Consider the following 230,491-nt stretch of genomic DNA (forward strand, 5'->3'; position numbering starts at 1 on the left):
CCAAGAATATTATACCCAGGAAAACCACCATTAAGATATGAAAGAGAGATAAGATGTTCCAAGGCAAAAAATATCTGAGAAAATGTACCACCTCCAGACCTGTCTTATAGGGCAAAAGTCATATTCTCTCCTTCCTTCCTTCCTTCCTTCCTTTCTTCTTCTTTTCTATTTGAAAAGTAGACTTACCGAGAGAAGGAGAGACAGAAAGCAAGGTCCTCCAACTGTTGATTCACTCTCCAAATGGCCACAGCAGCTAGAGCAGAGATAATCTGAAACCAGGAACTTGAAACTTAAGCTTTTTCTGGGTCTCCAACATGGGTGCAGGACTCCAAGGACATGAGCAATGTTGAGCTGCCTTCTCAGGCTATAAGCAGTGAACTAGATGGGAAGGCAGCTGTCAGGACAAGAACCAGCACCCATATGGGATGTCAGTGCTTGGTTGTGGAGAGTTAGCCTGTAAACCACTTGTGCCAGCCACTAAAAATCTCTCCCCCTCCTCTTCTTCCTCTTCCTTGTTTTTATATTATGTTTACTTTTATTATATGTGGTTTTTATTTTTTTTTCATGATGATTACATAGTTAATCATGGTGCAAAGGACTGGGGGTTAGGGAAAAGTGGGTGAAGTCATTGTTTCCAAATTTGCTATTTTCCTTGTTTCTAGGGGAAGGGGAGAGATAAACAGAGAAGCCACATCTGACATCCCAAATGCTCCAGTACCCAGGGACGGGGAACCACCAACTGAAACCCAGAGTCCCTGGGAGATGCATGTTTTAATGGTTTTGCTCAAGTGGATTGGATAATTCTGAAATGCTGTCAATTTCACAGATCCAAGTCGAGCTCAAGTCTCCATTCACCCAGGATTTTGCTGTCATTTTTTGGCTGGGATAGTTGTCCAATTTGCTTTGATTTCCCTCTTCTGCGACAGCACCAAATGGGCTGCCATATTCTCTATGTGGATCAGGATCTGTGTCCACTACTCTGCTTTTTTCACTAAGGAGGACATATTCTTGCAGTCAGGCCCAAGGACCCAGACCAGGTGACTCAAGCCCTGCCAGATCCCCTACCTGCGAGACTCATGAACCCGGCACCAATGGAACACAGGCTGGCAAGGCTCACTATCGTGTTGCACAGCCTCAGTTCCGCCTGCTCCAAGTTCCAGCTATTGCTGGTGAGTGTGGCTGTCCAGCCCAGTCCAGTCAGAACATTGTCCCAGCCCTAATATGAACTGGCTGGTGTTGTGCCTCAACCTGATCCCTCCTATAACATGTCCTGGTTCTCAGATCTTCCAGTGGATGTTATGAACTGGCCCAGCCTGGTCTGTCTCCAGACATGACCCACATGTATGCCAGCAGGTTACTGTAACCTGACATGGTCTGGGTTGCTCCTTGCCTTGGTTTTGAACTCACCTTTAGGGACTGTGTTTGGACATAGGAATTTGCCAAATTCCTCTATCAGGTCTCCTCCCAGTGGCAGATCTTATGCATACCAGTGGATTCTTGGCCTAGATTGACTTTGTCCATCTCTTATCCTGGCAGGAACAGTGGCCTTGCTCAACTGGTCCACACCCATTCTGGTTCTTACTGTTGGGTTTGTAGCCCAGCCACACCTGATTCATGCCCAGGCACAGGTTTTTATGTGATTTAGCAGCCGCCGAGACCTTGCCCAGCCCATTCTATACCCACTCTGGCTCTCATGAGTCCCAGTGGGTGCTGGTGTCTAGCCCAGTCTGGTGTTCCCCAGACCCAGCCACACCCAAGCCGAGCGAGGCTGTAGCCATGTCCAGTCCATTGCTCTGATTCTCACCAGTGGGAACCCCAAACCAGCTGAGGCATCCCCTTAGCTCCCCAGCCAAGCTTGTTCCCATCCATAGCTCTTGGGCATGCCAATGGAGATTGCAGTGAGCCCATATCTCCCCCACAGATTCTGCTACCAGACCTAATTTTCTCACATGCTAGCTACTGTCATGGTCCATCCTAAAATCACCTGAACCCTGTTCTGACACTTACTAGTACTGCCTGACTCAGCAGGAGAGGTCCCCCAGCCTGGGAGCCACCTGAGGCCACCATTTGACCAAGGCAGAGAGATACTGTGGTCAGGGGGCAACTTGAGGGAGGTTTTTACTTTTTTTTTTTTCTTTTTCTACTTGTTAAGTAATAACACCTTTAAACAATGGGAAGGTAAGCCTGTTTCTGTGAAGCAAATGAATATGCTATTGCAATAATTTAGGGGGAAAAAATAAGAAAAGGGAGTTGAGGAGGGAAACCCCATACTTCCAAATCTGTGCCATGGAAAATGTGAAATAACTCATCTTCATACAGATTAAAAATAATAAAAGCAAAAGAAAAAATTCAGAAAGTAGAAAATGCATGAGTTCTATTTCTTCAGATGGTATTTAAGTATCCCTAAAGCCTTGAAGTTTGTTCTTTTCTACTGTCTTACTGGAAGGGTAGAAAAATTCAAATTAAAAAAAAAAAAAAACTTCTTGGGAAAGATCCAGGGTTTACACAGAGGGATCCAGTATTAGTCATGATGAAGATATCTTATTTGTCTACAATGATGAGTGGATCAGGCACAGGATCCAGTCTTAACATGTAACCATAGGCCCAGTGCATGAGCTGACGGAAAGTGGTAGAGGAGTCAGATGTCCCAGTGACAACAGTCTTTACAGAGTGCTTATGGAGAAGGGACAGAGTTGCTGCACATCTTACTATGTCTTCTTGAAATACAGTAATTTCCTGTGTAAAATACTGAATTCTGCAAGCATTGCTAGTAAAAACTGGAAATGGTACCCTCTGTCTGAATTCATTAGTGATGTTTTCAGCAAGTGGTGGCCTTGGGTAAGATGGAAAAAAACAAAGTCCTCTGGACCAGGTACAAACGCAAAACAACTCCTTTTGGTGAATATTTGGGGATTCACATATTCTGTTTGCCAAAGTTTTTAGGGCATCTTTTAAAGTTTGAAGTTAACTTTTTCCATGTGGTGCAGGTAAAAAATTACCACATAGAATGAAGCAAGTTAGAGGTCCTGTGAATCATGAGAGAACATCATGTGAAGTTTTTCTAGTACTTCTACTTGGGCCAACAAAACATTAGATATAAACACACATGTGCCATCTTTATTCTCATCTTTTAGTTTTTTCAGTTTTTCAGAAATCTTCACTGATGTACTAGATTGTCCTCCAAAAAAAAAATACTATTTCCACTGTATGTCTTCATGGTACTAGGGGGCTCCGGGTGTGGAAATCCAGAGGCATCAATGTGAAACAACTTGATCTAAACCAACCTTCTGCTAGGACAAAGCAGGTCTCTGTGTAGAGATCACTGTGGAATTGAACCTTAGTAAGTTTTAGTTGTACTGTTCCAGTAGAACCTTCTAGAAAAAACTTTCCCTCTTTTAATTGTGTTATTTCAAGGACAACCACATCTCCGATCTTGGAGGTACTACCCAATTAGGTTTCTATTGTTTTAAGCTGGAATTTGCTTCTACTGTTATCGGGCTGAGAACCTATCACTGAAGGAGTAAATAATTCATGTCTGTGAGTTTGCTAGTGCAAAATGAGATATCGTTCACAAAACAGCTCTGCTTTATCTCTTGCTGTTCCAAACAAATTTGGCGCAGGGTGGTTGGTCATTAACAGACAGAAAAGCATTTTTCTTTCTGTATTGTATACAAAGTGTGGGATATCAAATGCTCCTATGATATTGAAAATATGTTCTGTAGTTTCATCTACCGACTGAGCACCGCAGGACTGCTGCTTCTACGCCAGATCACTCAACTATGTTTGAAGACAAAGGCTGCTTTCGTACAACAGCACTGATGATCTTGCCCAGGGCATCCTCCAGAGCCACTTCATTGATGGACTGAAGAGATTCAGTTAGGTAGTTCATGGCTTCACCCCAGAGCAGCAAGCCTTGCAGCCTGAAGGGGGGAAGATTGCCTGGCTCTACTAAAAGTCACTTATTAAAACCAAAAGTAAGAAGTGCTAATGAACGGAAGAAAACATTGCAAGAGGGAAAATTCACTGGTAAGAATAAGTATACAAACAAAATCAGAATGCTACAATAGTACAAATATTGTACAAAAATTATTTATGTCTTTAGAATGAAAATAAAGTGTTATACTTACTATGTTAAAATGTAAATAGGGGAGCTATACATAGAAATAAAGCAGAACATTTTAAAGATTGAAAATGTGGAAGGCAATGGAACACAAGAATAACATTTCTTTATTATTACTTCTAATCTCTTTTTTTGTTTGCCTATTTAATCATTATAACCAATGTTAACTTATCATCATTTAAGAATAACTTGTTACAATAAAAAGCTTTCATGAGCCTCATAGTAGCCACAAAACAAATATCTATAATAGACTTACCAAAAAACAACTTACCAAAACCAACTAGTCAGAGTACACAACTAGAGAAAATTACTCAACCTCAAATAAAGATTGTAATTTAGGAACAACCAATAATTACCTCAAAGGTACGTGCACTAATTTCCACAATTAAAAATCGGAGTAATGGGTCCAGAATGGTAGCCTAGTGGCTAAAGTCCTCGCCTTGCTTGTGCCAGGATCTCATATGGGCACAGATTCATGTCCCAGGGGCCCTGCTTCCAATCCAACTCCCTGCTTGTGGCCTGGGAAAACAGTCAAGGATGGCCCATGGCATTGGGGCCCTGCACCTGCATGGGAGACCCCGAAGAAGCTTCTGGTTCCTGGATTCCAATTGGCTCAGCTTTGACCATTGCAGCCACTTGAGAAGTGAATCATCAAACAAAAGATCTTTCTCTCTGTCTCTCCTCCTCTCTGTATATCTGACTTTCCAATAAAAATAAATAAATCTTAAAAAAAGACAGAGTAATTGGATGAATAATCTTTAAAAACAGCCATCTATATGCTGCTTACAAGAAAATCTTTTCACCTCTAACTGAAAGTTAAAGGATGAAATTAGATATGCAAGAATAGCTGTGCTTCTATAATATAGAGTTTGGAATGAAAGCAGTAAAAGCAACAAAGGCATTTGTTATATAATGATAAGATGTCAGATTCTGTAATAGAAAATAAAAATTGAAAATTTATTTGTACCTGATATAAAAGCACCCAATTACATATAACAAATATTAATAGATTTAAAAGGAGAGAAAGATTTTTTAAAAATAGCATAAGACTTCACCACCCCACATTCAGAAATGTGCAGTTCATCCAAACAGAAAGGCAATAAATAGCAACAGATTTAAACCGTACCCTAGATCAGATGTCCCTGCAAAATCTACAAAACATTCCATTTATTTGGTGAAGGACACACATTATTTTCAATAGCACGTGGAACATTCTCCCATGTGGATCTTATGGTACAGCACAAAGCAAGTCTCAACAAACTAAAAAACAAGTCAGAAATTACATTGAGCATCTCTTCTAATTATAAAACATTGGGAACCAAGGAAATACACAGAAACTAAACAACTTAATCATGAACAACCACTAGACCAAGGAGGAAATTTTAAAATTTTTGAAATTAATAAAAATAGAAATACAACAACCCCAAACACTGGGATACAGGAAAGGCAGCACAAAGGTTTATATCAATCAACCCCTGTATTAAAAAACTTGAAAGATCTCAAGTTGTTGCACACCAAAGAATTAGAAAAACAAAACAAAACAAAGAAAACTTGAACACTTTAGTAGAAGAAAAGAAACAATAAAATTCAGAACACAAACAACTGACAGAGAAACCCCCACCCCTCCAAAACACCAATGAAATGAATAAGTGGTTCTTTGAAATGATAAACAAAGTTGAAAGGCCTTTATCTAGAGTAATAAAAAAATACAAGTCTCAAATACATGCATTCATAGATGAAAATGTCAACATTACAGCTGAAACCATGTAAACACAAGAAGGGTTGTTAGAGACTAGTCTGAACAACTACAATGTGAAAAAAGTTTAATATCTAAATAAACAGACAAATTCCTGGGCACATACACATTACCAAGATTAAATCACAAAGAAATAGGCCATCTGAACAAATGATGCATAGCAAAATTGAGTTAGTGATTAAGAATTCTACCATCAAAGAAAATCCCAGGATCAAATGGGCTCACTGCTAACTTATACCAAACACTGGAAGAATTAAAATCAATCCTTGATAAATTATTTCATAAGTAAAAGAATAGAGCCCGGCACAGTGGCCTAGTGGCTTAAGTCCTCACCTTGAACATGCTGGGACCCATACGGGCACTGGTTCTAATCCTGACAGTCCAGCTTTCCATCCAGCTCCCTGCTTGTGGCCTGGGAAAGCAGTAGGGGATGGCCCAAAGTCCTGGGGCCCAGCACCTGCAGGGGAGACCTGGGAAAAAATTCCTGGCTCCTGGCCTAGGACTGGCTCAGCTCTAGCCATTGAGGCCACTTGGGGAGTGAATCAACGGACGAAAGATCTTTCTCTCTTCCTCTCTCTTCCTCTCTGTATGTCTGACTTTTCAATAAAAATGAGTAATAAAAATCTTTTTTTAAAAGACAAAAGAAAAAAGAATTATTTTAAACTCATTCTATGGTATCAGTAATCCTTTGACACCACAGCCAAAGATAGACCAATAATAACAAAGGAAAGATACAGGACAGTAACCTTGAAGAATGCAGATGCAAACATCCTCAGCCAAATTCTACCAAATCAAATTTCTCAACACAATAATCAAGTAGAATTTTTTTCTGGGATGCCAGGATGGCTTAATATAACCATATCAATAAGTTAGATCCACCATGCCAACAGATACACAGGAGTATCTCAATAGATACAGAAAAGACCTCAGGTAAATCTCAAAACCCCTTCATTATAAAACTGTGAAAAAATTAAGCATAGAAGGAACATGCCTAAATGTAATCAAAGGCCACACATGACAAGCCTATAGTTAGAAATATAGTAAATGGATAAAAGCTGAGGATTTTCCCCCCAAGATCTGGAAAAATAAAAACATTTCATTTTCCAACATAAACCTGGAAGTCCTAACCAGTGAATCAGGCAAGAGAAGAAAGCAAAGGGCACCCAAACGGGAAATGCAGATGTCAAATTTCCACCATTTGCAGATAACATGGTTATATATATGGAGAGAGAGAGAGAGAGAGAGAGAAAGAGAGAGAGAATTACCACACATATAAATGAATTTCCAGATACTCCGTTAAAAAGCTGTTAAATAAATTTAACAGTTATGTGATACAAAGTCAACATACAAAAATCAGCATTACTGTTATAAACCATCAGTGAATCAGCTGAAAAAAAGAAATTAAGAAAGCATATTACTATTGATAACATGAAAAATAATAAAATAACCTAAGCACTAGCTTAACCAAAGATGTGAAAGATCTTTACAATAAAAACCATAAGCCACTGCTGAAAGCAACTGAAGATGACGCACAAAAAAATTGAAAAATCAGCCTGTCTCATGGCTTGAAAGAGTTAGTATCATTAAAAAGTATGCATACTATTCTTAAAGCAATTTACAGCTTCAATGTGGTCCCGATTATAATCCTAACGGCATTTTTCACAGAACTGGAAAAAAAGACCTACTAAAATTTGTATAGAACAAAAGATCTGATAGCCAATACAATCTTCAGCAAAAATAAACAAATAGATAAATAAAGCAGTAGACATTACATCGCTCAACTTAAGATAATATATTGCAGTTCTGCGTAATGGTTCAGTTGGCTAATCCGCTCCCTTTAAACACCAGGATCCCAACTGGGTCCTATTGTGTGCTGCTCCACTTTTCATTCAGCACCTCCCATACGTCTCCCCACCCCAAATCCCATGGCCTGGGAAAACACTCAAGGATGGGACTCTACACCCTCCTGAGAGACCTGGGAAAAGCTCCTGGCTTTGGATTGGTTCAGTTCTGGACGTTGTGGCCACTTGGTGAGTGAACCAGCAGATGAAATATCTTTCTCTTTGCCTCTCCTTCTTTGTAAATCTGCCTTTCCAATAAAAAATAATTAATTTTTAAGGGAAATATACTAGAAAACCGGTGACTAAAACAGCATGATACTGGCAGGAAAACACATCCATAGATCAATGAAAGAAAACAGGGAACTTGTAAGAAAATTCTCATATCTATGGCCATTGATCGTTGACAAAAATATTGAGAATATACATTGTAAATGGATAGTCTTTTTAACAAATTGAGCTGGGAATATTTTATATACACAATCAGAAGGAAGAAACTAAAGCTCTAAATCTAAAGCTCCCCAGGTACAAAAAAATCAACTGAAAGTGGATTAAATATCCAAATGTAAGAACTAAAACTCCAAAACAACCAGGAGGAAACACTGAAGAATTCCTCAAGACTTTGGAATAGGCAAAGATTTTTCTAGAAGAGGACCCAAAAGTACAGGAACAAATAAAAGACAAATGGCATCATATCAAACTAAGGCACTTAGGCACAGCAAAGGTATTAACCAACAGTGAAGGGACAGTAACCTAATTGAGAGAAAATACATTCAAGCTATATCTGATCAAGGGATAATATTCAAAATATTAAAGTAACCCAAGAGGCCAATGGGGTTACTCTGGTATTGCTGGGAAAAGCCAAAGCTATAGGTACCAGTTCTAGATCTGCCTCCTCCTCTTTTGGCTCAACTCCCTGCTGATGTACATTGGCAAGCATAGAAGATGGCCCAATTGCTTGGGCCACTGTACCCATATGGGAGACCCTTAAGAAGCTCCTACTTCCTGATTTCAGACCAGTGTAGCTTCTGTCATTTTAGTCATCTCTGGAGTAAATCGGCACTTGGAAGATCTTTGTCTGCCAAAAGTAGCTCAAGCAACTCCAAAGCAAATAAAGAGTGTGATTTAAAATGAGAAGTCGATCTAAACAGATATTTGTCAAAGACTACATACATATGAAAATAAGTACGTGAAAAATGCTCAACACCACTCATCATCAGAGAAATGCAAGTCAAAGCTGGAATGGGATACTACCTCACCCATTTAGATTGGTCATTGCAAGAGAAGACAAAGCCTAATAAATGTGGGAAAGGAGGTAGACGAAAAGGAACTCTAACACACCACTGGCATAAACACAAATTAATACAATCATTGACAAAAGCAATATGCAAATAACTAAAAAACCTAAAAAGTAAAACTACCATGACTCAGCAATCTCATTTTTAGGTAGGTATTTAGACTGCACATTACACAACGTTGTCATGTATCAAAACATCACAAAATACTCCATAAATATGTATGTTTTATGTATATTAAAATTGTTCAGTACTTATTTATTTGAAAGGCAAAGCTACATGAAGAACAGGGGAGAAAGAGAGGTCTTTCATCCACTGATTCACTCCTCCAAAAGCTACAACAGCTGGGGATGGGCCTGGCCAAACGCAGGACAGGAACTTCTTCTCAGTCTCCTATATGAGTCCAGGGCTTGTCCTTTGCTGCTTCCCCAGTTATATTAACATATGCCTGTAGGTATATTAACAGGTATATTAACAGCCAGAACTTGAACCAGCACCCATATGGAATACTAGAACCACAGCCAGCAGCTTAATCTATGATACCACGGCCCCAGCTCCTAAAATGTCTTTTTGAAAAATTAAAAAGAAATGTCTGAAGGGTCAATTTTGAAGAGCAGGCAGAAACTAATGCAACCCAAGGGGTCTGGAAGCAGAACTATCATCACAAAGTGAGATACATTTCCATAGGACATTATAGCCATGACCCTTCAAGACTCCTGACCAAATATCAACAATCCCCTTTCATCTCTTGGCAGTATTTTCATTTCTTCTTCTTCTCTAAGAGGACTCAGTTCATGTTTCAATCTTCAGTTTTAATTAACCAAATAATTAATTTGAAAATGAAAGCAAGAGAAGTGCGTGAGGGAAAAGTGAAAGAGAAACCTCCTACCTGCTAATCTGAAATGCCTGCACTAGCCAGGCTGTTCTAGACTGAGGGGGCATCCAGGAACTCCATCCAAAAGGTAGCAATGGCCCAACAATTTCAGCCATCGCTGCCTCCCACCTGCCTCCACCCAGCTCCAGTTCCACTCTGAGAGGAAGCTGGAATCAGGACTTGGAGCCAGGACTTGAATCCAGGTGCTGCAACATGGAATGTGGATGTTCCAATCAGCATCTTAACTGCTATGCCAAGCACCGAGCCCTTAGTGCTATCAGCGTATCAGCGTTTCACATTAAGGAATGTATTTTTTATGTAGTATTCAAGTTTGCATGCATTAACCCTGTTCTTGAAAGATGTGTACCAGGTTCTCTCTCTCTCTCTCTCTCCCTCTCCCCCTCTCTCTCTCTCTTACTGGTTTCAAGCCAGTGATTTTTAATTGATTTCAAGACCCACTAATAGGTCGGGACCTACAGTTCAAAAACACTGTTCTAGAGAGATTGATTCAGTCTATAGCGTCACTGTTGATAAAGTGTACAAGCCTTTGTCGAAGGTAAAGAGTAAAGAAAACAAGACTTTCCTGAATTTGGAGGAAAACAGGACAAAAAGAATGGAATATTGCGTTTCACATCTTTATCAGCAGAATGAACCTATGCCAAGTTCACTACTCTATGCAAGATTAACCTGTTCCCGTCATCACTCAGCGCCGAAGCAGTACCAATCATGGCTTTCCTCACAAGGGAGGAGGCATCGAAGGGAGGGACAGAGGCAACGGTCTAGTGTTATTTTAGCATATGCACCAGTGGCACTAATTTCATGCAACTTCTCTGAAAAATTCACATTGATTTGGAGGTAAGGTTCACTTTCCATGTGCCCTGCTCTGTTTGCTACACTAGCCCCTTCACCTCACCACTATTTAGTCTAGCCTCTAGTTGTCTAACATTAGCTACCAACATATTGAAAGTCATAAAATTAAAAAGCCTACTTTTATAGGATCCTACTTATACACATAAGCACCAAGATCCCGGGCTAAATTCATGCCATGTTGGAGGCCATGAAATAAATCTAAACTCAATATTGAGATCATGTTTTGAGGTTCACAATGTTCCTAACCATGTGCACAGTTTCATGATGTGTCTCCGTCTCTCCCTCTTGCTCTCATCAAGTGGCAAGTGCTGCTCTTCTGGGAACATTAAGCCTTCCTGCAAGGTTTCAGCCTTGGCATTTTTCCGCCCCACAGTTCTAAAGTTAGTAGAGAAGTAGAAATATTTCATTTCCTTGATTATGCCTCCACTCTTTCAAATTACTCCCAGGAAATGTCAAAGCCTGAAGAAATATCTTGGAGACTATGACTAAATTAAAATTGTGCAGAAGAGTGGTCTGTCGTAATGAGATTATCCAGGCCAGCCATGTTGCTGAAGGAAAGCATTTTGCGAATGGCTTTCCTTCTCAGGGACTAATCTAAACCTCCCTGGCTGGCTTGATAGCCTCAACTGCTCAGGAAAGGCCAGCCCATGGAATCTCCCAGCTAATTAACCATGCCCTCTGTGGCAGGTGCCCCTCACTTTGATTTCTTCACCCACGCACTTGAAAACCCCGAGTTTTGCTTCTATTTGCAGTCACATTTGTAATAATGGAAAGAAAAATAACTGACTTCTTGAACTCCTCTTACGTGTCAGTCAGGAGAGCAAATATAGCTCACTCTGACAGTTACTTAGAGCTAAAGGATTTCTCAGCAACTCAGTGGTGTGAACTTGCACATTCTTAAAGCTGGCTGCTTCCTGGATGCACTATCTCTGCAGATAAGGATGTGAAACGTGTTACAGAGCATATTTGGCATCCACAGGTGACATTCAGATTCTTGTAAGTCTAATTATAGAAAAAAAGATGATCAACGCAGAGCTGAATTCCTAGATGTGGTAGGTGGTGAGCTGTCTCATTACCATGAGGCTTTCTTCTCTCTTTGCTTCAGCCCAAGTCCCCAGAAACCTCACATCCCAGTCAAGCAGATGGGATTGCATGTTACAAAGAAAACAAAGTCAAGTTCTGGGTCACACACATACACACACAAAGCAAATAAATGAAAATTCTCTAAATGTTTCTTATTACATTTCTAGATAAATAGACTGCTAAATCTATTGTTTCTTGATTTTTGTTTTGTCTATTATTCATTCACATTGACATCATAATCTAATTTCACTTTCCATTGTATCTAACCAATTATTCTGGGTAGTTCAATAGGTAGCATTTAATGATAATATTTGATAACATAGAACAGAGATTTCCATGTAATGTCAAGGAATATACATTTTGTGAATATTATTTATTTCTGTTTTTTGGAGTTTTAAAAAAATATTTAACTTATTTATTTGAAAGACTGACAGAAATGGAGATAAATAGATGAGAGAAAGAGAGGAACAGAGAGGACTTTGTATCTGCTGTCTAGGTACCTGCAATAGCTGGATGGGCCAAGCTGAAGCCAGGAACTCCTTCCAGGTCTTCCACTTGGGCGGCATGGATTCAAGTACTTGGGCCATCATCAGCTACTTTCCAGGCAGAGTAACAGGGAGCTGTATCAGAAGTGGAGTAGCCAGTACTTAAACAAGCATGCAGATACAGCACACGAGAGTCCCAGGAGACTATGCAACAAGTTGTACTCAATGGATGCAGTTCCAAGTTATTTCCATTGACTGACTTGTAATTAATGTTCCAAAGTGCCTAAGAGTTGGTGCTTCTATCAAGTCTAACATACCACATAACTCTGAAAACAGAAGTAAAGTTTAGAAACTTACATGAATTGTAAGCCTATTGTAGAAGCATGCTCCCAGTCCCCTTCTCTGTGTCTTCTCTTTTTCTCAGTAAAAAGTAAAAGTCATCCAGAAGGAATAAAGCAGAAGCTGTCTGGAATAGCACACGTCTGGAGCTATTGAGAGTGGAAAAATATTTAAGAAAAAGCATACATGTAAGTTCCACCCTTCTCAAGTTGGACACCCAGTCTCTTCATCATATTGTGACTTGACACACTAGTACAACTCTCCAAAAACTCAAAAAACGTTTTTGTAAAAATCTACTAACAAGCCAAAACAATTACCAAACATCATTAGCCACTCAACAACAAACAAAAACCCTATCCCCTAAAAACCTTTACTATGCTTTGTTAAACTTTAAGGTGATTCTCGTGCTATATCAACTCTCCAAAATGACTTTTTAAAATTGTTTAATTTGCTGAGCTCACTTTACTATGCTGGTGTTAACTAACTGGATAACCACACATAAAAATGCAAAATAAAAATTAAAGCACAACTCATTGTCACCAGAAATATATGTGTAAAATAATATATAAAGTGACAGTAAATCAAATCTGGCACTATCTTAGAAGGGTATTTTGATAATTCCATCAATCAACTGAGAAATATTAGTGAATTTGTGTTAAATTGGGAAGCAATTAGCACACAATATGCGTATAGCTACTGCTATTTTCTTGACACTGTGTAGAATTTCTGAATGCTATATTAAAAGATTAAATCAGAAGTAAAATAATTTGAAAGACTGTCATCTTAGGAAATAAATCTACTGACAAAGAACTTTAAAGTGTTAAGGGAATACATAAATGCTGTGTGTGTTAAAAAAAATGACAGCTCGCCCTCTTAGATACCAAAAACATGCGGGCAGATAACGTAATGAGATAGAATTTATTAGCATGAGAAAATGTAATATCTCTAGTAATGAATACTTGAAAATATGTGCCAGATATAAATTATAAATATTTATCAGGAATATAAAAGGAACCTGACTTAATTTAAAGACTGAATAGGGTAAATATTTTAGTTTTGCTCTCAAACTAATTATTGTTGTAATGAATTTCCATTTAGATTTGGTTATTTTGTAAGTTGTAAAAGTGATTGTAACTTCATTTAAATTACAAATAAGATGGAAGAGATAAAAACTATATACATGTAATGAAAGAATACTTTTCAATTAAAGCAGGAACTTTGGATAATTCTATCAGAGCAGACAGAATAAGTGAGCTGGCACAGAAAGGACAGAATCAGACACTAACAGAAATCATACTTTAACATGCAATGATGGCAGAATTGTCAATCAGTAGAAAATAAGTTATCCCACAAAGACACTGGAATAATAATGTGTCAGGAATTACTAAAATAGTTTAGCATTTTCACTCACATGCAAATATAATCCAAATGAACTGAAGATTTAAAAACAATATATGAATAAGCAAACAATAAATAAACTATTTAAAAGCCAGGTAATATGCCAACTAAAAAAAAAAAAACATTGCTTTCTCAGCATAGCTTGATTGTAAAAAGCATCCTAAATAAAAAGATTTGTCTCATTTGCCACAAGATAATAAAATCCCTTTGTTCATCACTAGCTATTATAAATAATATAAAAAACAAATGGGAAATATAAATGTATACATGAGGTAATGCATAAATATCTTTAATTTATGAACAGCTTACAATCAAAATGGCACAAACAAGTAATAACACATCACAAAAGATAAAGTACACAAGCAGAAATGCAAATGGACCAGTGAGCATAATTATTTTCAACACTGACTGGTAAGACTGGTAAGAACATAAGAAAGTGTGTATTTTCCTAATCCATTAGAATGGAGATTGTAAGTATTTTCAAGAAAAATGAAGATAGTAAATATTTCCAGCTCAGTGGGTCTCTTGCAGTCAGTCCAATATGCTGTTGCAGCACAAAAGCAGTCACACGTAAATGGAGATGGATGTCTTCCAACAAACTGTTATTTCCTAGTGTAGGCAATAGGCCAGATCTGGTCTGTGGGCTATGGTTCACAGACTCCTCATTTAGAGGGAAAACTGCAACAGTTCTGTGGATCAGCTTGCCCGATATATATTGAGAGCCTTAAAGCATATGCTTATCATGTAACTAAACCATTCTCTTCTAGGAACATATCTTAAATACTCTTTAAATAGTACATGTTCAAAAAAAAGGTTGGTTCTGCATATTCCAGTAGTAAAATTGCACAAAGAAAATAAGCACATATACATTTAGCAACTTTAACATTTTATTGTATTTGCTTCATAGGTAACCCTATATACATACTGTTTTTTGAAATCAGATGATATATAATATTGCATAACTGTCACACATAATTCATGACAAAGATCACAAAATATGATAAGAATGGTATGTTGTTATGAGAAATATTTCAGTTTTTTAATGTCTAATAATATTTTAGAAAAATTATATTTTACAATATAAGGTAATATCACTTTCCAAAATTGGTCACAGGAAAAAATGACATCCAGAAGTATTTATAAGCAGTTAAAACAAGAGATTTCTTTCAACTATGTGCAATATAACCCCAATTATTTGCATATATGCTCCTATATGTGTACATATTCACAACACTATTTAGAGATTAACAGCAAAGAATCACAAACCAGAATTTAAAATTATGCATGAATAATAAATACATTTGCTTCAATTCTGACTATTCCATGAGTTTCTGTAGCAATTTAATCATCTTTTAACATCTTGAAACTTCATTTTCCTCATCTGTCAAACGGGAAGACTATTTGTTCCTACCACATTGAAATGTCATGAGAATTAAATAAGATATGTTTGAATTTGATCTTGGGCTATTTGAGCAGCTATTATAGCAAAATACTGCAAAGTGAGTAGCTTTTAGAAAACAGAAATGCTTTTCTAACAATTCTGGAGACAGAAATCCAAGACCAGGTGGTCCATGATACAATGTCTGATGAAAGCCCACCCTGTGGTTTGCAGACAGCCTTGTTCTTACAGTGTCTCTCATGGTGACAGGGGCAAGGCAGCTGTCCGGGCTCTCTTTCATGAGGGCATTGATTCCATTCATAAGTTCTCTGCCCTCACAATCATATTACTTTCCCAAACACCACATCCAAATGCCAACACATTAGATGTTAGCTTTCAAAATATGAATTTTTGTGAGATATAAGCATTAATTCTACCACAAGTATTTAGATTGAGCTTATAAATGCACTGCTATTCAGATAGATATTTGAATTCTAGTGTCTTTTTTGTACTTCCAAGTGTTTTCTAATTTTATATGGTGCTTATATCATTCCCAGTTATACGAAATGTTGCAATTTTGTATTTTAGAATTTCACAAGCTACTATCAGAATAAAGTAAAAATCTGCTAGTAATAGCATTTTCAGCAATTCTGTAAATTCTGGGAAATCTTGAGCTGGTCCTAAAAGAAAATTTGTATCTGATTTTAAATAAGCAATTTCAGAGCCTGCCAACGTTGTTTCCCCTCAGAGGAAAACATTTAGACATGTTTTGATCTCAGGTGAGACAGATGAGGATCTCAGACAAGTAGACCATAGCCTCATTGGTGTCTAGTGGTCAGAATGACCTGGCCGAAGGCAGGGAGATGAAATGTTCATCCAGTTTCAAGAGCTCATTCCCTGACAGGAACTAACTCTGAGAGAAAACGATGACTGTTCACGTTCGACTATGTCCAGGAGCCTCAACCTTGCTTCATCAGGGATGTGGTTGCAAACATCTCCCTCCCAAGCAGCAGGCTCCTTTTCTGCCCTTCCTTATACTCTCACATAAAACCAAGTAATCCATTATCCCTATTTGTATGGGATATGTTAGGAATCAGTTATTGAGCCTCAAATCACATCCAGGAAGAGATACTTGGTGTTCCATCACACAGTTTCCAAAGCCCTTTCTTTCTGACCTTTATGTTGGTCTCTTCCTTTATTCTATCTTGTCCTTCCTTCTTGTCTTTTCTTTTGTCTCTTCAGGCTATTGTAATAAAATACCACTATTTGGTTAGCTTATAAACAACATGAATCTATTTCTCACATTTCTGGAGGCTGAGAAGTGCAAGGTTGAGGCACCAAAAGATGTAATGTCTAGTGAGAGCTTGATTTCTGGTCCATTGGTGGTATCTTCTTGATGTGTCTTTCCATGGCAGCAGGGGGAAAGGGTTCTCTGGGATCTCTTTTATAAGAACGCTAATCCCATTCCTGCGGACTCCACCAGCATCCACTAATCACCCCCCAAGGCTCCTTGTCCTTCAGCTAACATCTGGGAGGCAGGTTTCAGCATGCGAATTTTAGAGAGATGTGATAGTCAAATTCTCTAATTTATAGTCTTTACATAACTTAAGATCCCCCTTAATATGTAAAGCAGATCAGCAAAATTTCTGCATAAAAACCCAGCAATGGTTGTCTCATATCTCCATTCCCCTTAGTCGGGCACACTGGGTGTTTTTCAGCTCTGTGAACATCCACACATAATGAATTCAATGGGATCAAATATGTTCATTGAATACTTGAGTTCCAAACACTCTGCTTGGAATTGAAGACAGATAAAGACTAGTCATTCCCTGCCCATGTCTGTTCTGGCCTCAAAACCAAACTCCCAAAGTATCTGTGTAAAGAATGGAAAAAGAAATATGGTAAGTTTTATTGCAGGGAAATAATAAATACTTTAAGTGGTATCAGAAAGAAAGGGGAAGTGCAAAAGCAGAAAGACTTCAAGAGAAAAAAAAAACAATGAATGATGAGTTAATATTTTATAATGAGACTTTTAGAACAATGTGTCCCCCAATTAGCCTTGTCAGAACTTCGTATTTTAGGGTTTGTTATGGTTCTTAGTGAACAAACGAAAGTTACAAGCCATAAGAATGTGTCTTACACATATATCTTTCAAAGCTGGGCAATCTTATTATTTTCTAGAATGCCCCAATCTTTATATAAAATATTTGTTATATATGGCCTCATTTGAAGAAGCTCCAAAGTATTCACAAGTGTATATATAGGATGGACCTTCAAAAATTCTATGGGGAATGAAATTTTTTTAAAAAGTTTATTTGATGATACAATTGCAATCGATCCATAGGATTTTTTTTTGTATGATGTATACTTTCCATGAACTTTTAATTTTATTTATTTTAGTCTTTTTAAAAAGGAAGGAGACAGAAACAGAGACAGAGAGTGAGCAATGTCTTACATGTACTAGGTCATGCCCCATGACAGGGTAGCTGTCAGGGCCAGGCCAGGCCAAAGCTTGGCATCCAGACTTCCTGTGTGGGTGGCAAGATTCTTAGTAGTTCAGTCATAATTGCTGCTTCCCAGGGTGCACATCAGCAGGAACCAAGAATCAAAAGTTGAGCCAGAATTCAAACCCAGGCACTCTGATATAGAAGGGGACATCCCAAGGAGCATCTTACTTACTCTGCAAAACACCTGAACCAACACGAGCTTTCTGAAAACCTTTCCCACACATGGATATTAAAATATTGTGCACTCAAATAAATATCTTTTGAAGTTAAATTTCCACAAACTTTTGGAAGTACACACACACACACACAGAAAATCATCTGAGCTTCACATTTATATAATGTCATATGACATTAGTATTGGATATAGAACTTTTTTATTCCTAATAATTATTTTTATTTTTTTGATGATTTGTACATATAGTTGATTAGGGGATTAAGGGTCAAAGGCTGTGGGAAATGGGTGAGATCTTCATTACCACATTCTCTTTTTTTTCCTTCCTGCCTCTGGGGGGAGGGGAGAGATAAGGCGAGAAGCCACACCCAGCCTCCCAAATGTTTCTGCACCCTGGGTCCAGCCACAAGACACCACCCCAGAGTCCCTGATATGGAGCATGCTCTGAGGGTCCTACTCAAGAACTTTCAATAGTTCAACAGTTTTGAATTACTGCCATCTCACCACTCCAAGCATGATGCAAGCTCTCCAAAAATCCATTGGTTGACATAGTCCACCTAAGAGTCTCCATTTACCCAGATATTCAATGCCAACACTTGGCTGGGGTAATTGATCAATTTGTTCTATCCTCTGTCTTCTGTTGTGGTACCAGGTGTTCTCTGCAGACTCCAATGTACTGCCATGTTTTCCATGTGCACCTGGATATGCTCCTTCTAAGCCACTGAGGAGGCCCAGTTCTGACACATCCACTCCACAATTAGACCATGGAAGCTTCTATTCTCTCCATGGTTGGGGTGCAGAGTCCAGCTATATAGTTGGGGGAAACCCCCAAAAAACTTCATCTGAGGTGATCCCAGATCTGATTCTTGTGTGCTTGCCAATACGGGGTCTGGCACAGTCTGTCACCTCAATCAGTTATTCACACACTGGTGGTTTTAAATGCTGGGTCAGTTCTGCCTCCTGCCCTGGATATAGACCTTCTTAATAGTCAAATTGCTTCACTCATGTACCTCCAGTTTTAGTGCCTTGGTACAGGCCTTGTCCACTGCTATCCCAGGCCTTTCTATTCTAGATGCCTTTTGATCTTCCTCCCTCTTCAACAGAATAATTGTAGAAATAAGCTAGTAGCTCAGCAGCACAGTGACAGGTGAGTTTTACACAATATATATACTAAAATAGCTGTTATAATTCCTTGGGAAATTAAGTACTGAGCCTATTTTTCAAAGAATGTAAAGAACTTCCACATCATTGCATCCTAACTTTCCCAAGAAGTTGTAAGTTGTCCATTCCCAGTTCACAAATGTAGTCAGAATAAGAACTCTAAATCCTGTACAGTGTTAAGAAACTGGTCACCTATTCCATGTTTCCCAAATCTTAGATTTTAACTATTTTTTCCTTTTTTAAATCTTGCATGTTTGATTTTTGTGGTATAATTTCATATAGACTGGGATCTCCCCCCCCCCAAAACTCCCATCCCCTGACACCTTTTCCCCCTCTTGCTACAATAGTAAAGTCCTTCATACAGAGTCATAATTCCATCAGTCTCTTATTTAAGTGTGCCTGACATTGCTGGTACAGACAATGTCAGACAGTCCAGCATCCCATTGAAAAGAGCTGGAGCAGCTTTTCATATGTCTGTTAGCCATTTGAATCTGTTCTTTAAAAAAAAAAGTCTGTTCATTTCCTTTGCCCATTTTTTCCCAGGATTTTTTTTTTTAACCATCCCTGGGTTTCTGAAGCTCTTTGTAAATCCTGGATATTAGTCCGCTATCACTTGTGTAGTGTGCAAAAATTTTCTCCCATTCTGTTGGTTGCTTCTTCACTTTGTTAATTGCTTCCTTTGCTGTACAGAAATTTTTTAGCTTGATGTAGTCCCATTTGTTCATTTTGGCTTTGATTGCCTTTGCTTTTGGTGTCTTTTCTAAGTCTTTCCTATTCCTAAATCTTGGAGAGTGCTTCCTATGTTCCGTTTAATTTTTTGCTGTGATCCTGGCTTTAATATTGAAACCTTAAGTAAAAGAAAGTAAGATGGGAAAAAAAAGTCTAGGACACTTAAAAAATAGTAATGATGTTTAAGTAGGTGATCTAGTTTCAGGCTCAATATCCTTGTACTTGATTAGAATAAAAGTAAAAAATATCAAAGACTTACATGGCTGTTTTGAAAACCAAATTAAATAATCTATAGCAAAAGTGCTTTGTAAACATTAGTGGCTAAGGCAAATATGACTTGCTCAATTATTGCAGGAAGTTTAAATCTATTGCATAAACAACCAGAATACCCAACTACTGCTACCTTTAATGAAATTGTCACCCAGAGCGTAAGTGAATTCTAGCAACCAACAACTTTAGTATAAACTTGTTCAACATTCATGCTAGGAGACAGTCCTCCCTATGTAAGTGTGAGTGAGTATGTACCATGTGAAAATTATAGTATTTTAGTAGGCAAAATAGTAAGTCCAGGATTCATTCACTTATCGAGACCTTGATAAGAAAAATCAAGATGAAGAAAAGTCTCTCTTAGGACCAAGCAGTGAGATGTGAAATCCAAACACTGAGAAGAGCAGTTTTAATACTCAAGGAAAACATCAGGTGTTATATTCTGCTTATAAGACCTTGTAGAACTGTCTAATTTGGGTCAGCAAATATATGTAATTACCCAAATAAATGTTCTGATGCTTTTATAGTCCTACTTCATTCTGTCTTCTAACAAATCATCACTAACATTTAAGCCTACCTTTCATTATTGCAGCCTAAGACTTACTGCATTTATGCACTTAAATATATACATTGCATGAATTTTGTACAAGGCTCTGATCTAAATCCTTTAGTAATATTAACTCAAACTGGCAACTCATCTTCATAACCCTATAAAGCTTAAATTTCCATTATCTCTATTTATAGGAAAATGAAACCATAATAGTTTGTTGCAAAATCTTTTTCTTACTAGAGTAGTTTTTACAAACGATTTTCTATCTTCATCATTTCTACAATTTACATCAAGAAAGGATTTGAAATGCAGTTGCTAAAGGCTTTATCCTACTAAAAATGACAAAACATTGTGTGAGTTATTTCAGTAAAATCTTTGAAGTGAACAGATTAGCTTCAGACAAAATGTACTGTGATTAGAGGTGACATTGTGGTTTTCTAAATAGTGTCAGTTTTAATGAAGCATAGTTCCCTCCCCACAAAACAAAGGGTGCCAAGTTGTCTGCTTTTGATTCACTGTGCCTCTTGAACACTGAAGTTCTTTTCTGTATTTTAAAAGTGCATACAGCTTTTTTTAAAAAGCTTTCCTTTTATTCTTACCACTTTTTAAATATAAAAATTACATTTATTATTATCATTTTATGATACAGTTCCATATTCCCTTATCCCCTCCCCAATTCCCTCCCCCCTACCTAGTTCCTCTATATCATTACTAAAATATAGTTCTTCATACTCAATCATATGTTCATCATTGCGGGCATGGACAATGGCAAAGAGTCCAGCATCCTATTGTCAAGATATAGTAAACAGTTTCATTGTAAGTTCATCTTGGTCTGGAAGCAGAAATACATACTACACTGCATCCTCACATCTGGATGCTAGCCTCCATTTCACAACTACTGTACATCCCCTTAAATGAAAAGTCATGATACAAAATCAACAATAGAAAGAAAAATAGAAATTTACAATGCCATGAAGTTAAATAACATGTTACTAGATATGACAGTTTCTGTTACACAGCTATTATACATCCCCTTAAATGAAGAGCCACAAAACAAAATCAACATTTGGGAGAAAAAAGAAATTAACAACACCAAGAAATTAAATAACATGCTACTAAATGACTAACGTGTAGCTGAAGAAGTGAAAATCAAGAACCTTCTTGCAGAAAATGATGCTGCTGTATGATCTACGAGTCATTGAATGTTACAATCAGAAGAAAGTGTTTTGAAGAGATGAAACTAACAGAAAACAACAAAATCCATGTGATATAGTTTCCGCTGATCTTTGTTGAAGTGTCTCCTCCTGACAATAAACAGATGGGTTTTGTTTTTTAATCCAGTCTACTAATCTATGATGCTTGATTGAGCTTAAGCAATTTACATTCAGAGTTAAATATACATAGGTGGTACTTTGGTCCTGTCATTTTAGGAATGGGTTGTTCATTTGTTTAGTCTTCTGTTGTCATTTTACTGGGATGTTCTTCCCATTTGCCTTTGGTTTTGGTAGGTGCTATTCCTCTTCTCTGTCAAGAGAACATCTTGAAGTATCATTTGTAGGGCAGGCTTGGAAGAGGCAAATTCTTTTAACTTTTCTTGACTATGGAAGAATTTTATTTCATTTCCAAAGACAAGGGAAAGCTTTGCTTGGTATGTTATCTTAGGCCTACAATTCTTTTCTTTTAGAATCTGGAATATGTCACCCCATTCTGTTCTTGCCTGTAGAGTGTCCTGTGAGAGATTTCCGGTGAGTTTAATTGGCATTCCTTTATATGTCAATTGATTTTTTTCTCGTGCACATTTAAGGATCTTTTCCTTATGTTCAACTGAAGAGAGCTTGATTATCATGTGTCTTGGTGAAGATCACTTTTGATCAAGCCTGTTGGGAGTTCTGTGCCCCTCCTGGATCTTGTTTCCCATTTCTTTCTCCAGATTAGGGAAATTTTCCTTGATTATTTCATTAAATACATTTGCAAACTCAGCTTCTCTTTCTGCACCTTCTGGGACTCCCATAACTCTTATATTTGGCCTCTTAATAGTGTCTTTCACTTCTTGAATACTTTTTTGGCTTGATCCAGCCCTACTTTCAGCTTTTTGTTTGCTTCCCCCTGGTGACAGGAAATATCTTTCAATTCTGAGATTCTTTCTGCTGCTTGCTTCATCCTATTTTGGAGACTCTCCACTGTACTTTTAATTTGCTCCACTGTGTTCTTTACTGTAATACATCAGCCTTGATTTGCTTTATTGCTTCCTTAAATTCTTTGAAGTCTTGCATGAGCTTCTCATTTTTTATCAGAATCTTTAAAATGAGTCTTATGGATTCTGTGTCCCCCATTTTCTCGATGTCTTCCTCAGTTAATTCTGAATTGAAGCCAGGATCCAGGAAACTCCCCTTAGTCTCCCACGTGGGAGCAGGGTCCCAACGCTTTGGCTGTCCTCTGCTCCTTTTCCCAGGCTGCAAGCAGGGAGTTGGATGGGAAATACAACAGCCAGGTCACGAACTGGCACCTATATGGAATCCTGGTGCATGCAGGGCAAGGACTTCAGCCACTAAACTATTATGCCAGGTGTCTAAAAATTATTTTTAACATTCCAAACTAATGGATGGCTGTGACTCATTTGCACTTCATGAAGCACACATTATTAACCCAAATATTACTGAGTAACCATGTGATTTTGAAATTTCATGGGTATAATGGAATTGGACATGATCAGGAACAATACTATTTACTTTCCAAGCCAATTGATAGTTCTGAGATAAGTGTTTATAAATTGAAAATTCCTTTTTGCTGGGACATTTCAAGTTTCAGATACGTGCCAGCTGCTTGAAGTATGTATACAATTAGCATCACAATCACCAGTAGGTGAAAGCTTATTGTAGACAAGGACAGGTAACATCTCAGACTATTGAGAAGTTAATCTCACCTGTTAACTAAAATTAGCTACTTTTCCATGAAGAACTTATGAGAAAAAACATTCACTGACATTTAAGCTGGAGAAAATACAAGCATTGTAATAATTTAGCTCATGCTAAGGCATTTAAGTTTGTCCAAGAGTAAACACCATCATGATCATTAGTGCTGCAGTCTCAAGACAAGGCCTGAGGTCGGGCTGCCAAGAGCCAAACGGAGATTACTCTGACTTCAGTTTGATTTGAAAGTTCACGCACTGAGCCTATGTTGAATCAGGTTTCATGGTGTCTGATAATATACACAGAGTGTTTCATTAATTAAAATCACCATCAGAGTGCAAGGTAATGTAACTCCAGAAATAGTTGAAAGAGCTGATGTTTATTTTAGGCTTACCATGTCCCAGACACTCTGATCAGCACTTTATAACCGTTAAGTCTTATCTTCACCTTGAAAATGAGGGGACTGATGATGGAGAGGTTGAGTAAACTGTCCGGAGCCACGAAGCTTGTGGAAAAGTCAGTAATGAAATCCTGGCTGTCTAGTGCAAGAGCCCATAATAGAACAGCACAATTCTGAAATAGACTTCTATCTCTCAGAAAATGAGCTCTCCTCTACATAAAACAGACACCCAAACCTCATGCATAACATCTGTAGCAGACTTTAGTAAACAATTCACTTCTGTATACTCATGTATCAGTTACTGGCATAAAACTATAAGCTTTAACTAGCATACAGTCAAGGTCAGGAATCTGAAAGCAGTTTGACTGGACTGCTGCTATTCTGAGTCTCTCTTGTTGCTGTCAGGCAATCATTTGAAGGCTTGAATGGGGTTGAAATCAACACAACTATTGGCTATAGTCCTTTGTTTCTTGTGATACATGCTTCTTTATAAAGCTACTTAAGGACCATGACATCTGACATCCCCCAAAAGCAAATGATCCCAAACAAAGCAAGTCAGAAGCCCTGAGTCTTTTGTAACCTAACCTGAGGGGTTGCATTACTTCTGTATTTTGTTTTGTTTTGTTTTGTTTTTTAACTTGGAAAGTCAGCTATATAGAGAGGAGCAGAGACAGATAGGAAGATCTTCCATCTGCTGATTCACTCCCCCAAGTAGCCATAACAACCAGAGCTGCACCACTCTGAAGCCAGGAGTCAGGAGCCTCTTCCAGGTGTCCCATGTAGGTGCAGAGTCCCAAGTGTTTGGCTCATCCTTAACTGCTTTCCCAGGCTACTAGCAGGGAGTTGGATGGGAAGTGGAGTCACCGGGATTAGAACTGGCACCCATATGGCATTCCAGTGTGTCAAAACAAGGACCTTAGCCACTAGCTACCACACTGAGCCCCTACTTCCATTTTATAACATTCACAAGGTGCAATGTAACCATAAGATAGAATCTGAAACCACTTGTGAGTATATATTCTCTTGAGCTTGCTTTTCAGAGGATGTCCCCTAGTTTCCCTTTTAACATTGCACTCCAAAGGGTGTTGGGTACTAGACCACATACAAGGAATGGTGAAATATTCAAGGAGCCAGTCTCGCTGACCCCAGTCGCAAGGGCATGCACCTGTATCAGTTCAAAGTAAGCTGCTCTCTCTGTAGTACAAAACTATATTCCTCTTGGCAGGATTTGGAAGGCATTTTCTGAACATGGGATGCGTGCATAAGCATGACAAGCTTAAGTACCTGCTCTAAGTGACCTCTAAATGCTATGGCCTCAAGTCCCTTGAATGCATGTAAGGCCTTGCTGCCTCATGGATCAAGAAGTGCTGCTTCGGGAACTAAAACCAGATTACTCCTTGTCTGCAAGTTCACAACAGATCTTTCTTAAACTCAGACCTCCTGAGCTCACCTTTGTTTGCCATTTTCCAAACAACAATCCATTTGTTCAGTAACAGTGAATTTCTAAGTCCAATGCAATCTCCGGAAAGAGAATTAGGTTTCACCCTTGGAAGGGAGTGTCAGGAAACTTTGTTTAAACCCAAACCCACGTTTAATCTAGTTCAGCTATAGAAGCTTTTGTTCTTCATTGTTAATCTCTTTATTATTAAAATTAAGCTTTATCTTGTTCTTACAATTGTTCTGCTTATGTACATATTATCTCATTATAAACATTGTAAACATCCTGACTTAATGTCATCTTTTTTCCTTTTACCTTGTCTCTATTGCAATGTACTGGAAATGCGCGAATCCGGGAGGGAGACTAAGTAGCAATTCCACTGAAGACATTCTATCAGAGGGAAGATAAAAGCATGGCAGCATCTCTTTACCTAAATCCTGTTTTGCAGGCATGAGATTCTCTAAGTGTCGGAATCCATTGTCTGAGTCAAATTTATAGATAAGAAATGTTTGCTTCAGACAGATGGCTAGTGCTCCTCCCTGGATTGTAGGATGCTCCTTTTACCTGCCCTGTCCCACATGTCCCCATCAGGTGTACCTGAATTCAACTTGCTTTTCCATCTGTTCAAACTCTAGGACCAGATCTTCAGACATTCACTATCCCCTGGCCCCAGTGGGATAGACACAGTCAATCCCAGCCAGAGTTCCTCAGTTTTGGTGCTATGGACATGTGGGGCTGGATGGTTCCATGCTGGCTAGTGTTATCATGTGCATCCTTGGATACTTGGCAGCATTCTTGTTCTTTACTATGAGATGCCAGTAGCAGCACTTCCCAGTGGTGATAAACAAGAAAGAGTTCAAATTTATTTCCTGGAAGAGGGAGGCAAAATTGCTCTCAGTTGAGAATCAATCAATATTTTCAACTGAACTCTGAGCTTAGTATACAACATGAGCCTTATCAGATAAAATATATGTAGAAATGTCTCATGGTTCCCATAAAAGACGTGGTCTACGATATTTTGAGATAAAAAAGGATTTCAGCATGAATCATAATTTGATTTAGTAGGCTGTTCTTCATCTGTCATTTAGGCTTTCATCCATTAACTCAGTAGATGGCTATGGTACATTTTCTCAAAAACAGAAATATTTGAAAGATATTGAACAATATGGAAAAGAAAATAAAAGTGTTTAGAATGAAAACAAAGAGCATAGACAAAGCAAACTTTTCATATTAACATTAGTTTAGTATAGTTAAAATTTTCTAATCTTTAAATTAATGCCCTAGTGAATACCAATGACATGCTAGTTAGTCTCTTAAATATTTTCACAAAATACTAACTCACTTAATTTTTGTAACCACCTTGGTCAGGTAAGTACTATTATCCTCAGTGACACATGAAGCAACAGAGTGCTATTTTGCTTAATAACCAGTTTTATTTGGTTTTTTGTTTTGTTTTGTTTTCAGAAGTTCTTTCTGGCCAACACCATGGCTCGGCTGGTCAATCCTCACCTTTAAGTGCCTGGATCCTACCAGTTCTTGTCCCAATTGCTCCAGTTCCCATTCACTTCCTGCTTGTGGCCTGGGAAAGCAGAAGAACATGGGCCAAAGCCTTGGGATCCTGCACCCAAGAGAGAGATCTGGAGGAAGCTCCTGGCTCATGGTTTCAGATTGGCTTAGCTCCGGCCTTTGCAGCCACTTTGGGAATAAACTACTGCAAGGAAGACCTTTCTTTGTGTCTCTCCTTTTCTGTAAATCTGCCTTCCCTATAAAAGTCAATAAATCTAAAAAAGAGAAAGTTTATCTTTCTCTCTACTCTGTGTTCCCCTCAGGATTTGATTTTCTTCTGATGCTGCTTCTCACAGTCCCCTGGCATGCTTTGTGCTAAGTACTGGAACTTTAGAACATTGACAAAATTTCTTAAGTACATCTAGTTCACCACTATCCACAGGAAACAACAGAATCCAGAGTCAACAAGAACAATAGTAGTGACCTCCACAGAGTTTCCAGGCCTCAAGCGATTAAGGTGATTGGGGGAATATAGCTTCAGAGATGATATGGGAGCTCAAAATTGGAGGGTATTATAGAATCATCCTACAAAAAGATATATATATATATATATTTTTTTTTGACAAAAAAGGAAAGGATTTTTGTAAAACAAAACTTAGATTCTACTGGAAATGTGGCCTTTGACCTTAAGTGAATGTAGGAACTTACCTAAGACTGTTACTGCCAGTATTAAAATGTACCCAAAAAAGTGATACATTCTTTAGTTCATAAAGAATTATTGAATGTCCACTTTTTGTGTTTAGCCTTGAATGCCACCCTTGCCATCCCTTCCTTCTCAAATGTTCTGCAGCTCTCTACTGCATCCTAAGTATGGTAATAGAAGTCTATCTGACCTCACTCTACTCTCTCAGCCTAATCTTTGCCCTTAATGCACAAAATTGAGTTACTTGCATTTTCCCTGAAATGCTTCCTGCATCTTTAGACTCACAGTTCCCCTTGCTTAAAATAAACTTTCTCCAGTATCTGCTCTATTAAAATTTTATCATTCTTCAAGGCAAAGATTGAATAGTCTGTCTCTATGACTCAAGCTCTCTCTGAAATCCCACAGTTTCCAGTTTGTACTTGTTTGAGAAACTTTTGGAGTTAATTCTGAATTATAATGAGGCATTATCTGTCTATTCAGACCCTAAAGAGTAAATACTTTAGAAAGAAGGAATACATTTTATTCCTCTTTGTTCTAAAACTTTGAAAATCTGATGTGCTCAATAGGCATTTGTTAAATTGGAATTTGAGCATTTGACACCTCCTTTTGAAAGATTAAGCAAAACCTAAGCCAGCATAAAAATTTCCACTTTGTGATGTATGCTGCCAAATATCTTAATAACTTTGGCATCTGTAGAACATTTTTTCTTATGTCTGAAGTGCTTTATAAATACATGTATCCTCTAATTAACCCTTCAGTGGCCCTGGACCTGCCTTCTCACCAAATAAAGTGATGATTTTATATCTCTTAGTGTTAAATAACAGAGATATTCCATGAAGGACTGAAGTTGGATGCTTTCCAGATCACAGGGAAAAGCAGGAAACCAGCAAGTGCCAAATGAAATGGATTGCCAGTCACCACAGAGGAGCTGAGGCAGAGGAGATAAACATTATGGAATGCAAAGACTCTTTTCTGTTGTATTTTTTGTTGTGATTATTGATGCTATTGTATGCCTACTTCTAAGGGCTAATTTTCAAAAATCCTAGAATCAAATCCAAGTTCTCTGTGTTCTAATAATATATTTTTGTATTAATTAAAAATGTCAAATGTAATAATATAAATTAATATGTATTGCTCTGTTACAGAAAGAAAAAAATAAACTTACTTTTATTTATTTTTTATTTTTAATTCATTTTTAAAATGCTTTGAAGACCACAATATTACAATTAAAACCACAACATTAGGTAAATATCTGGATTTTTGGGAACAAATATATTTAATAACTAATTGTTCATTATAGCCTAAGGAATTCCAAAAGTTTTTCTCTATATATTATCTATAGGTTTTAATTCACAGAAACTCTAGACTGCATATTTTTTTCAGGAATATATCTGCAAATAGGCTTTAAGAAGGAATTTGCCTGCCTGAACATGGTGCTCCAAATGTTCACGCAGTGCTTCAGGGCTTGTACTTGGCCACAATGCACAGCTGTAGCCATGATTCTTACAGGTGTGCAATGTGTTAATCACCATAATCCATTAAACACCCATAGCACTCCATCTTGTATTACAGTTAAACATGAACAGTGGTCTCATGAAATTGTAAACATCTTGAGCACAGAGATGATATATTCAACTCTTGAGGAGTTTCATGCATACTAATACATACTCTTCGGTGGAGTAATACTCAAGCACATCTTCCCAATGAAGCAACGTTAAAGCCAGTTGATATCCTCCCAGGTAATTACATACAGCAGTATATAGGATTAGGAAGGCATCATGGAGCAATATGTTCAAGTGACACCTGTGACACTGCTGTCACAGGTTGGAGCACTGACTCCAGATCTCCAGCTTCCTGCTAAGGCGCATGGGAGGTAGCAGATTAATGTAACAAGCAGTTGAGTCTCTACCGTCCTCCTGAGAGGCTCAGAGTTCTGGGTTCCTGGACTAAGGCTGGCTGTTGTGTCTGTATGGAAAATGAACCAGAGGATGAAAGGTTGCTGTTGGTCTATGCATTTATCTGTTTACCCATGTGTCTACCTAGCTATATGTCTGTCTGTCTCTTTTTCCCTTTCAAATAAAACACTTTAAAAATGTGCATAATAGAACTCTCCTAATCTGCAGGGAATATGTTTCAAATCTCTGATGCAACCTCTTATACAAGCACTTAACTACAGAACAAATTATTTCACTATGTTTTTTGCTATATGTGCATATATTACAGCTTGAGAATGCTGCACAAAAGGGTATTACATGCCCCAGACTGGATGGAGTGGGACAGAGTGACATTTGATCCTAAGTTTGTTACCATAACTGAACACCATAAGCTGCTTGTGAATAAAAGTAATCTCTTTTAACTCAATCTTTCAGAGCTTTTGATGGCCCTGATGTTGAAGTTTTGTTGTACTCCATAACATCACAAGATAACAGCGAGTACACATATTTGCGTGTGTCTTTCCCTATAAAACCACCATGACTTAATCATGGAGGGTTCACCCCAGCAATCCAATCCAACCTTATCTCTTCCCAAATATCCCACCTCTGAATACCAAAATTGGATTAAGAATTCTTCCCTTTTAGTATTATTAACATAAAGACTTTGGGAACCAAGCTTTACTACTTGATTTTGTGGTATCAAACACTGCCTCAATCAAGTGATGAAGGTTAACACCAACAGCAACAAATCAGAAGCTCTTGATAGAAGGTGATGAAAGCATAAGTAAGGGTGTCTCATATCTGCAGTCTTTCACTTGAAAAAACATAACCACAGTCTAGCAATGAGGAAAACATTACACAGTTGCAGTATAGGGGCATCCTACAGCATAGTTAACCTGTGCTTTCAAAATTCTCAAGGTCATCAAAAAGCATACTTTCCACAGTAAGAGGAGTCCCAAGAGACATGGCATTTAAATGTGATGTGCTAACCTTGATAGAATCTTGGAACAGAAAAAGAACATTTGGTAAAAACTGGGGAAATATGAATAAAATATGTACCTTAATTAATATTAATGGATCAATATTGGTTCATTAATAAGAACAAATGTACCATTCTAATGCAGGAAGTTAATAATAGAAGGAGCTGGGAATGAGATATGTCAGGACTCTGTGCTATCTTTACAATTTTTCTGAAAACCTAAATCATTCTAAAAATAGAAGTTCATTACTAAGATAATTTACAATACAAAATGGGTTAAATGTTTATCATACTTATATCCAGGAAAGGACATACATACAGAATGCGTCAAAACAGACCTATTTCAGAACATCTAGGAAAAAAACTGCCTCCTGAGGAAAATTAATTAATGTAGTTGAATACACATTTCACACAAAAAGATAAATAATCAGGAGCAAATAAGATGTGTCTAGCATCATTATTTATCAAGATCAAGAAATTTACAACTACAACAAACCATTTCACACATCCACCCAAGGGTTGTAATTTTAAAAGCTGATAGTGCTAATGTTGATGGGGATATGAAGTGTTGGAAGTCCCAATTATAGCTGTTTTAAGATATATTGATACAACAGCTTTGGAAAAGCAAATTACTATTTATTCAAGCTTAACATAATTATATCCTATGCTCAGCCTTCTTCATAATAATCCCAAAATAAAAGTAACTTAAGTCCCTTCAGCAAATGAAATGTATAAACAATGTTTTGTATTTTTGTAATGGAATATTACTACATAGTAATCAAGAGAACTACTATTACTATATAAACTTTGTAGATGATTATCACAGAAGTGGATAAAATAAGCCAGATACAGGATCCCTATCACATGATGTCATTTATATGAAATTTGCAAATTAGGCATAAAGAATCTGTAGTGATAGATGCCAGCTGGATGAGTGTCACCTTAAAGGGCAAGCAAGTGAGAGAAGCCATGAGAGAGATTTCTGAGACAATGCCAATCAATAGCCTGTGTAGGTCTGCGTGGTCAATACTAATCTTTGCGTTCACCATGGAGGTGTGGAGCTCCTTATATTACATTTGTATAATTTTTTGCCTGTGAGTTGTACTTTGATAAAATTATTCACAGAAACAACTATGCTGAGATGCCTTTTCATCTACAAGTTTGTACAAAATTCTGTAGTTTGCCAACATGCTCTGTTGGGTGTGAAGAAAGGGGGCTTTCCAGGAAATGCTGGTGGGGCATCTAGCTCAGAATCACTGTAGAGAAGATAATGCCACCTTCCACCATCGAGATTTGGTCTCCCCAGAATTTATATGCAAACCCCCAACCCCAATATCTCAAACTGTGACTATATTTGAATATAGAGTTTGTAAACAAGTGACTGAGTTAAAATGAGGTTATTAAGATGGCTTCAATCCACTGTGGTAAACAATACAGTGGTGTGTACTTAGCAAATTTTTGTGGATAGTCCATTTGTTTATAACAAACTAAGAATAATCAGTTGAAAAAGGAAGGTAATTTAATCGATGGGACACCTAAAGATCTCAGAGGACCCTGATTTGAGGAATATTTTGGATATTTGATATTAAAGAATTGTTTGTTTGGCAGATGATGTGATGATACTCTAAAAGCTGTGTTTTAAAATGGAAGTTGTTGTTATCGAAGCACATTCTAAAACATTTAGAGATGAAATTGATGTCTTGGCGTTTCCAAAGTAACCTATGTGGGGAGAGGCAGTAATGACAGCACATAGTGATCAAGGAAATTTTATTATACGATTATTTTAATTTATTATTTTAAAACATGAAGTAAATTTGGAACTTTTAAACAGAGGAATAATTTACTTCAATGAAAATAATTACAGTCGAAATATCAACAGAAAATAAATATTAAAAGAAAATATAAAGTATGGATTTCTCAATTGAGTGTTCCATTCCTCCATCCTACCAAAGAAATAACTTTCCTGTTTTTAGCTAATGCAGAATATGGCACACTGAAATGAATTAGTCTCTTTAACAGTTTGCTTGCAGCATTTAATTTATCAGAAAAAAAATAAAACCTTCTGATGCGAAACACTACTACAGCATAATTCACTTTACAATTACCCAGGAGCACTTCTTAATCCAAGCTAGTCTAAAATTCATAGGCATAAGTTACCCAAAGAATTAATTACCATTCAATTTATTACTTCTCATATCTTCTGAGATGTTGAAGAAACTGGTTATCTGAAAATTAAGTATTTTTGGGATACTTGTCAATTTAATTTGGTTCAGTTTTATGGCAGAACTAATAAGCTCTTTCCTATTTCTTGTGCCCACAAAGCCACAGATGTGCCTTCTACAGGACCGTTGGTTTAATACGAGGGACTAATCCTACTCTCTGCAGCTGTTCAGTCAAGAGTACCAGAATTTACTATCTCAAAGGATATAGCTGCAGAAATTGCTACTGAGTCTAACAGCTGGCAACAACTAATTGCCTGCTAGCATACCTGGTTTTCTAACATAGCAATTGATTTGAGACTTGGACAAGTGCTTGATGAGCTTAATGTTATATGTATTCTAAAATGTAAGACCCATATTAATGCACTATCAGAGTTTCTTACATTTGCTTTCTTTACCAATCTAGTGGGAATAAATTTGAATGTCACAATCCCAAGAAAATACACAAAATTTTATGTTATATGTCCAAATATAAATATAAGGGCTGATATTCCAATATTATCTTGTGATTTCCCATTACTTGCTTCATTTAATCTTTTTCCTTGCTATGGTTGTCATATACGGTAAGCAAACAAGCAGAAAAGGGCACCTGGTGAATTTGAACTTCATATACAGAATGAAAAATATTGTTTAAGTATGCCCAGTGGATCTTAAGTATATCTCATATAATATTCAAGATACACATATATTGAAAAATTATTTATGGGGTATTCAAATCTAATGGGATATTTTGTATTTCATCTGGCAACCCCAGCCATCTCCAATGTCCACATTATTGGTAAAGCTCCTCTTGGTTTCTAAGGAATAAGATGAGTCTTTAACCACAGTGATACGGTACAATGCTTCAAGAGGGCCATTGTGAAGGCATGGACAGCTATATTCAATCTTCCAAAGTCAACCTCAAGCACAAGTTTTTACCTGAAAAGCCAAGTCAGTAGAGCAATTCAGTTGATTTTCCGTGTGGATTCAGTTGAATTAGAGTTAAATTCATTGTTGGGAAACGTGGTGTCCTGTTGCAAAGAATGCCACAGACTTTCCTCTGTGACTTGGGGCAACCACAGTCTGGCTGAAAAAATCAAAGTAATCTTGCTACAAAATTGTTTCTCCAACTTTAAAAGTATGCAACGTTAAAAAGTAATCAGATTTTGTTAAAATGCAGATTCTGGTTCAACAAGTAATACATTCTACATTTTTTTAAAAGCTCCCAGGTGATTCCATAGCTGCTGGTCCATATACCACTTAGAGAAGCAGGGAACCAGGATAAAGCAATTTGCATAAGCAATTCTGCACAAGGTTTGATACCAAGAAAAGCTGCTGAATGTCAAGGAATTAAGTCTCAGAAGGGCTTTGAATCAGAACAAGTGAATTATGCTTATAACTGGGAATATAGCCAATTTTTTTATTAAATAATGACTGAGAACATACTGAAGCCAGTTCTAATTGTATACAACCTTAGCCTGGAATAAGTAACACAAACAACAGACACCAGATTAAAAACTAAAAAAAAAAAATTGTTGGGAAAACCAAGACAAAATGAGTCTACGTCTACCTCAAACTGAATCTGGTGCTTGTACCCTAAAGTACATGGTGCCTGAGTACTCCAGGAATAGATTTTGAGGAGCTCAAGAAAAACTTGATTATGCAAAATTAAGTGCTAATAATGCAGGGCTGATTAAAATTATTTAATAAGTAGTATGGCTCACACATTATCCAATCAGAAGATTTTTCTGCTCAGTTTCCATTGTTTAGTTGGCAGACAATAGTGGTGGGTCCCCACTGAGTAAGGGAATAAGAGAAAACGGTTTTCCTCAGGATTTCTTTACTGTTCATCAGACACACAGTCAGTGATTTAGAAAACATCTTAACCACAGATTTCAATGGATCAGACCAAGCCATGAAAAACAGTATGATTCAACAGAACATATAAAATTGCTTAATGCTGTTACTGTTATTACTAGCTTTTTTAAAATTTGATTTTGCATTAAAGCCAGCATTGTTGTACAATGAGTAAAAGCTACCACCCGTGACACTGGCATACCTTATGGGTGCTAGTTTGAGTTCAGGGTGCTCCACTTCCAACCCAGCTCCAATGAATCAGGCAACAGAAGACCACCTAAGTGCTTAGGCCCCTGCACCTACACGGAAGACTCAGAAGAAGCTTCAGGATTCTGGCTTTGACATGTCCCAGACTTAGCCATTTTGGCCATTTGAGGAGTGAACAAGTGGATTGGAATATTTCTTTCTCTTCTTCTGTAATTCTACCTTTCAAATAATTTCATCTTACAAGTTAAATTATCACAGCCAAGCATTGACAGCAAATATCTTGGGCAAATGGAGACTCCAAAGTGTAGCATGTCAGCCAATGGACCTTGGAAGGATTTTCTCATCCTTGAATTGGTGAGATAGACAGCATTTCAGAACTAGCAAAACCACTTAAGCAGAAACCTTTGGGGCATGAACCACATCGGGAACTCTGGGATGACATCAAGTGGCCGTTTCCCAACCCATGGTGTTCTGATTTAGTCTGCAGGCTGTGTATGACTTCTCCCCTTTTTTCCCACGTCCCCCAGATACAAGAGGAAGTAAAATAAAATTTGGAAACAATGGTTTCATCAACTTTCTGCTAGTTTTTGACCCTTCCCACCCAGATTAACTAAGTAAATATTATTAAAAATGAATCTTAAAAAAGGAGTTAATCAAATGTTACTAAACATCAATAAGAACTTCAGACCATATTTACTTCACTACATGAAACCGATGCAAATCAATTTAATAAATCAATTCAAGAAACATCTATGATTTGCCAATGTGCCTGTTTGGTCTCTTTTTTCTTTAACTTTTGAGTTTCTGTTTAATAATTCTTATTTTTAAAATAAAATTATTGTAAGAAATGTTTTATTTGTTTTCAGCTTAGTTTCCACTCTCATAAATGTTTCAGAGATTAAAAAGGAACACTCAACAGACCGACTGAGGGACAAGGGGAGAGGAGTGTTCAGGACGTAAGAATACATTGTTGCTACTGTAAAGCACTGTAAGAAAGCACAGCTCCAAACTGGGTTGAGACATTTGACCAAAGAAGACACACAAATTCCCAATAGGTATTTTTAAAAATGCTGACCATCACCTATCACTAGAGAAATGCAAATTCAAACCACAATGAAAAATCACCTCATAACTTGAAAATCGCTGCCATAAAAAAAAAAGATGAATGACACTTATACATTCTTGGTAGGAATGTAAATTAGTATACCCACTGTACAAAACAGTATGGAGGCTTCATAAAAATCAACCTAACTGTTCACAGCAAACAAACACAGAAAATTTGATACACAGACATTACAATATTATTTAGCTTTAAACAATAAGGAAATCTCATTTTATGTAACAAAATCAAGGAAACCAGAGGATCTTATACTAAGAGAAGTAAGTCAGACAGAAAAAGACAAATACCACATGATTTTACCTACACGTAAAAGCTTGAACTCAACAGAAGGAAGAAGGAAAAAGAAGGAGTGGTACACTGGGGAGGGTGAGATTGGAAAGATGTTGGTCAAAAGATTTAAGTTGGACAGGAAGAATGAGTGCAAAGAGATTTGTTGTATACATTATGACTATGGTCAATCATAGTGTATTTTATTTTATTGTTGAAAACTGTTGAGAGCAGATTTTAAGTCTCTCTACCTCAAATAAAGGAGGTAATACTTATGTTAATTAGTACTGTCCATTCCACAATGGATATGGATGTGAGGACTTTATTTGTACACCATAATTATATATTATTTTTTATCAATTAAAATAATTTTATAGTAGAACTATGAGTATATTATTTATTCACAAAAGTGCTGGCCTCAAAGTAAAAACATATTCTATATTATATCAAGAATATATTGGTGAGCTAGCAAATCTTTCAGCAAACTATGTGAGGAATTTTACGCACAATTTAATTATAGTAAAAATAGTAACATGTCTATTAGCTTATACAGGGAATTGAAAGAACTTCTTCATTAAAGATCATCTTTTCCTCCTTGGAGAAAGAAGACAATTTGGCTAAGAACTTTCATTTGAGACATGACATAGTGGTGATTTGATTCCTTCTATTTTCTTTTTAGTCCCATAAGCCCCCAACTTGGGCTAGACTTATGGGTCTAGAAATGCTGAAAGTCAGAGACCAAAACAAACAAACAAAACCACCCTGCAACAGAAGTCCAATCTATAATCAGAGGACCAGAAAAAGGACAACCTAGGAAGACAAAAGACTTTCAGGCAATAACTTGTTTATTGCAAACTAACACTGGAGGGAAAATATAGCCTTACCTCTACCCATGCCGCAAGAAATTAATGACATGGGGAATTTCTGCCCTCCCACAGAGATAACAAAGCAAATCAACAAGAGTTTCACATTTATCTTCTGCAATCCAAACTCAAGGTCTCATTGTAGATCACATAGCAGCTAGGAATTCTATACAACATAATGGGATTCCCTTCCTAACCTATACCAGTTTGTATCAGAGGAGGCTATTAAAGAGTCAGGTTTTCCAACACTGCTAGCTAATTACCATGACCAACCCCAAAATGGTGTTAGGAACCACATGGGACTCTGCTTCTTGACTCTAGGTCAAGAGAAATGAGGAACTTCTACTTTAAGAGTCAACAAAGAATCTAGGATACTTGACCTAATAATTCCATTCAAACCCACCTCTCCAGTGAGCAGTCACAGAGGACATCAGTTTCAGTAAGACTGAGTCTCATAACAATATAAAAGTGTCCAAGTTTCAATATATAATAATTTGAAATGATAGCCAGAAAAATCTGAAATAGAATAAAGGAAGGCAATTGAAAGATGTTAACTCAAATGTTAATAGAATGTTAACATTATCTGACGAAGATTTTGAGTAGCCTGGATGAATGTGCTTGAGTAGCAATCATTAATATGCTTGACACAAATGAAAAAAAAAAGATAAAATATTTTATTAAAAAATAGAATGCATAAAGAACAGCCAAAAGTAAATTTTAGAACTGAAACATAATATCCAAAGTAAAAAGTTTAGAGGATGAGCTCAGCAGCTCTCCCATAAAGAAAGAGAGAAAACAATGAATTAACTTGGGGGGAAAAAAAAACAGCTGAAATTACTTAATCTGAATAACAGAGAGAACAGACTAAAAGTAATAGTGGATTGATCTCCTGGGATCTGTGGTCCTGTACTAAAAGATCTACTATTTGTGTCCTCAGGGTTTTTAGATGAAGTAGAATAAGATTGATGCTGAAAAGCTATTAAAAAACAATGGTTGAACACTTGCAAAAACTGGTAAGGGACATCAATTCCCAGTTAAAGAAATCAAGAACACGTTAAACAGAGTAAGCCCAAAGAAATCCACACCAAGGAGCTGACACCATGATGTAACAGGTAAATCCTCTGCCTGCCAGCACCAGCACCCCATACGAGTACTGCTTTGTTTCATGACTCCATATTCTGATCCAGCTCCCTTTTTATGAGCTGTGGTAAGCAGCAGATGATAGCCCCAGCCCTTGGGCACCTGCACCCTTGTGGAATACCTAGAAGTCCCTGGCTTCCAGCTTCACACCAGCCCAGCTCTTGCCACTGAAACAAGTTGGCGTGAACCATAGAGGGATGATTCTCTCTCCCTCTCTCTCTCTTTCTCTTTCTCTCTAAGTAACATAAAGAAATCTTTAAAAAAAAGAAAAGAGAATAAATCTATACCAACATACATTAATATTAAACCTGAACAATGAAGGACAAACTCTTGAAAGCAACCAGAGAAAAATGATACATATAAGAGATGAACAATTTAAGTGTTCAGCAAAAATTTCAGAAACCATGGAAACTGATAATTAAAAAACAAGGACGTCGGAACAACAGCCAGGAACCCAGAGCGGTCCTCAAAACCAAAAGAACAGTAAACTCCCTTCAGGACTAAGGAAAGAAGCTTCCTCTTGTCCTCACTTAGTTCCAATCTTGGGTCTCCACCCTCTCTGCAATGACTGTCAGGGTTGCTCCAGAGCCCCCCTCCAAACACACACACACACACACAAACACACATTAGAATAGACAGAGAACAACAAGGAAAGCTTGGTCAGCATGGACTCAAACATACTTTGCTAGGTAGGACACAGAGCAAGTACTTCTCACCAAGATGACAGAAAAATTCATCTGGAAACACAAGAAACAGCAAATAATCAAACCTATCTTGAAGAACAAAAACAGACTTGGAGGAATCAGAATTCCAGATATCAAGACATACTACAGAACAGTGGTAATCAAAACAGTCTGGTACTGGTACAGAAACGAAAGATCAATGGAACAGAAAAGAAACCCCAGAAGGAAACCCACACATACACAGCCAACAAATCTTTGGCAAAAGAACTGAAAATAACCTAGGGAGAAGGTTTGGTCTCTTAACAAATACTGTTGGGAAAATGGAGTATCAATTTGCAAAAGTAAGAAGCAAGACTCCCACATTTCATCTTACACAAAAAGCATCTCTAAATGGATCAAGGACCTAAATATACACCTAGAAACCATCAAACTACTAGAGAAAAATACAGGAAGAACCCTGAAAGATATAAATATTGGCAAAGACTTCATAGAAAAGTCACCAAATGGGCCTGGAGCAATAACCTAGCAGCTAAAGTCCTCACCTTGGATGCATTGGGGTCCTCTATGGGCACAGTTTCTAATCCTGGCATCCCTGCTTCCCATCCAGTTCCCTGCTTGTGGCCTGCAAAAGCAGTTGAGGACGGCCCAAAGCCTTGGGACCCTGCACCTGCATGGGAGACCTGGGAGAACTCCTGGCTCCTGGCTTTGGATTGGCTCAGCTTTGGCCGTTGCAGCCATTATGCTCAGTGGAATGTGCTGTGCTGTGGACTGATTTCCTTTCAGGTAAGTGCTGTGGTTTGGCCTGATTTGGCCTGTCACTATTCCCAAATATCCATGTAAATCAATGGCTCCTAGAGTTGCACAGAGGCGAGCCCACAAATCTACAGAACTGGCCTTCAGATCTGATTCTCTTAGATTCTGGTTGGTGATGTGGCCCAGCCTCTGCCTCGACACACCAGGTGGGTGGAAGAGTATTGCAGCCTAGCCCTACCAGACACGCCCCCCCAGCTGCAGTTTTCATACACACCAGTGGGCAGCATCAACCCAGAATTCTATACAGTGGAAATAACTAGTTAGAAACAGATTCCTAGGTACAGCCTGGACAAATGAGTGATGACACAGAGACACACCTCTATTAATTTGCTTTACAGTACATAAGATAATACATCTTAAAATCTGATAATAAATTATCTTCCCTAGCGTATCATAATTATTGCCACTTTATCTTTAAAATGACTTTAATAACATCTATACTTCATCTGTCTTCATTAGGTATATGTGCTAGAGATAAGAGCATAGATAGGTTAAGAAATCTCGGGGATGGTGTTGTGTACAGTGAGTTAAGCTACCACATGCAACACTAACATCCCACAGGAATTCCAGTTAAAGCCATGGTTGCTGCAGTTCTGTTCCAGCTCCTTGCTGATATGCCTGGGAGAGCAGCAGAAGCTGAACCAAGTGCTGCTACCACTGCCCCCATGGAAGCCTTGGATAGAGTTCCAGGCTCCTGGAGGAAAGGTGTCTAGCAGAGATCTGACTTCCACAGGCAAATGAGAAAAGAATCAGAAGATGGATGATTGATCTATTTTACTCTATATAAGTTAGCTTTTCAAGTAAATCCATATATTTTTATATTTAAAAATATGCTGTGAGCCTGGCATGGTAACCTAGCATCTAAAGTCCTCACCTAGCTTGCACTGGGCTTCCATTTTGGCCCCAGTTTGTGTCCCACCTATTCTACTTCCCATCCAGCTCCCTGCTTGTACCAAAGCCTTGGGACTCTGTACCCTCATAGGAGACCCAGAGGAGGTTACTGGGGCCCGGCTTCGGATCACCTCAGCTTCGGCCATTGAGGTCACTTGGGGAACAAATCTGTGGATGACAGGTCTTTCTCAGTGTATCACTTCCTCGTTGTTTATCCGTGTTCCCAATAAAAATAGTAAAAGAAATCTTTTTAAAAATCTTACAAGGAGGCAGGGGTTCATCTTAAAAAGGAGCTATTTTAAAAGGTTATTGTTACTCTTAATTTAACAGTGTTTGATCTTTGCTCTTCACAAATAACATAGGCAAGCTTCAGTATAATAAGATTAAATTCTTGTTTCTGCATCGTTCACCGCAATAGCAAAGAAGTTACCACATTTGGTAGAAGTCATTAAGATGATTTAAACATGGGTGGGTGCTGTAGCCTGGTGGCTAAATTCTGGCCTTGCATCCTTCTGGATCCCATATGGGTGCCAGCCCACATCCCAGCAGTTCCACTTCCCATTCAGCTCCCTGCTTGTGGCCTGGGAAATCAGTAGAGGATGACCCAAGCCTTGGGGCCCTACACCAGCATGGGAGACCCAGACAAAGCACCTGGCTCCTGGCTTTAGATCAGCTCAGTTTCGGCTGTTGTGGCCACGTGGGGAGTGAACCAATGGACGGAAAATCTGTATCTTTCTCTGTGTGTGATATATATATAATTTTTTTTATATTGGAAAGTCAGATATACAGAGAGGAGGAGAAGAGACAGAGAGCAAAATCTTCTGTCTGATGATTCACTCACCAAGTGACTGTAAAAGCCAGAGTTGTGCTGATCTGAAGCCAGGACCCAGAATCTCTTCTGGGTCTCCCACATGGGTGCAGGGTCGCAAGGCTTTGGGCCATCCTCAACTGCTTTCTCAGGCCACAAGCAGGGAGCTAGATAGGAAGTGGGTTTGCTGGGATTAGAATCAGTGCCCCATGAGATCCTGGCTCCTGCAAGGCAAGGACTTTAGGCGCTAGGCTCCCGTGACGGGCCTGAACCTTCACACTCTATCCACTAGGTTTTTATCTCCTCTGATTTGATGAGAAGGAGCTTAGAAGTCACATGTTAAGAAGTACTGAGCTTTGTTCTGCTTTGTAGCTTGGCCCTCATCCACCATCTGCAATGCCAGCATCCATTATGGGCACTGATTCAAGTCCTGACTGCTCCACTTCCATCCACCTCCCTGTTAATGTGCCTGGAAAAGGAGTGGGGTATGGTCCAAGTGCTTTCACTACTGCACCATTGTGGGAGATCCAACACAAACTCCTGGATTATGTGTGACCCAACCCAGGCTGTGCAGCCATTTAGGGAGTGAACCAACACATGGAAGACCTCTCTGTCTCTCTCTGTGTGTCTATAACTCTGCTTTTCAAATAAATAAAATAAATCCTTTAAAAAAACGGACAGATTCTGTATTCTTGAATCATAGCTTGGGAAAACAGCTGCTTGGCAATCAGAAACACTGATTTCAAACTTTGAGTAAGAAATAATTTGTCTTTGCTTAAGCAATTCAAATTGGTAGGTTGATCATTACAGCAACTAGCAGGCTGCTCATCATTAATGCAGTAGTTTGCATTCCATCCCATTCCTCACCCACTAACCACTTTGTATTTCTCTTCTCCAGGGCCCTTTTCTTGCCTCTATTCTCATATCCATTCAACACAGACTTTTCTAGCTCCTGGACCAAGGACAGGCTTCAGGGCAAATGATTCTTTAGCCCCTACAAAGGGTTCTCCTTTTCCAACTCGACACATGAAGCACCAGCACCATTTACAAGGAGGGGGACTGAAGACCGCTTCCAAGGGAGGAGCTAACGCCAACTTTTTATTATGCCAGGTTTTTTAATGATCTATATCCAGAACTCTGCCGCAGTTTCATTTTGCTTTTCTTCCAGGAACCATCTGACCCATGTCTGTTTTGTGAGTTTTTGCAAAGAGAAGCACAAAATAGCACAAAACATAGACACACAGGGCCACACCTCTCTGCTGCAGGGTAAGCTAGTCAACCTTTAAATTAAAAGCTACATGTATTCAATAGTCTGCTTCTGACCTGCATGCAGCCTGACTTGCTGCTGGGAGCAGGAATTCAGGCACTTCATCTGCGCAAAGGAGGATCTGGAAGAAAAAGCAGCAAGGACACAGACATGACACGGCAGACCATGAAAAAAAGTTGGGATGAAAAAAGAAGAAAGATGCCAGCTTACTGTGTCACCTGAGGAGGCATGGGAAGAGACAGCAGCTTTGAAGTGACATGACTGTTTTCAGTTGTTTGTCACGAACTAGCAGACGCCAGCTCAGACGCAATTTTTCAGTAAGAGTTCTGAGGGAAAAGATGACGTGCATTTCTTTTAAGGGCATCCTAGTAGGTGTTCAATAAATTATAAGTGGAGGAATTCAAGAGAAATCAGGAACCTTTCTATGTAAACAAAAAATGGGGTATGGCTACTAGTCTTATGACTTCAAGGTATCATTTAAATTCTTGTGTTAGGTCCAATACTATCTTCTTAAACTAAGAAGAAATCTCATTAATTCATGTTTGATACAAGCAAATTTATTTTAGTCCCAATTACTTCATAAGTCAGAGTTAGACTGGCATTGAATGTGATTCAAAATTCATAATTAAAGCAGATTTTGCTAGCCACCATGCATACTGAATACCGTTTCTTTTCCCATACAGCTAAAATAAAACCCATTGGTTCTAGTTCCTCTAATTCTCCTTGGTACACTGCTTGGGACCCATTAATATTTCATTTCTCATCTGCCTCCAAGTCCTTGGAACACCAACCAATTCTGATCTAAAGGAAAAGAAGGAGTACAGTTTTTCCCAGTGAATGGACAACAGATTTGGTTTTAAAGTAGCAAGGCTCAGGTCTAGTCCACGTTTAGTATTATCTCTCTGCTGGTACATTAGCACCAGAATAGGTACTACAGACAAAAGGCAGGTCCAGACCAATCCAAAGCAGATGGCTTCTGCCACATTCACTATTCAAGCAGGACCACCGAGAAGTAAACGAACAGTGCTGCCTACTAGTGTCAAACATGGGGAAATTATACAACTGTGGAGCCCTATGTTAGGTCTCTGGGCTTCCATGCCTCTTCTCAGAAGCAAGGAGGTTTCCAGCTATAAACTCCCCTCCAGCAAGGAGAGCTGACTCAACTCAATTTAGAATTTCAAGTTCTTTTTTTTTTTTAGAGAGATTTATTTATTTTTATTGCAAAGTCAGATATACAGAAAGGAGGAGAGACAGCTGTCCGATGATTCACTCCCCAAGAGACAGCAACGGCTGGTCCTGTGCCGATCCGAGGACAGGAGCCAGGAACTTCCTCCAGATCTCCCATGGGGATGCAGGGTCCCAAGGCTTTGGGCTGTGCTTGAGTGTTTTCCCAGGCCACAAGCAGGGAGCTGGATGGGAAGTGGAGCTGCTGGGATTAGAACCGGCGTCCATATGGGATCCCGGCGTGTTCAAGGCGAGAACTTTTGCTGCTAGTCCACCGTGCTGGGCCCTCAAGTTCTTGTCTTAAAGCAATAATATTGATTTAAGAATAGACATAGGTGGCTTTTAATTTGCTTGTGAAATGTCCTTAACATCAGATTTCTAACTTCTAAAATATAAGGAATGGGAAAAATTGAATATAGGAAGGAAATATGCACATCTTCTTTGCATTGTGAGTCTCTAAACTGGCAATATTGGGTTATGTTAGGGATGGATGTTGTGGGAGAGTGGGTCAAGCAGCCATTTGGGAAAGCAGAAAAACATTAAATAGACCACATTTGAAATTGTTCTCTTAATGCTATTTAATTGCTAAATTATGCCAAAATATGACCAAGTAGTGGAATTTATGACACAGGAAAGCTCAATGACTGTATGATCTTGAAGATAATGTCAAAAAAAAGTATATATTTACAGGCCCTTTTGAAGAAGAAGCCATTGTCCATTCTGGAAGTGGCCAAGATTAAAGCCCAGAATGTAATGAAAATTGGGGATATGTGAAACAATAGTGATACAAAACAGGAAGTAATGTTGCCTCATGATCTGGCAACAAAATATCTAGATGGTTATCACTTTAAAATTATTGGGGATAGGTTTAAAAGGGTGGACACTGTCAGAATTCTATTACTTGTTTCTAAATTGACTTGTGTTTTATTTTATATTTGTGAAATCACCTTGTTTGTAAGATATTTATAATGATGCTCAGAAAATATTATTCCTTAGGAGCATCTTCAAAAGATTTTTTTCCATGCAAAATGATAATCCCATGGATACATAATTAAAAAAAATAATGGCTGCTATAAAATGCAGTAGAGAAAGACTTCAAATTACATATCACCCTATTGAAAAGAAAAGATCCTGAGAATTTTCCCTTTTAGCAAGCTTACACTACATGAGGCCCATGCAAAGCTTCTTATTTCAGCAGATCCTCAGAATAATCCAGTGCTACACATGATGTGATTATCTCCATTTTTTGAGGCTTATCAAAATCAAGCAAATCACCCAGATCTTGCTGTCATTAAATTGACATAAAATTATATATTTTTTTTTCTTCCAAATGCCAATTAACTCAAGAAGCAAACACAACTTGGGAAATGTTGCACAAGGCTGGTTGGTTTCTCAGCCTAAAGCCACCCACTGCTACTTCTTTGCTGATCCCTCATGCCAAACAGGAAACAGTTGTCTGTGTGTGTGTATGTGTGTGTGTGTGTGTGTGTGTGTGTGTGTGTGTGTGTGTGTGTGTGATATTCCTCCCCGCCCCATGGCAGGCATTAGGAATTTCATCATGCAAGAAAGATACTACTATCTCAAATCTCAGATGTCCAAATCCCTAAATCCTCAGACGTTTATGCAAATGTCAAATGGAAATTCAACTACTCTAGTAACTCACTCCCGGTTTATGCTCTTTTTAATTTTATCGAGGCACACCACTTAGGATATACCCCAGTTTAGTAATTAAAATAATAAGACAAACTAAATGGATCCATGCTTGCATTTTTCTAGCAAACTGAACACATAAAAATAATTGTCCTTGTTGGAAATGATGGGATTCTACAATCAAAGAGGAAAATTAATGAATGCTGTCATTATAGGCAAAGTATAGGATGTCAAATCCAAGCTAAACAAATCTACACTTTAATTTGCAGCCAAGTAATTAGGTAACAATAAAATATGTCCTAAGTCACTTCTTCAGAGCCCAGATGAAACTACTAGCTAGCAAATGACTCTGTAATTATTCCAGAGGAAAGAGTGGATGTTTGTGCATGTGTTAATAGCACAACAGAAAATAAGTCCCTTATGAAAACAGAATTTCTAACAACTCAGAAAAGTGTACAGATTTCCATGATGAAAGCGATGTATAAAAATAATAGTTTCCTCAAAATTACTGTCAGCCTCTCAGAGCAGCTGCTCCACAAACAGTAAAACTTGGGAAAAGGGACTAGTTGGCTTTTCATCTCTGTCATATTATTTTCTCAAAATCTATCAAAATAATACTTTCATTTTCATTGTAGAAGCGTAGCTTCTTGAAGCTATAAGACTATTAAAACCTGGGTGTCAAACATCTCATTGAATTTAAAACTTTTATTTGCTTCCAGACAACAGAACAACTTTTAAAATTGGAACCCGGCACTTTTATTAGGAGACTGTAACCTCACATTTTAAATCAAGAGTAATAAATATGTTTCATAATACACATGAATTTTGTATTTTTCTGAAAGTATTTTTGCATTATAATTATATAGAATTAAATGTACTTACTGTTTGCATAATTGTGAATTTTTACAAAGAAAATGGAGAAAAATTGTAGCCTGACATTTTAAAATACGTATTATATACAAATTGCGAGTAAAGTAACATGTACTTTTGTATTTACTGAGCTATGGTCTTTTGTATTTGGGGCAAGAAGTGTATCACGTGTCATTAAAACAAAAATACACACTGTCAGTTCTGTAGATAATATAAATGCTGAACACATTTATACTAAAGTTTCATTTGTATTTAAAATTTTTTGGCTTCTTAAGATTTTCTCTTCTATTCACTTTAATTTATGTTTAATAACTTGAGTAGATCAACATTTAATCTGATGCTCTGACACTACAGTGTTTCTAATTTTTGATAATTCCATTTTAGGTTCATTAATTATATTGGGCTTTCCACTTGTTCTAACATCAAAATATATTTCATTATCTTTCGACCATCTATTTCATCCCAAATATCAAATACAATATTCTTGGCCTTCTTGGTTTTTGTGAATATCGTTTTCACTTGTACTTTTACCTATAACTATTGATTATTAAGGAGTCTTAAAAATAAAGCTTGACGTATTTATTTACTTGAGAGAGAAGAGAAGGGGGGAGAGAAGAGAAGAGAAGAGAAGAGGAGAGGAGAGAAGGGGAGGAGAGAGGAGAGAGGAGAAGAGAGGAGAGGAGAGGAGAGGAGAGAAGAGAAATGCCTCATCTCTGGTTCACTGTCCAAAAGGCCAGGGCTGGACTAGGCTAAAGGCAAGGACTAGGAATTCCATCTGGGTGAAAGAACGTAAGCACTTGAACCTCACTTGTTACCTCCCAAGTATAACAGCATGGACTGGATTAGAAGTGGAGATGAGACTCCATCTTGGGCATTCCAATACGAGATGCAGACATCCAATCCACAATTTAACAAGTCACAATGCTCCCAAAAGATGGTTTCTTGCATTTATCCATTGAAAGTATGGTAGTCCCAATCCCTGAATAAATTCCTGAAAACCCATAAATTAAAAGAGAATATTGGTATCAAAGTTAAGGAGACTGATGTTGGAAATTTTAAAAAGCCTACAAATGCTTATTTACTAAAAAAGCAAATAGGTCCTTCATAAAAATTAATAACAATGCTACATAAATAATCTTTATTCAGCAACATATAAAGAATGCTTTGGGCCTGCTTCATTTACACACACACTTATAAAATCTACCATCTCTTTAAAACACACATATATACACATAGAGGCTCTTATTGTAACATCAAGAAAAAAACGTGTAAAAAATACAGATATTTATGCATCACTTAGCTACAGAATGAAATTCTACAATGTTTCCTCAAATACTAGAAAGTTAGAAGAGTTAGGTCTGATTAGTGTGCATTACAAAATACTAAAAGGAACAGACAAAGACAAAATAGGTTTTATGTCCATGTATAAACATGAAAAATATCCCACAGGGTCATTAAAGATCATGGCACTATCCAGTTATTGATAAGACAAGAGCGCTTAGAAATGTATTTCTCAGATAATCAATTTATATGACATCATTGTCCTTATGAGGACCCTGAAAGGGCCTAATCACCTCCTCCCCAGAACATAATGCTTCCTGGAATTCATCCTTGACAAATGTCGATTCTGTTAGGACTCAACAAAAACAGGACCTCAGGAAGTTGTAAGAAATTAGTTTGGAGTCTGAAGAGATGAGGCCCAATCCTTTCATTATAATTAAAGGTGTTGCTGGGACAAATGCTTTATGGCAGGCTTGATAACATTCCAACAGTCGGTAACTCTTGTGATTTAACCTGAGATTAATATAAGACAGGGACATTAGTGACAAAGAGGAAATCCCAAATCAGGGCCCGAACTCAAGGATTTGACACATTCTGTTTAAGGTCTTGTGACTAATATATTGACCCAGCCAAACAATTTATAGTACATATTGAGGTGAGTTTATAAGTAAGCCATGGAGGCCAAGAAGAAACCTATTACAGGAACTAACGCTTACTGAGAATGTGTTGCTGCCAGGCACTCTTTTAGAATATTTGATGCATATTGGTTTAAGTCGTTTTGTCCACACAACACATCTCTCTGGTCCTATTTCATCTGGGGAGCAGTTGATGCATTCAGTTGCACAACTGGTATGTAAAGGAGCTGATGTTCAATAGTTTTTCATCTCCAAATACTCAGTCCTCTATTCAAGTCCCTATGTTTCTTTCACTTTTGCCAGCACATCATAGTCCCTGTCTTTGGCTAACAATTCGAATGAGGGTGCTGTGCTGGGTCTTTCACTAGTTCCTTCATTCAAAATTATTTTCTGAGCACTAATGACAGGTGAGGCATAGTGTCACATGCTGGGGATGCAGTCATGAGCTCTCTTAGACCCTTTTCCTTGAACATTTACAGTATAGCAGTAGAGACAAAAAATCAATAAGCCCAATACTTTTGCCAAATGTGATGAAAAAATAAGCCAGGATAGTGAAAGCACCTATTCTATGAGGGATCCTAGTTTTCAGAGTGGTCACAGAAGGGTCCTTTGACCTTTTAATCCAACCTGATGGGAAAGGGCTGGTCAAGAGCAATGCAAGCAAAAGGAAGAGCGAGCGAGTACAAAGGCGTTGAGGAATTGCGACCTCTCTCAGGAGAGCCAAGAAGGCTCATGCACACCAAGCATGATAAAAGATGAGTTAACGTGAGACAAGTTAGCCCCAAATCATACAGGGCTTTCCAATACCGTAGAAAAAATTTGAGATCGTCCGCCATCAATTTTAGACAGGAGGTATCTGAAAAAAAAAAAAAATCCTCTGGAAAGAAACTAGGGAAGAGATGTGATGATCCAAATGATAGAGAAATCCACCTTTATTCCCCGCCCCACCACCCTCCAAATACAACAAAGGTTTGATTTCCCACTTGTTAAAATACCAGAACCGATGATGGGGATCTAGGAAGACAAGAGCAAATGCTTCCTCCAAGAGCGTCACCCTCACGATCTTAAGGGTTTTATATTTGTCTCTGGTCACCTAGGAGTTACAGAGAACCATGAAACACATGTGTTTTCCCTTCATTATTTCATTCCCATGCTGGAGCTTGGGTGAGACTTTGCATTTAAAATCAAATGAACTCTGAAGAATACTTTTTTTCCATGCTGGCCCATGCGAATGTTCAATTCTTTTCTGATTTGAAGTATTAGTTGTGAACTCACATTTCCTGTATCAAATCATAGGATCCAGGTTACACAAATGCAGAGTAATGTGCGTGTGAGGGCTCATGACAAAGATAACATAATAAGCTTCCATTTGGATTTCGTTTTCCGTGAACGTCTTGAGGTACTTTTATACTAACTAGAAAGACAAAGGATTTCTGGCTAAAGGTCTGCTGAAAGAAATAGTGATGCTGCCCAAATGGAACATGAATAACAGAATCCTTACGAACCAGTCAGCTAAATTCAAAAGTAGAAGCAAAAGTAGTCAAAAACTGAAGGGGTCTGTCGGCAATGGGCACCTGCATTTATTAATTTAAAATTGTATGTAATTATTTGAGAGGCATACAGAGGGAGAGAGAAACAGACAGAGAGATAACTGGTAGTGCAGCCCAGACCTCCTACAGAAGTGGCAGGAAATCGATTACTTGAGCTATTACTGCTACCTCCCATGCAACGCACCAAGCAGAAGTCAGAGTTGTAACCAACCCCAGATGCTTCGATATGGAAAGTGGGCATCTTAACTGCTAGATTGAATGATTGCTCCCTCTCCTGCACTTTTTGTATGTTTCCTGACATTTTAAAGAAAGATTGAAGAAACAGTGAGACAACTGGGATGACATTTAAGTATCTGAGACATTTCTAGGGTTTTTCTCAAGGCTCCACTCCAAGTCACATAGATACATAGTTTATCCTCCAATAAATGTCCTAGCAATATTGCTAAATCTCAATTGCCCCAGGTCTCCAGTTTCCTTCACTTGACCAAAACTGTATTATACAAATAGTGTTCCCTCTCTCTCACTTGCTTTGTATGCCTGTTCTACTCACGTTTTAATTCCTCTTTTTGTTTTATTTATCTCCAAAGAGTGATAAGCAGTAGACCATCCTGTAACAAAAGTTGTACATGCTAGAACTTTTCATTGAAACTAACAGATATGTGGAACATAATTTTTATTTAAACTCAAATATCCTAAAACAAATCTTCCCAGATAATTCCATAGTGAAAAATTGCTCAGTTCCAAACAGTTTTCCCATCCCATCTTTACCTCCCTCGCCAATATGTACAAAGATCAAAGGCTCCCTAATAATTTATTAATACTTGATGTCATTGATGTTGCACACTTTTTTGCTTGAATGTGGTGTAGTGATTCACAAGGCAAGATCAGAAGCTGAACAGATGCACATTGTTACAAATGTGTACATTATTAACCATTCAATTCCCATTCCAAGATTTGTTACTCTGTGTCTTGGTTCCTTGCACGTTTTGTCTACATTGTCTTTCCCTCTCACCATTTCTTTTAATAGATCAATTCAAGATCTCCATCATGCCTGCCTAACTAGTTTGCATTTTTAGGTGACCTGCTTTATCCATTTAGCAGGCAACATCTCTCAGCAAATATGGTAAGCCTGTATTTCACTACTCACATGTGTATATGTTTCCTTGGAAGGGAAGAGAGAGAAGTCTAAGCAACAAATTGAATCTTAGTTAAATACTTGTATCAATGAATATTTGAGGTTTTTGCTTGAAGACAAAAACATAATTTGAAAGGGTTTGATCATCTTTGAATTATATATTAGGAAAATTACTTACAAAACTCCTTTCTCCTTTCTGCAGCCACACAAGATGTGAAAAGGATCAAAGATCAAGAGGAAGAATGTGGCCCCAGACTCAGGTGTCATGGAAAAGCAGGAGACCAAGAAGTTAGATAATCCCTTAGTTGGGAAAATGTCAAATAGTTTTGTCCTATAAAAAATATCTAACTCCAAAAGCACATGCACCATGTTGTCAAATGGCCCTGCTACATTTGGCTCCAGTGTTAAAGAGCTATTCTTTAGAAGTGGTTGAAAGTACTTTCTCTAACTAAGCCATACACTCATGCCTTGGACTTCCCACGAATCAACTGTTTAAGATCACCCAAAAGTACACCAGAAAGCAAATCAAGACAAGAAAGCAGAGACTGTGGGCAACCTGGAAAAAAGAAGAAAGTTACTGGCAAACCAGATGTTCCCAGTAGTAGATAACCTCTCCCTTAGCTAGGGATCAGTACTGTCCCTGCTTTGATGAGAAAAAGAAAGCCAACTTATGGTGATTACACATGACATGGATCCCAATGAACTGGTTCCTTTGTGTCATAATATGGGGATTCCATGTGAATCATTGGGGGGAAAGCCGGATCAGGACTTCTGGTTCCACAGAAGACCTACACCACCATTACCTTCACACAGGTGAATGCAGAAGACTGAGGTTAAGTTCCATGGATAGGTTGGTGGAAGCTGTCATGAACATCTACGACAACAGATACAATGAAATCTGCCATCTGCAAGCAGGCCAAACCATGGGGACAAAGTCTCTGTCTAGCATTTCCAGTTTGGAAAAGGCAAGGGTTGGAGAACTTACCACTCAACTGGGTTAAATGTACACTGTTTTTTTGAGTTTTCTGTACACAAAGGATAATAAAAAAATCTCCCCCCAGTGCCAAAAAGAATTCAACCTCAGGATTTAATCTCTTTATTTATCAGTGAAGGCCACTGAACGGATTTTAAATGTAAATGGATGTCACTTGGAACTATCCTGAACTATTTTTAGTCAGAACAGTTTGACATCAGAAATAAGAAGAAAAAAAAAATACAAAACACCCCAACCAGGTTTGGGAACAATAGGTATGTTTTCCTTTCCTTACATATTTGGTTAAAGTTACTTTTTGAAGATTTATTTATTTTTATTTCAAAGGTAGATTTTAAAGAAAGAGAAGAAGAGACAGTTCTATTTTGTTTCACTACCCATATGCTCGCAATGGCCAAAGCTGAGCTCATATAAGGTGGAAGTCAGACATGTCTTCCCTATTTCCTGTGTGGGGGCAGGGGCCCATTGCCTTGGCCAATCCTCCCTTGCTTTCCCAGCCCATAAGCAGAGAGTTGGATTGGAAGTAGCTAGAATGCAAACCACTGCTCCCATGGGAATCTAGCACTAGCAGGTAAGGGTTAGCTTGCTATGCTACTGCACCAGTCCCTTAAGGTTAATTTTTATGTATTGAGTATATTTCCATTGTGAGAACCACCTATACAAAAGGTCATCAATTGCATTTCATGTGAGTAACTGGATAAGAAAGTGCAAACCTGGTTAATTCCTGGTTAATTTGGTTTTTCTCTTTTTCTTATGCTGTAAACTAAATACTTCAAAACAAAATGGTTTAAATTAGAAAATGGAATAGGCCTCTTGTGTTATCAGGCAGGAATGAAATTTGATAAAATTACTGTCAGGTAATTGAGTATTTTGCAGGCACTGAGTAGGTTTTTATTCATGAAACTTAAAAACATCTACTGAAAATAATCTGGTTTCAAAAATAAGTCAACTTTCATTAATTAAAAATGATTTTATAGCAGATCATTTACAATATTTAATATCAATAATTTGTTAGAAGTCATGGAATCCTATTTGTCATGACAGCAGGTAGTCCTTTGTGTTACAGAGTTGAGTAATTTGGGGGACAGGTGACAAAAAGAATATCATTTTTCAAAGGGACGATTATCATTTTTGAAACCACTGGAATATTAACATAAGGTTTGGAAACTGTTATGTCATACAGATGTGCGTCTGTCAAGCTCAAAAGTGAATAACAAACCAATAAACAAAAACTGCAAGTGGCCACACTTCTGTTTTTGTCTTAAAGAAATTTAAAGGAGTACATAATATTTGTGCACTCTTGTGTGCGTGGATACACACACACACACACACACACACACACACAATATTTTTAGAAGAGAAAGTTTCATAGGTTAAATCCAAGGAGTATGAGTCAACAGAAAAACAGTCACTGTTGGAAGTATTGGAAAAGTTTTGGTTTTTTTCACTTGCTTTTTGTCTACACTAAAATAGAACAAAACTGGGAGCTCAAAGATAAACATAACCCTGAAATAGATTTCCTGCAAGAAGAATTTAGAAAAGGGATAAAATCTATTCTCAAAGAAATAAAAAGGGACTGAGCATCTATTAAATAAGAGACATGCAGGATAAAATCAAAACAGGATGAATCCAGTAAAGACCAAATGAAATCACTGCTGATGGCAGTGAAGAACTTGGGTGCGTGGGAAGCTGTTTTATGAGGCAGCAGAAAGAAGGTGAAAGTTGAACTCTGAACCACTTGGATTCAAACCGGCTTGGTCATCTACTCACTGTGTGGCCATTTGACGTCATTGAGCATGTTTCTTCATGTATAAAATCAGGGTATTGGCATGTTCTACTCTGATCAGAAACATTCCATTGCACAATCCTGAGCAATATAAAGTGGATGACACTATTGAGTAATATAATAGGACAAAACTACTGTAAAAAATATATTACTGACCATATTCTAAGCATATAATAGACCGTTTAAACATGTTTAGTTTCATCTGAAACCATGAAATTTAGGATTTATGAGGCTGATAGCATGGTGTAGTAGACTCATTCTGCACCTTTAGCACTAACATTGATGTAGATGCTGGTTCATGTCCCGGGTGCCCCACTTCCTGAACAGCTCCCTGCTTATGCCCAAGGAAAGCAGCAGAGGATGCCCCATGCTCACCATGCACTGGCACAGAATAAATATAAATATTAGAAATTTGCAAAATATGACATCTTAGGAAAGCAAAGTACAGGAATCTAATTTATAAATGACAATATTTTTCAAAGAACACAAACTGAACAGTTAGGATCAGGAGTTAAAATGAACATTAAGAAAAAGTTCCAAGGGCCCAGTGCGGTAGCCTAGCAGCTAAAGTCCTCACCTTGTATGCACTGGGATTCCATATGGGCACTGGTTCATGTCCTGGCAGCCCTGCTTCCCATCCAGCTCCCTGCTTGTGGCCTGGGAAAGCAGTTGGGGACGGCCCAAAGCCTTGTGACCCTGCACCTGTGTGGGAGACCTGGAAGAAGTTCCTGGCTCCTGGCTTCAGATTGGTTCAGCTCTGGCCATTGCAGCCACTTGGGAGAGAATCATCAAACAGAAGATCTTCCTCTCTGTCTCTCCTCCTCTCTCTATGTCTGACTTTCCAATAGAAATAAATAAATAGTTTAGAAAAAAAAAGTTCCAAGCATAAAAAAGATTATAATTAAGATTAGAAATAGGCATTATCGTGTACCAGATTATTTTAAAATATAAAGTAAACATGGTCCTTTTAATTGACATCTGCATAGTACATTATGTTTAAAGGGATAGAAAATAACACAGCAGAGGCATTTTTCTCTTCTGTGCTAATTAAGGACAGAAGAAAGAAGTTACAGTTACAGCAATCTCACATGTAAGCAGTGCAAAAGGGTGATTCCAGGTGTTGCTCATGTGGAAAGTTACCAAAATAAAATCCTCAGATTTCTAAAATATCTGAAACGTGCTAACTTTCTCCATGAGTCTAGTTAAAATAGAGAATGCTAGATGTGAAGATGTTTGAATGTAGATGCCATCATGAAAATATTTATACTGCTTATGCAAGTTCAATTTAATATGAAAAGCGGTGCAGAATAAAAAAAATAATGACTTAAAAGATAACAAAAAACAAAAATGTTGGGGCAGGCATTCAGCCCAGTTGCTGGGGAATGCTTAAGATGTTTGCAACCCACATCAGACTGCCTGGGTTCAGTTGCTGTTCCCGGCTCCTGCTTCCTGCTGTTGCAGTCTGGGAGGCAGTGGTCATGACTCAAGATGCTGAACTCTTACCATCCACATGGGAGATCTGGATGAACTTCTCAGTCCCGGCTTCAGATCTTCAAGCCCTCTGCTTAGAGAGTGAGCCAACGGACTGGGCTTCTCCCTCTTTCTGTCACTTTGTTTCAAATAAATAAATAAATAAACAGATAAATTTAAAAATCAATAAAACATGGGCTTTTAATAAATATGTCCTGTGCCAGCTTTAAAAAACAATTTCCAAGCAGCCTAAAAGATGTTTGGATATACGTAAGACTTTGGAGAGCAGATGGCACAGCACAACTGAAAAGAATAGTCTAGATATGATATTACTCAAGCAAAAGTGAGGAAAACAGAAACTCAAGCAAGATGTCTATGGGAAAGAAAGAGACAGAGAGAGATGGAAGTTGGAATGGGTTTTGTTCTTAAACTGCACCAAGTGTTATTTAAACATATGTAACACTATTATATTGTGTATATTTTATTAAATTACCTCACTGGTAATATTGATATTACTTGACCATAAAACGAGCCTAAAATAGAGTAATTTGTGAAGAACAGTTCAGTGGAAATTCTAATTGTCTGCAAATAGCAAATTCTAAGAATAGACACAGTAAGAAGCAAAATCTTTCCATGTGTCTCCAGTAATTGGGAGTGATGGAGACACTGTTTGTAGAACAAAGTAGAAATTAGATTTCTTAATTTAGAAATTAAGATATTCTAAAGGTTTCATCTAATAAGTGTTAGGAACAGAGTAAAATAGAACATTGGGGAAAAATACGCATAGAACATCTTAATACACAAAAATTGACAATGTGTCTTTAAATAATAGCAAAGAAATTAATGACACAGTTGTGAATTCAGAGATAAGTAAGATGACCAATAATGGAATACAGAAATGTGATTGATATTTCAAATTAACAAAAGACAAAAAAAGAATAGCAAATTAGTCAAAAGTACACAAGTCTGAAATGGAATAATGATGGGAAAGCAATATCAAGTGAAACATATCATTGCTTAGAAAAAAATGAACCAAATAAACTCTGTCTTTAAAAACAGTGATTGGTGGGGCCAGGGTAGTGATACACCTATAACACTGCATCACACTTTCACAGTGAAGTGCTGGTTTGGGTCCCTGCTGGTCCACTTCTGATCCAGCTCCCTGCTAATGCACTTGGGAAAGGGGCAGATTGTGGCCCTAAATCCTTGTGCTCCACCACCTATATGGGAGACCAACCTGCAGTTCTCCTGGCTTAAGTTTTGGCTGTTGCTTTAATCTGGCTGGTGAGCCAGTGGATGGAATATCTCTTTCTCGATGTCGCCTTTCCTTGTCACTCTGTCACTCTGCTTTTAAAATAAATAAACTAGACAAACAAAAACAAATAGAATTCCAAAAGCAAAAGGTAGTGGTTGTCAGATTCATTTAAGAAAAAAAAAGTTTTGTTCATAAAAATCACAGTCAAAGCAGTTATGAAGATGTTTTATTAATTAAAAGATAGAGATTGAGTTAAATGCAACAAAAATTAGAAAGTTGAAAATTAACTTCCGATTACACTTAAAAGGATTAAATAGAATTAGCTTACCTCTAAGTAAAATAAAAGGCACCATTCATAAATACAGCAGTCACAAATCTATACACATTCATTTACATATCAAAATTCAAGCAAGAAAGCATTTGATCAGCACTCCACATTTCCATCATTTCATCAGATCCCACTTCCCTTCTTGCTCTCATCTTAGAACACATCCAATTCTGCCATCTGATGTTCTTGGATTTGCTGATCCGTTGTCTGGAAAATGCTCTATTTGTTGATAAGGACAGGATACATGTCATTTTTGAGATCGCTTCTGCTCTGATACAAGTTATACCCCAGAGTCCAGGTTTATCCACCTACTCAGACAAGTGAGAAGCAACAAAAGGATAAACTATCACAAATGGGTTTTAAGATCTTGGACATTGGCAATGATGGACAGTCATCCCTAAGAATCAGACCCAAACGAGTGTACTTGTTATGTCACTAACTGAAAGTTTCTAAGCAATGGTTTGCATTTTTCCTTTCTTCCTTCCTCTCCCCTCCACTCATCTCCTCTACCTTTCCCTTCCCCCCCCCATCTTCCTTTCCCTCCCTTCCTCGCTTTCCTCTTGTATTTCTTTCTTCTTTTGAATATTCAGATTTGCACTGCGTTGCAAGTTACACTCTTTTTAAAAAGATTCATTTGTTTTTATTGGAAAGTCAGATATACAGAGAAGTGGAAAGACAGAAAAGATCTTCTGTTCAATGATTCTCTCCCAAGTGGCTGCAATGGCTAGAGCTGAACCAATCTGAAGCCAGGAGCCAGGAACTTCTTCCAGGTCTCCCACACAGGTGCAGGGTCGCAAGGCTTTGGGCCGTCCTCGACTGCTTTCCCAGGCCATAAGCAGGCAGCTGGATGGAGAACAGGCTGCTGGGATTAGAACCAGTGCCCATATGGGATCTCTTATGTGCAAGGTGAGGAGTCTACTCACTAGGATACCACGCTGCTTCCAAGTTATACTGTTTATTGGTATATTTTATTTTATATTCTGGGAATTTAACATCTAGATTTATACTTCTCTTAAACAAGACATTGACAAATTTGTTCTAGACAGAGGCAGATAGTGAATATTTTAGACTTCTTAGGCCTGGGTTCTTTATGTAACTATGTTATATAAATATACGTGGCAAAGTTCCAATAAAACATTATTGTTGAACATAAATTTTGAGCAGCCACCAAGGGACTGGAGAACAATTCCTTCACTATTGCTGATGGCCCAAAGGGTGAAACCACACGTTTTTGTGTGTAGAACCGTAAACTATAAGAAGAAATATTGAAGTCCTAACATTTAGTCCTTAGCTCCTCTTAGTGGGCCTAGCTTTGTGTTTTTATACATGGATCCTCACAGCGCTGCTATAGAAAGGAGACTAGCATACTGGGAAGTGAAGATACATTGCAGTAGGTATCTCCGTTCCTGAAGAAAGGGAGGCATTCCTGTGAAACAATGAAGTACACTTGGACAATATGATACTGGATTCTGTGCCTTTGTCTATACCTATAATGCCATGATGCACTTAAAGAGCGGAATGTTAAACTTACAGCTGTTACTGAAGGACCATACCACTCTAATAATGGGGGAAGCGAGGATAGAGAAAAGGAAGGGAAAGGAGGAAGCTCTATATCTACAAAACTGCATCAAAGTAATAATGATAAAAATTTAGAAATTGAAATAGGGGCTTTGCAATTATCATCGTTACTATGAAGGAACCATGCTTCTGGGCAGGCCCGAAGTCAAATGACTATCGTCTTTACAAAGAAGACACAGACAGACACACAGTATGAGAGCCTGTGATGATGGATGAGAAGTCAGAGCAGTGCAGCTGCCAGCCAGAAAACGACAGAACGACTAACAGTTTTAATTCTTCCCTAGAAATACAGAGGGAGTTTCAGACCCTACAGGAAGCCACATGCAAGGCAGACATGTAGTTTACTGCATCTGTACTCTAGTATTGAGAGTGACTTTGGACTTTAAAAAAACTAAATGACAAAAAAAGCCACAATTATTTCATAAACATCACAGATAAAATTTGATTATAGAAAAATTAAAAATGTTTTTATAACAAAACATGTATTAAACATATTCAAAAGACAGAATTAGAATAAGGACATATGGTTATAATCTTGGATATCTAAATAGAAAAAATCCATGAGGAAAGAACAGGTTTTCTTTTGCAACCATGTATTGTTCTATTGTTTATACTGACAAATAGACAGAAAATAGGATGATTAAATAAACTGCATTGGTAGGCCCAGCGCAATAGCCCATTGTCTGAAGTCTCGCCTTGCACACACCAGGATCCCATATGGGTGCCAGTCTGTGTCTTGGCTCCTCCACTTCCCATCCAGCTCCTTGTGTGTGGCCTGGGAAAGCAGTAGAGGATGGCCTTGGGACCCTTTTAGCTGCCTGGCTTCGGGTCAGCTCGGTACTGGCCATTGCAGCCAACTGGGGAGTGAACTGGTGGATGGAACATTTTTCTGTCTGTCTCTCTCCCTGTGAATCTGACTTTCCAATAAAAATAATAAATAAATCTTTAAAGAGAACTGTGTTGGCACATCACTGCATCATGGAATATAATGAAGTTTATAATAATGAAACCACTTCCAGATGAACAGTAAGTGACAGGCATAGGACTAACACTCTGCCAAGGTCTGTGGGGTAGCTGAGCTTTACCATTCTTTGAGATAAAGAGTTTGCACATCCTCATTTCATAGATGTTGGCAGAGAAAACAAAACTCTGAGATCAAAAACAAAGATTTTATTAGTCATAACATAACAGTCTCTATTTGTATTTTCCAAGTTTTTTCATCCTCTAACATACTTGTGAAGATTTTTCTGGACCAAAGTAGTCATAAAATGTATAGGATTATCATGGGATACTTGCCCTCCAACTTCTTCCTCATTAAAGCAATTATAAATATTAGGTAAAATGCAAAAATAAAAAATATTTAAGCAAATGCTGGCACTGTGGAGTAGTGGGCTAAGCTTTTGGTTATGGTGCCAGCATCTCACATTAGCAGTAGTTTGTGTCCCAGCTGTTTTACTTCTGATCCAGCTCCCTGCTTATGGCTTGGAAAAGTTGCAAAGGATAGTCCAGGTTCTTGGGCCCCTGCACCAACATGGGAGACTCAGAGCAAGCTATTTGGCTGCTGTTTGCTGGCTCCTGACTTGGGAGTAGCTCAACTTCAGTCTTTGTGGCCTTTTTGGGGCGAGAACCAAGGGTTGCAAGATCCCTTTCTCTTCTCCTCTCTGCAATTCTTTCGAGTAAAAATAAAATAAAGCTTTTAAATATATTTACATTTTCTGTAAAGATTTATTTTATTCTTATTGCAAAGCTAGATATATATAGAGAGAGGAGGAGAGACAGAGAGAAACATCTTCCATCCCATGATTCACTCCCCCAAGTGACCACAGCAGCCGATGCTGTGCTGATCCAAAGCCAGGAGCCAGGAACTTCCGCTAGGTCTCCCACACACATGCAGAGTCCCAAGGCTTTGGGCCATCCTCGACTCTTTCTCAAGGCCACAAACAGAGAGCTGGATGGGAAATGGAGCTGCTGGGATTAGAAACGGCGCCAATATGGGATCCTGGCGCGTTTAAGCTGAGAACTTTAGCTGCTAGGTGACCGCACTGGGCCCTATTTACAATTTTTTAATGGAAGGAATTCAAGATATGAAAAAGTGCACTGGCAGTGTACATTTGTAGGTAGCTTCTTCTATGAGCCGCCCCTTCAACATACAAGGAGAAGAGTTGCTAAAATTCCAGGCACCTAAGGCCTATTAGCTTGAGATTCAAAAACAGAATTTACAGATGCTGCAAAACCTTAGAATTGAGGGGCAAAATTCTGAAATGAGGAAGGCGTTCACTAAACAAAGCTCCCAAATATGTGAGGCGGAAAAAACACAAATTATGGTTAACCTCTAAATTGTACTTCCAAGGGAGGACTCCCAAGGTGATAAAAAGAAATTAAAGGTATTCAGACTGGAAGAGAAAAAAGTAAATGAAGCTATCTTTGCAGAGGGACTTATTTTAAGAATTTCTCGGCACAATTCAGCAGGTAAAATGAGATTGAACAATCCAAGGTCAAGGTAAAACACCAGTTTTATTTCTGCATAGTAGGAACAAACTATCAAACACTTAAAGACTACCATTCGTAGTAGCATTAAAAATATAAAATGCTGAGGGATATGTGTGACAAAGACGTAGGAGACTTTGTGAAAAATTACAATATACTGCAGGGAAAAGTAAAAGACTTAAATGATTGCAATCTCAGTTCAGTGAGTCCATCCCAGTCATCTTCAAAAATATATAGTAGATGTAATGTAAACTCATAAAAAAATTCAGCAAATGGTTTTATAGACATTGATAAGACTATTCTAAAATATATATGGAGATACAAAGGATCTAAATCTTTTTAAAAGCAAGCATAAAAGCTGTAGAGTCTATAATACCATATATCAAGATTTTATAAGGCAAACAAAACTGTGAAAATTGGTGTAAACACAGAATAATAGTTCAATAGAAGAGTGGGTATAAAAAAATACATCCAAACACATATGGCCTACTAATATTTTTTCTAAAAGAAGCAAAGGTAATTCACTGGCTAAAGAATAGTCACTTCAACTAACGGTGCTAGACTGATTAAATGTGCATATGAAAAATAATGGAGTTTAGTCCATACCTTGCATCATACATATGTGTAAAAAATTAATTTGAAATAGATCATAGACTGGATTGAAAAATATTAACTAATAAAACCAAGAAGAAAGCTTAAGGAAAATATTTGAAATATATAAAGACAAATGTTTCTTAATGAAGACACTTAAATCACAAAAGAACAGCTTTGTGAGATTTCATAAAAATTAAGAAGAACTGATGCTTAAAAGACATAGATAAGAAAACGAAAGTTCAGGGCACTGACTGAGGGAAACTACTTGCCAAGCACATGAAAGACTTGTATGCAGCATGTGTGTGTTTGGAGACCTCACAAAGGGCAGAGAAGCATATGAAAGGCTGCTCACCAATGTCCTTCCTTAGAGACACGCCCCCAGAAGTTCAACAGAGGAGACCGCCCATTGGTTCACGGCTGGTGCATGAGAGCAGACGCTTAGCTGCTGATGGAGATGGAGGCTCTAAAGCAGCCTGGATGGTAAAGGACCTAGTTCCTTAGGCAAGCACAGCAAAAATCAGAAAACACCCAAGGAAACTGAGTAATCCAGAAAATAAGGCCGTATTTACGTGGAAGGAGGAAGGTTCTTCGAGGAAGAAGTACAGACACAAAGTGATTAAACATAAATCATAGAAAAAAATTAAAGCATAAAATATCTTTATGCAAAAATGTATCTAATTTGATCTCTCCATATCTCTCACATTCTGTTTCTGAAATAAAAAAAAACATTTATATATTTTTTTCTTTGTATTATTTTCCACCACATGGTTTTGTAGGTATAAGGAGTCTCCCTTCTACCTCCCCTTCCTCACTCCCCCTCCACCTCCCCTTGCTTTCTCCCCATTCTTCCCCACCTAAGCCATCCTCTGCCATATTATCACCATAGCATGGTCCTTTAGCAACAATCACAAGTCCAATATTTTGCTGTTTAAGTGTGTCATAGCATTGTAGAAATAGACAACGGTAGAAATAAACATATATAGGTAAACATGTATACACAGATTTTCATAGATGAACTGTGTCATGGAGACTAGCATATCGGTAAGTGCAGATATGACATAGTAGGCATCTCTACTCCTGAATAAAAGAAGGACTTTCAGTGATACTGTTAAATATACCTTAGAAAAATAATCTTTAAACTCAAAACAGAAAGAAAAAAAGACAATGAAGCAGATAGAAAATACGAAGTCACAGCTGCTCTGAAAATCTGTCAAGTATGGAGGTTTTCTTTTCAGCAAGCCATCTGGACCAATCATCTCCATTAATTTAATTTCTTCCTTTCATCATTCTTTTTGTGTTTCTGGTCTACAGTCCAAGCTTTGAATGCTAGGATGCCACAGAAGTCACAGCACCAAAAAATGTTGGAGGCTTCTCTTTATGCCTTGTAAGTGTAATCTTGTTCTTTCTTTTTTAATAACAGAAATTTTACCCCAATAATCTCTCATATAAACATTAAAAATATTTGAAGCTATTTAGTGATATAGAACCATCAAATCTCACCACCTTATTCAACTTTTACTTCTTTTGCAAAAAAAAAAAATACGAAGTGAAAAAGTCTGACGTGAAGGTATCCAACCTTTTAAGACTTTGTTAAAAGTCAAAAGCACAAACCAGATTCTAATATATGCCCCCAGATGCTAATAAATATCTTAGCTGCTAATATATGCCCCAGAAGTATTTTGCTGAACAGCTTAAAATACATTTCCAAAAAGTTACTTCTATAGAACACTTTTGAAAACTAAGTCATATTTTCCCTACTGACCCCTTTAATTTTTAACTGGAGATGATTTTCTTTGTAAAAGACTGAAAATCTTACTAAAAATGAATATATAAGATTGAATGCCTAAGTAGTATGTTTTTGAATAGTGGATTGGATTAAATGTTTTATCATTCCTTATAAAAAATCAAAAATTATATTATACTCAAACTGCAGAGCCTTTGGACAGGAGGAGCACGGATGACAGGGTAGGGGGTGACAGTCTAAGTACTGCTCGTGGAGCAGCAAGTTAAACCGTCACCTATGACTCCAGTATCTCATGTGAGTGCCGTTCTGAGTCCTGGCTCCTCCGCTTTCAACCCAAGCTCCATGATAATAACCATGGGAAATGATCAGAGAGTTTTGGCATCTGCTACTCATGTGGAGACCCAGATGATCTTCCAGGCTGCTTACTGAGTACAGCCTGGCCTAATACTGACTTGCAGTCATCTGAGGAGTAACCAGTAGATTTCCAGTAAACCAGAAGATTTCTCTAAAGCCCATCCTCCACCTCAAGTTTTTAACCCCACTCTCCTCTCTCCATCCCTGTGCGTCTGCTTTCCAAATAAATGAATTATTCTCTTTTAAAATGCCATAAATGCCTTCTACAGTTAAGCCAATGGAGCACACTGCTGTTTCTATGGAGTGAAATGATCTATTTATTTTCTATAAAATATTTGTTTCTAAAATTCTAGCATCCTATGTCAATGTCCAATGTTAATCCTTTATTTTTGACAGATTCCCTAAACTATTTTACATGAAAAGATTGCTTGCTTTCAATATTTATGTAGAAATCCTAACTTTCTTATGCTTGATCATCAATGAGATATATTAAACTCTGGTAAGAAAAAGCTTTTGGGAGTTAAACTGCATTTTGGTGAAACATCATATTAGAGACTGAGGTCAGAGTCCCAACTCCACATCCTATCCCAGCTTCCTGCTAATGGAGTCCTTGGGAGACCCAGGCGATGGCTCCAGTGTTTGAGTCCCTGACACTCAAATGGAAGATCTGAACTGCAGCCTCAGCATCTGAACTGGCCTGGCTCAGGCCCAGATGTGTGGGCATTTGGGGAATAAACTGGTGAACTGAAATTCTTTCACTCTCTTTTTCCCTTGGTCTTTCTCTGAGTCTCTGTGTATCAAATACATAAATATATATTTGTGGCTCCATGGACTAAGTTGCCAGTTGAGACACGTACTTGCTGCATTGGAGTACCAGTTTGAAACTCCCAGGTCTTTTGCTTCTGGACCAGCTTTCTGCTAATGGTGCACCCTGGGAGGCCAAAGATGAAAACTTGAGTGCTTGGATCCCTCGCAGGCACCTGGGGGATCCAGGTGGGTTTCCAGGCTCCCAGCTGCAGCTTGGCTTAGCTCTGACTTTTGTAGGCATTTGGGGAATGACTCTAACTCCCTGACTCTGTTCTGTCTCTGTTGGTTTCTTTCTCTCATGCTTTATCTTTCAAGAAGATGAAAATTAATATAAAAAAAAAACTAAAAAAAAAAAAAATGATCAGAAACACTAATGAGCAGCTTGTTGGATGCAGCTATGTGTTTGTTCAGAGATATTCACATTCTGCACAAAGTGAGTTCCAGGGCACCTGCTGATAGCTGAGAAACATCATCACACATTGAGTTGCTCACAGTCACATAAAGAACTTCTTTGGAGAAAGGTTATGAACAATTTGCAGATGAAGGTGATGAGGAATTCTGGGAACTATGCCTGTAACTCCAAAGGTGACAGGAAATTTGGTAATGAAGGCCTCTGCTATTATTGATTTCTCACTCATCAGAGTCATTATATCTGTACTTCTTTCAGAACAAAAGAGTGAGCCTGTTATGAAATGTGCCTTTAAAAAAAAAGCTATTTGAAATGCAGAAAGAAAGAAAGAAACTGAGATGGAGTGCTTCAATCCACTTGTCCACTCCCGAGTTCCCTGTGACATCCAGGGTGGGGCCATGACAAAGCCAGGAGCCTGGAACTCCACCGGGTCTCCCACATGGGTGGCCAGAGCACAGTATTCAAGGCAGAGAATGCAGAGCAGGATGCTGAAATGGAGACCATCCATACAGCCACTGTGCCAAATGGCTGCACTGAAGTGTGACTTTTGGTTTATGTAACTAATGGTTTATGGGGATTCTCTTTTGTGCTTTTTGTTTCTTTGCAATCCCAGCATCGGCAAGACTCTGTCATTCAGTAAAAGTTCACCACATGTTTCTAAGAGAAGTAGGACTCTGCTTTTGGTAAGTAGCACTAAGTTCTTGGAATAAGAAATCTCATTCAAATATCATAGCAACTTTGCTGAAAATATAGATTTATCCTGAAATGCTCATATAGCTACAGCTAGATTACCCACTCTATTAATGGAAGATTGAATAGAGACTACCTAAGTAAAGACTCTACACTCTCTAAAGTATGTGCCTCTTAAAATAGTTGCATTTTTTTCACAGCCGTCTGCTGTGTCTAAACGCCTAAATATTCCCAACAGAGAGAGTTTTTATCCAAGGATGGGGGTGGTGGTGGATTTAATCCATTAGCAAGCCATTATTCCACCTACTAGTAGAAATGGTGGGCTAGAATTAATTTTGTCTGCAGAAATCCCAATGTGTAAAATAATATCAAGTAGCTTTTATTGAAACCCTAATGAACCCAATGCATTTCGCTGGATGTTTTACATCTATTTTGTCAATTCTTATAGCATGCTACACGGGATCACACGATCGGACAAGTGATCTGAATGGGAGGTTGGAGTTGGCCAGGTTTTCCCAGTTGCACAGGTTGGAAGACTTACCTAGGGACATCAAGGTAGAGCCAAGGAAGAGAAGGATCAAGCAAGGCTGCTGAGCGGGAGTAAAGAGGCGTGGAATAAGGAGCTGAGCCTGCGTGGACAGTGAGAAAGGGAGCAACTCCCAGATAAGCAAAACTCAGAGCTGATAAGGACAGAGGCGAGGATCTTCATCCTACTTCAGTCAGACTCCTGGGAGTGTTGTGTGAGTGGGCCAGTGTGGAACTGGAAAGTTCTCTACTGAGGTTCTTGAGGCCACAATCGGCACATACAGAGATTTTAGAAAAGTTTCTGGAAAGTTTTAGGGATTTTTGAGGACTCTTCTTTGATGATCCTTAAAGTGTTTTATGTTATAAATATATAATATTATGTCTCTTTTCTAAAGGAACAGTCAGTATAGAGTGTTACTTTAAAGTTGCTATGATTTTTTTTCAATGAGGACAAACGCTGTATTCTGCTGGATGAGTTCTTTATTCCTTCACTTAAAAATGTATAATAGGGTGCCAAATTCATATACAAGTTTAAATGTGTTGAAATGGTCAAGTACATTTTTCAGTGTTATTTTTTAATAGAATATGGGGGGGAGGGCAGATTTGGATATTTTATGTTGGAATAGCCTGGATCAAGGCAAAAATGCAATAGTCATAAGGAAATCCAGGAAGGACAGGGCTGAGTGTGACTCAGCAAAGGTGACAAGTTGGCTTTACTGACCAGAAAAAGTTGTGCAAGGAAATCTGGGGTCTCTGAAATTGAAATTTCTATCAAAACAAAAGGATGGGACAGATGAGATTTGAGAGAGAGAGAGAAGCAATAAATTTCCTGGGGAGATTCCTTCCACAAAGAACTGGGGAGAGGTGGAGTTAACAGACAGCTACCAAGTGCCCTGGGTCCTAGGGATTGTTTATCTTTGATAGGCATAAAATCGTACGTCTCACAAAACTGACACCTCAGGTAGCACAGATGAGGAATTAGAGACTGTTTCCAAAAAGTTAAGAAAAAGGACAAGTGAATTAAGATTGAAAAGTTGTAAAAGACAAATACAGTTGTATGTTTGTATTTACATGCTTGGAAATTTTGCTGCATTTATTTGTCCTGGCCATACTGTACTTCTATATATTAAAAATTATTTTTCCAGTCTTAGTGAGCTATAATTGACAAAACTGTACCTGTTTAAGATGTAAATATAATTTCTTGATACATATATACATAATAAAATGCACTGTATTTTATTGTACTTGCAATGAAGCTAGTTAACGTTTTCTATCACTTTACATAGGGCAGGTTTTAAACTTGCTCTTTTTTTGGTGCTAATATTTAATATCCAATCTCTCAGCAAACTCCAACTTAGGTCTCCAGAATTTACTTACCTTGACCTGAAAGTTTATAACCTCAATCAATCTCCCTCTCCGACACCAGGTAACCATGTTTCTACTCTGTTGCTATACATTTCAAACTATGCAACTTCAATAGGAGTTTCAGGGAAAAAATTGGAGAAGCTTCTTTCAAAACATGGTCCATATATGCCTTATACATCTTTGTAACTCTCCCCCACTGTTCTGTCAGTGCATAGCAATGAATGGAAAGAGGTGAGTGTTGTGGTACATCGTGTTAAGCGGCTGCCTGTGCCACTGACTTTGAGTTCTGACTGCTCTACCTCTAATCCAGCTTCTTGCTAATGCCGCTGGGAAAACAATGGAGAATGACTCACGTGCTTGGAACCTTGCCACCTACGTGGGAAACCCAGATGTTGTTTTAGGCGCCTGGCTTTGGCTTGGTCTGGTCCCAACTAATTGGGGAGTAAGTCAACAGATGAAATGTTTTTCTCTTCATTTCTTTCCCTTTCTCTCATCTTTCTTTTTCTCTTGTCTTGCCTTCTGAAACTCGTTAAATATATATTGTTTTTTAATTAAGTGAATGAGAGAAAAATGAGTGTATGTTTATTATGTATTATGAAATGTCACAGTGAGATTTGACTTATCTACTACTTTGGGAAACTTATTAATTTGAACTCTGGAGACCAAAGTTAGGGCCTGGGGCCCAATGCAAAATCTTTTCTGGAACATGTATTTTCCAAAGTGTGATGCTGCGAGGTGGAGTTACTCATCTACCACACAGAAGTATTCCACTTCAATTTAGTTTTAAAACCTTGTGTGTTCCCAAGGGTGTATCAATGTGGAGTGGTTCCTGGTGATACTGGCTGTATTGACTACAATCTGAGTTGTGGGAATTATTTTGACAAGGAAACATGACAAAGGAATGATCATGGTAGTCCATTTTGAGTTAAGAAGTATACAAATGGAAATAAAATAACCTGCCCTTAATTCTCAGTAAGCAGCTCCAGGTTGGAGTTTGCTTCTGGTATGTTTTTTTTTTTTTCTACCGTCACTACACTACTGATGGAAGCAAGGTTGTTGGAACTGTTTAGGGAAACAGAAAATTAGGTAGTGAATTACAAATTCTAACCTCTAGACTTGGGGACAATGTCTCATTCTATTTTACTTTGTCTTGTACTTCACAATGTGGTGTGTTTACAAGTTTTATTCATTCCTAAGGGGGAGAAAGCTTCTACAAGTTTTGTTTTTTTGAATTCATAATGTTCCCACAAGGAACTACAGAGAAATCCTTCAGGCTGTACATTAATGGAAGGAGAAGAGCAAAAGCTGGAGAGAAAGACTATACGACAGTCAGAGTGATCGAGCGAGAGAGTGAAGCATGTAGAACACGATGATTCTGCCCCTTAATTAAGCGCTGATTGTTTCTACACTTGAAATAATTGGGAGGTTTAGTCGTGCATTTCATTAGAATTTTGAGAAGGGGTTTGAAGAAACTAACATCTCTAAACGGGAGGAAAAAAAAAACTTGATGTGTTGATAGCAATAACTGACGTTATAATTATTTCTTTTGGTTTTAAAATACTCTCTAGGATTTCTGAGAGATAAAAATCATGGGCAAGGAAGTCAAACACAGGGACCGTAAGGAGCAGCCCCTGGGACCCAACCTGCCTTTGTAGGTGACCCCGGCAGGCTTGCCTTGGTCCCCCAGGAAAAACCTTTCATTGTACACGCTTCAACTCACTTCCGGCTGGTTCAACACCCTGATGCACAAGTCCCTGTCCCGTTTTCAGTCTGATGATACGGATTGAGGTAGCTAGTTTTTTATGCACTTGTAGCATCCATTCCCTGTGGTTACTCAAAACACATGCTCCCAAGGAGCTTCTTGCTACTTCATTTAAGAAAATTAAAAAATAGGACCCGGTGGCGTGGCCTAGCAGCTAAAATCCTCACCTTGAACGCGCCGAGATCCCATATGGGCACCAGTTCTAATCCTGGCAGCTCCACTTCCCATTCAGCTCCCTGCCTGTGGCCTGGGAAAGCAGTGGAAGACCGCCCAAAAACCTTGGGACCCTGCACCCATGTGGGATACCCGGAAGAAGTTCCTGGATCCTGGCTTCGGATCGGCATAGCATCAGCTGTTGCGCTCACTTGGGGAGTGAATCATGGGATGGAAGATGTTCCTCTCTGTCTCTCCTTCTCTCTGTATATCTGACTTTCCAATAAATAAATAAATCTTTAAAAATAAATAAATAAAACTTTTTGTCTTGTCATCCTGAATTTGACCCTACACTGTCGTGCCAGTAGACTGCGCCCTGAGGCTGGAGACCACTGCCTCCATCACTTTTCGGTCATGAGGCCACCCCACTGTCCCACAGCCCGATAGAGAAGCCTTGTGTATGCAATGGAAAGACACTGGAAACATTCCCATTGGTGGCACTGACAGAAGTGTGCATCTTTGGAGGGAAAATGGCTCCTAGGGCTCCTGGCAGGGTTTAGGGTCTTTGTGATTCTATCATTAGTGACAGGCCATGTTTCCCTCCTGTTTTTCAACAAGTTAGAAAAACAGCCAGAGTTGGAACCACAAAGCCACTACGGACGACACTTGGCTTTATTACTCCCAACACTTCAGGGGAAACACAGGAGGGAGAGCAACCAATAGGTGAGTGCGTAGCCCAGTGGATGGCCCCTAATCCTCACCCCTGGAACTGGGAAGCTAGAGCAAATCTTAAAACAAAACAAACACACAAACAAAATGGATATCCTATTGTATTTTTTTTCATCTATGGGTCTCCATTTTATAGCAGTTTCTGATATACACTAGGCATTCAAAGAGAATGTATCACTAAATTATTATAGAAGGCTTCCAAATGATTAGTTTGTCATCATTTTATTTCTTGTATGCATCAGGAAAAAAATTTACATTTCTACTCACACATTTGAAGATTTTAAAAAGTCTCAGTAAATATAGAAAGTACAGTTTTTAAAATAAAAGATGGAACCCGGTGAGGACACTATTTGCTATGGAGTTTGATTGCACTTTCTACACCTGTCAGAATAAGTCCCAGAGCAGAGTCTTGTCCAGGAGGCACAGCTTTGGCAATTGTTGAACAAACTCTGCTCAGGTATAAGAAAAATAATTTTGGGGGGGTACAAATTTTATGTTGGTCCACAGACACCTCTCCTCCTGCTGTGGAAATAAGGCAGCGCTGACTTTCTCCTAGTCACATTTTAATTTTATTACTTCAAAATTAAAGAGGGTACCTGAAAAAGGTTATGCATAAATTATTTCAGTGACCATTAAAAAAAAAAGATTTACGTATTTATGTTTATTGGAAAGTCAGAAATACAGAGAGGAGGAGAAACAGAGAAGATCTTCCCTCTGATGATTCACTTCCCAAGGGGCCACAATGGCTGGAGCTGAGCTGATCTGAAGCCAGGGGCCAAGAGCTTCTTCTGGGTTTCCCACATGGGTGCAGGGTCCCAATGCTGTCCTTAAATGACTTCTCAGGCCACAGGCAAGGAAGCTAGATGGGAAGTGTGGCCGCAAGGGCATGAACTAGCACCTACATAGACTTCAGGACTTTGGCTGCTAGGCTACTGTGCTGGGCCCTCAGTAACAGTTTTTTTTTTAATTGTATTTTTACTTTGAATTTTGAATTATGTGGTGCGATTTTGTATAGGCTGAGATTCCTCCCCTCAGTAACAGTTTGGAAATTCACATTTTCAATAAACATTTTTTTAAAGATTTATTTTTATTATTATTATTATTAATTGGAAAGGCGGATATACAGAGAGGAGAGACAGAGAGGAAGATCTTCCGTCCAATGATTCACTCCCCAAGTGACTGCAACGGCCAATGCTATGCCGGTCCGAAGCCAGGAGCCTCTTCTGGGTCTCCCACGCGGGTGCAGGGTCCCAAAGCTTTGGGCCGTCCTGGACTGCTTTCCCAGGCCACAGGCAGGGAGCTGGAAGGGAAGTGGGGCTGCCGGGATAGAACTGGCACCCATATGGGATCCCGGGTGTGCAAGGCAAGGACCTTAACCACTGTGCCACTGCGCCAGGCCCTCAATAAACTTTCTGAAGATGCATTATTTTTCCCCTCATATAATCAAAGATTATTTTACAAACCTATTCATTGGAGAATTCAAGTTTGTGTGGTGTCCACAGCTTTAACATGGACTTCATATATATATAAAGCACTATATACTTGACCACACCAGCTTAGTTTCTAACAGAAAGTCTATCCCAAAATTACAGTATTGCCTAATTTTGATCTAACAGGACAATTTTCTCAGTTTTTGTGAAGTCGGTTTAGATTACATTAGTTGTACAAGTGCTTCCCGAGAACTTGCCAATGAAGGAACTATGGACTATGGTCCCCTATAAATGTATTAATGTTCTGAAATGGACAGATAGACTTTCCTAGAAGCAGAGAGTAGCTGTAAGTACAAATCTAACAGAAAGCGTCAGTTGGAAATTGAACAGCTGGCATATGTCTTGGAAGGCCTGGGGCAGCACCCTCAATGCGGGGAACTTGGTAATTTTGGTTACCGTGGAGTTGGTCTCTGCTGGAGAATCATCCAAAAAAATGCCTGAAGTGATCCTCACAACCCCCTGTCTCACAGCACCTCAATTTCATACTCACTCACCAACATTCTGATTATGCCGTTTCAGTATGGAGAGATGAGCATTCCAATTACTAGAGTATTTGTTATTGTACCTTGGATTTTATAAGGTGATTGTGATGCACATTTATTCATATTATCACACACACACAGTTTCAGTAGAACTAGTGAATTCTAGTCACTACCAGGGGCCATTTACTAATGTTTAGACCAAAGTTAGCCACAATGGGCACTAGGAACTCAGTAGCTTCTGGGATATGAACGGATATGAAGGAGCTTTGATCTATACTGAGTGTAATGGATGATGCACCCACAAAATAATTCCTGTTGAGACTTTTTTTAAAGGCTTATTATTATTGGAAAGGCAGATCTACAGAGAGGAGATACAGAAGGAAAGATCCATCCACTGGTTCACTCCCCACGTGGCTGCAATGGCCAGAGCGAAGCTGATCTGAAGCCAGGAGCTAGAAGCTTCTTCCAGGTCTCCCTCCAGGGTGCAGGGTCCCAAGGCTTTGGGCTGTCCTCCACTGCTTTCCCAAGCCACAGGGAGCTAGACTGGAAGTGGAGCAGCCGGGACATGAGCTGGCGCCCATGTGGGATCCTCGTGTATGCAAGGCTAGGGGTTTTAGCCACTGAGCATCATACTGAACACGTTAAGACAGTCATTCAAATTTCCCCTGAAAATCTCAAATTTGGTCTCCTTGCATATGTCTATTGAAATTTTAACAAAGACATTTCTCATTAACATTCTTCACATAAGAATTCACAATAACTGTCAGAAAAAAAATTATCTACAGACATCTGAATGCTTCTTATTATCAAATGTAAACACTTCATCATCCATCATCTGTTTGGTCTTAGCTGCCAGTTGGTTTAATGACATATTTATGTGTAACTACAAGATCTATTTTATATTCTGATAAATTTCCTCTTTAAATAATGTCCAATTTAGAATGATATATTTAATAGATTTTTAACATACTAGCTATACACTTATTTACTTTAAGTATTAGTCTACTAATTTGCTATGATACAGGAATTTTGCTTGAGAAGTTTTTCCATTACTTTCTCTTTCTTTCCGCATCTCCTAATATTGTTATGTTACCCTTTTAGGTATTGTATTGGTTACTATTTACTTTCACAACTTTCAGAAACTTAGGAGAGCAAAAAATATTTTCTCCATTTCAGGACACTGGCTAGGATTCTGTAACAAAAGACAGATTAACAAGAGAGAAGCGCATACGTCTATTTAATGTAAGCTTTAAATGACATGGGAAGTTCTCATAAGGAAATGAAAATTCAATGAAACAGTGCAAGTTGAAGGGTTATATACTGAAATGGACAATGATAGTAAACCATCCAAGTATGACAACAGGCTTGGGCAAGGGCAGTTAATGGCAGAAAGAAGGGGATGTGTTACTTTGACAATGTTCATACAAACTGGTAAGAATAATAATGTTACTTTCCTTCTGGTATATGGAGAACATCTTTCAAATAGGAGTTTTATCAACTACTTTTATAAGAAACAGGGACATCATAGTATTTTTCTTGTACCTGTTCTTTCTTACTGAATGCTTTAACCCCCCCCAATAATCCTTATGCTCCATGACTTATTTTGGAGTGCTATGGTCTGCCACTGTTTGCTGGTCATGCTGCCTCTTCCAGAGGCAAGATCTTTTGATCTCTTCCTTGTCCACCCCTCCCTCTCATAAACAGCAGATTGATGCCTTTTCCTCTTAGCTCTCTATCCAGCCCTCACCTTCATTTTTTTTTTTAATCAGACATCTTTTTACTTGGCCAATACTAATGTTTTAACTCACTTCTAATTATCAGTGTCTACTTTTTTTTTTTTAAACTCTGTGGATTGTTTCACATGCCATATATAACTGTAACTGTTTACACAGTACTCTTTCAAGAATTCAGAAAACAATTTTTCTTCTATTGCTTCTGGTTATCCTGTTTACCTAAAAGTATTTGTTCTCCTTTTATTATTGTTATTTTCATTTCATTTGACGCATGGACTTCCAGTTCCAAGTGGAAGTCCATCTAGACAGGTTTAAAACTTCTCAGCAGCAAATTCATTTGTCAACTGCAAGCCTTGAGTGTGTAAGGAGTCACTCCTTATTCTAAGTTTAAGCAGATGTTGTGGTCAAACACTTGCCTTCTGAGGGGGAAGAAATGAAGGCATACACTGTGAAACGTGTCAGGAGATCAGGAACTTCCGGGGAGAAAAATCTCACGAGATAATGCCAAGGTTGAGACTTGAAGAAGGATTTTCTTAGCAGACCAAAAGAAGGAAAGAACATCACAAGTATAATGAACAGTAAGAAATTTATTAGTTTGCCTCATGTAAATACCGTAGGTATGTCAGATGAAACTGGAGATGAGAAACATCAGAAAAGCCTTATGCATCACACAAGGATTTACGTATTTCATCCTAAAAATAACAAAAAGCTTTTCTCATATAGAAAATAATCAGATTTACATTTTAAATGTTGAAGAAAGCTGAGATAGTCCAGAGAGAATGTTCAAGAACTAATGTGTCTTACTTTCCCTGCACTGCCATAATTAAACAAACAAAAAGAGAGACAAAATGACTTAAACAGCAGCATTTACTCTTTCAGATCTCCGCACATGGCCCGTGTGTGCCTGCACATCTCACGTCTCTTCCTCTTTTTTCAGGACACTGGTGACACGGACGATGGCTCCACCCAGCAGCCTCAGTTGACCTTCACTCCTTTTTTCAAAGGCTGAATCTCCAAACACATCCGTGTCCTAAGGTACAAAGGGTCTAGACTTCATCAACATGAGAATTATGGGGGACACAGAGCACAGCAAGCAGCGACACAGGGATGGAGAAGAGGGGAGAGATGAAGGATGGTTAGAATGCAGAATGCTGGGCCTGGCATCAGTGTGCAGGTAAAGCCTCTACATACTGCACTGCCATCCCGTACTGGCACTAGCACATGTTCCAGGTGCTTCACCAAGTGACCTGATGAGACAGTGGAGACAGCTCCAACCACCTGCATGGCGCACCTGGAATAAGCTCTTGGCTCACACTGTATAGGGAGTGAACCAGCAAATGGAAGATCTCTCTCTCTCTCTCTGAAACTCCGACTTTCAAATAAATAAATAAATCTTAAAAAAAAAAAGATCGCAGAAATCTATATGAATCAATTGTTGGGGGGGGGCAATGAAGAGATAAGGCCTGTCTGATGGTTATTTTAATGATTATGGTAAGCTAAAACATTTGGAGAGAGAGAGACAAAGAAAATAAAATGGGGCTTAGTATGCCCAGAAAAACTAAAGAGTCTTATTTTTCAAAATGTTACAACTGAAGCAGTAATTTCCAGTGAACAGATACATAAAAGTTTAGAAGTAACAGATGGAAACCCAGGGTATATTAGATGGTCCATAAAGAAAATGTAAAGTAAGAACAGGAAGCAATGAAATCCTGGTGACAAACACTGAAATGCACAGGAACAGGCAGAGGCCAAAGACAAAAGCTGGGAAATGAATCAAGGAAAAGAGAAAAAGTCATACAAAAATTCAAAGAGAACAATTCAGTTGGAGACAGTTGTTAATCGTTCAATTTTAACCTTAGAAATTTAATATTTTACTTCAAGGACTTTGATACTTGCTGTTTGTGAGTGTGTGTTTTAAGATTATTTTTATTGGTAAGGCAGATGTACAGAGAGAAGGAGAGACAGAAAGATCTTTGCATTTGCTGATTCACTCCCCAAGTAGCAGTATCAGATGGAGCTGAACTGATCCAAAGCCAGGAGCCAGGAACTTCTCCCGGGTCTCCCATGTGGGTGCCCCACGGTCCCAAGGCTTTGGGCCATCCTACACTGCTTTCCCAGGCCACAAGCAAAGAGCTGGATGGGAAGTGGAGCAGATGTCCATATAGAATACTGGCGATGGCAAGGCAAGGATTTAGCCTCTGAGCCATTGCACTGAGCTCTAAATTAGCTTTTTTATGAGTTCTAATTTCCTTAATATTATTAAGCTAGAATATAATTTGTGATCACTTCTGCCTAGACAGTATTCAAAGTACCTTATTGGTGATGATGAGGATTACTGATTTTATAGCTTTTATTGTGCCTTTTGCAAATTCCAAATATTTAGAATGAGAAAGTATCTCAAAAGTAAAAGTGTGATGTCTTTGTTTTAAGCTGATCAGGAAACTGGAGGATTATTTTTTAAAGTATCTGCAATTTCTGTTGGGATGCAAATTTGAGGTCATACATAAAATAAAAGCTAGCTACTATAACTATATCTATCTATCTATCTATATCTATCTGTCTATCTATATCTTGGAAAGAGCTAATGGATGAGTATTTGAGGATACTTGGACAAGTTAGTGGAAAAGTAGAATTAATATATAAACTCAGGGCACACATTGTGGTATAGTGGGTCAACTTGCCACTTGGGACTTACACAATCTACACTGGAGTTCTTGGGATTGGGTACGAACTATGAATTTGATTCAGTTTCAAGCAAATTTAACTGATGATAGCCCAACCATGTGCAAGACTCAGATGAGGTGTCAGGCTTCTGGTTTCAGCCTGGCCTGGTCCTGGAGGGCGCATGCATGGGGAGAGTGAACCAGCACATATCAGATTTATCTCCCATCTCTCTCCTTCCCTCCCCAACCCCCTTTCTTGTTCCATCATTCTGCATTTTAAATAAATAATAACTACTAAAACCATAAAGAGATGAGTTTATTTTGGCACAAAATTTTATAATCCATGCATAGTTTTCTTATAATGTGCATTTTCCATAATACATCTTAGAATGCCAAGAGCTTTATTCATGAGAAACACTGCAAATATTATTTTTAGATAATCAAATTTGGATGCCTTAAAAATTCTACTTTACTTTGGAGATCCTAAGGCACACATACAAGAGGTTTATTATTTTGAAAAAGTAACAAAAGGGAATATTGATTCTGGAAGATTTTTAATCAGTTTACCACTATTATACATTTAAAAAAAAGAGAAAAAGCTTTTCCACAAACATTTCCTGACAAAGCTGGCACTTTTATATTTACATAATATTATTATAGCAATTTTAAATGTTAATCTATGATACAATGTTATTTCAGAAAAAATAAAAAATATAGTTTTTTTAGTTGCCATGCTTCCATTTTTGATGAAAGCTATCTAGTTCATCCTAATATTAGTTTAACACTTTAAAAATGCATAACAGATATCCACACAGGCTCATAAGACCTTTAGGACGGAAGGCTGTCAAACGGAATAGGCGGATGGCTCATCATCACTTAGATCTGAGTCTTCATCTACTCCTTCAATGACTGACTTCTTCCCTTTACAACAGGACACAATCAGTCCAATCAAGAACACCTGTGAATTTAAACAATGTGTTATCTCTCACATAAAGAATCATCTAGACAGTGATATAATTACCATTCAAGCGAAGCAGTGTGACACAAATGGGCAGTTAATTTTATACAAGAAGGTTCCACCATGCCTAGGGTATGAGTACTCACCCCAAGGAAGGCCCAGTTTCCAAAATAGTATGCAGCACTAAAGAACCAGAACTTGTGAAGGAACAGGTATGTCCGGGTAACAGTACACTGATCTATAACAGCAAATAAAGAACTATGGTAAGGCGGTTTCTTATTTTTAAGGGATCATTAATTTTATACCTAGAAGTTTTTTAGATAAACTAATGATCAAGATCATATAGATAACAAATATTAAAACTGAGACTGAAATCTAGCTCTCTGCAAAGACCTCTCTTTTTGTCATTTTATTCTACTGTTAAGTTGCCACCAATATGATACGTTTTTAAAATGAATGCCACCATGCTAAGCCAGATATTAAGTATAAAAAGATTATACTGGGTAGTATACTGGAGTTTAATCAAAACAGAAAAATCATTTTAGCCTGGAGTGCCAGTCAGAAATATCCTAAACAAGAACTAACATAAAATTTTCCCAATGAACATCAAGGAAAAAAAATGAATTAATTGCACTTTCCTAAGAATCCAATTCTCAGGACAGCTTAAATGTGGGAGAAATTTTTTGAGTCTTTTTATCTACTGAATATTACTAAAAAGATAGCTGCTTCTTAAGAAACACAAAAGTCATTATTTACTGATATGCTTCCTATTTTAACTTTAGATAGCCTAATAGCTGGAATTTAAAAATACCTCATGTCTTCTGCTTCAAAGAAAATGCAATTCTTTACACAGAAACTTGCATACTAGTTATTTCATACTTACGTCAGTCTCCCTTACTAGAGTTATTCAAGTTCATTATTCCCATTATGTGATAAAGTCACCTGAATATACCACCAGATATCTCAAAAGATGTGTAAAGAAAGCCATTCCGAAGGACTTGGGCAGTATAATCTAAGCCAAGTGCATTTGCAGGAACTGAGAGGGGATAGCATCGCACATTTCAGAGGGCCTCCACTTTTCACAGAAAAAAAGAATCCTTATCTTACAAGACAAATTCTACTTCCTTTATTAGTTACAAAGGAGCTTATAGCTTTAGAGCACTTTTATTCAAAAGAGATAATGGAACATTGTCCTTCATGCAATTAGGAAGCCAACACTGCGTCCTACTGATGATGAAGAATATATCTTTTCTTTATATTTTTATCAACTTTGTGTTCTCGGCTTCAATACAAAAGTGTTACCTTCTCATAAAACACAAAGTTGAGCAGGCAGCTTTGTAGTTCAGATTATTATGTAAGGAATTTTTTTTGAGTTGTCACATTTTTTTTTGAAAAGTGGAATTTAGGTGATTATATTTTAGTAAAATATAAGACTCATTACATAAAGCTTTAGATATGCTATTTAAATATCTGGATAATCAAAATTTTATGTTTTCTAATCTCTCCCACTGCACTTCAGTATTTACTGTTTACTTCTGAATTGCTCACTACCAAGACAAAGATGCCCCTTTTCCTGAAATGAAAACATGTGGTTTAACCGATATGCAACCTCTCCCTTTTTAGCAGCAAGGAACTCTAACTCCTATCCACTGAGCCCTAAGGGCCTCCTGCATAGCTTTTTTTTTTTTTCTCTTTATCATCTGAAATATGTGGAAGGAATCTTCACAGATGCATAAGAAAAACAAAACCCTTGAAGCCCCATGAACACATGGGGTCACGCCTCCTAGCGTTAGATCCAGGATTCTGGCTAGACAACTAGGTTCTGAAGAGAAAACTCCTTCATCATTGACGCTGTGCTTCGACCTCATCTTACTCTCTCCTCTATTATAGAGTTCATATTGTGGTAATGCCATTCTTCAATTTACAACATTTCTCTGCCAAATAAGCCTGAGTATTGTAGCGTGCCCAACAGCATTCATACTCAGTATAACTTTTTGTAGAAGCAAAAAAGATTTTATTTAAAATACACATTATTATATAGTATTTTATCGTTTTTAAAAATTACAATCTGACAAGATGCTCAGGGTGCCAAAACAAGACACCTGAGTATGCCTTGAAAATGAAAGGGTGGTAAAGGAGGAACCAGACTCTGGACTGTGACTTGGAGTCGAAGATCACTCAGCCACTTCTTTGTCATGTGAACAGGCACATTTGAACTATGGAATCCGTGCACTTACAGAATGGCTGGTAGGAGCCAGTGCTGTAGCACAGTGGTGTAAGCCACCACTTAAGATGCATGTGATGCTGTCGTCCCACACTGGAATGCCAGTTTGAGGCCCGGCCTCTACGCTTTTCCTCCAGCTCCCTGCTAATGTGCCTGGGAAGGCAGGGTCCACACACAAGTACATGGCTTCCCGTCTTAGGCCTGGGCCAGACTGCACTGTGCTGGCCAAGTGGGAAGTGGTCCAGTGGACAGAAGATCTCCCTTCAGCCCCAGCTTGTCTCCCTCTGCCATCTTTCCTTCTTTCCTCTTTTGATTCCTCCTCTATTGCTCCTACTGCTCCGCCTGTCAAAGGGATAAAAAGCCTGCTTCTTACAAAAAAGAGAAAAGTCTTTTCTCATAGAATCATAGTACAGATCAAATAAAGTATATCAAAAGTCTCATGTGACAATTTCTTCTTTTTTCCTCTTAAGGATGTAATCAAGCCCATGATAATGCAGTTCCCAAGAACTGCTGAAATAGTTGCAAGATAAACACTTATGTTTAAACTTCAGAAGTATATGTCTAGTAGCAGTGGGAAAAAGAATTGCTGAGATGGTATCATGGCTGCTCTCTGAAGTTCATTACATTTTTGTCTTTATGGCTAAAACAGATACAAATGCATAACAGCAAAATTCACACGCATGTAAGTCAGAGAAACAGCATATACTGCTAAGTATTGGCATACTTTCAGATAAAAACAACAACTTTGAATGTTTTAAGTATGAATATAGGAATGGATTATGACCCGTGCCAAAAATGTCTGTCACTGCTAATAAAATAAGAACAGCAGTGTGCATGGCATAAGTATTACATGAGCTGCATTTTATATAAAAACCTATTGGGGGAAAGAAGCTTCTCATTTAAGCGTCTCAATAATGTGATCTAAACAAACAGAAGTTTTATTACTCATTTGCACACTTAAATATATTCTTAGAGTAAGAACTTCATTGAATCAGAAATTTCAAGACCAGAGGAAAGATTACAAAACAGAATCTCAGCTGGAGAAGCAAGTCAAGTCATTCCTCCCCAGAGATCTAACGATCCACTCAGTGACATTTTAAATTGGCTTATACTCTGCATCATTTGCCCATGTGTAAAACCCTATTTTTTAAATGTTTTTCTGTTGCAGTATTTTATATGTTTAATGCTTTTGAAGATTGTAGACTTTGATAGGAGCCTTCTAAAATGACAGAGGAATATAAAATTATTTTCTCTTTGTTGAAAATTGACAGGGCTAAAAATTCATGCATGTGAGTATAGGACAAATCTTTATGGTTATGTCTATACTATGGTATATATTTATATTCCTAAAAAGTAGGACATAACCACGGGTGAATTTTTATTAGTAAGTTCCATGTATGTATGTATTATTCAATTGATGACTCCACATTGAATAAATGGAAGGGAGCTTCCCCCTTCACCACTTGGCCTCATTCGGCAGCTACTCTGATTTAGACATTTAGGGGGACCACAGATGAAAAAATGGCCTAAAGGAATTACAGCACAAATTTTGATGTAATTTAAAACTAAATGCAAATTATTGTTTGCTTCCTTAAGAGACTGTATTCTAAAATCAGATGTCCAGGAGATGTCTGGCTGCTCTTCTTAACAAGAACATTAAAAAGTTTTAATTAAACTAAAGGTTACAGTTAACAATAAAAATTAAAGACTGGGGCTCATGTAATTCTTTTCTCTGATGACAGACTGACTATACCAAAAGGCCAAAATTAAAAGAGCCAAGATAGTGCACGTGGGGCACATGAATGAATCTAAAGACGTTTGCTTCGTGGTTTCACTCCCTTCCTTGGTCTCTCCTCGGACATCAGCAACAAGAGAAATACTAGCAGAATCACATCTAAGCCATTGCTGTTCACGTAACAACCTCTGCCAATGTAGCTGATAATTTTTGTATATTTTATGTATCATTTTAGGGTTGTTTTTTATGTATTTTGATTGCCACTAAAATAACAGATTATACACTAAGAAAGCAGTATGTTTTGAATTTTTAAAACATTTTTAGAAAGACTCTTAATATAAAGAGAACAGATTTCATGTATGATGACCATATTTCCCTCCTTAATTTTCTTTTTCCCTCAATCCTCCTCCTTTCTTAATCTCTTTCTTTTTAATTTTTACAAAAACATAATTGTGACACACTCTGTCATCATAGGCTTAATGCACAACTAGTCATAATATTCAACAAATAAAAAGTAGAGACTACAGTTCCACAGTAAAAAAAAACACTCAAATCACAATGTTTTCATATTCCATATTAGCTATCATGTAGCAGAATAAAACATTTGCTTATATAAGCACAATTTGACCATCATCATGTTAAATCTTCACTTGAAATCAATTATGAGTAATTATACTTTATTTACATTTATTTATTACCTAAATCCTTATGTTACATATACATAGTTACATAAAGCATTTGGAGAAACTAAGAAGCTATGACGAATAAAGCAAGTATTTGTGTGATCAATGCAACTGCCAGAAGATTTCACTATTTGGAATGCTACATCATATCTCATAGTTAGTTGCCTGTAATGATGTTAATTTCAGTTTCTGATTAGGATTTTGCTACCACTGAATATAAATCTCAATTGCATACAGTCTGAGAAGCTTGAATTTTACTGTGATAAGACTTGCAGTTACTTGGCTTTGAGTAACTCACATGGCTCTGAGTCCATAAAGTAAAGGGAATAGTCCAGAGGGAACTGATGGTAGAAAAAAGTTCACCAAGTTAGAGTCCATTCAGCTGAAAAATGAGCTGTAAGGATAACTGGAAAGTGAAATCATAGAGACTTTTAGAAAGCCAAAAGTCCCTGTCAGATGGACTTGAATCTTATGGAATAGATTTGCATGGAAAGAGCTGAGAAAGAGTAATATATATGCAAATACGTGGGAAGGCAGAAACAGATGAAAATATCTAACAAAAATCAAAGTTGTATTTTGTCTTAAAATTTAACAAATGGTTAACAGTTAAATTGATGTTTTGTTAAATATTACTGGAGTAACTGTGTAACAGGATAAGAGAACTAAAGAACATAAAAAATCATAGGAACTGTAAAAATTGTATTATATCTTGACAATATATAAATGGTTTATTAGTCATATAAAGATAGCACCTATCAGATGCTTTCCAATGAGTAAGGGTTATAATAGCTATTTTTAAGAAATAGCACAATATGAGCTCTGATTACATTTGAGTAAATTAAAGTATTTGGAAGGGGCTTTTATCTATATATTACTGATTTATTAGGAGTTAGTAACCGTACGCAATAATCTGTAGTGAGGCTGAGAAAGTTCAGGCTTACTTTAATTGGCTTTGCTAAAGAGAACTTGGAAAGCTCATGTTTTATTTGCTTCACTATATTGTCTTGGTTGAACTTTTATCAGCACAATAAAAACATTATGTAGAAAAAGAACCTCAATATCAAGCAACTTTCTGGATCATTAACAAAATTCAAGAAAAATGGTGTTTTAATCAATACTCAACTTTCTGGGCTGCACGGCAACCTTGCTTAACACTGGACATAATAACTCAAGCCATATCAGCTAGATGACACCAACCAACAGAACCAATAAAGTCCTCCTTGTAACAACATGCTTACATAGATATCGTAAATTAAATTAATAAGCAAAATTGGCTGACATACTAGTTTCTTGCATGAAGCAAAACACAGATGATGTATATTAAGGTATGCCAATTCGTAGACACTATTATTTCATGACTGCAACTTCAGTATTGCACCACTCACAAATTTGCTGGGATCAAATCAAATGAAGTTACCACACATTTATTTGTCAAACAAAATATTACAAATACATAGTTAAACCATGAAAAACATTCTTAAACTGTTGAAAAGTAAGCTTTCCAGTTTAAGATGACAGAACAAGCACAGTTACATGTTTCTCGTCCTTCCCGAGACCTCACTCATGATGTTACAGTACAGGAATAAACACAGGGGAAATCTTTCCACAGCAGAAAGGATGGGAGCAGGACCACCAGCTGGTGAGAAGCAGCAACAATAATCTGGAAGATGGAAGGCCACATTTAAATGGTCTCCCAAAAGGCAGCTCATTTCTCTACCACAGATATTAAAATACAATTTGCAGATCAAGAAGCCCCTGGCTACATGCACAAGATTCCCAGCAATGTGGTTTCCCAGTGTCTGATACTTAAATATGAATAGACATAAATCTGACTGGATTGTCAGATATATGCAGAAAACTACCAGATTAAAGAACAAACAAGATAAAAAGAATTACCCCAAGACACTTAGAATACTAATTTTAAAGAAAAATGTTAAATTTTATTAAGCATCTTGGAGCCCAGCAGGATAGCATAGCGGTTAAAATCCTTGCCTTGATCACACCAGGATCCCATATGGGCACTGATTCTAATCCTGGTGGCCCCACTTCCCATCCAGCTCCCTGCTTGTGGCCTGGGAAAGCAGTTGAGGACAGCCCAAAGCCTTGGGACCCTGCATCCATGTGGGAGACCCAGAGGAAGCTCCTGGCTCCTGCTTCAGATTGGCTCAGCTCCAGCTATTGTGGCTGCTTGAGGAGTGAACCATTAGATGGAAGATATTATTCTCTGTCTCTCCTCATCTCTGTATATCTGCCTTTCTAATAAAAATAAATAAATCTTTAAAAAATGTTTAAGCATCTTCAAATACTGAGTGTATTACTCAAATAAAACAAGGATATTTTTAAAAGCATAATAATAGTGGCTTAGTGGGTTAAGCTGCCTCTGTCAACAACAGCATCCCATTTAAGCACCAATTTGGTTCCCAGTCACTCGACTTTGGATCCAGTTCCCTGTAAATGCACTTAGGAAACCAATGGAGGACATCCTAATGCTTTAGCACCTGCCATCCTTATGAGAGACGCTATGGGATTTCAGGATTCTGGTTTCAGCCTGGCTCAGCCCAAGGCTATTTGGTGAGTGAGACTCATTGGATGAATTTTTTTTCTCTCTCTGTCTCTCTTTACTTTTCAAATAAATCTTTAAAAAAAAAAAGAAATCAGAAATAATAAAGCTGTCATAGAAAGTAAGACTTTATGATATGAAGCAGAAATTTGGAACTGACAAAGTTGAACACATACTTTACAATGCAAAAGACAGAAAATATTAAGGTTGTGAGGACACAAGATGATAAAGTACAGATATTCAGCACTCAATAAAGGAAAACAGAGAGAAGAGAAAACAAGAAGTTAGCACCAAAAGAAGTGGTCTAGTACCCACTTTTGGTTCAGTGAATTCACTGGTCCCATCAGGAAAATATACTGCCTTGGAATCCCACAGGTTCCATTCAAAGGCTCTGGGATGCTGCCAGATTAGCTGCTAATAGGTTCCAGCAAGAAGAAACCAAAGAAAATAACCAAATAAAATAAAGTAAAACATAAAATAAAATAAAAATATGTGCGTTGCCATCAGAGATGGGCACCACTGCCTGCCCTGTGATTCAGTTTAAAGATACAGTTGGCATCTCCTGAATCTGGGGTACTGCGGGAACTGTAAATTGGGAAAAAGGCTGAGCAGACAATGCTGTGGCCGTGACATGGACTCACAGGGGGAGGGAATGAGAAGATCTGGGTTCCCTGGCTGGGAAGGCCACAGCAGGAGCCCAGGAGTGAAACTCCCTGGAGGAAGTGGCACGAGTGACACAAACGGAGGACTGGCAGTGAACAAGATTAACAAACTTGACCTGTAGACTTCCTATAATATTATGGACAGCTGGATCGGAAGTGGAGCAGCATGGACAGAAATCAGTGCCAGTACAGGATGCAGGTGTCACAGATGGTGGCTTAACTCAACCACGGCACCAGCCACTTCTGTTGCTTTCATAACATTACTCAGAGAAAAATGCAAAAAATAAAACATGGTTCAATTGTACAAATATTGTTGGAGGCTGACAAACAACGTGCATGTTCTTCTTGAAGCGGTAAACAAACCAACCCAGAAGCATACTGAATGAGTTAAATAGTAGCGTTTTTAAAATCTTAATTTTTAAATGACAACTGCGGAGCTCTTAATGATTTCTGCAGAAGAAACAGGGTTAATCAGAGAATTTTTGGACCATGGTTTCCACTGTGAAAACACACCAAATCAGGTCCTGGCTGCGTGGCCTAGAGGTTAAAGTCCTCGCCTTGAATGCGCCTCAGATCCCATATGGGTGCCGGTTCTAATTCTGGCAGCTCCACTTCCCATCCTCCCTGCTTGTGGCTTGGGAAAGCAGTCAAAGACAGCCCAAAGCCCTGGGTTTTTTGCACCCATGTGGGAGACCCGGAAGAAGTTCCTGGGTCCTGGCTTCGGATCGGCATAGCATCAGCTGTTGCACTCACTTGGGGAGTGAATCATAGATCTTTCTGTTTCTCCTCCTCTCTGTATATCTGACTTTCCAATAAAAATAAAATAAATCTTTTTTAAAAAATCAGAAAATTCTAGGTCCATTAAAGAACTTTGCAATCTAGGTTTAATAAGCCTTCCACGTAATTCTGATACATGGGAAAGTGATAGGCATTATTTCGGTTAAATTAATCTAATATCCTCTATAGCATAGATCAGAATGGAGGAATAGCTAAATTGAATAGTAACTTAATGAGATGTTAGATGGTGATGAATATGGCAACAGTCTGTGCAGCTTTAGTAACTGATTAGGTGTGGACAAAGAGTAAAGGGAGATAGCTGTGATTTAAAGAAAAGAGGTCATCTGACAGTAAAGTCAGTCCAATTCCTCACTGAACACCTATGTCTTCTGTCAGAACTACTCATTTTAAACATTGTAACAAATACATTAGCCAAATAGGTGTAAATTTAAGTTCACTCTTGATAAGTCTCATTTAGGACTACATTCAGAGATAGGTAATAGGATAACACCTCATTTTAATTCCATCTCCCATATACTAACTTCCCAAACTATATACCAAGTTACAGTACACACATGCTTTCACTCAAAAGGGAAACCTAAGCGATAGTGCGCAGTGTCCCCTTATGCATGAGAAGTTATTAGGTTGTCCTGTTCTCTGGTTATGAAGTAAATCATTCAGGCTCAAAGGAAAACAAATATGTATGACCTTAACTGGCACAGAGATCTACAGACCAATTATTCAAGATATTATCAAAATAAGAATGTGAAACAATAAGCAAGGATTTTCTAGTCAAAACGCAAAAATACAGGCATTTCCTCACTTTCTCTCTCTCTCTCTCTAAACCACTTCTGCACTCATCGGCAATCTCATTGGCTCTACCTTAAGAACATGTCCGGAGCAGCATTTTGACATAGAGGGTTAAGCTGCTGCTGGTGGTAATGGAATTTTATGTTAGTGGGCCAGTTCAAATCTTGGTTAACATGCACTCCCCTCTGCCCAGGGTTCCCGTGGATCTACCTGGAGCAGCACTAGAAGGCACCCATGTACTTGGGCCCACCCACCCTTGCATGACTTGGTTGGAGCTCTTGGCGACTGGAATCAGACTGTCCTACAACTGATTGTAGAGCTTTTGACAAATCAGTGGATGGAGGCCTCCTGTCTTTCCTTCTGTTACTGTGCTTCTCAAATAAACACATAAATCTTTAAAAATTCTTGTTTTTACAATGACTTACATTTAAAATGCTTTCTCAAAAACATTAAATTAAAAATTCCATAAAAAATTCAGCATACCTAGATTCTGCTCACTTGCTGCACATGTCGGCACCACTGCTAACCCTTGTTTGGATAATTGCCAACTTCTTCTCAGACTGGCTTTATCTTTAGTCCTTTGTGGTCACATTAGGGGTTGGCAACCTACAGCATGGCCCACAGGGCACTTGCTGCTTATGGCTACAGTCATGTTGCAATGGCAGAGATGAAAAGTTGTGCTAGACTACCTTATTATGATACACATAACCTAAAATATTTACTGTCTGATCCTTTGCAGAGAAAGTTTGCTAAACTCTGGTCCAGAGGCAACACAGCGTTCAGAGTGATTCCTTGAGACCTAAGTCGTAGGATGACACTGCTCCATCACAACCTTCCAAGTACTTTCCATTGGAAAATAGGAGCTGGAGTCCTAGAACTTAGCTACTTGCTCCTCCACGTCCTTGAACATACTCACTCCGCAATTTCTGCTCAGCTCTGGAATGTTCTACCTAAGATTTCTGTGTTTGTTCCCGACTTACTTGATGGTTCTATGTAAAAATGTCACTTTTTGGGCCCGGCGCGGTGGCACAAGTGGTTAAAGGTCCTCGCCTTGCACGCCCGGGATCCCATATGGGCGCCGGTTCTAATCCCGGCAGTCCCGCTTCCCTTCCAGCTCCCTGCCTGTGGCCCAGGAAAGCAGTCGAGGACGGCCCAAAGCTTTGGGACCCTGCACCCGCGTGGGAGACCCGGAAGAGGCTCCTGGCTTCGGATCGGCATAGTATCGGCCCGTTGCGCTCACTTGGGGAGTGAATCATCGGACGGAAGATCTTCCTCTCTGTCTCTCCTCTGTATATCCGCCTTTCCAATGAAAAAATAATAAAAAATAAATCTTTAAAAAAATGTCACTTTTTCAGTATAAAAATTTCCTTCCTACTGTACTTAAAATGTCAAGCCAGTCCTTCTTCAGGTCTATCATGCTTTGACACACAATTTTTCTTTGTAATAACTATCACCTGACATGCTGAATTTGTCTCCTACCAAGTCAGCAACACAAGGAGAGGAAGACTTGCCGCTTTATTTTCTGAGACATGTCTAGCACCTAGAATGGTATCTTGCACACAGTAGGCCTCAACAAATATCTGCTACATTAAAAAGCTGAGAGGAATCTAGGTAAGAAGGGTAAATAATCCGAATACTTAGACATTTATAAATTATCTTAAGATCTGAAGATGATTAACATTGTGGTTCCCAGTATTTGTGAAGATTTGTCATATCTTGGATTGTAACACAGCTCTTACTTAATGTCATATTCTTTAAGTTAACTTCATCTTATAACCAAACTGTAACTCCCTTATAACTTTACATCCTAACTCTCAAGTTTAGAGACTACAAAATAAAAAGGCCATATGGCTTTTTAAAGGGGACTGTCCCATATTCTTGAGTCTGAGGGTCCAGATGACTTCCCTTCTTCCAAGGGCACTTATCTTGTTAGTTACAAAATTGGGGGATGACAAATTCAATTGGCTTCACTCAGCAGGGGATAAGTTGATAGTCTATATTCAAAATTGTCTTTTGAATCAAGAGAATAACAATGCAGCACTATTTTCATTGCAGATTTTACCCGGGGCTTACCGGTGAGCACAGAGCAGCACAGACACACTAACACAGACCTTCGTCACACGCACAGGTGTCACTTTTTTAAAAACCCAACCCTAAGTTTATTTCTCTGAAAAATCCATTGATTGGATTTTTTTTCAGCCTGTTAATTCTGGCTTTCCTTAAAATGTACATTTTAACTATAACTTTAGAAATCAAATGGCAAGCAATCAAGTAGTACGGTAACTCTTAATCACATTTTTTTTTTTTTTTTTGCTTACAGACCAATTTAGAAGGTAGAAGATTAAAAGAAAAAAATCATCCAAACCCATTTTGCCTTAATGTAAGTACTTAAACAACATGAACCTAGACTCTGAAATAGAATTCCAGGAATTGGAAGAAGTTCTTGGTGAATAAATATTCCATATTCTGAGAAAAGATGGTACTGAAAATGTAAAAGCTAAATATAATAGAAGAGTCTCAGTAACCATCTTCCCACCTAATTTTTCAACACAGTGCAAGGAAAAACAGTCATCTCTAACATTAGTACCTACTTGGCAGATGCAGGTTACTACCTTGTCTCTAATTTGTTTGCACCCTTAAAAATTCCATAGTGCTTTTTTTTTTAATCAGAGAAGAAATAAATTACTTATTTTGAAAAGTACACATGGATATCTACTTCTCAGCAAAGGCAAAGTCTGACTATTAGACTTGCATTAAAATGTCAGATAATACTTGAGCCTTCAAAACTTTCATGGAAAAATGTAATTAAAAGATAATGTACAATATCTGTGAACTTTTTCAAAAGACCATTTATATATACTCTTCCACTTACCACTGTATGATGTTTAATTTTCTATGTCAAAACATAAAAAGCTGAATCATTACATTGGATGCATTGTTATTTAAAGCATTCTCATTATACAACAAATATCTAGTTGTTTCATTTTTGATTTGTTATTTCTTATCCATCCCAGGAAACTAGTTGTAATTGGGCATGGGGAAAAAAAAAAACATGCATTTAATTCCCATTTTTCATTAGACTTAAGAGTTTAGGGAGTGGATAAAGAAATAGTGCAATTCTCCTTACTCCAGGGGTGGAACAGGAGTGAGAAAGGAGTGAGAACAGCTTCGTCTCAGATTTGAGATTTCAGGGGTTGGCAGAACATGCATGTCCATTCAGACAAACCAGCAGGCAGTTTAGAAAGCAGAACTGAAGCACTGTGCATTCTTGATCCCTTTCCTTTAGAATCCACAGCATGCCTAGCCAGTACACAGTCAATCCCTCCGATCTCCAGCCACCTTGTAAACCTCATTGATCTAGTAAAATCTATTAGACCGAACTGCAGTAAGCGAGAACACCAGAGGAAAGACTCAGTAGAATAGTTTTAGTTTAATGGGATCAGGTGAATTGGATCAATTTAATTCTAGAAAATGGGAACCTGTTTAGAATTTGGCTAAGGTTATGACCAGTTTTGGATTGGTAGGCACAATGAAATGAAGTCTTATAGCAAGTCACACTGAACAATCAACCTTGATAAATAAGATGTTTTAGTTTCACAGCTGGTAGTATTTCCCAGAGCAAGTAGATAAACTGTTTCCATTATTCTTTCATACAAGGGCAGGAAAACAGGCCTGAATCCAGAATCGGTGAACACAACACTACAGTGGTTTTGGGTATCTATATTTCATAAGGTTAAAGACTGTTTAAGTACATTGATTAGCATTTTAGACTGATTTAAATATCTTATGAATTGTGAAAACAAAATATGATATTCTGAAATATACAACATGCTAGAGCTGGCAAAGTACATTAGGAAAATAACTAGAAAGGCTAGTTTGATGCTGTCATTTGAAACCACTTTGATTGGAAAATGCACCTCTAAGCAAAAGCTTCACATAAAAAAAAAGTATACATTGCCCTACTGTAAAAGTCAGGTTGGAAATTGATAGAAAAATCCTGAACTCTTTAATAACGTTAGATTATACGACCAAACACAAAACACTACTGTTATATTTAAATTGATGAGTTACTAAAAAGACGAATTTTTTCTCTATCAAGTTTTAAAGTGTTTGGGTCATTTTGAAAAGAAGTTTATTTTCTGAAGCGATTGTAAGATGTACACTGTTCTGTATAATGCCTCAGAAGGAATGTACCCTGGAAACCTGGTCAAAGAATGACTCATCTTACATGGCATGATTTAACGTGTGATTAAATCAAAGATTTATTTGATGCTAGAGATTCATGGCTGAAATGACAGGAAAACAGATGAATTGTTTTTGTAGCTGGTTCAAAATTAAAAGTAAACAAGAAAGATTAATTTACTTTCATAAGAATTTATATCCTTTAATCTAAATTGCTTAGAGAATTATCAGGTAGCAGCATTATACTCAACAATTTTTATGTTGAATATAAATTCTGTCATTTTATATGATGAAAGAGAGCACATTGAGCCAGATCACTTGGAGCCTTGGAGCCATTGAGCACATAAACTTTTATACAAGCATAGTAAAGTTACGTATATAAATGTGAATATTTAAATTATGTATGAATATGTACATAAATACATTGATATTCAGAAGACAGCATTTAAAATTAGTTATCTTGTTATCTTCAGTAGTTCTCTATCTTGCTACTCACCATGGTATTTGAAGTTTTTAAAATAGTAGCCAACTGGGTGGTTCTCTCTGTGTTATTTTTTTTTTTAATTATTTTCTTGGTGTTATTTTTTCCCTCCTGTTACTATTACCAAGTAGTTGGGACAACCATGTGGAGACCAGAATGAAATTTTTGATACCTTGGCTTCTGTCAGACCTCACTATAGTGGCAGTCTGGAGACTGAACCAACAGATGGAATATTTCTCTACCCTGTCTGTCTGTTACTCTTAACTTTCAAAGAAGAGAAAAAGGAAAGTAAAGAAGTTTTTTTTTATAAGAAAGGATCTTTGCATGTTTAGTGAACAATTAGAAACAAGTTCAATTTTATCTTCCCTTTCAAAACACAAACGATAATATATGGAATTAGTATAACATACTTTTTGCAAACTGACTGAAAATAAATTAAAAAATGATTTCATATTAAAAATAAAATTCATATATTCATTCATGCAACATTTAATATGTGCTTTTTTCAAAGTTTTTTTTTTCTACAAAGCAAACCCATAACCAATATGCTGAATGGAGAAAAGCTGAAAGTATTTCCTATCAGATCTGGACCACTACAAAGATGCTCACTTCCACCACTCCGACATAATAGTATTGGGAGTATTAGCAAGAGCAATCAAGAAAGACAAAGAAAGGGCATCAAACTTGGAAGGAGTAAAACATTCCTGTTTTCACATTACATGACTTGGTACAGTAAAAACCTCTAACAAAAAGCAATGACAACTTATAAATCAGACTGCAGGATACAAAATAATATACGATAAATGTTGACATTTTCATACACTAAAAATTATCTTGCTAAAAGAAAAATCAAAAAAGCAATTCTATTCAAAATAGCATCAAAATGTAAATATTTGGAAACAATTAGGCCAGAGAAGTGGATAATCTCTACATCGAAAATGTAAAACCAATGAAATCATCAAAGATACAAATAAAAGAATCCCTTGTTCATGAATTAGAGAATACCATTAAGATGTCCATAACACCCAAATCAAGCTGCAGATTCAACGAAACCTCTATTGAAATACAAAAGAAATTTTCTATAGAATTAGAATAAATAACCCTAAAGTTCAATGAACACAAAAGACCACAAAATATCCAGAAAAACAAATGCAATACTGAGGGAAAAAAAATTATCTAGTTAGAGGGATCCATTTATCTGATTTCTTTTTTCTAAAGATTTATTTTATTTTTATTGGAAAGTCAGATATACAGAGAGAAAGATCTTCCATCCAATGATTCACTCCCCAAGTGAGTGGAACGGTCTATGCTATGCTGATCTGAAGCCAGGATCCAGGAACTTCTTCCAGGTCTCCCACACGGGTGCAGAGTCTCAAGGTTTTGGGCTGTCTTTGACTACTTTCCCAGGCCACAAGCAGGGAGGATGGGAAGTGGAGCAGCCGGGGTTAGAACTGGCACCTGTATGGGATCCAAGCATGTTCAAGGCGAGGACTTTAGCTGCTAGGCCACACCACTGGGCCCCATTTATCTGATTTCAAAGCATACTTTACAAAGCTGTGGTAATTAAAACAGCATGGCACTGGCATGAAAGCAAACATGCATCAATGCAACAGAACAGAAAGCCCAGAAATTAATCTACATACATATAACCAACTGATTTTTGACAAGAATGCCAAGAACATACATTGGAAAAAAAGCAGTCTTTTCAATAAATGGTGTGGCAAAATTGAATATAAATACTTTGAATGATATTAGTTCCCCAACTCTCAATATATAAAAAAGTTAACTCAGATGGATCAAAACCTAAATGTAAGACATGAAACTATGAAATGGCTTGAAGAAAGTGTATCAGAATAGGAAATACTTCAAGATATCATCTAGGCAGTAATATTTTGGATAAGACACTAAAACCACAAGCATCAGAAGTAAAACCAGATACTGGAGCTACACTCATCTCTGTAAAGAAAACAATCCACAGAATGAAGAGGCATATGACAAAATGGTAAACAAATATATGCAAGTTTTTTTATCCTTCAGAGAATTAAAGTATACAATCTATCAGGAACTCGAAATACTCCACAAGCAAAAACACCACAAGCAATCCAGTTCAAATGGGCAAAGGATATGAGTAAACTGTTCTCAAAATAGAAATATAAATGGCCAACAAACATGAAAAAATGCTCAGTATCACTAGCCATCAGGAAAATATAGAGCTTCTATGGAGAACAGTATGGGCATTCCCCCATTTCCTCCCCCAAATGAGCACTGGAATCCAGAGACCTGCATTAAAATCCCATCTCCTAACACTTCCAAACCAGCAGTAAAAGGGAGATTAAACTATACTCTGTTCCTAAAGTTTTTGTTTGTTTTTAGCATGCTACTTCATATTTTAAAATTATTTTTAATTTATGAGGTCTTACTGGCTTCCATCACGGCTGTGGTTTGATGTAAAAATGTGGGTTGCTGTGTGGTAACGAGAGAGAGGTTTTCTAACCCTAACCCACATAGTACTTTAGTTGACGGTTTCACAAGGGTATGTCCTTGAGGTTTCATGAAGATGCACTATTTTATGTGTTGGTTAGCAACAGAAAAACAGCTTGGAAACAAGTTTTATCTATGAGACCATAGATTGAATCACCTCTTGATGACAGGTTTCTTTGCTACAAAACTTGCTATTTAACAACTAAAATATGCACAAATACATATTTTCTCTCATCTTACTGGTAATTATTCAAAATAATTCTCATTTTCCCCTTGGTACTTATTACATGAAACCTTTAGCTGCTAACTTTTATGCTCAGTTTTTTTCCATACTTCTCGAGCTTTGCTTTAACATAGCAGTTTATATTTTTTTCATTGAACTTAAGTAATCATAACCATTTATGATATACTCTTAAGCTAAAAGTGAAACTAATACTTTATATTATTAAGGCCACATTTTCTATATATTAGCAAACATACTTAATCAAATTAAATAACAAAAAATAAAATTTGATTTACACAGATCTTTCCATTTCCAATTTCTTTAATATCTAAATAAAAATGTTTAAGAAAAGAATAATTATGTAGGTCTACAGAAATAATATTTGGCTCAACAATATTTTTAAGTGATCATTTGGAAATGTATTATCTTGCTTCATTCCTTATTGTATTATCTAAATACTCAATGTTCCTGCCACAATTTATTGTTATTATAATATGCCAACTATATTTATATTTGTATGCCTTATTAATGCAGGTCTTTTCTCTACTTGGAATATCCTCAGAGTTTTTTTGCTTGCTCATTTAAAATGAACTTACTCTTTCAAGCCCATCTGAAATATTATATTGCCCCCGAGCAGAATAAATCAGTATCCCTCTGCCTTCCAACAGAATTTTGTTTATAATTTCGTTATGGCTTCCTATTACAATGATTTATTTTCATATCCAGCTCCATTAGGCTGTATGCTTTATGAAGTTAGGGAGTATGTATCTGCATTTCCTCCAAAAATTTCTCCTTCCTAAATAACTTAGCACTTATCTGGTACTTAGAGTGCCTATTGCATTTGCCCATTTAAAAAACTTAGAAATTATTAACTGATACATAAAATTGTATATATTTAAGGAGAACATGTTTTGATATATATATATATCTATTATAGAATATTCAAATCAATGCAAAATATATCCATATTCTCTAATGTTTATCATTTATTTATAGTGAAAACATTAAGATACTTTCTTGCAACACTGAACACGTTCACACACACACACACACACACACACACACACACACGCACACGCACACGCCCATGCACAAGCAGTCTGTTATCGTACTAGTCATCCTACTCTGCAACAGAACACCAGATTTTCCTTCTATTCAACTTGGTGCCAACCACTGACCTTCCCTAATTCTTTCCTGCTCACTACTTTCCCAATCTCTGGCAACCACTTTCCAGTTCAACTTTTTTGAGATCAATTGTTTTCTTATTCTACAGATGACTGAAATTCTGTAGTGCTATTCTGCCTGTCTCTGGCTAATTTCCCTTAAACACAACAATTTCCAGTTCCGTCTATGTTGTTATAAATGACAGAATCTCATCCTTTTTTTTATGGCTGAATAGCATACCCTTGTGTATATGGGCCTCATTCTTTTTACCCAGCAATGAGTACCGGACCTTTGGGCTGATTTTGTTTCTTAGATTTTGTGAGTACTGCTGCGATGAGTGGAGTGGAGATGTCTCTCCCATAGACTGACTGCAGTAAGGAGCACTGCCCTTGTATCTTTTAATTATGGCTCAAAATTTTAGTTTCCAAGCATATATGCTTCTTTTAATTACTTACATTAACAAATTTACATTTATACATGAACTGTCTATGTGTAAGTGGTCAGTAGGTCAAGCAGTAATTAAATATAAAAAGTAGAAGTAGAAAGGTCCTTTTGCATACAGACTTTAGAATTTGACATCTGACTTGCTTAGTTGACTCATGTTTAACATATAAACTATGCATCGCCTATCAGGATAAATTAGCTGTTACTGTCATTTCAAGAGGACTTAGTAAACACCATAAGACAGGCATTATTTATAAAATTACTGCTAGAACATTCAATTCCTTAATAAATTATTTAAAAAGAAAATCTAAATAATTTTTAGATAGGTACTCCTCTGAATCACAGTTATTGTAAACACTTTAAACCTTAGGTTTCAGAAATTATTTTTACCAGTTTATACATGCCAGACCACTTCACAAATGAACAAAATTGTACTTCAAAAGGTGTCTAAAATGTGCTTACCATTGCAATAAAATCAGTTTTACCTAGTTTTGGAAACTGCTGCTGTAATAGTTTATTTCTAGACAGATAATGTTTTGTTGAAAATACTTTCAGTTATAATACTACACTTAAAAATCTTCTTCCTATAAAATGCCAATGTTTGCAAAAGATAGACAGCAAAAGTGTTAGGAAGTGCCTAGTGGATTACTGATACTATGGCACCATCTACTCCAGTCAAATGTTCCTACCAAAATGTCACAATGTATAGAATCGATTATTTTCCCTACACGTTGAGATCTCCTGATTTCCATTTAAATGAACATTGCTATATTAGCCTCTTACCAACCCTATGACCCCATCTCTGCCATTGGGTGTCTAACTTCAAGTCAAATCTGCTCCTTCATCCTTCCTTATCATAACTTAAAGTATTGTTCTCTGCCATACCAGCTTCAATTACCTTGCTTATAATATCCTCTCCCAAGCATAGGCCAATTTAATGTTTAGAGACATGCTACAGAACAACAACAAAATTTAGAAAAATAAATCAAATCTGCAAACCTAATGGCATGTTTTTGTATTCCAAGCAACATTTAAAAGGATGAGTCAACCGAATTAAAAAAAAAATCAACAAAAATCCAGTAGTTCAAAGGGAGTCATTCAAACCACTGTAAATCAGATTAAATGAAAAAGCAAAAATATGAAACATGATTCATATAGATGTTATAATCAGGTGTGTTGTCTGAATAAAGCATATTGACCTGCAAGACACAAGACTTAGCTCAGTAATGCAAGGGTAATTTAAAGACCCTTTTATCAGTATGATATATTTTTGGAACGTCAAGGTTTTTTTTTAATTTATAATTCCACTAAAGTCTCAGTATTGCTATTGCAATTTGAGGAAAAGAAACTAGTTTAGATCTTGAAGGTGTCAGTGTAAGAAACTAAAAAAAAAAAAAAACTCAATATTAATATTTGATTTTATATTCACCTCGACAACCCAAAACATTTTGACTATCAATCTATCAATCCTACTGATGATATATATATATGTATGTGCATTTCAAAATAAAATCTTACATTATTCACTAGTAAAACAGAACTGTTTTTGTAAAATTGAGTAATATTTATATTAACAAGACTTTACTATTGTTTCATCATGCAAAGTAAAATTGTTCCCATGATACTTGTATTTGTTTCACCTACTTCTCCTCTCTTGATTTCATTCCTTTTCCCCAGTTCTATGCTCTTCCCTGATTTCCCTGTACAACTTGACTCTGTTAGATGACTTCATTTTCTAACACACAACTGGATCTTTGATTTTTACCCTTAGATACCTAATCAAACTTCAATGCTTCAATGTATACCTTCCTCAAGCAATCACTACTGGAGAACAATTTCAATAAAAACAGATTGGTTCAATAACAGATTGGTTCAATAACTGATAACTTCATTTCTTTCCCTTTACATAATTACCCAGCATCAGCTTAGGTTCATCAGTCAGGTCCTTCTTGTATTCTACTTCTTGGATTACCAAACACTTTTCACCCTCTTCTATTTTCTAGCTCATGGCTCACTTAACTCTTAGTGGATAACCAGCACTAACACTATACAGCAAATTGAGATACTCACATGAAAATATCACTCCTGCTTCCCTAAGATGGTAACAACATTTGTATCTGAGCTCCTATCTTTTCTTCTTTCCTTTACATTCAGAGAACATGATATTCCCCATCTCGCCAAGCATTGTGTTTTAGATGCTCTCAAGATGGCATCTTTCAGAATTAAATGATGTTGGCTCATCATTAATTCCCTTAGATATTTGTCTTGAATCTCACATTCTGCTAATTTTATTCAGCAGCCCTGATTTATTTCATTGCTGAGAAAAGAAATAAATGAACCCATGACCTTGCACATACTCTCTATTTTCAATTCTTCTTTTGCAATCTCTGCTTAGTTTTTACAGAGACTAAATTCAGAGACTATATCAGACTTATTTTATTATAAGCAATTAGTTCTTAGCTCCATATTTAAATGTTTTCTCACACTTTAATCTCTACCTCTTCACCTTTTTTACTTGACTACCCTCGGGTAATGATTTAGGTCTCCATTATCTTCTTTGTCTTGGATAGATTAAAAGATGTTTGGGTCATAAATATTTTTGGTGTTAACAGTAAGAAGCATAAGTAGATTCTATTAAGATGTGAAGTTTTTATGAAAGAAAAATGAGAAGGATTTCCTATGCTGGTAAATGAGATGACTAACAACCACTTTCCAACTTTTGTTATTACTCATGTAACAAATTTTGGTAGTTTTTTCCTTCATTGGAAATCCTTCTACCATTAAGAAATTTTGTACAGGGATTTGCAAACTTCTACTGCTCCAAGTTCCTCTGTTACTACTACACAACCAATAGATCAGAGGCTAACCCAGCATCAGTTGAGGTGCTTCCTTCCTTACAGTTATGACTTCTAACATGAATAACAGCTGCTTACCTTCAGGAGCATCTGCATCACATCTCTTTGGCACAGAAAGGGTTGAGTTGCCTTTATGGTCATCAAAAGTTATATTGCTCTGCAAGATGGAAAATATAATTAAAATGCAAATATTACAATGAATACATGTGTAGTACAAGACTAATCACATTGTGCATTTTATATTAGTTTCTACTAAGCATATGTATTTAATATTCTAAAAACTAAGTTTTAAAAATCATAGTTAAAAGAAAGAGTGGAGGGACCAGTATCATGGAGTAGTGGGCTACACCTCTGACTGTAACACCAGCTTCACATGTGGGTATTCATTAAGAGTCCCTGCTGCTCCACTTCTGTTCCTGTTCCCTGCCGATAGCCTGGGAAAGCAGTGGATGATGGCTCAGGTCCGAGGGACCCTATACCCACATGGAAGATCCCAGAGGATGTTTCTGGCTCCTGACTTTAGATCAGCACAGCTCTAACCACTGCAGCTCTTTGGGGAGTGACCCAGTGGAAGGAAGTACTTTTTCTGTTTCTCTTTCTCTCTGTAGCTTTAACTATTAAATACAAATTTAAAGTAATAATAAAAAGGGTAAATTTTACAGTAGGACTTTTTTTTTAAGCAATCCTTCAAGTCTTCTCTTGAATTATATAGCCTCTTCACAGGATTAACTTCTGTTTCTAGTCCAAACATGGCATCTCCACTGGGGCAAGCAGACTACCTTTGACTATACAGAAAACATCAGCTTCTTTCATTTATTCAAACAGTATTTGTGAAGCATGACCTAGGGAACCATGTGCAAGGGAGGAGGCAGAACGAGAATAAACAAGTGTAACATGTGAGAAATACTGTGCAGGTAATCTAGTATGTTTTTCCCCAAACTCAGGTCATAGATGTACTTTCATCATCAGCTATGTCTTATCTGTCCCACCTACATCTTACTGAATATTCCTCAATGATCCAGCTTCTAAATGCTTCAATGTTCATACTATTTTTGTTGTTGTTTCTATTACATATTTAAGGAAAGACAAAATGGAGAAGTAAAAGTGATCTGAACAGACTGGATTAACAATGAAAAATTTCATTAAAGTAACACTTGAACTACATCTTCAATCATCGCTGGTTGACATTTGTACCAAGTAAAGAAAGAAGAATATTAGCAAAAGGAAACAAATTAAATGAAGGTTGAGAGGTGGGAGTTGTGGCACAGTTAAGCCACAGTCTGGAATTCTTGCATCCAATAACCAAAGTGCCAGTTCCAGTCCTGGCTACTCCACTTCCAAACCAAATTCCTGTTAATGTTCCCAGGAGGCAGCAGATGATGGCTCGAGTGCCTGAGTTCCTGCAACCCATGGAGGAGACCCAGATGGAGTCCCTGGCTTCTGCCTTCCATTTGGTGCGGTCCCAGTTACTGTGAACACTTGGGGAGTGAACCAGCAAATGGAAGATATCTGTTACTGTCACTCTGCCTTTAGATAAATACATACTGTAAGTAGTCAACAAAGGTTGAACCATATTTGGCTAAAATATTGTCAAAAAGGTCCAAACTTGCAGGTAAGTCAGAAAAGCACAGTTAGTTGCTAACACATCAACATCACGAGGAACTCACTGGGATGTGGGGATGTGAGTTTACTCATCATGTACAAGAAAGCTCAGTTACCTCCAAATGAAGCATTTACACAGCTTCTCTTGTAGGATTCATGGTAGCAATGAACAGACACACTGTATTCACCAAAAATGTTTTGTTTGTCACATTATTAAAATTACTTCAAACATTATTTTAAAATACTATGAGTTTGAATAAAGTAGAGACATAACAATCAGTAGTTAAGCAACCATGGGATCCATTCAAGAGATGATTATAATGAAAGTCTCTGAGTTATTTTAAAAATATAACTATATGAAATGAATATGAATATGTTCAACAATGAAACAAAAAGCCAATTTTAGTAAAAGTACTTTGAATATAATGAATCAACATTTTAGGCATCACAGTTAAAATCTGATTTTAAATATCCTTTAACTTATCCAAATAATCAAATTTTAAATACTGTACTTACCTCTACTAAGTAATTTTGGCTTCCATACATGACATACTGGGGAGCAAGACTGTAAATCATATAGCTGGTGTGAAGGACGATAAGCAGAAGTATCATGCAGAGAAATAAAAGTGCTTGGGGCCTGGTTCTTCCCCTTCTGATTTTATATAACTGGAAGGAAAGACAGTGATACTATTTCAGCAACACATTTTACTCTGGTTGAATGAGGAATAACTTATGCAAGTTCAATCAGCCATTTCTCTTTTTAAAAATAAACAGTAAGTATTCTTAGTTATTCCAAATGATTAAAAATTTAAAGATATAATTATTTTTTCTGCAAAGCTTTTAGATTTAGCTTTATGTTTATTTCAACATAATGTAAAGCATCCATACAAAAAGTTTCCTATAAATGATCCACGAAAACCCTGGGACCTAAAAACTGTGTTAGTATTTACAAAGTCTGCTTCCAGACAGACCTAGGCTTATTGTGTAAGAGCACCTGCTAGAAAATCATACAATCAAAAGGATTTCCGAACCATCTCTCGGCCTATCCAAAGATTAAATGAGTTAAATTAGAGATGTTAGTGAAAATCCTAATACTTTACTTTGTAACAAAATATAGTTTACGATAATTTCAAATTATTCTCACTAGAGATATTTTTATATGCTCTATATTATGGGAAACAAAACTACGCAATTGTCTTAAATTTTGTCGCAATTAAAGGGTCATTTGTGCTGCCCACATTCTTTATCAAAGTACCATGGTTTAAATCCCAGCTCTACTTCCGATTCTAGCTTTGTCCTAATGTGCATGCTGGGAGAGACTCAAGTTTTTGTGTTCCTGGCACCCAGGAGAAAGACCTAGATTGAGTTCCCAACTCCTTATTCCAGCCTAGCTTAGCCTTGGATATTGCAGACATTTGTAGAGTGAACCAGAAAAGGGAAGATTTCTGTCCATTCATCTGTCTCTAATTCTCGCTGTTTTTTAAATAAATAAACAAACAAATAAATAAATCTGTACCAGCAATATCGGGATACAATTAAATAGCAGAATGATGGACACATGACTGCTTATGAAGGACTATGCTATTGTAGCAATATCGGAGAAATAAGTTGGGAGGAAGGAATTTGGGGAGAAGGTAAGGGAAATCCCAGAGCCTATGGAATTGTATCATAAAATTAAAAATGAAATAGAAGGAAACATTTAAGGGGATGTATAGTAATCGTGCAATGGAGATTATTATATCCAAATGAGAGAATACAATGCAGCATGCATCTTAACTTCCAGATCAAAGATGGACTTCCAATTAAACTGTTAACTATATCTTGACAATAGGATCCTGAACTCTCTGTCTGGTCCATGGCCATGATGATGAACATATGACTATATGAAGAACTATACTATAGCAATAATATTGCGGAACTCAATCTGGCTGAGGGAACTTGGGGAGGGGGTAAAAAAATCCCAGGGCCTATGGAAATATATCATAAAATTACAATAATAATAAAAATATAAATAAATAAAACCCTAAACACACATAAAGCATATGGTAAATGAGATGTAAGGAACCACACATTTGCTTCATGGCAACAGCGTAACACAGATTTCAAAACTGAAGAATCATTTCTTGCTACTCCATTGCAGTGCAAGACAGACTAGCAACTTTAATTCTGGATGGCATGACTGTAAGATCACTTGAAAATTTTCAGTTTCTAGCTTCTCTATGCATTATGAAATATCTCTAGGGAGGCAACACTGTCCCTGTTAAAGAGCCACTGCTCTAGGGACTTAGCATTTATAATGCTAGTTTAGAAATGCCCTTATCCCGTATCAGACAGCCAGGCTCTGATGCCTAACTCCCAACTCTTCCTTCTAGTCTCCTGCTATTGCAGAGCCTGGTGGCAACAGTGATGGTTCCAACAGTCAGCCTTCTGTCACCCACAAAGGAAATTTGCATTTAATTCTCAGCTCCCAGATTTGATACCCTACCAAGGGCCACTGTAGACATTTAGGGAGTGAACCAGCACATGGAAGTGTGCTCTGTCTCTCTCACTCAAACAGATAAAAGAGAAATACATTAACAAATCACTGCTCAGAATGCCAAATATTTTTATATTTAGTATCAAGATACTTATACTTTTGAAATCCTGACACTTTATAGTAACAGAAGTTATATACAAATGAAAAGATAAAAAAATCAAAATAATATATAATATATACTTACTCTAATCCAAAAGAACCAGATGCCAATATTTCGAATTCCTGCCATTGATGTAAAAATAAAGTACATAATAATAATTGTTATGAGAATATAGTCAAGAGGAAAAACCTGAAAAAGGAAAAAAATATTAATTTACTAACTATCAAAGTTGTAAGAATTAACCAAAAACTTCATTACCCAGTTTCAAATGTTTAAAACATCAACTTGAGTTCATTTTTAAAACATCAACAAAAGAGTATGTTCAAAAAGACAAAAAAAAATTGAACCACTACCAAGTCAATCAGTACCATTATTCTAAGACAAATTCTAAAACTAAAGTTTGCATTTATATATTAAACTACAAGAATTAATTAAAAATTTTAAACCAAAAAATTGATGGGAATAGTTCACTTTGTTACATTTCCCAAAACATACTAGGTAAATTCCAGCAATCTGTCTCTATAATGTTGAAAGTACCATGTCAAAACAGAAATTATATGTAGATAAAGAGCCAAGTTAACAAATGGTACAGCATATATCACAGTGTACCAGGTCTGCAGCATGATAATTTCACGTAGAAGTATGTCAGACAGTTTGTTGAACTAAAATGACTAATATTTTACTTACTGTTTGTAGTAAAGGCAAAAGCATATTCAATGGGTTACTCAGGTTAGTTCCAAAAATTATAAAGCCAGAATCTATTCCAGCTGAGTGAAGAGCTTTATCTAAACTAAAACAAATCAGAAACACAGAGTGAATTTATGTTGCATTCTCACATTTTCAGTAAGTTTAGAAAGAATATCATGATATGCTAGGCATTAAAATTCAGCTGACTCAAAGAAACTCCTGAATAACAAGCCTCCCTTAAACAGCTTATCTACACTGTTAATATGAATACTGTCAATTACTAGACAACTCATGGAGTTAATGCTGTATAGACAGTTCAAATAAAACAGTATTTTAGATGACTACACTACAGTTTTAATTCAGCACCAGAAAACCTGTAATATAACAGGCTTTTAAAAAGCAGATTTGTATTGCACTTACTTTGACAGGAAAAGTGAAATCACAAACAGCAATGCAACCAAGATGAAAAATATTCCCCACATGATCTAAAAGTAAAAGTGTTTATTAGAATAGAATTCTAGACATTGGTATTAAAAGAACAAAACCATCATGCTTAATCTGAATTAACCAAGACACATTTTAACTTAGTAATTCCAGACATTTGTAATCCAAATTTTTGCCATGAGACTACTTAGGTGAAAACACTGACCCAAAAAGGTAAAATGACAAATCTGATTTTTAGACCAGGTAACAGGTTTTTCTACTCTATTATTCTCAAACATAAAATTGACAGTAACTGAAAAAATACTTTAACAAAAAACTCATCAACTTATAATCCTCTGTTCATTAAACTATGGAATCTGGACATTTTTCCACAGAAGTAATAATACACAGTAGGCTAAATTATATCACAAACAGAAAATTATATCTGAGTATAAGTGATAATATCCTTAAAATAGATGCAAAGAGCACTGAAGAATCTATTACGTAAAAACACGTTTCTATGGTAAGAATATACTAAGCATTACAACCAGTGAAGAATACACTAAACATTACAACTGGTGGAACATCTTTCTACTGCATGAACTTTTTATCAGCGATGGTAAAAAAAAGGGGGGGACGGTGATACAGAAAAAAAATTTAAGGAATAATTTTGGAATAATAAAAAATAGAAGTGAAAACTATGTTAGCAGCAACACATGCATTTTTTTTCCTTTCTTGTTATTTTTTTCCAAATCTAGCGACAACTAGGCAAGAGCTGACAAGGTAGCAGCAAAATCTGAGCTTTCACCTAAGCAAAGGTAAGTGTTTTGTGCTTTTATAAAACTAGGCAAATAAAATCAGCAATGTTGGGGAGATTTTCCCTCTCACGACATGATTTGCTGAAGTACATGTTAAAATGCAGAGGGGATAAAAGAAATCAAGCAACAACATATCCACCTATTGGGCATGTAAAGATTTTTTGAAAACAATTTTTGGTCTGTTTTCTGGATGATTCTTCAGGTCTTATACAATCCTTTTGGGATTTCTTTGAAAGAAAATAGCTGGGGAAAAAAAAATCAAAAACACAATGGTTGGCTCTCAAAACGGAATGATTTTGTATTTATAATCTTACATATTGGGATTCCATGTGAGAATTATTTAAGAAGGGTTTTTTACTGCTAAGCAACCTTGAAGTGACTCTTTTATAGTTACAAATGTTCATTAGTTGATGTCACAAAGGAGTTAAACATTTCCTTTTTCTCTGTCTGGTGCCTAGGTGAGCTGGAAGGATCCACAAGTGAATCATTACTTCTTAATGGCTTGTTAACAAGAAATACATTGTAGCATGAGATAGTGTAACTGCCAGATGCCAATTAGTAGTGGAACAGGACACAGAGCACTTGAAATCAAGATTCTCTGCCCTTGATGTCCATCTGGCAGAAAAATAGAATGTAGAAAAGTGTTTTAAAAATCCTTAGCTATTCTTCCAGTATACATGGATGAATGACCCAGTGTTAACCTGCTTAATCAGTTACTTAACAGAATACAGAATGAATTAAAAAAAAGATAAATGCTTTATAAAAACCAAGAAAGACCATACCTATATTTTAAAAATTGAGAATATAAATGCATACTGATATGATCACACTGATGATGATTATATTAGGCTGATCAGAGTACCAAATAGTACTTTATTCTACCTATAATGTTGATTTTGAAACTAAATTAGGTTACAGAAGTGACAGCAATAAAAAGAATAAAAACATCTGAAAATGCTCTCTTCCAAAAATGTAATGACATAAGCTGTCTCAACCAACTCATTCAACATTCTAGAAATTAACTAATAGTATTGCAGTGATCAAAAAGCATTTATTCGAGAAGGCTAAATGCTGGTAAGAACACATCACACTCTAACATTTTAATTTGCTTTAGTCCTAAAGACCTTTCCAGTGTCTTTGCAGCCTTGAACACAGTCTTTCAAAGCCTGTAGCCAAGCAGTAAACCAAGGAAGCAGAAAGAGAATGAAGCTCTTTTGAAGGCCCATTCCAAGAGAACTACCATTACTTGACCTGTGTAGTGACTCTCTGGAAGCACCACAGTGCAAGGCTCTTTGTTTCTCACTGAATTGGAAATCAAACAGTGAGAAAGCCTTTGTTTTAATAAAAACGAACAAACAAACTAGCACACCTAAAACAGTGGTAGTTCATGATCACAAGTGACAGTGGACAACAGATAAGCTAACTTAAAGCTTAAGATAAATTTAAAACTTGGGAATGAGGTATCAATGGGGTATTAAAAATATCAACATATTTCTGAGGCTCTAGAAGATGCTATACATGTAAAGAGCCTTGTATATAATCAGGAAAGAACTCAGCAGGCATGAATTCACACCTCAGGTTGACACTGAGAATTCACATAAGCAGGAAGTTAAAGCTCAGGTTGACTTGTACAATGCTGCTTGAATGTTGCAATCTTCCACTTAGACACATAGACTGCAACGCAAAATCTGGGAGACTTAACAATTGTAAATGTTTTGTTTTACTTTGTTTTTTTTTTTTATAGTGCATCCAGCAAGAGTGTATGCCACAAATACAGAGTTTACATAATTAACTCACAAAATACAGCATGAACAAAAACAAAGATTGAGAGAAAAAAAATATGAGGATAGAAGAGATTCTGAATTCCAGAGTTAATACATTATATTGTTTTAAATTGTCCAGGTGATAAGAAAAAAAAATGAGGCATGTGGGAAAACAAGAAAATGTGATCAATATACAAGGGGAGAAACAATTGGTAATTCATGAAACTCACCCATATAACAGACTTGCTAGATACTACTTTAAATGTTATTTTTAAAATATTCAAACAACTTTTAAAAAGCTACATCTTTTAAAAATTTTTTATTTTTCTTGATACAATTCCACAGGCTAAGGGATTTTCCCTTCCACTCACTATTCCTGCTACCCCCTCCACTGTTTTCTCCTTTATTATAATAGTGTAGTCCTTTGGCAAAAGTCGCAAATCCAACATTTTGCTATTTAAATGTAGCATGACATTGGAGGTATAGACAATGGTAGAAAGTCCAGCATTCAATTGTCAAGACATACTTATCAGATTGGAGTCCTTTTATTAAGAAAGTAGAGATGCATGCTGCAATGAATCTTCACTTCTCCATATGCCAGTGTCCATTACACAGTTCTTCTAGATGAATATATGTATTTTCATATTTACCTGTATATCTATTGAATTTGTATTCTGAATGAATGTTGCCTTACACAAGAGAACATATGATTTTTGTCCTTTTGGGATTGGCTTATTTCACTAAGCATAATGGTCTCCACTTGGGAACATTTTAATTCAAATGGTAGGATTTTATTCTTTTTAATGCCTGAGTAGTAATCCATAGAGTAGAAGTACCAGTTTCCTTATCCATGCCTCTTTTCATGGGTATCTAAATTGCTTCCATGTATTTGCTATTGTAGATTTTACTGCTGTAAACACAGGATTGTAGTTCACTTTCTCATATGCAGATGTTTTAAAGATTTCTTTTTATTGGAAAGGCAGATTTACAGAGAAGAAGGAACACAGAGAAAGATCTTCTATCTGTTGGTTCATTCCCCAAGTGATTGCCACAGCTGGAGCTGAGCTGATCTGAAGCCAGGAGCATCTTCTAGGTCTTCCACATGGGTGCAGGTTCTCAAAGCTTTGGGCCGACCTCCACTGCTTTAGCATGTCACAAACGGAGCTAAAAAGGAAGTGGAGCAGCTGGGGCACAAACTGGCACCCATTTGGGATCCCAGCACTTACACAGCGTGGATTTAGCCACTGAGCCATTGTGCTTTTCTTTATATATGTCTATTAGCTATTTGAATTTGTTCCTTTGAAAAGTGTCTCTTTATTTTCTTCACCCATTTCTTCACCAATTTGTTTACTTTGCTGTCATTGAACTTCTGAAGTTCTTTGTAAATCCTGAATATTAGCCCTCTATCTGTTGTACAGAGTGCAAAGATTTCCTCCCATTCTGTTGGCTGCCTCTTTTCTTTGATGTTTGTTTCCTTTCTTGAAGAGAAGCTTCTTAGTCAGATGTAGTCCAGTGTGTTTATTTTGGCTTTGACTGCCTGTGCTTTTGGAAACTTTTCTAAGAAGTCTTCACCAATTCCTATATGTTGCAGAGTGCATTCTGTGATTTCTTTTATTAGTTTGATGGTTTCAGGATTCTGATTTAGGTCCTTGATTCATTTAGAGAGGATTTTTGCATAAAGTGAGAGGTGGGATCTTGCTTCTTACTTCTGTGGTTTGTTACCCAATCATCCCAACAGTATTTGTTGAAGAGATCAAACAGCTTCCCTTGATTATTTTCAGTTCTCTTGTTGAAGATTAGTAGGCTATACATGTGCAGGTTTACTTCCAGGTTTTCTATTCTGTTCTACTAATGATCTTCTCTGTTTCTGTACCAGTACCATCTTGAGTACCACTGCCCTATAGTATGTTCCTGAGATCTGGAAAAGCTATGTCTTAGAATAACCTCACTAAAACCAGAATGTCAATAAACAGATAACAGTTACTTTAAAAGTAATTTCTGGAGATGAAAAACACAATGACTGAACTTGAAAGCTTATTAGAAGGAGCAAACAACAGTTTTCATACTAGAAGAGACAGGTTACCAAAGTTGAAGATAAACTGAGATGACCTAACTGCCATGATGGGTAAGGACTGAAGCCTGCAACTGGGAACCAGGAACTCAACCCACGTGGAACCAGGAATTAGTAAGTATGATGCTAGAGAAAAAATCTAGAGTTGGGTGTTGAAGCCAGGTATCTTATATCAAACACAGGCTTCTTACCTGATGAACCAAATGTTCAACCCACATTTCCACAAAAACTTACAAATCAATTTATCCATTTTTGCAAAGAAGCCAACTGGGATTCTTGTGGAAATTTCATGGACTATTTGGCTCATTTTATGGCGTACTTTCATCTTACAAGTAAGTCTCAAGAACATAGAGTATTAAAGTTATTTTTTCAATGATATTTTATAGATTTTAGTGTAGATCTTGTATATCCTTGGTTAAACTTATTTCTAAGTGTTTTATTTTACTTTATTTTATTTTTAGTTCTATTGTAAGTGAAATTAACTCCTTAGCTTCAACTTATATTGTTCATGGCTAGTGGACAGAATACCACTAATTTTGTATATTGACCTTATATCCTGATTCCATGGTGAATTTATCTATTTATTTTAATTTGCTTTCTTAGTAGTTTCTACACAGAGAAAGATGCTGTCATCTAAAAATAGATAATAAACAAACAAACCTACTATAAATTAATTCAGGAATGTTTTAGAAATCAGAACTCTTTTTCTAACTCATTTGCTGATTAAAACTGGCTTAAACTAACATAGGTCTTTCATTTGCCTCGCTGTGAATATTCATATATTCATGAAGAATTATGAATGTGTGTTAAAGAACATGAGTGGGTAACTGCTGTGGACCCCGACTGGGGTTCAATTAAATATATAATACACATTTCAATTCTAAGAGGGAAAAATTCTGAATTTTTTAGTACATATGACCTAAGAATATTGGTGTAGTATTTTTTAATGATGATAATTACTGTGGACTGAATGTTATCTCCCAAAATTCACATGCTGAACTCTAACAACTATGGGCTTGGAGATAGGGCTTATAGGAAGTAATTAGGTTATATGAGATTACAACTATCCAGTTGTGATGATGGAATTAATGCCATTAAGAGACCGAATGGTGTTCTCTCCACTCTACAAGTCAACAGCAACAACTAGCTATCTGCAATCAGGAAGGAGGACTTCAGTAGCAACCACATCTGCCACATTTGATTCCTACCTGCCAACTCTAGAACTGTGAGGAATGGTTTTTTTGTATGTTTGAAGAGTCATTCATTCATTCATTTAAAAGACAGAACAACAGACAGAAAGAGACAGAGAGATCTGTCATGGTTGGTTCACTCCAGGAATCAGAAACTCCATCCTGGTCTCCCACACTGGTGCTAGAACCCAGGTCATTGGCCAGATCCTGACTTTCACATAAGCAGGAAGCTGAATTGGAAGTGAAGCAGCCATGACCAAAACTGGCACTCTGAGAAGGGCTCTGGTGTCACAAACTACAGCAAAATTTGCTGCACCATAACACTGGCCTAGAGAAACATCTATTTTAAAAAAAAATCACTCACCACATGGTTATTTTCAATAGCAGCATAAGCTTAGACAAATACACTAATCATGTTTTAAATGGATGGGTACACAGTACCAGAGATTTGCATCTTAGTAATTTGAGTAAGAGCACGTAGAAAACCAAACATATGAGATGGCAAAGTTACCAGGAATAAAGTAAAGGAGATTAAAGGGAGACAGTGAGACGTTGGAGTACAGACCACAATACAGGAGAAAGCACATCATCACATGGGTGCAAAGAGAACAACTTTATAAACCTAGCACTTAAAACGTACGTCTTGTTTCTATTCCTTCATGTCTACTTCCATACATCAGTGGTAACTATCATTCATAATTTCCTCTGAGTCTTTCCAGTCAGGGCATATCCTGATGAGTATGCAAATATGCTCACATACATAATCATTAAGAGTACAATTTATACCACATACAAAATCTGCAATCTAGGTCTTAGTTTCACTTAAAATATAACACAGAAGTTTACATTTGTTCAAGATAAAATTTCCTTTTATAAAAATACACAAGCTTTCTGTTCATTTTGGTGGCTGTATAGTGTAATACTTGCTACTATAGATATAACAAATCAGTAGCCAGCCTCTTACTGATGCAAAAAGGCTGCTTTTACCATATGTTTATTATAAACAATTATATAATTGATGCAACAAGCAACTGCTTTTTAAAAAGCTTCAATAGGCTTTAGTATTCAGAACATTTTTAGGCTGACAGAACAATTAAATGAAAATATAGAAGCTCTTCGGTATCTTTGACTATTACAATTTCCCTTACTGTTGACATCCTGCATCACTGTGGTACATTTGACACAACTTATGAAACAGCCAATGCACTTTTGTTGAGTAAAGTTCATATTGACATTACAATTCACTCTTTGTGTCATAAAGTTCCAATGGTCTTTGACAAATGATAATAACTACCCATCATTAAGGCATCCTCTCCAAGAGTTTCACTGGCCTGACATCTCTGGAGTTTCAACTATTCATCCTAGCCCGTCTCACCTGTCAAACCTCATGCAGCCTTTGATCATTTCATTTCATAATGCATGGATATATCATAGTTGATCCATTCACTTATTAAAGGGCAATGAATGACGTCCTGCTGCTGTCAATCATTGCTGGCATTTGACATCACCAAATTTTCTAATAGGTAAAAAGTGTTATCTTTTTAATTTGGAAAGAAATCTTTGATCCCACTTTCCAAGTGCCTGAAACAGCTGGGACTGGGCCAGACCGAAGCCAGGAACTCAGTCTGGATTCCTGCATGGGTGACGGAAACTCAGGCACTTGAGCCATCATCGCTGCCACCTCAGAGGACTCATATAAGCAGGAGCTGCAACTGGACACAGCGCTGGGATTCGTAATCTAACGATATGTTAGGTTGTATATGCTGTTACTTCCTTATTTGACAATGGTACACTGTCTTCTGTGTTACCTTATATTCAGAACATTTGCCCATGTTTTAATTTTGTTGAAAGGGTTCTAAAGATTCTTTGTATATTTTGTATATAAATCTTTTACCAGATACATGTTTCATGAATATTTTCTCCCTGTCTGCTACTTAACACTCCCTTAACAATGTTTTAGAAAAAACAAAAACTATTAATAATATTAAAGTGTAACAAATTGTTTTCAGTGATAGTACTTTTGGCACCATATTTAAAAATTATGTAAGTATGGAAAACTTATGCCCCTTTGATCTTTTTCTATTATCTTTTGGATGTTTCATAGTTTCTGGTTTACAGCTCATTTTTGTAAAAGGTTTAAATAAGACATATGTTTAGATTCCCCCCTTCTTTTTATATTTAGATATCCAATTATTCCACCCACCATTTGTTAAAAATACCTCCTTTCCACCAATGCATTTTCTTTGTTCAGAGGACAATCAGCTGTTGTATAGGTATTCATTTATTTCTAGAGTGCAATTTTTGTTCTACTGATTCATATTACTATTCTTTCACCAATACCGTGCAGTCCTAGTAACTCTAACTTTATAGTAAACCCTGCCACTAGACAGTGAAGATCTTCCAGTTCTGTTCTTCAGATCATTTGACATATTCTGCGTATTCTGCCTTGCTATGCAAATGTTATAATCAGTTTGTCAATATCTACAACATAACTTGATATGACTTAGCTAGAACTGTGCTTCATTCGTCAGCAAATATTCTAAAATTGGAACAATTTAGCTGGGCTTGTGTTGAATATTATTATCAATTTAAGGAGAAATAACATTTTAAAGAAAGATTTGTTTTACTTTTATTTGAAAGGCAAAGGTAAACAGAGAGAAGGAGAGACAGAGAGCCTCTATCCACTGGTTCACTCCCCATGGCCAGCCAGTGCCTGACTTCCCATGTCCAGAGCTGAGCCAATGCGAACTCAGAGACCCTGAAAAGTTGCATTAGTGAGGAGGGACAAGGGGACAACGGGTGCTTCTAATCATCCTGCAAGGTGCAGGATAGGAGCATTCCTCACCCCAGAAAAGAATTATTAGGCTCCAAGCATCAATTGTGCCAAGAATTTTCTCCTCTACTTAGTTTTCTTCATCTTCTTTTATTTATTTATTTTAATTTTTATCTTGCCCATATCAAATGCATAGTCAGTACAAAATTCTCATCAATTCTTGGGTTAACATAATATTAACACAAAGAGAACAGATTCAATGCAGTTCAGAATACAATTCTAACATAATGATGATACTTCCATCCCTTTCTCCCTATTTTGTTCCTTAATTTTTAAGGTAACAACTTTTTAGTTTATACTAGAATAGAAGGCTCAATGTTCCAGTAAAGATTTCACCCTGTTATAAGATCCTAATGTAGACAGAATATAGGCAAGTACTGTAAATAGTAATCACATGAAACAATTTTATTTTCATTTTATTTGAACATGAAAAAGAGATCATCCACCTGCTGATGAATTCTCCAGTGATGACCAGATGGACCAGCAGGTCCTGTGACCAGGAGCCAGGAACTCAGCCTAGGTCTCCCTCCTGAGCATCAGGAACCCAACTGCTTTAGCAATTACCTGCTGCTTCACAGGATCTGCACTATCTGGAAGCCAGAGTCAGGAGTCATGGCCAGGAATCCAAGCCTAGCAGTCCAACACATCACATGGGTGTCCTAACAGTCACCTTAATCACTGGGCCAAATGCATTGCCTGAAGAATGTTTTAAAAAACAAGAGTGTTGTAGCCAGAACCGTGACATAGTAGGTTAAGCCTCTATCTGTAGTACCAGCATCCCCCATGGGTGCCAGTTTGAGTCTAGGCTACCCTCTTTCCAATCCATCTCCCTGCTACTGTGCCTGGGAGAGCAGCACAAAATGGACAGTCACTCTTTGCACCCACGTGGGAGATCTGGAAGAACCTCCAAGTTCCTGGCTTCAGATCAGCCTAGCTCTGACCTTTGTGGCTATTTGGGGAAGTGAACAAGTAGACAGAAGATTTCTCTGTTTGTTTCAGTCTCTCTCTCCTTCTCTGTAAGTCTTCCTTTCAAATAAAAATAGAACAGATATCCAAGAATATCTGCTTTTCACACAGATTGAAAAGCCTGTGGGGGGATAGCTGCCTATCAAGAATATATAACAATGAAGCTAATCTCTTGGAAACTGCATAAAATCTGGTTTTTTAAGGTGTGCTCACACACTAGTGGTATCAGTATTTATTGGCAGTTTGTTGGAAATACAGATTAGTGGGATGAACTAAAAGACCATGTATTTTAACAATATCTGCATGTAATTTTTGTGCCCATCTAAGTTTGGAAAACATTAGTTTAGGTCATTTATATTACATGATTACAGTAAAAACACAAGTTAACTTGTTAAGGATTTGAAAAAAAAATAATTTAGGAGTGAACAGCTACATTTAAGCTTCACAGCAAACTAAAGAATCCCAGAGGCTGTCTGACTTTCCATGTTCAGGTCAGCAAGATGTGGCAGCTGGTATCAGACCCCTAACACAAATCAGGTGTCCTTTCACATATCATATGAATCAAATTTTGGTAGGCCATGATAAAAGAAGTTATGATTCTATGAGAATTAAGTTTCTTTACATGTTAACAATGTCAAAAATCATAAAGTACTGAAAAAGATGTTAGAAGGCCATTAACACTGTACTATAGCCTCAAAATGTTATTTTCTAACTTGCGAAGACTCTCATAGTCATTTATTAATGTAATATCTCTCAGCTCTTGACCTCAGTTGTAACTTTCCCTATTATCTATTAAAAGCAATTTGCAACTTCAGTATTACATACATGCAAGGGGTTTTTACAAAATGACACTGAAGAAAGGCAAAGGACTATGACAGAAACAACTTCTCGAGTACAGGAGACCTAGCGAAAGTCACAAACAGAAATAATGCAAGGAACTCGAGTACACCTTTCACCCAGACTCACCAATCATTTTCTCTATACATGCAACAGTGAACTGTGAAGTTGCAGATAGAGCAGTACCTGTGTCTTAAGAGCAAACTATTTTTTTTCTCAAAATCACAGTTATCAAAAGCAGGACATTATTACTGAAAGCACACTACCATCTAATCTAAATCTTAATTCAAATTCAATTGTTCTACATTAATGTGTAAGTATTTTTTTTTCCTAGCTCTGAAAGAAACCCAGGGTCACACACTCTTCACCTTCTCTAGAATCCTTCGGTCTGGAATAAGTCTGAATTGCTGCGTCTTTTAGGACCTTGAAAATTTGAAGCAGTTGAACAGTTATTTTATTACATGTCCCTCACCTTGGATTGCCTATTTTCTCAAGGTTATAATCAACTGTGTGCGTGTATGTGTATGTATGTGTGTCTTGGCAGAAATGACATATAAGTATTACTGAGTCACTTTCAAGAGACTGTATCATGTGTATTTGTCCTGTTTAATGAATTAACTTGGATCAAATAGCCATGGCTTTTCTATTATAAAATTATTGTCAATGAAGAAGTCACAGGATGTGGTTCAGAACTTGCATTTTTTTTTTTAACGTATTGGTTACTCAATACCATCTCAATTAATTCCACAACGTTATAAATTATTATTGATGTTATGTCGGAGTTTTGAATTGATCAGGGCTTTTAATTGATCGGGTTGGTACTCTGCCAGCTCTACCTTCAGACCAGAGATTGTCTCCCCAAGAAACTGTTGAACTTATCTGGACAATAAGACGCTGGACTTTATGCTTGGTAAATGCTTGTAATGAAAGAATCTCAACTGAATTTGAACTGTGGTGATGCAACAAGGTGGAGGAATCAACCATGGGGGGGAGGGTTTGGGGAGGAGCGGGGGGAATCCTAGTGCCTATAAATCTGTGTCACATAATGCAATGCAATCAATAAAAAGAAAAATAATTACTACTTTACATTATTATAAAATTTTCTCCATGAAATCAGTAAATATACTGATATGTCAAAAATATGTAAAATTCTGTTTTTATCAAACTCTCACCCTCCAACTTTAGTAACCCCTGACACTTCTTGCCAAAAAAAAGTATGTGGTGCTTGCCAAATGCTGTTTCTAATCCTGTCATTTCTTCTAAGTTTGTTGGAATTCTACCATAGGTAACAGCTTTCTGGTCTACACCATTTATCAATTGAAGTACATCAATACAGTTGCAGGACTTATTTCACTCAGTGAGTATTCACCTGTTACAATAATGTTACGGAGAGAGATTTGATGCAGTGGTCATGATGCCACTTGGGTTGCCTACTGACATTATCACAGATCCTGGATTGAAGCCCCAGCTCCGCTCCCAGTTCCAGCTTCCGGCTAAAGTACACGCTGAGAGGCAGTAGACAATGGCTTATTGTACTTGGACGTCTATCACATACGTGGAAGAACTCATTAGAGTTTCTGCCCAACCCAGGCTGTGTCAGGTATTTACAAAGAAAACATGGGAAGAGAGGTATTGATTTGCTATTTCTCCCTTACTCATAAATAAATAAAAAAGAAGGTGCAGGCTCTTGTTGAATGAATAATAATGTCATTATCTTAATAACTGGTCCCAGATTTAGGCACTGAGGCCCCCTTAGAGAGCAGTTCCTTTTATTACATCTCAGCATTCTCAGAGTATGCCTCCTTACTATCTGGCACACGATGTTGCAAATTTATTATGTACTTTTCCAGCCACAGACTCAGAATCAGCAATTTCTCTAAGAGTTTCAATTCCTCTTGGTAAAGTCAGCAAGTGATTTGGCTACCTACACATACAAACATATACAGAGTGAGAAATTAACAAAGAAATTTTTCTTTTTCCTCATTACTTTCTGCTTTCATCTTTATTCTTCCTTGTGCTTTCTTTTGCTGGGTGTTTAGGCTTGGAATTTAGTGGTCAACTGTCTTCGATTTTCATTTTTATTGATAATAGTGTTTTAAACTATTAATTTCTCTATTCACTATTTTAAATGTAAAGTATATGTTTATATTATCATTAAATTTTTGAAATTATGTAATTTTACATATTCTTTTCATCTAAGATTTAAGGTTAACTTTTTACTAAAATGCATCTTGATTGATTTTGCTGTAATTTCTAAGCTTAATGAACTGCAATCATAGAAGAGTTGATTGTAATACATCTCTAAAGAACCTACTGATACTTTCTTTATAACATAATTAACCTAGTTCTGTGTGCCATGTACATAAGGCAATAATGTATAACCCATATTATCAAGACTAAAGTAAAAGGTTGTAAGATACATCATACTGTTACATTTGAGTCTTTTATGTTCTTAATTTTATCCATCTGAAATGACTTACCTTAAGTATGATGTTGTTAAGACTATTATTACTATATCTTAATCTATATATTTGAAATACTCATAATTTCTGCCTAATAAAGATGATTGTTTTGTCACCTGGTACACAGATACCCTTCATTCTTGTGTTACTATTACAAACTGTACCTCTTCATGCTAAAAAATGTGTTAGATTTCTGCTGTTGACATTGAAAACTACCACACACTTGTTGGCCTGAAGTCCCAGTCATTTACTATCTGTTTGTATGGAGCAGGCATCTGGGCACTGTGTGGCTCTGCTAGTTCTCAGAAGTGGCCTTGTCTGCTCACATGGTTGGTAATTCAGCTCCGAGAGGTTGCAGCTAAACCTGGAAGCCTCTCTCAGTTAAGGTTGCTTCCCTTCCTCAACCTGTCTCAGTGCCCTGTTTTCTGCAAAGCAGTAATGGCAATACTGGCATACTCACCCTTGGACTATCTCTAACTCTCTCATCACCACTTCTGTGACTCTAACCAAGACTGCTTTCTGCTTTTAAGAACTCATTTCATTAAATTGAGTCAACTGAAACAATCTAGGGAAACTTTTGTACCTAAAGGTCCAGAGCCTTAATCAAATCTGCAAAGTCCTTCTTCCCACTTAATATAACATGAAGATGCCAGAATTAAGGACGATTTTTAGGAGACAAAAGACAAAGAAGGCATTTTGCCTGTCACAAAATGTGTCATCCTTTGTTGCATTTAATTTTTTTTTGCACTTGAATTCTGTGTTGTCTAATATCAAAATCACTATCCATTTTTTTCTTCACTGTTTCTACTTGTTTTGTACAACTTGAGTCTTTAATTTTCTGTCTTTCCAAATTATTGTCTTAAGTATGTTGTTTTTTAACAGAACATAGTTGATCTTTCTTTGTGAAGAAATTAGGTTTTTTTTCTTTTAGTGATACATTAGGTCTATTCACTTAGGTATGATGAGAACTTCTAGTCTTCACAAGATCTTAGCGTTAGATAATTTTGCGCTTATATATTTGCAATGTTGTTAGCTCTGGGTACCCAAAACAGGCAAATTCCAGGAGACAAAAAGTAGAATAGAGGTACCAGGGAATGGTGGAATTTTTTTTAACAAGTACAATATTTCTGGGAAGACAAAAAAGCTACAATAGTGCTGATGGGTACATGATATTCAACGTACTTAGTACACTGTAAAAACAGTTAAAATAATAAATGTTATAGTGTATGTATCTTGCCACAAAAATTACTGAAAAAAATACATGTGATATAATTATGAACATATATTTATATGTAACTTTCTACATAAACACAAGAAGGATAGACATGGTGAAATTTAACACTGTATTTAAAACCTACAAATCTATAAGACGACTCTACCAAATATTAGGTAAATAACTAGTGTTTGGTATGTACTAAACAAACATGTAACCTCTTATTTCTGAATCAGGTCAACTGCAGTCACACACAGAAATGATGAAACAATGAATAATAAATGAGTTTAACATCTCAATTAAGGAAAAAAAGCAATTTTCAAACACTTCTGAGAGATACTTCATTAGATATAAGTAAATTAGAAGATCTCTTCTTCAATTCAAAATTATTAAGAAATTAAGTCTCCTAAAACAAAGCCGTAGGTATGCAGTAATCCCTAAAGACATCTCGTGGGTGTTTGGTGGAAATGTAAGTTGATTCTAACATTTATATAGAAATGCAAAGAATCTAGGCTACCTAAAACAATTTTGAAAAGGAAAATAAATTGAAGGTTATATATTACCTTATTTCATGACTCAAAAAAGTATTAGCATAAGGACACATAAAGCAGTGGAACTGAAGAGAGTACCAACATATAGTCAATCGATTTCACAAAACTATCAAGGAAATCCAAGGCAGAAGGAAAACGTTGTCAACAAATGGTGCTCAAGCAACTGGCCACCTGTATATCTGCATAACTATAATCTGTAAGACATACCATACCACAAAATTGGCTTAAAATGGCCTACAAGCCTAAAGATAACAATAAAAACTACAAAGCTTCTAGAAGAAAACTTAACAGATGATGTCCATTATCTTAGGACACATAACCAAACCCAGAGATACAACATTATACAGCAAATAGAAATAAACTGAATTTCATTAAAAATTTTTAAAAATGTTTGAATGGCAGTTAAAATTTTAAAATACATAAATAAAACATGCAATAAAGAAGAAAATTATACTCATGCATATGTTTAATACAGTAAAAATTACAGAAACCCAATAATAGAAAAATCTAATTCAAAAAAAGGTTGAAAGATTCTAACATATTTTACAGAAGACATGAAATTAGTCAATAAATAGCCCCAAAATACCCAATATAATTAGTCATTAGGAAAATGGAAACCCAAGTCATCAGCTATTACTATACAACCATTAGAATAACTCTCAGGAAATAGTGTATTAAGCGTTTATAAGCATGTGTAGTAATTTTAAGTCTCATATTATAGCATGCATGCAAAATGACACAGCCATTTTGGAAACACTGGCAATTTCTTACGAAGTTAAACAAATGAACACTGGGTCAAGAAATTCTATCCCCTAGGCATTTACTCAGGAGAAAGTAGTGAAAGAACACCAGCTACACAAAATTTCTATACAAACTTTCCAATCAGCATTGCTCATTATAGACTGAAATCAGAAAAGCCACAAATGTCCACTAACAAGCAAGTTCACCAATTCTGATACAGATGTACATGATAACAGCACTCAGTAGGAAAATGGAATACAACACAAGGTTTAGGGAGAGGTTTGGCGAGGTTTGGGGGGAAGAGGGAAGAAATGCTGAGAAATCTCAGAAATGGTCTGCAGTGTTAAAGATGCCAGACAAAGATTGTATTCTCTGAGTCCATGAAATTCTAGAACTTGTAAAACTCAACTGCAATGAGAAAGAGTACATCAGGGACCATGTGGGGTCTGAGCTCAAGGGAGGAGGACACATAGAAGGTATGTTTTGTGGAGAATATAGATGTTCTATGTATCTACCTACCTATGTTGGGCAAAATTAATATGAATACTTAAGTTGATTTTAAAATCCTCCTAAACATGTTCAGTAAAAGGGACACAGTGTGCTTAAAACAAGAGTTACAAACAAGGTTATGAATACTTATAAAAGCTATATAGAACTTAGGATTAAAGTGCTAAAATGATTCATCACACCTTTGGTACCATGAAGACAAATCACCTTGTAAATAAAAGACTAGAACAAGTCTTTAAAAAAATTATTCTAATTGTAAAAAATATTGATAACATATATAATGATAAAATAATTATAGTATATACATATTTATATGTACATTTTAAAGATTTATTTATTTTGATTGGAAAGGTAAGTTTACAGAGAAAAGCAGATGCAGTGAGAAATACCTTCTGCCCAGTGATCCACTCTTTAAGTGGCCACAATTGTTGGCACTGAGCTGGTCCAAAGCAAGAAGCCAGGAGCTTCTTCCAGGTCCCAAGTCTTTGGGATATTCTCTACTGCTTTTCCAGGCCACAAGCAAGGAGCCAGATAGGAAGTGGAGCAGCTGGGACACAAACGGTTGTCCATGTGGGATCCCAGTGTGTGCAAGGTGAAGATTTAGCCACTGGGCCACTGTGCTGGGCCCTATAGTATATTTTTAAAACAACTCTTTTGAAAAAGAAATCTTTTAGGATAACCAATTAGTGCATTACCTTTCTGAAAATAAAAGTAGAAAAAATAGTAGAGTTCAGCCTGACCTGTGTTTGAAGGCCCTCTCTGAAACAATTCTTTACAATTTAGCCAAAACCTACTTTCTACCCTCGCCTTGCCAATCTTAACATCAAATAAAGTTATTTACAGAACTGTCTGAATTACCACTTGTACACAACTATATCCAAAACATGAGTGTTTTTGATGTGTTCCCAAATACAGAATGGGAATAATTTGCAAGACTATGCCAGAAGTTTTAGTTCTTTTCAATTTGAGTCATATTATACTGTCTTTTGTTAAAGTACTTACAGTTTAGGTATTAGTGTCAAGAATTCAAGGAGGGCAGACAGCCTCTTCCAAGATGAGCCAAATCCCATTACGTCCAGTTGGATCTCTGAGTGCAATGCTTTAATGCCCCAAAGGAGAACTCAACCCCTGGACAGATACTACATAAACTTGGAAGAAAAGTGTCAATATAGTTTTAAAAACTGTATTTACCTTCAGGGGACGAAGAGCACCACAAAACTTCGTCCACCAACTGTTTTCAATGAATTCTAAGTGCCTTTCTCTTTTCCTGAGTGTTCGTAACCTTTCTTCAAATTGTTTTAGAGCGCGTTTATCCCTTGCTGAAAGAGGCCGGCCATCTTTGCTCTGCAAATAATGGTACAAAATTCAAATTTTTAATGATTAAAGTCATGAGATTTGGCAATCAAGCAAAATACATTTTCAGGATTGGACACGCCTTAGGCAAATTTACAACCTGAAAATACTCTACAACTGCATTGTGACAGTAAGTACAACTGAACAAAAATCAGCCTCAAAAACGCTGTTGCAGATTTAGGGGAAAGACACCCTGCTCCACTGCTGGTAGGAATGCAGACTACTGCAACCCCTATAGAAATTAGTACACAGAAGGCCCAGACTACTGAAAATTGATCTATCATATGACTCAACTATTACTCCTAAGAACACATCCAAACAAAATGAAATCTGCATTATGAGAAAATGACCTGCACCCCTATTTTTACAGCCACACACTCCACAAGAGCAGAGACAGGGAAACAACCCAGATGCCTGTCAAAAGAGGAATGGATAAAGAAAGTGACGTAAACTTATTCCATAGAATATTATGCAGGCATAAAAAGAATGAAATCCTACCACCTGAATTAAAATGGCCCCAAGTAGAGATGACTATGCTTAACGAAATAAGCCAGTCCCCAAAGGACATTATCATATGTTCTCTCTGATATAATACAGCTATCATACAAAGTACAAAATAAATAAATATAGGTAACCAAATACATCCATATATTCTCATAGATTAAATGCAAAATGGAGACAAGCACAGAAGGAAGTAAAGATACTTTGTTGTACATGTCTCTATTCCTGAATAAAAGTAGGACTCCCAATGAGATATTCACACCTTTACAGTATGATACCAAATTTTCTACCATTTTCTATACCTAGTATAATATGATACATTTAAACAGCAGAAAATTACGCTTGTAACTATTATTAAGGTATTATTAGCACTGTGACAAATGGAGGGAAAATGGCAGGAGGGGACACAGGAGGGGATTAGAGAGCGAAGAAGGTACCTGAATGCATACAAGAATGTTATCATAGAAATAGTAATTTAAAATTTGAAAAAAAAAAACTATAAAGATGCAGCAAAAAGTTTGACAAGGTAGCAAAATACAAAATAAATAAACATAAATTGATGACCTTGGACTACACAAAAAAAAAATCTATGGCAAACAAAATATTTGTAAGAACAGTCCTAGAAAAGAACCTTAAATACCTTGGAATAAACTTAACCAAAGATGTGAAAGACCTCTATGAAAAAAGTACAAACAATTAAAAAAAAGTATGTGCTTATCAATGGCTAAGTCACATCAAAAAGCAGTTCAAAGACAAATTATATGGTTCCCCATAACAGAACATCACTCACTTTTGATTTAATCGTTTGAATGTGTTGCTCCACTTCTTCGATGTCTTCGGTGTTTTCTAATCGTTCATATGCAGCACTTCTAGTGCCTTTTATCAGATTTAAAGGTAGTGCTGACATGCCATAGGCCTAACAGAAAGAAATTTTATGTTTAAGTAAATTTATTTTAACCACATTATACAAAGTTTTCAAGCTAAAACATATTTCAAGTAATAACTTTAAAGTATACTGCAAAGGCTTATATGCTAAACCTCCGCTTGAAGAAACTACAAACCATATGGGTGCCAATTTGTGTTCTGCCTATGCCACTTTCCAGGTTCCCTGCTATGGCTTGGGAAAACAAGGCAGTAAGGCTCAAATCCTTGGGTCCCTGAATCAACATGGTAGACCCAGAAGAAACACCTAGCTTTAGGTCAGCTCAACTCACCCTTGCAACCATTTGGGAGTCCAACAGTGGATAGAAGATCTCTCTCTCTCTTTTTTAGTCTGCTTCAGAATAGCTTTAAATTTACAAAATAAATGTAGTAGTAACACAAAGAGTTCCCATTTACCCCCTCACCCCTCTTCCTAGTGTATGTGGGTAAACCACATATTCAACGTTGCATTTGTGTGTAAAACTGCCTTTCAAATAAAAATAAAATAGATCTTCCAAAATAACTTAAAAGTGGGTGATGCTTCAGGAATATACTCACTGTCAAGTATTATACTACAGTGAAGAATGATTATACTAATAATTCTGTTTATTTATACTTATACAGTGTTACATTTATAACACTTTTTAACAGGAAAGTTTCAAATGTAATGCAAATACAAATAACCTTTAAAATAATAAATTACAGCCTTAGGCTAATCAAGGAATAGGATAATGTGAATTAGTAAAAACAATCTCTAGGGTGAGGACTGGCACAATGAGCTAAGTCATCATGTGTGGTGTGTGCACTCCAGCTGAGCGCCAGTTCACATCCAGGCTTCTCTAGTTCTGATTTAGCTCCTCACTAATGTGCCTTCATGGCAGAGGACGACTGCCTGAGAGCTCAGGTTCCTGCCACCCACATGGGAGAGATGGAAGGAGTTCTAGGCTCCAGAGTTCAACTTGGCCCATCTAGTCAATGTGGCAATTTAGGCAATGAATCGATCCAGGGAATATCCACCTCCCTTTCTCTGGGTAACTCTGCATTTCAAATAACATAATAAATAAACCCTGCTTTTAAAAATCATCTACAGGGCCCAGCGGCGTGGCCTGGCTAAAGTCCTCGCCTTGAACTTGCTGGGATCCCATATGGGCTCTGGTTCTAATCCTGGCAGCTCCACTTCCCATCCAGCTCCCTGCTTGTGGCCTGGGAAAGCAGTCAAGGACAGCCCAAGGCTTTGGGACCTTGCACCTGTGTGGGATACCCGGAAGAAGTTCCTGGATCCTGGCTTTGGATCGGCATAGCATCGGCCGTTGTGCTCACTTGGGGAGTGAGTCATGGGACGGAAGATCTTCCTCTCTGTCTCTCCTCCTCTCTGTATATCTGACTTTCCAATAAAAAATAAATCTTTAAAAAAAATCATCTACAGAAACTATAAATTTACAAAGCAATTTATAAAATTGGTTTCAGTGGAAAAGAACAACTTTCTTCAAATATGTACAGAGTAATGTTAGTAAAACTGTAGTATTTTTATACTTTTAATATATTCACACATGTTTGATAAATATGCCTTTCTTCTGTGTATACAACTTATTTAAAAGTTCAAAATATTTATAACCATCCTTTTTGGTATTTCAAATACTTTCTCACAAGTATGTTTAAATATAATTAGTATCAAGAATAACCATTTTATTGTATACACAACTCAACTCCATAAATTCTATCTTCCAAGTCCCAAATGATACTTTTTATTACAATTATTAATAACATTTAATAGCATTTGCTTTGTAACCCATTATTCAATATCATTATTAACCTGAAATCCTTAAAACAAACACTGGTAATTATCACCTCTTGGGTATACAAGGATTAAATGTCTTTCACTTTTCTTTCAAGCACATAATAAACTCCTTTATCCAGCCTCTCCTGTCAGTACACAGGGCTTTGAGATTGAATCCAGGACAACAAATATGGGCAGAAATAATACATTACCCTTTCAAGTTTAATTCCAAACCACCAAATATTCTGGGCTATCCTACATGCCTTCTCTCATCTTCTCACACTTGATCTTAGTCAAAAGGCCAAAAAACGATTCTCCACTATCTATTCTCAACTCTCAGGATGTCTTTAGGTATCTTTAGTGTCAATGTTAATGACTTTAATAGCCTTCACCAAGTATCCTTTAGACTTAGATTGAATACTGATTCAACTACAATTGAAACAGCAAAGCAGAAGTTCTGCACAATAAGTTGTATGCCTTCTTAATGAAAGACTATGAACAATGAACATGAATAAACAAAATCCCAGATATGATGTATAATGAATTAGCTCATACCAAATAGGTAAATTTGTATATTTGCTACAACAGAAATATTCAAAGTATTGCATTTTATAAATTATTAATTCCAAATTATTGAGATGTGACTCCCAGGATTTCGCTCATTCAAAAAAGACTAATGGAGAAAGAAATTACAACAGAAGAGAGCAATTTTCTGTTAATATAAGAAAAATGAAATAATTGGATTTAAATTTTATATTTTAATATTAAATTCTATATTCTCAAAATGTTAAAAATAATAAAGCCCAAGAGAACTAAAGTAGTCCCTTATTCCTTTGTTTTCCCTTTTAGGCATTCCCCTCCTGCTAATATCATTTTGACATATTTATTCTGGTTATTTCAAAACCCACTAAACAAAGGGCGGGTAATGTCGGAAACGCAGGTCATACGAGGCCCATGAAACCTTTTGGCCTGGTCCTGCCCCGGCAACTGCAGGCAGGACTTGAAATTCAATAAATATATACCAGATTACTGTTTAAGCTGATTTATGTGAAGCATGGATGTTATACATATCCAAACTTTTTTTGGCATAAAAATGTTCCTCACTCTTATTTTAAGAATTATTAAGAACAAAGTAATATAAGAATTTATAACTGTAATAAACACTGCTTAATGATTATTTACCAATTTCTCACATTCACATATTATTTTAACAATAACATGTCATTTTCTACAACTCAAAACCAATGTAGTAATATTTTTCCAAACCCTGAATTTGATTGACTGATTTTAAGCTTTAGTTACTTATCTGAAAGAAATGGTTAAAGAGGTGTTGGGGGCAGCAGAGAGAGGCAGAGAGAGACAGAGAGAGAGAGAGATCCACTAATCTATCGATTCACTCTCCAAAATATTACAGTAGCCAGCAATAGAACAAGACTAAAACCAGGAGCCAGGAATATAATTTAGGTAACCCACATGGGAGACAGAAGCCAAGTACCTGGGCCAGCATTCACTCCCTGCCAGTCGCAGAGCTGGACAAAAAGTTATGTACCTGAACTAGGCACATCAATATGGGATACGGGAATTCCAAGTAAAAGCTCAAGCAACTGTGCCATAAAACTCTCACATTTCAGCTATTATTAAAATAGAAGCTACTGCCCTCATGATTTCCTAAGTATGTTCTCCTTGCTTCTTGAAACTAGGCACTAAAAAAATTTTTTTTTTCGTTTTTTTAACAGATTCAATAACACTTCATATATACAACTCTAAAGATAGAATTAGTCTCCTTTCTCTTCCCTTTCCTTTCTTCCTCCCGTCCCTCCTTCTTTTTAATTTTTGAGATAACATATTTATAATTTACATTATGATTAAGGGCTCCATTCTCCATCAAATAAAGAGTTCAACAGTTGGAAAGCAAAAAGATTCCAGTTTAATGTGAATATAAGTCAGGAGTAAAACCAATATCCAAGATGAGAAGATGGCCAATTCACCGATATACAATAAATTTTAATATAATTCCAGGTCATTAAAGCTACACTAGTAGTATATTCTTAACCATTGGTTTGACACAGTATTAAAAAAAAAAACTTGACTAAGCTATATTTGCAGCAATACTGACTTTTAATCTAGATTCCTGTTAATCTGTGCTAAATGAATTTGGATCCCTTAATAGACTGACTAAAATACTCAATTCTATTTCCCAAGGAATATTTTGGCCATATCAAAAGTAACATGGGTCTAATGTCAAACAAAAGATCATCTAAATTCTCCTAAGCAGAATTTTACTATCTACATCTCCATCTTTCATATATATCTCATTCTGATTGCAAAGTCGGTTTATGTCATTGTTCTCATGCACATGTATAAACCAGAATTTCACAAGATGTTTTCTTAAAAAGTTGCTTTGCTATTTTTTCAAAGAAAGTTATAATAATTGGCCTTGTGAGTAGCTGCTAATTAATGTAATCCTGAATGGAAACTTACTCATGACCTGATCCCATCAATTTGTTAACTCTATTTCATGTCTTGGAACTGTTCACAGTTCTCAAAGCTTCCTATTTTTATGCTACTTCAGGCTTTACTACTTCAATATCCTCATCTAAAACATCTACTTTCTTACCATACTTCATTAGCAAATTTCACTATCCTTCAGGTTTCAGTTAATTACACTATATCTGAGACCTTCCCTGACTTGTAAATGTGTCTTGCTTATAACTCAATTATAACATATAACAATGTACATTAACATTATTGCTCTACACATTCATTTTATCCCTACGTCTGCGAAACTTGGCTGATCATGTTTCTGAGCCACGTTGTTCTGATCAGCAGCATCACAGTTAACTGTTATGTAAGGACTAGGTCTCAATTCTTTTCCTTCCTCCTGTTACTTCAGGAATAAACACTGAATGAATACAATAATTTGTCTGAAAGGTACTATTTGACCAAAAAATCTTTTAAGAAGAGGGGGTCCTTAATTCACATCCAGTTATTTCCTTAACATAAAACTGATGCATTTATTAGAACAGCTGAACTAAATTTCTAAACATGCATGATTTAATGTAAAATATTTTAGACAATAAAAATATGGTGTTGGTAATTTGGGTAATAAGGGACCAGAACACAAGATCTTTCTTCTTTCAATTTTTAATTGTCTGAAACATAAATTAGAGAAGTCAATCATCTTTTGTTTACCGGGTTCTCATATTTCTGATTCAATGATTATCAAACAATTGACATATAACATCTTTACATAAACATTATATGAAAAATTATAGATTTTGCAACTTTTGAAGTCTTAAATAATAATTTTTAAATCTAACCTCTAATTTCTTTCAAGCAAATCTTTTTCATAAACAAAATATTTCTATTGCTTACTACTGCCCTCTAGTGAATTTCAGGAAAATCAACAAGGGTAAAAAGATTTCATACAATTTTACAGTGCTTCTAGGTAAATCAGAAGTGTCTCCAATTTCATTTATTTGAACTTCATGGAACAAATCACTGACTCTGATTTAAAACTAAAGTGATTAAAAACAATACAAACTAGTAAAAATATGTATAGTATCTACTTGCATTTCTCAGTATAAAATAGCACCTTTTCTCTATAGCTTCTGCTTTATCTAGAACAGGCTCCACTTGTAAGGCTTGAACCAGTATCAAAAATCAACTTTAAGCACTACATGTACACTGAAAAGCGCTTTCTTCTGCATGTCTGTGAAATCTGATATTCAAGGATATCACAATAAGACTATTCATTTATCAAGTACTCAAAACTTTCCGTGTAAATACAAATTGGTTTAGAGACATATATACACATATTTCTTGAAATGAAGGCATGTTATTACAGTGGCTGGGCACAAGTATGATATAGCTATTACTATCTGTACAGTCACAAATTTGGTCAAGATAAATTACTTTGTATTTAGAATAACTTCAGTTAATATAACTATGTCACTTATAATATTATGATGTGACATTAAAACAAAGTTAATATATGAGAAGGAAAAGAATAAAGTAGCCCAAACAGTAAAGCAACTATTTACTAGAACAGTGAGTCAAGCGATTTATGACATTAAGAAAAGGCTATAGCCAATGTTGAAGCTATTTTGAACTTTTATACCTATCAATGTGCCAAAGTTGCCTTTTACACAGCAAGACAAAAAACACCACCAAACTACTTACACTTGCAGAATGCATGTTAGCAGCTTCAAAGAAATTTCCAAAGATAAGGGCAGAGCTGTTAGGAAGAGCTGAGTCATCAAAAGCTCTTCAGAGTATAAAATCTAATATAGTGTACAAAAGCATGAACATCAATAACTAATAGAAAAAGTGATTCAGTGTTCTCATATCCCAACTAGGAATTTTTAAGACTATCTTTCCAATTTTTTTTCACTCCTGTTTTCTATGTTGGGCATGCACAAAGCTACTAGGACATTTTAGATTTCTATATAAGTCTAAGAAGAGTCTCTCATTAAATATTTTAAAAGTATAAATAATAAGAAAATCCTGTCAAGGATTTAATAGCAGTAAACAAAATCATAGTATACATTACAGTCAGTGAACTTAATTAAATATACTATCACATGGAAAACTGAACAACACTGCTTCTTAAAAGGCTGCTTTTTAAAAATCTCCATATATTATTGCAACTTCTGCTGTAGTTCACAGAGTGCCAAGGAATGGAAGTATCCCCCAAAATACATAGCTGAGGCTTACTCTTTGGTGTGATGGTATGTGGAGGTAAAACTCTTCAGTCAAGAGACACAAATGAACCTGCTTCCTGCTCGGTCTCTACCATGGGAGAATGTAGTGAGAAGTGGCCCTCATCAGACACTCACTCTTCTGGTACATTGAACTTGACCTTCCCAACCTCCAAAACAATCAGAAATAAGTATCTGATGCTTATTCCACTGAGTCTTTGACATTAACATGAGAGCAACATAACTTCATGAATACAAGAAGGAAACATTAAATGTTTCTATTTCACTATGATTATGTTTATTAGTTTACACTATATAGTAACTACACACATATTAACATAATAGGAATATTTAAATCATAAACTTGGAGGGCACATTTAAAACTTCAATGATATTGGTATATAATACTGTGAGCAGTCACTACTTCTATAAGGTCCTTCATTGGTCATTATGCTACATTTTGCTAGAGACACCATTTATTCAACATTTCCCCACTTGGTGGCACTATAAAATATCTACATTAAAATATTAGTTTCATTTTCAAAAATTTAGGTAGCATTAGATTTTTACAATTTTACCTTAACATAATAGACAAGCTAAGATGATGTGTGACATCATACTTTTCCTAAAACTAAATGCTCAGTTACTTGACTATTTTTAAGACATTGTACAGTGTTCAGAATCTTAGAAAAATTTAAATAATCAACTAGTTTCTAAAGTAAAAACTAAATATCTTGATAAATTTATATTTCAGTGGTATATGAAATAAAAAACTCTAGTCACAATACAAAAAAAGTTAAAAATTTTGTGACAGTTTAATAACTACTTCCATTAAGAGTCAAAATGCTATCAATTTTCATCTTTGAGAATTTTAGTTAAAAGGAAAGCTTTTCTTCTTCTGATCTGTACTATAAATTTTGTAATCTTTTACCAAATGAAAACGTCAATTTTTAAGCTAGGGAAAAACTTAGTATCAAAAGCGTAAACAAATATAATTAGTACTATTGCTTGCCTATTTACAAAAAGACCAACAATCTATAAGGAACTGATTCTCAAGCTTATTATACCTTAAGTATTACTGTTTCCTTTTAAAAAAAAAAAAAAACAAGAGAGTTGGGATTAGAATGTTAATTTCACAAGAAGACTCACACTTCTGACTACAGCTGAGCTGTGCTTCCATGCTGGTAACCCATTCCACCAGGAACTCCTCTGAACTACTCTTCCTCTCCCCACCCACAGTAAGTACTAACATGACTGATCCATGCTAGGACCGAGCTTTGAACACTTTCAGCAGTTTGTAAGTAATACTTACTTGTCCATCCACAAACCCTTATGCACTCCCACCACCACTCCAGCTAGCCACCTCTCATTATGAAAGCCTCTTCAACATTCCCATCTTTGAAGAATTTACACTCTCACTGATCAGCATTGCTTCATCATCTGCCTTACTTTCACTGGGCAAGAAAAAAAAATTCAAACTTTTGTTTGAATCATATTAAATGTAATATTCAGCTTCTTCAGTGACTATTTACTAAGCACCAATATATTCTAATATGCGTGAATTTCCTAACTCCTCACAACCCAATTACTGAATTATTATTCCATCTTTAAAAACAAGGAAACTCCTGGAAAATCCAAGAACCAGGATGGAGTGCAGAAGGGGACAAATTGGACCTCATCACCAGCCAGTTCACACTTACGTGAGGACTAGGGGCTGACTGGGAACGCCTAGGCTGCAGCACCAACCAGCACAAACTGGAACTGAGAGCAGGTCGGACAGAACTAGGCTGATATACGCACTGGTAGATGCTGAGGAAAGATGAGCCACATCTGTACTGTGGTGGTGTGTGTCAGGTCCATGAGCCCTAGGGGTAGTGGGTCCAGAGGGCCTTGGGTCTCCTGGCCCAGATTCTAGGGCCCACCTATATGGTGGGTGTTGGTTCCATGAGCCCAGAGGGTAGGGGATCCAGAGGGGCCTGGGTCTCCTAGCCCGGATCCTAGGGCCAAACTACGTAGTGAGTGTCATATCCATGAACCCCAGGGGTGAGGGGTGTAGCAGGTCCTGAATTGCATGGCCTATGGCCTTGGGCCCACTTGCATGGTGGGCACTGGATCCTTGAGTCCTAGGGTGGGGGTCTAGAGGAGCCTGAGTCTCCTGGTTCAGGTCAATGAGCCTGCCTAAGTGGTGGGAGCCAGATCTGAGAGCCCCAGGGGTGAAGGTCCAGCAGGCCCTGGGTATCCTGGCCCAGGTCACTGATCTGCCTGTGTGGTGGGGGCTAGACTGGTGAACCCCAGGGGTGGGGGACCCGGAGAGGCCCGTGTCGCTTGGTCTAGGTCACTGAGCCCGCCTGTGTGGTGGGTTCCGAGTCCATGAGCCCTGGGGGTGGAGGTCTAGTGGGTCCCAGTTTGCATAGTCCAGGGCCTTTGGCTCACCTGCATGGTAGGTGCTGAACTCATGAGCCTCAGGGGTTGGGGGTCCAGCTTGGCCTTGCATCTCCTGTCCCAGGTCCTAGGGCCTACCTATGTAGTAGGTGTCAGGTCCGTGAGCCTGAGGTGTGGGGGTGGGGTCCAGTAGGGCCTGGGTCTCCCGGCCCAGGTCCTTGGGTCCTCCCGTGCTGTAGGTGCGGGATCCATGAGCCCTAGGGGTACGGAGCCCAGAGAGGCCTGGGTCTCGTGGTCCAGGTCACCAAGCCAATCTGCATGGTGGGTGCTGGGTCCATGAGCCTCTGAAGTGGGGGATCTGGCAAGCCCCTAGTTGTATGGCCCAGGGCCATGGGCTGCCTGCTAGGTGGTCACAGGTTCTGTAAGTTCCAGGGGTAGAGGATCCACTTTGGCCCAGGTCACCTGGTTAAGGTCCATGAGCACACCTAGGAGGACTGGTCCTCTTCAATGTAGAGAAGGGGTGCTGGATAGCAGACCATGGTGCACATGGAAGACATGGTTGCTCATTGGGGCTTGCAGAAGACATCTGGTACCATGGAGAGAATGGAACAGAACATATGGACAATGATCCCAGTCAATAATGACAGCAAATATCTGGGTGAATGGAGACTCTAACGTCAACTGTGTCAACCAATGGACATTGGAAGGGATTCCTCATCCATAGATTGCGAGATCGACAGCATTTCAAAACTATCACATCATGTGCCATTGTGATCCTGGGTTGAAATCAGGTGGTCCTTCCCTATCCTCAGATACTGGGATGGTTGGGAGGCTGGGTATGGCCTATCCCTCCTACATCCCCCCTCCTCCCAGAAATCGGAAGAAGAAATAGAAACCTTGGAAACAATGATCACATCCACTTCTCCCTAATCCTTGTTCCTTCCTACCATGAGGAACTATGTAAAAATCATGTAAAACAAAAAATGAAATGAAATAAAAACAAGGAAACTTAGATGGCAAAATAGACAAGGGAACCCTTAACTTGAGAACCACACTTAAGCCTCACCCTTGACTATACAAATTCACTGCTTATGCTGCTTAAAGAATACACATAATTTAACTTCCAGGTACTCTGATTTTGCATTTTTACACTGAAAACTCTCCTTTGGCTTTAACTGAAGAGGTGCTTCCCTATGCTGTTCAACAACTCCCACTTCAATCCTGGACCCAGCTACTTCAGTCCCACCATGAGGTCCTCCAGCTTTATCACCAATGCTCTCTAGCACAATCTTCCATATTCTAGAAAAGCAGAGCTCTTTGAAGGCTGCCTGAAACAATGTACAATGAAAAGTACAATAAGTATCACAGATGATTTGATTATTTAAGACAATTTCTTTTTTCTAATATTACATATTAGTTTAAAATATGCATATTTATAATACATTTATTTCCAACAGAAAGTCATATTTCAAACATTTTTAAGAACTTCACTCATTTTTTCTGCTCACTTTCCACATCTGTAGTGCTTAATGTGGAATCGAGAGTTATACTGCTAAACTGTTTGTCAGAACCTCTTATTTTTCAATTCAAACTATATTTTAATCAAAGAGTAAAATTCAAAAGCCTAACTATGATCTCTAGCACTCCACATGAAATGGCATCTCACCACCTCTTACCTGAACTTCTGCCATAGCTGTCCTCATTAACTGAGCGCCAGCCACAATGACTTTGCATCTTTAGGCAATCGGAATACAACATACATATGCCCCTTTCAGAATCTTTGCACTTACTGTCTCTATCATGCATTGCTTTCACTCCATTCAGGGCTCATTTCAAACGTTACAGGTGCTGTCTCTTGACCTTAGAAGCAGTAACAGCATCCATTACCATCTATCCTCCTAAGCTACCTTACTTTCTGTATAGCATCTAGAACTTGACCACAGGGATGCAATTCCTCCTTCAGTTTTCAATTTCTGCACATTTTCTAAGTCTGGCACTAAATGAGCCAACAACCCACCTCCCCCCACCGCTTTTTCCCGTGCTATCTTTCTATCTTTTTAAGGATGTTTACACAGCAAATACTCTTAGAAGATGTAGACAGCATGTTTTTCGGGAGCAAAGAGAAAACATGCTTATTGCCATGAGAAGAGGCTCAAGTCTCTAAGCTCAGGGTACTGTAATGCACTCCTCTATGTGCAAGTTTGTCAAGTTCTATTCCCATTACCCCACGGGTGCTGACACAACCAGAAGAAGTGCATGCTGATCCCATGACCACTCCTATTACTATGTGCAGTAAAGCTCTTTGACTGAAACCTCCCTCGTGCCTCTGGTAACTATTCCCAAATCCACAGCAAGCAACAAATAAGGTAAGGCCTGATCTCCTCACAGCTTCAGAATGACATACATGTTAGCATTCTTTTTCCATTTGTGTCTCCTAAGCAATCCTTCATCAATGGCTACTTACTTATTTCCCTATAATTTTCAAGGCATTTTTACAAGGAATTTGACTTTTCAAACACCCCTTCAAGGCATTTTCACCGACAGTTGGAAAGACAGTAACATAAAAACATTAAAAGACAATCCCAGATAAACTAAATGAATCAGCCACAGAACAGCAAGTAGGGACCAGCCCAACTCCTGCTTTGTTATTTGTGGCATGTTATTTGAATAAGTTTTTGTGACAACTTCTTAAAAAGAATTAACATGCTGTGCATGCATTTTGTACAATGGGAGGATTATCATCCACTAATATTAGATGGTAACTTCCTTACATGCAAATAAAAGACAATGAATAAACTTGAGTACCCAAATAAGAACATAAGAAGCATTAAAATGCATCATTTAAGACTTTTTTGAAAAAGGTATGTTTATCTATCTATCTATATTTATTTATTTATTTATTTATTTGAAAGGCGAGAGAGAGTGACCAACAAAGTTCACTCCCCAAACATCCACAATGAGAGAGAGAGACCAGGCTGAAACCAACCCAACACCTCTATGTGTGGCAGACACTCAACTACTTGAAACATCATTGTTCACCTCCCAGGATGCACATCAGCAGGAAACTGAAATCCTAAGGCAAACCAGAACTTAAATTTTGGAATCCCAAAATGATATACAGGTATTTTGCCTAAAGTCATAACTCTTGGACCAAACCAAACACTATTTTCTTCCTTTATGATATATTATGGCACATGAATGACCATGTTACAAAACTAGATTTTGCCGTTATTTCCCCCATCTCTTTCTCTGCTCTCAAATTATGTATATGAATATATGTGTGTGTATATACACATATATACATATACATTTGTACACATACACAGATATAGGTGTATACATACATATGTGTATGTGTACATATGTATATATGATTTATTTTAAAACCTTATTTGAAAGGCAGTTACAAAGAAAACAGGAGAGAACGAGAGATCTTCCATGCCCAAGTTTACTTCCCGAATGGTAGCATGGGCTTGAGCTGGGATGAACTGAAGCCAGGAGCCTGGAATTTTTTCAGGGTCTCCCATGTGGATGCTGTTTTCCCAGGTGATTAGTGGGGACATGGAACATGCAGGACAAGAAACAGCACAAACATAAAATGTCTGCACCGCATACCACAGCACCACATCCCCCCTCCTCCAAATCTTTTTTTAATGTATGAAACAAGCTTTTGGTCTAGCGTTCAGATACATGTTAAAATATATATGATCTGTGTCTGAGTATTTTTTTTAAGATTTATTTATTTTTATTGGAAAGGCAGATATACAGAGAAAAGGAGAAAGAGAGAAAGAACTTCCATTTGCCAGTTCACTCTCCAACTGTCTGCAACAGCTAGAGCTGAGCCTATTCCAAGCCAGGGGCCAGGAGCCTCTTTTAGGTCTCTCACATGAGTGCAGGGTCCCAAGGCTTTGGGCCATCCTCGACTGCTTTCCCAGGCCACAAGCAGGGAGCTGGATGGGAAGTGGGCTGCCTGGAACACAATCCAATGCCATATGGGATTCCGGCATGTACAAGGCAAGGATCTTAGACACTAGACTAGGCTACCCAGCTGGGCCCTGTATCGGAGTGTTTTGGTTTGATGCCCACCATCAGCTCTGACTCTAGTTTCACACTAAAGAGGCCCTAAGAGGCATACACAATGGCTTAAATGACTGAGAGATTATTGCTCATATGGGAGACCTAGATTATTTCCCAGTTACAGGTTTAAATCCCAGGGAGGACCACTAGCACATGTTTGGGTAATCAACGAGCAAATGGGAGCATGCTGCCCCACTTCACTTCTCTCTCTCTGTTTCTGTATATCTTCCAAAAAACTGAACATTTACTTAAATGTATAAAAATTAGACTCTGCTATTACTCTAATAACTCCTTTCTTTTATGTCTAAAGGAGACATATTCGAAAAACACACAAAAATGTTTCCATTATAAACAACATTTTCTTTCTTTGGAAACTCCAAAAATGTTGTTATATATTCAGTAATCCAATTTTGTGATGAATTACTGAGATTAATCCCAATCTAGGTTTAAGACATATTTAAAGTGTCTTATATGACTCTAGGATAGGGACAGACAAGAAAGAAGCATTTGTCACTGGAGTTTGTTCTATAATTTCAGCAGTGTACAAATTTTATCCATCATTTATAACTCATACCCTATTACTTCCAGAAATATCAAAAAATTTTTGAAGTATTTGAGAGCATAATATTTGATCCTATAAGTGAGTGAAATATCAAGTTATATAAAAAATAAATTTTAAAAGACCTAGATTTCAAATAAGATAAACATACTGGATCATTCACAGTACTAACAAATGGCTCAGAATTCCACCTTGCTTATAAATCACTACATCTATTCCTTGCACCTTCAAGGTTTGTAAGTTATACAATTTGCTTCTGAATACTAAATTTCACAAATATGGATAACATTCTTATGACTATGAATTAAAACTAACATTCTCATAAAACTGAACAAAGCAGTAAAATATTAAAAATGAAAATAGAATACACTCGAATAGATTAGTAAGAAGGAAAAGCCATGTTGCCTTCCAAAGTGATCCTCTGATTTTAACTCAATTGTCGTCATTATACTTACTGTATAAGTTATAGCTGCCAACATTCCAATCAAGGTCAGAGAACTAATGGAAAATGACAATGCAGCTAAACCATCTGTGAAGAAAGAAAAACTTCATTAAAATACACATATATACTGCACAAATGTGTGTTCAGCAAATCAATACAAAATGCTGATCACCTAACACATTCTGAAAGAATAAAACAAATAAACACCAGTGCTAAGTGCAAGTGGAGAAAAGTGTTTTTAAAGGGCTCTTGACAAACTGATTTGTAAAAGATCTTCCAGACTAGCTAATATTTTCTTTCTTTTATCTCATAAAATTAAGAGGAAAATTATTGGCTAATTATTGCACCTAAAAACAAGCAACAAATTATCACATGTTCAAAAGGTGGTAAGATTGTTGGGCTTTTCCCAAAGGTATACTCTGATAAGCAACATTACACTGGAAAGTCACTGACCTTGACTCTTCCGTGTTTCTCCTTATTCTTAATACTTCCAGTTTTTGTTCTTAATTTGTAAACAGCTAGCGTCCAGGTAAGTTCTTCATTTATATGGACCTTACTAAATTCATAATCATTTCTCATTTTTTAGCTATTAGCTAGCCTACCCACCTACTACAGAAAATGAAAGCAGACTCAAATGTAACATCAAGAGGGAACTATCACATAAACGATTTGAATTTAGGTCATTATTTAAAGGAAAGCCAGTAAGTGAAGACAGGATCAGTACTATATGATGAAACACTCCCAAATTCTAATATCCTCAAATGGGAGTAGTAATTTTTCTAGCTTCAGTGCAAGTCCTTTGGGGCTTATATTGATCTAGATTAAACGCAGGCTTTAAGGGATCAGACACAGTATTTTAAATAATTTAATGAATTCATGCTTATATTCTCATGAATAGAAATACAATCATAACCTCTTTTTAACTCATACCTCAATTTTATGTAACATATAAGTAGAGTATATTATTTAAAAATTCAAAAATTATATAATGTAGATTGTTAAAGGTATTGTTGACATTACTAGTTCCTTGGTCTTACCAGCAGTATGCAGAGATGGTGTTCATAGAAACAGTACAAGTCTAACACTTGGCTAGAAATGACTATAATGCATCATCACTTAGTCCCTTAAGATACATAATGAAATCAGACACATAAGTGTGAAAAATGTCTTAGATCTGAAGTAAAATGAAATATATATATTATGAGACCATCATCTAAGGCACAGAGTCCAAAGTTAATCACTATAAATTATGCATGTTTGGGTAAAAGATGAACGAATGCATGCTAAAGTCATCGGGTAATTTTCTTGATTGGGTAATTTTCTATAATCTGGACACATACATAAAACAGAACAAGTTGTGTTCTATTCATAAATGCATTATTGTGGAAGCACAGGATGAAGGTGCTTTCTGTGACGCTGGCAGCCAGCAGGAGCTTGGGTTAGAGTCCTGGCTGCTCCACTTCCTATCCAGCTCCCTGCTAAAGCATCTGGGAAAGCACTGTAAGATGGCCAAGCCTTGGCTCTCTGTAAAAAATGTGGTAGAGCTGGATGGAGTTTATGGCTCCAGGCTGCAGTCTGGCCCAGTCCTGGCCACTGGAGAAAATCAGCATATGCAAGTTCTCTGTCCAATTCTGCCTTTTGTACAAATATATAAATCTTTAAATACAACGTAATATTCTGCTTCATCAAAATGGAATTAACCTTTGTACAAATTAATTTTGAAACATTACTTAATAAGAAAGCCTAGACATACACAAAAAAGGATCATTACATATAATGCAATGAATGATATTCCAAAAATCATAAAAATAATATTCAGCAGAACTTGTAACTGGATTACCTGCCATGGAGATGATATCAACTGAATAGCTACAGTGAGAAAGCTTCCAGAGTAATGGTATGTTCTATTCTTTGACTGTAATCAGTAACACTGATCATACACATGTATGTGTAAGAATTATACAATTCGTTGCATGTAAAGCATATATTTTTAAAAGGCTAAATGTCTTTGATGATAAAAAAAAAAACACACAGAGAAGTGAGGTGATGTACTTTAAGATTAGATACTAAATACAGGTGGATGGCTGTTTTGGACATAAAAGGACAAGTACCCATGGAGATGAGTGAAGCATAATCTAAACTGTGGTGCTTAACAGTTGAGGCAAAAATATAAAAATAAATAATAGTGAAAGGGAAAGGCATTTGGGCTGATGTTAAGAGGACCACATCCTGTATCAGAGAGCACGGGTTTGAGTCCCAGCTCCAACTCCTGACTTGAGCTTCTTGCCAAAGCAGACAGTGGCAGCTCAAGCACTTGGTTTCCTGTCATTCGTGTGAGGCATCGGCAATGAATTCCTAGTTCTCAATTCTGGCCCAGCCTAGCCACTGTGGACAACCGAGAAATTGACTAGTGAATGAGTACAGGGTCCTCTGTCTTTCTGTGTATCTACATCAAAAATAATTATAAGTCTAAAGAGAATGAGATTACAGAAATGGAGTAACCCTGACTATCTAAGCACTGATTCAGAATATAACTGATGCAAAGCAAAACATGAAATAATGTTTAAGACAGAAGAGCAGATGCTCAAAAGACCTGAAGGAGTTAACTAAAAAAAAGCAGCAATTTATTTCTCAGCAATGGGCTCCAACACATGTAAATCCTGAGAATTCAGTATTAGTAGACACCTGACCTGCTGTCCTTATTCTTGCTAGTATCAGCAAGACATTAATGGATCACAATTTATAGGATGAAATCTTAAGTGGAAAGCAAGAAAATTAAGAAGCTGTACGGCAGCCTCCAAGACTTAATTTAATCATCGTTCAATATTGTGTCTGGGTAAAAAGAAAGAAGTGCTGATCAAAGAATGTTCAGCAAATAGTAGAAAAACAGTCACAAAAGCAATAATATTTTTTAATATCCTGTTTATAAAAACTATTCTATTTTCTTTGGAATAAATCCACTGTGTTCATATTTTTATTTGGTATCAGTTTCTAATGGCAAAGCTATTTCTCAGTGATTAAGCAACGTGCTTAATCTTATAAACCTGTATCTTCCAAAAAACCTAGGTAAGATGAATTAAGGAGAACTTCTGGACAAGCCATGTCAAAATGTTTTGGTGAAGTATACTTTTTAGAAAATATTATCTAACTCACATGAAGTCGCTATAATGTTAATCTTGCCTAAAAGACTTAATCTTAAATGATAATATATGGCTCTCTCATACTAATTAAAATTAAAAATGAAACCAACACACCAGTATATTTGTAATTTTATTTTACCCTAAGTGAATAAAAAAAATCACATTGAAGTTAAAAGACTTACACAGTGAAAATATTTTGAAGATTAAATTTTCTTTTCAGCATAATGATCTTATTAAGAAGTCAAGAAATTAACTACATAGTTAGATGGCTAAAGCAGCCTATACACAAAGCTCACAATTTAGCCAGTAAATATTTAACAACAAATTAGAATTATGTTGTAATCACTAAATGAAGATAAGCTACTCTAAAAGATTCACTATCGGGAAACACAAATTAATATAAATATTTTTAAAGTAATAAATACTTACGACTGCTTCCAAGTTCTTCAAACAGGAATTTCACTTTTTCCCATTCTGTAGAATTTTTATTATCGGGAAGATTTAACGGCACAAAAGCACTACAAGGGAGAAAATGACTCCATTTAATAATTTTTACAGAGGTTGACTAAAAAAAAAAAAAATGGTGTAAAACTCAGTTTTTGTTGATTTCCTTAAATAAAGATCAGTTATTCCCTTAAAGAAATTAAGCAAACATTTACCGTGTTCAGAGGATTATTAAGAGTTTCCTTTCGGGCCCGGCGCGGTGGCGCAAGTGGTTAAAGGTCCTCGCCTTGCACCCCCCGGGATCCCATATGGGCGCCGGTTCTAATCCCGGCAGCCCCGCTTCCTTTCCAGCTCCCTGCCTGTGGCCTGGGAAAGCAGTGAGGACGGTCCAAAGCTTTGGGACCCTGCACCAGCGTGGGAGACCCAGAAGAGGCTCCTGGCTTCAGATCGGCATAGTATCGGCCCGTTGCACTCACTTGGGGAGTGAATCATCGGACGGAAGATCTTCCTCTCTGTCTCTCCTCTCTGTATATCCGCCTTTCCAATGAAAAAAAATAATAAAAATAAATCTTTAAAAAAAAAAAAAGTTTCCTTTCTATATATTCACTTTAAAATCTGCTTTTAATATTTTTATTACTGCATTCACAAAACTAGATCCTTTAATATCACTATATTTTTTGCATTTAAAATATTTGTCAAATTTAACAATTGAGAAAAACAACAAATAAATTTATTTAAAAGCCGAAGTGATGGAGAGAGAAAAACAGGCTGATTTTCTGTCCACTGGCTTACTCCTGAAATGTCCCCCAGTAGCAGAAGGGTCTGGCCAAAGCCAGGAGCCATCTTCCAGCTGGGAGCAGGAATCAAGCACTTGGGCAATCATTCACTGTCATCTCAAGTGCACTAACAGGAAGTTGTACTGGAATCAGAAGAATTTGCACTTGAATGACACTCCTATTTAAGACACAGGCAGGCATTGCAAGTCACTGCTTAACCTGTTAGGCCATAATACCTGCCCAGATCAAAGTCATAAATATGTATTTTAAAAATCATGAATATATACATTACATGTGAACAGAATATAAATATATGCAATTTTTCAAATATATTTATATGCATAGGAAGAATAGAAACAAAACACCTCACAATTATTTATTGTGGATTTAGGGTGATTTTAATTTTATCTTTAACTTTCCGGTCTGTCAAGATTCTAGTCAATAGACAAACTGAAAGCAGTTTCTATTCACTTTTCAACACATAGCTGAACAGAGACCATCAACATAACAGTGCTACTCCTTGCTTCCTAGGTTTGCTCTGAAAGACTGGACTGAAAAAAATGGAAAACAGAATAAATCAGTGGCCACTTCATTATCTAGCACAGATTAATAAACAAGCAGACCAAGAGGCTAAAGTAAGGGTCAAATATTCCTTAGACTGTACACAGGGAGAATCAAGCAGGGAAGGAAGTAACTCTGAAGCTGCCTCCTCCTAATACAATTTTAGCTGTCAGCTAAGACCCATGAAGAGAACAGTCAACTGGCTTACCAGTAGATAAAGGTTTTCTGCTCTGATCATGATTTCAAGCAAAACTAATTATTCTAACTTTTTTTCTCATTTTAAAAGGCCTTCACTTTGTTACAAAAGTAATAATTCCTACAAAAAGAAGAATGCATAGAGCATATCAGGAAGTTGTTTAAATTTCTAAGTATTTCAATTGATTTCAATGTATTCTCTTCTCAATCTTGGAGACTGATTTCTTTGGGTCAGAACGAAAAATAATTACTCATAGGCACAGAGCAATAAAGGTAAAAGCTAAATTATCTGTTGGCCTAGCTATAAAATCCAAAAGTAAAATTACTTTTATTTATAACATATCTATAATGATATTACCTTGTTTAATATTATTATTAGGTAAAGGATATATAGAATAATATAATATTCCTTTTTTATCTAGATAAGATTTTTTTATATCCTTGGTAGTATATTTTAAACTTGTTACATCATATCATATAAAATAGTAATATTAAAATTTTAAATAAAATATAAACAGTTTCAGGCAATCAAAAGTAGTATATACCAGTGCAAAAAGAATTAACTCCTGCTCTTTTATGCTCCACCTCCTGAGCAAAGTTATTTTGCATGTCAAATAAGTAATGAGGATGAAAGCCAGAGAAAACTTCCCAGAACCAAAATATTTTTTTAATGGAAGATTTAGAGAGAGAAGGAAAGACAGAATGAGAGCTGAGGTAATCCCAAGTCAGGAGTGAGGACCTTCCTCTGGGTCTCCTATGTGGGTGCAGGGTCCCAAGGATTTGGGTCATCTTCCACTGCTTTTCCAAGACACAGGCAGGGAGCTGGGTGGGAAGCGGGGCCCCAGGAACACAAAGCAGTGCCCATATGGAAGCCCAGCATGTACAAGGCAAGGATTTAGCCTCTGGGCTATCATGCCAGGCCCCAAACTATTTTTTAAACCCACAAAAACTATGGCTTCAGGAAAATACTTATTCTGAAGAAAACCATTAGAGTTAACATTTGAAGACTTTCTATCACCTGAATTAGGAGCTAGAGAAGAAGCTTTTTAAATGCAGGTTATTTATTCAGCATGTTTACCACATCTAAGACACAGGCTTCAAATATCTTCACATAAACAAACTGAAATGCCAACAGTAGAATGCAAAATAGTTACATCTACATATGTCTGTAAACTTCTGAGCAGTAATATTCAAAACATTTAATAACCAATACAGTAAAGGCACTAGTCAAGTGGCACAGACCAAGGCCATAATTCTCAAAGGCCTTCATGAGCTAGGTTTTATCTTTAAATGTCCCTGCGGTGGGACCGGATGTCTCTGGAAGGCAGAATAGCAGTGAACTGATACGGAAACAGTTCAACTTTTTAACCTCCTAAAGGTGCAAATCATTATTCACTGGCCTACTATCAACCTCTTTGAAAAAAAAAATGATAAAGATGAAAGAATGCGTCCTAATACACAGAAAGATTACTATAGTCAAATGAGAATGGGATATTAAAATGACATAAAATCAGGAAGAAGCAACAGTTGATACAACAATCGGGCATTTTCCAAACAGTAATCACACTGCAGTAACTGAGAGATGCACAATGCGGCTGTTCAGCAGAATATTTTCTTAGCTATGTAGCCCCTCAGCATCCGAAGACACACAAAAGTAGATTAAAATAGGAACTGGCGCCTGGTATACAATAATATGTCTACATACCTTAGAAATAAAAAAGAAACTGCAAAACTGCTTAGTAAAAATATTTTATACCAGCTATGATCATTGAATAAGCTTAATAAAGATTATCTTTTACTGCAGTCTATACAAAATTATATCATAAAATTCTAAAATTTAAACTTAAATTTAATAAAAACAAAACAAAGATTATCTTTTAAGGAGGAGATTAAGAAAAGACTGATGAATTCTGGTAGATGTAAAAGTGGAATGATGAATTTAGAAGAATTTAAATTAAAATTGTCACTGCTATACCACATCACCATGTCAAGTCATATTTATCCTTTAAAGGCAGTATCTGTTTCTTCCTTTCTACTCTTTGTAATCATTTAACCCCTCCGATGGTCCTTAGCTGATCTTCCTACTTATTTATTTTGGAACAAGAAAAATAATAAATATGGGCCAGTACTGTGGTGCATCACAGTAGCTGCTGATTGTGATGCTGACATCACATGAGCTTCAGTTTGAGTTTCAATTACAAGACTTTCAAATCAGTTCCCTGCTAAAAATGAATCTGAAAAAGAAGGGGAAGATGGTCCAAGCTTTTGTGTCCCTGCATCCACATGGAGACCCAGATATAGTGTCAAGTTTCTGGCTACAGCCTGACCCAGCCACGGCTCTTGCGGCCAATGGGGAGGGAATCAGTGGATGGAAGATACTTTCTCTAGCTCCTTTCGGTCTAAACTCGCCTTAAATAAGTTAGGTCTATAAACAAGAAACCTCCACATTAATAAACCTAATTAACACAAGTAGGTTTTGGCTTTCTAGAAAAAGCGAAGTAACAGTAATAATGCAGTGAAAGGGCAGAGTGTAGCAGATGTTTGCTCTAGCAGTTAAGATGCTGGCTGGGAGGCACACGTCCTACAACCAGGGCGAGTCCTGACTCTGCTCTCAACTCCAGCTTCTAATGAACGTACACCCTGTGAGGTAACAGGTGATGCCACAAAAACGTCAGTCCCTGCCATCCATCTGGGAAACCTGAATAGATGTCCAGGCTCCTGGATGTGGCCAGGTCTAGCCCCACTGCCCTAGACATATGAGAGTTGAAGCAGCAGATCAGCAGATGTGTCTCTCTCCTCCATCTCTCTCTCTCTCTCTCTCTCTCTCTCTCTCTCTCTCTCTCTCTCTCTCTCTTTCTGTGTGTGTGCATGCCTTTCTCTTCTGTATCGTTGCCTATCAAGTAAAATAAACATTTTTTTAAGTACAAAAAATACTACAATAAATAAGCAGCTAAAATAAGTAGCAAAAACACTAAAAAGAAAAAGACCAATTTTATTGCCATCATAAATTACATTTGGTAAGTGTAATTTCTTAATTGAAAATTGTTGACTGAAATAGGCAAAAACAAATTATAAACAGAAACTTCAAACGACTTACTACATCTAATGTATTTCCTAACCAAAAAAAAAAAAAAATGAAAAATCAAAGTATACTTTAACAAGAATGTCTCCTGGTAACTAAGAAAAAACTAGTAAAAATGTGTAAAACTTTACTGATATTAGTATAAAAACATAATGTGAATGTGAAAAGATATACAGACAAGGATTTTTATCAAATCATTATTTTAAATGACAGGAAAACTGGGCCTGGTGTGATAGCATAGCAGCTAAAGTCCTCACCTTGCACATGCCAGGATGTCATATGGACACCTGTTCTAATCCCAGTAGCCCTGCTTCCCATCCAGCTCCCTGGGAAAGCAGCTGAGGACGGCCAAAGCCTTGTGACCCTGCTCCCATGCGGGAGACCTGAAAGAAGCTCCTGGCTGCTGGCTTCAAATTGGCACAGCACCAGCCATTGTGGTCACCTGGGGAGTGAATCATCAGAAGATATTTCTGTCTCTCTTCCTCTCTGTATATCTGACTTTGCAATAAAAAATAAGTAAATCTCAAAAAAAAGTGTTTACGTGGAACACCAGAGCCAAATAGCTAACTGTGGCTATTGTCAGAGCTAATACAAAAAAAAAGGTTTCTTCCAGTTTCACTTTTTCCTTTTCCTTTTCATAGACTTTTCTGAATGGGTCTATTATTATTATTATTAATGAATTAATACCAATTTCATTGTCAATGTGCAAAAATCAAAACTTACCCAACTAACAGAAGAAGTGCACAAATCACAGCAAATCCCAATGTGTACTTCAGAGCAGTTTTAATTTGCTAGATGTCAAGGGGAAAAAAGTATATAATTAAACAAACTCATGCTCTACTGCATGACAAAATGTTCATTAAGTATTGTCTCTGGATACTGTCATTTTTTTTCTGAGATATAGAGTCACAGAGGTCTCTCAACCATTGGCTCACACACCCAAGTAACCACAACAGTTAGTCCTGGGCCAGTTCAAAGCCAGGAGATGGGAACCCAGCTGTTTGAGACACCACCTTGCTTCTTACAGAGTGTCACGAGCAGGAAGTCAAATACAAGCCAGGCCATAAATAAAACTCATAAATAAATGTACTCCCATACGGTACAAGTCTCAATCCCAAGGTCAAATGCCTGCTTTTGTCTCTGTGTGCCATAATACTACCATGACAGAGCTGATCAGCTAAAACCATATAACCACAAGGTCGAACATTGTGACTAGGCTGACTCCCTGCTCAATTCTAGAATTGCTTCATCTAAAGCAACAGTCATAAGTCATATGTGACTAACTGAAACAGATGAAATCGCTGCAAGTATAAAATACAATCTAGATTTTAATAGCTTATTAATGTTATCACTACATATAAAATGTTAATATTTGAAACCTATTAAAGTGTAAGTAAAAGTAATTTCAACTTCTTTACTAATTTTAATGTGACTACTAAAAAATTAAAATGTCACACACATTTAACATTGTACTTCTGTTAGACAACGCTGCTCTAAAACAAATTCAGTTATATTTTTCTTTGAAGCGGGAATAATATCTGTTCAAAAACTAAACTGGTAGCTCTAAAATACAGATACTTACAGTACATTTACTTGTATCATCATCATCCTTTTCTTCATAGTAGAAGTAGACAAAAGGGATCCAGAGGAACACACAGAACAATATAACAGAATATAAAGCTGTGGAAACAAATAAGCCTTCTTAACCATAGCTGTCTAAATGAAGTACACATGTGACTATTTCAGAAAGTCAATGAAATGGAAATTAAAACATGAGTTGACATTTTGGTCTGAAAAAAATTAAACCCATGCATACATACTCACTTATTAAATTCACTCCTTTATTGGATTCCCTATACTCATCTTTATTTGTATATGTGATACCCAACATCCGTTGCTATCACCTATTCCAAAAAATCAACAGCACTTACAGAATAACAAAGCATGAGGGCTAATGTAGTGACATAGCACGCTAACCCTATGTCTGTCATACCAGCATCCTATATGGGACTGGTTTTAGTCCTGGTTACTCCAATTATGATCCAGCTTCTTACTTAGGACCTGAGAAAGCAGTACAGGATGAATCAAGTCTTTGGGGCCTGGCATCCATGTGGGAGAACCAGGCTTCTTGTTACAGATTGGCTCAGTTCTGGCTACTGTGGACATTTGGGGAGTGAAGCAGCAGATGGAACATCTCTCTCTCTCTCTCTCTGTCTCTCCTCTGTAAAATATGCCTCTCAAATAAAAATAAATAAATCTTTAAAAAATACTGTTTAAAAATACTGGGAATTTTTTAAAATAATAAAGCATATTTAAAATAAAATATAAGAAAATTTCCAACAACCATATCAATAACTGCCAATAATAACTGGCAGTTAAATCTAAGCTCTTACTATGTATTAACTACTGATCTAAGAACTTTCTACAAAACATCTAATCTAAATTTAATTTTTGCATTCATTCCCATTTAAAATGAAGCAATTCACACAAGACAGAGTGACAGTTTGTCACTCCGGCAATTAAACAAACAACTATGTGATGCTGCCCTTTTCATATAATTTTCCCATCTAAGTGTAAAATTTGCAGTATTGCAAACCTGGCCTTACACAAATCAAGACAAACAAGATAAGAAAAGTAGTATAACTGGAACCAGGGCAGGGGCAGTCCTGGTGGAGATTATTGTGGCTTGCTCCAACTAGGCTGCAGTTCCCACTGGTTTGCATGAGGGCTGAGTATGCGGTGGGCAGGACTGGAATGGGCTCCAACACTCATTGATTTGCATAGAAGACAGGGCTGGAGACAGAACTGACCCAGCAACTGCAACTACCAGTGTGTGGAACAGACTGTGCCGGCCCTGTATTGTCATGCACACACAAGAATTAGGTCTGCGATCACCTCAGATGAAGTTTTTTTGGGGATATCCCCAACTGAATTGCTGAACTCCAAACCCAACATGGAGAGAACTGCAGGTTCCATAGTCTGACCATGGAGTGCATGTGCAGAGCTGGGCCTCCTCAGTGGCTTAGAAAGAGAAAGAGCAGTGGTCAGCAGATCGAGGTGCACATGGAGGATATGGCAGTACTTTAGAGCCTGCAGAGGACAATGGTACCATAACAGAGGACAGAGGACAGAACAAATTGATCAACTACCACAACCAAGTGTTGGCAGTGAATATCTAGGCAAATGGAGACTCTAAAGTGAACTATGTCAACCAATGGATTCTGGAGATATTTCACCATGCTCTTGGAGTAGCAAGATCAGTAGTAATTCAGGACTGTTGAACTATTGAGACCTCTTGAGCAGGATGCTCAGAGCATTCTCCACATCGGGGACTCTGGGATGGTGTCAGGTGTCTGTCCTCCATCCCAGTGTACAGACATAGTTGGGAGGCTGGATGTGGCTTCTCGCCTTGTCTCTCCTCTACCCCCAAGGCAGGAAGAAAAAAAGAACATGGAAACAATGGTCTGAACTACTTTCCTGTAGCACTTGAACCTTTGCACTGTAATCATCTATGTAAAAATCATCAAAAATAAAAATTAAAAAAATAGTAGAATAATAAAATTGCTAGACTTAAAGTTAACAAGTATGTATTATTATTTATATGCTTAAAATATTAGAGAATGGGGGTGTTGGTACAGTAGCCTAGTGGCTAAGGTCCTCGCCTTGTATGCTCATGGATCCCATATGGGTACTGGTTCGTATCCCAGCTGCTCCACTTCCCATTCAGCTCCCTGCTTGAAACTGAGAAAGCAGAAAAGGACAGCCCAGGCCTTGGGATCATGTGCCCACGTGGGAGAACCTGAGGAGGCTCCAGGGTCTTGGCTTCAGATCAGCTCAGCTGCAGCTGTTGGCAAGTGAACCAGTGGATGGAGGATGCTTCTCTCTGCCTCTCCTTCTCTGTGTAAATCTGACTTTCCAATAAAAATAGATAAATCTTTAAAAAAAAATGTTAGAGAAGAGCCTTGACTGTGGCACCTGTGACACCAGCATCCCATAGGAGCTCCTGGTCAAGTTCTGTTTGCTATTTTTCCATTCCAGGACCCTGTTAAAGTCCTGGAAAGGCCCCAGAAGATGGCCCAAATGCTGAGGACATTACTGTCCATCGGAGAGATGTGGATGGAACTCTGGCTCACGGTTTCATCCCAGACAAGGACCAGCTGTTATAGCCATTTGAAGAGTGAACCAAAGTAGATGGGAGATCTCTTTTGTATCTACCACTCCATCCATCTTGTGTGTGTGTGTGAGACTCTTCCTTTCAAACAAATATATCTTTAAATAATAAAAATGATTTAGATTTGAAATACTTTTAGCCAGTAGTCAGTAAAAAAACTTAATTCAACTTAAAATTTGGGCAAGGTGGTAGTTTGTTTAGTAATAAAACAGCATACAAATTTTCTGAGACATAAGCCTGAGAAGCATATTTTTAAAAAAAATCTGTACATTCACTTTAACTTACATATATATTAACTTACATATATCATAACTTATTGAAAAGTGTAACAACCATTATAATTATATAAGGCAATTACAGAATCATAATTATCATATTCCTCCAAAAATAAACTATTTGTTATCATTTCATATCCATTAGAACAATTACTATTAAAAATAAACCAATAAAAAAACCAAATATTTCAAGAATGTTGACACACTGAATCCTTGTCCACTGTTGGTGGACATGATAAAATGATAGTTGTTGTGGAAAACAGTAAGCTGCTTCCTCAAATAACTAAAAACAGATTTTCTGATTCAGCAATTCCACTGAAAGTATATCCCAAAGAGCGGTTAGTAGCTACATGTTAGTAGCTACATTAGTTACAACAGCTAAAAATGTGGAAGTAACCCAAGTGTCCATCAATGAATAAGGAGAGTAATAAACTGGAATATTATTCAGCCTTAAAAAGGAAGCGGATTCCTACATAAGCTACAACAAGGATAACCTTCAAGAACATTATGCTGGGGTCCAGTGTTGTGACCCAATGGGTTAAATAGACACCTGTAATACCAACATCCCATATGTGTGGTAATTTCTGCCCTGGCTGTTCCGCTTCTTTCCAGTTACCTGCTAATGACCTGGGAAAGCAGTAGAGGATGGCACACATGAGGCAGACCTGGAAGAAGACCTGGGCTCCTGGCTCGGCTGCACCCAGCCTCAGTCCAGCCCAAGTCCTGCAGCCATTCTGCAAGTTAACCAGTTGATGGCCAACATCACTTTGTGTGTGTCTGTATGTGTTCCTCTCTAACTCTGCCTTTCAAATAAATCTTTTAAAAATTTTAAAAATTCGCTTTACAAGATAAAAAGAATTATAGAGATGGATGCTGGACAAGGCTACACAAATAGATGTACTTAATAACAGTATATACACAAAATGATTATGATATGAAGTTTTCTATTATACACATTGTCACAAGAAAAAAAAAACTGGAGGGAAAAAAACACCTGTTAGTAATCTATAATAAAAATTATGTATTCTGCTGGGAGGAGAAATGCATACATTATGGAATTGTTAAAAATGATCTTAACACTTGCTAGCTCTATATCATTTATTTAGAAGACACTGTGAAACACATGATTTTCTAAGTGTGTAAGTTACCATGCTATTCAATTAGCACGACAAGGAAAACATTCCTTTAACTTAGTAGAAAGAAAATCCAATATATCAATATATCACATTGCATTTGTTGTCCAAATCTGTTCCTTTGGCCCAGTGTTACAATGTGAAACACCCTGTATTTCATTGAACAATGCATCTTCATTTAAAAAAACTTAAAAGATAACTTTTTTAAGAAATTGAGACAGAGACTACTACGATTACTTCACAATGGATGATACAGAATGCTCAGAGTCACACTGTTTACAGTGATGTTAAGCTGGAAATGATCCGGATTTCCATTAACAAAATGGGAAAAGAAAATCCTTTAAAAACACTATCTTAAAGTAATAAAAAAGACCCATGAGATACAGATGATTCTCACCTTACGCTGAATAAAAACAAGCCCAGAAACAAGGGTACATTTTTGAATTTATGTGTCTATTTAAAATAGAAAGAGAGAGGGATAGACTTTGACGGGGTGCAGGCAGCTGATAGCTAGCACCCCCTTTCCGGGGTAACTGATAGCATGGATAATGCAGAAACAGAGCATGTATGCCCGTCCCTCCTGCCTGCCCTGCCTTTCAAACTGACAGCTCAGAAATGGCTCCATAAACTCTGTGCACACAGCCCTCCTGTCACCTACCATGTACTTCAGATTCATTAACTACAAGAAAACTTGAGGTTCCGGCAGCTCCCTTCCTGTCTCCTATGAATTGAATGTGTCGAAACGGTATTCTCAATCTGACTGGAGGATGTTATCTTAAAAATCCCTGACTTTGGCTGTAGGGTGCAGTGGCTCATCGAGTGTTGCGGAAACTGTTGCCCCAAGCTTGGGCAACAAAGACTCCTCCTAACATCCTACGCTTTGGGTCTGTGTGATCTCTCCTGCTGGTTCACTTCCTACACGCTCCTAACAGCCACGACTGTCGCAGGCAGAAGCCAGCAGGCAGGAACTCATTCCAGTTCTCCCACATTAGTTGCAGGTCTAAGCACCTGAGCCAACACATGCTGCTCGTGAGGATGCACATTAGCAGGAAGCCAACATCAGGAGCAGGGCCAGGACTCAAAAATGAAAAATTCCAATAAGCAACGCAGTTGTCCCAAGTGGCATCCTAACCACTGTGCCAACAAGAATACATTTTCTATGCCAGAACTTACAGAAGATCCATAATTAACAAAGCTAATCAATGATTAGTTTTTGTGGTGGGTCACCAATAGGAATGTCCTTTGAGAGAAAGAGTTTTTAGTGATAAACACATGCATGGAGGAAATCAACAGCACAGGAAATCAACAGCACACAGCATTCTAAAGCACTCTGTCACATTTCTCTAACACTCTACAACTCAACACGGTTTCAGAAAAGTTGTCTTTGTCTATTCATTTACCCTATGCCAATTTCTGGTAGCCTGAACATTCTTAATGTTCTCCATACAAATGTCTTCCTTTAGCTCATATTTGTTGAAGAACAAAGAAAAATTAACTTTAAAATGTTTTATATTATTTCGAATGTCAAGTTGGACTTAAATATATAAAATGGAACAAAGAAATTATATTCATGTGTAATATGTATTATATATGCGTGCACGCATGTTGCTTTTGGGACATAGAGCCAATCCTTCTTTTATAGTTCTACTTCAAACTTACACCCACTTTCGAAGGAAAATCATTCTCAACTCCAACAGTCGTGACATTCTCGTTCTTACATCTTTATAAAGTATGCTCTACTTATACAGGTTTTTTTCTTAAAAAAAACGACTACTAGCAAATAAAATATAAACTGCCTTTGGTTTATGAGACCATTGACATCAAAGTACACATTAAGAAAAAATTTAAAAACCTCATGTCTATGGAAATTAACCAAATTTAAGCTCATAAATCAAGTTCCATTTTTAACAGAATTTATCAAGCACTCATAAAATCAAGGAAACAGAGAGCTAGCAATTCTTAACAGGCTTGGTACAAAAGCTGTAGCAAAGGACACACAATGCTCATGATTCTGAAACATATTTAAAGCACATAACGAGCCTCTTTAAAGCTGCATATAATGAAATCACATAAATTACGACATGAAAATTTGCTGGAACACGTTCACCTTTTAAAAGGATTTCTCCTGACAATGAAAATAGCTAACCTTTAAGTAAAAACACTATGATAACAAGTAACTTACTTAGTATTGAGATAAAACAATCAACACAAAGATTTCTGTTTAAGAAGTTCAAAGTACAAAGCTATTCTTGGAGCTCTAAAAGCCTTCTAAAATTAACCATTTATCCAGCTGAACAAATCTATGGTCAAAACTTTTCTTCCAGTTGGCATTCCTTTTGTCTTTCTTTCTTTCTCCCCTTTCTTCCTGCTTCCTGCCTGAAATTGACACAAATGGTTTACACTCCAGTATCTAGGACTCTGGCAACATTAAGGTGGAAATCACACTCTAAAGATGAAGAGCAGAGAAGACTCTGCTCAGTACTCTTGTTATGATGCTGCCAAATCAGACCTGGATAGACTATCTTGAAAAGTATCACTTGGGGAGTGAATCATCGGACAGAAGATCTTCGTCTCTGTCACTCCTCCTCTCTGTATATCTGACTTTGTGATAAAAATAAACTTTTTTTTAAAATTTCTTTAAAAAAAAAAAAAGTATTTTAATGGAGACTGTTACTTCAGCCCAGTATTATTTCCAATCTTATAATATAACCCATCTAATTATTGAAACAGATTCTAGTACCAGAAACCAGCAAACTTAGGGTTGACACTGAAATACTATGGGTTAACTTGTGGCTTGTGATGGATTTGTACAGCAATATAGTAAGTTCAAGTTTTTAAAGTTACACATTATTCCAAAACAACTGAACCATTTTGTTCTGCCAACAGTAGCAACTGAAGATTTTGACATCTGGATATTAGCACAGCCTATTATGAACTGCAGGTTGGTGCAGTTAAACCACCATTTGATAAGCAGATTAACATAGGCACAGTAAGTCACATAGCAGATACGTCTGCCTCATTGCAATGAAGAGGATTAAAAATGAAATGAAAAAAGACAGCTAATGGATTTCTTAGGTCACACAGGTTGAGGCTACAAAGCTATTTGGCCGACAGTGCATTACTCCACAGGAGAAGTGAGATGATTTTGAACGTTATTCAGATATCATCTAGGATGCTTCCAAGAAGTTACAAAGAAGGGAAGAGGTCACTCTGTGTGTTTTCCTGAAGCCTTGTGTGTATACTCCCCAGTCAGCAGATCCTAGTGTCCTGCAAAGCACTTTAGGTGGGACTGTTGCCCCAGCAGATCCAGAAGATGGAGCATCAAGTCAAAAATCAAAAATCAAATCAAAATCAAAAACATTTGCCAGTTTCTACAGCTTTCTGAGATCCTTTCTTCCTTCTAAATGTTCCTTTGGGGAATGGGAATGTCTAGTCTAGGCTTGCTCCTCCATGGTATGTCCTCTCTGATTTCACAGAATCAGATTTGCAGATTTTTGCCTCAGGATGAAATGTACTTCAAGGATCTGAATGAGGAGGTATTTATGAAAGACTTTGGACTTTACAGGTAATGCTGGAACAAGTATTGACTTGGGAGGCTCGGGATATGTGGTGCCACAAATTAAGCTGCTATTCATATCCCATGCGAGAAAGCCACTTCCAATCCCAGCTATCATGTTCCATAATCCAGCTTTCTATTAAGGTATGTGAGAAAGATATAAAACTTTTGTATCTCTTACTCTCCCTCCCTCCCTTAATCTCTCCCCTTTCTTCTGCCTCTCTCTCTCTCCTCTCTCTTTCTGTAGTAATGGTATTGTTCTGCTTTTTAAATATGTAAAATCAAAAACACTTTTGGGGCTACAGGGACAGAATGAATTTATTTTGGGAGGAAAAACAGGAATTTGGGAGGAAGGTCAAGGAATGACACTGTTATAAAATGTATTGTCCCAAATTCATATGTGAAGCATTAACTTCAATATGGTGATACCTAAAGATGAGGCTGTTTGGAAAGCAACTAGGTGAGAAGTAATCTGGAGGTCATGTGAATGGGGTACACCTTTGATGGGCTGCACTTACAAGACAAGAAAGACCAGAGTGTGTGTTCCTGTTCTCTCTCCGTACTCCTCCACCCAATCCTCTAGTGAGGACACATTAACAAAGTGGCCCTCTGAAAGTCAGAAAAAATGCCCTCTCCAGGAACCAAATCCTGCGCCTTAGTCTCATACCTCCCAACACTCCGAACTGTGAGAAAGAACTTTAATTGTTTTCTGTTCCATTTTGTCCAGGCTTATGCTCATTTTGGAGGCAGAAAATCTGACAACTATTCAGGTGGCTGAAATCTCAAATCCACCTCATTCAATTGTAACAATATGGAAATACACATTATCCAGTATCAAAAGGGAAATCTAACTGAGGTTTCTGGAAAGTTTCATGCTAAATACAAATCTCACCATTTCACATATATCTGAGCATTTACTAGTGAGTTAATACGTGTTCTATACACTTGAGAGCATTAAAGACCAAAAGAGACAACAACTGCAGTCCCAGTAGAGTGTAAACTCCAGAAGGAGACTGCCAATTATAAGAACAAATAATGTATACAGGGCATTAGAATGTGTCTATGGGCTTCCAGGAAAGAAAATAGATCAAATAAAGGGTCTATGAGCTGAAGAGTGGGTCTCATTCACAAGGTTGTACTTATACAAAGATGAAAAAGTTGAAAGAAGTTGAAAACTAGTCAGCAGGTAATAGGGAGGGTCTCTTTCGCATTTCAGCCAAAGAAAACAGACAAAAAGTCTAACATAAGAACAAACCTAGGTGTTCAAAAAACATTAATAGTAAAAATGATGCTCTCAATGGAAGGAGAAATGAACTAGCTCTCAATGGTTGTATAACAGATGACCCCAAACTTAAGACTATCAGCTCTGATTTTATGGTCTAATAATGCCATAATTCTGATAAGTGTCAGGATTTCTCCCAAGAATTTTGCCTTTGCTATTGTGAGCCACTCTATCAAACATGAAACAACACCGCTATTTGCTTAGACAGAGTAAGCAACAGAAAAGAATCAGAAAGTATGACCCAAACTGTCATGTACAACCTAATCTCAGAAACAAAAACCCATTTGTTTTTGCCACTAGTATCTGTTGAAGCCAAATTACCAGGCGTATAACACATGAAGCAGAAGGGAACTGCACAAAGGCATCGATATTAGGAGGTAAAGAGCATAATAAAACATCTTAGGAGTTGGAGAAGTGGCAGGATGTGAGCTCAGGGCATTTTGTACGATGAGGAAGAATGCCAGCTCATGTATGGCCTTACAAGAGTGTGTCTTTTTAATGAGAGTAAAATGGGAAGCAGGGTTTTGAGAACATGAAGGACAGGATCTAAAGAAGGGCATTCAAGCAAGGGCAGGAAAGAGGTATGTTGGGAGGCTTCTGCAACAACCGGAAAGGGACCATCCACGGCAGGTGCCCAGGAAAGCAGCCAGAAGATGATTTCCTCTATGGCTTTTGGCTGGAAAGACTTAAGATCCTTGTTGCTATGGACTACAAGGAGAATTATGGAATATAATTGGAAGAGCATCACCTGCTTTAGAAATCTTGAATGTGAAGTTTCTTGGTAGAAATTTGCATAACAGTTTGATACAGAAATAGGAAATTTAAGAGAGGTTTATACGGCGGTCTGATCTGGGAGATATGTATATATAACATTTTGAGTCAACCAACAATTTAAAATCATTAAGGGATTTCACGAGAGACACAATAATCCTAAGAATTAGATCCTGGTGCAAACAACAAGAAAATAAAGACCCAACAAAGGAAATTCTAAAAAGCACAAGCTCAGACTGAAGAAGAAAAATGTTAAAAAGTATGTGTCACTCTCTCCAAAATCATCAGTATAACATGTTTACGACACTGAAGGTGAAAACTAAGCAGTCTGTTTAATGCTTCTGCTCAGAAACAACTTCTTAGGCTACTTGGCCCTAAGGAATTTTTATCTAGATACTCTCTTGAGCAAACAACCAGTAGCCATTTAGAAAATACGCCCCACACTTTAAAACAGGGAGGGAAAGGGCCAGGAAAATGACACAACTGTATCTTACCAAAAAGGACTTTAGAGACCTGAATGGAAAAGAAAAAAAAATAGATAAAATCTCCAAAATGATTCCCAGTCTTCCCATCTTGCCTTTAAAAGCACCAGATTGTATCATTAGAGATGTTTTCAAAACAAAAAGATGTAAAAAGATGGAAGTTTGATGTGATGCTATATCAAGTCTCACAATATTAACTTTCCAATATTATTTCACTAACAGTGAAACTCTCATTCTTTTATCTGATGTGAACATCAAATAACATCTGTGTAGCACTAACCACATGGCAGCACTCCTAATACTAAGATGTAGGCACTATATTTCACAGGTGAAAATGCCACAAAGCAATTAGATGACTTTAAGGTCCCAAGTGCTCCTTTCAAATGAGATTTTAGGAACGTAAACACTGATCCTGTAAACTGTGATCCACCCCTCCAAGTTTAGTATTGGAAACTTCATCACCAGGGTCAGATTGATGTACCAGCCCACCACTCACTGGTGAACACTAAAGCCAGGCCTGGGGGCCCAGGTGGGCCTGGCAGGGCTAGATCACAGTACCGCCAGTGAGAGTCGGAACAATGACAGGAAATGCTAGGCTGGGCCATAGTGCTAACCAGCATGCAAAAGAACTGGGTCAGGAGCTTGGGGAACTCCTTTGTCAGGGTGCAATCCCTAGAGGTGAATACAAGATCCAAGGCAAGAAGCAGCCCAGACCAGACAAGGTTACAGAACTTGTCAACACACGTGTAGCTCAGGTGTGGGGGTGGGCCAGGCTGGGCCAGTTTATAACACCCACTGATACATCTGAGAACCAAGATGGGGTACAAGGTGGGCTAGGCCTGGCCATACCACCATAGTCCAGGAAGAAAGGAATGAGCCCCTTCTGAAGTGGGTACATCATCTCCACATTAGGAAGTCTGATGACAATATAAGGCCAAGGGGCAGAAAAGAACAACTGAGCCCTCTCTCACCTTTCACTACACATCAAACATCTCCTTCCCTGTAGCTTCAGTTAACTGAGGGTTGTTAAAAGCCACTCAACAGCTAGGGAGTACACAGGCACAAGCAGAAATCAACCTGCCTTTGACAAACTTTCCAGGAACAACAGCCAAAATTGTGTTAATAAATGAGCCTCAAAAAGTGACTGTCACACATGTGGATTTGCAGCAGTCCTTTAAGAGCTTCTATAACAAGAAAATGGTACCTAAAGTGCTGCGAAGAGGTTATGGACACAACTGTAAGACCATGGATCCAGACTGCACTCTTGGAGTGAAGGAGGAAGAGTTGGAAATTTTCATTCATGAAAGTTTACTTTGTTTTTTTTTTCTCTGGACCTTTGGAACTCAGTTCTGCACCCCATCAGATCTTTCCCATTTTGTTACAATAGTGTAGTCCTTCATAAGGAATCATAATTCTATCAGTCCCTTATTTAAGTGTACCCCAACATTGTTGGTACAGACACTGTCAGTCACCTGAACTACTGATCTCAGAACTCCAACCATGAAGAGACTATTTTAGCCAGTGGATTTTGGATAGATTGCATTGCAACTGGAGTGGCGAGATTGGCAGTGATTCAGAACTGTTGAACTATCAAAACTGCTTGAGTAAGACCCTTGGAGTATGCCTCACATTGGGGACCTGCAATGGGTGGGAGGCTGGTTGGGGCTTTTCCCTTTGTTTCTCACCTGACTCCAGATACAGGGGGAAAAAGTAATGATATTAGTGTGGAAACAATACTTTTACAAACATTCCTGTAGCCCTTTAACGTTCGTACCCTAATCAACTAAGTAAGATTATTAAAAAAAAAAATGGACAAAGGAAATGAAAAAAAAATCACATGTAGATAAAAGATCCCTTTAAAGTGAATACAGACAAATGGTTTGTGAAAACACACAAATTTCAATCAGTAATTTTAAAAAGGTTGAAACTCTTATACATTTTCAGGAAGAAAGATGACAAACTACTTTTTGAGAGCTTTTATGAACTTGAACTTTTTCAAGCAATATCCCTTCTATACAAATTTACTGTCTGAAGTGGCTTCCAAAGCAATCTGACAAATACAGAGGGGGGAAAAAAGCAGCAGTAGCTCTTTGAAAGAAAATATGGATATAGTCTGCTCCATAGTGTCACTAATGAATTAACTGAATATTAATCCCATCACTCTGCAAAACTCTTAATGATTTTCTTATAGAAACCTATTCTTGCAAAAATACACATGGAATATGACACAGAAGACAAAAGTACATCTTGTCTCTCAGATTGCATGCTTAGCCTCCATATTCACTCAAATATCTTTCTTACTACACATGCATAACACATCTTATGGGGAAAAAAAAAAAACACCATCTTAGGCTCCAGGTTCCTAAATCATTTTGCTAAAAGCAGAATTGCTATTATTAACTTTATAGTAATATATTGCAGAATGCCTATCACACCAAAGTAAATCAGAACTGAATATCCAGTGTTACTTAAAAGATCCCCAGATGATTGCTGACATTGTTGCAGGAATATTCAATGTTGATAACACCACTCACTAAAGTGCAGCTCCACTTTAGGATATTAAGACCTAGTTAGGGAACTCATGAACAAAGTTAGCTTTGGGAGAAAGTGTTATGGTGCAGTGGGTTAAACTGTCACCTCAACAGCAGCACGCCACATGACCTCTGGTTTATATCCAGCCTGCTCCACCTCAATACAGCTTCCTGCTAAAGCATCTAAGAAAGCAGAGGAAGATACCTCAGTGGTTGGCTCCTGCCATCTCCTTAAAAGAATCCACAGGAGTTTGTGGCTCCTGGTTTCAGACTGACCCAACCTGTTGCAGCCATTTGGGGAGTAAACCAACAGATGTACCTAGTTCAAAATAAACAATAATAACTAAATAAATCTTAAGAGAATAAAGTTAATTTTATCCTATTACTGGGACCCTAAAGGTTATCCTGTTATAATTACTGTGACCCCAAAAGGCCATCCTGCTATGGTAAAAGTATAGTTACTGTGACCCTAAAGGCTATCCTGCTATGGCAAAATATAGCTACTGTGACCTTAAAGGTTAGCCTGTCCTTGCAACTCTCAACTCTTTAGAACATAGTAAATGTAGTTGCTTTGGCTGCCTTCATAATTTTTTAACTAGAGGAAATATAGGGTGACTTTACCAACATCATGTATACTTATGATTATTGTTTGATCATTTATGAGGTTGTAGAGCCTGCAGTTGTAGAGGGATTTAATGTTTGAAACTTTTGTCTTAGATTTTTATATTTTTTCTCTTTTGATGTATTTCTCTCATTAAGTGATGGATAAGTTATAGAATAAGAAATGTAGTAGGAATGTATTACTGAATAAGATGTGCTGTCTACTGAGAAAATGTTGGCTGCAACATCAGAATGGATAATGTCCTGTCTTAAGGTGAAACTATCTGTAGAGTTATCTTTGGAAACATTTACTTGCCCATTGTAGAGCAGAAACCTAAATGGAGTAAACATGGCTCATTGCTAATTGCAGTTCCTTCCGTCGTTGTAACTCTTGCTTAGTTAGCAAACTGTGTGGGCCTGCAGACCTAATGACCTTTGGTACCAATACCCTAATCCCCATAAACCAAGGTCTCAACCCTTTTCCCATGCGTAATTCAAGGTAGGGGTCTGGTTGTCACAGGCAGTGCCAAGGATGGGACCCAGACTTGAGGGAAGTAAGTAGGGGCTGGCAAGCCGAGATAAGCAAAGAATGTGGGGTCCTCCCTCACTCGCCTCTCAAGCAGTTGTAAATTGTGCCCCTCTTGAAGCCATGTCAAAATGCCCTAAAAAAGACTGTGTACTGCTTCTGTATAAATAAAGCGGACAGCTTTCTCGCATGGTCCACAATGATCTTGGAATTGTAGTGGTCCGTCTCTTCTTTCTACGCCTACTTCACGCACCCTTCTCGAGCTCCGAACTCAGCTGGAGCTGGACTCCGGCAAACACCAGTTTCTTAAGAAAGGTAAGATTTTTCTTAAAAAAAAAAGCATTCAGAAATTTTAAATAAGATGTTGAATATGAAAAGTCTCACATATTGTCCGGAACGGTTAGAAAATGAGAAGGTATAAAGGATGGCGAAATATGGAATCTCAGAGGTGATGGATACAAACAGTATTTTGGATTATTTGAGTTTGTGTAGTTCTCAGTAACCAGAAGGGTAATCTAATAGATAGCATCTAGCATTTCAGGAAAACAACTGGGCCTGAGGATATAAGCTAGCTTAGAAGCTGTGCAATGTAATCTCCCAGACATAGGAAACTGGAAACTGAAAGACATCAAGACAAAGCCAGAGGCCCAGTAGGGTGCTTTAAAAGGTCTGTGGAAAACAGAATCTAAAACTTATTTTGATGATAACAATAAAATTCATGCATTTGAAGGGTCTTCAAAATGTTCATGAAAAATATATATCATAAAGAGAATTCAATAATTCTGTATGAAAATAAATGTATAAATCATTTTTTCTATTAACTTTAAAAAATATTCTTAGTAGCCACAGCTGGGATGGATGTGATTAACTTATAGCAACAGCTATTAACATTATCCATTTTGATGTTCTTGTTTCATTTCCTAGTCATTATTAAATCATTTTTGGAATCTAGCTTTTCTTGCAAATTCTTACCTTAGACCAGTGGTTCAACAATCCTACTCCAAGGCAGAACAATTTCTCACCCTAACCTGAATTCTGCAGAGATTGAAGCCCTGTCCTGAAAGCACCTCCTGTCTGTAATGATTATCTCATCTTCAACACATTTAAAGTGGTACTGAGTACACTCTATACTTGGAAGGTTTGAGAAAAATACTCGGCAAACTTTCTGCAGGCTTAGCTCTCTGCGCGGAACCACACAGCTGACAAACTGCAAGTACTAACATTTTGGTTTATCAGTCATGTGCTTACAATGGATTAGTAGTGGCTTCCAAGTCCAAAAATAAAATAAGGCTCATGGCCACATTTACTAACATTTAAACTGGCTTATCCTGTTGATTCGACACCACAGGATTAATGTCCCTTATTGTCTCACAGATGACAGACTCTTCTCTTAAATAATTTTTTAAAGTGCTTTTTACCTTTCTACAACTCTTTATGGAAAGGAAAGTATGATGATACTTAATATAGGACCCTTCTGAAAGCTTCAGCTAACTGGGTTTCAAATCAAATGATTTTATTTATAGTATAGATATTATATTCCATACTAAAATACTGTAAAAAATTTCTATATCCAGTACCAAAGTAGTAGAAAATCAGAAGTCTAAAAGACCTTAGATCAGGACAAAAGGCAAAGGTCAGAGTTAAAGCAATTAAATTAAATTCCAGTGAAACACCAGGAGAAAAGTACCATCAACACAACATCTCTGCAGAGTTTCCCAGTTTCCAGTTTAATATTCTGCATCTTATTCAATATTTCGATTTACTGCTGGAAAAAAAATGACACCCCTTCCCTAACTCAGCAATTACACATTTTTGTAAAAACATGACTCTCCTTCAAAGACAGCATGTTAGAAGCGTAAGGTGGTTATTATGTAGCTATTATAATCTAATATCAAGAAGGAAGGGGGAAGATAGCAAGAGGGAGGGTAGAAGCATTCAACCATAAATCCTAAATCAAGATGGCCTCATAAAGTATAAAAAGATGACAACTAGAAGCTCCCCAGAGTACACTATAATATTATCAACACTTCGAAACCCAGAAGTTCTTTCAATGAAGAACTCCAGTGCAGGAAATTAGTAATGGTAACAAATTAAGAGATGTAAGCCTTAAGCAACTTGACTGAAAACACCACCACAGGCAAGATTAGAGGTCAACTTAAAGGAAGTAAAGTAGGTTAAGAAGTTTGAGGAAGATGTTGAGAATTAAAGCATATTATTTATTTCTGTTACATAAAATGTTAACTTTACACATAACATCGAAATGTAAATGTTTATACACAGCTTTATTCTACATTTTGGTTAGCAGCCCAAACAGGAAATAAAACTGAGAGATACTTACTGTAGTAACCATATAATACAGTGTCCTCAATCTGCCTGCTGACATTAGCATTAGCCCACTCCTAGAATAAAAACAAATACCAATGAAGCATCCATTCATCTAACAAATACAGTTTTCAGAGAAATAAATATTACTTCTAAAATCATCACTCAGTCTATAATCCACATCTTCAGAAATGAGACAGACATGTTATCAGATAATTTTCCCATAAACTCTGAGATGACAACATATTCTCAGGAAATACACATACATAAACAAAAGCACCTAAATCAGACTGACATTCAAGGCTGTCTTACAAAAACTACTCCAGACTGAGACCTGAGGGACAAGAGGGTATCCTCAGAAAACAGGAGACAAAGTAACAGTAAGGAGAGAAGACAGAGAGGAACAAAACCGAGGGTAAGAAAACATCTCAAGAAGCTAATAGAGTCACTAGAGATTTTAGAAAACAAAAGCAGGTGGGGAGAAGGACTTGAAGAGCTTGTGAACCATACTCAGTGTTTTGGACTTTTCCTAAAGGCAACAGAAAAATCGTGATACATTTTATGGAGGAGTGGCCAATCTGATTCATATTTCATCAGAAAGGACATATTTGAGCATATTATACATTTTAAAGAAATACCTATAAGTCAGTCTAAACTCCTCTGCACTCGTCCCACACAAGTGTGCTTTAAATTACTAAACTTGAAAAATATGATTCAAATTAATCATTGCAAACAGAAAAGTCTATATACTTCTGAGCCAGAATTGAGGTATACCATTAATTCTTCTTGAGTAATACCCTAAATTCTGTGTATGCAAAAAAATTAAACCTAGAGAGTCTAAGAAACTGGCTATTGTTATTAAATAATTGTTAAAAATAGAATCCATGTTAACATGTTTTTTTTTAAATACTTCAAGAGTTCAAATCAATAGTAATATCCAGTATAACTGTTCTTAAGAAGGGTATCTCAATGTGGTTTTCACTTTTATTTCCCTGACAGCTAAGGAGCCCGAGCATTTTTTCATATTTATTAGCCATTTAAATTTTTTTTGAAAAATGTCTGTTCATTTCCTTTGGCCATTTCTTCACAGGATTGTTTGTTTTGCTGTCGTTGAGTTTCTAAAGCTTTTTGTAAATCATGGCTATTAGTCCTCTATTGGTTGTGTCATGTGCAAAGATTTTCTCCTATTTTGTTGGTTACTTCTTTGTTGACCGTCTCCTTTACTGTACAGAAGTTTCTCAGTTTCATCCCCATATACCCACAACAGACAGGGCTGGGCCAGGATAAACACAGGAGCCAAGAACCCAACCCAAAGCTCCCCAAAAGGTGGGAGGAGCTAACTGCCTAAGTCATCACCTGCACCTTGCCGGGGTCCGCATTTGCAGAAGCTGGAAATGTTCACAGCATAGGGACTGAATCCTCAACACATTAACATGAAATAGGGACATTCCAAGTAGGACCTTAAACACTAAGCCACAGGAACAAATTATCTGATTCATGAGCTATATAAGCCCAATGAAATCATTTGGTCAGGCCCTGCAAAAGCAAAAACAGCTAGAACTTAAAATTCAGTGTATCTGTAGCTAATTTTTTTAAGTTAATAATTTTTAATTATTTTGAGGCTGATTTTTTAAAGTTGATAATTGTGTAGAGCCCATGAATGATATTATACATATCCAAGTGGTCCTTGACAGACAAAAAGATTTCCCTCCCCCTGCACCAAGCCAAAGACCTGCCCCCACTGATTTTTTCTTTTTTTAAGCCAAGCAGTATTGTCCAATGAATGAACTCAGAATTGTTCCTGGGTATCAGCACTAAGATAGTCCAAATGTGTCTTCCTTTCCCATCCAGCAAAAGGTGTACCCAATTTCAGTTACTCCTGGGACCCAGGAAGCAAAGTTCTCCAGGTGTTGAAACACCGACATTTTCTAGCACTTGATGAATAGCTTCTTATCTCCTCAGCTGCAACTACTGTACAGTCAAGTCCAAAGTGCTTATCTGCCTGCAAGACCACTCTTGTGCTTACCCTACAAACAGAAACAAGAGAAGCTGCACTCTGGAGAGTTTCTCTCCTTCCAAAATGTCAAATTATCTAAGAACCAATGCACTTGCTTAACTTAACTTCAGTTCATTCAGGACTGAACCAAATAATATTTAATGAGTTTTCCGAACAGCCCTTTGCTCAATATCCACAAAGTGTTGTTTAAAATATTTTTAAAAGAAACAAGGAACTGGTGATAATCTCCATGTCCAGAGCAGAAATAGCAAAGTGTGCTATTGTACATTCATAACATACAATACATTGTGTTAAAAACAAGACCTGGGTCATCAACGTGGCACAACAGGTTACAGCATCCCATATTGGAGTGCTGATTAGAGTCCTGGCAACTCCACTGCTGATCCAGCTTATACTAATGTGCATAGGAAGGCTTCCAAAGATGGCCCAAGTACATGGGTCCCTGTCAGGCATATGGGAGACCAGCACAGAGTTCATGCCACCACATTTAGCCTGTCCCAGCCTTGAGACTTCACTTCACTGAGTGAATCGGCAGATAGGAGATCTCTTTCTCTCATTCTCTCTGCTGATTTGCCTTGCAAATTAATTGTTTAGAAAAAATAAATTGGCATTAATATTAAGAAAAACACAATAAATTGCAAGCAATAGTTTTAGTACATGCAATCTATCTTAAAAAAAAAAGTATTGAAAGAAATACCTAATCATAACACAGAAAAGTGGAAAGAAAATGTAATTGTGCTTACCACTGAGAATGGGAAGTTATATAAGAATCCATGTGAATATTCATATAATTATAATCAGAGCTCTAACTCTTAAGAATTGTACTTGTTTAACATTCACTTACCTGTAAGTACTTTTGAAAAAGATGATCAAGTTATAGTCTCACTGGGCCATACTTTGTATCTACTTCTTTTCACTTGTTTCACATTGTGCAAAGCCCCTACCAACTTCCAAGACACCACCACAGATACTCATGCCCCTACCTAGAATCACTTCAGTTAAACTTCAGTAGACCTCTAGCCTAGCAGGTAAGCGATTGGCATGCCATATGGAATATCCAGGTTCAAATCCTGGCTCTGCTCCTGATTCCAGCTTCTTATTAACGTACACCCTGGGAGATAACAGATGATGGTTCAAGTGGTTGAGTTCCTGACGCTCATCTGAGAGACCATGACTGCATTCTTGGGTCCCATCTTTACCTTCACCTAGGCCCAAATGTTGTAGACAACTGTGGACTAAACCAACATATGGTAGCTCGCTCTCTTACTCTCTTTTATTCTCCGTGTGTGTGTGTGTGTGTGTGTGTGTGTGTGTGTATGTGTCTACTCTGCCTCTCAAATTTCCTTAAGTGTTAAATTTTAAAATTGGACAAGAGCCCAAGCTTGAGCAAACAAAATTAAAGAAAATAATTTTTTAAACACACCTGAGGTGATTTAAACACAAGAATATTGAAATGTAGCTTATTATACTCTACAAAATTCTTTTTTCTAACAAGTTTTTATGGCAATAAGAGACTATAACCATTACTGTTTCAAGCAGCAAATATGTGTAAAACATATAATTAGGCTCAGATACTATTAGTGTTTGAATCTTTCATATATTTTGTTCCCTTTAAAGTATCTGACTTTCTGTCAAGAGAGCATATTTTATGAAACTTTCTTTATTCCACCTCTTGAGAAGTGCTTTGAATGCACTTTGTCCTTTATAAACCACTGTCTTATAAGCTAGAAAGTAAAAGAAACTTGAGTAAAATGGAAAGGGATATGATAAAGTGAAATAGATAAAATTAAAGCAGCACACTTCACAGGAATGGAAAAAGACAGGCATTCTATTGAACAAAGAGATGTAGCAGTGCACAAATGTAAATTCACTTTCTCATTCGTTAAAAATGACTTTTAAAGCCCACTATGGAACATAAATCCCCAGTACATTTCTCCTTACTTTTACCTAGTAATCTCACCTTAGATCAGTTGCTGTCCCTGTGGGGTATTTGGCAATATCCGGAGACAATGGCAAGAGTAGTGAGGGTGGGGTTAGGGGAGTGAAATGTTCCAAGAGTCTAGCAGATAGAGACTCCTACCCCTAGGACAATCCCTTTACTGAAGAACTATTCCGTGGGAGATATCAGTGACTAAGGAACCTTGGCTAAGACCCTCTAATATAATTTAAAGCCAAAGAGGCTCACCGAACTCCCTACCAAATTTCAAACATACCTCAACTGAATCCTAAGCCTTCCTCCAAAAATGCCCATATTTCTATTGTGGCCCAGGCTCTCCACTTTTAGAAACCCAATTCCTTTGCCTTCTCAAGGTATTACATCTGCAGTGATACCCCAATTTGCAACTCTCTACAGGCCAAAACTCCCTGAAAAATCATCAGCATTCCCTACCATGGCTTTCTCACCTCTCTTTCTCATTTAACCCACTCCAATCTGACCACCTTACTGCTCCAATGAATTATTCCTCACTGTCATCAATGGCCAAATGCAAGGCTAAATTTTCTAATCCTTCACTTCTCAACAATCCAAAAAGAGTTCATGCTCTCTTCTTGAAGCGTATTCTTCTGAATTTCTCTTCAGGCTTAATTCCTTTCTCCTTGTTTACAGCTTCTCCCCCTTAGCTGGTCTCTATGTAATAGAACACTCCAGCCCATAACCAATGCCAAGTTTTTACTAACTGCTCAGTCTCTCCAGCTAACTGATCAGTGTGTTACTCCAAATATTATCCATGTTGACTTTCAAATACTTTTCTCCAGCCCTAAACTTTTCTTGGAGCCTTAAACTCTACACACCACTTAAATATTTGTAAGTCACTTTGATTACTGTCCAAAACACAACTCTTTCCTCTAGGCTCCCAAATAGAAAAACCTATGTGCCAGTGCTCTAAATTTCTTTTACACTCAACATCCTGTTCAGTGAATTAAAGCAGTTCTACCTTCAAAATAAAGCCAATTTTAATTATTCTCAAATGGCATAGCTTTAGTTCATATAATTGTTATTTTTGTTTTCATCAACTTCCTCTTGCAGAAAGGAGAAACTGATTTACATGACCCAAAAGTCATGACAACAGTCTGGTCCCGGTTTTCCTCTGGATCTTACCCTTTACTAAAGTAAAACCCTCATTATCACACTTGAGCCAAAGAAGGCAAATTTATCCCTGACAGTCTCCGCATTGGTTGCTTACTTCTCTCCAGATGTTCTCCTGGATCCTTACTTAACTGGCTCTTCATCCAAGTCTCAAGTACCTCAGAAGTCTGACTTACATGATCTGGTCTTCTAGTTACATTTAAATTACTAAAGGCCAACTAGACTTTGTATTTCCCCAGAGAATTTACCATTCTTAACCGATCTTCTTATGTTTATTTGCCGACTGTAGGTGTGGCCCTCACAGACTCAAAGTTGTAAAGCAATCTCAATTATTCCACCTGCTAATCTCCAGCACCTGCATGTCAGACATTTACTCTGTGTCTAATTAATAAGTAAAGATACCTAAGGCTCAATGACGAATACAAAGTTCAGGATGACCATGATTACAAAACAGAAATGAGACAGAACTAGAGTTCAACTCAGATTAACAACATAAAGTGATTAATCATCAAAGGAGGCAATAAAGACATGAACATATTCACAACTAAAGGCTGTGACGTCTTAACTACTATTTTTAAAGATTTATTTATTTTTGTTAGATGGGCCAATTGATAGAGAGAGGGAGAGACAGAGAGAGAGGTCTTCCATCTGCTGGTTCAACTACAAAAGGCTACAATAACTGGAGATGAGCTAATACAAGGCGAGGAGCCAGGAGCTTCTTCTGGGTCTCTCATGCAGATGCAAGGTCCCAGGGAATTGGGTCAATTCTCTGCTGCTTTCCCAAGCCATAAGCAGGGAGCTGGATGAGAGGTAGAGCAGCCGGGACACAAACTAGTGTTCACAGGGAATGCCAGCACTTGAAGATAGAAGATGAGCCTGTTGAGTCACAGCATTGGCCCCCTGACTACTCATTAAAAAAAAAAAAAAGCTTGTATGCTGTATAATGTAAAACATAGTTCATCACATTAGTATAATTTATTTGTATTTTTGATTGGCATGATTTGTGTGTAATAGTCTCTTTTGGCTAAACATATCAAACTTTGACAGAGTACCCAAGCTATGTTTTAAGGTGTTAGTTTGGCCAAGACAAAAAACAGTATTTCACACAAAAAAGCGGGAAAAAAGAAAACCTGGCAAAAATTAATCATAATGCCATACATTAAAAGAAAAGAGAAACAACTCATATGCTACATACCAGCCATAACATGGCAGAGGAGGAGAATAAGGATAACAATAAGCTATAAGGTACCAAACACTAAAGTGGAGAAAGCAGTATAGACCAACCACTCACAGAATAGCCAAGCTGCCCTTCTATTCTGAAGCAGAATGTTGGCAATCACTGACATGTGGAGTTTCCACATAATTGAGCTTAGCAGCTTTAAAATATTTGAGGAAGGACTGCTTTAGATTCCAATTTCCTGCTAATGTGCGTCATGGGAGGTGGCAGGTGATAGCTCACATGCTTGTGTCACAACCATCTGTTTGGGAGACCCAGTTAGAGTTCCTGGCTCCTAGTTTCAGCATGGCCCAGTTCTGGATACTGTGGTCTTCTGGGAATTAAATCTGCAAATGCAAGATACCCTCTGCAATTCTGTCTTTCAGGTACATTAACAAACAAACTAATCGGCCCTTTTTAAAAAAGGAACTGAAATATAATTGCTGATGAAGCATATTCCAAAAAGTACCTAACCTGAGAAAGTTCATAATGAAAATGATTCCTTTATAAATTTCAAGATGAAATGTTTCCCTACAAAATCAAACCATACTTATTCTAATTTCTAAAGTAAAACAAAAGTGTCCAACTTAAATAGTTATAGAAGAGGAAACTATACCTTTAGAATACACACAATCATGCATATATGCACATTTTATGTATACCACAACACACATCAAGGGACTTGAAAAGATTCACGGAAAAATCACCTAAAACTTAACCTTGTAGCAGTATAACAGTTTTTAAGTATGTGCACAGAGGTCTTCCAAAAGTTTATGAAAATGACTACTATGAAAATACTATTCTTGCATTCTAAAATTCTGAGGACCAGGTTAATGCTACCTTTTAAATCCATTTTTCTACAAAATTTTTGGAATGCCCTGATAGTCATAAAATTTATTTAAATTTAATACCTTTTAAGGAAAAAAATCCCCAAAGTTTATAATTACATACTATACAGTTACGATTTCAATACTATTTTAAGAATACAGGGCCCGGAACCGTGGCCTAGCAGCTCAAGTCCTCGCCTCGAATGTGCCAGGATCCCTTATGGGTGCTGGTTCTAATTCCGCCAGCTCCACTTCCCTTCTAGCTCCCTGCTTGTGGCCTGGGAAAGCAGTTGAGTATGGCCCAAAGCCTTGGGACCCTGCACCTGTGTAGGAGACCTGGAGGAAGTTCCTGGCTCCTGACTCCGGATCGGCGCAGCACCAGCCGTGTGGTCACTTGGGGAGTGAATCATCGGACGGAAGATCTTCCTCTCTGTCTCTCCTCCTCTCTGTAAATCTGCCTTCCCAATAAAAAAATAAATAAATCTTTTAAAAATAAGAATATCTAGAAGTGTAGCAGGCATTGTAGCACAGCACGTAAGTCACTGCCTGGGACACTCACATCCCCCAGAGAGCGCTGCTTCGTGTCTTAGCTCCTTTGCTCCCTTTGCTCCTTGCTCGTATGTGATGAAAGCAGCAGATGAGAGCTCCAGAACTTGGGCCCTCCCTGGCCAGGAGAACCAAATGCAGCTTCCTGTCTTTGATCCATCCCAGCCCTGGCTGTTACAGGAACTGGGGTAGTAAAACAGGAGAAGAAAGATTCTCTCTCTCAACCTTTCAAGTAGACAAAAACTAAAAATCCAAACATTCTGAAAATCTCAACATCCTTTTTTCATGGATCATGTGAGAGCCACAAGAAATTAAATAATATTATCATAGAATTTAAATATAAGCTAATATTTTTACTTTTCAGAGAAAATATTAAAATGTCAATACCCACCACTTATCTGTGGTCCAATTAATAAAAGCTTATTCCCTCTTCTCTAACAATAAAAAAACAGAAAAAATTAAATGCTTTTTGAATGTTATTATTTATTTCAAAGATAATGTTTTGTGAACAGTGCTATGGCTTCATAGCTAAAGCAACCACTGCAGTGCCAGCATCCCACAGTAAAACCAGGACCAGGCTGCTGCATCTTCCATCAAGCTCCCTACTAATGTGCTTGCTAAAGCAACAGAGGATGGCCCAAGTGCCTGGGCTCCTTTCCCCAAGTGAGAGACCCTGAAGAAACTCCAGGCTCCTGGCTTCAGACCTGCCCAGTGCCAACCAATACAGCCACTTGAAGAGCGAACCACAAGATGGAAGATCTCTCTCTCTGTTTGCTCCTTCTTTTTCTCTATAATTCTGCTTTTCAAATAAATATGTCATTTTTTAAAAGTTTCAGCCCAAAATACAAAATGTGAATCTTACATGACAACCAAAATAAATAAATAAATCAAACAAAAAGGTACCTATCCCATTGACTGAGTTACTTGAATGAAACTTGCTGGGGTCCATGCAGTAGGTGTCGATGACATGAAGGTGTGAAGAGAACAGCTCCCTGCTTGGCAGGGCCCAGGGGAGCTTCCAGCTGTTTGGCAGGGCCCAGCGGATTTCTCTCTGAGCACCTTTACACAGTTTCACCCCCTTTCTCATGGACACTCAACCACCCTACTAAGAATTTTGTAATCTATTGAGGCATTGTTTGCCCCTGTGAGATGGCTTTTACAACCAACATGAGTTTAGGAGTTAATGTTACTGATAATGTCTTGATGAGTGGGTCTTTAACTGCGCACAGGAGTACAATTAATTAAGCCCATGCCGTTTCTAGACACCTTATTGTGTGCCTACCCATTGCTCTTAAACCTGGTCCAAACATTTAGCAGGCTTTCTGGGAAATGGCTTGATAAGAATTTTGCAAACTAGTAAAAGTGATGAGAGTATGGGCTGAAACTCCTGTGACAAAAATATAGCTACTGGGACCATAAAGGCTATCCTGTTACTGTGACCCTAAAGGCTGAACTTGCAGGCCTAACGGCCAACTATGTCAATGACCCCAATCCCCATAAACCAAGGCCCCAGACCCATACATAATGGGGTAGGGGTCTGGTTGTCACAGGCGGCGCCAAGGTCAGAGCCCAGACTTGAGGAGAGCAGGTGGGGACTGGCAAGCCGAGATAAACAAGGAATGTGTAATCCCCCCTCATTCATCTCTCAAGAAGTTATAAATTGTGTTCCCCCTCCCCAAGCTATGTCAAACTGTCCCTAAAGGAAACTTTGTAATAGTACTGCTTGGGGCCACACCAGAAAGTCTGTGCCATAGCTTGTGACTGTTTCTGTATAAATAAAGCGGACAGCTTTCTCGCATGGTCCACAATGATCTTGGAATTGTAGTGGTCCATGTCTCTTCTTTCTACGCCTATTTCACGCACCCTTCTTGAGCTCCGAACTCAGCTGGAGCTGGACTCTGACAGAACCTTACACTTTTCATGAGGCTATTTTCTCAAAGAAATCTAATAACAAAAAAAAAATCTGAGGCCAAAATGCAAAGCCTCAAATCCTGGCCATTATAATACTTCTTTTCTCTGAACCTTGGTTTCTGACTCATAAAAAAAAAAAAAAACAGTCTATCTCTTAAGGTTTATTGGGAGAGAAAAATAAAGTTATTAGACATAAACTCCTTAAAATGGGCTGACATTGTACACATTCAATAGATGTCAGTTACTATCTTCATGATACTACAGTGTTTTGTACCTACTAAAGTATTCAATTAATACTGGCTCAATGAATGACCTATAAAAAAGATTTTGGGTTTCTATAACAATCAGAAAGTATCTAAAAATAACAATAAAATAAAGCCAAATTGTTTTATTTAAAAGTAACTCTGCAATAATGAATTGTTGACATAATTGAAACGCTACTGCATCATTTAAATATTTAAGTATCATGTGCTAGACACTCTGAATACAACAGAGAAACAGCTCTTGCTTACACTAAAGATCAATAACGAACAATTTGCATAATTAAAAAGGAATCTGGAAATCTTTCAGTCCATATCCTTCATTTTGAAAATGGGGAACATTTAGTCTAGAACCATTAAGTGAGAAACATAGTACTTATAATTCCAGGCTACACCATTGTTCTGCCTCAAAGCACTCATTATGAAAGGAAGATTAAGATTTTGATCTAAAGATAAATGTTCAGGATGGCAGGACTGCCACCTCCCATGCTGGAGTGCCTGGGTTCCAGTCCCAGCTTTGCTTCCAGTTCCAGCTTCCCGCTAATGCACACCCTGGGTGGTAACAGGTGTTATCTCAAGAAGTTGGGTCCCTGCCATACATGTAGGAGACCTACAACACGTTTCTGACCTCTGCTTTTGGTCCAGCCCTGCCTTGTCTGGCCTAGCCCCAGCCACAGTGGGCTCTAACCCAACTGGATGTCTGTCTGACTTTGACTCTCTTTGTTATTTCAAATTACAACAAATCAAAAAGTAAGGGAAAAAAGTCCTGATCTGCCACTAAAAAAAATAAGCAAAGCCTCTAAATCACTATTTATTGCATTAATACAAATCAACACTAATAAGCTTCAAGGAAAGGTTATTCATGAGAGAAATAAAACCTAGCATGATATTTACAACATTATCCGATTAGCAAAAAGGCACATACCTCACATTTGCAGGGTTATTGAATCGAGAGCTCTTCCATCATCTAATTGTCTCCTTCTAGACTACTCGGCTAGTTGCCATATTCCCAGCATCTCAGCTACATTTCTGGTCTCATTTATTGCAAGTCACAAATCAGAATCCAATATAGGACTAGACTGATAAATATTATATTGGATTACCAAGAATTTGAAAGGAAAAAATACACATAATACAATAGCAGTTACCTTAAATGTGCCATTTTGATTTTTCATGTAAGACACCAAAAATATATCCACTGGTAGAAGTGCTGATGTGATGAGCGCAATTGCTAGAGAAAAAATTGCCGTTATGGTGGAGACAACTTCACTTTCCCGCTGACTCTGGTATTTACGGACATATATCCAGCAGAATGCCAAAATAGCCTAAAACAGAACAGAAAGAAGGAAAGGTGTGTTACTGCCGTAAGCACTCTCAAGAAGTCTGGGGTAGGACCTGAAAGTCCACCTTTGTAATAGATCCCCTGTGAGTCTGCTGCACACATGGCATCATACTTTGAGACTGCTCCATTTGCTCACGGGGAATTGAGGACAGATACTACATCAGTGGTTCTCAGCCTTGGCTGTGAGAATCACCTGGGTAACTCTAAAATACCCATCGCTTGGCCACTCTCTTACCTACAACCCATTCATTCCAGCATTTAAGACTGCGGTTCTTCCAGGTATCTTAAATGCCTCAAAATTCCAATCAGAGCCCAATGTGAGAACCACTATTTTCAATACGCTCACCAAGAGCTCCTGGCAAAAGATCTGTTGAGTCAAATCACACATTAAAAAGGCATCCGCCATTTCCCTTCTGATTCTCCTAAGACTGGAGCCTGAAGGAAACTTTTAAAACCATCCAGCCACTTTCACAGCTTCCAAAGTTCCCTTCTACAATCTACACAAAAAAAGTTTCAACACTCCAAAGAATTTCCCTGTGTCTCTTTGCAGTTAAGCTGACAACCACTATGGTTGACACCGCTACAGATTCTACCTTTTCCATAATGCCATAATGTGCCCAGACAGTATATCATGTTCTGAGTCTGGCTTCGTTCACTTGGCACAATGTACTCAGAGTCCCCCTCCAGGTTCTCGTGTCATTCTTCCATACTGCTAACATTTTAAGTAGTGACTCAACAGCAAAGGGAAAGAAAAAAAAAAAAAAACCCTGAGTAACAAGGTTATTAGGACTCAAGAACCTGTAAGCTGCAGAGGGGGAAAAAGTATGGCTTAAGGTGTTATTAATTTTTCAATTGTTTTAGGAAAGTTATTTTCATAGAATGCATTTATTTGTTTTATAGTCACTTAAAGTTCAGCTTTATGCTTCCATCCTTAGCAGTTCTTGACACAGCATGCTCAATAAATTTTTTGTTGGATGTCAAGGATTTAAAAAAGCCTGTGCATTTTCAAAATGATAGGTATTACTAGCAAACAAAAAAGAATGCCAATATTAAATTCACACAGAGGGCCCAGAGCAGTGGCCTAGCAGCTAAAGTCCTCACCTTGAACGCCCCGAGATCCCTTATGGGCGCCAGTTCTAATCCCAGCAGCTCCATTTCCCATCCAGCTCCCTGCCTGTGGCCTGGAAAAGCAGTCCAGGATGCCCCAAAGCTTTGGGACTTTGCACCTGCGTGGGAGACCCGGAAGAAGTTCCTGGCTCCTGGCTTCAGATCGACATAGCATCGGCCATTGCGGTCACTTGGGGAGTGAACCATCGAACGGAAGATCTTCCTCTCTGACTCTCCTCCTCTCTGTATATCTGACTTTCCAATAAATAAATAAATCTTTAAAAAAAATTTTTCACACACAGAAAGAGCAACCAAAGAAGTTAAAAATGGGTACTGAAACATTTTGGTCTCAAAATCCCTTGATAGCTTTTTTAAAAAATTGTAAAGAGCTTTTTGTTTTATAGTTTAAAACAATACATATCAACAGTTATTGTAATATAAAATTAAACAAATATCTTCATCTATAAAGTGGCAATCAGAATACATCTTTCTCAGAAGGGTGAAAGGACTAAATGGTACAGAATTGTAACACAGTGCCTGGTCATACACAGCACCTCTTAACCAACAGCAGTAATGATTATTAAATGACTGTTAATACTATTTATGTTTCTGTGTCTTATGCTTATTACTCAATGGGATAACAAAGCATTTTACAAAAGAACGCCAACCTCTCTGAAGAGATGCCGATATAGGTGATCTGATCCCTGAGATTTTAAAATCTTTTCCTAGAGAGATTTTAGTAAGCTGGACACCGCTGGTGCAGAGGAAAAAAATAAGAATAAATGAGTGTTTATTAAGCCAATAAGTGAGGATACTGTCTGGGATCTATGAAGCCGCAGATTTTGATTCAGTAGGGCTACAGTCACATATTTTCTATTTTTAACAGTTCTCTAGTGATGCCCACGCTACAAAAACAAGAGTAGACTTGTTCAAATACAGCAATGAACAATGCAATTTAAAGTGGTGTGAGCCTTGGGAACAAGGTAGAATGGCTTAGGTTTGACACGGTAAACACAGTTAGATTACAAGCACAAGGGACCCAAACCAGTAATTTCTTACATGGTAGAAGAAAATGAAGTCCCTTCTGTCTTCTCAAAACCATAAAGTAGAAACATTCATACCCTGAGTTTTCAGGAGATAACTGGCAGCAATTTTCAAAGTGTTGAGTCCCCAGCCCCCTGGTATCATCTAGAACTTTTCTGGGGGATTCAAGAGTGTTTTCTTTTCTAAATTATTTTCATATTACAGCACTTATTCACTTTTTTCACTGTGCTAACATTTGTACTTCAGATTCATAAGCCACAGTGGTCAAAACTGCTGGTGCACTAGCGTGAATACTCAACACAGTGACATCCAATTGTCAGTGGTCATGACATTCTTCACCACCGCACATTCAAAACACACACACACAAATTTAAGACTGAAAAGGCAATAAAAGTTGACTTTATTAAACTCTGATCCTCCATATTTCATTAACACTTTTTGAAGTAAAATTAAGTCCTTCATTGCATGCTGAGGCAAGATAGCTCAGTATTTAAGAGTTCAAAATCAGACCATCCATTCTTTTCAAGGAACACCAATGTATTATTATTATTATTTTACATATTTATTTGAAAGGTAGAGTTACAAAAAGACAGAGTAGAGGAGACAGAGTGATGAGGCCTTCCACCTGCTGGTTCACTCTCCAAGTGGCTGCAACAGCCAGAGCTGGGCCAGGCTAAAGCCAGGAGCCAGGAGCTTCATCTGGGTTTCTCACTTGGATGACCCAGGCACTTTGATCATCCTCCGCTGGTCTTCTTGGCAACTAACAGGGAGCTGCTGGGCTCAAACTGATGGCTCAACTAGCTAATCCTCTACTTCTAAGTGCTGGGATCCCATATGGGCACGAGTTTACATCCAGGTTGCTCCACTTTGCTTATGGCCTGGGAAAGTAGTGGAAAAGGGCCCAAATCCTTGGGATCCTGTACAAGGGAAATCTAGAAGAAGCTCCTGGCTCCTGACCTTGTATTGGCTCAGCCCCAGCAATTGGAGCCATTTGGAGAGTAAATCAGTAGACAGAAGATGTTTCTGTCTTTCCTCTCTGTAAATCTGTCTTTCAAATAAAAAATAAATCAATCTTCCTTTTTTTTTTAAAGGATTCAAACAGATGCCCAAATGCTGCCAGGGTTGCAGGCAGAGGCTTACAGGCTATACCACCATGCCATGCCTGCCCCTCCAGAACACCATCTTCACTAGACAGAACAACTGAAAATATGGTCTTGGATATTTAGGGGATTTTGTCAAATGGTCAAAACTATTTCAAGAACACCTGATGGTATTTTTCACCAGTAATTAACTTTCAAATCAAAATTGGAATTTTGGAAAACTTGCATCCACTACTGTGAATCTGAGGAGGTTGCAACAAAGTGGCTGGGAGGGGACTTGAGGAGGGAGGAAGGGAAATCCCAGGGCCTATGGAACTGTATCATAAAATGATAATGAAAATAAGTATAATAAATAGCTAAAAAAAAAAAAGGAATTTGGGGAAAAACATTCTGATAAGATTAATGGTGACTTAATGAGATATTTTGATATCATAATGAAACAGTGATTATTTGGAAAAGGTCTAAAATTCAATAATCAGCACTTTCTAAATAAACAATCATATTCTTCAATCATTAAACAGAACAAAATCCATTCAAAATGCAACTTGGACCAAAAGATCTTAATCTTGTTGAGCTTCGGCATAGTTTCAAAGAACATTCACAGGAATCTAAAAAATATATATACTTTTTAGGATTTATTTGAAAGGCAGAGGAACACAGGGTAACAGAAATGTTCTAACCACTGGTTCACTTCCTAAATGGTTCCAACAGCAGATGCTAAGCCAGCCCAAAGCCAAGAGACCTTCAGAGCAATGTCTCCCACTCGGGTGGTAGAGGTCCAAGCACTTGGGCAATCTTCCGCTACTGTCCCAGCTGCATTGGCGGTGGAGCACCTGGACTTATATTGGCACTCATATATGATGCAGGTGGCCCTTAGCGGGTTAACCCTCTTTGCTATAACACCTGCCCCTCTGTGCTATAACACCTGTCCCAGCCTTCTATTTTAAAGTATGTATCAATGAAACTGGATAATCTTCACACACGTCAACCAAACTTCTCTCAGAAGACTGAATATAGTAGTGAACATTTCACCTAATAGTTGAGGTGCTGCATCCTTGCTCAAGGATACCAGGGTCTGAGACCTAACTCCTGGTTCCAGTTTCCCGCTAATACAGACCCTGGAAGACATCAGCAATGGCTCAAGTAATTAGACTGTGGCCAACCACACGGGCAATCTGAATGGCTTCACAGGATGGCCTGGTTTCCGCCTGGCCTTGCCTGACTCGCCCTGGCCACTGAGGACAGTTGGGAAGTGAAACAGTAGACAGGAACTCTCCATGTTTCTCACTGCCTGTTAAATAAACAGAATCAGAAAATGAACAACAAGATGGACTGGAGAAGCAGACATTCCAATAAATGAGCCAGGAGAGAACTGCAGAACCTTCAACAGCCAATCATTACTGGATTTCCCTCACTTTAACATTTGAGTACAATGCCTATTCTCTTTCCTCATTTTATTTGTTTCATTTCACTCTTTAAGAGGCTTTCCTTCTTTCCCTATCTGGAGTCTATCTCAGGGACAAGCTTCTGGCAGAGCCTGAGATGCCAGAGTGCCTGGGCGGGTGTCCCAGCTCTCCCTTCCATCTTCTGGCTAAGGAGTACCCTAGGAGGCAGCAGGTGCCTGCTTAGGGCCCTGCCACCCATGTGGGAGATGCAGATTAAGTTCTGGGTCCTCAGCCTGGGTTAGGTCTGGCTTATTCAGGTTTCTGAGAATGAATCAGGAGATGGGAAGTTTCTGAATGCCCCTGTCTACCTTTCAAATAATAATAATAATAATTAAAAGTCTACCACAATTGTCACCATCTCTGAGGATTGGTCTCTAGCATCAGAAGTCTTATTTCATTCAAAAGTTCCCACTTTGAGAGCTTACTTAGAATTCGTGTTTCAAGTAACGCCGTTTCCCCATCTATCTTCCAAACCACTCTAAGTCCATGGCTTTGTCTGTATCCCCTGCAGCTTACAGTACAACTATCAAATCTTAAAAGGTCATTTTAGCTAGGAACTGTCAAAGTCGGTCCCACTAGATTTCACAGTGGTAACATCATTGTGTATTTTCTTCTAAACAAACTGAATTGGATGAATGGAAAACTCCAGCAGCCTCAGCAAGCAGAGGACTGAGCAGCTCAGGAGACCACTATGAGGAGAATAAAACATGCTCCGGTGAAAAAAAAAAAAAAAAACCGTGCTCTAAACTGCCAAGGTGAAGGCAGTTAAGCAACAAGAATGTCTCTTCCTTTTAAGTTTTTGAAGCCTCTGCTGCAAAAAAATTTCTAGAACACCCCACACGCAGGTGGCCAAGTTAACTCCAGTGTTCCAAAGCCTGGGAACAGGTATTAACAAGAGAACAAGATAAGGCCAAGGGGAACACCCCCAAGAGATTTTATAGGAGGTATGGACCACGCTTTCTGGGGACATCACAGCCCATGTTTTGCTTACTAAATACACAGTAACGAAATGGTTGGCAGCGCAAGCACCTGAAGTCAGACACCCAGACACCACAGGTCCACTGTACACAGTCCCTCCACCTATGAAACACTGCAAAGCAGGGTGACACCTGGAGGTCAGAACCATCGGCTCACGTCACCAAGGCCGAATCGCACAATGGGGCACGGAAGGCTGGAGACTCACTAACCCGGGTGGAGGGAACACAGGTCGGGAACGTCAACGCCTACTGAATGGGCAAACACGGCGCTCCGTCTTCCCGGGGAACCAAAGCCACCACACCCTCTTCGCCTCCTCCTTCCTTCCCAAAACCTATCAGCCCCAAGGCCCCAGGAAGGGAAAAAGGCAGGTTTTCCAAAAAAATAACGAAACCTGCAACCCAGACGTCATCAGGCGCCCGAAGGCTAGCATCCCCACATCAAGGCTCCTCCCCCGAGCTCAGCACCGCCCCCGCCTCCGGGAAGGAGCCCCCACAGTGCAGGCTCCGAGTGGGGCGGGGCGAGGAGGGTCTCGGGGCCGGCAGAGGCCAGCGGCGCGACCGGCCCCTTCCTCCTCCTCCCGCCAGCCCGGACGCTGGGAAAACGCCAAGCGCCTCCCCTACCAGGAGTAGGAGGCCGAATATGCACCAGCCGATCACCAGCTCCGCCGAAGCTGCGCCAGCCGCCGCCGCCATCTTCGCTTCCGGTCCGGCGGGCCCGAGCGCAGGGGGAAGGGAGAGGGGAGGGAGAGGGGAGAGAGCGCCTGGGACGCGGCACCCGCGCGCCCTAAAGGTTAAAGGGGCGGAGGGGCGGGGCAAGCGGTTGCCAAGGAGATCCGACACACCAGCGTCCCCTGGCGATCGGGCGGGCAAAGGCCAAGCGGGAAGGACAGCCTAGGGGCGGGGCGCGCCCCGGACGCGATGACGTCACCGCGCCGCCAGCTCAGGCGCTGGAGAGGCGGATGTTGGCTCTATGTCACTCAAGCGTCTGGATAAACTGGTGGATTGCGATGTCCAAGAAAACCGGAGAGGGTGGACTAGGTGGTTCTGAAACTCCAACTCCCGTGTTTCCACTTATTCCCGAAGTTTGTGTGTTGTGTCCAAGGCTGAATGAGCCGCGTAATTAACACAGCTCCTCACCATGTTTCGGGAATGGCTGGCTGAAAGTCTTCCTGCTTCCCACGTGACTTTCTGAGTTGTTGGTCCCAGTGCCCGGCCGGCGGTAATTGCTTGGCTGGGTGTGGCTTATCACATGATAGGACCTCCCTTCTATTTAGGTTTCTGCATGCCTGTGAATTTCCACGATGACTGTACACTGATTTTTTTAATGATATCCACAATTAAGTTGGACACTGTTGTGCTGTGAACAAACCACTCTGCCCTACCCCTGTGATGAAGTGATCAGGGAGTGGGGAGGATTTCTGGGATGGTGTGCCGGGATTTCCAAAGTGTCATATCTACTTAAACTCGATATTAATCACACAGCTTGCGATGTAATCAACACAATTTTGTGAAAGAATACTACCATCTCTTTATCATGTGATTGTAAATTGTCCCATAACTAGAACCTGCTTGATTCTAGAAGCCTACAATAGAGAAGGGATAGAATAACGAAAGGAGAAGGGATAGAATAAGGAAGAGATAGAGAAAAGGAAGTTCTGACTCAACTGGCAGCATGGTAGCTGGCTGCAAAGCCTGTAAACTGCCCGTAAGGTCTGTACACTTGCAGGTGTTTGAATCTGACCCTCTTGTGGTTCATCTGTTCTCTGACAATTTTGCCCACTCGTGTCCTTGAACCCTGTAAAGATATCCTTAGAACCTGCTCCAGTCCTCTGCCAGAGCCTGCTTGACTTGAAGGACAGGACTAAAGTACTCCCATGCCAGTTGTCACCCCCACGTAACCTCAACATTCTTAATCAATGGCATATGTATATCACACCATCAGCTTTGAGAGTGCAGGCCAAGCTCCCCGTGGAGCTTCTCCTAGTTCCACCATCAAAACCACACTGCCCTATCGCTGCATTCTCCTAGTTCCACCATCAAAGCAATCAGCCAGCACATCCTGAGGAGAGTAACCCACCACAGAACCTGGACTTCTGTCATAAGAGCATTGGAGGTTATAGATGGAGGACAGCAATGTCTGTGGTGAAGACACTACACTATCCTCCTCATTCATCTCTCACTCAGGCTTTGAATAGTTTCCCTTCTCTAAAGCCAGTTGATGAAAAGACACCAAACAATTACCAGTAAAGTTAGAGGATGTTGCCTGAGTTGCAGAAAAGACTGTGTATCTTGCTGCCACACTGAGGGGGTTCTTGATTCACAGGAGAGCCTGGGGCAGAGTTGACATGAAGATCTGTGCCAAGGAGGACATTGGCACAAAAAGCATATGAGCCCATTCCTTCATATGCTCCCTGTGACAAGCTGGGGTACTCAGCTCACACTGAGGACTTTGGTGAGTTGCCCCTGAGACTCAGCCTATCCTTGTGTTTGGTCTTGAGAAACGCTCAGAAGAGACTCAGCACCCTTCACTGGAGGGAGCCCTCCCCGGGGTTGTGGCCTATGAGTAGCAGAAAGCTGAAGAGCAACTGCAAATAGGAAACCAGGTTAGGCAGCGATGATCTACAGAAAGGTCACCTTGATGCCAAAACCAGGCAGAGTGAAAGAGAAAACTATGACCATAGACACTCTAAAAACAACAAAACTGAATGAAGCAAGGACAGTGACTTTCCCTCACCCTTCGTATCCACGATACTTAAGGAGTACCACTGCCTTATGTAGGGAACTAGGAAAAGCAGACAAGAACAAGAAGATCTGAGAATAATTTCTTATTTTCTTTATAAGATTTTTTGGGAAACCAAAGATGAAATTATGAGCAGGTGACATATAGTAGAGGTAAATATGATGAAAATATCTGGCCAGGCGATGTGGTCTAGTGGCTAAAGTCCTTGCCTTGAATGCACCAGGTTCCTGTATGGGCACTGGTTCTAATCCCAGGGTCCCACTTCCCATCCAGCTCCCTGCTTGTGGGCTGGGAAAACAGTCAAGGACGGCCCAAGGCCTTGGGACCCTGCACCCATGTGGGAGACCTGGAGGAAGTTCCTGGCTTCTGGCTTCAGATTGGCGCAGCACCAGCCCTTTGTGGCCACTTGGGGAGTGAACCATCAAATGGAAGAACTTCCTCTCTGTCTCTTCTCCTTTCTGTATATCTGCCTTTCCAATAAAAATAAAATTTTTAAAAATCTTAGAAATCAGTCAAAAGAAGAACAAAATATATTGAAAATGTTAAGTCATAGGAAAGAATAATAACCTGGAAGATAAAAAAAAAAAAAAACATAAGACAGTACAAAGGAGGTAAAGAGGACAGAGAAAAGAATAATCCTAAAAGGTAATAAAGCAAAGAAGCTTAACAGGTCTGGAACTGTAGTAGAAAGGTAGACAATTCAAGTCTCCTGGAGTAGTCTAAAAGATTCCCAAACAAGTGATGTAAGAACATAGCCTCATTAGCATGATGCCTAATGGAAACTGGCCCAGTGATAGAGTGTGGATTTTGAAATTCTGTTTAGACTGCACTTGCCTGCACATCCAGATTAATTGCTTATTTACACCAAAGTAGGTTAACATTCCTTTTTCAAAAGCAGCAGATAATATACCTTAAAATTTAACAATGTGTTGCCTTCATTGAAACTGAAGATGTCGGACTGTCCAAATCCAAGCAAAATACTTGTTCTCACGGCTGTGTTGTAGGTGTTTTTATTGCTAACCAATAATCCTCCTTACAATTGGAGAATCCTTAGTTTAGCTGTCCTCATGTCCAGTCAGGTTACAGATACTAGTGGCTGCACACACCTGCTCAGATACAAATTGATTCAGTATTTAACTCTGTTCAACTCTGTGTACCACCTATACTTCACCTCTGTCAAAAGAATTTAACAGTGATCCGGGGAAACACTCATGTGAGAGTGAAGACGTTTGAGCGTGCCTGCCTTCTCTTTTCTATACAACTTTATCACGCTGCCTTTCCAAGTCTTTACACCCAGTCATCATCCTACCCTTTAAGGATTGGGGCTTTGTGGAGAGGCACATTCTGTTCTGCCAAAGCATTGTCTCGTTAATATATATAACCCAGTAAGGAACAAGAGGCTTTTGTCCAAGAGCAAATACATGACAAAATTAAATATTTAGATATATTTTTGCTCCAGTTTTTCATTCAAAAATCAAAAGTTTTTTCGCATAAATTTATAAGATTTATTCAAAAACAGTTCATCTAATTCATTCAATTGAAGGAAAGTCAAGAAGTTAATATTTGGGTGTTTCTGATTCCTGGACACACAGAAAGCTTCCCAATTTCTCATCCTAAAATTAGTTGGCACACAACATTATGTCTGAGTTAGTCAGTGATGACCTACAGCATAACATGAATTGTGAAATTCACATTTCCATATTTCCATAATTAGAAGCTCTTGATGAATACTGTTTATAAACTTTTTTTTTTTTTCATAATGGAGCAAGCATTCCCACATGAACTGGTAATGTGTGTTAGTTTTCTTAAGATTTTTCTTCTGGCTATGAAAGAAATGACTTGACTGTCACTTAGACTTGTTAAAGTATCATTTAACACCTCCCAATGTTTCCCTTGTGTCAATTCTTACACCTGGTGTTTATGTGTATGAGAAACAAAGTTACGAATACCACTCAAACATAAGGTAGTGGCAGTATCAGTTTGCAACACAAGTAGAAAATGTAATGAAAACTGCTTTTACATTTCTGATACTTAAAAATGATCTAGAGCGCACTCAGCAGTTTTGACAAAGGATGCTTTGTTCTTTGTTTTGTAGTGCAAGTTGCTGCCTTTCCTCACAATGGGCTCTACACATCTATTCTGTTATAGTGTCCTTCCGTTTGCTTTCTTTCTGAACGGTTTCTTGCTTCCCATATCTGTGCAATTTATAAGATCAAAAATCTTATAAAATCATCTATTCTATTAACATTTATGGAGACAGTGTAGCCAATGTCCAGATCACCGTATCTACAACACAGTGTAGAAAAATTTTAAATTGATCTGTAAGTTTTTAGATGATTGGTAGACAAAAGACTCGTATTCTTACCTCTACTTTTGTTATCAAAAAATTATGTAAAAATACAAAACAGGAAATTTCAATCATTGGACCTGAATCCTCTTTTGAAAATATTAATTCAAAACATAAAATGTTTCCATTGGGATTAGGAAATTTTGAGAGGGAGTAACATTGGACTGGATGTTAAAAGATGAGAGAGAGTTTCTGGAACACACTAGAAATGTGAACAGATTGTTGCAACACTATCTGCACAGACAGCAGAGCTGGGAGCAGAGCCTTAGCAGAACACTTTACAGCACCATGGCCTGCAGTGCTGGCATCCCAGCACTCTGCTCACTGGTTGGAATCCTCGCTGTTCCCTCCAATCCAGCTCCTTACTAAAGTGCCTGGGAAGGTAGTGAAAGATGGCCAAATCCTTGGTCCTCTACACTCATATGGAGAAAGACCCAACAGATGCTCCTGACTTTAGTGTAGCACAGCCCTGGTTATTACAACGATTTGAAGAATGAACCAGAAGAAGGAAGACTCTCCCCAACCCCTCTTTCTATAACCCAGCTTCCAAATAAAATACATCTTTAAAAAAAAAAAGCAAGAGCACCTAAGAAAGCCTAATATTCAAAATTGTTTCTCAGTAATCAGTAGGACAGTAACAGAATCAGCTGCCTACAGACAAGATTATAAATGGATGTGTATGTCCCACTAAGAAACTTGGGCTTTGTCTTGCAGCTGGTAAGAACCAATGACATGTTTTTAGCAAGGCAGAATATAATCAGATTTGGCATTTTGGAAAGGCCACTTTGGGATAACTCAGAACTTGTGGTGAGATGGTATTGAAACAGAAATTTATAAAACTTACATTGGTGTCGCTCTGGTCAAAGAAAACGGAAGCTAAACTGAGGCTATCATATGAGAGGAGATGCGTGGATGGTATAGTAATAAACAGTAACTTCTAAGACATACTGTAAGTATGGAGTGTGGCAGAAAGGACTGGTAGGAAGTAGAATATACTCTCAGGATCCACCAGGTGGGAGACACATTTATTGAAAACGTTGGCTCATGCAGCTGGTGGAGGACAGTCTGTACAAGTCTGAAATCCCTAGAGCAGGAAACCCATAAATAAAAACAGGTTAGAATTCTCAGGAACTGACTGACAGTACGCACGTAAGTTCTTCCTTCTGAAGGAAGCTCCGTTCTGCCTCAGAGGATTGTATCTGCTCCTTCCAGCTCATTGAGAGTAGTTTTATTTAATCAATTGATTGTAAACATTTTAGTATTTACAAAATACCTTCATAAAAAAATCTGAAGTTTGAATAATCAAACTGTGGCTTAGACAAATGACTGTGGTAAGTGTTTGGATGGATTCTGAACTAAGAAAGGAGCACAAGACAAAGCTACCGATTAAGACAGGAAATGTACAAAGAACCTACAAAGATTGAGAGTGAGGAACAAATGATGTGTATACTATATTTCATAGATGCTAAGTTCTACTCTGTTCCTTCATGTATTAGCATCTTTCAAATACCAATATATTTTCGAATTGATGGGACCTTATCAACTATAATGTATATCATTTTTTTCTTGATAGTTTCTAAATTGCTGATGTACTGTGCAACCAATGGCATTTCACACAGAAGGAATAATGAGATAATGGCTTTGGTATCTGGAATTTGAGGTAACTACTTCATAGATTAGATAGGCTAGCAATTCAGTCAAGAGATCTGCTTAGAGATAAAAGACTTTTAATGTTGTCTATAATCAAGCAAAAGTTAAAGTAATGGAAATGGATGAGATTCCCAGGGAAAACAGCTAGAAATCAGAATAACACATAAAAATAGTGTTTTTGAAGTCATAGGAAATGTATATTGTAAAAACACTACATACAGGTTTCAAATTTTTTTGTACCAAAATCTACTAATTTTAATAACATTTCCATGTACTTTTTGAAAATACCTTGCATACAACCCCAAACAGCAAACTTTAAGTGAGGAATAGAAAGGGCTGATTATTAAAAATTAACTAATTAATTACAAATTTAAAAATTCAGAACATGTGGTAGAACCAAAGGGAAAAGGTAATTCTAAAAGTTAATGGGTAATTGTCCATGTAAAACGCAGTAAAATTCACACCAAATGCAGGATGTGCGTGTGAGGGGCATTGCTAACGACTTCCTGAATTATTTCAGTGCAATGAGTGGAAAGAATTGGATTGAAGAGTGGAGAATTACAACAGGGGAGGTCACACACAAACCATCCAGAAGCTTGACCAAAGATGCGGGATAATGGAAAAACCACATAGAAAAAACTTGGTGGTTTTGTTAGAAGTGACCCAGACTTTTGAAAGCAAATAGAAACATTCTACCTTACCTAATTGACCTATCTACTTGATCTTTTTGACAACCTACATGCTGAAGAAATGAGTAGGTGAGAGGGGTGTGATGAGTGCATATGGAATCAGAGTACGGAGCACCGACCACATCCAGGGAGGGATCCGCAATACCCGCGGTGTTTACAGAGCTGTGAGCAGGACGCAAGGAAACTGACTGTGGGATTGTCAACAGCAGGAAGTCACTACCGCCCCTGACACGAGTAAAACTTTGGCAAGAATGTAAGCCTAGGAAAAAGCTAACAGCCATCTTCAACCTGCAGTCCCTTAGGGAGAGAGCCAGAGGATAAATATTGGGACTTCTCTCCTTCCCAGTGCTTTTTGAACCAAAGCATAACGATCAAGCCCCTAAGCACAGAGCAGCATGAAACGAGCGGAAAATGCATCTGGAAGAGCAAATACTAAGCAGAAGAGGAAAAGCTTGTCAAAACAGCAGTAACCGCCAGGAAGAGGGGCTTCTGGCACAGACAAAGGAGGCGCGTAGGCTACAGCTGCTCCGACAGTAGCAGAAACAAGTGCTATTTAAATTTCGTGTCGTTAATGAGAAACTGGTATCTCTAAATAGGAAAAAGCCCCATATTCCTGTTTTAATTAAAGTCCATTGTTCATTTTGTTCTTTGTATAATGGAAAAAGTCAGTGACATCTAATTCTATAGAAAATCTAAACTACCCATATCATGTTTCATCTTTCAGTTAAAACACAGATTTTATATTAAAAATATTCCTCACATTGCAAAAAATATGAGTAGACTATGTGTTTTTTTTTTTAATAACTGCTACTGGTCAGGTTTAGATCTGAAGAAAGCATCAAAACTTTCTACAGATCTTTAAGAAATCTAATTTTGAAATGTAATGATTATTCGTTTAAGATTTAGCTGCTTTTATTTTTGTCTCTGGTATATAAGCAAATCATGCTAGACAAAATGATAGCAATGCTGATTTCTTAACTTTCATGTTTAGCACCAATTATTGATAACATTTAGCTAGCAGACTATTTAATAAGCATTGTACCAATAAAAAGCTGGTGCTGTTTCTACAAATGAGACTTAGAGGAAAAATGAACTAGAGCAATAGAATATTAACTTTTAGGTTTCAAAAATTATTTTCATCAATAAACATGTACCCACATGCAACATTCTATACTGATTGCTACAAAAGAGTAATCCTTATGTTAATGTGGAAATAGCTGCAATAAATTTTCTTTTTATATCTTTAAACAAGCTTTAGAAAAAAAAACACTTTTTCTTTTTTTTCTTTTTAATGATTTATTTTTATTATTTTTTTATTGGAAAGGCGGATATACAGAGAGGAGAGACAGAGAGGAAGATCTTCCGTCCGATGATTCACTCCCCAAGTGAGCACAACAGCCGATGCTATGCCAATCCGAAGCCAGGAGCCTCTTCTGGGTCTCCCATGCGGGTGCAGGTTCCCAAAGCTTTGGGCCATCCTTGACTGCTTTCCCGGGCCACAGGCAGGGAGCTGGAAGGGAAGCGGGGCTGCCAGGATAGAACCGGCGCCCATATGGGATCCCGGGCGTGCAAGGCGAGGACCTTAACCACTGCGCCACTGCGCCGGGCCCAACACTTTTTCTTTTCTAAGCCTTCATACCAATTAATGTCTGACCAGGACTAGAAGACACTATTAAAATCTAAGGTAAGATAGAGCTTTGTACAATATAGAAAATTTTCTCAGTTTTGACGAACCCAACTCATATTCCCTAGGACAGATCAGTTTTCTAATAGTCCCGTGGAAATACAGGTTTTCAAAACTTTTTTGGAAATCATTCACTTGTACTTTTACTATCTATCCAAACCGATCAAGTTAAACTCTGACCTGATGACGTAGCAACTTGCGTCATTCTGGGACTGATCATCTCCAAACTTACGAACTTACATTCAAGGAAACAGCAGTTGGGCATAAAAATATAATTGGAAGCAAGTGCAATCTTTATTCAATCTCTTGAGAAATCACCAAAGGGCAATTAGAGTAATTAAGTTTCTTTAAAGTCCTCTTTAGACCTTACTCTCACCTTCACTTGGTGTCAGGGACACCACAGTCTTGATGTTAATGAAGCTGAAACTTCAATGACCCACTTTCCCCAGAGTCTTCCATGGCCTTGCAAGAAGTCCTAGCAATATGGACACAGGACTCTGTTTATTTGTAAATGATATGTTTTCACTTCCATCTGTGGAGACCACTGTCTCTTTCCGTTTGTCCCTCTACTTCTCTTCTCTCTCATTTGAATGTTATTTAAGTGGCCAAAGACACTCAAAAGACCTAGCTCAGGTTAAGCTGGGTTAGGAATTTACTTAGTTGAGGTTTAATATGATGTTTTTATCTGGTTCACAGTTGCCATTACATGTAGTGAAGTTATTGCCAGAAATGCTCTTGTTGCCCGTTATTTCAATCTAATAGGTGCCTTGAGACGAAGGCTAAGACCATAAATGTGTACTATGATAGGATGGTATCTCCTAATGCCCATTAGCAAGTCTACAGGTAATAGAGGAGACCTGAGTTTTCAAATTTTGGGGAGAGCAATCCCTAAACCTAAAAAATTGCATCATAGAAAATAATAAATAGTAAATTTAAAAATTCAAGCAAAAAAAAAAAAAAGAATGATGCAGAATCACTATCAAAAATACAAGTAGGGGCCCAGCATGATAGTTTGGGAGCTAAAGTCCTCAACTTGCACATGCCCAGATTCCATATGGGCATTGATTAGTGTGTGGACCACCCTGCTTCCCATCCAGCTCCCTGCTTGAGGCCTGGGAAGGCAGTAGAGGATGGTCCAAGGCTTTGGGACAGTGCACCCACATGGGATACCTGGAAGAGGCTCCTGATTCCTGGCTTCAGATCGGTGCAATTCTGGCTGTTGAGGTTGCTTAGGGAATGATTCAAGATCTTCCTCTCTGTCTCTCATCCTCTCTGTATATCTGACTTCTCAATGAAAACTAAACAAAATGAACAAACAAAAAACCCTACCAAAAAAAAGCAAGTAAATCCATTAATACATTAAAATAAATGAATCAAGTCCAGGCCTTTTTTTCCCTTGCCTTTTGTGATGTCTGCAGTCTCCTGTTAACATTTTTTATTGTTTTTATTTCTTTCTAACACAAATCTACTTTAAATTTCTATTTTGTATTCATGGTTTTCAGTTGTTTTTCTTAAAGAGGACACCACTGACAAAATCAAAAGTTTCAGGCTCCTGGGTGTGTATTGTAGGTGAGGAAAACGAAAATGTCACCTCCCTGGGCATGGCTTCTTTCTGGAAAACTTTCCACATGTTCAAATAGCCTGGCTTTCCATTCTGAATCTCACTGTCTGCCTTAAAGTGCCCCTCCTCAACTCTTCCAACTCCCTGTGGAATTTGTATATATTTCTCTTCCACTCACAAGCCTCCTGCTAAGTTTCTGGGGCTTTGTTTGTTTGTTTCCCATCCCTTCTAGCTGCTTTTTTTCTTAATAAATAGCTCTCTTGATCGGGGGAATTTAAATAAATAAAATCCCAGGGCTGGCTAAATCTCGACCTGGTTCCTACCCCAGCTGCTCCACTTCTAATCCAGCTCCCTGACTATGACCTGGGAAAGCAGAGCAAGATGGGCCAAGCCCTTGGGCCCCTGCACCCTTGTGGAGACTGGGAAAAAGTTCCAGGCTCCTTGCTTGGGATAGGCACAGCCCCGGCCAGCTTGCCATCTGGGGAATGAGCCAGTATTTGGAAGATTTCTCTCTATATATCTTCTCTCTATAACTCTGTCTTTCAAATAAAGTCTTTTTTTTTAAAAAAAAAAGTAACAAAACTCTCCATAAAGTCAGTAATTAGCCGATGTCTCTCAAAGTTGAATACATATGAATGAATCCCTTCTAAAAGGCAAAACATCTTGCAGAAAATTTAAATCAACTTATTTTTATGATACTATTTAAATAGTTAAAATCTTTCATTATTTAAAAGTCCCATGAGTTTATAAATCTTACATAACAAATTCAAGTAAAACTTAAAGAAAATGCAAAATCTATGTTATTATTCATTATTTTAATGTGATTCATGATGCTATTTTGCTGAAAGAAAAATCATCCAGTCCTTCTTAGCAGTAAAAAGATGCAGACTCATGTCTGGTTTTATAATTAATCTGTTTTGGGATTTTGATTTCAATAATGCAAATCTAGAAAATGTCTATTCCCATAAGCATGTAGTACAAATGGTATTAATAACTTAGTCTTTGTCTGCTAATTAGGTTTAATCAGACTTTATGCTTAACTAAATCTCTGCTAGCAAGCAAACCTTCTGTGCCTGTTCTAAAGTGGAGTCACTTGATAATTTTATTAATTTTCTTCTTCACTTGGAGATGAGTATTGGCATTACTGAAATAAGCATTAAATGGGTATGTAATCTCATTATTGCTTGGAATTAGAATCAAACTATTTATTAAATATTGTATTTTGTCTGCTAATGAAGTATAAAAAATGAGATAGGCACAAGAGGATATGAAGACCATTTGTTCACAATGAATAAAACACTGATTAACCAAAAGGGATCCTGAGAGTTTATTAAGCTTGGTTCATATTTCACAGGGTTCGTTGAATCTGCCATCACATATTTTTTGATCGTTTCAACCAAGAAACCACTTTTACGCATTTAGTTGGTCATCTAACATTTTCTTGGTATAGGTAATAAATTGCAGGAAAGGACTCAGATATCAGCTGCTTCAAACAGCCCCCAATGATCTACTATATGTGCAAATATATTTATCCAAACATAAAAAAGTGAAAAAATTACTTATAAATCTCTCAAGTACTGTTATTTTGCTTTATTAAATAATTACAAAAATATTTCTTGTAAACTTTACTACTAAAATTATGATCTTACAATTTGAACTGTTTTGACAAGCATGCTTAAATATTTTACAGACTACCCAAATAATTATTAACATATTTAGAAGTGTACTATACACATTCAGACATAAAGTAGAAGATAGTACCTGAATAATCAAAAAATTGTAACACTAGGACTCACATAAATCCATTCACATGAAGCCACTCCTCTGTGCCCAGCAGTCAAGAGCTCAGAATTTGCAAGATGGAAGCCTCAACCCGTTTAGGCATCACCTTATAAAGTTAACTTTCTCTCCACAATAACTACGTTTCCAACACGTTTTCAAAATGGTCATTTAAATGTTGCCTACTTGTTATTATTTACATTTGCTTTTATTCTGGTCAGATTTAGTCTCCCTTTCATGTCCACGCCCAGGGTGTCTCATGTTCAGTAACCCTTTAAATCTGCCCATAAACCTTTGTTTCAGGGAAGAGAAGAACACAGCAGTGGCATGCTGACTCAGGTGTGAGTGTGACACCTTGGTCAGCTTATGAGGTTGAGGCCAAGGAGAGTGACCAAGTGCAGACTGCACAGTAGGAAATGAATGGGGCACACCCAGGTGATTTGCAAAACGATAACAATGAGCATAACCTGAAGGCAAACTCTGAAGTGTTGAATTTAGGGGAGAGAGGGAGAGAAGGAAAGAGAGACAGAGGAGACTGAGCAAATGAATGAATGGACTGGTCAGTTATTAAACAGAAGAGAAGAAAGAGACTGGCAAAGAAGACAATAGCACAGTCTGGCAAGGAAGAAACAGAGGCAAAGCAGTGAGCAGCCAAAGAGAGAAAAGAGCAGCAGCTCAAGCTATGAAGTAAAGAAAGGTTGTAAATGAAGATTTAAATGAAGGTAGGAGAGAAGAAAAATGGGCAACAAAGCAGAGCTGATTAAATCTTTCATGACATCCTATTCCTAAACTTCATGAAACGCAACACTGCTAAAGCAAATTCAAGTCCTTCTTGTGGGGTCTGTTTTGGAGTCCCTTCCTGGGTTCCCAAAGAGTCAACAAAGATCACGCTTTCTGTTTTGCTTATTTCAGCATGGAGCCTGGTAATAAACACCACATGGCGTAAGACATTCTCAGGGAGCCTGTCTTTGCAACAACAAAAAGTCCTAATTAATGCGATCTTTTTGTAATTGCACAACATGATACTCATTTGCTAGCATATGCATCTACTATATGGCATATGTGACATGAAAATCACCTGCTAACTGATTGAGTTGCTCCCTTTGAGCTTCTAGGCCTGGGACTAAGTCCATTGGTGACATACTCAAGCTTGACACATAGGAAGTTATCTATAAGTTCTTTCCAGATAAAAGAATGAAAGTTATGAAACAGCAACAACAACAACAAAAAAAAAAAACTAGAAGACAAGCTGATCTTTAATCATTTCTATCTGTAGTGCTTCATTTTCCATTTTTACAAAACTTAGTGCCTAATACAGCAGCTACAATAGATACATTCAGTTTTGGTTTGTATATAGCTTGTTATAGTGGAAATTGGGTCTGGCGCAGTAACCTACTGACTAAAGGCCTCGCCTTGCATGCACCGTGATCCCATATAGGCGCCGGTTCATATTCCAGCTGCTCTACTTCCTTTCCAGCCCCCTGCCTATGGCCTAGGAAAGCAGTAGAGGATGGCCCAGAGCCTTGGGACCTATACCCACATAGGAGAACTGGAAGAAGCTCCTGGTTTCGGGTTGCCTCAGCTCCGGCTGTTGGGGTCACTTGGGGAGTGAATCTCTTTCCCTCTGTAAATCTAACTTTCAAATAAAAGTAAATAAATCTTTAAAAAAAAAAGGAGTGGAAACCAGGGCCTGTGTTGGGGCACAGAGGATTAAACTACTGCTTGGGTCTCCTGTATTCCATATTGTGGTGTCTGGGATTGAATCCCACCTCCTCCTCCACCCCAGCTTCCTGCTTATCTAACGCCTTTTGAGACAGCTGATGATGACTCAGATTTTTGACTCTGCCACCAACATGGAGACCTATGTGGCGTTCCTGCCTCCTGGCTTTAGTACCTGCCTCAGGCTGTTTCAGGCATTTGCAGAATGAATCTGCAGATGGAAGATCTCTCTCTCTCACCCCCTCCCTCTCTAATATAAATAAGTAAACTTCTTAAAAAGGGAGTAGGAAGTTAATCTGACAATGCTGATTACAGGTGGAGTCTTTGCGAAGTGAGTGGTCCCAGATAAGGTTACCAGGTAGTGTTTGCATCATTAAATACCGCAGTCGGTAAGAAGGCCAGAGGGCTCCCTTGTCTCTTGACATGTGGTGCTCTGTGCTGCCTTGGTACTCTGCCAGCAAGAAGACTGTTACCCGATTCAGGCCTTTAGCCTTTAACCTTCACAATGAACAGAGAAAAGTAAGGTCTTTTCTTTATGGAGTTACCCAGTCTCAGGTATTTGCTCATAACAATGGAAAATGGACTAATACAAACATTTTCAGAATGAGTATGCCATTGGCATTATTGGAGCATTGGTGTACAAGGTGGATGGAAACTGCCTGCAGAGTGATATTAATCTTTCTGGTAATAGATATATTGGAGACTTAGTCACTTAATGTCAAAGAGACATTATTATAACTTATGACAATATGATGGAGCAAACTATTTAGGCATATTTCTTTGTAAAATTTTTCCATTTTATGTAAATATTTGCCTTTTTCTATCCCCCACAGCCTCTTCTGCTTTTTTGAACCTGTTTCTAAAAGAAAATGTTATCTGCCTTGTTTGTGTTGTTCTATCCAGCTTGTTACTCTCACACATCCTGGGCACGGACCAGCTTGCAATCCTTCCTGATGTACCCTCCTCCCACTGTCACATACCCCATCTGCTCCATGTGCCTTTGCTGTGAGGGTTCTGCACATGCCAGATTTTTTTCTCAACCATATGCTGGTTTCCAGTCTCATTTTCTTACCTTCCTGCTTTAGCCAGTGGCCATAAAGAATGGGTATGATGTCTCCACATTCTAAATTTCCTGGCGTTTCAATTGTTGGTTTCTCTTTAAAGCTATGTCCATGTATCCTGTTCATTTGTATTAGAACATGCATTAGTGATGTGCCATGATTATACTATCTGTGATGCGTCATTCTGTACTTCAGTGCTGTCCACAACTACCACTACTGTCCACAGATCCATTTTTGTTAAATTAGCACTACTTTATCATGTCATGGTCATTTTACCCTTGTCTCCTCTCTACTACTGTAAGTTTTAATACATGCTTCAGATATCTATTTCATTTGTACATGGCTGTTTTTACATTGCCACTGTAGTCTAGACTGGCTGTGTAATTTGTTTAACAAGTAGTGGGGAAGTATCAGTTAAGGCACTAAAATATGAAGTTCTTCTATTGCTTCCATTTATCTTCTCTATTAAGCATACTCTCCACTTCTCCGTTGAACTTTCCTTAAATAAATTAAAATTTCAAAAAAATACAGGTACTAACAATTTCATAAAAGTGACAGAACAGCATTAAACCAAGCACAAGGCTGATCTACCTGTGAAGAAAAATGAACTATACAGATCTTATTCCTGTAAAGCTGGCCATGAATGCACACCTGAAGAGCATTCTGCCTGGTCATTCATCTGCCTTGCAAAAGATACTGATTTCCAAAACAGTTACCAGTGTCTTTATTGCAAAGCAAATTCACAGAAAAACATGTTGTTAGGCCCAGTGAGATTGCCCAATGGGTAATCCTCCGCTTGCAAGCTCCAAGATCCCACATGGGTGCCAATTCATGTCCTGACTGCTCTGTTTGCCATCCAGCTCCCTGCTTGTGTCCTGGCGGAGCAGTGGAGGATGGCTTAAAGCCTTGGGACCCTGCATCTGTATGGGAGAGCTGGAAGAATCTCCTGGCTTCGAATCAGCTTAGCTCCAACTGCTGTGGTCATTTTGGGAGTGAACAAGCATATGGAATCTATTTCTCTGTCTCTATTTCTCTGTGTAAATCTTTAAATAAAAATAAATAAATCTTAAAAAAAATATGTTGTTTTTCAGTGAATCCTGTGCACTCAGCCACCGAGGAGTGTGTGTACAGCACCTTACATGACTTACTCCTCTGTGATGAGTACAGCGCCAACCTTCTCAGGAGTTTCTGAGGCTCTCTAGACGCATACTAAGAATATTCTATCTAAAAGCACCTTGGAGCTACATGTTTGGATACAAACATCTATTTTCACAAAATGTTTGTTATTCTCCAAGTTTTAACGATGTTACTACTTATTTGTTCATAAATTTGCAGAAAAACCAGTAACAAATAAGTTTGTATGCTGTTACATTACATGTAATAACTGTATATGTATTATTACATGTAATAACATACAAAGTTATCCATCACTATATTTTTTTTGTTCATTAGTCTTATGCTATCTTCCCAAAAATAGACTGCTGGTATAAAAATTTGTATGCATTTTTCCTTAAATATTTTCAAACTAATACATCATCAAGAGTATTTTAAATTTCTTGATTGTCTGTTAATTTTGGAGGTGAGATCGATATAATAATATAAGCTTCATTAACATTTTACTTAATGTAACTAATAGAACTGAAGTTGAGCTTTCTTTCCAAATGTTTAGAACAATTTTTTCTTTTTCCTTAGATCTATTTATCTATCTGTCCCTGTTCTAGCTTCCTGTTGATATGCACACTGGTAAGAAATGGGTGATGGCTTAGGTGGTTATGTCCCCACTGCCCCTGTGAGACGTCATTCCCAACTCCCAGTTTTGTCGTTATCCATGTGCTGCTGTAAATATCTGGGAGTAGTCACTGCATGGATGTTTTTTCCCATCTCTCTACCATCTCTCTGACAGACCAGTAAGATAAATAAATACACTTTAAAAGCACAAAGGAAAAAAATATCCAACCATAGAAGAAAGATTATATGAAGAGATATGTGGAAAAGATTGCTACCTGTAGGTCAAGGAGAAAGGTGAGGAACAAATCCCTCCCCCACAGCCCTTAGAAATAGTTAATCCTTCCCATGACTAGATTTCAAACTTTTAGACCCATAACTTGGAAACAATAAATTTCTGTTATTATGTTATGATATTTCTAGCAAACGAATTCATCCCATATTGTCCTTCCTTTGTCGGATTATTCTAGATATTTTAATTTTTATTATCTGTACATCCATTAAATACATACTTTAAAATTAAAATTGACTGCAAAATAAAGTTAATTGGTAATTGCTTAGCTGTGATGGTACTAGATGCTGATTTTAAGTCAACATTTGTATATGCATATCTTGAATGTTGTCAGCTTTACTCATATAGGGAACTATAATTTCAACATTTATGTTTCTTCTCTTAACTCCAATGTTGAAACTTTAGCCCCTAATGTGATTGTATTCAGAAGCTGGAATTTGGAAGGAGCTATAGCCCTTGTATTGAGATTAGTGTCCTTATAATAGAGTGCCGAAGTCCTGCTTGACCCTTCCAACATATAAGGACACGCTGAGAAGTTGCTATCTATGAGGAATTAACACTCACTAGACAAAGAATCTGCTGTATAGCATCCCAAAACTGTGAAAAGTGGATGAGTACTATTTAAAAGGTACTTGTACTTGTCATAGCAACCCAAGTAGACTAAAGAATAGGGATTGCATATTATTTGTTGTCTTACTAAATAACATTATCTTTTTGCTTTAAACATAAACAGAATTTTCTCTTAAATTATACTTCTAACTGGTTATTATTTGCACATTAAGACTATGGGTTTATTATATAAAATAAGCCATAAATTGTCATTTTATTCTTTTTATGACTATGATAATTTTAAACCTGTTCCATAAAACAATTTGAGCTTCTTTCAGGTCTCCCACACCATTACAAGGCCCAAGGACTTGTGTGCTGCTCCACTGCTTTTCCAGGTCTTAAGCAGGGAGTTGGATCAGAAGTGAAACAGCTGGGACTCGAACTTGTACCTATATGGTATGCTGACATTGTAGGCAGAGGGTTACCCTGATATGCCACTGAGCCTGCCCCTCTTTTTAAAATTTTTATCCTTATTTTATTTGAGATAAAAAGAGACAGTCCCATATGTCTGTAATAGACAAAGCTGAAATGGGCTAAAATTGGGTACCATGAATTCAACACAGGTATACAGGTGGGTGTCAGGAATCCAACCATGTGAGTTGGAATCAAGATTCAGAATTGGGTATCAAAGCTAGGTACTGTCACATGAAATGTGAGTGTCTTTTTTTTTTAATTAATATTTTTTATTTTAACAATCTTTACATGGTTAATTTGCGCATAAAGGGTCAAGGGCTACAGGAAAGTGGGTAAAACTAGAAATGTGAGTGTCTTAATAGCTACACTAAAAGCCACTTACTTTCTTATTCTATTTACCATGGACTTTTTCAGTACCCTACTTATTGACAAAGAATAGAAATATTAACATTAGACTTTATGAGGGGATGCATACTCTGATGTTTAGAATGATAAAAAAAGAAAAACCAAATACTTTCCAAATTAATAATGGGAAAAAAATGAAATTCTAAAACTAGCCAGTTCAAAGGGACAAGAGATAACAAGCATAGGGCAGATTAGGAACAAAACCAGTAAACAAGATGGTAGTTTCTGTTTCTCCCAATCTCTCTTTCTCTGTAACTCTAACTTTCAAATAAGTAAGTAAGGAAGTAAATAAATAAGAAAACATGTCTTACTTTTATATGTTAAGTAATCCTGTCTTTCACATTGGCAGAAACTCTATATGAAACTGTATCCCATTAAAGTCTTTTGGAGGCTTAATTCTTCCCCCTGAACCTCCTACTACTTCCCACACACAGTTCAGGGAAGTTCTTGTTTATGTTGGTGTAGATATTGGTTTAGTTTCAGAGTTTTTGTTTGGTTCATTATGTCCATTACTGAGAAGTTAGTCTGGGAGATGAATTCTGGCTTGCCAGACAACGCAGTTCTCAGCCTTTGCTAGGCTTCACTATGTTTTTTGCATGCTACCACAGAGTGAGACTCTGATAAATTTAGGGTGCTACTATCCTATCTTCACTCTGTATTCTCTGACTCTCAAAAGGTATTGTGTTTTTCTGGACTAAAAGTTAGGAAGGTTTGGGCTTCTTCTGGCCTAAAAGTTAGAATGCTTCTCAGAATATCATCTCCTAGCTCTTGTGTGATTCAGTGTGACTGGAGTATTCTCAGTATGAAGTCTCAAAAAGTAAGAAAAAAAGGGTTCAGTGTGATGGCCCAGTGGATAAATCCTTCCCTTGAATGTGCCAAATCATATTTGGGTGCCGGTTCATGTTCCAACTACTCCACTTCCCATCCAGCTCCCTGCTTGTGTCCTGGGAAGGCAATGGAGGATGGCCTAAAGCTTTGGGCCCCTGCATCTGCCTGGGAGACCTGGAAGAAGCCTTTGGCTTTGGATCAGTTCAGTACCAACTGTTGCGGTCATTTGGGGAATGAACCAGTAAATGAAAGATCTTTCTCTTTGTCTCTCCTCTCTGTCAATCTGACGTTCCAATAAAAATAAAATAAATGTTTAAACAAAAGGAAACAGAGGGGGGAAAAGAATGAAGGAAACACACCAATATATCAATAGATGTATAAGACTAATGATTTTTTCAAGTTTTTTTTCTAATTTGCTTGCTACTTTTAAGAATTATTTAAAAATTTATCATGTACATCAATTTTATACTTTATCCAAAGATTTCTTTATTATTACTTCTAAATTTGAAACACAGAGTCATGGCAAGAGGAGAGAGGGAGAGTGAGAGCGCAAGCACTCTTTCATTAGTTGGCTCACTCCCCAACAGTGTATGATGGCTAGAGCTGCGTCTGGGAAACCAGGCACCAGAAGCTTCTTCCAGTTCTCCAGCGTGGGAGTAGGGGCTCAAAGAATTGGGCCCTCTTCTGCTGCCTTAGTAGGCCATTAACGGGATTGGTTTGGAGGTGGAGTGATCATACAGGATGTTGACATTACAGGCGAAAGCTTAGTATGCTACGCAATAGTGCCAGATGCACAGGATGCTAGGAGTCGGCCACAGGCTACAAAATGAAACCTCCCTTCCTGACAATGGTGCAGTTACCTTACCCAAAACACTATGGAAAGCATCACAACCACAACTCCTTTGACACTGATGGGGATGTTTAAATTTAACGCATCTCAAAGAACCAAGGAGCTTGACTGTGAGAGATAAAATGGAAGGGGTCTGTCTGAGAGCAGACTTCACAAGTCAGTAAGTGCAGCAAAAGAACTGGCTGACACCAAGTGCTATATTCACACGTTACTACCTTCATACAAGGCTACTAGCTCACTAGGGCTTTCCACTGTTAAGTGGTCACATAAGCACTTCCTGACCGCCTACCCAATAACTCAGGAGATTCTCATCTGACGATCAGGTATGACGTGTGAGAACTGTCTTTGCTTGGATTGGACAACAGGATGATGAAAGTTGAGTGATTTATGTGCCCCTTTTAAATTCTTTAAGTTTCTCCCTGAAACACAATATTTTCTATCTGTGTGCATGATATTAAATGGCATTTGCTTGTGACCCTTCTTATGATAGAAATTGAAAAAATGACATTTTCATATTCCACAATGACCCATACTCATCAATTCTGTAATATTACTTAACTAACTGTATAAATAGTGATATCAGGTTCCTCCTGATATCTAACTATCATTGTATTTGCTACAGCTTACTCATTAATTATTTTCTTGAATCTTCCAGTGGAAATCTTCAATTACTACCAGACAATATATTTGAAAATACCAAGAAAGAGTCAAAATGCTTGACAGCCTGCTAAAATGGCAGGCTAAATCTCAGCCACCTTCTTAAAATACTAAAATACAAAGCACAATCTCTTGACATTTTTACAAGCTAGAACTCAATGTAATTAGCATATATGTGCTGTTATCTTTCATATGAAATCATGTTCCTTGAAATATTGTATCACAGTTGATCTGTTAGGTATAAAAGTATCACTGGCATCACAAACACATGGAATTGTCAAAACACATCTAAAGGAAAACAAGAATTTTACTTCTTCCAATGGAATTTTTATTTTGATGCCTCATACTTTACATTCTTTTATGTTAGTGGCACAGTAATAACACAGAACAATAGTATTTCTTCAGTAATTATCAAATCATTTAATTTTTTAGAATGAATCTCAAATTTATTCTCCATATAAAGCGGATTCATAAACCTGAATTATTAGGGTCAAGACTGTAAAAGTATATTGAAAATCTATCTGTCCCTTAAATAAATTCAGTGAAAAACTGAATTACTGACCATTAGCGACGTGGCAGTCATATTGCCAAATACTGCAGAAACTGTAACAGATGGTTTATATTCTTCATTTTTTTGTAATATAAAGATAAAAGAACTAGTACACAAAAGTATAACATGAGATTATGATTGTTACCAACAGAGACATAAGAAAATGAGAACTGTGATTTAGAAGGTAGACATTGATTATGATCATTTCATTCAAGATAGTCTTTTTGATCTTGAAAAAAATTGCCACTTATTTTGAAGAATATGGCAAATGATTACATTATTAATTTACTGGACATGTCAACAGTGGATTTCCTGCATTTTTGATGATTTATAGGTTTTAAATAAGAAAGCTATTGGAATGAAGAGTGCAATTCAAAGAGACAGAGGTAGATGATCAAAGGGGAAATGTAGGAATACTTAGGACATATTTGATGCTTTGTCTGAATTGTTGGTAGTAAGTCTAAAACTCCAGGGTGTATAAGAAGACACAAACCTAAAAATCCTAACCCTCTACCCTTTGGTACATACTAAACCTTAGAAATGCAAATTTTAATTGATATCCAGAGATTAGAGTGTGACACAAAAACCACATTCATCACTTGCATGACTGGTAGAAGATGACGTAAAAGGGGAGGATAAGAAGGTGTTGTCAAGATGTCAAGCAAGGATTTTGATTTGAATTTGGTAGGCGACATGTAGCTATTTAGAATTCAAGGCAAGAAAGTGACATAATTCCTCCTATACTTTAAAAATAAATATTACAACATTATGTAACATGCCTGGAGCCAGGTCTTCCCATATAAAATAGGCCTGGAAAAGAGAGTAGCTTTAAAATAAACAGGAAGTAGTGGTCAGCACAGTGGTGCAGAAGCATAATGCTCCATTGATGGTGCCAGTATCCCATATGACCACCAGTTAAGATCCTGGATACTCTACTCCCCATCCAGCTCCCTGTTTATGGTTGGGACAGCAGTGAAAGATGGCCCAAGTCCTTGGGCCCCTATACCCATGTAAGAGATGTGGAAGAAGGTCCTGGCTCCCAGGTTCTGATTAGCTCAGTTCTGCCCATTGCGGCCATTTGGGGTGTGAAGCAGAGGATGGAAGATCTCTTTGTTTCTTTCCCTCCCTCTTTCTCCATAATCTTTCAATTAAAATATTATAAAATAAATCTTAAAAAATAAAATAAACAGGAGAGACTTATGTGTATATATATATATATGCCATTTTATAATACTGTGTATGTGTGTAAATTTGGACATTAAGGCAGGAATCAGAATTAGAAATGTGAGTTGGGAGGCATTCTCAGTAAAGAGAAGAGGCCTACATGAAATTAGGTAAAATTACTAAATATGAGGAGAGGAGAGAGAGAACAAAAGATAATTCCTTATTGAAGGATAGCAAATGAAAGGATAGAGAAAAAGGCAAATGAGGACAAGATAAAAATGGAAAAGTAAAAGGAATGTTGCATTTTAAAACTTGTGTTTAATACTTGTGAAATGTACAGACTGCAAGATGTCCATCAGTAGGTAGAAACCTAGGACTTAACAATTATAATGAGAAGAATCTTAAAGTGTGGCACAGTATCTTCTCCAGCTGTATTTTGATTTCCTCATGAAGGAATGAATTCTTATTAGAAAGACATTCTACATACAGGGCAGTGGTCATCAAAACAATCTGGCACTGGAACAGAAACAGAAAATTAATAGAACAGAATGGAAACCACAGAAATGAGCTACACGTGAACAGCCAGCTAGTCTTTAACAAGCAATCCAGAAAGCAATCCAGAAAAAGGTTTGGTCTCTTCAACAAATACTCTTGGGACAACTGAATAGCAGCCTACGGAACAAGAAGCAAATTGCCCACCTCTCCCCTTATACAAAACTCAGCTCTAAATGGATCAAGTACCCAAAAATGCACCCAGAATCTATCAAATTATTAGAGGAAAACATAGGAAAAACTAATTGAGCTCCACCTCATTCTACTCCGTCAAGATCTGCTTAATGAGAATGATTGCTTTGAAAATCAAAAAATTATGAGGAAATGTAAACATATAAAATGGTCACTTCAGGATGAGTTTTATCTATGTAGACTTGTGGGGGTTTTTTTTTTTTGGTAGAAATGAGAAATACTAAGTTGACTAGTGGTTCTATAAACCACCTGCATTAATTCCATCTTATATTGCCAGATTAGATTGTTTCTACCAACAATAATGCTTTTAATGTTTAAGGAAATTATACAAAATTCATAACCAATGTCTTAGATGTTTCCAAACATTTACTCTATTAATATCTACATTATTACCCAAATAACAGTTCACCTTCCCCCCACCCCCCCCCATGGGGCTATCAAAAAGGACTTGAATCAATACTTCAGTTTGAAGATACACAATCCAGGAGCTTTTAGTTTTTCTGCCACCAGTCTAAGAAACTGTCTTAAAAAAAAAACTTACAGGGAGTGGTCTGGCAAGGTTTGGGGTCACCCACTTGGGCTTGGGTTGCTTGGGCACAAAAAGCACATGGGCCGCCCAGTGGTACCCTCTGAGTGCTTGAGTTTCTGAGCTCACAGGTGGTCTGGGGGATGACACAGATGGAGGTATGAGGGACGTAAGGGTTCACTTCCAGGAGAGGAATGACTTCTAAGTGATTTGCATGGACAAGGTCCCTGTACCTACAAATCTGAGCTTTCTCAGTGGGTTAGACGGAGCAAAGGATGGCATATCCAGACACCAAAAGAAGACATGACAGTCCATTAGGGCCTGCAGAGAACAGCTGTTACTGTAGAAGAGAAAGGAAAGCATATTGCCCAGGGAAGGGGGTGGGTATATGTGTGGGAGGGAGGACTGGTGAGGGCATGTGTTGTAGGTGAGAAATGAACATTGAGGCATTTCCAGCAATCAACAAGACAACTGCAGTTGCTTGCAGGTAAGCGATCAGATGGAAACCGAGCAGTTCGGACAGGGAAACTGGAGGACATCTTAGGGTCAGACGGAAGCACCAGCCCATGTATGGGTCCAGAGCTGGGGGTAATTAGCATCACCTACCTCTGAATACCCTCACGGCACACACTAAAGTTGGGACGAGGGGACTGCTTGACAAGGCTAGATCACAGTACCTGCCACTGAGACTCAGAACTGGAGGCTGGCAATGCTGAGCTGGGCCATGACACTAACTAGCACACAAGGGAATCAGATCTAAGGGCAGAATCTGTAGAGGTGTATATGGGCCCACCCCTGTGAAATGGCAATAGTTGCTGTTTTGCTTAAGAGCTGGAGATGGTGACAGGCTGAGTTAGGCATGGCCGTGGAACTCTGACACTCATGAGCACCAGGATTAAGTACAGGCTGGGTTAGACCAAGCTGCAGCAAGCACAGGCACAACAACGGTGTGGGAGAGGCCAGGCAGCAATATCGGCCATCTCATATATAGGCCAGGGCGGGGATGTAGGCTATGCTGGCCAAGGGCCTAGCATCCACTGGCATGTGTGGAAAATGATTCAAGTCATAAACAAGAATGATATTCTGTTTCATGAAACAAAGTGGATGTGCCCGAGACCATTGTGTTTACAAAAAAAGGCAATTTCAAAAGATATTTGTTTTCTCTGTTATGTGACTCATTAATTAATTCAGTTCTTGCTACATTATTTTCCCAAGGTTGAAAACTTTTCTGTTGACTTATGCAATATTTTTCCAGGAAGAAAAATCAATCTCTATTTCTTTGTCTGCTTTCTAACACTCAAATGATTGGCTTGCTTTTACTTTTGAAGGTGAATGCTCAATTTATTTACCTCTGATCTCCAGGGTTTTCATTCTCTGTGATCTCTATAAAATGGCAGTAAACATCTTCAAACTGAGCTTTGAAATAATTTGCAATCTTTGCCTTGCATTGTTTTCTTCAATCATCATGTGGTCACACAAATGGATGACACATAATTTTGAAAATCTGTGTGTAAATAGATTTTGAAGAGTCTACTCCTACACTGGGATCAGGATACTCTATTTTAGGGACTTTAAAAATCCTGTGCTGACCTCTGAGTACCTGTAGCCATGCTAAATCCTACTGTTCTCTATTCAGCTTCTATATAAATCTGAGTTTACACACTGAGTTCTTCCCGTCATATCTGTGTATCTATACTTAATTACCTAAGTGCTTTTTGCTATCTTAACTAAATAAATCTCCTGAGACATCAATTTGAGCCCAAGCAGTTGTGGCCTTATTAAGTCCTCCTCCAGAAAATGTCCATGCATGGGGATTCTGCTTACTTCTGAATTGAACAACCAATCAGATTTCTTCACTACTGAACTTGGCATTTGAAAGTTGTTTGGTGTGAGTATTACTTGAGTTTGGTTAAGCCTTCTTTGAGTACTTGCTACTCCTAGTGGACAAATCTTTATAGGCATGCTAGTTTCCTAACATGTGTGCTTATAGTCAGTTTTCTATTCACTCCTTGAACCCACCTTTTCCTGACTCTAGTTTTTTAGCAGGTAAACCATATTTTATGCATTAACTTTCCTACCTAATGACATTATTCACTTACCTGAACCTGGAAATGTGGACACATTTAATGGTTAGATGTTCTGTCTCTCAGTGGCTTATTTTGAGCTTAATTTAATGAGGTTTGACTCTTTCCATAAAGGAGAAAGGTGATACAAATTCCATGTTGAATATTTTGCAAAACATTGGCAATAGTCTCTGCTAGGGTTCTACCAAGCACCTGATTCACTGTGACTGTTCTTGAGGAAAACATTTGATCAGAGAAGATGCATAAATCTGATCCGTAAGTGTAGGACAGACCCCCGAGCCGCCACTTGCATCTGGCCATCTCTTAATACATAAATTGTGTGGTGTTGCTTACAATGCCACTTCTTTCCAAGAATAAAATCTTTCAGTTCCTTTATATATATCTAGAAGATTGGTTACTTGATTTCCTATATCCTTGTCTTTGATAGATATTTCATCTTAGGTGATCCTGTAGATAATTTAATTCTGTAAAATTTGAAGTTGCATCAATTCATGTCAACTGGTTTTTACTGCTCTGAGTTCTAACCAGGATAGTTACGATACCTTTAGCTCTTCTGCTTTCCCACGATAGATGGTGATCTGTAAGCATATGTCTCCACTTGCTCTCTTTGTCACTCAGCAAATGAAACTAACTCTGCCTGATTCAAGTAGAAATGGATTTGTCACATGCTGAGTTATACAGGCAATCTTTACAATGCTAACCCCAAGCAACAATGACTAGCTCAGGTGGCAAAAGTGGTCTAGGGAAAATAATACTGCCATGAAAATTATATACCTATCTGGGGCATAGAATATCTCACATTTTTAACTCTTACAATGGCAGTGAGATTTTGCCTCATGTGGTGGGAATTCTGCAAACAGAAATGGAGCACATGTGTTTGACAACCAAGTCCACTTAACTACCTTCAGTTAATATTGCACAGACAGGGTCCGGCGCAGTGGCGCAGTGGTTAAGGTCCTCGCCTTGCACCCCCAGGATCCCATATGGGCACAGGTTCTATCCCGGCAGCCCCACTTCCCTTCCAGCTCCCTGCCTGTGGCCTGGGAAAGCAGTCGAGGAAGGCCCAAAGCTTTGGGACCCTGCACCCACGTGGGAGACCCAGAAGAGGCTCCTGGCTTCGGATCGGCATAGCATCAGCCGTTGCGCTCACTTGGGGAGTGAATCATTGGACGGAAGATCTTCCTCTCTGTCTCTCCTCTCTGTATATCCGCCTTTCCAATAAAAAAATAATAAAAATAAATCTTTAAAAAAATATTGCACAGACAGCAGATATTTGCAATTTGGCCTATATTCTTTATCAGTTTATATTGGTACAGATGTTAATTTCTAACATTTTACATACTAAATAATAATTATTGCCATATGCTATATATAAATTTGTAACAACAAAATGAGAAAATGTGGTCTATAGTTTTAAATTGGTAAAGGAATGGAACACAAAGTATCAGAGAGATGATGTAAAAATTTGATTATTCCTTTTACCACTGGTAGATCAATCTACATTCTAGAATCATTCAATAATCGTTCCAATAGATGCAAGAGGAATATAAATCAGAAAGAAATTAAATTTCATTAAATAGATTTGACTTTCTCCATTAACTTCAGCATTCTGCTTCAGTTTTCATGTTTCATTGAATTTATTTTCATAGCAAATGCAAATATAATGGGAAAACATTTGCATAGAGTACTACAGCTCTGGGTTGTGTTGCCTATTTTTGATGACAGGAAAAATTAGAAATCAACAGGAAACTGATTGTGTATGGAGCTGTCATGGTTCTTAGGAGATGTGAGCTGATGTAGCTCATCCTGCTATGCCAGCTCTCTGCACATTCTGTCAACTCTGATTTGCTGGTTTGGTTGGCCTCTGAATCTCTGACAGTGCTGTACTTAAGCTCATGCTTGCTTTTCATTGTTTCTTCTTACCACAGTCTGGTCATCTTCTGATACCAAGCCACTGCTAGAGCATCAAGATTTAACTGCTTGTATTGTCTGAAATATACACATTTATCAGGACATACTGTCAGTTTCAAGATATCACTGGAAATTAGCATGTTAAAATTTAAAAAATTTATTTCCCAATAGAGATGGTTAACCCAGGATAATTTTAGGATGAGAAACTCCTAGTAATTACCAGGGACATGATCCAACCTAAGAAATAAGAAAAAGAAAAAGAAATTTTAATATTTGTTTTAGTATAATTGCTGATTAGATATGTTGATTCATTATGCTTCTAACAGAAGCAATTTTAGATAATTGTTCAAAGTTCCATGTGATTTACATTTTTCTCTATTAATGCATCCTAACTATCTTCTTTGCAAATAGCTGCAGTAGTACTAATTGATAAAATTATTTTTTCCGATCACATAGATGATTTGATCTTTAATTTTTGTGTTTCCATTGATTCTGACATAGTATGTAGCTCATATAATTTTAAAATAATATAAAGGTGAGTAAAGATCTTAAAAGCATTTATGCAATTATATTTCCAGTACAGTACTTGAACCATTGAAGACCACAAAATGGAAGCAATTCTCTTTTAGAGAAATGCATATTTAGAAATCATCTTTTTGAAAAGAATGTATGCTAACATGTAGAGATGTGTCTACATTTATAAATTGCTTCCATAAATTATGCTAGCTTTATATATTTCATATGTTTGCTTTAAATAACAGAATCAGATCGAAAATAAAAATGTAATGATATCTACCAATTTTATTCAGAAATTGAAAACATTCTGTTTTAATTTTGATAGTTCTTGTTACTCTACACCTTGTCACTTAACTGAGTCTTTTCTTGAGAACCAATGACTTGACCCTTTTCCCTTAGCTGTCTCCCTGCATTTGCCTTCTGATTGTCTGTTATGTATACTTTTTACCCAAAACTGACTCAGTAACTCTTGCTTTGGATTATAGTCCTAAGCTTTATTTCAGAGAAGTTTTTGAAATATGGTTGCTATGGTAACTAACAAAGAAGAAAATCATCTTGAGTTAGAACAGGAATGAAGGTAATTATTAAAGAATAAGTGAGAAATGTGTCACATCCTCACAGCAGTGCATGATCAGGTCAGCGGAATAGGACTAATTCATTAGGGTCTGGCAGAATTGACTTCACTACAAGGTAACTCATTTCTCCCTTCATCAGGTTCAATTTTACCTTATTATATTTCTATGCTTGAGACTTCTCTGCTGCCAATGTCTACCAAACTCTGATGTCAGGTGATTAAATATTTTCCTGTAGAAACAACACATTTCAAATTACAATAGCAAAACATAAATAACAGTGTCCCAGAAGCTAAATTAGATAGAAAAACTAAAGAACAGAACAAGTGGTTAAAATGATCTCTCACGCAAACCTATTCAGCTATCAGAAAGATGATGTTCCCTCTTTAAATGAGTGATTATTAAATAGCGTTGTAGGTCTCACAATACTCTATAATTCCAAAGCGTTGCGATTTTCAAATATTGATGTCATTTTTTCTTTCAACATGAACATTTGAAAGATTGCTATCACAATACAGGCAACCATCTCGCTGTAGCAAATGAGTATTTTAGAAATTTATGCAGAAATATTGCACAGATACTAGAGTGAGGTGTTGAACACGAGAGCTGCCATTGCATAAGTAAAATTCACATTAAATGAATCAATATGTAATTCTTTGAAAGTCCTTCTTGTTAAATTAATTCCATTATTTTTAGTTATTTCTAAATACTCATATTTGTGCAGTATACTTAACTGGAGCTTTGTTAAAATTGGTAAAAAAAAAAAAAAAAAAAAGGCCAGTGTAATGTAATTGTTAAACCAAAGAAAAATGAAATACAGAAACAGCATGTTTTAGAATATTTCCAGAGATGTATAACTTAATTTTCCACTCAAGAATAAAATATATTATTGAAATGATCACTTTTGGGCTAAGTGAAAATTTTTTTGGTTCAGATCGACAGTTTTATTATTTATTTTTTCTAAAATATGTTTGAGCTTTTAACACTAAGGTTATGTTTACCATAAATTTATGGAATTTATGTATAAGCTTTGAGGAAAGCAGTTTATAATGAAAACACTAAAGTCATCTAAAATTATATGAATCTTTGCTATACTGATCTGTTTTATGTCTCATTTTACCTACAGGTCATTTACATTTCATAAGAAACTCAAAAACACCAAATGAATAGCAACTGTTTCAAAGCATGCTTATTTTTCTGAGGGAATAGGGAAACACCAGCCATAATTTAGAATGCTATTAAAGACCTCAAAACACTAAAAAGTACATTTCTCCACCCGTAGAGAATTTTGCTTCATGTACCTCTGGAAACCACTCAGCTGCAGTTCTAGGGACTAAAACTAGATGGTGCTCTACAGTAGTAAATACTTCCAAGTTCCAGCCCTTCAGAGTAGTTGGATTTAAAGGTTTCATTAAGGTATGATTCATGGGCCCAGCGCCATGGTGCAATTAGCTAACCTCCCCCTTGCAAACACCGGTTTGTATCCCTGCTGCTCTACTTCCCATCCAGCTGTGGGCTGGGCAAGTAGCAGAGACTGGTTCAAAGCCTTGGGACCCTGCACCACATGGGAGACTAAAAAGCCTCTTGCTGCTGGCTTCAGATCTGCTCAGTTCCAGCACTTGTAGCCATGTGGGGAGGGAACCAGCAGATGAAATATCTTCCTTTGTCTCTCCTTCTCTCTCTAAATCTGTGTTTCCAGTGAAAATAAATAAATCTTACCAAAAAAAAAAAAAGAAAGAAAGAAAGGGAAAACCCCAAGAAAGAAAGAAGGGATATCAAAATTAAAATGAGAGAATAAAGGTATCCATATTTGAAGGTGACTTAAAGAAATCTAAACATGCTATCAAAAAGCTGTTAGAACAGATAAACCATGTAAAAAAATACAAAATCAACACACAAAAATTCAGCATTTTTATAAGTCAGTAATTATTTCATTGAAAGATAAGGAAATCCCATTGAAAATAGCTATAAAATGTGAATATTTATGAATAAAATTAATTAAAAAGTGAAGTCTACTTATGGATTAGAAGAATTAACACAATTAAAATTTTCGTATTATTCAAAACAATGTACAAATTCAGTACAATTCCTTTAAAAATGGCAGTGCAATTCTTTACAAAATTAGAAAAGAGAATGGTAAAATTCGATGGTAACTACAAAAGATCTGAAATAGCCAAAGCAATCCTCAGCAAAAAAACAAAGATGTTGAAGAAATGACAACAATTAATTTCAAAGCTTACTACAAAGCATAGTGATTACAACAACATCATGTTGGCATGAAAATTGACACATAGGCCAATGAAACAGAATTGAGAGCCCAGAAATTAATCCAGACACACAGCCAACTGATTTTTTTAAAGATGGGAGGATCACACCTAAGTTGGCAAAACTGGACATATGCATATACATAAATGAAAAACTACACTGGATAACTTATCTTGCACAATATTAAAAAAATCAATTCAAGTTGGTGCAAAGACCCACATCCCAGGCCTGAAACTATGGAAGGGGTATATGAAAACATAGGGGTAACACTTGAAGACATTGGTATAGATAATAATCTCTTTGCTAGTTTTCCGCAAACATGGGCAACAAAAACAAACTAGACAAATGAGATTATATCAAATGCAAAGGTTCTGCACATCAAAGGAAACAGCCACTAGAATGAAGTGTCCTCCACCAGAATGGAAGAAATATTTGAATATTTGAAACTTCTTATCTGACAAAGGGTTAATACCCAGACTGTATAAAGAATACAAAAATATCCAACAAGAGGAAACATCCAATCCAGTTTAAAAATGGAAAAAGAACTGGACAATTTTCAACAGAAGGAATACAAATGACCAAAAACAGGAAGAAAAAAATGTTCTATAGTATTAATCATCAGGGAACTGCCAATTGAAACCACAATCAGCTGTCACTCCTACCCTGTCCAATGACTATTATGAAAAAAGACAGAAAATAATAAATTCTGGCTAGAATGTAGAAAAGGAATTCTTAGGCATGCTGGGTGCAGGTAACGTACAGCCACTATGGAAAACAGTACAGGCACTATGGAAACTGTCTTGGAGATTTCTTTAAAAGCTGTATTGAAATTTTTAGGTGATCCAGCAATCCCAATACTAGATATATATCCAAAAGATACAAATTCATAAAATCCAAGAGATGCTTACTTCACAATGTTTATCACAGCAACAGTTAAAATAGCCAAGATATGGAATCAACCAAAGCATCCATTACCAGATGAATGCATAAATTAAATATCATATTGTATATAATGGAATACTAATCAGCCATGAAAGAATGGAGTCCTGTAATTTATAGCAAAATGAATAGAACTAGAGGTCATCACATTAAGTGAAATAAGTCAGATATGAACTGACAAATATTGCATGTTCTTCCTTACATGTGTGAGATAGAAATAAATTCTTCAATCTGAACATAGAATGTTGATTGCTAGAGGCTGAGGAGGGTGAGCGTGGGAGTTTGTTTAAAATACTTAGGTGAAGCTGGATAGGGTTTATTCATTGTAGCAAACATAGCATGCTAGTATGTTAATGGAACTAGCTAGCCTGGCCTAACCAGTATTCTTGGGTGTGTCTGTGGGTGCTACAGCTTGGATCAGCCCATGTGGCCACATTCTTAAATAGCCACTTATGCACTGACTTTGAGGAGTAAGATCTGGAATCCCCTCAGACAAGGTCTCTTTTGGGATCCCCCCAACTGAACCACTGGACTCATAACTCCTACCCTGGACAGAATTGCAGGATCAGTGGACTGACCGGAGAGTGCATGTGTCAGAACAGGGCTGCTTCAGTGTCTAAGACAAAGCAGCAGACAACATGCCTAGAAGCAGGTGGCCGTTCCCCATCCCTGGGTACTGAGGAGGTTGGGAGGCTGGATGCAACTTCTTTCCTTTTCTCCCCAACTTCCCCCAGATACAGGAAAAAGGAAAAGAAAATTTGAGCTCCTACCCACTTTCTTCTAGCCCTCGATCCTTGCCACCCTGATCAACTATGTAAACATTATAAAAATGAGCCACAGCTCCAATTGCAAAGTAAATGGGGCTTACTACAATTGCAGTTGGAACATTCAGGAGCCATCAACTACAGTGTCTTTTCTAGTGCCTGTATTCAGTGAGTTTACGTAGTTCTGTGTTTTGTCTTATGTGTAATATAGCATTTGATCTAGCAGCCAACTTTACTTTATTATGAACTGAAAATGAAACTTCCAAATTCAAATAACCCATCAGTGGTAGTATCTAAAAAAATGCCTAAGTCATTCAATAATAGTCTTGTTTTAAAGTGGAGCTTCAAAATAAGACAATGGTCAACTCATAAATCTTTGTGTTTTTACATTTATTTACTTAGTTTACATAAATTATCTTGATTCATAGTTTTTCTAATGACTGAACAATAATGCGTCATGATCATGAAGTGACTTTCCCAAAATAAAAATAAATAACCTCCCAACTAAAGTTTTAAATTATGATTTATTTATTTTATTGGAAAGGGAGATTCACAGAAATAAGAGACAGAGAGAAAGATTTTTCCTCCATTGGTTCACTCCCAAAATGGCCACAAGGACAAGAGCTGAACCAATCTTAAGCCAGGAGCCAGGGTCTTCTTCTGGGTTTCCCACATGCATGCAGGGTCCCAAGGCTTTGGGCCATCCTCTATTGCTTTCCCAGGCCACAAGCAGGGAGCTGGATGGGAAGTGGAACAACTATGGGATTCTGAAGCTTGAAGGGGGAGGATTAGACAAGTGAGACATTGCAGTAGGCCCACCAATTTTAACTATTGTCTATATTTATGTTTATTATACTTTATACGCTATTTTGAATGTAAGGAAATGCATGTTTTCTTAAGTTTTTGATAAGTGATTAGATGAGATGTATAAAGATGTATTCATTAAGCATTTATTGATTGAAAACTACATGCAAATTCATTCTAGCTACTGCAAGATGTAGAATGCTCATCCTGATCAAAAGGACTGAGGCATAAGGGCCTGACTGTGTTACAAAGCACCCACTCCTGGTGCTTTATACACACACACACACACACGTTATGTGACATGTCAAACTTTACAGCCCATAAGGGGTAGAACCAACCTTCAAACCCAAAGAGATCTGTCAATCAGTGGACTATGTTTTTGAAATGTTTGATAGCAGCCACTTTGACATCTCATAGGGGTTTCATGAGAATTTAATGGCATAAAATATGTCATGGTTCTTTGTACTGTTTAAGGGACCAAAACTTACCAGGACATCTGAAGTCAGAAATGAAGTAAATGTATATTATACTAGTGAGGTACTTTTCAGACAGGTAAGGAATCAGATATAAAACTGATCAACACACAGAATCAGAGAATATGTGCTGAAAGCAGCTTTCTGATCACTTACCATGTTCTCTTCAGAATTTAGGAATAAAGATCAGGAATAAAGATCAGAAAATTAAGTCAGCAAAGGCAAGTAACTGAAGGTTATGGAACTGTTTCCTATAATTACTAGTGTGATCTACTGCTTCCCGTTATGCTTTAAAATTATCACCTTCTCATCAAGACTGGGTTAACAAGTTCCTACTTGGAAAATCAAGAGGCTTATAATGAAATGTTTAAAATGCATCTTTTGCATTCAGATTCCATAGGTCTTGAACTTTTATTGAGATTCAGTTTTCTTTTTGTAAGTATTTTTATATCATTCCCACTTGTATGTCTCTGTAAATATGACAAAATTTTCACATTAAGCTTTTTTTTTTTTTTCTCACGCTGTTTAGCTCTGGTTAATGCCTGTTGTGAACTTCTAGATATATCCATCTTCCAATGAAAAATTCTTTTAATTCTTCTCTGGTAAACAGGTTATGTCCATTTATTATTCAAAATAGCCTGGGAAATCGGGTGATTATTCAGTGAATTTGTTCAATACAACTGAGGATGATAAGAAAGGCTGAAATAACTTGAAATTGACTCATTATTCAGTCTATTCAAAACATTCTCTTTTTGGTTCTTTATTTTCTGTGTGGATAGCACCCAAGACCCCTAAATAAGTGACCTGAAAGAAAGAACTCCTTTTTCCCACTGTTTTTCTGGTAAACCTACAGTGCTTTGCTTGGTCTCTATATAACCCACCTGCACAGACGTCTGTTGGCCAACTCTGTGTTTTATGAGTATGGTGACTCTCAACACAGACTGTTATGTCACTCCTGGATAACAAGACACTTCCATCCACATTTATAGTTAACTGCTTTTTCTTTCATTTTCTGCTGCAATATATTCTGAAACACTTAGATTTGCACTCAATATTTTTTCTCAAGAAGCTTTATCTTAATAACGCAAATTAATAATTGAGTTTATGTCACTGAGACACTGAGCATAAACTGTACTTCTAAGGTATATCTTTAATATAAAATGAATCCTACAAGTACCATAGAAAGGGTGGATAAAGTCAGAGTAAGAAATGAAAAATAAAAATAAAAAACCCTTAGAAGCTCCATAACTATTAAGAGCATAAATCGTAAGTACATTTTTCCCCTAATCCCAGCAGTATTTTCTAGAGGACAGAGATTTATGGTCCTTGTAATTTTATCTTAGGTATTATAACTGTTAGTTCTAGGCAATATAAATGTTATCATTTTTTCACTCCAACAAAACAATTTGCGTCAGTATCTTTTAGCCAGTGAATTCCACTTGTGTCTTAATATTTAACAGGCAAAACAATTGTAAAGCTGCTTGCTTTTGCTGAATTTTAGGTACTTTAAATAACATCATCATTTAATATTTATTTTTATTGTTTCTTCAAAATTTTATTGTGTGTACATGATGCATACACCACTTATTTTGATAAAAATAGACACAGTGAAATGACTACTAGTCAAATTCTCATATCCATCACCTATATTTACATCTGGGTGTGTGAGAAACCTGTAAAAATATACACTTTCAACAACTTTTCAGGGTACAATATGTTAATTGTAGTTACTCTGTGCATTAGACATTCAGATTTATCCATTTTACTAAGCTGTAAATTTGTTCTTTTAGACCTAGCTGTCCTCATTTTTTCTCCCTCCCCACTCCTAGTAAAGACTGTTCTGCTTCTATTTTCAATCTTTTTTTTTTCAGATTCCACACATAAGTGAAGTCATATGGTGTGTTTCTTGTTGCATCTGGCTTATTTTGTTTAACTTAATGTCCTCTAGGTTCATCCACACTGTTACAAGTGGCAATGTCTCTGCTTTAAAGACTTTACTACTGCAGATACATAACATAGTGTTTTATTTACTTATTGGTTAGTGGATATTTAGGTAGTTTCCATACTTCAGCTACTAAAAATAAGATTGTGATGAATATGGGAAAATATTTCTGTAAGTTGCTGACTTCATCTCATCTGGGTGTATTCCACGCAGGGGGATTTCTGGATTATACGGTGGCCTGATTTTTGAAAACAAATTATTGAGAAAACAAGTATCTTTCCCATGATAGATTTGCATCAATCTACACTATCACCAACAGAGTGTTGCCCAAAGCCTTGGGACCCTGTACCCATGTGGGAGACTTGGAGGAAGCTCCTGACCCCTGGCTTCGGATTGGCTCAGCTCCAGCCTCTGTGGCCGCTTGGGGAGTGAACCATCAGATGGAGGATCTTCCTCTCTGTCTCTCCTCCTTTCTGTACATCTGACTTTTCAATAAAAATAAATAAATCTTAAAAAAAAGAAATCGGTTACTTTCTCCACATCTTGGTCAATGGTTATTATCTCTTGATATTTTGATGTTAGTCATCCTAAGAGTGTGAAGTGCTATCTCAAGATAGTTTTCTTTGCACTTTCCTGATGAGTAGGAACATTGAGGGACTTGTAACATAGTGGTTGATCATTAGTACACCATCTTTAGAAAAATGCCTATCAGATCCTTTGCCCATTGTTAAATCAGGCTTACTGTGAGTGAACTCCCCCTTTTAGGACTTTTAATATATATATACATATATATTATTTTGAATATTTCTCTTTTATCAGATACAATAACAGCAACATTTTTTCCCAACCTATAGGTTATAATTTTATTATTCCCATCTTTTTGGTGTAAAAGATTCTAAGTTTAATATAATCTCACTTGCCTATTTTTCATGTGACATGAAACTTGCCAAGTCCAATCTCAGGGGTTTTTCTCCTTTTATTTTAGGAAGAATATGGATTATTTCTTATATATCTATCTTTCATTTAAACTTTTCTTATTCCCAATGCATATATCAAGTTCTATCTGGCACTACAATAAAATTGTATCAGATCCTAAAAAGAATGTAGGTCATCAAAAATACATTCAAAGTGTATTCTGAGAAGGTGATATATATATAAAATATTCTCTTCGAAACACAGATGTATTTATTCTCTAAAAATCATACCCACCTCATATTTATTACGTTACATAATCTTTTGTGTTAATCTAATTCTAACACATTTATTTTCAAAAGTTAGGATAGGAATCACCTCAAGAGCTTATTGAATGATATGGCATTGGACTCATTCTCAGATTTTCTGAAAAATTATGTGGGACAAGAGAATTATCATCTTTGGAAATGCCAGGCAACACAGTTGCTGCTGCTGCTTCTCTGGGAGCTATATTTTGAGAGTTTGTACTCCTGTACATGTTCATAATTTAATATTTATCAATTTAACTTTCCACAAAATTGCTTTCAAAAGGTAAATCTTGTTTATTTACAACATATCCAACTTCATATGTGATAATATAGTCTTTTCTCATGGTTTTGTACTGTTTAACAGCTATATGTAAATAATGCATATTCATCCTCATTTGAAGCATCTTTGTATATATAATTGACTAGTCTTTATATTTGTGTTCCTCATGTTTTAATTTTTTCCTCTTAATGGAAAAGTGAAATTTTACAAATCAAGAGATAAAAACAGTTAAAAGTAATTAACAGATTTCTTTCTTACTATTTCTATCTTACATGATCATTGCAATGGTCATTGTCTTTTATTTCATAGAGCCCACCCTTTAGGAATTGTTGACATGTTTTATATATGTATTTTAAATAATTATTTACAGATAATTTATTTACTGTGCAACTAAGATGCCCATGCAATAACAGCTACTGTGATAGACATAAAATTTGAATCAAGTTAATCTAACTCTATATATCCTTAAACAATATATTCTAACATTTTTTATTTGCCAATGCCATAATAATAGTTTATTTGGCCTTTGGATGCACTTTCAGCTGTTGAAATATTCAAATATTCAAATCTGAAAATATTTTTGAGATTCATGATTATATCAGATTACATATGTTGCAGAAGATATTGCCACTGCAACAGGTGGCTGAAAGGATAAAATGCCATTTCTTGCTGTTTTTATTTATTTGGCTTTATTGGAAAGTCAGATTTACAGAGAGAAGGAGAGAAAGAAAGATTTGCCATTAGCTGGTTCGCTCCCCAATGGGGCTGGAAGGCCAGAGCTGAGCAGATCTGAAGTTAAGGTCTAGGAGCTTCTTTCAGATCTCCCACACAGATGCAGGGTCCCAAGGTGTTGGGCCATCCTCTACTGCTTTCCCAGGACACTAGCAGGGGGCTAGAAGGGAAGTGGAGCATCCAGGATACAAACCTGTGCCCCTATGGGATCCTGGCACATGCAAGGCAAGGATTTAGCCACTAGACTATTACACAAGACCAAAAATACCATTTCTTTTAAGACCAGACTGTTAATAACTTTTGAGACTTATATACATCTTCCTAAACTTCAATTAATATTAATCTACCTTGTAGCTCTGAAACAACAATGTACTTGTTACTTCCATACCTTTACTTTTGCTGTATTTATAATTTAATTTTCAACCTTCCCCTTCTTATCTAAGAAAGGGTAAGTTATTTCTTTATAACTTATTATATAATAAGTGGGCTACTTATTATTCATTTTTGTACTCTAAGTCAGAAAGCCTTTGTCATATGTCTGTCTAGTCCATTGGAATCTGGGCTCCCCGAGGCCAATGCCAGACAATGCTTATCTCTATGGTCCTTTCTTTGCTCCCAGCTCTCGTGGTGCTGGCTCAGAGCGGAGTAAATGAAACCATGAATGTACATTACTAAATACTCTTAGACAATAAATAAGTTGTTGTGGTCACTCAGATGTTTGTTTTTGAACTGACAGGCTCACAAGCAGGTCCTGCACATTTCTTTCTGATGTGCACTCTTTCCACAAGATTATTTTGATAACACTTGCACTCAACAATTCTCTATTCCTTTGTCCTCTATCCTTATTAGAATGGACTGCCACATCTCCTCTCTCGGTATCTAGTTCCATATAATTAGGCAGCCGTATGTGTAGTTTCCTTTCCATCTCCTCCTCCTTGCGTTCACGCCTTCACTCCTCCTTCACTCCCTCGTACCACTATCCAGGTTCTAAATCGCTCACATTTCGGCTTGCTATTCACAGAACTACTTCCTATCCAATTTCAGTTTCAAATATTTTCAAAACATTATCATTCTTCCACGTCTTTGATTCTGGTGATGCTATGTGTTTTAAACTTCTCTTTAGGAAGGGGAAGGTAAACTTTCCCTGTCTTCTAGCTCCCTTCAAGGATTACACAGTAGGCCATCCTAATCTGGTTTCTCCATTTCAACTAAGGCCTAGTACGAATCACTGAAAAACCACAGTTGACTGATAATTCCAACATTTTTTTAACTTCCTTTCATTATATGCTTTTGGGATGTAAAAATAAATAAAAGGAAAGAATACTTGGGACTAAGATGTTCAAAACTAAGATAGGTTTGGATTTGAAGGTATTTTCATATTCTTTCCTAGACTTGATACTTCTCTCTGTTGCAACTGTTTTTATGCTTTAATTCTTAAAAGAAAATTACTGACATGTTAGTACTTATGTTTGAATTTTTACTTAGAGTATTTTTTCATTATTTTATTTTTAATCATTTTCTCTATTTTAATCAGTGAGTAGCAGATGTGTGTAGGCTCAGTTATGCTAGAGCAAAAATAGGCACTGAAATGTAATTATTCACCTCATGTTGTTAAATTTGCTTTAAGAAAACACATAGATGTTTACTTGCAAGAATCATGGATCAGTAGTTGTCTGCATTTAATATTTTTAATTTATGTTGAAGATTGATATTTAGCATATAGAATTCTTGTGTAGTTAAAAATGGCAAATTCAATTTAAAAAAAGAAAGTAAAACATGATAAAACAGTCAAGAAAAAATGAAATATTGGAATTGTTTAATCACTAATTCAATAAACAAATGTTGAATCGGAAATAACCTGCAACCACTAAAGGAACTTTTAATGATACAGAATGGTACCTGCCTTCCCAGGGCTCTCTATTATATTAAATTTATTTTTATGATCATCATTCCATAGGAGTGTGAGAAAGAGATAGAAGATTTTAAAGACATGAATAATAAATAGAAATAAAGTTCACAGTTTTATTTTTGTAATGTTATGAGACATTGTGTCATGAAGAGCGTAGGATTTAGGCAGGACAGGGACAAGAGACTCTGAGACACTTTACTCCAGAGCTTGCTTTTCAGAAGTTTTTCTAAGAAAGCTTATACTGGCCACAATGTACATAGGGCCAGATCACCAGACAAGGACTACTCCAAGAAACCAGTATGAGTTAGAGTTTCAAACAAGATTTATGAAGATGTGTGCTGCTTCAACGTGAAGGTCCCTCCTGTTTCTCCATTTTCTGTATCTGGGACACTGCAATAACCCTGCTGTAAGACCCTGGCAAAATGCTTATTAGGGATGCAGTTTGTTTCTCAGGAACTGAACGCTCCTGCTCTCTCCTTTGCTTGTCACAGTGAACAAAGCTTTCCTTTGAGCAACTCCTGTTGGTGTATGATCATTTAGCAATATCTCACAGAGACAGATCCCTTGTGTGTCCAAGAATAAGTGAAAGAGGATGTCTTTTAAAATCGTGATGTATCTCTTCCTGTATCTCTCCTTCTCTACAATTCTGCCTTTTAAATATATACATTTGTTTATATCTAATCTAAATATTAAATATACAATTATATTTAATGTATTCAATATATGTTATACATTGAATATATTAAATATGTATTGACTATATTAAATAAGAATATATACATATAAAAAAGCAGATTGTTTTACTTGAAGTTTTCCAACTGTTTAAAGCTATCTTAAGAATCCATACAACACTAGAACTGCAAAAGCTTAGTCATCTTATCCAACTACATGTTTTACAGGTTAGAACACGGAAACCTAGAGAGGTTAGGTGGTCTGTCTTGTGTTGTGACACGTGACACACCAAATTGCAAACCTATTGAGGACTTCATTTTTTTGTTCACCTTTCCATCTACTTACTGTTCCTGTAACAGGTCTTTGGATGAACCTGGAAATGTAAAACATTATGAATTTAGGGCTGGATTCCTATAGGGACCTGGAGACTTGGGGGGTGACAAATTATTGCCTAGGGATATCCATAGATAAGGCCATCATATGTGTAGTTGAGGAATGACTCCTTAGGGGCTCCCAATGAGAGGGCCATTGTACTTGCAATCCAGTGAAGGAACTGAGATCTAGTTGTTTGGGCCAGACTGATGCACGAGTCCTGAGTGGGTTTGTTAGCACAGAACAATGCTGACAACCACATGCCAGCCCACATAAAAGCTATGACTGGGGGCCTGTCTGGTAGGGGTAGACCCCAGTACCTGACTGAATGTCGAACAGGGGATGGGTCACATTAGGGAGGGCCATGACACTAACCAGCATGTCAGAGAACCAGGTCCAGGGGTAGATTTTTTGGGAGATATGTGGGCCCAACCCTGTGGAAATACAAGTCCTGTTGGTTAGTTTAAGAGTTGGGGTGGTGATGGGCTGAGCTAGATGTGACCATGGATCCTGCTAACACTCATTTGTACTGAGGCTGAGAAAAGGCTGGGCAGGTCCAGGCTGCACCACCCTCATGTGCATCCTAAAACATGGTATGCGGCAGTCAGGGCCACAATATTCACGAGCTCATACAAAGGCCAAGATGGAGGAGCAAGCTATGCTGGGCAAGGGCCTAGCACCCACTGGTATGCATGAGATCTGGGTCTGGGAGTGGACTGAGTAGGGGAACTTGGAAAACTCCGCTAGTGGGTCATATCTCTAGTAGGTAAGCATGTGGTTCAGGCCTGGGATTTGAGCAGGCTGGGAAATAGCTCTGTCTGTTGACTAATGTGTAGGTTGTTTTTGAAAGGGGGTGGACTGGGCAAGATCAGGCAAACTTTAGCTTACCACAGGCGCAGAAACCAGGCTGGAGCACAGGTCATGCTGGGCTAAGTTGTCATACCCAATGATTTTCACGAGCCAGGGATGTGAGCTGATTGAGCAGGGCCAGGTTCAAGCACCTGCCAGTGAGACTTGGGATTGGAGACAGGCCAGGTCAGGCAAGGCCACAGCATCCAAAGACAAAGACCAAGACAGGTGAGGGACTATACCAAGCTGGATCAGAGCAGCCACTGGCATATGTGTGATCTGTAGCTGGGAACAGGCCTGGTTGGAGAGCTAAGGAGATGCCCTGGCTGGGCAATGATTCCCACTGGTGAGTGGGAAGGCTGGAGTGGGGGCTGTAGTCTGGTCTGGAAATGGCTGCATTGTCCCTTGGCATGGGTGTGGTTTGGGTCTGGGGTGCACCAGAATGAGCTAGACTTCTGCACCCACTGGTGCTTGTGAGAACCAGTGTAGGTGTAGGATATGCTAGGGTAGGTCTCTGCCCCTGCTGATCCATGTGTGAGCTGTGTCTGGGTGTGGATCAGGCTTGGCTTGGCTGTAACACCTAACAGTAAAAACCATAATTGGTGGGGGCTGGTCAGGAAAGCCACTGATCCTGCTAGGACAGGAGGTGGATTGAGTAGGACTGGCCCATGCACTCATCAGTGGGCACAAGATCTGGCATTGGGAGAGGTTCTTATGCTGGAGCTTGGGGAATTCCCCTGTTGGGACACAATATCTGCAGGTGAGTGCAAGAACCGCGACAGGCAGCAGCCCAGATCAGGCCAGGTAATATGCCCACCAGTATACATTTGGCTCAAGTTAGGGGCAGGGCCAGTTCATATCACTTGCTGGCAAGTTTGAGAACTAGAATGCAGTGTGGGTTGGGCTGGATCAGGCTGCAACCACAAGCCAGTTCACATGAGGGCCAGGATTGGGGTCCAGCTAGGTGGGCTGGGATAGGCTGTAGCTCCATATCAGCATGAGATGAAACTTGGAGTAGGCCAGGTCTGGCGAGGCTACAGCACTCACTGGCAAATGCTGAGGTGAGGCAGGCCATGCCAGCTGGGCCACAGCACCCAACCAGCACACATGAGACCCTGGAGGGAGGGGGCAAACCCAGTAGGAGGGCTGTGTGCGGCTCCCCTGCTGGATCACCACTCCCACTGGGGAGCGTGAGAGCTGGGATGGGGCAGATCAGGCCTAGCAGGACTACGGCACCTGGTGGCCTCATATGGGCTGGATCAGGGGAAAGCTAGGCTGGGATGACTGTTTCTGCTGGTGCATGCATAAGCTAGAGTGGGATTGGGTTGGCTGGGCTTTGCCACAGCATCAGCTGGCAGATGCTGGCATGGGGGCAAATTCTGTCAAGTTAAACTGCACAACCACCTGGAGAGTGCAATATCTGGGAGTAGGGAATACTCCCTACTCCCAGATACCTCCATCGTGGGTTGCCACTCCAACTAGTGAGCATGAGAACCAGGAATGGGGAGGGCATGGCTAGACAGGGAGCAGCAGCCTCCAGCCCATGTGTGGTCTGGATAGATCAGCTGGTGGGGTTGAACTAGGCTTCAGTGCCCATCGACACATATGAGAGCTGAAAGGGACATAGGACAGACTGGACCAGTCTGCTGTACATACTGGCAAGCACGGGAACCAGGGCATGGGGCAGGTGTGGTAGGGGTTATTGCGGGTCACTCCAACTAGGCTGCAGCTCTCACAGGTGCACGTGAGAGCTGAGTGTGTGGTGGGCAAGACCGAGTGGGCCACAACACCCATTGGTTTTTGTAAAAGACGTGGCTGGAGGCAGAACTGCCCCAGCAGATGCAACCACTAGCATGTGCATAAGCTGATTGTGGCAAAGGACTTCTAGACCCTGTATTGGCAAGCACACACAAGAAGCAGGTCTGGGGTCACCTCGGATAAAGTTTCTTTGGTGATCCCCTCAATTGAATTGTTGGACTCAGAACTCCAATATGGAGAGAATTGCAGGTGCCATAGTTTGACTGAGGAATGTATGTGTCAGAGCTGGGTCTTCTCAGTGGTTTAGATAGAGCAGTAGATAGCATATCCAGGTGCACATGGATGATATGGCAGTACATTGGAGCCTGCAGAGGACACCTGGTATCACAACAGTGGACAGAACAAATTGATCAACTACCCCATCCAAGTGTTGGCAGAATATCTGGGCAAACGGAGACTTTAAGGTGAACTATGTCAGTCAGTGGATTCTGGAGAGACTTTATCATGCTTGGAGTGGCAAGATCAGCAGTAATTCAGAACTGTGGAACTATCAAAACTTCTTGAGCAGGACCCTTGGAGTATGCCCCACCTCAAGGACCCTGGGATAGCATTGGGTGGCTGTCCTCCATCCCAGGGAGTAGAGGCCTTTAGAAGGCTGAGTATGGCTTCTCCCCTAATCACTCACCTTCCCCCAGTTATGCAAAAGAAAAAAGAGAATGTTAAAATAACGGTCCCTCAACATTTTTGTAGCCCTTGACCCTAATCAATTATGTAGAAACCACCAAAAAATAAAAATAATTATCTTAAAAAAATTACGAAATAAAAAGAGTTCTTGTATAACAAAAAGTGAGAGGATGGGGATCCTTATTCTATATTTTTGTTACTAAAATTTAATATATTTGCTTCCAGGTAGATTCATTTTTTAACTTTCTAAAAGCATTAACATGCTTGTAATATTGGACATAGTTATGGGGTACTATGTGATGTTTTCATGCATGTATACATTGTGTAATATAACCAGGGGAATATATTCGACTCTTCAAATCTTTAATATTCATTGTTTAAAAATTCAAAATCCTATCATCTAACATTCTAAAATATTTATCCATTTATTTAATAGAGTTAGAGAGAGGGTGAGAGAAAGACAGAGAGAGATTGAGATTCTCCATCTTGGGCTTTACTTTCCAGATCACCACAGCCACTGGTGCTAGACCAGGCCAAAGCTAGTAGGAGCTTCAGCTAGTTCTCCCACATGAATGGCAGTGGACCAATCTTTTACTATCTTCAACTCCTTTCCCCTGGCCATTGGTCATTTCTCAAGCTGGATTGGAAGTGGAGCAACCAGAACGTGAACCAGCACCCATATGAGATGCCAGTGTCACAGGTAGTGGCTTTATGCATTATGCCACAACATCAGCCCCTGTCATCTAATGCTTAAAAAATAAATTACATTATATTATGCAATTACTTTGTTATTAAGTTTCAGAAAAATTATTCATGCAAACCTTTTGGTACATTACATAACAATTTTTTTTTTCCTTTTAGTGATAGCTTAAAATTTGAACTGGTACCATTTTTGTGCTATAACCAGGTATAATTTATAAATCACTTTATGAAAGTTTGTTTTATTTATATCAGTTATTAATGAAACAAGCTCCAACTCAATTTCTATTAAAGAAGACATGAGATTGTTATTTATCATACCTTTCTTATATGGAGTGAAAAGAAAACAGCATATAGACTTAATTTTGTAATGTTATCTATAAGCTTTGTTTAGGTTTGTGATGCTTTCTCAAATATCAAAATTTTGCTGACAGTATCTACAGTCTTCATTTTATTAAAACATCATCTTTTAAAAGCACAAATAGCAATACAAATATATGAAAAATTTATCCTCTCAATTCTAGTGGGACTATACATAGTTGTTGTGCATAAAGCTGATTTACAACAGCTCTAGCATGTCTAATCTTCACAACAGAGTGTATATGGCTTGATACATAATGTGAAAGGTACAATGTCATTGCAAATATGTTTAGCCTGTCAAAAAATTTGGATAATGAGATAAAATTAGACTATCCTTTCCCATACTCCAGCATGTCAAAGATTGAGTGTGCAGTCTATTTTTTAAGATAGATACTGTTTCTGAGTTACTCCAGATCTCTACCATTTTACTACATCTATGATCTCGATGTCATACATCCATTTATAGCTGAAGCATTAAAAATTAAAATATCTAGTGTCATTGAATTTATTGAAACTCCAACCTCCGTAGAATTTAATAATGGTTAAATTCTAATACTTGCATTAAATGTTCATAAATTGGCACATAATCTCAGAAGGCACAAAAATACTCTATAAAACTACCATAACCAAAGAAACACACACACACGCACAAAGAATAGTATCTAGTAATTTGGGGAGAAGAACAGTGGCTTGTCTTGTGGTCATGACATTAGCCATGTCAGTGACTGTGAAGACAGAGATGTACATCTCTGAACCTGCTTTCTTCGCCAAAGATATGACTTGATACAATTCCATTCAGACTCAAAAAGTCTGTGATCTTTGCTTTATAAACAATGACCAGCAACATTGTTGCTGAAAGTGGATGGAAGTGGATTAGTATCATCTGGTGGGACAGTATATAAAGAAGAATGTAAGAAATACATTGCAAAGGTTGTCAGATGCATAAATACTTACTGACATAGAAGAGTTAAAAAGAAAAACTTATTGAGAAAAAGCAAGGATTAAATATACAATAGGATTTTTAAAACTATAATGCTACCTAAAAACCTTATGGAAAGTAGATTTTAAATGGTTCTTTTGGCGCCAATAATTTTTTCATTCACTAGCATGTGAATATCCACTTTTCCCAGTTACTGAAATTGATATATTTTAAAAATATATTTCCTTAGTAACTTTGTTGAAAATCATTGGGTGCAGATTTTAAGGTTTACTTCTCTGGTCTCTACTCTGCTCTTTTGCTCTATGAATGCATTTTTTTCAATATGTGCTGCTTTGGTTATGGTAGCTTTATAATATATTTTAAAGTCAGGTAATAAAATGTTCTATGGTTTATTCTTTTTGCTCATGATTACTTTGGTTATTCACAGTCTTTCTACTTCTTTCTATTCTCTTCATATACTTTGTCAATGGCTTATAGGTTTTGTTTTAGAAATCATAGCCTGTTTGGTTTAATGTATTCCCTCTGTGGTCTTCAGTACCTATTGGAAGTAAAATCTTTCATTCCTTGATCTTCCATCAAGATCTTCCATCCACTGGTTCACTCCTCAGATGGTTGCAACAGCCACAGCTGATCCGTGATTTGAAGCTGGAAGCCAGGATCTTCCTCCCATCTTCCACATGGATGCAGGGGTCCAAAGACATGAAACGTTCCCTGCTGTTTAGCCAGGTCAAACGCAGGGATCTAGATTAGACGTGGAGCAATCAAGACACAAACTAGTGCCCATATGGGATGCTGGTGCTGCAGGCCAGCCCCAGAATTTTCAGCTCTTTCTAACCATGAGGAAGTCATAAGTTAAATCTTTCAACTAGAAGGTAGCATTGGCATACTAAATTACTGACATGCATTCATTTCACCTAGGAAAACTATCATTTATAAACAGAAATACCGGTGGAAAGATGTGAAACTTACGCTTATCTCAAAGAACTCATCACAATTAGTGTAAGGAATATGACAGTTTTTCTGTCCTGTTTCTAAAAAGTAAAAACAGCATAGAAACCTCAATAAATATTTGTTAAGTTAGAATATAATTATGTTTGCATATATTTCACTTACACAACACTGTGTAATATTAGAACTTTATTTGATTATTTGATGAAGATTCTATTTTCTCTTGTGCCTCCAACTCAAACAGAAAATCAAGTGCTCAATCTTTTAATCTACCAAGGTATTAGCCAAAGTCAGCTGCAACTTATAAATGCCACCCACCACACCTCATTTGTATAAGAAGTCAACTTGGGTTTGTGTTAACTGCTTGTTTTCGTGACTTCTAATTTTTATAGTACACAATGTATCTTTATGAGGATTCCTCAAGCCAAACAACATATTCAACAATCTCTGAAGGAAATAGGCATGCAAATATTCATTTCAAAATCCTTTATTTTTACAAAGCAAGTAGTAACATATTATAAAGCTGATGCTTTTGCTTTGTGTGTAAAAATAGTACCAGTGATACTTATTAAGTCATTTCTTTAGGTACCAATATAAAACAAAAAGGAAATTAGACAACAATATAAAGAACTATAACATTGCCTTAAATATGCAATCAACAAATGTCAGAATGTGAGTCTTCAATTTTGCTTAGAGCATAAGTTACGATTTGGTAGAAGATGCTTAGAGAAGCACTTAACTTTTGCAAGCATCTAAGGAGCTATTTTAGAATAGTTAAAATACACAGTACAGTAACACAGGCACTAAAGCAGGGTTATGCACTGGATAGAAGATAGCTGGATAATAACACTTGTACAACAGCTTGCACTTACAATACCAGAACAGGGATCAGGAGCTTTCATTGATCCATAGCACTGCAGTTCTAAATCTAATTCCTGCGAATAAATTCTAAATACAAAGGTGCCAGCACTAGGCCCTTCTGTCTTTGGGTACTTTGTTGGTCCATGTATAATTTAAACACGTAGTCATCAACAAGCATTCATTTCTACGATTCAGTTATGGTATTGATAAAGCACCTTTTATTATTTAAGTGTCCCTTTTTGAAAATAAATTATCTGGCCTTCTATTGAAACTCTTCTCTCTGTAATCAAGTAAAAAGCTTCTTTGTTCAGAATTATCCCAGATTCTTCTCTTTGTAGAGCTCTCCCTTGGTGAGACTCATTCACAAAAAAGACTCAGAAAGGCCTAAGAATTTACTTACTTTTGGTTACTTTAAGAGATTGCTAATTGCAAACAATTATAAATTTAGTTTTGTGTATAAAAAAGGTTTGAAGGTCTAAATTAGTTAAAAATTTAAAATTTAGTCTTGTGCCTAAGAAGCACCACAAGGATCCTAATATTTAAAAACATGTTGTAACAAACAGTAATTTTTCATGCCAGCTAATACCAAAGTGGCTTGCTTTCTTACAGCATCAGAACTCTCCAAGAGGCCTGAGAAGGGGCTTAGACCTCCACTCACTTAGTTTACTGCCTTGCTGTATCAGGGAAATGCGTAAGTATATGTGGTCACTTACACTGATTCAAGGCTTAATTTGCTGGATTACTAACACGGTATATTGCCAAGTCATATGGAACCAACTTTGGTGAAAAAGAAACCAGCTGGACAGGTACCATCAGTGCAACTGCAACTTTTGTTCAAGTTTAGGAACCAAGAAGTTATTAATACCTTACATTTTTATGGGAAAGATTTGATTTCAGCCACAGAACTTGCTGCTTCAATCTTGGAGAAGTTCATGTGATTCTTGGTCATTCATTCTAACTCTGGTATCCCTTTCCCTACATGATGCTATGGGGAAGCAACTGGGAGAATTTATATCATTTTTGACACTTGAATATAAGTTGTAACACATGTACTTGCCCATTTATATAAGTTCTTTCCCTTTTCCTTTTTACCTACATGATGAGCATGAGATGATTTTATTTAATTTTTATTGGTTAAAATAAATTTTAATTATATTAATTCTTTCAACCCACAAGCAAGGAGTATTTTTGCATTTTTGTATTTTTGGCAACTTTGTTCATCAATGTATTGTCATTCTAAATGTAGGGGTCTTCTACTTCTTTGGTTAAATTTCTTTCTAAATCATTGGTATTTTGGGCAGCTATTGTGAATGGAATTTCTCTTCTGGCAAGTTCAACACTAAAAAGTTGCTGTTTTTGTATGCTTATTTTTTTTAACAGCTACTTTGCTGAATTGGTTTGTCAGTTGTAAAAGATTTTCAGTGCTATGTTTTCGTTTTTCTATGTACAATATATTGTCATGTTCGAGCATGGATATTTGTACTTTTTACTTTGCAATATAGATGCCTTTTCTTTCTGCTCCCTAATTGCTCTTCTAATTCTTCTAATCCTATATTGAATAAGAACATAATTGATCAAAACAATTTTTTTTATTGCATCAGATATAATCTTTACTATGCCTATGCTTTTAGTTTTACTTTTTTTTTCCTTTTTTTTTTATTTTGCAATCTTTACATAGTTAATTTGGGTAAAAAGGTTCCAGGGCTATAGTCAATAAGTAGATTTTTCAACGACCTCATCGTGTTTGGAGAGGCGAGATTGGCAGCGATTCATAACTGGTGAACTGTTGAAACCACTTGAGCAAGTATCTCAGAGCATGCCCCACATGCGGGACTTGGGGGTGGGTGGGAATCCGGGTGGGGCTTCTCCCTCAATATCCCCCTTTACCTCAGATACATGAAGGAAACAAAACAATATTTAAGGTTTCTTGCATCCCTTGAATTATAGGTTTGTTCTGTCCTTCTCTGTTTCTGCCTAGCCCTTATATTTGGCCCTTTATTGAGTCAAGTGTCCCTCAAAAATGTCTTGAATTTCTTTGATTTTTCTATCACTGTGATTCTCATTGTGGCCACAACATCTCTCACTTAAACATGACTTCAGAAATGTGTTTCCTTGTTCATATTCTTGCCTTGTTACCATGCACTCTCCAAAAAGAAGCCAGAAATCTTTCCAAAATGAAAACCAAGTCATATCATTTCCTTTCTCAAACCCTCTAATAAATTCTACTTTTATTAGTGTCAATATAAAGTTATCGCCATCTAATAGGATTTGGTCCCAGCATTCACCATCTCTTACTGTGCCATCTCACATTACCTCATTCCAGGCATGAAGGCCTTTGTATGTTCATCAAGCAGACCCAGGTCTACTCAGAGCCTCAGCACCAGCTGCTGCCTTCCTCTGACACTTGTACAGCTGGCCCCTTC

The 230,491-nt window shown here is 37.7% G+C and overlaps 1 protein-coding gene, 1 long non-coding RNA gene and 1 pseudogene across 2 annotated transcripts; all 3 read right to left on the reverse strand.

Annotated features, from left to right (window-relative positions):
* Positions 1 to 2,393: 2,393 nt before the first annotated feature.
* Positions 2,394 to 75,166, reverse strand: LOC121158448 (annotated as a pseudogene).
* Positions 75,167 to 77,049: 1,883 nt separating this feature from the next.
* Positions 77,050 to 180,352, reverse strand: LMBRD1 (LMBR1 domain containing 1). The gene is made up of 16 exons (XM_040983606.1): positions 180,142 to 180,352; positions 173,654 to 173,830; positions 162,660 to 162,720; positions 146,577 to 146,674; positions 145,718 to 145,785; positions 140,366 to 140,454; positions 136,810 to 136,883; positions 122,729 to 122,854; positions 121,276 to 121,428; positions 104,130 to 104,194; positions 103,710 to 103,812; positions 103,107 to 103,211; positions 100,903 to 101,052; positions 98,863 to 98,941; positions 77,650 to 77,741; positions 77,050 to 77,503 (listed from the first exon to the last, which is right to left on the reverse strand). The coding sequence occupies exons 1-16, from the start codon at positions 180,211 to 180,213 to the stop codon at positions 77,390 to 77,392; spliced, it is 1,626 nt and encodes a 541-aa protein (XP_040839540.1). The 5' UTR covers positions 180,214 to 180,352; the 3' UTR covers positions 77,050 to 77,389.
* LOC121158699 lies at positions 152,183 to 153,040 on the reverse strand. The gene is made up of 2 exons (XR_005884213.1): positions 152,403 to 153,040; positions 152,183 to 152,343 (listed from the first exon to the last, which is right to left on the reverse strand). It is a non-coding gene; the product is annotated as an uncharacterized LOC121158699 (long non-coding RNA).
* Positions 180,353 to 230,491: the final 50,139 nt, after the last annotated feature.

Source organism: Ochotona curzoniae, unplaced genomic scaffold (assembly GCF_017591425.1).
Source record: "Ochotona curzoniae isolate NIBS_2020 unplaced genomic scaffold, NIBS_Ocur_1.0 contig_3819, whole genome shotgun sequence".
NCBI classification, from domain to species: domain Eukaryota; kingdom Metazoa; phylum Chordata; class Mammalia; order Lagomorpha; family Ochotonidae; genus Ochotona; species Ochotona curzoniae.

Bases quoted from the DNA above. Each gene is read 5' to 3' on its own strand.
- LMBRD1 (XM_040983606.1), bottom strand. From the start codon at position 180,213: ATGGCGGCGGCGGCTGGCGCAGCTTCGGCGGAGCTGGTGATCGGCTGG. The intron at 162,721-173,653 runs GTAACTGCTATT...TTTTTATTCTAG, and splicing joins ATCAAAATGGCACATTTAAG to GAGTGGGCTAATGCTAATGT. The intron at 103,813-104,129 runs GTAAGTGCAATA...GATTTGTTTTAG, and splicing joins ATTTCACTTTTCCTGTCAAA to TTTAGATAAAGCTCTTCACT.